Genomic DNA, 288,358 nt, shown 5'->3' on the forward strand with positions numbered 1-288,358 from the left:
CAGACTGCCATTGGAGGGGAGCCCAAGAGGGAGCACCCACATGAGGGGGAGATGCTCTCGGCCAGATGTGTTGGATGTCGGTGCAACTCTGCAGAGCCAGCCCAGGAGAATCTCCCACGGCCTGTAGATGGACTGTGTGCCTGGTTCTCCCCAGCCCTGCTCCAAGCTGCTTCTGTGATGATGTATAATTATGATAAGCCCTGCCTGGGCAGGAGGATGTGACGAGAAAGCTAATTCTCAAGACTGTCTCAGTGTGATGCTCTTGCTGCTATGGAATTGCACAGAACACAGGGACACTTGGAATGCCTGACACCAAGATGCCAGCTTCCCAGGTACTAGGGGGGTCCAATGAGTCTGGGGTTTGTATGTGGCCTTGGTTTCTTCCTGTTGACTAATGGATAATAAATGGTGCCTTTAAGGAGTGCAGTGAATGGTGAAATGGCAAGAGAGGATTGGGTACTATAAGTGATAAGCATCCCGCCTCTCCGCCCCCCCATGTCCCTCCGAGCTGAGTTAAGCACCCCACTAAACTTCTTTATTCTCCTCATGGGAAGCGGCAGAATCCAGGAGCTCTCAGGAAATAGGTGCATAAATCAAAGACCTGTTGGTGTGAGAGTCAACCCGCAGGGCTACAACTTCCTCTGTTCCTGGCATTGGGGGTGGGGGTGAAGGAGCTCAGCAGGGACCTTGCAAGAATCACATGTTTCCAAGAGAAGTATGCCCTTCACATTGGATAGGGTCCTGGCTTCAGAGCATCTGAGTGTCAACTGTATCGAGGCTGGGCTCCTGATGTGGCAAACTCCTGTGTCATCTGTATGAGACCAGTAGAGACCCATCTTCTCTACCCAGAAACCAAATGAAGTTCCTGATGGTCAGAGCCTCTTCACTGGTAAGGATATCATCTCATGGATTGCCTGCTTTATACCAGGCACTGCAGTAGGCTCGGGGGTGGGGTAGGGGTGGGGAACCAGGAAACCACCATTTCTGCATCCACAGACTGTCCAGTGGAAATGTGGCAGGCCAGCAGGTCAACATGCTAGTTCAATAAAGTATGACATGGGCTCCAATGGGGGACTGCTGGATGCTGTAGAGGCACTACATCTCCTGAGATTCAGCCACATCAAAGGGAAGCTTTTGTGTGGGTATGGATATATTCCTCAAAGCCCTACATTTTGAGACTTAGTTCCCAAGGCAGTGCTATTGAGAGATGGTAAAATCTACAGGAAGTAAAGTATTATGAGAGATCCTTAAGGTTGTGTCTTCAAAGCGGGGTTGGAGCTCACTCTCTGCTTCCTGGCACATGGTGGAACTTGTTTACTCCACTCCTTGCTCTTGCCACAACGTGCTGCTGTCCCCACAACGTGCTGCTGTCCCCACAATGTGCTGCTGTCCCGGGGGACCTAAAGATACGAGATTGCCCAATCTTGGATAAGAACCTCCAGAATGACAAAGAAAAATAAACTTTTTCCCTTTATAAATATATTGTCTCAGTATTTCACTATAGTGACAGAAAGCCAACTAAAGCGAGGAGCAAGGGAGCAGCCATGCCTAAAAGCAATGTTTCCAATGCCTTCATCTGGGAGAAAAGCAGAGAAAGGAGACCTGAAGGAAACTCTCAGGAGTTACAGCATTGGGATCCTCGGCCCGCTTTGTGATGGAATGTAAGACATCAAAGCAAATGCTACTTTTGTAATGAGACAATTTTATTATCAATTCATTCCCTAAAGTAAGTGAAGCCTGAAGGCTTAAAACAAAATATTTGCAAGTTGATTATAATGCAGCCACATAAAACTGCACCACAGTCTCTAAACACTCCACACACTCAGTAGATGCCATACATTGAACTCAGGATTTTGATCTATTTCCAGGCTAGAGAAATATGGCGTGGCAGTCTGTCACAGTGCTGGGCAATGACAGCAAGCCACAGCTCTGGGCTGGGGACTTGAATACAAGGAGGACATAAGAAGACGCTGCAATGAACTGTTGCCAGGGCTTCTGGACACAGGCATTCAGGAACCACCAAACAATAGTCAGCATTGTTGTCTTGGTTTGCTTTCTATGACTGCAGTAAACACCAGGATAAAAAGCAGCTCAAGGGGGAAACGGTTTTTTGGTTTTTTTGTTTGTTTGTTTGTTTTTTTAAGATTTTTATTTATTTATTACATATACAGTGTTCTGCCCGCATGTATCCCTGCAGGCCAGAAAAGGACACCAGATCTCATTACAGATGGTTGTGAGCCACCATTGGTCGCTGAGAATTGAACTCAGGACCTCTGGAAGATCAGTCAGTACTCTCAACCTCTGAGCCATCTCTCCAGCCCTGAAACATTTATTTCACTTTACAGCTTACAGTCCATCATAAAGGAGGTCAGACTAGGAACTCAAAGCAGAAACTGAGGAAAAGCTGTGGGGGAACACTACTGACTGGCTTGCTCTCCAAGACTCACTCAGCTTGCTTTCTTAGACAACCTGGGACCACCTGCCCAGGGTGGCACTGCCCACAATGAACTAGACCCTACCATGTCAAACATTAATGAAGAAAATGCCTACAGACATGTCCACAAGCCAGTCTGATGGAGTCAATAACTCAGTTGAGGTTCTCTCTTCCCAAGTAACTCTAGTTCATGTGCAATTGACACCAACCAGGACAACGGAACCCTATTCAACTGACACAAACATATCACTACTAAACTATAACCTTTTCTTACTTGTTTATCCCCAATACTTCTAGTAAATACACACTATAAAATACAATCCAACTTTAAAAGTCCCATGGTCTTTTAAAAGTTCAAGTACTTTAAAATTCTCTTTAAAGTATCCAACATCTTTTAATTGTGGGCCCCTTCACAATCAAAACTAAGTTACATACTTTCTTATTCCAAGAAGGGAGAACCAGGGCACAGTTATAATCAAAGCACAACCACAACTGATTTTTCAGCTTCAGCTAACTAGCGTTGGTTGTCCCCATGTAGCAAAGCTTTCATGTCAGTGTTGCTGGTCTCTTATTAACCATAGCTGATTCTTCTGTCCCAGCTTTCCAGCATCCACAGGTTCTTAATTAAAACAGTATATGAACAACCCTGATAGAATCTTTGCTTCTCTCTGAAACTTCACAAGCCAAGTCTCTATCGTCTGCATTTCTCTCCATATTCCCTTCCAAGGTCCCACAGAACATCCCATTAAGCTCTGAGCACTAATGGCATTTCTAGCCCGAGTTCCAAACACTTCCATAATCCTCCCCCAAAGCAACATGGTCAGGTCTCACCACAGCAGTCCACTCTCTACTAGTTTACGTTCTATTTTGCTCTCTATTGCTGTGATAATCATTCCCAAAAGCAACTTAAGAAGGGATAGATTTACTTCAGCTCACAGTTTATCCCGAAGGGAAGTTCAGGGAAGGAACCCGGAGGCAGGAACTGAAGCAAAAGCCATGGAGAAACACTGCTTACTGACTTGCCTTCCATGGCTTGCTCAGCCAGTTTTCTTGTAGATCCCAGGACCACCTGCACAGGAGTGGTACCTTCACTTATCCTTGCAATAGACTGCAACATTCAAGCTGAAATAAACCTTCTCTTCCCCAAGTTGCTTTTGGTCATGGTGTTTGTCACAGTAGCAGAGAGCAAAATAGAGCAATCTTCCACAGGCTCATGTTTGAACATTCAGTCACCTATCCCATGCTTTGCCCCTCACCCTTTCTTTCAGTGCCAAAGGTTGAATCCAGGGCTTCCCCACATGCTAGGCAAACCCCACCACCTCCAGCCACTGAGTTATCGTCTCAGGGGTCTTCTTACTTTATGAGATAGTCTCACTACATTGTCCAGGCTGTCCTTGAACTCACTGTGCCTCCCACTTAGGCCTGGAGTTTGCCTGCTTCGTCGGAGTGGTTGGGATTTCAGGCCTGAACCATCAAGTTTGTGGCACTGTATTGAGAGCTGTGGAACCTTTAGGATGTGGGCACTGGCTAGGAGCGAGAGATACTTTGGGCATGCTGTGGTGATATTGTGTTCCCCAAAATATTGTGTATCCTAATAAACTTATCTGGGGTCAGAGAACAGAACAGCCACTATATACAGAGGCTAGAAACAATAGGACACACACGCCTTTAATCCTAGCCTTCTGAAGGCAGAGATCTGTCTGGATCTCTGTGAGTTCAAGGCCACACTGGAAATAGCCAGGCATGGTGACATACGCCTTTAATCCCAGGGAGTGATGGCAGAAAGCAGAAAGCTATACAAGACCAGAAACTAGAAGATTTGGTCCTGGTTAAGCTTTTGGGCTTTTAGCAGCAGTTCAGCTGAGTGTCATTTGGATAAGGACACAGAGGCTTCCTCCAGTCTGAGGAAACAGGATCAGCTGAGAAGTTGTCCAGGTAAGGTGGCTATGGCTTGTTCCGCTTCTCTGATCTTCCAGCTTTATTTCTCAGATATTTCCAGCCAATATCTGGCTCTGTGTTTGATATTATTAATAAGAACTTTTGCGATTCATGCTACAGTGTGCCTTTGAAGGTTATATGCTCCTGATCCAGCCTGTTTGTTCTGCTTCTTGTCCGATGCTAATATGAAGTGCCCAGGCCATGTGTTCCCATCACTGTGAACTCTGCCGTGTCTTCCCCACCAGGATGGATTGAAGCTTCTGGGATTGTGACCCCCAAAGAAACCTTTTCTCTTGAAGTTGATGTCAGGGATCTTGTCATGGTTATGAGAAAAGCCACCATGAGGCCACTGCTGCAATAAGCCTGACCATGGGGTTCTCTGGCTTTTGGAACTGCTTTGCGGAGAAATTTGAAAGCATTTAGAAATGCAGGCTAGAGAATGGCTAGTGTGGTGTAAGTTCTGCTAAATGGTAGGTTCTGGTGGAAGTACAGAAGATCAGAATGCCAACAGAAATTCGGCAGTAAGGGGATGTGCTCAGATAGATAGGAAGACCACATTGGGAACAGGATTCAAGGTCATTCGTGTTACACCCTTACAGAGACTCTAGATCGATTTCACCCATGTCTTTAATTGAAGTTGAATTCAAAAGTCACGGATTAATTTATCTTGTCAAGGAAATTCCAAGCCAGCACAGCACACAGGCTGTGGCATGGTTATCACTGACTGTTTTTAACCAGATTCACAATGAGAACCACTGAGAATAAAGAGTAGATGTCTTAGTTAGGGTGTTTTGTTGCTGTGAAGAGGCACCATGACCATGGCAACTTTTATAAAGAAATATTTAATGGGGTGGGGGTGGCTCCCTTACAGTTTCAGAAGTTCAGACTAATATTGCCAAGGCAGAGAGCATGGTATGCGCAGGCAGATGAGGTGTTGGAGCTGAGAGTGCTACATCTTGACCCAGAGGCAACAACAAGTCAACTGTCACACTGAGAGAAGTTTGAGACCTCAGCGCCCGCCCCCACAGTGTCATAGTTCCCCCAACAAGGCCACACCTCCTAATAGTGCCACTCCCTTTGGGGGCCATTTTCTTTCAAGCTGCCACAATAGAGCAGAAGGATTTGTTAAACATTCGGCAAAGGAGTCTGACATAGTTCAAGTAGTGAACCTAGTGAATGCCTCAAGCAAATCCACGGCATTTGTTAAAGACAAATTGAGCCCTTTGTCCGGGTACAAGAGCAAACCTCTAGTCAAAGACCCCACCTGTTGAAGACTACAGGGTAGAAACACTCATTTGAAAGACTTTCATTTGAAATGAGAGTGTCTATTAAAAAAAAAAAAACAAAACCAAACCAAAACAACAACAACAAAAAAAACACCAAAATGGTCACTCAGGAAGTATTTCCCCAGGCTTTAAGGTACGCAGAATCCACTGCCCCCATCATCTTTGGAATCTTGGCTATATCCTGGGTTGGTAACAAAAAGTGAGTGTCGTCATGTGGAGCTGAGTGCAAAGAGTGCAAACGTCATAGAGCTTTGCTATGAGATTCCAGAGAAAAGTCCAAGGCCAGGAAATATGTAGCAGACTTGGGTTCCCTACACAGACCCCCTGAGTAGGCTGTAAAGGTGAGGAACAAGTTTCAGTGGAGACTCCAGGACACTGGAAACACCAAGAGCAGGTGACATATGCCGATAAAACCTGTAGGCAGTACAAAAGGAGCCCATGTGCACTGCAGACAGCTGGGGAGGGCTTCCCAGCCACTTGAAGCTCAAATGATGTCATTGTAAGTCCCATATGCCAGACAAGCTCTATGATTTAGTGTTTTCCTTGTTTGGCTTTGGTCTTGCCTTGGTCTAATCTCTCCTTACTGGCCTCTCATGCCTCCCTCTGTGCCACCATATATTGAAAGTTTATAACCTGTTAATTTTTGTAGAGGCTCACAGTTAAGAGTTTGCCTCAAGTCTCAGAAGAAATGTTAAATTTTTTTTAACAGTATTGGGGCTGTTGTGACTATGGGGACTTTTGAAATTGGACTGAATATTGAGACCACAGTCACAGCGTCTCAGCGTGTAGACAGGTGTATTAGTTACCTTGCTGCTGTTGTGACAAATCGCCATGCCCAGGGCACCTTAGAGAAGAAAGGGCTTATCTAGGTTTATGGTTCCAGAGGTCGAGAGTCTCCGATGATGGAGCGAAGTTATGGTGGCAAGAGCAGGAAGCCGAGGGCCCGCATCCTGAACCACAAGCACGGTTTAAGCTCTTCCAGACCACCCCCAGTGACATACTTTCTCTAGAGAGGCCTGTGCCCTTTCTTGGCAGAGCTGAAACTCCTGCCCCCCCCCCCAAGGACCCTCAGAAGCAGACCTGCTCCCGGCAGGTCTCCCCTCCAAGAAAATGTCCATCTTTTCAGCCTTCTGGTAGCTTAGACTCATATCTTTCCCCATCGCATGAAAAGCCCAGGTTGCCCCTCACCATTGTGTATCTCCAGAGGAAGGTAGAAACCATTCTGGCCCACAACTTTAATTGATTGATTTCCTTCCATTGGGCCCTGGGATCAGTTCAAATAGCTCATAGCTCTGTGGTGCTGAGAGATCTGGGACTCCCCAGCCTGCTCTGTTGGGACAGACCAGTGTCTCAGGAACAGTGATTAGCTAGAACAATACAACAATCAGAAAATGTCACTTGAGTAGACGCATTCTTAAGATTGCAAAGAGACGAGCGGAAGGCAGGGAAGTTGTTGATGTCTGAAACAGCAGGTCAGACCAGCACACAGCACAGCCACTGCAAAAGAAGAGACAAAGTCAGTGAGCAGCCTCTAGGGAGCAGTGGGCTGTGGCCACAGATGTACTCCTGCCCTGTGTGGTACCACTTGTCACAGCTCCACCCTGCAGCCAGTGCCATGCTCACTTACAGGAAGCTAGTGTCTTAACAACTCAGAGCACTACAGAAAACATGACTTAGGGAAAAAACTCTATACCCAAAGGGGGCTTCTAAAAGTAGATGTGTCAATGAGTACAATGGGTCTTGTCTATCTGCAAGTTCATAATTCAACCAAGGGCAAATTAAAACTCTACAAAGAAAGAATTGCATCTGTGTTGAATAGGAACACAGATTTCTTTCCTTGTCATTGACTCCCTAACCAATGTGGTGAAAACCGCTCTGTAACCAGCATCAGCATTCTATTAGGCATCAATTATAGTCTAGAGAGGATTTAGAGTGTGCAAGAGGATGGATGTAGGTCCTATACAAACACTGCCGTTTTATGCAAAGATCTGATTTATCCAGGTATCTTAGGAGGGTTCTGGAAACAAAAGCTCATAAAGGACAATTATATTCATATAATTTTTTACATATATAGTTTTACAGACATCCATTCATCCTTATATATGTATTCCTGTATTATGTCTCTATGTTTTACATATATGTATATATTTCTACATTTATGTCTATTTCAAATATATTTATATGCATTCTTATATATGTATATTCCTGCATTTATATCTGTATTTTGTGTGTGTGTGTGTTCTTATATGTATCTGTATACTTCTACATGAACACTTCATTCTACAGACACTAGTCTCCAAGTGTCTACAGGAACCCACAGATATGTTACAAACAAAGCTTTTCCCGATCTTAGGAAGTATTCAATGCCATTTTTATTCACAAGAACAATGAAAAGCAGTTGGACTCAGACAACATGGCAGGAGGGTGATAACCCAGTCCTCTACCATCGAAGGAGGGTGACAACCCTGGCCTCTACCATCGCAGGAGGGTGATAACCCAGTCCTCCACCATGGCAGGGGGATGATAACCCAGTCCTCCACCATTGCAGGAGGGTGACAACCCTGGCCTCTACCATCGCAGGAGGTTGATAACCCAGTCCTCCACCATGGCAGGAGGGCGATAACCCAGTCCTCCACCATTGCAGGAGGGTGATAACCCAGTCCTCTATCATGGCATGGATGGTAAGAACCCAGTCCTCTACCATGGCATGGATGGTAAGAACCCAGTCCTCTACCATGGCATGGATGGTAATAACCCAGTCCTCCACCATTGCAGGAGGATGATAACCCAGTCCTCCACCATGGCAGGAGGGTGATAACCCAGTCCTCTACCATGGCATGGATGGTAAGAACCCAGTCCTCTACCATGGCATGGATGGTAAGAACCCAGTCCTCTACCATGGCATGGATGGTAAGAACCCAGTCCTCTACCATGGCATGGATGGTAATAACCCAGTCCTCCACCATGGCAGGAGGGTGATAACCCAGTCCTCTACCATGGCATGGATGGTAATAACCCAGTCCTCCACCACTGCAGGAGGATGATAACCCAGTCCTCCACCATGGCAGGAGGGTGATAACCCAGTCCTCTACCATGGCATGGATGGTAATAACCCAGTTCTCTACCATGGCATGGATGGTAATAACCCAGTTCTCTACCATGGCATGGATGGTAATAACCCAGTCCTCCACCATGGCAGGATGATGATAACCCAGTCCTCCACCATGGCAGGAGGGTGATAACCCAGTCCTCTACCATGGCATGGATGGTAAGAACCCAGTCCTCTGCCATAGCATGGATGGTAATAACCCAGTCCTCCACCATGGCAGGAGGGTGATAACCCAGTCCTCCACCATGGCAGGAGGGTGATAACCCAGTCCTCCACCATGGCACCACCACCCCAGAAGCAGGTCAGAGGCCAATGCTGCCTCATAACTTGGACTGTTGGGGCACATCCACACTTCCTGTTCCCCTCAGCCCTCCCTAGCAGAAAGTGACAGCCTCCATTATCCCAAGCAGGCCCCTTATAGGCAGTGACTGGTGCTTCCTTCATAAAGCATGGTGTGACTTGCGCACAGCAGGAATGCTTGTTTATTCTGTACCTTTATTCTGCCTTGTTGGAGATTCAATTTGGGTTTCCAGTGCCATCCTATATGTCAACTCAGAAGTCTCAGAATTCGGGCATCTTAAATTATGTCTATTCCTCACAACCAGACACACATGCATGTACAAGTGCATCCACATTAACAAGAGTTTGCCTCTTTGAAATGATTTTAGATACAGCTAGCTATTACTTTATCCTTAAGATAAAGAAAGGGATGAAAGAGTCAAGAGGGAGGCACTTGATTAAATTATATTAATTGATTAGAATGCTTAACACACTCCTTAAGAGTCTGTCCCATCCCTTCTCCTCACGCCCACCACAGACATGCGGGGGTTTCCATGGCAATAGGCTGGTTCGTAGGAATAAACACAGCTTAGCCTCTATGCTGTCTAGGGATTTCAGCGTTCTGTCTACCAGGACTTCCTTAAACCTCAGCTCATTTACCTCAGCCAGGGAGAGCTGGACAATCCCATTCTGGTCCTTGTCCAAAAGCCTGAACAGTTCTGAAACACCAGAGAAGGAAGAAAGTCAGTCAGGTCTGTTTCTGGGTTTTGGAACCTTAGAGAGCCATCTCTGGCCAGCCTACACCCTCTACCCATGCCCTCCAGATCTCATCTAACCCCAGGGACCAGCAGTAAGGATGAGCTCTCATGACAGCAGGTGTCTCCCAGACTGGATGGATAAACCAGGTTGTCAGCAGAGATGTTTCCTCTGGGTCTTCACCTTCAGAAGCTCAGCCAAGAAACTGGTAGTTCTTTGGTGAGTGGGTTGTGGATAGTCCAGTCCCTTGGCTTTATCTCTGGCCAACTGATTTTGCCCCTAAGGCTTCCCACCTTGCACTGAAAGGAAGGTCCCCTCCCTTTAAAAGATATCATACTGATTATAAGATAACAGCACCCCAAGGTCCAAGGAAGAAATACAGCTGCTGCCTTCTAGAGGGAGCCCACCCTCTTCCTGGAAGGTGGCACAGTCTTTCAAATGACCCTCATAGTGGCATACAGATGAATAAACACCAAAAGCTCCTAACACAGGACCCTTAAGAGACTCAATGCCTTGACCTAGTGACTTCATATAGCTTGGTAATCAGAATAGTGGTCTCCAGGTCTCCAAGGAAAAGCAACCCTGGCCCTTACATGTGACCAACCCAGACATCTGTAGCCCCTAAAGTATCTATCTCCCTTTCCTCCTGAGTATCACAGTTATAAAAATCTCATCTCTACTTCTTTCGTCCCCTGTCTCCAAAGGCACTGTCAGGCCTCACCTCCTGGCCTGGCCCCTCCAATGCTCTGTGTCTCTGAAGAAAAGAATCGAGGCTAAAGAAAACTGAGGCTTACTGAACAGAGTCTCCAGGCGGATCATACAAGCCACAAAGCCGTCAAAGTCAATGCCAAGCTTGCTGCTCGCATACCTCATGGCAATAGTCTGCTGCACCTGGTTGTTGAGAGTGAAACCTGATGGCAGAGAGAGACTGTGTCACGGGTGGTGCAAAGGTCTTAGCATTTTCCTGATAAACTGCAAGGTGCTGGCATCACAGGGACCCTCCAGGATTCTGTGTAAATCCATAAATCAGGACTACTCAGCCTATTCCAAGGAGACCCAGGAGATTCTCTGCCAACAAGTCTCTCCACTCTTAGGGATGTCTCACCAGCTCCTTCTCTGGCCCAACACCAGCTCAGCCCTAGGGCAGTCACAGCTACACAACCACAGTAAGTACAAGTAAGAAAGTGTTGGTGGGCCCCTGCAGAGCCCCACACCTTGTAACCACCGTTGCTGCCTCAGTGACAGGCAGAGTACAGAACACTGCAGTATCCTCTCCTTCCTGGATAGGATGGATCCTCAGCAAGGCTTTGTTGACACACTGGCATCCAACATAAGAACACTCTCAGGAATGACCCTGAGCCACTATCATAAGAAAAAAATATCTACAGTGGGCACATTTTGGGCCTAAGACCTCTTCTACAAGACGGGCCCTCACCTGCTTTCTTGAGGGCTGTCCTCATCTCATGGGCATCAATGGTGCCTACATGGCTGTGGTCCATTTCCTGGTAGATCTCCTGAAGCCAGAGAGAAATTACACATTGAGAATAGCATAGCCCTGGACAACAATTTCCTACCACTCTACACCTCTCTCAGGAGGCCAAGGATGCACTCTAAGACTGTATTGACATCTTCAAAGAAGTTCCAGAACAAATAGAAATAGGGCTAGAGGTCATTATAGTGCTTTGTCCTCTGAAAGGGACTTTCATCAGAGGGGCTGACATCAGTGTCTCTCACTGCCATTGCCTTCGGGCTCCCTTATAAACAATGTGTCCAGGTTTGGATGGTTTTGACCAGAGTCTGGATATACCAGGGTCTAGACCAGACCAGGGATGAGTATTATAGAGGGTCAGAAGGGAGGAAAGGGGCTGGGGCCCAGAGAGATGCTCTTCTCTCCCAAGAGAGAGAAAAGAATTAGTTACCAGATACTTGCGAATCTTCAGCCAGAGTGTCCTGAACTCCTCAGGTCCCAGGCTTCCAGTACCGTCTGTCTAAGCTTGTTAAAGGCCAACACAAACAAACCCTGAATCATCAGTGAGTTTCTTTCTCTTAGGAGCTCACATGAGTGCCTTGAAACCTTAGCAGACCTTCATGTCTGAAGCAAGCCACACAATGGGGTGATGGTGGGAAGTAAACTCAAAATAAGATTAGAAAGTTAAATACTCACTCCAGAGGCCAGGCACAAAGGTGGGAATGAAGAGCAAACCAGCAGCCTGAAACCTAACATCAACACAACCTGTCATCATACCCTCATTATCCCAGATGTCAGCAGGTGGAGCTATGTGACTTATATACTCACTTCCAGACTAAATTTCTGTGATGGTACAACTTCTCATTCAAATAATGTTAGTATTGTCAGAATGCCCCCCCACAAAAAATACCAGGTGTTGCAACCACAGGACCTTCTCAAAGGCCATAACAAAACCAAAAGAGATATGTATGTGCGGGTAGGTCATGTAGACTTTTCCACACCCGACTTATCTTCCTTCCAAGAGTACTTACTGAGTGCTGAACTAGACATGGGAGCTTGGTTTTAAATTGTCTTTACACTCATAAATTTCAGTCTCTTTTCTCACAATCACAATAAATCAATAAACACCACTATATTACAGAACCAACCATCAATCCTCCCCATGTATGTCAGACAGCCAAATAGAAGTCTAGTCTGCACCCAAGAGTGTAAAGCTCTCTCTCTGCTCCAGTCTGGATCTAGAGTGACCACTAAAGGTCCACCTGATAAAGGATCAATGCCCAGCATGGCACTCTTGGGAGGTGGTGGAACTTTGAAGAGATAGGTCTAGTGGAACACCACAGGTCATCAGAGGCATGCCCCTGCAGGAGATGTTGAACCCTGCCTCTTCTTCTCTCTATCTCTCTTTTACTTCCTGGATTCCATGAGATAAATGGTCCATTTCATTTCCACCATTGAGTGCTGCCTCATCATAGGCCAAAACAGCCAAAATTGTGAACTCAAATAAACCTTTCCTATTACAAGTTCATTGTGTAAGATATTTTATTAAAATCATGGAAGGCTGACTAACATTCTCATCCTTTCAGAGCATCCAGTCTCAGGCTGTATCTCTGATTAGTGTTGAGTGTTGGCTGGGCCGTATCCTTCACACCTTCACTGTAACACAAACAACCAGTCTACACAGAGAACTGAATGTTGGCTGGACCACATCCTTCACACCCTCCCTGTAACACAAACAACCAGTCTACACAGAGAACTGAATGGTGGCTGGACCACAGCTCACACCCTCACTGTAACACAAACAGCCGTTCTTGGCAGGGTACTGAGCTCAGGGAAATAGCACCCTGACTCATGGCACTTCCCATGCTTGCATCTCATATCACCCCCACAATGGCTGTACAAACTAGACATTTTTTTTGAGTTGAGGATTGAATGCAGGGCTTTGTGCTTGCTAGGCAAGTGCTCTACCACTGAGCTAAATCCCCAACCCCAAACTAGACATTCTTATTCCATTCTTCTCTAGGGAAAGACCCTTACAGTGCAAGCATTTAGTAACTTCTCCAAATGTATATACCTGATAAGTAAGGAAGATAGAATTTGAACCTTTGCTTGTCCCCAAATCCAGATGACCGACCTAATGAGACCTAATGAGGGTCTCCAGGACTGAAATCTAAGGGCTGGCCTTTTCAAGTTTCTATGGGTGAGGGGATACTGATGTGTGTTCTAGTACTTGAAACATCATGTATGGAAGCACCATATAGTAGTAGCTGACATGGAGAATAGGGAATAAAGAGTGACTATTAATATGAGTGCAGGATTTGGGGGGTGGGCAAAGGTATTCTAAACCAGGTGATGGCTACACAACTCCAAATCTAATAAAAGCCACAGAAGGAAGTGCCCAGCCCAACTTCTTACATACGAACTTACATATTCTTACATATGAACTACACCTTAACAGACTGGTCATCTTTCTAAATCTGCACGGCCATTTTCACTGCACATGCAGATTCAAGTGCTACCCCATACTGGAGCAAAGATTCCAGAAGAAGACAGAATCACCAAGTCAGCATCCTCTGCAGCCATAAAAGAACATGGGCAGGTAACTACAACAACATCTGAATCTGAATTGGAATCAACAGAAAATTTTGATGAGAATGGTTCTGAAACCAAGGACCTAACCACAGCAAAGTGAACCAAACAGATTTCTGTGACCACAGGTTGAACTCTTAACCACACTCCCCAGTGGAAGGACACAAGGGCAGAAGGGCTTCAGCACTGCTCAGCTATTGGCCACTTGGGGCTCCAGGGCCACTAGACAGCATCACCTATCCATCAGTGATGACTTGGGCAGAGATTGGCACACATTCCACTTCTGTGACTCTGCACAAACCCTCCCCTGTGCAAAGGAAAGTCACTCTACCTGTCCTCTCTGGGGCAGTAACAGGATCCTGTAGTAAGTTACCAGATCTCATCATGAATGAGGCCCTAAGAACTGAGGAGAGCCTCCTTAGGCTAAAGGATTCACCTTCACCACCAATAAGTGGCAAATGGCTGCCTGGACGTGTTCCAGGCAAAGCTTAAGGAAATGCTGCTGAGCCGTTAGTGTCCTGCACCTTCCTATAGAATCTGTCTGACATGTAGAATGCCTTCTCTCTAGTCATCATGAAAACTCCTACCCATTTATAATAGATTATTTATGTCCCCCAAATCCATGTGTTGACATTGAATCCCAGCATGAGGGTATCAGGAAATGGGGCCTCTGGGAAGTAATTGGGTCACAGAGGGGAACCCTTCATGAATGCAATTGTGCTCCTATAAAAGGTAATTCCAGAGAAATCCCCTTCCACCTTGTGAAGCTACAGCCAGGAACCAGGAGACAAGCCCTCCGCTGCCACATCTTGAGCCTAGATTTCCCAGCACCTCAAACTGTAAGATATGTCTATTATTTATAAGCCACAGTTTAAGGTCTTGTATAATAGGATTCTGGCAAACACTGCAAAGACTGTTCTTCAATAGGAGATAAGATCAGAAAGAACAAATAGGTTTTATCTGGTACCATAATACTAAACTATTGGTAGTGGGTATCCAAAGGCCATATTGAGAGTCTGAAATGAAGATCATATAGTGATAGGGAGAGCTGAGGGGGTGAGGATAGAGAGTTGGATGAATTTCAGCAGGTGGGGGCACTGAGATCAACCCAGTGTGGAGGAAGAAGGAGGCAAACACCTCCACTTGCTGTCTCTAAGTTCCATAATTTTAAACTTGGAACTCAACTATGGAATATCTTGTTTTATTATTAAAAACTGGGAGATAGATAGTCTCGAGTGTGGTAAAGACAATCTACAAAATAATGCATTTTTCTTTAAAACTCAAACACAATTCCTGACGTGATCAGTAAATGTGTTTCCTTTCTCAGTTTCTCCTCTGCTCTCCCTCCTTACTCAGAGAAGGTAGAGGAGTCTTTAAAACAGAAAAAAAGATGTGACATTTAAAGGATACATCCAGCAGGCTGATCATTTCTCTGCAAGTGTTGATGTTGAATCCATCAAATTTCATGTCTGTTCCTAAATATTTAAAAAGAAAAGAAGGTGGGAGTCAGGGTTGTCTGAAGACAGGGAAAATAAATGATCTACACAGTAGGAGACTATCAGCGAGCACAGTTTCAATGGAAAAGGTTAGAGCATCATGGGAGACTGAGGACAGATACCAGCAGCCTCCTGGTACCCTGGGAATCAGTGTTGGCCAGCACTGACATTGCGCTCCATCCTCTGAGCCTCAACCTTGCTAGCCACAGATTGATGTTTGTTCAGTGTTAGTTTCACCTGCCATCAAATGGAAATACAATGGTGATAATGATGCTACTTGCAACCAAGAACTGGTTGAGCACTGTGGTACAAAAAGTGAAGCATGCTAAGTTCTTACTAGGGCCATTCCGCTTTGTTACCGGGGTGTTGGTGTAAGCCCACCTACTCTCCGTCCCCACAGCAGGCCCTCCTTGGCTCTCCCTGTCACTATATGATCTACTCTTGGGAATAGTCCTGCTGGGCAGATGTTGTCATCGTCTTCATTTTACAAATAGGGACCCTGAAGCCCAGGGAGCTCCTACAGTTTGCTCAGAGTCATTGTCCTGTAGGGAACAGAGCTGGCGTTTAAACATTGGCCACCTGCTCCACAGTCACAACACACAGTGGCTCAATGAAGCTGTTAAATCACAGGCATCTCTCTGGAGCTCCAGACTTCCCTGCCCTCTACCTTCACCTCGTGCTAAAGACCTTGTAGCCCCCTCCTTCTCTCTGCTCTAACCCATAGAGCATGCATCCTTCAAATGTCGCAAGAGCAGAGCAGAGCAGAGAGCAGAAGGGCTATACTAAGCTAGGGTGAAACTCTGAGCCCCAGGACACTGCTGAGCCTCCTGTCCATCTCCGGGCTAGCATAAGAGCCCATCACCCAAGCAGTTGAACAACTTAATCCTGGCCATACCTGGACCTAAACAGAAAGTGGCTGGCTCCATGCTGGCCCCAATGGCACTGAGGCTTGAAATAGGGGGCAATGCCCTCCTTGGGGAACAGTTGGACACTTGGGTGGCCCCCAAGACTAGCAGAAGTCTGAAACTTTGAGCAACTGAGTATAGGCAAGAACAGTCAGAATCGTCCCTCCCACCTACTTCCCCAAAGAAGCATGGTAAAGGATCTTCAGGCAACATTAATTTTGTAGGAAAGTGTCACATAAATCAAACACAGCCCAGCTTCCTTGCTCTCAGGACTTACAAATAATTGCATTTGATGTCAAGATTCTTGGTCCTGCAGAGTACTTACCAGTGAGTCTCACCTCTCCCAATGCCACCTCCTCCCCAGCCTCTCCTACAGGCCAGATACTGCCTCACCAGACAGAATCAAGATCTGACTAAGGTCAGAGGCAGCCTGAACCCCACCCCCTCTACCTGGGGTACTTCTGGCTGCCCCCTCTCTCAGCCCCACCTGGCACCTCTCTTGGATGCCCATGGACTTTTTGACAGGACCCAGGGGAGAACTCACGTGTAGAAAACATTCCATTCAGGGCCCTCTTGAGCTGATTAGCACTGATCTCAGAATCCTACAAAGAGCCCAAATGTGAATTGTGTCAGACCCAACAAGCTATTTCATGGCATCCAATTAATGTAGAGCTCCCCCCCCCATCAGACTCCAGGTCTACCAGCCCTTTGATTTTTCCAAGCATGTGATATCTTTAGAAACTCAACTATCCCGTTTCCTCTGGGGCCCAACAGCCTGGAAGAGCACATAAGGGTTAATAGGGAATTTGGAGAGATGTCAATGGCACAAGCTTGGTGCCCAGCTACACAGAGGGCTGCCAGCCCAGCCTCTCGCTGTGCTTCATGGGACTTGCTTAGTCAGAGAACAGAGCGTGATAAGTAGTGACAGTGGGAACTAGCACTAATGTACCACACGCCCTATCTGCAGCATCATTAAGTCTTTAAAAAGCTTCGTCCATGCTACAGTTAAAGAGCCATGACTATAGAAACTGCTAATCACTGCACACACATGCAGCAGCATGTATCATTGCACTGTAATGGCTTGGGGCTCACAAACACCAAGTCTTGGCCAGATTTCCCACCTGTGGGGGCTGCTATTCCATACAGGAACACATTGCAGGCTGGAATCCCGATTCAGGGAATGAAGCAGCCCATGTATATTTGGTGTGAACACTGAGCCAGAGAGATGCACATCTTAACATCCAATGGAAGATAAGCTTCACGCAGGGTGAGGGTCAGGGGGCACAGTAGAAGCAGTGGGCTGTGAGTTGGGTTCCAATCTTGACTCTGCCCATTTTTCACACTGTGATCTTAGCCTGGTCACTCTGGTGCTCCTGTACTCCCCCAGCCAGGTCCTAGCATTGGAAAGGTGAGACCAAAACTGCCCAGAGCAATGTCTCCAGATGGTCTCCCTGGGGCATAGGGTGGTTGGTTCTATTGTAACACCAGAGACCCCTCTGGAAAACCTCTGAGTAGAAAATCTCATTCACCTACCATGAAAGAAATGGGTAGCTCAGAGTCCATAATGGACCTTGGCTGTGACCTTTATGAGGCCTTGTGACCTTGAACCACCTTAACCCTCTGTCATTTTACCAGCAGTGGAGGGAATGGTGCCCTGTGTCCCCTCTCCATCACCCCTCAACCAGAGAGAAACGTGGGAACAGATCTACAAACAATGGGGGTCCCTCCCCCACGCGCCTCTGGTGTTTGGATGTGCTAAATAAAACATGGCCCCTTGGCAGCTGAGAAAACAAGCCTCTGCTGGAAAAAAAAAAAAATACTGGCCTGAGCATCAGCGTAAAGAGAAGTGATGTATTCTGTGGGAGTGCTTGTCAATGGCTACACAGAGCCTGCTTGCAGGGTTGCTTTCCTTTGTCACAAAGGTTTCTGGTATATCTTGTGTTTTTCCATTCCTCCCTTGTCTCCCCTCCCCCCAAACACATCACAACAAAAGATTTCACCATATCTTCCAAGCTGTCCTCAAACCCCCAGCTCATGCAATCTTCCAGCCTAGGACTCCCAAATACCTAGGATGACAGACCACTGCACCATTTTTAAGTCCAGAAAGTCTCTTGAAACTTCAGTGGGGTTGGAGGTGAAGGTGAGGTAGGAAGTACGACTTTTCCCTTCTCAGGGTCTTCTTAGCACTTTATGGCCTATCAAGGATCCTCAATTTCTATGAGGCCAGTGAGGACACACTGAGTCTCAGGTGAGCTCAAACTGATGACTGCTAAATGACTGGCATCAAAATGGACCCTGGACAGCAGGACAGAGGGAGAAGGAATGGGGGAGGGGAGCGTGCACAGCTGTGCATACCCTGATCATAATCACATTCATACACACACCAGAGACAGGCTTAGATTCCACAGCACCGCTGGTCTCCAGTGAGCCGGCCTGTGTCTCTATTCCCAGGGCAGGTTAACTGAGTAGCCTCCTGCTGAGGCTGGGCAATTCCACCTCTGAAGGCTATTATAGATATTTTAAAAAGTCACACTGCCCTGGCTTTCTAGTCAGAGGCCCCATCTGACAAACCGAAAGGCTTTTGGCCAGACCCAGATATTAGGCTTTTCTGTTTTCTCAAGTCAGTCAACGCAGGGAGAATAGTGGCCTCTGGACAATAGTTACTCTCTCTCTCTCTCTCTCTCTCTCTCTCTCTCTCTCTCTCTCCCAAAAACACAGGAAAAGCCTGCCGGCTTTAGGCAGGATGAAGCGACAAGACAAATGAAAGGCTCAGGCTGGAGACGCAGAGTATGCAGCTTCGCCCTCTGCATACAGACCCGAGGGAGTGCAGACAAGCCTGACCTGAGCCCGCTGCTGCCCAGCACCGCGGGGCAGCACAGCGGCGGGCACCCGCCCTCCTCTGCTCACCTTGCCTGCAAACTCCTCAAATAGGCTCCGGAAATGCTCATCTTCTCCATCCGTGTCACATGGACGTGGCTGGAGAGGAGGACAGTCAAAGTTAAAACAGAAACTGTGGAGTGAACCATGCAGACTCCCAAGCAACCTGTTAGCATCTACATGAGACCATACTGGGCCAGACTTCGGGCTGAGTGGGACATATGGTGGTATGAAAAATGTCCCTCACAGTCTCAGGCATTTGAACTCTCGTTTCTAGTTGGTGGCAGGGAGGCTTAGGAGGTGTGGCCTTGCTGGAGGGAGTGTGTCTCTGGAGGTAGGCTTTGGGACTAAAAGCCTCATTCTGCTTGCGGGTTGCCCTCTCTGCTTTGGCTTGCATTTGGAGACGTGAGCTCTCAGCTTCCTGCTCCTGGCTGCTGTTCGCTGCTATGCCCTCCTGCCGTGACAGACTCTTATCCCTCTGGAACCATAAGCCCAGATAAATTCTTACATAAGTTGCCTTGGGCACAGTGTCTTATTAAATCTACAGATAAGTAATGAATTCGGGTGGTAAGGAAGGGAGCCATCCAGAGGATTGGCAGTCCAGCAGGCTGCCACGCATGATCCAGAGATCCTCTCGGAGTCTACAACCCCTGAATTTCTTCCTTTAAGACTTATTTTATGGCAGGGCGGGGGGGGGGGGGAGTGCATTTGAGCACAGGTGCCCAGAGAGGCCAGAGGCATGAGATTCCCCCGAAGCTGGAGTTACCCTACATGGGTGCCGGGAACCACACTTGGGTCCTCTGCAAGGGGAGTGTATACACTCTTAACTGATGAACCATCTCTCCAGACCCCTAGACCTTGAATTTTGGGTTTCAACCCTGAATCACAACAAATACAGACACAAGGAAATCTCAGGCTGGGTCTGAAAAATGTCTAAGGATTTTGCCAACAACCTCATAGGAATCTGAACTCCAGAAATCATATGAAAACTATGAGACTGTTTATATGTGTTTTCCTAGCTCTTGCAGAACCAAAGGGGGAAAAGGGCTAAAGTGTAGTTCAGACCACAACCTAGTAGATACAACGGAACCAGAAGCCAGAAGACCAAGAGCTGGAATACAGCCAGGCTGCTGACTGGAGCCTGTCTCTGCAGACTGAGAATCCACTTCCTAAAACAAATATTAAATTACCTAGGACTGTTTCATAGTGTCATTTTGAAAATCAAATGAGAGCTAATGTGTGTCAGTCCTTTAAAAATTACAAGCCATTCGATGAATGCCTTTGACCGAATGCTTTCAGAATCATCTCTGACTGTCATTGCCAGACAGAATGGAAAGGACAAAGCTTCCCAGATAGCCTAAAGAGCTTCCAGAAACCAGGTTGATTTTTCCAAAGCCGTCCCTAGGGTAAGCACATAAAGCCCAGGATAGCTTAATGATGCTGTAATCGTAAATTACAGTGGTAGGAATGGTGTCCCTACTTACTGCCTGTGACTTAGTGTGACCACGCTGTAAGGTTGTCTCATTACTATACACTTTTCACATTTGGAGAAACTGGGGTTTAGAGAGCTAAGTAACATCACAGAAAAACAGTAAGAGTCAGAGACTGGAGAGAACTGCCCCGAAGAGGTGTCTTCTAAACATGAGAAGGCTGATACATTCATGAACTCACAGCAGCTGTGTCCTGCACAAGATGGAGCCAGTCAACATGCCAACGGGTAGGTGAGAGATACACGAGACCCTACCCCCAATGGGTCTCATGCTAATGATGGAGGCTGATGGAGGGAAGGTCAGTCAGTTTTCTTCAGCCATGGGGCCATGGTAGATTGCCCATGTACCAGTGAATGGCTCTGCTCCCACTTATGGGCAGCACTAATTGTGTTCAGTGGGTTGTGAAGGAGGAGAATGAGGATAAAAATGAAGATGGAGTTAGAGGACTGAAGAGGAGAAGTGGGGTGGATATAATCTAAATACATTGCTAAAGAATATAGACTAAAAACAGAAAAACAAACAGTCTAAATACATTGCTAAAGAATATAGACTGAAAACAGAAAAACATGCAGTGAAGTGGCAGGGGCCAAGATCACCCAGCTAATCCATGATGGAGCCAAGATTCAAACGTTCCACTCTACCATCCTCTAGTGTGACAACCAGAGACTGCTGAATGAGTTAGCAAACCATGACCTGGAGATCTGGACAGGAAGAAAACGCCCATTCTGGTAGGCCATAAGACTTCCTGTCCCCTCCATCCTACTCTCTCAGCCTCCAGGGCTTTACTACGAGCCTACTGATGCTACCATCACACACAAGATGCACAAAGCCACACACAGGTTCTATAGAAGGAAAAAAAAAGATAGTTTCGCACATACAATTTCAAGTGGTTTTTCGGGAGAGAAAGTCGTTATACTGTTCATGTCATGCACTTTAAAGTCTAGTGACAAGCCCATAAATTCTAGATGGAGCATAATATTCTACTATTCTTGGGAGAACAGGTATGAAATTGCATTTGAAAGGGCAGATCTGAGTGAGCCAGTGTACCCCGAATCCCAGCCCATGTGAGACAAAGTCAAGAGGAAGAGAGCTCAAGGCCAGCCTGTGCAATATAGCAAGACCATGTCTCAGACACATACATAACAATCCAGTGTGCACATATGAACAGATGCTGTCTGTATCAGACAGTCTGCCAACAAAGGGAAACCATACCACAGGATGTGGGAATGCTGGGACCCAAGGAATGGGAGGCTGTGTTTACATGACGACAAAGGACCCCAAAAGTGTTCATTCATTCACCTGGAGCATATTAGAGACTGCCTCAGGTCTATGAGTGAACACAGTGAGTAGTGAACAGTTTGTGCCCTTATCACTGTGTGTCTGTTCCCCTGGTAGAATGTGTGTAGAATGACAATGATGTGGTAGCCTAACAAAGGCAAGGAAGGAGTCTTGTGACTACACTGGGCTGATATCATCTTAGCAGTCCTGCTCAAAGGCACACATCTGAACCCCAAGAGTGGCTGGTTCATTCCAAGAATCTCCCTCACTCCAGGCAAGGCAGCCAGGCCCTTTGAATTTCTAACTGTCCATAAGTTGGAGGTGAGGACACAGGAGTTCCAGAAGGCCAAGGCCTTCCTAATTCCTGTGTAGTCCTGAGTTCAACAAAGATGTTACTACTGAATGTGTGTGCTGTGCACACTTGAGGTTATGGTGTGCTGTGTATGGGTGTGGCATATACAAATACATGTGAGTAGTGTGTATGTGGCATAATTCTGGCTACGTGTGCATTATACATGCACAGCATGTTATAATGTTATAATGGAGTGTATAGTATATATATAGGGTGTGTGTATGTGAAAGTATGCTGTCTGTGTGGCAGGTGTGAGTATACATGTGTGATACTTTTTGATAGGTATATGTGGTATCTAGTATGTATGTGTGATATGTGTGTGATGTGTATATAGTATGCATTGTGGTATATATATGTGGTGATTATGTGGTATATGTGACATATAGTATGAATGTGTGGTATGTGTGTGTAGTGATTTTGTGGTATATAGTATGCATCTGTGATGTATGTGGTGTGTGTATAGTAGCATGTTTTATGGGGGGGATGTGGTGGAGTATGGTGAGTTTTTGTGTATGGTATGTGTATAAAGTTTGGTGTGTGTGGTGTGGTGTGTATATGTTGAGACAGAAGTGGACTCAGAGAGGAAAAGAATGAAAATTTCTGTGAACCAGAATATGCTGGAAGTCCTAGGCCTTGGAATCCCAGAATCCCTCGTATGGTTTCATCATCCTGCTCTGGAGACCACAGAAGGTTCTCTGCCTGAAGGCTTGCGCTTTACCAAGCTACACAGCAAATGCAGCAACTGTGAACTGCAACCTGTGAAGGAACATATGATCAAATCACAGGACAGTCTAGGCAGACCAATGGCCAGAAGAGACTTCTGAGACCACAGGAGATGGAGACAGGGAGCCCCAGTGATGACCAGGACTGAGCTGCTGTCAGCCTGGTTCAGTTAACAGAAACAGACTTGTAGATTCTGTGGTGTCGTCCACCTGACACACTTGTTTCTTGTCCCACAGTGGGAATGAGAAGAGCCTGGGAGTGCAGACACTGAGCTACCGCCTGCAGCAAGTGCTCAAGAGCCGAGCCCAGGACGGAAGTAGTGCTGCTGGAAAGTTAACAAGCGGACTACAGACCTGGGGGGCAGCTACACCGGATGGAGACCAACTGTAGGAAGATGGAGCAGATGACAGGGCATTTCCTGCCAGATAAACTCATACCCAAGCCCCAGGCAGATGGATCCTCAGGTGGGACGTTCCCACTCATCTGTAGAAACATGAGCCTTACATGGTTGATTATTTCCAATAATAGAGCATGTCTATCCCCTGCCATTTGTTCAGAAAGGCAGGCTCAGCCACTAGAGGGCACTTTTAGTAGCAGCTGCATACAGATACTCAGGCCATTTGGGTGAACAGCAGAGGGGTGCAGCTGGACCTGTGTCATGTGAAGACATTCCGTCACCCCTGGGTCCTGTGCCATGGCGCAGAAAGATATCACACACACACACACACACATGCACACACGCACGCACGCACGTGCATGTGTGCATGCGCGTGTGTTCACGTATGTGATTGCATGTGGAGGGAACATGTGCACATGTGTGACTGTGTGTATGTGTAGACTAGTAAACAGCCTCTGGGGTCATCCCTCAGACATTATAATACCAGGTCCCAGAGAAATAATGTTACCACTCTTAATATACAAAGAACTCTCTTAAATTAATAAGAAACTTGAATGTCTGCTGTGCAGTAGTGTGAGAGCTTAGCATAACAGGATTGCACACTGTTGTGGAATAACCTTTTTGTACATTGTGAAGATGTGTTTTTGCCAAGGAGCCTTCTGATGGGTTCAATAAAGAGCTGAGTGGCCAATAGCTAGGCAGGAAGAGGTTAGGCAGAACTAACCGGGAAAGAGGAACTTGGGGGATTAAATCTAGGCATGGGGGAGATGCCAGGGAGACACATGGAGTCTGACATACAGAATGGAGGAGAGGTAAAGAGCCGTGTGGTAGAACATAGATTAGTAGAAACTAGTTAATTCAAGTTATAAGAAATAGTGGGGCAAGGCTAAGCTGAGGCCAAGCTTTCACAATTAACAATAAGTCTCCGTGTCATTATTTGGGGGCTGGTGGTCCCGGCAATTAAGTATTACTACTACAGCATACCTCATGTGGGTTTCCGGCTACAGCGTCTCCCATTTCCCTGAAATTCAGACAGAAATGAATTAAACGGGAGAAAGGAAGTTTAGCCAATGGCTGGGTTCTTTCAGAGAGAATTTCCTCTAATGGGAAATTGATTTCACACTCAGGATTTTCATTTTCTGCTAAAAAAGAGAGCTGAGCCCCTAAAAGGAATCCTTCCCCTTTAATGCCCCAGCCCACAACCCACCCAGAAGTTTTCATCAGAGATAAGGGTTTCTGCTTTCCTGTGGATTCTAGACTGCTGAGCATGGTGAATTCTGAGAGACTGCCCATCTTACCCCAGCTGCTCCCCTTCTCTCTTCTGAAAGCCTCACTGCCAGATACTCTGCCAGCCTTTCGGAGAATGTGAAGTATGAGGGTGGGTATAGGGCAGTATGTATGTGATATGTGTTAGGATTTGTGGTATGGTATGTGAGCATGGTGCATGTGATACATGGGGTATGTATATAGTTTCTGGATGTCTCTGTGAATATTCTATGTGTGATGTATGCGTGGTATGTGTATATGATTTATGTGTTAGTGGTGAATGTGCATACTAAGTGGTATGTAGTATTGAAGTAAATGGTGTGTAACATGCATGTATGAAGTGTGTGGCATGGGATCATCAACATCTCTCCAGGAAACTCTTCAATTTTCTCTGTCTTCTAAAGGTTCAGTGGGACCTACTCAATCTGTACCAGGGACCTTGGAATCTTTATTATCAGTCCAATTGTGTCCAGAATTGTCTAGATCTGCCCAAGGATCTCTAGGACCTTCATCTCCTCAGCAAGATTGTTTAGGAGATTCACTATCTGTCCAAGGGGCTCTGGGAACATAGATTGTGGTATGTTTATATGATATGGTATGTATAATATATGTATGTTTTGTGTGTTACATATTTATGTTATGTATTTGATGCATGTGTTGTATGTATACATGATATACATGGTGTGCATGCTGTACATGTGTATATGTTTATCTATAGTGTGCATGTGGTATTATACTGTGTACATAAAGATGGGGCATGCATAGATGGTACATATTTGGCACATATGTTGCATATATGTCTAACATACATCTAGTATGTGGGTTGTGTGCAATGTGTATGGTATGTATACTGAGTATGTGTATACGGTGTACACATCCCTGCCCCAGATCTCAAAAGCCTCTGCCAGGCAGTAGGCAGCTGGTCAATAGGCTGTTGATGGTGCCCTCCCCCTCAGCCTTGATCTTTCTGGATGAGGAAATTCCCAGTACTGGAGAGGAAAGAGGAGGCAGCAGGAGGCACACCCAGGGAAGGGCCCTGGGAGGTGTCATGCTTTCAAACTTCCTCTGGAAGCATCAACCAAGATCCAGGGGCAGGTCACTCAGCAGTGGGTGCCTCCCGATGCTGAATTCCACCTGTGGCCTAATTCGGAAGACATCCCCCCACAAAGTAGACGCACAGAGCCTTGGCCTTCTTCGCTGAGAACACCCTCAAGCAGAAGTCACCATCCTGGAAGGGCTCAAAGGTGGATGGTATCACCAAGTACTGTCCTGGGGGCAGTTGGACCCGGCCGGACACTTCCCGCAGGTTCATGTAGGTGCTGGAGCAAGCAAAGGGCTGGTGGCCCTGGAAGAAGTCCTGGCCCAGATGTGCATCTGTGTGACTCTCCAGCTGTGCAAAGCAATGGGCAGAGTCAGTTTCCCCTTGGAGTTCAGCCCAACCCTGTCAAATTAGGGATTGTTCCCTGCCTCTGATGTGTAAGAATCAGGCGGCTTTCAGTCCTAGTCACAAGTTAGCTCGCTGTGTCTCAAGCATTGAATGGATTGGAGTGCCTCCTGAGTGCCAAGCCCAGTGAGGCTGTGACCTTAACTGTGACCTTGGCTAGTCCCTCTGCCTTCTAGGCCTCCCCAGTTAAATGAGGAGTGGGGCTTGGGGTGTCTAGTGTAGGCTTTGCATATCTTTCCTCATGGTTGCAGCAGCCAACACTCTGAAGCTGTCTGTGAGAACAGCCTTGGTTCTCACAGTCCGGATCAGGGGCTGAAGGAAACTTTAACCTTGGTCCTCAAACGACGTGCTCTGTGAGGCCACTAAAGTGACCAGGCTCTGAAGGAGACCAAGAAGGCAGATATCCAGGCCTTGTTCTGGGCTCCTCCTGGCCTCCTGGGGATCAGGGCTCTTCCTCAGAAAGGGTGAGATACTCCCATGAATCTGTTGTGAGGAGGATTGGGAGGAGGCTGCCAGTGTGAGACACGGGCTAATTACTAACCGCAGAGTGCTCCGAAAACACAGGTGCCAACACGCTTAGTGCTGTAATTAAGCCTCCCCAGAGCCCTGCATCTTTGCCATCAATCTTTATATGATGCCGATGACAGAGGCAGGTGCAGGCAAGCTACAAGAGCCGAAATACCCACCCTGGAGTGGCCGGTGTCCACGCATGGTCACCAGACCTCCTCTGAAGCTCAGTGCTACCGATGGGGGGGGGGGATAAAGTAGGACGCCCTTGTCCCCTGTCACAGCCCTGGCTGGAACGCCTCAGGGATCCTTCCAGGTGACAAGGGACAACCACAATGCTTGGGATTCTCTCTGAAAATGTTTCCACCCTGGATGTAAGCATGTTGGGGCATCCACAGGGCCACGGCCAACATCTAAGTGTAGCAAGCTGAATGCCATTCTGGGTCTTCCTGATGGGAATGAGGGAGGAGGAGCTGTCAGTGCAGGTGGGCCGCTAACTGATATCTGGGCTTGTCTAGGGAAGGACAAACAGAGTTTCTAGAAGAATCCAAGGGTGGAACCAACCAAATAGTCCCTGTTTAGGAGGCCAGAATGGAGTGGGACCTGGAGCCACTGAGGTAAGAACTGGGTTTCCTCTGTGCTATCAGAGACCCCATCCAGTGAGGTGTCAAGGATCTCTGGCCTTCATGTCTTCTCTTGACATAACTCAGCTAGTGGTGATGGTATGGGGGTCAAGTGGCTTCAACTGATGTCAATTCTCAAAGGGTGAGGCTGAGGTCAACAGGTGAACCCTGCAGGGTGGGACGTGTGCAAATTGTTCTATCTACCCCAGACCCATCGAGCCAGATGCTGTGGATGGGAGGCCCAATGGTGTGTGGTTTAACAATCCCTCCACAGATTGAGGCAAATAAGTTTGACCAGAAATCTCTGTGACACTGGCAGATCACAGGATCTACACCAAGGGTGTGGTGGGCGCTCTTGGGGAAAGTTCTACCACTCATACATAGGACCCCACACATATTGGTGAGCATCTCTGATGGTAGCCACCATTAACCACATTTCCTAGTAGAGAAAATAACGCACTAAACCACCGCCCTGACTGTTCCCCCCATGATAAATAGCATGCATTTGTGACCCAATCTGGGAACACAGCCTGGGCCCAAGCCTATAAATCTGGGCCCTGTGAGTCTACCCACATCCCTGGTCCAACAGATAACCTGGGAGAGCAGAGAAGGCAGCAGCCTGTTACAGACCACTGCATAATTACTGCAATTGACTCCAGGTCAAAACCCAGCTATGGCTACACACTGGAGTCAAGGCTGTTTATAAACTTACAATGCTGGTGTTCTCCTGCCCCCAAGATGCTGCTATACAACTTGCTGGGATGTAGCCTGTACACTGAGACTTTTAAGACTTCCTAGGCTGTGGCTGAGATGGCCCTGGGCAAGCACACTCTGGGTCCTTGCTTTGTGCTGACTGTGCTCTCCCGTGGGGCCATGGAGGTCCTCTCTCAAGAGTGCTTCCACCAGCTGAGGTGGGTGGTTCCAATGAGCAAGGCTCGGGAGGTCAGTGGGAGCCTCGGACCATAAGGGCACTACTGATGGGATTCCCTAAACCAGTTGTGACTTACTGAGAAATGTAGGACAAACCAGAGCAGAGGGTGAAGTTGGCACTTCCCTCTCTAACCAGCCACCAGGGCACTTGTTTCTGTCAGCCAGACAAAAAGGGATCTATAGCATGCTGCAATCACCTTAGTCAGACCAAGACACCATTCATATAGGGGCAAGGATCACCCCTGTCCCCTTCCCAAAGGGCCTGACAGATGGGACTTGGGCTTGTTCTCACTGGCTCTCAGGGCTACCAGCTCACCAGACCAAAAGAGTATCTGCAGGAGAGCCTGACTCCATCGCAGGAAGGAGCCAAAGGCAGGCATGCCCTTTCTTACCAAATAAAGAGCGTCTCTGTGCAGGTGATACTCACGTACCTCCTTGGGAATCTGCAGGGCAAAAGACAAGAGCAGGTCACCTGAGCACTCAAGCCCCTCCCTTTGGGCATCTCTTCCTACACCTTACAGACAGGCAACACACAGAGAGGAAGGTCTAGCTGAAATGAAAAGGGGTGAGCATTTCTGAACAGGGAAGTGCTTGGTGGATTCAAGGCCATATGCAGACTGCTGAGTCTTAGAAATCTGGGTCTGGGGATGCCCCTATTTTTACTTTGTGTAATCTACCAGGATCTCCCAAATACTCTAAAAGTAATAATGTTTGAGTTTAAATTGGATCCAAGTTCTTCCCAGAGACTTCCAACCTTGGCCTGCCAGATCAAGGATTTGGCTGGAAAGAAAATTCCACTCAACTTAAGTCACAACTGATCCTGTCTTCAGCCATCATGGACTTACAGGAGATTCCTCCCAGATTTTTAAATTGGAAGCAAAGGGGTTCCTTCCTTCATGCTGGGGATGTTGAGCATTGAAGGAAGCTAGACTGGGAGAATGTCACTGACATTAGAGAAGGGTGTGGAGAGAAAGTGTCCTGGTAGTCTGACTCCCTCACCCCAAGCATCCTTCCTCTCTGTCCTTTGCTTTGATTACATGAGGCAGTGAATTCTTCCTCACTAGCTCAGCTGCAGCTCTCTGGAACACAACTGAAGATGTCGACTATGGACATCAGACCCAGAGGGGGAGCCCTGCTATGCCCAGCGTTCCCGTGTCAGGCTGGAAAAGAGAACCTAGTCCTGCTGGGTCCTCCCTCAGGCTGTTGGATCCAGAAGAGCATACTGACAGCTTAGGCCCACTGTGCAACTGCCTTCTACTCTGAGGGGAAGTAGGGTTTGGCTGGCATCCCCTCAGCAGAACTAGAGTGGTCAAGGGACATGGGTGCTCCTCTAATTTGGAGTTTAAAACACAGTCAGCCACACAGAGGCCTCTGCGCCCATCAGGAGCGTCTATAATTACTTTGGCCAGCTTTTCCTCCACAACCTGGGTGCTTCTGACAATATGCTATGAGTCAGACAGGAAGAGCCACTGCCCACATTGACGGGAAGGGCAGGATGGGGGCTACTTAGCCTTCAGGGGTACCTGGCAGCTTCTCAACTGGCCACCAGGTTTTCAACCTCAGGCTAGAATCTACTTTCAGACAGTTACAGCCAGAGAAGGGAGACACCAGCAGGAATGAAAACATGATATCCCTACTAGCCAAGCTACACCCCACACCCTAGCTGCTTCCTGCAGCCCAGCTACTCCCCACACTCCAGATGCTCCCCTCACCCCGGCTGCTCCTCTTACCCCAGCTGCTCCTACATCCATTTTCTCAATTTGACTTTAAAATCAATCTGTCCACAGAGTTCAGGCTCTAAATTATATGCCTCCAATGACAAGAAGCAGGACCACAGATCACATATGCTGGAGTATTTTATAAACGGCTATAATTTGATACATGAAACTGACATGCTGTGTGTATTATTTATTGGTGCAAACACCATACCACACACAGCTATTGAGAAAGAATGTTCTGTTGATCTGACACAATGAAGGAGGCCTGACAGATGAAGCCCTGGCCACCGTCCCTGAGTGGCTCACCCTGCAACTGCCCCTGCCAACTGTCGGTTCTCTGAAACAGTCACTGAGTTTTAAGCTGCCGGGAAGCACATGGTGTGCCTTCAGGCTAGAATGTTCTCTCCTCTCCACCATTTAAACCCAGGTCCTCTTCTGAAGACCTGGTTAAAGGCTCCCCCAGCACGAAGCTGAGGTTCCATCACCATCACAGATCCCCCCTGCTCTGTCATCAGCATCCCATTCTTGGTTAGGAGCACCTATGGCTTTGCACATGGCACAGAGTGGAGGCTCAGGCAAGTTTGCTGTGTTGGGATGCATGCAGGGTTACTATCTCTGTAAGCAGTGAGAGTGGGTTTGCAGTGTTGGTACCTAGACAGGGCTGGAAGAGCTAAGTTGGAGTAAAATGGAGCTTAGTTACTTTCAGTTCTTTTCTCTTGCTGTTAAGTAGCAATTATTTCCACCCCTCCCATTCTTCCAATTACACACACACATACACACACACACACACACACACACACACACACACACAGACAGACACACACGCACAGACACACACATATGCACACAGACACACACACACACACACACACACACACACACACACATGCGCGCGCACACATGCACACTCATACATACATTGTTAGTGTTAATTGCCAACTTGAAAGACTGAGCCATTTGGAAGATAAGCCAGTAGCTTGTGTAGGATTGTTAATTGACATAAGAAGACCCGCCCACTGTGGGCGGCACCACTCCCTATCCAGGAGTATGTACGGGCAGAAAGGGAACTGAACAGTGCAGTTGCTGCTCTCTTCTGTTTGCAGGACCAGCTGCTTCAAGTTCCTGCTCCCTTGACTTCCTGCCACGGTGGACTGTGCATTGATCTGTAAGCTAAAATAAACCCTCCTTAACTTGTTTTTGTCACACACACACACATACACACACACACACACACACACACACATACACACACACACACCTGGAACCTTAAGTTTAAGAATATAATAAATGGAGCTGGAGGAAGATGGTATGGGCTTGGCAACTGAATTTTTCCTTGTTTCAAAATTCATTACAATACTTATTATAATGCTTATTTTATGTGCATTAATTTATACTGAGATGTTGGGCTTCCTAGCAGCTCTGGGTCTTCCTGATTAGAATTGTATTTTTAAAACAAGAAATTCACTTGTAATATACCAAAAAGCTAAAAACTGAGTCTCCATAGGATACATTGTATGGAGTCTTTGCCTGGGTAAAGAAGTAGACTGTAGCATGGTCCTAGGTAGATTGTCAACCCTGAAGACTTGATTTACTATGTCAGGGAGACAAAGTCCACAGAGGAGCAGTTACTGGAGAAGCCTGGCATCCTGAACTAGGGACTGAAGTCTGAGACAAGAACCAGCTGTGTTCCTCAATCCAGAGTCTCCAGAACCAAAAAAGGCCGTGTGGTTCCTCATACCCAAGTGGGTACCTTGTGTGTTTCCAGGAGACTTCCTAAGGCAGGAAGACGGGACTATATGCATATGGCTTCTGTATCCAGCCACCTGCTCCCACTCTGAAATGCATTTTATTGCTCAAATGTTTTTCACCCTCATCTTCTGGGCTCCTATGCCCCTAAGACACCTCTTCTTGAAAAAGAGTCTAATATGCAAATCTGCACTGAGTTCTGACTGACAGGTAAAGTGCAATGAGTTAGTTGCATATCTCAGTGTTAACAGCAGAAATTTCAGCCAGACGGATGAATCTCTAACGACGGAATCCAAGCCTCAGTAAGAACTCTATGGATGCAAGGGAGCAAAGACAACGTCTTATTAAGAGTATTTGAGCAATAGGGAAAAGGCACTCCAATCATTGACTGAAACATCCAGATCAAAGACATCAGTACACCCTGACAGAGGAACCTGACTCAGCTGTACCTGGTAGATGGCGTAGCCTATGCTGAGCATGCCCTGGCCGATCCTCTTCTGTCGTCTGCGATTCTTCTGCATCAGACCCAGCAGCACCGTACAGCAGGATTCATTGGTGCCTTCCTCCTGGTCCTCATCGACATCATGCAAATGGATTTTGAACTGGGGGTTGGTCCAGTAGGTGGCTGGACATCATCCAACGGCGATGGTCCAACCGGGATGAGAAGATGAATAAGGGAATTTAAAAAAGAAAAGAAAAGAAAAGAAAGGAAGGAAGAAAAGAAAGAAAGAAAAAAAAGAAAGAGCCTCCATCGTCCCAATGAAAGGATAACACTGGCCAGATTGCCTGGCCCAGAAGAACTGGAAAGCAGTCCCCCACATCCCTGCTCCACCCCCCACAGATAGATACTTAGAATGTCTATCTTGTTTGTTTGATCAACCAGTATCCCAGAACTGTGGTGAAATCTGAGATTCTGTCATCCCAGGCTGCTCTGGACTGCACCAGAGAGCAATTATCTTGCCTTCCTGGAAGTCGTTCATTTCTTCCTGTTCTTAGCTGAAGACTCCACCTGGAAGGAGCTCTTTAGGCAGAAGTGTATCTCTGGGATGGATGACAACAGAGTCCCAGAAGAACCAAGAAGGCCTCTGCCTCATAGCTAGAAAGCCATCTGACTGTCATGTGCTCCACCAAGCCCAGGAGAAGCCCCAGCTTTGGATTACAACCCCAGGATTCCATGAGACCCATCCTCTATCCCTCAGCCCAATGGGCCTCCAGTGATGTCCAGTGTTACAGCGTGCTTATGAGACATACGACCTTCCAGACAAGTCATTCAATAATGTAAGAAGAATCACAATGTCATTAAGCACTCCTGCTACACCACCTATCGATACTTAAAACGATGACTTTTTGAGCTGGGGAGGTGGCTCAGTGGGTGGATGGGGGCTTGTTGTGCAAGCAAGAGGACCTGAGTTCAGATCCTAGCACCATGTGAAAATGTCAGTTGTGGCTATGCATGTGTGTTGGGAGATACTATGAACCCCAAGTTTGCATTTTTGCTAAGTAAATAAAATTAACCTTGGGTAAAGAGGCTGAGTTAGCAACTAGTTAACAGAAAGTAATCATTGAACCTCAGAGGGCATCTGGGAGAAATAGAGAGTCACAGGAAGTAGAAAGGTGGAGTTTGGAGTGGCTCAGCTTTTTCTGGTTTGGCAAAGCAGAAGCATCAGTCTTCCATGGATAACAGAAAGGAGAAAGGGCTAGGCAGTTGTTATTCAGCCTCTCTGAGCTCGAAGGTTTCCACCCCAGCCTTTGAATCTCGAGTATTATTAATAATTCAAATGCTAGTGATTTAGTTAAAGCTGCCTTTAGCAGCAGTGATAGGGCCAGTGCTTGCAGGAGCAGAATTCTCACCAGGCTGCAGCCTGAGCTGCCAGGCCACTGCTAGAGAAATAACCCAGTGAATGCAGAGCTACAATTGCTGGCTGAGATAGCAGCAGATTGAGGCACAGCCACTGTGCTGAAGTTAAAACAACATTTGGCACCCAATGTGGGGCACATATTTCTACTTAGGGTCTAAGAAAGCTGAAAAAAAAATGGCTTCCTAGTAGCCTGGTGCTTGTAGCATACAGAGGCACAGCTCTGCCATACACAGAGCACTTGAGCAGCCAACATGTTAAGCAGAAACAGCAAGCTAAGAAAACACCTGCCACATTTCAGGCACCAAGAGCTGGGGTGGTTAAATGCAGCTCTTGGCCATGCCCATGGGGCATAAAGCTCAGTTCTCACAGACCCAAGCTGGGAGGGCCAATAACCAGCACTAAGCCTCAAGGCAAGTTTAAAGTTTGGTTCACATAGTCAGGGAACACTACAGGTGGACAGTAAAGCAGGTCCAGACCAAAAAATACCTATAAGCATATTAGAAGGGGTTGGGGGTTTAGCTCAGTGGTAGAGCGCTTGCCCAGCAAGTGCAAGGCCCTGGGTTCGATCATCTGCTCCAAAAAAATATATATATAAAAAAATATAAAAAAGCATGTTAGCATTTTTAAAAAATGTTTGTAGTTCTTAAGAAAGAAAAGAAAATGTGTATAGACAGTCATGTGAAAAGATAGTTTAAAAATAATAAAGTCTTTAAAGAGAGAGTAGAGTAATATAAAGGGAAAAGGCCACTTAAAGATGTGAAATACACAGGGAATCTGGATCCTATACAGTGTTAACTTAGAATTTTTTAATGCTGATGAGCAAATGGCAGCTGCTGAAAGACAATGGACTGTAACAGGGACTGCTGAATTAAACCAGCCTAGATACTTTGGGGATGCCTTGACTTTAAAATGGAAGATGTATTGTGTTGGGGGATAGGTTATGCTTTTGTTTCCACAGAGATCAGGTTTGAAAATCTTGGCTACAGACATAAAGAAATAAACAAACAAACAAAAAACCCCACAAGACAGGTGACATTTACACTAATTTCCCCAGGACTTGACTATTGTCTCAATTTTCTCAGGGTCCCCTGGAGATGCTGTCCCCCACCAGACAACAGGAAGCAGTCTAGAGAACACTATACTCACATTCTCAAGAGGTGTGGTGGGTGGTTTTTGGTCATTTGGTGAGTTATAAATGTAATCATATATAGGAATATGTGAATATAGCAATATAGGAGTATAGGGTAAAAAAACAACTATTAATCTCAAATATTTTACATTGGTATGGATTTTAGTATATTGATACAAATTTAAAATGATTTTTTGTTATATTGTATGTATGTTTCTACTCTTATTTAAAGTATTATACCTAGGTAGCTCATTTTAAAATGTAATGTGTAATTAAGAAATGCAGGTTAGGGCTGGAGAGATGACTCAGTGGTTAAGAACACTGACTGCTCTTCCAGAGGTCCTGAGTTCAATTCCCAGCAACCACATGGTGGCTCACAACCATCTGTAATGAGATCCAGTGCCCTCTTCTGTATACATAATAAATAAATAAATCTTAAAAAAAAAAAAAGAAATGCAGGTTAGTAGTTAGTCATCTATAATAATCAAACCTGTAGTCATGCTAGGTATGTTTTCAAAGTTAAACAGATACATTTTAGATAGATAGGTGATCTTCAAATGCTTTAGAGACCTATAAAATATGGCATTTGAAATGCTTAATAACCTAAGGCTTTTCATGAAGTGAGACACATCTGCTCCTGGCAGCACCAATCAACTTCAAAAAAGAAAGATGAGTGTTGAAGAATCTCCATATGGAGTTTGATTTCATTGTGCCAAAGCTAGCCACCTGGGCAAGAAACTGTCCTTGCCTCTACTGCTAACATTATACCATCCAAACAGGACATGCAGGACACAAAGGAAAGCAACTGCTGAACTTTGCCAAGACAAGGTAGGACAGTCCTTCCAAATTCCTGCTTCATAGAAATGTCTGCCAGATATTCTAGACCTGTAGGCTAAAGATGGATGCCCCAGTGTTTCAGAGGAAACTTGGGTGACTGTCCAAGCAGCCAGATGTCTCTGTCATTTCTATAGTTTTGGAAGGGGCTTACACTACACTTCCTGTTTATTCAGGTAATATTATATCCTTATGGGGTCTTTGATGAAGTTTAAGACTAGATAGTTATAGTTACAGTTTTCCTTAGTTATGACAGAAGATAAATTAGGTACAAAACTTTGGGTTCACCAAGATAGGACAAATAATGGAGTATTTTCTCTAAATTTTCCAAATATAAATGGACTGGATATTGTAAATACAATTCTTACTTGATAATTATTCTTATTACATATAGTTTTACTATATTAAAGTTAAAATCCTTTCCTTTTTATTTAGACAAAAAGAGGTAAATGTAGAATAGAATATTTGTTTAGCTATGTAAAGATGTGTTGCTTTTCTTTATGCTACATTTGTTTAATTATGTAAAGATATGTTACTGTTTCACATTGCCTGCCTAAGGCACCTGATGGGTCTAATAAAAAGCCAAATTGCCAATAGATAGGCAGAGGAAGAATAGACAAGTCTGGTGGGCAGAGAATAAAGAGGAGCCAGCCAGCCAGGGGCCAGACAGACAGACACAGAGGAAGCTGGAAAGCAGGATAGACAGTATGTAGACGAGGTAAATGAGCCTCAGAGCAGCACATAGATTAATAGAAATGGGTTGATTTAAGCTATCTAGAAAAAAGCCTAAGCTAAGGCCGAGCATTCATAATTTATAAGTCTCCATGTCATGTTTTGGGAGCTGGCAGTCTAAGAAAGCCTACAATGTATGTGCCTGTAAACCCAGTGCTGTTGGGGGATACAAACAGGGGGCTTGTTAGACCTTGTTAGCACAGCTCCAGGTTTAGTAAGAGACCCTGTCTCAAATGAATAAGAGACAGAGGTGAAAGAGAATGAATGAGGAGAGGTGAATGAGAGACAGCATGGACACCTGACATCTGCAAGTGTGTATGCACACATGTGCACAAAGCAACACTCCACAAGCACACACATAACACCTTTATTCAAAGACAACTTTTGAAAAAGATCTCTCAACTTAACAACTACCCAAGCTAAGCAAAGAGAAGCCTAAAGGATCCACCACAGACACACAACGGTTCTTTGATGGAATTAAGCTGAGAGTATGTACAACTGAAGAAGATAGGTCTGACAGACTCCGCCATGCTAGGCATTCAATTGCAACAAAGAATTGGGGAGGAGTGTTTGTTTTAGGGTGAGCAGGGGTCCACGGGTGTTTTTACAATCTCTGCATGATGGTGCAAACTCTGTAAGACAGCATAGCATTCACATATGTCCAAGGCCCATTCATTATTTTTTTTCCCTAACAGTGAGAGTACTCCATTTCTAAGCTTTTTTTTTTTTTTTTCACTCAAGGCACAGGTGTATATATGGATTTTAAGATTAGGTGTCTGTGAATTCCAGGGAAGACAAAAAATTCAGTAATCTTCTGTACTTACTTCATTACCACAAGGCAAGAACAATCCATTTCTTCCTGACAGCTAGCTGGCAGCACAGATGGGGTTATGATTTGGTGCACACAGATACCTTGGGTACCCCCTATGGTTCTGAGCTTCCAGAATGATCCATGTGAATTTCCTACGTCTTTTCTAAGAGCTTGTTAATGGTGAGCATATTTTAATTTCTCCCAAATGTAGCGTTACTGAAATCCCTACATTTTTTGTTTACTCCTTAACAGTACTAGAGGAAGAGAATGGGCCATAAAAATAATACATCCCATTTGTATAACACTGCACAGTTTACAAAGCGCGTCCTCATGCACTTCGAGTTACAATGCTCGCTGCACCCCAGCGAGTTGGAAGGTAGGAATTATGAACCATTGTGAGGGCTGACAAACTGAAGCTCCAGGAAAGGAATGCCCCTCAGGCCTCACAACTGTTAAGCTGAGTGATGGGGGCAAGCCACCAGCACCCCCTTCAGGCCTGTCAACAGCTGATCTTTGCAGCCAGATGGAGATGGATGAGGAAGGAGGTAAGACCTTGTGCTCCATCTGTACCCACTTGGGGGTTTACAATACTACCGTTTCTACAGCATGCAGTGCTCTGGCGGGGAAGAAGCAGCGGCTGCCCCTGACCCCTCCCTGCATGGAGACACCAAGTCAATCAGCACAAATCAGCTGAGCAACAGCAGCCAGGGAAGCATGGAGGTGGGAACTACCAAGAGGGGAGTGTGTTTTTCTTTCCTCTGTGTCTCCTGAGAGCTGGGGGTCGTTTCCCAGTTGTTTCCTCAGCAGCTGTCTCAGCGGATGCGACCTAGGAGGAGTCTACATAAGTACATATTAGTCATCTGGGGAGAACCAGGGAGACCGCTCTGACCTTTAAGGGAGCCAGAGTTAAGGCAAAAGCAGTGGTTTGCCCCAGGACAGCGCCACCAGGGAGGGATCGCTGACGACCTACACACAGAATGGAACATGACCCACGCACAGCCTGGGTATGGTCATTCCTGACCCCCTACAACCTCACCCCTTCAGCCGTAACTCAGGCAGCACAAAGCAGAACGGCTGCCCTTCTGAGTGCAGCCCACTGAAACACTGGGTTGTCTACTGACGTTGTTAACTATTCTACCCCCAAGCTCAGTGGGGTGGTGTCAGCCAGCTGAACCAGGTAGGGCAGGCAGAAACCCAAGGAAAGACCAGGAGACCTTAGTGATGGTCCAAGAACAGGTTGTGAAAAGCAGCATGCTGGGAGAGCAGGGGTGGCTGAAGCAAGGATGATTTAAACACAGAGGAGCTGAGACAAGGCAGGTAGACAGCTGCAAAACCACTGTCAACCCTTGCCGGCCTGGCCTCCAAGCCAGAGAAGAAACAGGACCTCAGGTTCAAGGGCATTCATTATCCCAAGATCCATGTTAAGAAGCCATGCAGTCCAGGGAGGAAAAGCCAGATGGCCTTTGCCTCACCTCGGTGTGTCTGGCAGCCCCCGGCTGTGGAGCCTCGTGTCCAGCGGCCATTGAAGAGCACCAGGTTCCATTTGTGGACCTCTTCACTGCTCAGAGAGTCTGGGGACAGGTTGCATATCTCCAGTCGAGAGAACTGCTTCAAGAAATCCGAAAAGGACATCCTGAAGAACAGAGGGACCAGAAGGGAGTGAATGAAGTGGGCTGGACCTGAAGAGAGACTGGAGGCTCAGCAAAGAGCCTATCTCCCAGTAGCTCTGTACTGGCCAGATTCCCCCTTCTACAGCCCAGTGATGCAAACAAACAGAGCTAAGGTCTAAATGTGTCCCTGTGGTCAGCACCTGTTCCTAAAGAATCTCCCTCCTATATCTGTCAGCCACACAGAATTGGAACCATGAACCAAAGGGACCCCCCAGGAGGGGATGCCAACATAGTCCTCACCTCTAGGCTAGAACACAGCCAAAAAACCCAGCAGAGGTTCATTTCCGAAGAATTCTCCATGATATCCAGTGTGGAGATGTCCTCTAAAACATTGTATCTTTTGCAGACCCCTCCCAACCCAGGCAAAGGAAAGAGTACTGTTTGGACCGGAAGCTAGGCCTTACAGCTTGCTGGGGCAGCGGGTGGAGAGCATTGTTTTAGACTCACAACAGGCAGACAGGCTGCTGGCCAGGTCCTGTTGTGGGCACAGAGATCTGGGTCCCAAGGCTTTAGATATGAGAATAGAGGAGAATTATACTATGGTAAGGGGGCAGGAAAAAATATTGGTCCCTGAATTAGGAACCTCATCACATTCCTGGAAGTCTGGAGACTGGTCCTCCTGAGTACCTTAGACCAGACTGACCACCAAGCAGACAGTCCTTCAGCACACAGCCTCTCACCAGAACTCTCCATCCTCTGCTCTCTTGACCAGTTCTTCCTTCTTCCTGGGATCTATGTAATTCCACTCAGGGGCACTGCAGAGGGGGAGAAATGAACCAGGGGTGGTCATTGCTGGGATGCAAGCTGTTGGCTGCAGCTACATGGTCCTAAAGCACCTCAAATGGGATGCACCCCCATCAAGGAAAGAAGACAGGCTGGACCTGGTATGAAGCAGTGTACCGCTGGAAGAAGGAGGTGAAAGAAGAAGCCAAGGACATGGGCTCCTGCAGGGATGGCCTGAGCAGGCAGCAGAAACGTAATGGCTTTATTTTAATTTTCACTCTCTGGGTAAGTTTTACATTCCAATTAAGACCCACAGACCTCTGACCATTGGAAGAAGGAGGTCCCGTCACAAGAAAGGCAGGTACTACTGTATCCATTAGTAACTTGTCACTCTTATCTTCTATCAGACTGGGGTGGACTAATTTATAAGAGGACCCAGCCAGCTCCGGGGACACAGATGCTATCCACTTCCTAATTCTACAGATTTGCTCATCAGGCCCATTTTTATGGGAATATCCTTGAAGTAATATTCCCCAGTGTCCTGCTGGTGGCCTTTCTGTGGTAATATCCATGTACTTTGTTCAAATGCCATCTATAGCTGCCTGGCCTTTGGGTTTTCCTGAAATGCAAATCTAGATAAGTGAACAGTGTCAGTATGAGTCCTAAAAACAAACAGAAGCTCTTCCCTGAGCACACTCAGCAAAAGCCCGGCTCCTCCCTCCCCAGCCAAGAAGACAGCCGGGCCCAGCCTTTCCCTCCACCTGGCTTCTAAACACTAGGAGACCAGCAACACTGGAGCCATCAAAACATTCAGTCAGTCAGTACTGAGTCCCACAGTGTGCTTGTTACAAGCAAAAGTTAGGGGATCTGGTTGGGAATTCTAGATCTAATCTAATCTCCCAGTTGGTTTGATTTTTGTTGTTGATATTGTTGATGTTTCAAACTTAAACAACAGCAAAACACAGCTGGATGCAAATGGGGTTTAGACATGTCACCTAAGAGTGTCCCATGTCCTTCTTCTCCAGCTACCAGTAGGTAAAACCCCAGACTGTGTCTCTTGATGGTAGAGGACATCAGGGACATAGACACCAGAGTACAGACATCACGGGCCCTCAGACCCTTGCACTGACTTCCCTTACCGGCAGGTAGGCAGGCAGCCCAAAGACTGTCCTTCCACCCAGTAATCAACAGCCACCTAGTCAGGAACTCCTGGGGTAAGTGACACTCCCATTCATCACTGCCTGAATGGGCCATGGTTCCCAGTATCAGGCTTCTCCCAACATCTTTGATTTTTGCTTAGTACGAAGGGGAATACTGTTTGTGGCAGGGAAATATCAGATTGTAAGTGGTTGATTTTACCTTGCATTGTGGTAGGAAATAGGTAAGCCTTCAACACTAGGCAAAATTCCACGGAGCTGCCAAATTTCCAAGTGCCCAAGCTGAAATCTGTAATCAAAAGCTGCAGCAAAGTGGTTTCTATTCTGCTTTTCCTGGAACCATGGAATACGATTTCCACATCATGCTGTGTAGTCTACAGACAGTAAGTGCTGCAGAACCCACTGAACAATGGGTCTCATTGCTTTATGGTATGTGTTACATGATACCTTTATACAGGGAAGGTGAGCATCAGGAAAGAGAGAGAGGGACCTACGCATCACTCCAGGCTCCCAACCACTCCACTTCACCCCACGGGTTCCTCAGTCGGATCAGCTTCTCTGGGCGCCCACGGAAATCCAACTGCAAGAGCCATACACAGGCAAATCACCACACTGCTGCTGCCTGGGGCGCATGCCTGCACCCAGGGCATTCAGTGTTTCAAATGTCTCCAAAAGACCACACTTTCTGCCAAGCGGTGGTGGCACACGCCTTTAATCCCAGCACTTGGGAGGCAGGCAGATCCTTGTAAGTTCAAGGCCAAGTGAGTTCCAGGGAAGGCGCAAAGCTACACAGAGAAACCCTGTTTCACAAAAAAAAAAAAAAAAAAAAAAAAAAAAAAAAAAAAAAAAACAACAACAACAAAAAAAAAGACTACACTTTCCTTTTCTTTACCATACTGTGTTTAAGCTTTGGTCAAATATTTTGCATTCACAAGCTATTAGAACAAATAAAGAGTGAGTCTACCACAAAACCAACTATGTATCTACTTAAACTTAGATTTAGATTTTGCAGTTGATTAACTTGGACCTTGTTCTCAATATTGGAGACAGCATTCTAATAAATTCCCCCTAAACAATGCCAATGTTGTGGAAGTTAACATTTACTGATTGCTTACTACTGGGTTAGGCACAGTGCTAAACATTTCAAATGCATGGTTGCTTTATTTAAACTTCACACTTTGACCTCACCAATAGGAGACCCAGAGAAGCCCAGTTATTGAAGACTACCTAGTTAGCTGTATAACTATCCCCTCCTCAAGAAAGCTCATTAGACTTGAGAAGTTAAGGAAACTGGGGGCCCAGGAAGTTCCTAAAAGTTACAAGATTCACAAAGCCCCTCCCCAAGGTTGTAAAAGCAGCGAACAGTTGCAGAGCAAGCAGAGGTTCTTCATTGGGTGCTGCCTGCAAGTCACATAAGGAGTTCCAGGGATGCAGTTTTCATGTGTTTTCACTCATGCTAGCTTTCTGGTGCCTCAGCTGCCTTTGAGTCATCCAGGCTTCTGTAAGCCAGTGCAGTATGACCACTGGTCCACTGAGGTGGGTCTGGTGGAACGGTTTCCTTGATCTGTCATCTCTGGTACCTTATCTAGGTTGAGTAGATGCTTGTTCACCTCTCTCCAGGAAAAGCATAGGAGCCTAACAGAGTGTCTCCAAAGCCTAAATGTATAAATACCCTCAGGAACTTGTGGTAAAATCTGGTCACCTCTGTTATGGGGTTTGCAGGTGGAGCTTTCTAAAACACGTGATGGGGTTCATCTCTTTCCTGTGAGCCTGAGTTCATTCTTCTGGTGTGAGTTCTCATTCTCTCAGGACTGGATTAGTTGCTAAAGGTGTTATATTGCAAATCTCCTCTCATTTGTCTCTCTTCTGAATGTGCCCACTTATCCTTCCATTTGATACTGTATGAAGCTACCCAGTATTATACTTCCCAGCCTCCAAATGCATGAGATAAAAAAAAAATAACCTCTTTTTTTTAATAAATCATCCAGATTCAGGTATTGTGTTATAGTAACAGATAAGGACTAAGATACTACCTCATGCCACTATTTAATGAGCACTCGAGTGTGGTCCCCATGCACCCCTGTACACACGATAGCACATATTTGCAGAAACAGGTCAGTCTATTAGGTCTTTATCACCATCATTTGCATCATACACTAGCCCAAAGTTTCCTCACACATTCCATTCACGTTTACCGAGTTGAATTGATTTAACAATATGACATTCAATAGAAAGATGTGTAGTGAGTACTGTCATCATTACAATAAGCAGCGAGAGCTGGCGTACTTAGTGTGTGGCTATTTCTGCACAATCACTAGAAAACCCAAAGAAAATGTATTTCTCACTTCTGACACTGTCTGGGTTGACGTGTTTTACCTTCATCTTATCATCCACTTCTATCTATGCTTTTAACTATAAGCCAAATTATTTAAACACCATTTGGATGCAGGTAGACCATATGAAATAAAAATCATGACTACTACAGGCCATGCTGGGGCCAGAGAATGAAGAATATTTATGTGCCTTCTTATTATTAAATATCATCCTGAGCCAGGCGGTGGTGGCACACGCCTGTAATCCCAGCACTCAGGGAGGCAGAGACAGGTGGATCTCTGTGAGTTCAAGGCCAGCCTGGTCTACAGAGCTAGTCCAGGAGAGGCTCCAAAGCTACAGAAAAACCCTGTCTCAAAAAAAAAAAAAATCATCCTGAACACTGGAGTAGAAATTATTTCTTCTTTTAGAGACTCCTACGAGTTTATGCTGCTTTGCCTACATGAACATTTGTTTGGAGTGTGTGTAGAATCTAGCAGGGAGTCCCTATAACTTTTCTGATCACACCTCAGAAAAGAGGCAAATTTAACTAAAGCCAGACAGCTAGGGTGAGGGTGGCTCAGATACTGTCCTCTGAGAAGCTGAGCTGCGGGTACCCTGTAATGAACACAAGTTACTGCACATCTGTCTGGGGCTCTGCATCCAGAGAGACACTTGCCCTGAGTCAACAGGAAAGCTCAAAGGCAACTCAAAACTTCTCAGCGGGCTCTCCTACCGCTTTCTTGGGACACCCCAGATTTCATATTAACCCCTTCCTACCTCCTCGACTCCGGTAACAGAGTATGCGTGACCCTTAACCAGCTTCTGCCAGGTGATGGCTTCTGCTTCGGCTGCACTTGAGGCCTGGTCAAGGAGAGAGTCCCGTCAGGGAGGCTGACACTGACCTCTTTGAAGTCAGCACTACAGTGTTTTCTAAAAGGACACCACACAGCCAGGGCTCTCCCAGGCGGGAAGAGTACAGGGGCAGCAATAACTCACGAACAGAGAGACCCATCTCTAGACGACCCCTTTTAATAAGTGAGCAGCTGTAGAGCCTGGAGTGTGACTGAGAGCATAGTTATACTGTTCCAAAAACAAACAAACAAATGAAACTACCCATTATGACAGCCAGAGAGGAAGAGAGAGCATCTGGGGGAGAGATAACAACCGGCCCTCATGTGATCTCTAAGGCCACATTGGCATTCCATATAGCCAATCTTCCTGTCAGGGCTGGACCCTCCTCTTTTCTTCAGGGATCTCCAAGTCCATCAAATATTGTCAGCTGCCAATTTGTTTTCCCAAAGACTAAGATGATTTTGCAAACAGATGGTAAGTAAATAGGGCCTAGAATCCCGGAGACAAGGCTGTGCTCTGGTAAGGAGTGTAGCCATACTAAAGTGGCTCCAACTGTTACCAGCAAAACATAATCTTAAAATGTAACCAAAGCCTAGTTCCCACCCATTCACGAGGTCTTCACCAGTTCCTGTGCACTGTCAACCGCCATGTCACCAGAGGAAAGAGAAACAGGGAAGAGTTGAGGCTCACATCAATGGAGCAGCCCAACAGAGATCCTGCTCGGAGGGCCTTCCGGATGATGTGGTACAGATTGCCTGGGGGCTTCCTCAAGTCATAAAACTCAGAGATGCCACCTGTGAAATCTTCAAAGCCCTCAATCGTAGAGCCTCCAGCAAGAGCCTCATAGGAACCATTGAGCCTATTGAAAAAGAGAGAGAAAATAAACACCACCCACAGCCATGAGCAACCTAATAAGGGAACCACAGGACTGGGAAGGGACAATGCCAGCACATAGGCCAGAGGGCCAGGGAAAGACCTTGGCCAGTGTTGGTGAGGAGCCCAGAGCACCACCGGCCACACTGTTTTAGACAGACACTCCAGGATTTCACTAGGAACAGATCCTCAGGTAGCCCCTCTCCGGGTCTCCCATTCCCTTTCAAAACCAAAAACCCTTCCAGAATTGGCCCTGAGTGCCTGGGTTTCGGGGTGTCCAGGCTAGGAATGGGGAGCCTTCCCTTGAGGCTGAGGGGTATCTGTTAAGGATTACCCTAATAGAATGAGAAATTTATTGGGGTGTTAGAACAGAGTGATAGCAAACAAGACTAATTCAAAGAAGCCTTTCAACTTTGAATGTCAATCAAGAAAATGACGCTCAAGGAATGAGCTGAAACTTCGTTGAGTTTGGTAGCTAAAAACACTTCTCTCCTTCTTTATCATCATCACTTAAGCATTCATTCTGCCCCAAGATCTTACCAGGGGCTCTGAGAGAGGAAAATATAATAGCTAGAGAGACATTCTTAATGAGACAGAGCTAGGATCTTTATATACATATAATGTATTTATGTTTGTGGTATATCAAGTATTGAACCAGGGCCTTATGAATGCTGGGCAAGCATTCAATCACTGAGCTACATCTCCAGCCCCAGAGATGAGATCTTAAATTCCCAGCCCAAATTTCCATTTCTCTTCAGAAGGGTGCTTTCGGTCTAGCCTGGACATGTGTGGATGCTGGGGGAAATGTGGCTGTCGTACCCTGAGTGGGAGGTCAGGTGAGAGCCTTCAGGGAGGCCTCAGGGGCTTCTGGTTCCTCACCATCTCACTTACTTGGCATAGGCTTTCTCCAGCAAAGCACTCCAGAATTCACTGCCTTCTTCCGAGTGTAGAAAGAGCAGTTGTCCATTCTTGGTGGGAAGCCTGTCATCAATGACTACCTCCACCCACTCTCCATACTGCCAGAACTGGGGGTGGAAAACATAACATCTATCACATGCAGAAGCAGAGAAGGGTCCTTCAGCAGCCTCCTTGGATGGGGTCTCTGTTAGAATCCTGCCCTCGCTCCTCGGGGGTCTTGTGTCTTACATCATCAGGGGGCACTAATGGCTACATGCCCGCACATGGTCACACAATCTGTGCCTTAAAAAGCCAGACACGGACCCTCCACCCCCTCTCTCTGCTCTCTGCTCTCTGCTCTGCTCCCACCATCTCTCCCTCCCCCCAGGCCTGGCTCTCCTCCCTCCAATCCCCTCCTTCCTTCTAATAAAGCTCTCTGTGACTCTGGCAGTTGTGGCCGTGGCTCATGACTTTTCTGCCGGTAACCAGCACTGCCACCAGCTCTTTACCTATCAGTCTCTGCTGTCAGTGAGCTAGTCTCCAGGCTTTGTGAACCTTAAATGCCCTGAGAGGGTTTATGCCTCATCCACACACAGGAGATGCCACAGGCATCTAGTCTTTCTGTGAGTCTGTGGAGAAGAGAGCTTGCTCAGTATCACCCAGGAGCCAAAGTGGGTGGCTCAGGCTCACATCTCCTGGCCCTTAGTCCAGAGTGATTCCCTTATGGCCCCATGGCCTGAGGAAAGAAGGAAAGGGAAATAAGATGGTTGGATAGATGTATAAAGGAATGGTTCTCAAACTGGAGTGTGTACCCAAGTCACCCAGAGAGATAATCTAATGTCAGTATTGGCCTCACTCCCAAAGTTTCTGATTCCACAGATTTGAAGTAATAACTGAGATACAAAGTGGTGGCCAAGGTCACAAGCAAGGCCTAATACCTGGAAATGAAAAATGCCTGCATAGTCCTTCTGGAAGCTCTGGCCCCTGGGGACCACTCGGTAAAGCAGCTTTTCATTCAAGGTGAGGGAGGCAATGGCTGCCAGAAGCCAACAGTCACCTGCAAGGAATCAGAGGAGACAGGAGCCTGTCAGGCCAGACCCTCACTGTCCCCATCACTCCAGAGTTCATGTCTGTTGTAGACTGACTTCGGCTGTAATACAGTTAAAGGAGTACTGATGCCTAAGGTCCACTCCTTAGCATCATCACGCTGGGCTTGGGGCCCAGCATTGAGTCTTGGAAGGCCACAGTCAATCAAAGAGCACAACGCCACTCACCTAAGTCACCCATGCAGAGTCTCCTCTCGTGGCTTAAGTGCACACACATTCAGCTCCTGAGGCCTCACTGGGAGGGTTTTCCTCAGGCATGGAAACTCTCTGTTCATCCCTATTGCTGTGCCTTGCATGCTGACCACTTTACAGTTCCCAGGCAGTGGAATGGAAATAGAGAGAAAGAAAGGCAGTTGTCCTTCTGTCCCATTTGTTGTCAACTCGGATACATTTGGTTGGGAGGAACACTGAAGGTATTCAGGAGCATATAAGGTGTGCAAGTGAGTGAGTGAGTGAGTGAGTGAGTGAGTGAGTGAGTGAGCGATCGAGTGATTGAGAGATCCATCCTTTCCCACAATGGCCTTGGGTAATGACAGCTGATTCTGCATGATCAGTGTAGAGTATAATGGTCCTTTTGTATTTCAGAGTTCACCATGGGAGCCTTGGTTATAACCCTTGCAATCGTGACAAGCACGAAATCACCATAATTTAAAGCAGAAGAGATGAAAGTCGAGAGAGGTTAAACATTCCGGGGCTTGGTGTTGGTCACTGTGAATGTCTGAGTAATTTAGAAGCAGATCAAAAACGCCCTTCTGTGTGAGACAGACCTCCCAGGCTCCTGAAAGCCACCTCCCCAGACAGCATCAACTGATGAGTCACAGGCCCCAGACACTACATGCTTACCTTAACCTGCTGAGTGAGAGGGACAAGCTCCTTGGAAACTATATAATTTTGTTCACACTTGTGTACATGTTCATGGTACTGTGGAGTCGGAGGGCAAATGTCCTTAGTGTCCCTCACATTGTATAAAACAACGTGCCATCCTACTCCCCAGTCCTGCCTCTTTCCACTTCACTGCAGACCCCAGGCCCTAGGAGTCTGGGGTTCAGTGAAGCAGTCCCTGTTTCTCCTACTCATCTGGTTCTTCCAGTTCTAACACCAAGTGTGCTCCAGACATCACGGTCCCCATGTGAAACATTAGACCCTCTCCACCTTAGCCAGAGAAGCCCCTTTCTACAGGAGGTACCAGGGAGACTCAGCTGGTCAAAGTGCTGAGACTAAGAGACTGTTGAGTATTCAGTCCTAAGTGGCACATATACCAATCCGTGCCCAGCAAGGCCATGGCATTCATGGAGTCACAGCACTCTGGTTCCTGCAAGAGATCTGGACAAAGTCAAGCCAACAAGGTCAGTCAACAGTCAGCACGCAGCACTAGTTAGATTTGGTGGGTTATGTTTGTGGAAGAGAGGGAGGAGAGAGGGAGGGAGGGAGGAGGGAGGGGAGAGGGAGGATGGAGGGGGGAGGGAGGGAGGGGGGAGGGAAGGGGGAGGGAGGGAAGGGGGAGGGAGGGGGAGGGGGGAGGGAGGAAACTGGAGAGATGACTGGGCAGTTAAGACACTCCCTGCTCTTGCAGCGGGCACAAGTTGGGTTCACAGCACCCACATGGTGGCTTACAACGCTCCTTAAACTCCAGTTCCAGGGATTCAATGCCCTCTTCTGACCTCTGCAGGCATTTTACACACACACACACACACACACACACACACACTGTACATATGTACATGCAGGCAAACTCCTATCTACATAAAATAAAATAAATCTAATAGAAAGGACAGGACCTGAAGATAGGAAGGGGTGTGTTGGGGTGTCTAGGAAGAGTTGGAAGGGGGTCAAGATGGATATGATCAAGAGACGTTATGTACATGTATGAAATTGTCAAATAATAGACAAAAGATATTCTAATAAATAAATAAATATGCTTGATCTTTCCCATGTACTTCCAGAACAAAATCCTGGGGCCATTTTAAAGGCTACCCAGGTCCTTTTCTAACTTCACATTTTCATCTTAACTGTGGAGCCAAATAAAGTTGCTTCCACACCCCAGGAATGAACACACTTGGTTTTTCACACTCAGACTGCTTGAGCAAGTAGTCAAATTTTGATCCAGGACCCTCCTCTGAGGGTCTGTCACCCCCAGCAAGAGCTCCATCCCAATGTTATCTCTAACCTTTCTCAAAAAACAGAGGCTCAAGATTACATCCCAAACTAATTTCTTCTTCAGTCTCCCCCTACTCTCTCTCTCTCTCTCTCTCTCTCTCTCTCTCTCTCTCTCTCTCTCTCTCTCACACACACACACACACACACACACACACACACACACACACACACTTACTTTTTGAAGGGTTGTTCTGATTTATGAAGTAAGTAACCTGATCTTTCCCAACAAACGCTATTCCTGAGATAGATCAGGGGTTCCAGGTGAAGTTCAAGGTGGGCGTGGAGACAGCACTTGTATGAATACATTGGGCTATTATTATTTACCCCTTGCTACAGAGAACCTCAGCAGGGGTAAAACTTGTTTAACAAGCAGTATCCCAAGAGTGGAAACGATTTCCTTATCCCCACCTGGTTCCCCTCAGCTCAATTTCTTCCTATGAATTCGTGGTATAATGTCATTTCTTTGCTTAGAAACAAAATACAAACCTTTCCCGGAATGCCTCCGCCTTTCCTGCCTGGTTTCCCTCCCACTGTGAGTTCAGATTCCAGTCAAACCTGATCTTTTTCTCACCTTCCTTTCCTTACCTGTCCCATCTGTCTGTACAGTGGTGCTTCCTGGAACCTGACCAGCTGGGTCTTCACCCTCTCCTTAAAGCCTGCCTTGATGTCTGCTCAGAAGGCACCTCATTTGTTCTTTGTATGTCATGGAGACATAACCCCTCAGCTGATCCCAAATCTACTCACGTGGAGGTTCCATGATGTCACATTCCTCACCATCCCTGATTAGCCCCAAACCCCCAAGCCCTCCCTCCACAGGGCTCCTAGTTCATGCCAAGGCCACCTGATGAGAGATCTGCCTCTCCTCCCTGTTCCTCTCTGATCTCTTCCTGCCAAGCAGGAACATGGAGTCTCTCCTGGTACCAACCCTGGCAGTAGCTGACAAATAGAGGAGACCCAGGGAATATTTGACAAATATAAACATGTCAGCAAATGACCAAAGGGATTCGTGAATCATGTTCTGTCCCTTTGGGAGTCAACAATAGCACCCGCACATGCTTGCTCCTGGGAACCCTAGGGCTGGGATGAAGCAAACAGGGCCATGCATTGAACCTCACAGATCTCACGGATGACACCTCCACACACCAAGATGCTTGGCTACTCAAAACTCTGTGGCAGAAGAACACAGCAGGTGAGATGGGCACTGTCCCTGGGGAAGTGACAGAATTAATGCTCTGTGGTGTCTCTGAAGCAGGAGGCTTCTCAAGGAAACCAGAGAGGCTCCCTTCTGTTGAGAAGATTCCCACTCTCAATGAAAGCTGCTGAAACACCCCACTCCAGGCACTTCCTTGACACTCCGATAGAACATGCCAGAAAACATCCCTCGGTGGCTAACATCTAACAGGTCTGCCCAGCCAAGAAGAAGTTTAATGTTTTCTTTCTCTTCCTCCCTCCTGACATTTCACAGAGTCCATCCAGCTGCTGCAGTAAGCACAAAGAAATGCCATAGGTATAGACCTTTGGGTCCCTGCCAATTACTACATAAAGCATGAGTGGACCCTCTTTACAGGATGGTTTTTCTAAAGTGCCCAAATGAATGTGCTTCCTTTCAAAGGTACTCTTGGAATGACAGACATTTACTCTCCTGCTCAAAACACCTAAGACACTTGTTTGAGGGGCCTGCCTTGATCTCTGAACGTAGTTTTGATTTACAAAAGCAGTCATGGAGCTTTGGGATCTACGTTTGTTGGCAGATACAGTAGACAAGAAAGCCTGGAAATGTCCCCACAGACAAACGTCTTCTCTTCAGCCACCTCCTAGCTAGTGGTCACCTCGGTGGGCATTCCCAAGAACTTGGGTTTGAAGTGGGAATTTAGTAAAAGCACCTGTTTTCCTGATGGAATGTGGCAGACTTGCCTACTATGATCTTTCTGCTCACTGCTCTTCCCATCCTCTTACCTAGGAAGTCTGCCCTATGCCTGGAGATCCAGAGACCTCTCATAAACCCTACAGCGTGGGATGAAAGTCAACACATTTGAGAGAACAAAGCAGAAGCCCGGTGTGTCTCTGGGTTCCTAAGAACAAGCCCAGGGCTACCCACCTCCAGACTCCTGCTACAAAAGAGATATCAGCCTCTCATCCCCACTTGTTTAAGCCATAACAGTTAGGTTCAATACTGCTTACAGCCAACATTTCCCTGATACAGTAACAAAGTGATTAGTATGCCCTATAAATTGGTTCTGAAAGAACGCCACTAAAGGAGTTATTTAAACTATTGGGATTAGGGATAGTTGAAATATGCACATTATTTTATACACTGGTTGGGCTGGCTGTGTTCTGGGGACACTGACTGGGATGTCTGGCTGATCTCTACAAAGGACCACGGTGTGTGGAATTACAAAGAGTAACATTTGCATATGGACGTCAATCAACAGAAACAGGGAGGAGGGGCTTCCTGAGGAAGCCCAGGCACTCGCTCAACCCCAACAGGCATAGATATGCTTCAGGGGACAGAAAGGATGCTTTGGCGAGGGACGTGTCGGCTGGTTAGTTTTAATTATCAGTGTGGCACAGTAGAGAATCACCTAGTGAGACTCAGTGAGGAACTGACTAGATTGGGTTGTCTGTGGGCTTGCCTGGGGCCGGGGAGGCGTGATTATGATATCGATGTGGGAAGACCCAGCCTAAGAGTGGATGGCACCCTTCCCTGGCTTTGAGTCCTACACTGCACGAGAGTAGGGAACACAGAACACAGCAATCACACGTTCTTTCTCAGCTCCTGAGGGCGGATGTCACCAGCTGCTTCAAGTTCCTGTCTTGACTTGCCCACAAGAAAGGACTGGAGCCCGGAGTTGTAGCCAAATAGACCTTTTCTTCATTAAAGACACTCTAGGTGGTGTATTTTACCACAGCATCAGGAAATGAGGCTGAGACAGTGACATGGGCATCTCTGTTCATTTTTTCCTTACTGTAACAGAATACCTGAGGCTGGGTGATTTTGAAAGGAAATGGTTATAGTTAGCTCACGGTTCTGGGAGTCTAGGAAACCTATGAGCCAGGTGGTCCACGCAGAGGAGAAAAAATAAGGCTGCCTGTCCCGTGATGGCTAACTCGTTCTCTAGAAAAAGGCACCAATCCCTCGACAAGACCTCATCACTTGAGGGGCCTTTCCTCCCGCAAACCAGCACACGTCAAGAGTCTCCATGGGGACTGACTATCCAAGCTACAGCAATGGAAAGAACTGTTCTGAGTCCAGGTGATGTGGGGAGGGAGACAGAGGCACAGAGACAGAGATACGTGTGGAGAGACAAAGAGAAATGTAAGCAGGACACCACGCATATTGTCAAGGAGAGGGAGAAAAGAAAGAATTGGATAGAGGAGTCTGGGATTCCCCTGGCCCAGCTGAGCAGAACTGGCAGACAAGACCGAACTGAAGAGAAGTGAAGGGCCTGCCTTCTCTTTATCCAACAGAGAATGAACTAGAAGATCTCTTGTGAATGGCAAGCAGGAAGATTGCACATTAATAGATTCACTAGAGGGCGCACTGGAGCCAGCCTTTCCCAATAGTGTCTCCAGCAGCAGAGGCTTTGGTAATAGAGTGGGTGTCTGAAGAACCTTGGGAAGGAGAGGGCTTGGCATGTGAAAACATTTACCAGGCCAAGCACATCCACAAATGAAGCCTGAGGGTCCTAAGAGCCTTGCTCTCACCACAGGTTAGGAAGAACTTTGTCTTTAAGATAAAGTTCTCCGGGATGGAGAGATGGTTCAGCAGTTCAGAGCACTCACAGCTCTTCCAGAAGAGCAGGGTTCAGTTTCTAGCACCCACCTAGTGCCCCAGAACCACCCACAACCCTAGTGCCAGTGGATCCAATGCCCTCTTTTGGCCTCAATGGGCTCCTGGACTGGCGTGACGCACATGAACCCATGCAAGCATATACACACCAAAATAATTTTTTAAAAATAGCGTTCAATACGGGTTGCCCACCCAGCCCCGACATTCTTCAAAGGAGACTTGCTGGAGATCAAGAGTCAACAGAGAGGGATACTGCTTGTTGACCTCTTTGGGTTTCATGAAGAATGTGACCTGGAATAGGAAATCCCACTCAAGGCTAAGGGTGCTTCTTTGAAAGAGTGGAGGGGAAATAGTTTCCTAGTTTTCAAGTTGACTTTAGCAAAGGGATATGACTCCCTTTGTGGGAATACAATCTAAGATGTGGGTATAACTCCTGTCTCTGCCTTTTACTAGCTGTGTGGGCCCAGAAAGAGACAGCACCTCCCTAAGACTCCACTCACTACAAGATAAACCAGAACACAGTATGTGGTCATTACATTATAGCTTATTAAATTACAGTTCCTCACAGGGAAGAAAAGGTTCAGAAGCAGTGGCTAGGGCAAGAAAGAGCAAGAGGCATTGGGCAACCAAAGGAAGAGGGCAAGGCATGAGGTAGACAGGTTAGCAGCGAGGCAGATATTGCACACAAATTTGAGATGCTAAAGACTGAAAACCAAACGCTGCATTTAGCAATGCAAAGATCATTGATGAATGTAATGGAGACGTTACTGTTTTATACATGTTCTGTATATCCAGCTGCTCAGGGAGCTGGGCAGAAGGATTGCTGGAGACTAGCTTGGACAATATGGCAAAAGCCTGCCTCAAAACACAAACCAATGATAAATGAACAAATAAACAAATTAAAGCCTGCATGTGTCAATAACCATCGTTATTATAAGATATAGGTAGCAAGAACTCAAGCTTACAGCAATGTCTCAAACACCAGGAAGAGTGGAGATTCTTCTAGACTGCAGGCAGATAAGAAGGAGTGTAGCAGAATCTTAAATGGTCTTGTTAATAAAAACAAACCTGGAGCCAGGTATTGGGGTGAACACTGGAAAATCAGAGAAGCAGAACAAGCCACAGCCTCCTCACCTTGCCAATTCCTCAGCTGATCCTGTTTCCTCAGACTGGACGCCTCTGAGTCCTCATCCAGAATGAATCTCAGCTGAACTGCTGTTCAAAAGCCTAAAAGCTTAACCAGGCTCTAGTTCCTGGTTTTCACGCCTTATATACCTTTCTGCTTTCTGCCATCACTTTCTGGGATTGAGGGTGTTCAGTCACTGTACCTGACTGTTTCCAGTGTGGCTTTAAACTCACAGAGATCCGGATGGATCTCTGCCTTCTAAGTGATAGGATTAAAGGCGTGTGTGCCACCATTTTCTGGTCTCTATGTCTATCTAGTGGCTGTTCTGTCCTCTGACCCTAGATAAGTTTATTAGGATGCACAATATATTGGGGGACACAATATATCACCACAAAGGAGGAAGGGGGAAAGGTAAACATCTGAATGCAGTAGGAAGGACCTTCCTCACCTTGGGAAGCGCAATGGCTGGCAGAGAAATGATATTAAGACCCCAGACAATTTGAAGAGGAAGCCCACACAGAGAGTCACTATGCCCTACTGCCAACTCAGCCATCTAGAGGCAGGGAAACATGGCAACATGAAGTGCTGAGGCAGAGGGAGCAGGAGAAGAGGCTATCATGGCGTCTGAATCAAGGAGAAAAGAAGGGTGGGTCCATGCCCCTGCAGAGGCTGCGGAGCGGTCTCGGGGTCAGGCACCAGATGAAGAGCTGATGTTTCCTGGGGGTAGACCTCATGGACACTCAGATGGGGCTGAGACAGGTCTGCTGGGCCCTGATGAATGGGGGAAGGAGACCTACAATAAACTATCACCTCTTCAAGAGGCCGTCAAGGACCCGGAGGACAGCACCAGGCTGTACAAAAACCATCCTCTGTCTTCACTGCCAGGTGATTTTGGCCTTGGTTATACCAGCTACCATCTTGGGAAGCAATAAGACTTAAGAAGTGAGGCGCCACTTATATCCATCCACTTGTGATGCTAAAACAAAATACGACCGACCAAGAGCTTCTCCACCTTCCTAATGCTGCAACCCTTGAATACAGTTCCTCATGTTGATGATCCCCAACCATAAAATTATTTCCATTGCTACTTCATAACTGTAGTTTTGCTCCTGTTATGGACCCTAATATAAATATCTGTGAAAGGGTCATTTGTACCCCACCCTGGGGGTCACAACCCGCAGGTTGAGAACCAGTGTACTAGGTGGTTTGTGAACAACACTGATCTGTTCCTCCCAGTTCTGCAAGCTGGAAGGCAGGCTTGGTATCTCCTCCTGGTTCATAAACGAGGGTTTTCTTACCCCATCCTGACATGATGGAAGGGAGGAGAGAGCTCGCCAAAGGTTCTTCTAAAAGAGCACGGATCCCATTCATAAGGGCTCCACCCTCAGGACTTCGTCACCTCCTTACATCCTCAGCTCCTAATGCTACTACACCAGATGTCGAAATTTAACATGCGTTTTACAGGGACAAAGAAACAGTTCATCCATACAATAGCTCTCACATGGAATAACTGAAGGAAGACTATATATTCCAAAGAGACAAGAACCTAAAACAGGAAGAGTCATGATACCTTTAATTGGCTAGCTTCTACCTCCCTCCTTCCCTCCCACTCACTGTCACTAGAAATGGGACACCCTAGCAAGCTGAAAATAGTTGAGAAAAACAGTCTCTCGGATTACACATTCAAATGTATTGCGAAGATTTTGACCTCACTAACAAATGCTTGTTGCTTTTTAAAAATTTATATTCAATGTTGTATCACAGCTGAGGCACCCTTTGCCTGCTCTTCCTCCAAAAGACTGCTCGAAATGTTTTTACACACAGGGAGCCAATTTAGCTCTGCATCTCACTGCACAGCAATCACAGAAGCATCCTTCCTCCGTCCTGTTGGCGGGCATGCCTTTTCAAGCCCATAGCATTTCATCCATGCCATTTTGACTGCACTGGAACACACATTTGCTTTTGGCTGTTTTTGCTTTTGTTGACAATTTCTGTCTCTCTCTGCCTAGACTGGAAGCTGCCTGGAGGTAGAGGGTGGCCTTCATGCTCCTCCCAGACCCCAGCACACAATTCATCCAATCGCTTCTGGATGAATCTGTCAGAAGTGATTTGAATGTGCATGCTTTGACCATCTATGAGGTCCTCCATCTAGGAGGTCCTCATTTTGCACAAGGTTTCTCCAGCAGAGAAACATGAAGTGGTGTGCGGCGATGCTGTGTGAGACAAGAACCAGGCTTATATCAGAGCTGCTCTCTTTAGGAGTAAAGCTCTTAAAGAGAAGTGTAATGAGCTAGAGTAGGGTTCTCAGCCACAGTGTGGTTGACATTATAGAATGGATATTTTCATATGGCGGGAGCCATCTTGAATGTTGAGCAGTCGACTGGATTTGTAGTGGATGGATGCCAATTGCAGTGCCCTGGCCCTCCATGTGACAACCAGAAATTGGTATAGATGTTGACAAATGTCTTCTGGGTGAAAGGAAGGGGAATCTCACACACACACACACACACACACACACACACACACACACGCACACGCACGCGCACGCGCACGCACACGCACACGCACACGCACACATGCACACACACAGCTGAAAGTCTGAGGAGTGCTCTACCACCCTGGAAGGAGAGCAGACAGCATGGCTCCCGCCACCATTCCCTACTATTTCTTAATATTACAAACGTCGCTAGTGGTAACTCTCACAATACGTCTTTGCCTGACGCCACTAGAGTTTTCTGAGACCTGCTTTCTTCCTCCCTTGCTTTTTCTCATGTCTGCCTTCTCAGGTTAAAGAAATTTTTATCCGTTAAAGGAAGTTCCTGCCCTTTCCTCCCTGTGGCATGCACACCAACAGTGTGTTGTATCTCACCCAGTTTCCAACATCCATTTCTCTGAAAACTTAGTACATGGTGGGTTGCTCCACCTGGATTGGGTGGCTGGCCTCTTGGCCTCCATTAGACCATTCAAGCCATACAATCATGTCACTCTTCACTCTCTTCAAACAACAGAGACACCATCTTTCACTCCTGTGAAAGCTTGACATTTCTGAACCCACCCAACCTATAGGCCTGGACCATCCTCTGAGGTCACCCTTCACCTTTGCCCTCTCCCCAGGTCAGCCTGGTGGCACCTGGGTCCAACTCAGCTCTGGCTTTTGGCATCTTCATGACACCTGTTAACTCTGAGATTATTGTCGCTTGCTCCCTAAGACATATCACCATATGGTAGCCATATTGTGCAGACTGGCCAGAAGCAGTTGCTGAACTCCTGTGAACCTCAGAGTTTTCCTCCATAAAATGAGTCTGTGCCCCACAGCTTATCATACAGGGTCAATTGATACTGAGATACATATATGTGTATGTCAATATATTATAAAATATATAAAATGACATGTTCTTTTTCAGGTATAAAGTATGTATTTTTATATCTGTAAATATACAATTTATGAAATTTATATTAAAGTCATATATTATATGTAATATTTTATACATGTATATATATTGTTTTTCAAGCACCACAGACTACACACATGATGGGGTCCCATGAAACTGAAATTTTCCTGTCATCCGTAACATTGAAGCCATTGTAGTTTAATGCAAGCTGTTATGCCTGTTTGTGGAGGCTGGCCAGTCCTACAAAAGGCTAGCAGGTATAATTATACACAGAACACAGTACTTGAGAACAATAAATGACTATGTTATGGTTTGTGTATTTACTACACTATAATTTTTAATCATTAGTGTGAACTCCTATTTGTAGAATTTATTATAAACTTTATCCCATGTTACCCCAGCAGCAGCTTCATACATTTGCATTTACCACATCTCCTAAGGACATCAAGGGATTGCCCACACCATTTGGTTTGTGAGTACTCAATACTGGCATATCAGTAGATGTCTCAGAATCTGCCTCCATCATTAGGTGTTTATAACTATATATCTCTGGTTGGATAGAGAGGACATCATCTATTTAGATGACATGGAACATGGACATGCGTCATATGAACCAGGAAGCATAGTATTTGTGGAGCCCAGGTATATACTTTGATTTGCCTTCTCCCATAGGGGAGTGAGCATCTTTCTCCCTGACCCCATCCACCAATACAACTCCAGAGAAGTAGTGGGGTGTGGTCTTCAAATTCCCAGAGCAGGGATGAGGCAGCTGGGTGTGCTGAAGTGAGCAGGGGGGCCTGAGCTTCCACTCCAGCTGGTTCACAGAGAAAGCCAACATGGAGAGCATGAGTCCTGCATGGACCCAGGCCACTCCCTGGGTCAGAAAAGGAACAAACCACAACTAGACAGAGATCCCTCTCTGACTCTCCAGAAGCCCCCTCAGTTTCCCTGTGTCCTCGAAAGAAAAGGAGCAGGAGATTATTACTTGATGCCAGCAAGGAACAACAGCAGAGGGTCTCCAAGGCCACCCAGACCATCCCCGAATCAGCAGCCTGCTCCTCACACACTCAGCACCGTCTTGAGAGAGGAGGGCAGAAGGGCACTTACCTCTCTGCCATGCTGGAACTACAGTTTCAGTTATTGAATGGGACAGAACTATAAACCAGATTGGAGTACATTTACTTTCTTACTTCCCTGGCCAGGGCTCTTGAGAAAGATCAAAGCGGTTTGATATCAGACATGTCCTCGTGACCGGTCCAGGGACTAGCAGGGTTTACTGGAGAGGCAACTGGAGATGCACTTAGGTAACAACCCTAAAGTCTTCCCCGCTCAGCAACTGCTTCTCTGCTCAAGATGGAAAATTCTTTGGCCTCCTCATTTTTCCTGCCTCCTAAAATCATGGTGTGTGTGGGGGGGGGAGTGTCTGCCGGAGTCTTGGGGTCTCTCTACCTTCCCTGAAGGGGCAATATGGGGACAAAGATATGCTCCTGTGAGCCGCTCACTGGGGCTCTGCTCCGAGTGGGTCACCCTGTCACCACCCACCTGCTGAGTCTGCTTCAGAATGCCCTTTCCCCTCATATCCTGTCAGCCTGCAAAATGTCCTTAGGATTAACGGACTTTGCACAACTGAATGTCTTCCCGCATGCCACAAATGCTGCTGAAGTACATTTTGAATGGGGGAACCCAAAAGTTCCCCCAACAAGTTTTTGCAAAATAAAGATGAGGAAAACTCATTCTAGGCTCAGCCCTTCATCCTCCAGCAGTCCCCTCCCTCATGGACGCCACCCCTTCATTGTTAGCACAAAGATGGAAGGGAGCTTTGCCGTGCTTGGCTCTCTATGCACTTTGAACAGGTAGATGTATCATGAATATAACGCCCACTTGCAGATGAGTAAAGCTGAGGCCCTGGCCAGCCAAGCTGTCTCTACGGTGGGACACTCAGTGTCCAGCGTGGATGGATGAGCTTGCTCCCCACCCCCATACCCTGTAGGACCAGAAGCTGACAGCAGTATCATTATCACCATTTAAATAGATGCCTACACCCCTGCACAAAGGACAGCCCCCCCACTGCCTCCCACAAACAGCTTCTCAGCCTCACCTCAACTCCACTTTCCATTTGCTTCCAGGACACGCCCTCTCTCCTTGCCTCATTAACACTGAGCTCACCCTACCACCTACCTCATATAATGGCATCTACTTACCTGGCAGGGACATGAAAGAGTCACTACCTCTTAGAGCTATTAAGAAGATGAGAATGAGGTAAGATGTGGATAGCATATAGCTCATGCCTGACATATGGAAAGCCCACAATAAGCCTCCCCATTATTCCCTATTATCACCCAACAGTGGACCCAAACATGGGGCGTTCCAAAAAAAAAAAAAACTGAATCAGCACACCTTTATGTTGTGTCCACTACCTAGAAGTAAACAAAGCTGGTAATGACGGTAATAAGATGATGTGGTCTCCCTGAATCACCAAAGTTTGATACAGGAAGCACAGCCCACCCACCCATGCCTAGACTGACCCCCCTACCCACCTATTCCTGGACTGACCCCACCCACCCGTGCCTGAACTGACCCCTACCTACCTTTGCCTGGACTGACCTCCCCTACCTGTGCCTGGACTGACCCCACCCACCTGTGCTTGGACTGACCCCACCCACCCGTGCCTGGACTGACCCCACTCACCCGTGCCTGGACTGACCCCACCCACCTGTGCCTGCCCCCACTCAGGCTCCTCCCCCTAACAAACACTGCCACCATTGATATCACTATTCTCAGCCTGGGAGCCATAACACTTACTTCTCCCTCACCTTCTCCACATCAAGTTGTTTCCCAAATGCTTTTGATTTTTGTCCCAAATGCCTCTAAACCTCCCTCCCCAATCATCTCATCTCATATTGCAACCCCAAGGGACCCTTTTCTCTAAATAGTCAGGATCTAGGAGCTATAATTAGGAAATAACAAAAATTACCGAGACACAAAAATGAAGCATGATTCTAATTAGTCTTATCAATAAAAACCAGGAGTCAAATATCGGGGTAATAACCTGAAAGATCAGAGAAGCAGAGCAGCAGGCACTAGAGACTTCTTACCTCTACAAATCCCCAGACCAAATGAGATCCTGTTTCCACCCACCTAATATTCCTGTCTCCACCTTCCGATTGTGCTGGGATTAAAGGCGTGAGCCTCCCAAGTGCTGGTGTGAACCGCCATCACCGGCCTCTGTAGTTAACTAGTGGCTAGCTCTGCCCTCTGATCTCCAGGCAAGCCTTATTTGTCAGAACACAAACAGAATATCACACAACACAAGAATACACTCAAACACCAACTTCCACTTGACACAAGTACCAACCAAGCCAGCACACCTGTAAATACAAGGCCAACGGGTAGCAAAGTGACTGGTATGGTTTGAACGTCTGAGCCTCCTTCAAAATTCACCTGGAACTTACTCCCCAATCTCCTTCAAAATTCACAGGGAACTTACTCCCCATTGGAGCTTCTTCCCAGGAAACCGAATCTTTGGAGGTCAGCCCTCACAAATGGGACTAGCTACCCAAGAGTTGACACCTTCTGCCTGTTGTCATGTAAGGGCACGGTGTGCACCCCTTCCAAGAGGGCACAGCAATAAAATGCCGTCTTGGAGGCAGAGATGCCAAACCTGCAGCATTTTGAGCTGGGCTTTTCGGCCACGTGCATTTCTGTGGTTCGTGGATTACCCGGTCTGTGGTGTTTAGTGACAGTAGCATGAACAGACTAAAATAGTGGCCGTGAATGACTCACTACACTGTCAGAGTGGGGTGACGCTGATGAGGTGTGGGGTGACACTAATGAAGTGGCTGTGCTATTAGCCACGGAACTGAGTTCCAGCTGAGGAAGGGAAACCTCAGCAGCTGCAGGCAGGTCAGATGCCTGGGAGGGGAGCAGGTCGGTGCTAAGGGGTGAAGGGAGATCTTGGAAGAGCTCATACCATCTTGAGGGCTTTCAAGATCTCGCCATGACAGTCCAAATGAGATGCCAAGGGTGTGGAGCCCTTGTCTCTCATGGCAAAGATTTCCTAAGTGTGGTGAGCTATGAGAAAATGTTCCAGAATCTCTTGTTATCATTTATCAAAATGATGTGCTAATCACATCTTTTTAAAGAAACCATTTGCCACGAAATGAGAGCTTCTGGGTTACGCTATAGTTCTGTCCACGCCTGTGGTTATCTGAGGACAGCAAGGGTTTCTCATGGTGCAGATGTGTCCTGCCTAGGGTTCCCATTCTCCACACTCCACATCTGGCCACACACCTTCTGCTCAAAATCCTTGTGGTTCCCCATTATCCTTAGGAATAATGTCCAGAATTCTTCAAATTCTCCACAGAACACCGGGCCCCAGCAGGATCTGGCCAGTGTGCAGCCTCTGCATGCCTTACACTGTTTGCCCTACCCTACCTCATCCCTTGGAGATCCCCCTAACCACAGGCTCTTCTAGGTGAAAGGGCTTTGTTCGGATTTCTGCTGCCAGAAACCTGCTCCCCACATCTACCGAGGCCAGAAGAGGAGAGACAAGGCCTGTCTCATTACCTGTTTCCTAGCATGAGAAAGAAACTTACTACCCATTCAAATGAATGCAAGACCATGACTGTTCTTCCTGACTCTGACAAGTATGTCAGGTAAACCTCATGCTCCTTCCCCCTTCTGAGCACTGCACACCAACCTGGACCCAACACCATCAACCAACCCCTGCAGCTGCAAGTGAAGGGTCTGGTGGGGCTTTCTGGAGTCCCATCCTGACCCCACGGCCACATTACAGCAAGATATCACTGATTTAGAAGTGAGACGGGAGTCAATCTTGTGTATTATGCATGTCCAGACATCCTCAAGGGCCCAGCACCAAGTTCTCCATGGGAGATGGCATCCCGTGGTCACCCTGGGAGGACAGCTACTTTCAAAAATCTTCCCTGAGTCCTCCTGGTGTTTTTTTTTTTTTTTTTCCTGAGTGGTGGCAGCTTACTCCTGTATAGCAACTATAATTTTTATGTCCTCAAAATAACTCTTTCCAGATGTACTACATATAATAATAACACACACTGAATAATCCACTTCTGCTGCCCCACACGTCACCTCTCGCCTCCACTCTTGGTTCCCATGGTGACTCAGGAAAGGCTCCTCAGACCTGACAGCAGGTCCACAGTAGTGTGGGGAAGCTCAGCATGGAGGACAGCCATAACACATAATGGCATTTGCCGAAGGACAGTTCTGAGTCTGGGGGATGGGAGGTGTCTCTGCTTCCAGGAGCTGTAGAGTACCCCAAACGTAATGTAGTCGCAAAAAGCGGGGGGGACCAGAAAAGGGTAGCAGGCCATGTGTGAATGCAAGGCTTTATCTTCTAACTTACCAGTGGGGAGGGAGGGAGGGAGGGAGGGAGGGAGGGAGAGAGAGAGAGAGAGAGAGAGAGAGAGAGAGAGAATACTTCATAGCCAAGAGAACTTCCGAGGATTACTTCAGAGTACTTTGGAGTCGCATAGGAAGCCCTGTAGATCAATCCTCATCTAATTTGAGCTGTTGTTGAAGACATTAGATTCTCTGGCATAAAACTGTCTAGGGAGTTCCTATGTCGCCTTCTCCCCCCCCCCCACTTAAATCAGACCTTTAATGCTATTGAGAGAGAAAGAATTTCTTAGTAGATTATAAAAATGAAACTGATTTACCAGAGCAGGGGCATTATTAGGCAAATTCATTTGGGGTTTATGTAAATACATCACAAAGTGCCTAGTTTGCTTACTGTGTCTAATTATACTGTCCTTTGGAATAAAGAAAATACAGCAAAATGCCATAAGACAGGTGTAACAGGGAAATATTGAATGTTAAGAGAAAAATGGGAATAGATGGGTGCTAAGACTCAGTGAGTAGCACCAGCCGCAGCTGAAGCCAGGGACGGCTTTGTTTAAGGCTCCCTCCAAAGCTGGCTGGGAAGTGGGTGGTGCTGGAAGTCAGCGGGCGGGCTGTAAGCTTCCAAGGGTGGCACGCGGGTTCTTAAAGGATATCACATGTTGAACACAGGGTAGCAGGGGGTCTCCCTGGAAAGTAAGGATGGCTTTCCAACTGCAAACAACTCAGGTCAAAGTGCAAGAGAGTATTACTGATTTTTTTTAAAAAGGCATTTTTAGGCTGAGTAAATTATCGTGAGTACAGTTCATGAGAGTACAAGGAGAGAGGAAAAAAGCTGAACCCTGAACAGGGAGGAAGGGGCCCCTGCAGAGGAGGCATGGTCACCCACTGAAGACTTCCTCTACAAACTCATTTCACAAATGCTCACTGAGCAGCCACTCTGGACCAAGCGTGAGTCCTGGCCCTACAAATACGTGCCAAAGAAAATCTTTGACACAGTGCATGCTACGTTTTAGCGAGAAAACCAAGCAATAAATAATATGCCTGGTGGAGTAACAAAGGTCATAACGAAGGTAAAGCCGGGTGGTGAGGGGACAGCTGGAGGCAGGGACCGGGGTAATGCAGAGAGGACAAAGAGAAGGTCCAGCGCCCACTCCTTCGGGCACCTTCAGCTCAGACGGGGACATGGCTTCACCTTTGCACAATCTCTCTCGTTTGCTGCGGGCCCCACTTCTCCCTCCGGTGACCTACTCCTGGCCTGCTCAGGCAGCGCCTGTGGGACCTGGAGTCACAGCCACTGAAGTCACAGCCCCTGGAGCTGGCCCTTCTTTAGACTCCCCCTCACGCCCAACTTTAGCTCCCAGGACCCAGGAAAGAAGGAGGCACGGGTGAGAAGAGGTGGAAACAAGCACAGGACATGAGAGACAAGAGTAGGAGAGACCCAGAGTGTGGGTCTTTCCACAGCCAGTGTGATGGGTGACTGTGCAGGCCCTGGCCTGGGAAGTGCAGGAGAAACCGTTCTTGAGACAGAGACAAAGGGCACAGAAGAGCTAAGACTGGCCTGGGGTGAGCAACTCCTGGATGTCTATCTTACTGAGGGGAAGCCTCTGCCTGGAGGTGCAGCTGTTGCAGGATCAGGGTCCAAGGCTGCTGGGGTGGTGATGCAGACAGTTCCTAGCTCATAAATCCTGGGAACAAATGCCTAGGCCCGCAGCAATCCTGTAGGGCCTCTTGAAGAAGCATTTGGCAGGGGAGAAACTAGGATGTAGAGCGGGGATGGTTCCCCTCAAATAGCTAATATTTGAAGGGAGATGGATGTGGCTCTCCACACTGCCCCGAGGCAACAGGAACCTTACTGTGACTTTACAAACTAAATGTGAGAACAGAAGGAGGTTGTGGGAAGCATAGTCCGCCTCTTGACAGGAAGGCCCTGACCAGCGTCTGGGAACTGATAAGGGATAGCACAGCCAGAGATCACTGGGAATTTCAGAGATGACAGTCAAGAGGTAGCAGGAAGCGACCAGGCAAGAGAAAGCATCCAAAAGAGTCTGATGCCTTGAACGGCTCGTGGACCAGTGTCTGCTTCTGTGTGTCAGATTGACTGCCTCTTGGAAGAAGGGTGCAGATGTGTGAAAGGTGGCTGAGTTCACTGCAGCAGAACCAGGCTCTTGCAGATCCTGCTTCTGGTCCTTGCATAGTGGGAGTTGGCTTCTCAGGGACAGCAGTGCACATCTCTGAACTACAACCCCAGGTGTAATTGCTGGAGTTTCCAGTAAAGTCCCAGAGCTCCCTGAATGAGAAGGACCTGAAAACAGTCTAAGGCCTCACCATTGCTGCCCTGCCCCCAACCTGCATCCACCTTTTCCTGCTCAATGGCATTCCCGAAGCCCGTGCACACACAGGTCTCCCCAGTTTCTGAGGAGTGGGACATTGAATTTCCAGTACCCAGTGCTCCATCAGCTTCTCTGTCTTCAGGTAGCCCAGAGCCTCCTGGAACTATGTCCTCTAACCAGCCATGTGACTTGGCCTGGTGTCTGAGGTGGGGGTTCCTGAAGCACCAGGCAGAGCACAGAAGCCCAACCATCATGGTTTGTCAGTGATGAAAATTTCCTCTCTGGGTCTCCAAGTGACCCCCTCAAAATGCAAGCAAGCCACAAGCGGGAAGCAGGCAGCTATGCTGCCCGTGGGGCACAAACAGTGGGATCTGAGGAATATAAAACAGAGCAGATGGATTTCAGATGGAGTCCCTGCATAGGTATCTACCACATTCTGGGATATGGTTTATACATCCCAATTCAGGCTGCTCAGCCAAGACAGAGCCTAGAGAGAAGCCTGTTACCTGGGCCCACACATCACCTCCCCCTGGAGGGGGAAGAGAATGTCTCCCGGGAGACTTGGAGGCTCACCTGCACCTTTTACAGCTGAGAACTACTCTATATGTGCACATAAATAAAGAATAATAAAAAAAAAAGCCCTCCTGACAAATTTTCACCTGGAGAAGTGGGCTGGTATATTGTAGTATTGTAAGTGACCTTCACCTTGCCTATGACAGGATCCCAATGGCAGTTCAGTGAAGCCAGAAGCCTGATCTCAGAATAGTGCTTCTAAATGCATAGAATAAAAAGCCCCATTCTATTGAAATGATCAAAACAAAGAAATGACAATGTCTGTGCTTCCTTCGTGTCCTAAAAGACCGAGCATAAGAAATAAAATGAGATAAGGACAAAATACCGGGCAGAAGAGATACTTTATATAGCTGTAACAACTGTTCTACGCTATGAAAATGCTAAGTGGCTGGCGCTGACAACCCTGCTTTCCAGCACCTTCATCCCACTGGGAGGAAATAGGTAAGTGAGGGCAAATGGAACTAAGTGTGTAACCTGGAGTTCTTCCATGCTCTTGAATAGTGGCCAATGCGAATATCCTTTAGTAACTCACCCTGTCACACTCGCATCAAACGTTAGTGCTTGTCCCCAGCACCTTTGTTCGAAACAAAAAGGTGAGGGGGTCACAGTGGGACAGAACACGCATGCACAGAGACTGAGAGCGGAAGGAGACGCAGCAAAAAGGAAGAAAAGACCCCGTCGGCGTCAAACTCGCCAACGTCCCACTTCACCCCACTGGGCTGCCCGGAACTGGACTCTGCGGTTTTTCCTGCCTCCGGGGGGGGGGGGGGTGGGGTCTGACCCTATGCTCTCCAGAATCAACAAGCCAGTTTGGTCCTTTGTGCTAGGAGAAGCTTCCCCAGTTGCTCATTAAAAGTAAGCATCCAGACCTAGTGCATTGATTTACTTCGCCCCAGGCCTGGAAGGACATTTCAGATCAGAAGATGTCTTAAGGTTGCTGACACTGCTCTCAATTACTGCCGAGTGCTTATGCTCATCTCTACTCCAGGAGTCCAGGTCCTGCTCCACGGGGGAGTGCTGGCTCGCAGAAGAAAATCAATGCCAGGTCTGCATCCGAGAAGTTTAGGTCATCGCTATCGGGCTTCCGTTTATCTTTAGAGGACATGGAACGTTTCACTCCTTCCCTTTTTGAAACATGAATACCAAATATAAAACTCTATTCGATAAATGCAACAAGGATGAATAAGACATCAATTCCAGAGAGGTGAAGAATAGAGAAAGGTGTCAATAGAGAAAGGGGTGAAGGGAAGTTGGCACACAGACACAAACAAGCACATCAGGTTCACGACTGTGAGAAATCCAAGAGAGAACCAATATATCAATGGTGGGGCGTTTGTGTGCTGGAGGGGGTGGGTTCCTGGTCGTCTTCCCTAATACAAAAGAAAAGATGAGGAGGAAAGAGGGAGAAGAGAAGGAAGAAGAGGGGAGAGAGGTAGGCAAGGAGGGAGGAGGAACGGACAGGGAGGAAGAGAGGGAGGCAGGAAGAAGAAGGAAAGAAAACCATCCAATAGATTAAATTTTTGAATAAACATTGTAATATGTTATTCAGAAAGCCCGCTGGCTTCTCTCTACACTTTGGAAGTCTCTGGTTCCATATTTGTTAAGGGGGGAAAAAGCCCTTCTTCTGAAAGCTGCTTTCAGAATTCATTTTTCAAGGACCAAGGCCTCTGCCCCTGTGAGTGCACCCTTCCTGTAGCATTTGGGGCCATAAGTGACTAAAGACCCGTGAGTCCATTGTCTTTCCACTATCATGGGAACCATGTTGATATTTTCCTCCCCTTGTAAGAGCATAGGCAAGGACTGGATGGATCAGAGGAAGGAAGAGTTAGCCTTTGCCACTGAGCTTACTAGAGACCAGCCATCTCACAGAATCCTAACAGGGGGTACAGTAGGCCAGCCATCTCACAGAATCCTAACAGGGGGTACAGTAGGCCAGCCATCTCACAGAATCCTAATAGAGGATACAGTAGCAGTGAGTGGAGGCATCTTTGTGTGCCTTTCTCCACAGCTATTATCAAAGATCCATTTATGAACTGTTTCTAGAACATTCTTTCATTGTTGAAGATCAAGCCCTAAGACACCTTTATATTTCTTAATGTCCCTACCCAGCTATGTCAGAAAGTTGGGGACAGACAATCAGATAGCCTTCCACAAAACTCTGAAAATCAAGACACATAGACAACTTCAGGATAAAATTTTGTTCTTCGCCTGATCCATTCTGATTGTTGACAATACTGGAAAGCCAGGAGGAAAAGTACATAAAGACTCCAGTTTTGGCTATGACAGTTTTCAAGTACTTTAATAATGACACAGTGACAGAGGGTTTAGGGCAACAGATCAAAGTGCCACAAACACTCTGAACTCTGCTTTACACCATGTCCTGTGGAGCACATAGTCACGATGCCCAGGGATATCATTAACCATTTCTATCCATGGTAATGACTACTTCTGGGGAGATAAGGAACCAAGTGTCAGTTCCCCAGCCACATTACCTGGCTCGTTTAATTATAACTGTGAAAATGGTGGTCAGAACACTCATTAGCTGACCAGGAAGACCCATGTCTGCAGTGATGAGCTGAAAGAGTCTTGGCTGATGACAGATCCAGGGAGAGAATGGGAGCCCCCAGGAAATATGTAGATGAGCATGACAGGGTGATAGATTGGAGGGAAGAAAGAAACCAGGTACCTAGGCTCAGAGGTCAGACATGACTTGGTAGTAGCAAAGCCCAAACAGGACCAGACCCCCTGTCCCCACCCCAGACTCATATATTTATATGTTATACTGTCCTTTTTTTATACCATCTGCCAAGAGCCACTCTTTTGGAAAGTCCTCCTTGTGGCTTTTAGAGTGCTTATAACCCTAACAGTGAGCCAGGCTCCGGACTGGGTTGGCCATAAGGGCTCTTACCCTTCTGTCTGAAGCAAATGGCCCACCATGTGGGTGACAATCCAAACCATCACATCAGAGGCCTCCTATGACATCTATAAAACCAAAGCTACTGGGCAGAATGTGAGGCCAATAGTGGTCAGATTTCCCACCATACACAGCATCTCTTCTGTGGAAGAGAGGACAGCCAACTCAACCAGACTAGCACAGACAGAAGATGGTAGGGAGGTTTTCCAGGAACATTTAGCTCCGTGGATACCAGCTCCACCAATGGCAACCCAGCAGTCTCCGATCCATGAGCCAGTATATTCCCCATTTTCCCTTAGGATAGTTGAGCGTGACATCTAAAGCCAGGCACCAAAGAGTTCTGGCACACAAATGTGACTTGCTGTGTGAAAGCCACTAAGCTCAGTGCCACAGAAGACATCCAGATGCTCTGGAACATGCACTAGCCAAAACGCAGGGACAGAGGAGGAGACACCATAATGGGACACTAGAAGACTAGGCTAGGGACAAAGGAACATTGAGGTACAACAGTGGACTACTGTGATGGCACAAATGGGTGTTCTCATGGAACCATGGAGCACTGTGATGGGATGATGGAGCACTGTGATGGGAGAGTGAAGCACTGTGATGGGAGGGTGGAGCACTGTGATGGGGCAGTGGAGGGTGGAGCACTGTGATGGGGCAGTGGAGCATTGTGATGGGAGGGTGGAGCACTGTGATTAGGCAGTGGAGCACTGTGATGGGATGGTGGAGCACTGTGATGGGATGGTATAGCACTGTGATGGGAGGATGGAACACTGTGATGGGATTGTGGAACACTGTGATGGGATGGTGGAACACTATGATGGGATGGTGGAGCACTGTGGGAAAAGAATGGAGCACTGTAATGGAGGGTGAAACACTGTGATGAGGTGGTAGAGCACTGTGATGGGGCAGTGGAGCACTGTGATGGGACGGTGGAGCACTGTGATGGGATGGTGGAGCACTATGATGGGATTGAGGAACACTGTGATGGGATGGTGGAGCACTATGGGAAAAGAATGGAGTACTATGATGGAATATTATATAAGGAAGGTATAGTGGTGTAATAGAATTTTAAAACACTGTGCTAGTTCATGAGGAGCATTGTACTTTGAGAACAGAGCACTGTTTGGGAACAATAGAGCACTGCTGATGTGAGACAGTGGAACTGTGGTGGACAGTAGAGCACTGTGATGAGACATGGAGCACTCTGATGGGACAGTGGGGTATCATAGAAGGAGAGTACAGCGTTGTGATGGGACAGTAAAACATTGTGATTTGATAGGAGAGCACTGAGATGGCACAGTGGACTATTGTGTCAAGAGAGTGGGGCACTGTGGCAATGTTTTGACATGTAATGGAATTTTCTGATAGTACAGTGGAGCATTGTGATTGGAGTGGATGGTGAAGCGTTATGATGGGACAGTGGAGAATTATATGGAACAGAGCATTGTGATAAGACAGTGGAGTGTTGTGATGAATCAGAAGAGCAAAGCATTGTGAGGGGACAGTGGAGCACCATGATCATAGTGAATCATTGTGAAGGGATAAGAGAGCACTGTGACTTGACAGTGGAAAATTAGGATTGGACAGCTGAACATTTTATGTGACAGGAAAGCATGGTGCTGGGACACTGGAGCACTGCAGCAGAACAATGGAGCACTGTGATGGCAGAGTAGAGCACTGAGGTGGGATAATGGAGCACTGTGACAAGAAAGGAAAGGATTATAGTGGAACAGGGGAGCATGGTGATGAGACAGTGGATAATTGTGATGGGAGGGTGGAACACTGTGATGGGGCAGTGGAGCACTATCATGGGATGATGGAGCACTATCATGGGAGGGTGGAGCATTGTGATGGGGCAGTGGAGCACTATCATGGGATGATGGAGCACTATCATGGGAGTGTGGAGCATTGTGATGGGAGGGTGGAACATTGTGATGGGATGGTGGAACACTGTGATGGGACGGTGGAGCACTGTGATGGGAGGGTGGAGCACTGTGATGGGGCAGTGGAGCACTATGATGGGATGATGGAGCACTATCATGGGAGTGTGGAGCATTGTGATGGGAGGGTGGAGCACTGTGATGGGAGGGTGGAACACTGTGATGGGATGGTGGAGCACTGTGATGGGAGGGTGGAGCACTGTGATGGGGCAGTGGAGCACTATGATGGGATGATGGAGCACTATCATGGGAGTGTGGAGCATTGTGATGGGAGGGTGGAGCACTGTGATGGGAGGGTGGAACACTGTGATAGGATGGTGGAGCACTGTGATGGAAAGGTGGAGCACTGTGATGGGAGGGTGTAGCACTGTGATGGGAGGGTGGAGCATTGTGATGGGGCAGTGGAGCATTGTGATGGAATGGTGGATCACTGCTGGGGATGCTGTGAATGTGTTGCTATGTTTGATTGGTAAATAAAACACTGATTGGTCAATAGCCAGGCAGGAAGTATAGTGTAGGTGGGATAAGGAGAGAGGAGAATTCTGGGAGGTGGAAGGCTGAGTCAGGAAACACTGCCAGTCACTGCCATAAGAAGCATGATATAAGATACCAGTAAGCCCCAAGCCATGTGGCAAGGTATATATTTATAGAAAGAGGTTAATTTAAGATGTAGGAACTAGATAGCAAGAAGCCTGAGCCATTAAGCCAAACAGTTTAAATAATATAAGCATCTGTGTGTTTATTTGGGTCTGAGTGGCTGCAGGACTGGGTGGGACTAGAGATAACTCCAGCTACAAGCACTGTGATGGGAGGGTGGAGCACTGTGGCAGGGCAGTGGAGCACTGTGATGGGAGGGTGGAGCACTGTGATGGGACAGTGGAGCACTGTGATGGGACAGTGGAGCACTGTGATGGGACAGTGGAGCACTGTGATGGGAGGGTGGAGCACTGTGATGGGAGGGTAGAGCACTGGGACAGGGCAGTGGAGCACTTTGATGGGGTAGTGGAGCACTGGTACAGGACAGTGGAGCACTGTGATGGGAGGGTGGAGCACTGGGACAGGGCAGTGGAGCACTGTGATGGGGTAGTGGAGCACTGTGATGGGAGGGTGGAGCACTGTGATGGGAGGGTGGAGCACTGGGACAGGACAGTGGAGCACTGTGATGGGAGGGTGGAGCACTGTGATGGGAGGGTGGAGCACTGGGACAGGGCAGTGGAGCACTGTGATGGGGTAGTGGAGCACTGTGATGGGAGGGTGGAGCACTGTGATGGGAGGGTGGAGCACTATGACGGGACAGTGGAGCACTGTGATGGGAGGGTGGAGCATTGTGATGGGAGGGTGGAGCACTATGACAGGACAGTAGAGCACTGTGATGGGAGGGTGGAGCACTGTGATGGGACAGTGGAGCACTCTGATTGGGTTGATAGAACAATGTGACAGGATGGTGGGGCACTGTGAAGAGAATAGTGAGGCACTAGAGAGAGGTTCGGAACACTGTAATGGGCGTCAGTGGAGGACTGTGTTACAACGCTCAAGTATTGTTTTGAGATACTACAAATTTGTTACATTTTGATTTTTAAATGTGTTTACTGAAATTATGATAAGAATTCCATCAAAAAGATATCACTTTCAGCTGGGTGTTTTGGTACACACCTATAATCCCAATACTCAGCAAGTCTGGGGCAGGAGTACATGTTCCACCTGGCTTGCAGAGTGAGCTTGAGGCTTGTCTATACAACTTAGTGATATTCTATCTTAAAATGAAATTTAAAAGGAGAGAGGGCTGGGGCATAGCTCAGTGATACCACTCCTGCCTGGCATGCCCAAATCTCTGGGTTCAACCCCCAGTACAAGAACAAATAAATGACCTCTTTTTATCATATAAGTCAAATCTTTTGCATTTTTAATTAAAGAAAAAATAATAGACACCCCAGTGCCAACAGTGAGCTACTCTGGAATGCCAACAAAACATTAAGCAGACATTACTCTCTGCCAGTCAAATCAACAAGGACTGTGGCAAGCTTCCTCAGGAAGGTGAGATACACCCAGTGAGGAATCTTTCCTCATAGTTCACGCTGACCCTGGCTCAGACCTCACAGACCATGAGAGTGCCTGTCACTCAGCCACGGTTGTGGTCTCGACTATGAAGCACCTGCTTTTCTACTTACTAGACACCATCTTGATAAACAGGGACCCAGGCCCTCTCTCAGGTACCTGTCCCATCTGTTCAGGTGCTCCACAGTCCCTTTTCTAGCTCTGGTCATTAAACTTGCCACCACGGGGACAGCTCCACTTGTTTTGATGTGAGCAGGGATCAGAGAACCAGTTGGGTTCATTCCCTGCTCTTCCAGCCTGGGTCTCCATCCACCACATCCGTTCTCCATGGTAACGCTCCAGCCCCTTCTGGAAACCCTCGAACCTCCTTGCTTAACAGTAATCAAAGGACAATCCCACCAAGTCAATCAATGAAAAAGCACTCATTAACCGCCTTTCCCAAAGTTAAAAGGTCTCTAACAAGGAGCCATTAAGGGCAGACATTCAAAGTTGTGTTTCCCTGGGCTGTGGGCTAAATTAGGCTGACTGTTTAGCTGGAAGGAAAAGGGCAGCGTGTCCTCACCCAGAGCACACAAAAGGTCAGCACATTCATCCCTCTGGGAGCCTCACACCAGAGCTGGAGAGATGCAGGGCGTGAGTGTCTGGGAGTGAGGCACTTGCGTGTGGCACCCCAATTGTGCCTCCTGCTTTGTAGACACGCTGCCTGAGTTCGAACTAAGCTATTTGCTGGACCCATTAAAGGACAGAACATTAGAAGCATTTAAAATTAAATGCCCTGCAATTTTCCAAGTCGTGATGGTTTCCCACAGGCTGAGGAGAAAGAGGTTTTCCTGGCTGCAACATGGAGAGTAGAGAGGAAGGGCAGAAATAAGAAACAAAAGGTCAAGGGGCTGGTGTGAACAGGCTGTTGCTTATTTTCTTCAAGTAGCACTACCTCTCCCTCCCTTCTGTCCTCCCTTTCTCCTTCTCCTTCTCCTTCTCCTTCTCCTTCTCCTTCTCCTTCTCCTTCTTCTCCTCCTCCTCCTCCTCCTCCTCCTCCTCCTCCTCCTCCTCCTCCTCCTCCTCCTCCTCCTTCTTCTTCTTCTTCTTCTTCTTCTTCTTCTTCTTCTGCTTTCATCTCTAATTTGTGTTTTGTAGCTGCCCACTAACTAGGTGGCAAGGCACTATGGAAGCCTGGCATTTCAAATGAGGATCCCATTGGGCCATAAAACCTATTAAATTTTGTCCATCTTTCTGTAGAAACTTCCATCAGAGAGACTCTGAGGTTAGGAGAGCTGGGGGTCAACAGAGCTAAGCTTTTACGAAGGATAGCCTATGCTTCTTCCTATTTTACAAGATATATACAGTTTAAATATTTTGAAATATTTGAATAATGGAACTGTAGAGCCATGCCGCGTGAAGAGTGGTGTGTGTTTGTTTGTGTTCTGGTGGTGACGGGATTAAACCTAGGGCCTCCTACATGCTAAGCAAGTACTCTACTGCTGAGCCCCAGCCCCAGCCCCAGCCCTGAGAATAGAATTTCTGAATGTTCTCTCAGAGTAAGAAGATGTCGTCACACAAGCTCCCAGTCACACTATTCCTAACAAGCCGATCTTTATTTTTCTTTTAAAGAAACAGGATTAGCAGCTGTTCCTAGTCTGTGTTTAAACAGTTAAGAACTGTTCAAAACTTGAAACATATTCAGGTAAATTTTGCTCCCTAACAATATTCTGTTTTAAAATTTAAAAAAAAGAGAAAAAAAAAGCCCTGTTAGGGATGTTCCTCAGTGGATAGAGAGCTGGCCTAATACACCAGGTCATGGATTCAATCCCTACCATCACCTATAATGGGGTGGTGGGCATGGCACACAAGCTACCCAAACATTGCAGAGATGGAGGGTAGTGGGCGACTTCATGCTCATCCTCTGCGTTAGCCAGTCTGAGCCCCACTCGAGATAAACTTCACCCCCACCAAAGGTAAATTCCTAGGTATATCTCTATGCATATTATCAGCATGGTTAAACCCTGAGGAGGAGCTATTAGAAATTAGTGACTAGACGCTGCCTTGAATGATTCTGTTTGGAAATGAGATACAAGCTTTGTAATCGCCAAGGTGAATTCTAGCTGTTTTGTTAAACTCTGCTCACCAGCAAACTTTACTTATTATTTGGGGGGCTGGGGATTGAACCAGGGCCTCTTGTATTCTAGCGTGACCTCTGCGGTGGAGCTACACCCCAGAGAGCCTGGAACATGCAAAACAGAGATAAAATTATTTCCCCAAACAAACTGCTGCTGGCTTAAAAGGAATGTGAGACATGAAGAAGTGGTGGGTTGGTTTTGTTTTGTTTGTTTGTTCTGTGGGGGCACTTGTTTGCTTGTTCCTTGTTCGTCTGTTTGGAGTTTCATGCTGAACCCAGGACCTCACCTGGGTTTTTTTGTTTTGTTTTGTTTTTTTTGTTTTTTTGTTTTTTGTTTTTTGTTTGTTTTTTTTGTTTGTTTTGTTTTTTTCCGGAGCTGAGGACTGAACCCAGGGCCTTGTGCTTGCTAGCAAGCGCTCTACCACTGAGCTAAATCCCCAACCCCCTCACCCTGGTTTTGTACCCTTTCCTCACCCGCCTAAAAGGAGGTTCTTGATTCCAGGATCTCAGGCCTGGTTAAGAATGCTTGCCTGGAGAGAGAAGATTGTGTTTTCTTTCTAATGATGGAGGCATCTCCTCTGCTGTAATCACTCAGACAGGGTCATTCCACGGGAAGCTCTGCCTGCTTAAGGACAGCTGTGGAAAACAGCACAGGTTTTCTACTACAGCTCTGTACTCCTGGCACTTCACTCTGTCTCAAAAGGAATTCAATGAGCTACCAGAAATCCGCTGGCTGAGGAAAGCCAGAATGTAGTCGCAACATGAGAGCCACCGTGAAGCATGCAGTCGCAGAAACAGAAGCCCGTGTGTGCGTCATTTGGTTGGCCGTGTCTAACAGCTAAGTCTGGTGTTGCTCATTGCTCACACTCACCCTCAATAAACAGGACTCAACCCGGTGACTCACCTAGATCCCCTTGGCGGATGTCTGTGCGTGTGGCTCCATCAACAATAAACTGAGGGTTGAGACACAATTCCTGAAAGAAGTTTAGGAGAAAACACAAGTCAGAGGGCACCGTTTCACGTTGGAGGCAACGTAAGTAAAAAGCGCAGTGCAGCGTTCAGACCTGGAAGAAGCCTAGCGCCTTGTCTACTGCTCTATATGCACGCTTTTCCTCCTCTTTGAGACCAGAGGAGGGAGGACATCAGAGCCACACAGCTGCTGGTCAGCTGGAGCCCAGAGCCCCTGTAATGACCAGGATTTTGATTACTTTGCACACTGGGTGTGTGTGTGTGTGTGTGTGTGTGTGTGTGTGTGTGTGTGTGTGTGTAGCTATGTGGGCATGAAAAGGCTTCAGGGTGGGGTGTAGTAAGAGAAAGGCAGAGGCTGAGATGCTAATACAATGAGATATGACCTTGCCCATTTGGACAACATCCCTCTTTACACAGAGAGCCACTTAGAGGGCTGTTTGGCAATGCATGCTGTGGGCATTCCTTAAACACATGACTGAGCAACAGGATCTTGTAGCTGATCTGATCCTGAAGGTGTCAGGAAGGAAGTCAGGGACCAAGGACAAGGTGTCAAGGAAGTACCATTTCCAGACAGGGAAACTCAGATCTGATAAGGTCGTATGCCTGCCTATATCTGCCATTTACCAGCTTCCACTTGGCATCTGCTCACACATGACATCACCCTAGACTGGAAGGAGGGACCAGGTGGCATTCATTCAACCTTTTTCTTTTGTTTACCCAGAAAGGACCTACTGGGCCCCATTCTGGGTCTTATGGTATCACAGCAGTCAGGAGAGATGGGAGGATGGTAAAGTGAAGGAATAAAAAGAGAAAAATCGAGCTGACATTATTGGGAAACAGAGTAAGGAGGGGGGAAGTGCATATTAAAAGTCCAGGGAGAATTCTGGCTGACCTACTGGTACCATGTACAGTTCCACTATTTGGGGGTCTGTGGTAAGGCAGACAGCATGGTAAGAATGTGTTGTAGAAGAGGCCTGATCACTTCTTGCCAGCTAAGAAGAAAAAAGAGAGGGAGAGAAGAGCCCAGGGTCTTAATCCCTCCTTCAGAGGACCACACTCAGTGACTGTTCCCTCTGCTAGCTACCTGTCAACTGTCCCAGCACCACATACCCCAGTAGTGCTAAGGGGTGGGCATTCCTGGGAAGACAAGATGCAATCCCTAGTTTCTCTCTCGTGTATGAGTGTCATGTACCTTTTACATCTTTTATAAAACAGAGTTTTTAAGTTTCATTAACAGCGCCATGAATCATTCAGTCAGTCCTCCAGCTGTGTGTGTGTGGCGGGGGGGGGGGGGGGGGGGGGGGGGGGGGGGTGTGTGCTGGGATTTTTGTTCCATTTTGTTTTAATCTTCTGCAGTCTCTAGTGGCAAGTGGAAAGAGGCCACTAGGCCAGAGGGATGGCTCTTTGGGTAAAAGCATCTGCCGCCAAGCATGACAGCCTGAGTTCAATCCTTCGGCCTTCACAAGTGATGAGACACTTGTACACACACACACACATGCACACACCATATATACACACCACCACCCCTACACCATACACACACCACCCACTCACACCATACACATACACCACACACACACACTATACACACATACCACATACACACACACCACATATATATACACCACACACATACACATCACATACACACACAAAAAAACACACACACAACACACACACACACACACACACACACACACACAAAACACTATGTTAAATATAAATGCTGAAGCTACGATCTGCTTTCAGGTGTTCAAGAGCTCCCATCCTCTAGACCATTATTTCCTGACAACTAAAAGGTGGAGGAATTTGAAAAACTAATTAAAAAATAACAGATTGGAAAAAGCTTTTAATTTAAATTGTGTCTTAAAAAGAAGGAGATAACTTCAAGGCAGAAGGGAAGGAAGTATTGACTAGGGGTTTGAAAGACTCTTTCCTTAAACGATTTTTTTAAATCTAACCATCCCTGCTACTATTATTCTGCTAAAGGGACATAGTGGCAAACTGTCCCCTAAGCTTGTATCTCCACACCAGAGAATCTTGCAGCAGGGTCACAACTGGTCAAAGTGCAGAGACTGCACGTCATTGGAGCGCTCAACTATAAATGTGACAACGATATCACTCTTCCCTCCCTCAAGACTCAGGGATCATCTGAGAAGAGGGGTCAGAACAATTGTATGAGCCAGTGGTTGGGGAGGACCAGAGCAAAACAGTGTCTTCTGGACGTGACGGGACCACAGCACTCACTAACTTGTGATAGTGGGACAGGGTGGGAAGGTGGAAGGTAGGGTCTAGAAGAAGTTAGAGGGAGAAGTGGAGGTAAATATGAGCAAGATCCACTGTAAGTATATATGAAATTCTCAAAGAATTAATAAAAGTGGTTTTTTAGTTCATTCATCCATCACTCCCATGAAATCTACCTTCTTCACAGCTCCATCAAACAGATTCTCCTACATCACCAGTAACCCCGGAATGAGCATTGTCTACCCCGTCTTGCTAGCTGCTCCTTAACATCTGCTACCATTGGCTCGCTCTCCCTCCAAAAGCCTTTCTCTTTGGTGTGTGTCTTTACTAGCTCTTGAGTGTCACAGCTCTCAATACGCTGTTCTGGTTTCCTCTGTGGACTCCTGTTTTCTCACTCTAGGAATTAGGAATCTAGGAACCCTTGGACTTGGTCCTCAGCCTCAATTCCAGCCCCATGTCATTATCGGTTGTATCCTCCTGAGCAGAGTTGCTGGGGAAATCATTCAAAACTGGTGCTTTCAAGGTGACCCCTGTCCTTTCTGCTCAATTCCCTGTCACACTATCCATGTGATAGAAGCAGTCAATAAGTAACAGACAATAAGTCTGTCAAGCTCTGCTTCAGTCTTAGGTTTGGGTAAGAAGAGAGAATGTTGGCAGAGGCTGCAGTTGAAAACACTACCTGATGGTAAGGAGATAGACTGTTCATCTTAATATGTTATTCACTAATCATGATGCAATATGTTCCCACCCAGAAAAACAATTAGCCATGACTGATATGTTACATGGATCCTTCAAGGCCACAGAAAGTCCTTACTTCACAAACTCACGGGGAGATAAAGTCTCTGCAGGACACAAGAACTTGCCGTATGCTTTCTGCCCAATTAAACCTCAAAACGGAGATGAGTAAACAGGCAGCTGGAGAGATTTAAAAGATGGAGACCCTACAGAAAGGCGGGCCCCCTTCTGCCTACATTTTTGGACTGCTATTTTTTTCCTATTTAGCACCAGTCACGTGTGTTCAGGATGATGCTTCCTGGCCATCAAATAATGACCTTAACCACTCCTTAACACAAACTACCCAAGTCTTGCACCAGCCCTGGAAAAATGGAAAGACAGGAAACAGTTGTCCTTATTTCCTGTAAGGAACTCAAGCTAGGAAGTGCTGTAAAGGCCCACACTCTCAGAAGTGGTGGCTACTCAGAAACATGGCTCTCCAAGACAGTGTAACTGGTAGACTTGGTTTGGCATTTGAGGGGCTCTGAACGATCCTGTCAAGAAGCCCAATGAGACACCAATCTCGCTCCATCACCACATCACTCAGCCTAGCACTTCTGACCCTCCAGGATCTGGTCACTGGATGTTTCCAGCTTTGCCTGTTTCCCACCTTGTTTTTATCTGCTCTAATGACCATGGACCACTGCCTTCTCTGAACACTCTTGCTCTTCCATAGTCCAGCACCTTGGCTCATGCCTATGCCTTCCTCTTGATCTCCCCTATGACCTCTTTCTCCATCAATCCCAGCCTAGTTGTCTTTTATAATTTTTCCATCCAATTCCACAGTCAAGCTCCACTGCTCCCCCCACCCAGCACCCATGCACTTTGTTCATTGAATAGTTTTCTCTCTTGACAGTCTGTCATATAAGACCATCTAGAGACAACTTACTTTCTACACATTTACATATCCTTTCATCCAGATTTCCTCATAACCAAAGGAGGCGGATAATACTATTGTTCTCACTTCAAGGCTGAGGAAATGGGGCCTCAGAGAAGTTAGTAACTCATCCACAGTCACTTAGCTAGTGAGTGATAGGCAAGGGACCAGAACCTTGACCACCTGACACCCAAGGCCATGTTCTTCTCCACCCCAGTGTCTCTCAGCTCTCTGCCTATTCTCTGTCCCTCCTTAACTAATCAAAGCTCCTCAGGACAAATGCACAGTAAATCATGACTGAATTGGAAACTCCAGAGCCACTAATCCAAGAGGTAGCAGCTGGAGAAAGAATGGAAGCTGGAAACTGAGCCTGCTGCCATCCATTACCCTCCCCACAAAATAACCCCTCCATGTGTCTCTCCACTGGGGTCCTTATTATGTGCCCAGCATGACTTCACTCCTGACTCCATATTTCTTCTTCAGATCAATAAACTGCTTAATTGTCTGGGGGGAGGGCCAGAACATGACACTTCAACAAGAAAAGAATATTGACCAGGCTGCACTAAGTCCATCCACACTGGACATTATGCACATCATAGGGGCTTAGGATGGACACTGAGCCCAGATGGTGAGGCAAGGAGCTAAGAGCACTCGGAATCAGCGTGGCCAGCTACTGTCTCTATGGGCGTGCTGCTGATCTTGCCCCACATAAACAGAAAAGCCCTAGGGGAGTTCAACCTCCCAACAGAAAGTTCTTCTTGCGAATGCAGGTCTGACCTTACAACCTTCAGCTAGACAAATGTGTTTTCCATTCCTCAGAACAAGAGTCTAGTTGGATCTTCTACTTAGGAGCTTAAGAATAAGCAGAAACAACAGCCATGCTCCTCCTGGTTGTATATCCAAAAGAATCACAGTCAGCTAAGAGAGTGACACCTGAAAACCCATGTTTATTGTAGCACTAGTCACAATAGCCATGTTATAGAATCAGTCAGGGTACCCATCTGCAGATGAATGAACAACAAAAAATACTGTATATTTATGCAGGGGATGTGTGTGTGTGTGTATGTGTGTGTGTGTGTGTGTGTGTGTGTGTGTGTGTGTGTGTACAATGGAGTATCATTCACTATAAAGGAAACAAAAACCATGTCATTTGTAGGAAAATGAACAGGCGAATAAATCATCATTGTAAATAAAATGAGCCCAACTCACAAAGAAATAATACACATTTTCTCTTGTATGTAGAGCTTGGGGAAGTGAAGAAGTAAAAGGATGCCTTTCAGGATGTGGACAAGAAAATAAAACACCTTAATTTGTAGAATTACTAGATTTAAAGAAAATTGACAGTTCCCAAACTAAACAAAGAGTTATCCTCAAAAGTAGCAAGTCAAACAAAGAAATAAAAAGCAAACAGAACCATTGAAAAATGGACAAAGAGCTTGAACAGGCATTTCTCTAAAGGATACATCAATGATCTATAAGCACAAAGATGAAAAGATACAGCATCCATAATCATCAGGAAAATGCAAATCAAGACCACAGCATGACCACACCCACACCCTTTAGGATGGCTTCTACCTCTCCTCTCCACTCTCCAGCCCTGATGGAACCTTTCATGACCTTCAGTAACCCTATGCCCCTCAGCAGTGATGTTATCACAGTTTGCCTATAGTTGACTGCACCTAACCTGGGTTTGTTCCCCCATGTGCTGGCCTGGGGGAACTATGCAGTCCTGAGTACCATGCATTCTGTGCATCTTACCTGCTGGGCAATTACCCTCCGAGATTAATTTCTAGTTCACATAACAACAGCAGTGCCATTTTAAAGGCAGAAATACTAAAGCTCAGAGAGATTAAGCCATCTGCTCAAGGCCACATTGGCAAAGCCACTGCAGAGACCTACCTTGTCCAGCTCCAAACCTGTATATGTTCTTCCTTAGAAATAATTTTAGAAAGCAAGGTGGAGTCAGAACTATAGAATCTGAAAATAAAATCCATCACTGTCACTTACTTCAACACTTGACCAGATGGGGCAGCCCTCCACCCTGTGTGACATTCAACCGTGCCTTACCATGGGTCGCTTCCATATAACGCCTTGCGTTTGGGGGGATCTGGGTCCAAGGTCCTTGTAGCCCAAAGCTGATGGACATGCTGGGAACTCTGGATCTTTAAATAGGACCCCTGAGTTCAAGCATTGTTTTCTCAGGGTCTCAAAGTCTTGGCCCAAATACTTCACAGCATTCTGGTTAGAGCCAAGACCCTCAGCAGCTGCACGTTGCTTGGATACTCCAGCTGCCAGGGCTGCCATAGCCTGGCTGTGAGTTCTGTAGGATGGACAGGAAAGAAGGGCTTCTGTGTCCTCTCAGACATCTGCCCTATAAGACAGCATGCAGGGAGGTGGGGCATGTAAACTTTTCACCTGAGGGAGGCCCTGCTCCAAAGGGACATGAGTCATAAACAGGATCAAATATGTACCCAAGGTGCAGGTAAATCTGCCCCACCTTCTCCTGCTGTTCACAAACTATTCAGAGGCCATAGGTGGAGGATATCAGAAATCACCAGAAGCTGGATAGGGCAGGGGCTGGGTCCTCCCCAAGAGCCTCTGCGAAGAGTGGCCTTGCCCATGCCTTGGTTTTAGTCCAGTGGAAATAACTTAGAACTGTGAGCCTCCAGAACATAAAAAGGATAGCCCTGTGTTCTTTTTCTTTTTAATGCATATAGTGCTTTGCCTGCATGTATGCCTGTGCTCTACAGGTGTGCTGTGTCCTTGGAAGCCAGAAGAGGGTGTCAGAGTCCCAGAACTGGAGTTACAGACAGCTTTAGCTTCCATGTGGGTGCTAGGAATCAAACCCAGATCCTTCAGAAAAGCAGCCAGTGCTCTTAATCCCTGAGCCATTTCTCCAGTCCTAACTTCTGCTCTTTATAGTAACTGCATGTGTTTTTATTTGTTACAGAAAACACAGGCAACTAATACAGTGTGACAAGATTCTCTGGACCTCTTACTTACGACACAGGCTCTCTAACAGCCTGAACCATCGCCACCATCTCGGAGGGAGTTCTGGGGGCTGTAAGATACCTCAGTAGGTAGAGGACTTGCCACACAAGCAGGAGAATCTACATTCAGGGGTAGAGATGGAATGATAAGAAATCCAAGGCCATCCTGGGCTACATATTGAATTCAAAGCCAGCCTGGGCTGCATGAGCCCCTGTCTCCAAAATAAAATAAAATAAAATATAAAATAATCATAGTTTGGTAGATCTAGGGTAAGATGCAAGAACCTACAGACTTTAGACCATTACCCCTCAGATGATTCTAACACAAGGGTTCACACTAGACTCTGAACCAGATGGTCTCTGAGACTTGCAACTGTTTACCTTCATACTGATGGTAAGCCATGTGTTCAGCCCTGTGCTCGGTAATTCTGAGCAAGCAGAAAGCACATTCACCTCTCCATACATGAAAAGAAAATAACTTGGTTTCTAAGGAGTCAGCAGAAATACAAGGTCAGATTGACCTTCAGAGGCTCAAGTCAGTTATCTGAAGGATTTGATTCTTCTTATGCCTTGGGAGTCCCCTTTATTCCCTCAAAATTTCTTTTCCTTTGAATCAAGACTCACTCACTGTTCGGCTCATTGAGCATTCACAGTCAAATTTTCACCCATGCACAAAGTTGACCCAGTCTTTCTTTAAAACAGAACCCCAGCTTCATCCTATCCCTTGAAGTTGCCTGGAACACTGAAGATTCTAGAAGCCCAGCTTATTAGTAGGGTAGTGAGGGGAAGGGCTTATTCTTATTTCCAACTCTGTCATCTAATTATCTGAAGTCGACGATGAGTCACAGGAACAATGTGGCCATTTCAAACCCAGATCTGACCATCACCAGCAAGCGTGGAAGGGAATGGGGCTTCTGTGTGGCTAGTGGGCATCCAAGCACACTGGCCCTGTTGACTTTGCGCCTGTCTCCATGTCTCTCCATCCTCCATGTTCTCCCCTAGATGGCTTGCTTTCTGCTTGTGGGATGGCATGCTTGCTCCTCCTCAGGGCTCTGCACATGCTGTTCCTGCCAACTGAAATGTTCTTCTGCTCTGCCCACTGCTCATCCTTCAGACCTGTGTTTTCTCCAACCCCATCCCTCAAATTGAGCCATGCCCCCTCTTACACTATCAGATGAGTATGCCCAGCACAGACTCCTGCAATCAGTAAATTAAAGCCCCTCTGCCCCATCAGGCTGGTTTTACTTGTCATTCAATCCCTCGATCCTAGGACACTCCCAGAAACTTAGGTAAATGTCCATTACATGAAGAAACAACCACATATCAAGATGTCCAGTATCTGAATAGATCTAAACCAGATATAACAGACCTGGCAAGCCGATGCAGGGCCACCAGTTAATTAATAAAGACCTCATGGGAATGTTTTTCTGCCTGTTTCTTCCCTGTGCTTCCCCAAAGCATTCCCCTTAGACTGACAAAAATGAGCAAGCCCTTCCTTCTCCAAGCACAGAGGCAGTGCAGCTGGTAATTTTGCTTCCCCGGGAGGGAGCTCCTTCAGGGTTAGCCATCTATCCTTCCTTCCCACTCCCCTTCCTAAATTGCCTCACTCGGGATCCAGATACTATACCAACAAGCCCTACCCCATCATGCAGGCAGGTCTGAGCTGCTGCAAATAGAGACCTCATTTGCCCAGTCCTGAAATGAATGGTGAAGGGAGGGAAGCCTTGCTCACCAGCCCCTCTTGATCAGACAGCCAGTGTCTACCTGTTATCCAGCCAGGCACCAAGGAGCTTGCACCCACGGTCTCTGTCCATCTGGACAGATGTCTTCCCAACCTCATGCCTGAGACAGCTGCAAGAGACAGAGCCAGCTCCCTGCCAGGAAGCCTCAAAGACCCATTACAGAGGTAAGGAGTCTTTGCAGACACCTGCCTGGCAGCCCCTACTTAATAAGAACACCTCTTGGCAAACAGCCCAAGTGCACATCAGCCAACTCAGCTCCTGAACCTTACCCACAGACAAGCCCTCCATGGCCACAGGTAGCCAGGCAACAGTAGTAGCCCCACAGGGAGGAAGATGAATCACCTTGGTTGCACCCAAGGGCCCAAGTAAGCTTCTCAGGCAATTAAAGTTTGCAAAGCTTGTTGTCTTGCATATCTACAGTGCTGGAAAGGGGATGGGTGAAAGCTGGCAGATTCATCCCCTGAGCCTCCTGTGTTCAGAATGCTAAGGAAATCAGGGGCTGGACTTGGTGTCAAGAGCATTTTGGGGTTCTCATATGTGGCTGGCAAAAATGGAAACCAGTACAGATGTTTGGGGAAACAGTCTGGCAGTTTTTGCAAAATGCCAGATGTGGAGTTGCATGGTAACTCCCAGCAGCACTCCAAAGGTAGCAAGAACTGAACAAAAATAGAAAGTATATGCCCGCTCACACCTTGCTCATGGATGCTTGTAAAACAGAGTTCTTAACAGCCAAAGGGTGGAAAGAAGCAGACCCCAGTCAATAGGTAGATAAACAAAATGTAGTGCATCCAGAGAACAGAAGAGTGTTTAATCATTAAAATAAGTGCAGCACCCAGGTCTGGTGTCATATGCCTGGGATCTCAGCACTTGGGAGGCAAAGGCAAGAGGATCATGAGCTCAAGGCTAGCCCAGATGACCCAGCAAGACCCAATGGCTGGCAGAGGGGAAGGATAGCTCACAGTACAACACCCAGCAAAGCCCTGAATTCTATCCCCCAAGAGTGACATACTGCCACATGCATGAAAACTTTATGCAAATTAAACAAAGCTAATTATCAAAGACATGTCACTCTCAAAGTCACTGTAATGAAACACCTAACAATCAAGTTTCAAAGTTTTCATCCTTTATGGCAGGGAGGGCCTGAAAGCAGCATGACTTATATCATGGCAGTCCCAGAGCAAGAATGGCTGCTCTCTAGAAGGCCTTCCTTTTAGTCTTTCCCATTCTCTGGGCTCCCAGCCTACAGGATAGAGCCATCCATATTCAAGGCAGGTTTTTTCCCCTTAGTCTCTAGAAGTGCCTTCACCACCCAAGAACGCTTCATTCAACTCTTAGGCACTCACTCCTCAATCCAGTCAGGTTGACATCAAGATTTACCATCATGTCCGGTCACATGAGGCTTCCAAAGCCGGCAAAGCCATAGAGACAGAAAGTGACAGCCAGGAACTGGGAGGCGGGGGGAGATTGGGACTGACTACTGCAAGGTCCACAGCTTCTTTTTGTAGTGATGGACTTAGCTAGAGGTGATGGCTATACAACTAAAAGTCATGTCTTAAATGTATGTCTGAAACAATGATGTGGAGTATATCTCCACACAAAATCTACATAGAGCTGAGTATTGTGATTCATGCTTGGAATGTCAGTACTTTGGAGGCTAAAGCAACCTGCGTTACAGAGTGAATTTGTTACAAGACTAGATGACATAATAATGAGGGTAAGAGTGTGGGAAGGAAAGAACAAAGGAGGGAGAAGGGTATGAGGTGGTAAGGAAGGAAAATATTAAACAGTGGAAGATGTGCCGTGATCTGAGTACAAGGCTGACTTCCCATCTGCCCAGGACATCAAATGGTTCATCATGCAGCAGGGTTCTGGGGCTGTGCCCAGAACCTTTTCTAGTCACGAGAGAGAGAGAGAGAGAGAGAGAGAGAGAGAGAGAGAGAGAGAGAGAGAACTGACCAAGTAGTAGTATTGGGTGTATCCCTCACCAGGTCTGTGAGATCACTCATGACAGCTTGGAGTTATACTTCAGGCCCTCATCCCTGGCAAGAAGGGGCCCAATCAAGCCCAGGTGGGAGACTGGCTGAGATTGCCCTCCAGTGGCCAATGCAGATGCTGCTGAACCACTGTGGCTAAGAGAGGATGGTAAACCATTCACTGGAATAAACTGGGTCTACACAGAGCTTTTACATCGGTTGGCTGATCAGACTTACAGCATCCCCACAGCCAAACTCGCCCAAGATCACTCAGATAGCGAATTTGAGGCCAAATCTTCTGATTTGATATTTTATTATCTTCTTGCCACTAAGATCCACAATTTCCAAGGCATCTGGATAACAGGCAGAGATGGGATGGACTGTCCACAAGAACACTAAGAGGGCAGGCAGTCCAGATGGGCAGAGGAATAAAGGACAAATAAATGTAGGCTGTCCCTACCACACTTTAGATGGGGTAGCACTCAAGGACAGAATGATGGACTCTGAGGCTGGTGAGCAATAAGGAGGGATTCAGGGAACAGGTAGCATTCCAGTTATGAAAGAGCTTAAGGGTAGGGATTTTAGAACAAGGCAATAGAGAAACAAGCCTATGAGCTGTGAGGAGCAGGATAGCAATGACAATGAAGAAGACCCTGCACACAGCATGGCAGTGAGGAACCCTGCACACAGCATGGCAGTGAGGAACCCTGCACACAACACTAAGAGAATATCCATGATGCACTGCAGAGCAGTAGAGGAGCTACAAGATGAAGAGACACTGAGGGGCCCTGATGGGTATTACCCCACAAGGACATTTTCTCATAATTAGAAGACAGCTTCTGGGAATCAGGCAAGAACTGCTGGCAGCCTAAACAGGTAGTGGCCGCAGGGTTGAACAAAAGGGGACTAGTTCCCAAGCTTCCACCCCTGTGAGGCCATGGGTGACGGGAGATGGGTAAAGAGAAAGAGATGTGGCCAGGGTTCTTACCTACTACTGTACAAATACAATCAATTTATCTGTCTATCTAGCCATCTACCTATCTCTGCCTCATTTCCCTCACTCCCTTCTTTCCTTCTTTTCTTTCTTTTGGAACAGAGTTCCCAAAACACTGGAATTTCCCAAGCAATTAGGGATAGTAGGAGCATCTTTTATGCCAATACCAAGTCTTTGATGTAAGTTCCTAACACAGAGCTCATAAATCCCTTGGTATTTCCTGTTAATGCATCTTTGTTTTTAATGAGATGTCTCTGGGTGGGCTTCTGGATCAGGGGTAGTCACAAAAAGAAAAAACATCAAAAAAACTTTTTTAAAAAAAACTAAATAAACAAATAAAAATCAAGGAGGCTATCGGGAGCCTGGAACTTGCATTAGGTTCCTTACCCCCCAGGAAGGAAAGTACTGGATTGAACTAATCTCCATCCTGGATACATTATAAATTCAATGGTGTGGCTGGAAAGCCTCCAGGCTGCGGATCATGTGGCATGATGGGAAAGTGGAATATCTAAAGAGGGCTTGGAAGCTCCAGTCCTCTCCCCACATACTCAGCCCCCAGCATGTGTTCCAAAAGGCTACTTATGAGTTGTATTCTTCTACACTAAGTGTACACACTAGTAAGTAAACCTACCTTGAGTCAAGTCACATAAGCTATTCCAATCAATGAGGAGATGAATGTCTTAGGAACCTTCATTTGTGACCAAGTTATACAGGGAGTGATGTCTCACTGAAAGTAATATGAATCCATTACTTAAGAGAATGAGGCAAATGGATTTTGAGTTTGAGCCCAGTCTGGTCTATATAGCAAGACAAGATTTTGTCTCAAAAGATAATTTTCTTACATCTGACCAAGTTGAACAGGAGTAAACACAAAGGGTACCACCCAACACTAGAAATGAGATCTAAAGAGGACACATCCTTGTCAGTCTGAACCTTCACCTCAGGGAGCCTGCAGAATCTAAGAAAATATAAGACACACAGCTGGTATTGGAGAATCAGTCCATGTGAGGGGAACCCCAGACGTGGGGTCAGAAGCAGGATAGGCTGTGAACAGAGACAAGCAGGGAAAGTTCCCCATGACTCACAGCATGGTGATGACCCTGACCCCACTAGCCTAACCTCATCTCCCCCACACTGGGGTAGCTCAGAGTTCACAGTCTAAAAAACTGGGGAGATGCTGTCATTTCCTCTGGAAGGAAGCCACTCACTAGGAAAGAAGTTGTACTGAGCTGGAAGTCATTATGGTTTTAGAAAAGGTTGTAGAGACTGGAGCTGGAGTGTCCCAGTCCCAAGCCCTTTATAGGCTCTTCATGCAGTCTCAGGCTGATCACACGGATGTGGAGGTTGTTCTTGCAGGGCACTACTTACTATCATACTTCACTGCCTTTAGTCCCTGTTGCCGAGTGGTCACGGACACGCCTGCATCATTCCACCACTACCATTACCACCACTCAGTTTGGCTTCTTGAAACAGAGGCTTTACTCTCTTGTCCAGGCTGATCTAGAGCTCACTGTATGGCTCAGACTGAGCTTAAAAGGTAGATAATCCTGCAGCCTCCGCCATCCAAGTGCTAGGTGGGAGCCATCACATCTGGCTTCTACTTTGCTTCCATAATGAAGTTTCTGGAAAGCAATGTATGTATGCACTGTCTCCTCCTTCCTGTCCCTCCAGGTAGATTTCAGGGTAAAAGCATGGGCCAGGACCCCAGGGTGCCACTGGGGTCACTCATCCTATGTGGACTCTTGGTCCTCTCTTGGTCCTCCTTGCGTTTGACCTGCAAGTAGCAAATTAAACACAGGACAGTGACCTTTCCTCCTGAAAGTGATGGTGGGAGACGTGGAGCCCAGAAAGGAGACCCTCGGAGGAGACCATGCCTAGAGCATAGGGGAGAGGCCAGCCTCTGCCAGGAACACGGCAGGCCACAGCCATGAAGGCAGATCGATCCAGGGGCAAGGGAGATGTGAGCACAGAGCCTGGGAACCCCAACTGCTTTGACTTTCTCCTGGAAATAGACATGCAAGGCATTAGGGAAGAGTGGAAATGATGCAGTGGTGAGGCGGGAAGGGGTGGGCTGGGGAGAGAGACTGAGACTAAGAGAAAGAACAAGAGACGTAATTCTAGAAGGCAGCGTCTGGGGGCATTTGAGTTGGTAATTGCCAATTTAACGTGAGACCCATCCATATACGTATGACTTATCTAGTGTGCTAACCAATTATCCCACACTTAATGGTCTAGAACAGCAAATATTTATTATCTCACAGTTTCTGAGGGGAATGAATTTAGGGGTGACTTTAGCCTGGAGAGCCCTTCGAGGGGCTACCTCTCTGAGAAGATGCTGGGGAAGGAAGAGGGCTGAAGTTAGTGGATGGAGTGAGCAGAGTGGCAGGATCTAAAATCAAGATGGCTCACACACATGGCTGTGAGTCAGATCCTTCAATCCCTCAAGGGGACTTTCTGTGGGCTGCTTGTGTGTCCTCATGACACAGGGACTGCCTTATTCTAGGCCACGTGATCTCAAGGGAAGGCAGAGCATGAAGTGACACACAATTACTTATGATTTATTCTACTAATAAAGCAAATGGCTGGGTCAAGCCTGCTCTAGTCAGGGAGGCTTTAGCCTCTCCCTTGAAAGAGAGGACCTAAGGGCACATCTTTAAACGACTGCAGCTTGATTGTGTACTATAGGCCAGTCACGTCCTACTATGCAGGACATGCATATGTGGGCAAGAAGCTGAATTAGACAGAGTTATAAGAATAGGAAGTCAGGGACCAGAGACTTCATGGTACTTGGCCTCCAAGACTTAGAAAGTGGATTATTCAAATGGCTAATCACAGCTCCAGGGGCCGAGCAGGACATGTGGGTTCTGATGCCACTGCTCCCCCATCACAGCCTATCCAGTGCCAACTCTCTCTTTCTACTAAGCAACAAGGGATTCCTTCATTTCTCAACCCAAATTCTCAAGATGGGAGATCCTAATTGTCCCAGATCTTTCTATGAACCATGCCACATGGGTCCTAAAGGTCACACACTGAGCCAAGAATTGGTTGCTGTGGTATAGGATAGCAACTTCCCAGCTACAGCCTCAAGAGCGCTGCCTGTTTCCACTCTCAGGGATCAGCGTATGAGCACACCAGCAGCGGGCCTTGCCTTCCTCTATGGAGAGTGGCACCCCAAGAGCAGGCAGTCAGGGCCACTTTGCCAACCATCATAGAAGCCATTAGAAGCTCTGCTGCTAGCAACATATGACACCCCCCTCCCCCAGAAAGGGTTCTGGGTGACATGTTGGAAACACACGTGTGCTGAGTTCCCTTTAATTGTCAGCTTTATTTGAAGGTTTGTTTTTTGTTGTTGTTTTGGTTTGATTTGATTGTAAGAAGAATTAAAATGGCCAGCCATAGTGGTGCAAGGCCACTTTAAACTCAGCACTCAGAAGGCAGAGGCAGGAGGATCCCTGTGAGTTTAAGACTAGCCTAGTCTACACATAGCAAGTTTCAGGCCAGCCAGCGATACATAGTGAGACCATCTCAAAAAGCAAAGCTGGGACTTGCCTTGTACCACGGCCTGTTGGTGCATCAGTCCTGTGCTATGTCCTCCACCATCAGCCATGTTCTGCAGATGGGGAGATGGGGCTTCATCACATTGGCCATCCATAGCAGAATCAAACTCTGAACTCATTTGTCTCAACTAATGCCAAGATATGAAGATACTGTGTTGGCTCTGCTTAAAGCAGTGGTTCTCAACCTTCCTAACGCTGCAATCCTTTAACGCAGTTCCTCCTGTTCTGGGGACCCCAAACCATAGCATTACTTCATTGCTACTTCATAGCTGTAATTTTGCTTCTGCTATGATTGTAATGTAAATAACTGATAGGCAGACCCCAGAGAGATGGCAGCCCACATGCTGAGAACCACTGGCTTAAAGGGTCAGGCATTACTTTACAATATGTTGGGTGTTCCCAAAGACTTGAACTAATTTAGGCTGCTGTCTTGTCACAGGCAAGATTCCCCACAGGGACTACCGAGTTCCCACTCGGAGTCCCTGAAAGAGCCCCTCCCCCCAGGAATCCTGTAGCAAGGACCTAGGGGTATTCTATAGAGATCCCAGGAATGCAGCATGCTAGACCAGTGGTGATTGTGGCTAGCTCAAATCAGTGGTAATAAATGTTGGAAGGTGTGAAAACCAAGCTGCTCCTACTGCAGCAGCTGGTGGTCTCTGCTGCCCCCTAGGACCCAGTTCATTCCTAACAAGCCTATGGCTTGCTTAAAACTGCCTGGTTTAGCATTAGCTCTGTAGCAATCTCTCTTCTTGTCTCACTGGGTAGTTGCTACTGGTGCTTTGGGAAACGCCTACAAAGCATATTTTAAGCACATTTTTAAGTGACTGGGGAATGCTGAAAACTGATAAAGGGAAAGAACTGTGCATTTTCCCTGGCTTTCATGCATGGCCTGTATCCCAGGGTAATTAAATAATTGATAAGGGATGGAGAGATGTCACCAGTGGTTGAGAGGGCTGCTCTTGCAGAGCACCTGAGTTCAATGCTCAACACCCACATGGCAGCTCACAACTGTCTGTAACTCCAGTCCCAGGGGATCCAGCAACCTCTCTGGCTTCTGTGAACACCAGCACACACATGGTACACAGACATATATGTAAGCAAAACACTGATATGCATAATCGTTTTTAAATTGCCAGGTGTGGTAATGCATGCCTTTAATTCCAGCACTCAGGAGGCAGAGACAGGTGGATCTCTGTGAGTTCCAGTCCAACCTGGTCTACATAGTGAGTCCCAAGCCAGCCAGGGCTACATAGTGATACCTTGTCTCAAGTAAATAAATGTTTTTAATTGAAGAATAGTAATAATTGATAATGAATATTTCTCCTTATGGAAGAACTATAGCCAATCAGGGAACAGGTGATAGAAGTCAACATTTTTTTCAGCCTTTAATGACATAATGGATGTAGGCAGCTGTCACCAGCTCCTGGCATGATTAGATGAAAGGCTAACAAGAAGCTCTGGGATGGATGGAACAGACTGAAACACCCAAACCTTATTGTCATTCTGAGCATCTGCACCTGGGACACTGTTGCCTTGTAATGTGCTAAGATAGGATGAGCCACCTGTGAGATAGTCTGTCTTCTTCCCAAAACACGTTGAATCTAACCAAACCTCTATGGTAACTGTCAGGAGATTCAAAGGGATTTCTCAACCCCTGAACCACTGACATTATGATCTGATGACCACCAAGGAATTACAAAATATGAACTAACCGTCTTAGGGATTTGTTGCTGTGAAGAGATACCATGACCATGGCAACTCCTATACAAGAAAACATTCGATTCGGGCAGGCTTACAGTTCAGAGGTTTAGGCCACTATTGTCTCAGTGGGGAGCATGGCAGCGCACAGGCAGACATGATGCTGGAGAGGTAGCTGAGAGTGCCACAACTTGATCCACAGGCAACAGAAGTGAACGTCACACTAAACTTGGCTTGATCATTGGAGAGCTCAAGGCCCTCCCCCTAGAGATGCACTTCCCCCTACAAAGCCACACCTACTCCAACAAGGTCAACCCCCCAGATAGTACCACTCTCTATGAGCCTATGGAGACCTGTGGCTTAAGTACACAGATAATGTCTGGGGAATACATAGAATCCGCCCTTGCTTGCCTTGTTTATATTTCCTGTATTTTGTTTATACATCTTGACTGCAGTTTCCCCTCCTCCACTCCTCCCAGTCCCCCCAACCCATCCCCAATCCACTCTTCCTCTGTTCCTCTCCAGAAAAGGGCAGGTCTCCCAAGGATATCCACCGAACATGGCATACAAAGTTGCAGTAAGACTAGGCACCTCCCCTCCTATTAAGGCTGGATGAGGCAACCCAGCATGAAGGAAAGGGTCCCTATGAAACCCAAGCAGCAGTTTGGCTACACTGCTGCCATGACAGGCTCCATAAAACCCAGCTAAAAACTAGGCCTGAGTTCCAGTTTATTGTCAGGCAGCACCTGGACCTAGGAAAAGTCATAAGCTGACACCACCCAGGGAAGGCCAGCATCTAAGGATAAGTACCTGACATTCCAAACATTCCAACTGTTAGATAAGATGGCCAGATGCCTGAGCCCAGCACATACCTATTCCCCTTTTGCCAAGACATCCCTAGACAAATGTCAGCCAATCAGGGTCATGAACCCTGGAAATCCCCTCACCCCCAACCTCTACTCTGATAAAAACCCTACCCCACCTAGGCTCAGCGATCTCTGCTCTCACCACTGCATCAGACAGACCGAGAGTCTAAGCTTGAGCTTGAAATAAAGGCTCTTTGCTTTTACATAGAGGATTCAATCTTCAAGGTGGTATTTGGGGGTCTTAGTGGTCTGGGCATAACAGTCCCCAAAGCAGGCAAGAGTCAGAGACAGCCCCCACTCCCACTGTTAGAAGTCTCACAAGAAGACCTAGCTACACAACTGTAACATATATGCAGAGGGCCTAGGTCAATCTCATGCAGGCTCATTGGTTGTTTGTCCAGTCACTCTCTGAGCCCAGGTATGGTGGTTTGAAAGAAATTGGCCCCCAAAGGGAGTGGCACTATTAGGAGGTGTGACCTTGTTGGAGTAGGTGTGGTTTTGTTGGAGAAAGAGTGGAGACAGGCTTTGAGGTCTTATATGTGCTCAAGCCATGCCTGGTGAGACAGATCACTTCCTATTTCCTTCAAGTCAAGATGTAGGACTCTCAGCTACTTCTTTATCACCATGTCTGCCTATCACATCATGATGACAGTGGATTAGACCTCTGAAAATGTAAGCCACCCCAGTTAAATGTTTTTTTCTTTATAAGAGTTGCTGTGATCATGGTGTCTCTTCACAGCAATAGAAACCCTAAGATACCAGGTTAACTGATTCTATGGGATTTCTTCAGATGTCCTTAACCCCTCTGGGTCCTACAATCCTTCCTCCCCCTTTTCCACAGGATTCTCCAAGCTCTACCTAATGTTTGTCTGTGGGTCTGCATCTGTTTCCTTCAGTTGCTGGATAAAGCCTCTCTGATGACAACTGGGCTAGGCTCCAGTCTATGAGTACAGCAGCAGAATATCATTAGAAATTATTTCATTGACTTTTTTTTCAGTTGTGTTTGGTTTTATCCTAGGTTTCTGGACTACCTAGCCTTTTGGTCCTGGCCTCCCTCATGGTATGGCTCTCAAGCTGGATCAGTCATTGGTCGGCCACTCCCACAATTTCTGTACCACCTTTACCCCAGCACAACTTGTAAGCAGGACAAGTTGTAGGTCAAAGGTTATATGACTGGGTTGCTGTCCCAATATCTCCATTGGACGTCTTGCCTGGTTACAGGAGATGGCCAGTTCAGACTCCATATCTCCCATTACTAGAAGTCTTAGTGAGGGTCACTTTATAGATTCCTGGGAGTTTTCATTGTACTTGGTTTCTAGCTTCTCCCCTAGAAGCTCCTCAAATCCAGTTGTCTCTCCCAGTACTCTCTCACTCCGTTCCTCCCATCTGATCCCTCCTGTTTCCATCTCCCACATCCATTCATCCACAATGTCTATTCTATTTCTCCCTCCTAGGAAGATCCATGTTTCCCCCCCAACCCTTGAACCCTCCTTGTTACTTAGCTTCTCTGGGTCTGTGGATTATAACATATAGCATTTTTATTCAAATCATCATACCAACCCACTGGTAAAAAAGAATAATTTTAAAGAGCTGATCAAAAAGAACAGAGAGAGAGAGAGAGAGAGAGAGAGAGAGAGAGAGAGAGAAATAAAAATAAAAAGAACATAGACTCAATGAGGCAAGTAAAAAAGAAAACAGTAAGTTTAAACACCAATAACTGGTAGTTTTGTCAGGTCTAAATCACTACATTTTGAAAACAAAATATTTATTGGAGTGTAGCTCAGTGTACAGTATGTGTTCAAGGTCCGTTCTAGTTTTATTCAGTTGCTGTGATAAAGCAGTCTACCCAAAAGTAATTTAGGGAGGGGAAGGTTTAGAGTTACTTCCTTTTACATTTCCAGGTGACAGTCCAGCTTTGAGGGAAATCAAGAAAGAACTCAAGACAGGAACCAGGAGGCAGGAACCACGGAGGAACACTGCTTGCTGCCTTATTCTCTGGCTTGCTCAGCTAGCTTTCTTATGCAGCCCAGACCCACCTGCCTAAGGATGCCTTTAGACATACGCCATCACTCGGCAGAACCCCGTCCTATCTTGCATTTATGTTTGCTGGACTAAGGTTGAGGTGACTTCTGTAATTTATACCAAAAGAATCTCTGTACTCATTCTGCTAGTAACTCTTTACATTTATAGACTTTGGGTCTATTTTAGGTTTGCAGAAAAATTAGAGAAAAAAATGAGTACACACACACACACAACACACACACACACACACACACACACACACATACACAGAGACACACACACACACTCCCTTACCCTCGGGCACAGTTGCTGTATTGTTAACAGCTTGGGCTACAGTGGTACATTACACATATTGTCACCATAGTTTCAATTATGGTTTGTCTTCAGTTCTGTGCACTCCATGGGCTTGTACAAATGTATAGTAACATGCACCCACAATATCGCACTCTGAACCTCCTCCACATGCCACCATTTCTCCCTCTCTCCCTCTCCACCAAACACAAAGCAATAATCTTCACACTGTCTCCATAGTTTCATCTTTTCCAGTCTCTTGATAGAAGTCATTTAGCATCTGGCCTTGTCAGTCACTTAATAGCATGCATCAAAGCCTCCATCATGTCTTTTTATAACTTTATGGCATCCTTATCTTTTGTAGCTAGAGTTTTCCTGCCTGGCCCACAGTCAGGACAAATCTCTTTCACCCGCCAGTCCCGCAGCTGCTCAGACCCAACCAAGTAAACACACAGAGACCTATATTGCTTACAAACTGTATGGCCGTGGCAGGCTTCTTGCTATCTAGTTCATATATCTTAAATTAACCCACTTTTATTAATCTATAAGTTGCCACATAGCTTGTGGCTTACCAGCATCTTAATATCTTCTCATGGCGGCAGCTGGCAGCATCTCTCTGTCTCAGCCTTCCACTTCCCAGAATTCTCCTCTCTCCTTATCCTGCCTATACTTCCTGCCTGGCTACTGGCCAATCAGTGTTTTATTCATTAACCAATCAGAGCAACACATTTGACATGCAGAACATCCCACAGCAATCTTTATTTTTTTTGTGGGGGGGGGGCGGGGTTCTAGACAGGGTTTCTCTGTGTAGCTTCATGCCTTTCCTGGAATTCACGCTATAGACCAGGCTGGCCTCAAACTCACAGAGATCCTCCTGGCTCTGCTTTCCGAGTGCTGGGATTAAAGGCGTGTGCCACCACTGCCCAGCACATTCTTATCTTTATTTTTAACTACACAACAATACTCTAAAGAAATAAACTATCTAAGCTGGTGGTGGGTGGAGAAGTTCCTCCCAGCCTGTCTCCTTACAGCCCCTTCTGAACTCCTCATGGTCTCCTGTGATTGGAGCTTCTGTCCTGACACGTGACTACCTCACCCTCTAACAATGCTTTAGTTGGTCTGATATTAGCAGAGATGTGTCAGCTTCCCCTGGTTAGTGTCCACATGATATATCTTTCTTGTTATTTCTGTTTCAGCCTTTCTGTATTTGTCCTTAGGCACACTTCCGTTAACATAAATCAGCCAGTCAATGGTGGGTCCTGGTTCCCTAGTGTTAAACCAGTCCTCACTTCTGGAACAGACCTAAATTCTTGGTTGAGATACAGCATCATATGTACCCAGCTGTACTGTTTGCTAATGCTCTCCTCAGAAGACAGCGGTCAAGCTAGATGGATGAGGTGGCCCTCTACAATGGGACAAATTCTAAACAGCCTGAGTGTAACCCTGAGCTAAATCATGCTCCCAACCACTGGAGTGGCTCTTATCGAATGCATAATAAGAGAGAAGTGTAGAGACCCAGGCATTTAGCCTAATGAAGTAGTATCTCTGGGAGACCATGTGTGGACCAGAGTGTCCCTTGGGAGCAGACAGAGCTTTGCCACAACTATGTCACATTTGACTTCCCCTTCAGGCAGAAACTGTTCCTTCCCTTCCTACCCACAGATGTTGGTCTTCAATAAATACACTGCAAACCAATCTCCAGCCCAGCATTTACTTCTGGGGAACCAACATGGGTCACAACAGCGCAGTACCAGGGCCTACAGGTGGTTTAGTGATCTGCTGTTGCCATGTTGGAAACATAAAGTTTTATGGCCCTAATAAACAAATATGCAGAAAAATAAGTCAGGAAAATTCTGTGATCAATCATATTAATTATTCATTGTGTTACAGAAAATATAATTAAAAGGAATAATTTTATAATTTTTAATTTATGCTGTTACTCATATACCATTATTCTCTTTGCTATATTTTATAAGTCAAAAAAAGTCTGTGTGTATGTGTGATGTATATACATAGATGTGTGTGTGTATTTGTGTGTCTGTGTGTGTGTTTATGTGTGTGGTGTATATATACATATATAAATATGTGTTTGTATGTGTATATGTGTGGTGAATGTATGTGTGTGTATATATTGTATATGTAGTGTATGTATGTAGGTGTATGTTTGTGTGTCTATGTGTGTGTATGTTTGTGTGTGTGTGGTATATCTAGATGTGTGTTTGTGTGATCGTGTGTGTGTATATGTGGTGGATGTCTGTAGGTGTGTGTGTGTGTGTGTGGCGTATGTATGTAGGTGTATGTTTGTGTCTGTGTGTGTGTCTGTGTGGTATATATAGATGTGTGTTTGTGTGTCTGTGTGTATATTGTAGTAAATGTATGTAGGGGTGTGTGTGTATGGTGTATGTATATAGGTGTATGTTTGTGGCTGTGTGTGTCTCTGTGTGTGCTTGTGTGTGTGTTTGTTGTTGTTGTTGTGTGTGTGTGTGCATGTGTGTGAAAGCCAGAAGTTGACGTTCAGTGGCAGGTTGGTTTGTGTGTTGGTGTGTATGTATGAGTGGTGTGTATATGTAGGTCTGTGTGTGTGTGTTTGTGTGTGTATGTGTGTGTTTGTGTGTGTATGTGTGTGTGTGTTTGTGTGTGTATGTGTGTGTTTGTGTGTGGTGTATGTTTTTTTTTTTTTGTGTGTGTGTGTGTGTGTGTGTGTGTATGTAAATGTGAAAGCCAGAGGTTGATCTTCAGTGGCTTCCTAAATCACTGTGCATCTTGCTTTTTTGAGACAGGGTCTCTCAATGAACCTGGACCTCACTGGTTCAGCTAGACTGACTGCCCATCAAGCCCCAGGAATCCTGCTGTCTCTACCTCCCCAATGCTGGGATTATAGGTATATGCTGTCTAGATTTTATATAGATGCTAAGGCTCCAAACTCAAGTATTTTACCAACTGCACCATCTTCCTAGCCTAGGAAAAAATAAGGGAATAGCTTTATATTTTAGTTTTGTTGTTCCTTTGGTGTTCCTTTGTGTTGTGTTTTGTTTGTGGCAGGGTCTAGGGTATTATGTCCTCCTTGCCTTGAACTCAAAATCCTCCTGTTTCAGTCTCCCTAATATGTGAGCCATCACACTTGGTTGATTGTAGTGATGTTAATAGCACTTTGGGAAAGGGCTGAAGATGGCTACATTTTCTTTTTGCACAAAATTGTGAAAAGTTATATTTTTTATAACCCTGGGGTACACATATGTTAATTTGGTTATTTCAAAAGTGCCCAGAAGAAAAGAGGAACACTTTCCCTATTTGCTTTTGTGTAAACCTTAACATGAATGAACTCCAGGTGCTTCTGTAAAGAATTTTAAATGTGTAAAACAATGTCCAGGGATGACAGACAACAGAAGGAATACCGTTAGGAGGGGAAAGAGTGCTAAAATTGGAGAAGAGTCCTAAAGACAGATGCCAGGTTATGCCCCCTTAGACTCTGTTAAGTTCTGTTCCTGACAAGGATGTAAATCACACAGCCAGCTATCTAAAACTGAGAGCAAAGCACACAGCCCAACTATAAAAAAACTAAAATTTAGGATGTCATTGATATGAGGCATTAAACCTCCCCCTTACACCAGAACTATGCATATGCCATACACAAATTTGAATACTTGGAAACACCATGCAAACTCTTCCTTAAAATTGATGCTGGTTGGCTCAGCTCTAGGGAGCTGGAACTGCTGTTTATTATCTGGGGTCCTCTGGAGAAGTGTCAGTTTCTCAGAATCCTAAATAGAGGGAAATAGTGTGGAGTTAATTTTAGCATGCCAATCCAATCATTGCCCATAGGGTGTGGAACTAACGGGTCGTTAGGAGAGCAGCAAAGGCCGGGACACTCATAAACTGTTGGTAAATCCAAACCACTCTTCAGAGATGATGAATACACAATTTTAAAAAAGAGGCATTCTACAACATGGATATGTATTTACTGCTTCTTTTTGCATGGCCATCTTGTATTTTTTAAAAAGCCTTATCTATACACGAAAAGAACTACCACAGTTGAGAATCTTCTCGCTAAAGAAAGCAGGAAAAACCAGCTTTCCCTAAACATAGTTCAGGTTAGAAAGTACACCTAGGGTCATATCACCCTGAATTCATCCCATCTCCACGCTGTCTCAGAAGCGAGCAGGGTCAGACCTGATAGGACTTGTATGGAAGAAACTATTTATCAGACAGGGAAGAGAAAAAAATCAACCAAAGAAACTTTGACCACAGAATGAACAAGACCTCAGGTTTGATACACACACACACACACACACACACACACACACACACACACGTGCACACACATGCACACACACAGACACACACACACACGCACACACAGACACACACACGCACACGCACGCACACACACACAGACACACACGCGCGCACACACACACACACACACACGCACACACACAGTAAACAAATATTGAACATTACTTAGCCTTTCTTTATTTTCAGAGTCATAGGGACTAGTAATTCTAAAACTACTTTCTATGTACTCTTGGATAAATATACAACTGTACCAGGAAGGGTAGAGGGCAAGTCTCTTGTTTGAGAACTACAAAGACGGAAAGAAAAAGTGAAAATAAACCATGAGGCACTCATTTTGAATTATAGGACAACTTGAACTCACACAGCAAAGTATAAAGTTTTATGGCTAAACTATGTTTTACTTATTCACTCTGATAAGCATAAAGTGAGTATGTATTCATGTACCTAATTTTTTGCTCACATTTAATTTTTATTTTTACTTTTTAATACTACACAACACAATATGTATTTCATTTTGTATTTCATTTATTTCTTTATTACCGTTTGTTGCTGCTTTTATTTTATTTACTGAAAGTGAGAAGGCACTTTTGTGACCTATTTCTTTTTCTTCTGTAGGCCGCCTTAAACTTAAATTTGGAACATCTAAGCAGGCTAAAGGGAAGGAGGGCGCAGTTCAGAGTCACTTTGGAAAATGAAAAGGTTGCATCATTAATTGTGCCCTATGGTGAATGGTGAACTGGTTGTACAATTACGTTTCATTCTTAATTAATTGTGCTTAAGGCTGAATTAAATTTGGGTGTTCCCTTCTTAGAGCAGCTCCTATTGGCAGAGATGCATGAATTGGATGATGTCATGGCAGTCACTGAAGATGTTCTCAGTGTCCAGGGCACAGGCAAAGTAAGGGTCACAGTAGCGGTGCCCATCTCCACTAGCAACACTAATTCTTAGGAACTCATACCGGATGAAGTAGCTGCTAACCTAGGGAGGTTGTAGGTCCTCTCCAGGTTGGGGAGTCACATCCTCAAGAGGAGTGTGGAGGGCAAACTCAAAGTAGCCCTCACCCTTGGATTTCCCAGTGAGGACTTTCTCAGCAAGCTGGTCTTGCTTGTTGAGGACAAGGATGGAAGAGAGCATGGGCAGCCATCTGTGATGCTCTTGAAGAGGTTCAGAGCCTCCTGCGGGCATATGATCTGTGTTGTCCTCTCTCGTGGTCATGTGTAGCCGCTGCTAACCACCACGAAGATGAAGGCAGTCACATCATGCAGCATTCATAGTGCTGGTTCCCACAGCTGACTCTGTCCACCTGGAACTTAATCTCAAAGATTCCAGAGGTCGGGATGCGGCAGAGAAGCAGGTCCTGGTCACTTGGCACATAGTCAGGCTGCTTGATCACACTGACCCTGTCCCGGAAGTACTGGGCTCAGTCAGCGGATGCTCACTGGAGCGCTGGTAGCAGGCACCCACTCCCTACGCCTCCCACAGAGCCTTGGCATGTTGGTAGAATTCACCTGGGAAGCCAAAGTTCTACCCAGTCAGTTCAGAGTGTGCTCATTTCTTCTCAGTATTGGCCAGCTCCATAGAGGGCACCAGGTTGCTCATGGAGGCAACAATGGTTTCAGAGGCCTCCTTCAGGTTGTTTTTGATGACCTGCACTTCGGTGGCCTTCTCTCTATCTCCATTAAACCCATTAACATGCAGACTCCTCATCTGCTTCACAATTGTGAATTTCCAGCACCCAGCAGCAGGCAGTGACAGGTAACCCTGCTTGTACTTCTGCAGCTGCTTCTCTGTCTTTCCTTGGCCTCTCTCAGGGCCTTCTCATTGCACTGGTGCTCGGCCTTACTGCCTCGGAATCAGCCCATGACTGCAACAGGGCAAGGCCAGGCCGCAGGATGGCTAGGACTGGACCACCGGCCTCAGGCGGGCCTGGAGAGCGAGAACACCAGAGGATGGACAGAGGTAAGAGCATGGTTCTCCACCCTGGGCAGTCCTGAGGTGGTGACAACCCCTCTTACATACCTAATTTGTTTGTTTGCTGTTTATTGTTGGTTTTTGTTTTGTTTTGTTTTTCAAGACAGTTTCTCTGTGTAGCCCTGGCTGTCCTGGAACTTGCTCTGTAGACCAGGCTGGCCTCGAATTTACAGAGATCAGCCTGCCTCTGCCTCCCGAGTACTAAGGTTAAAGGTGTGTGACACCACCACCTGGCATGTACCTAATTTTTTATGATTTGCTTAATGAATGAAAGAACCATCCAGATAATAAAGCTGGTTCAAGGAGGCACAAACTGGTTGACACCACACAGGGCAAGAAAACTGGGAATTTCTAAATTTGGTTTTTGTTTTGAGATTTGTGTCCATTTTCATTGTTTTTGTTTTTAACTTGATAGAAACTATTTACTCCTGTACTGGACTAAACATCTACATGTTAAAATATGACTTTATAGACTCATGGACCTCTTCCATGGTGAATAACAAACCCCCCAAAAAAAGGCAATTAAACATTCTACTAGAGAATGAGAATATCCTTGTGGGGGGCCTGTTTACTGGACCTGTCTATACACAGGAGAGTTCTGCCTGCCTCAAGGACCAGGAACTATGGTTACTTCCCTAGCAATCAATGCTCGGCTCTCAGTTTCTCCATGAAAGAGACCGTGGGTCCTCAAGAAGCAGTTCATTCCTGAGCAGACAACAGGACATGTGTAAGAAGACGCTAGAATATGTTTTTGTTCTCCATGAATGATGAGGACATGGCAGGAGGGCAGAGGAGGTAACTTGAAGGGACAGATCCTTGTAAAAATCAGGGCCAAAGGGTGCATCAAAATAAATAATAATGGTAATGCATTCTAAGGCATGCAGAGTAAAGTGAGACTCCAGGTGTCCTTATCTGTGTAAGGGCTAGAAGGAAGGTGCTTTCTAATCATGAAATGTCAACCAGCAAAGGAAGAAGACATCATTAAACACTGATTATAACAATCATGACAATTGTTGGTTCAGACCAGAAATGCTGATGAAGGCTGTTGTGAGGCATCCACCCGAGAAGACTACTGGGACATGGGTTTAAGACTATACAAAGTCTTCATTAGCCGGCCGGTGACTATCGGCCAGTTCAGGACCCCAGAGTAGCCCAGCCTTTCTCACGGTGAGCTTTTAAGCACAAAAACCATGTCCTGGCTTGATATACTTAGTTAACAAAAGTTAGCCAGAAGCAGAACTACAGAAGTCAAGGAGCAAGGTTAGTACATTTAGAGACTTTCCCAGAACTACATGGACGTTGATGGATTAGATCTTTGTTTCAGTTCTGGCAGATGGTACTGTCTACATGCTGAGTTTTACATCCTGAACAGTACTTCCACCATGGAGTCAGTTGTGCTAAGGTCTTGGGGCCCCTGTTACAAAGGTTAAAACTAGTAGGTGGAAGTTTGATGAGAAAAAGCATGTGGTATCAAAATATTTCCCAGCAAATGATTGATTAATTACAAAGGGGGAAATAACTTGGTAATGGAGAAACTGGCAGTCCCTAGTTTGATCAAAACTAGCATCACGAGAAATCAAACAAATCAATGTTGCATGCCTCCTTAAAGCAATGTCCTATAAAGGGCACACAGCTCAAAATCATATCTCAATCTCGGGCAAAGATCAAAGAAACTCAAACTGAAGGCATTGCACCAACCATACTCTGTGTTCTTTTAAAATGTCATGGTCGTGAAAGACAATATAAGCTGAGAAACCTCTGTGGCTTTAAGAAGACTGAAAGATATAACATCTGAATGCATTCCATTGCCTGCATTGGGCCCTTTACCAGGGAATGTTTCCACAGCCATCAAAGAAACTAATAAATTTAATATATAAACTATGGTTTAGATGGTAACAATATATCAATATTAAGTATCTAGTCTTTAATATACCTTCAACTACTTTAGGGGTGAACTACCTAATGTCTGCAACCAGTTCTCAGGTGTTAAGAAACAGGGACTGCCAAAGCCATATCTGATAGAAACAGCAGAAGTCATAAAGCCAGCACAGCTGCTTGACAAAGATCCAGGAAAGCTGAGCCACATGATGGCTGCCATGCCACCTTTGGTTTTCATCTCTACCTGTTACATACTTGGGGCACTTTTGATATTTGTACAATTTAGGGATATTGGATTGGCAGAAAAAATTTTATGAATAATTTTTGCCTTCTCCCAGAAATCCTGTTTCTAAGCTTCCCGCAGGAAAGTCCTGAACATACTACCCCTCCCAATTTTAGGGAGATATCCTTATCTATTTGAAGGTCTTCCTTATGCCTTGGAGGTTGTGACATACATAAAGAAGCCAGAGGTCTCTTCATGAGGCTATGAGACATTCTTGAAACATCTGTCCCTGTACTTATGCAGGAACAAGATATTCAAAACAAAGTAAATTTTAAAAGGTCAACAAGACTTGGTGTTGTTGGCCACAGCCTCTTCCCACTACACACTCAGACAATTATGTGGCATATACCTCTGCCCTACACAGAGATATATTGATGAGCAAAGTATGGAGTGGAAAGATGATAAAAGAATGAGCTGTCAGGACCTCCCTTTCTTAGAAAAGTTAGCACATGCAGAGCCGCTGTGGTGTCATATGACCAAGGAACAATGGAATGCCAGGAATAGACATCTAGACAAATTCTGTAAAGATATAGAATATAAACATTGTATTATGCCAGAATTTAAATAATAACTGCAACAGCTTTGGCCTGAGGATTGTTCCTGGGCACTCTGACCATTAAGAGTTAATAATACACTGCTTGGGACATGGCAATAAGCCTGAGCTGGCTTGAAGATTTTGTTTTGGTCTAGCATCCTTGAAGCAACCAGAACTATCAGCCTGAGAACAGGTTGTCATATGCTTCTAGGTTCTTAAAAATTGGGTTATAGGGCTTATGACTAAAGATGATAACTCTGTTTATTAATGATGTCAAAACTTGAGGGAAAATGATTGGAAATGATAACTCTGTTCTGTCACAGTTTATTAATGATGACTAAAAGCTAAGCCAGAGGTAGTGAAACACATGTCCCAAACAAAAATGATATGATCTCTGTTTGGAACACCATGAATTTATCCCTGCTTACTAAATTGTGTATAAATAAAGAAGTGCTCTGGCTGCTAGTCAGTGAGGCTGCAAGATTCTCACCATCACCATGGCCTGGCTCATTCACTCCCCCCACCTCCCTCCCACCCCAGGCAACTTCTTACTTCCTCTGCAGGTCGGCAGGGACCCATCCACCTCCGGGAACGGCTCCCAGCAATGGAAACACAGAGACTCACACATATGCAGATAAATAACAATATATGTATGTGATATGCATATAATAGCAGGTAAATAAATAGATGGTAGAGATACAATAGGTAGATATAGACAGTAGAACAAAGCAAAAACAACAACAAAAAGCAAATGATATATGCAAGGGCGTTTGGTACTACTTTTCCATAAGTTTGAAATGTATTGCACAAGTCTATTTTCATCACTATAACGACATGCCTGAGGCTAACTTTAGGGGAAAAGCCTGTTTGGGTTCAAGGTTCTGAAAGTATAAGGCCTAAAGACCTCACCTCATACGGCCTTCTCTTGAAAGCTCGAGTGTGTGTGTGTGTGTGTGTGTGTGTGTGTGTGTGTGTGTCCATCCTGGAGCTTGCACATGCACCTCCTCTCTTTAAAGCCCCTCCCACAGTCATGAGATCAACCCTAATCACCTTACCTAATCCCAACCACTTCTATGGTCTCACCTCTGAACACCACAGGGGGCTGAAGTTCTCTGCTCCATAATGCCTTGCGGTAGTGATTACACCAAAGTGTTTTCAGCCTGCGGTTCACTCACATGCAAACCAGTGTTCATCAAGAGAAAAGTCCTCCATGAAAACCAAGAAAGACTGGGTCAGCCTCATCACAGCCCAGGGTGGGTCTTGGACAAATGGCCTGGCAGCAACAATCCACAATTCCCCAATCAGGGAACAAATAATGGGTCACTGTCCTCCCCTTTGGGTCACTAGATAGAAAGGGTCAGAGTGGCAAATAGCTCCGGCACACCGGGTCCAGGGGTCCATGAAAGAAGGAAGAATAGCCCCAAGTCACAGCAGAGTCACCCACTGACACCAGTGGAGAGAGATCTTCCCTCCCCTGGTCCCTGACACGCTCAGCTACAGGATCTGCCTGTCAGAAACGTGTTCTGACCCATGGTGCTGTGAGTCTGGGACTTCCTGCAACAAGGATGAGGACAAAGAAGAGAGCCAGAGCTCCAGTCGACAGTGGCCGGTGACCAGGCATGTTCTCATGAAGAAAAGAAAATAGTCTCCAAGATTAAACCTCCAGGTTCAAAAACCACAGACGGCTAGGAGGAAAGGGGGCTGTGCTGAAATGTACAGAACGTGCTAGAAAGACTTTAACCTAACAAGGAGATTTGTGACCCCAGCAAGGGAGGTAGTGATCAACGTAAAAACAGATGCTGCCAAAAGATGCAATCCCTCTAAGCGTAACTAGAAGTCACAGGAATTATCTGCATGATGACAATATCACAAAACAGAACACCTGGCTACATCACCTCAGAGGAGGGTCCCACTCCTCTTGCCTTCAAGGCCCTGGAAGCTACCTCCTGATGATCACATCCAGAAATAGAAATAGGAATCCTTTGATAAGGGGGTTTTCGTTGTTATCTTTATTCCACCTACTGGCCATCCCCAGCCTCGGAGGTTCTGAGAGGTTGTGGCTGTCCCGCTATGCTGGGACAGACCGACAGGCATGGTCCGCACAACTGCAAACTGGAAAACAATCTTGTGTTTGAAGCTGGGCCCCCAAAGTATTTTTCCATCCCTCCTGTTACCTTCTGAGCCAAGTGAGTCAGTCCCAGCACATTCCAGAGGAAAAACAGAGGTCCCAGATGAAAGGAATTTCACTCTCAGCCACTCTCAGCACATTCCTGAACAAGCAAGCCCTGCATTCCAGGAGGAGGAGAGGGCAGTCACTCCCAGGCTGCTCCAGACTCTAACTACCTCACGGAGGCCCTTGGAAATCCTGTCCCACTCGGAGAAGATCTGCCTGAAAAACCCAACAGAGGCCCAAGCCCGGACCCCTAGACAAAATGGTACCATAAAAATAAGTGTTAAAAGAGGGGCGGAGCGATTTTAGGGGCCAGAAGTGGCCAATAGCATCCAGGAAACAACAGGGCAGACACACATATGAACTAGTAACAGGGGCCCCCAGTAGACCTTAGCACGAATGACTCCATGCTGGAAACACCACTCAGGCTGTAAAACTCAGCACACAGACAGCACTGCCTGCCAAAACTAAAACAAAGACCTGATCCATCCAAGTCCATAGTTCTGGGAAAGTCTGAATGTACTGACCTTACTCGTGGTTTCTGTAGTTCTGCCTCTGGCTAACTGCTCTCGTTAACTGATGTATGCCAACCCAGGACATGGTTTTTGTGCCTAAAAGCTCATCCTGAGAAAGGCTCAGTGCTACACTGCGACCCCAACACCCAGCGTGCTTGCCAGCCAGCTAATAAAGATTTCTGTTATCTTAAACCCACGTCCAAGCAGTCTTCTCTGGAGAATATGCCATAAAAAACTCACAACAATTATGACAACATACACAAGACCTGTGCAAATCCACCCAGAGAAAATCACAATATAGAGGGTACAAGATGGATGTAAAACTCCACCACAAACTGAGGATTTAATAGCTGCTGGGAGAGGATAAGCCGGCTTCCTTAATGATATGACCCAGGAGGTTGACAACACACCGGACAGGCTCCACCCCCAAAACTAGCAGGGCAACATAGACTGCCCTCAACAGGGAAAGAAGAAACAGCTCAGTGTTGGGTAGGAAGGGATGGAGAGGATGGTAATGGAGAGCTGGGGGAGGAAGGAAAATGTGGTCAAATACATTGTATGAAATTCTCAAAGAATTAATAAAATATTGCTAAATTTTTTTTTAAAACAAGTGTCATGGATGAGGGATGGCTTCGCAAGGCCCCACCCTGAGGATCTACAGGCAATCACTGGTTGTTCTGAGAGAGACAGAAACATTTTCTTTGGTGGCACAGCCCCTGCTAAGATGCCCATGCACCGATAAGCAATCTTTCACCCTTGCTTCCGTTAGTGACGCTAATTATATTCATTGGTTCCCCCAAAACAGAGGGGAACATTTTGAAAGAAGGGAAACTAATTGGGAAGAGGGGCATAATAAGCAGAGTGGGAGGAGACCAGAGAAGGTAATCGGGGCGGGGGGGGGGGGGGACTAATATGATTAGAATACATCATATGTATGCATGATGTTGTCATAATAAAACCATGGTGCACAATTAACATATGCAAAGTGAAACCTTTATAAATTATAAAATGTAGAGGCAGCCAGTGGGAAATGATGATCCTGGCCCTGTCAGACACCAGACACTGGACAGACACATTCATCTTTAGCTACCTGAAGCAGTGGACCCAAAGGTGCAGCTAGACCTGAGTGTCACTCCATCATCCCACAAAGACTATCCTTCCACTGCCTTCACTGGGGAGCTTGCTCACAACCATGCCCTGAGTGGTGTGTCTGAGAGCCAGCCCCCAGAACACATGCTGAGCCACCTTGCTGGAATAAATTTAGAGTTCCTCCTGCATGCAGGAGAAGTTCATGTGCTTGCCCTTCTCGGGCTTAGAAACTGACTGCACTAGGAGTGCTTGGGGTCTCTCCCTCATGTCACATCACATCCTTGCTTCTGTTGCCACATCGCTTCCTACTCAGACCTCTGCCTCCCTCATAAGGACCTTTGTAATGACACTAAGTCCACCTGGACAATCAAGGAGTCCCTCCCCATCTCAAGATCCTTAACGTCATTTCTTCAAAGTCCTTTTTACCCTGAAAAGTAAGACAGTGCGGGTTCTGAAGATTAGGGTGTGGTCGTCTTCAGGAAGCTGTTGCTCAGCCTCAGCCAGTGGGAACAAACATAAAAGCAAAGGGCTGTTAGAGACAGATTCCATCTGTGCATGTTATAAAGTAGAGATGATAGACAGATGATGATGATAGACAGATAGATAAATAAATAGATAGATGATAGACAGATAGATATATAGATTGATAGATGACAGATGATAGATATTATAGATAGATAGATAGATAGATAGATAGATAGATAGATAGATAGATCTATTATGACAGATAATTGGTAAGTATGTGAATAATGCATAGACAAACAGGTATCACATATTTATATGTGAAGGATCAGTATTAGACTCCAGAAGGCTTGAAATCAGGATCTTGATAAATACATCACTGGATTTTGCTGGTTTTAATTGCTTATGCCGAAACGGCTTTTTAGATAGAGATTTCCATTTGCATTGTTGAATGCAATGTTTTTTTCCTCGAACTAACATTACTGTATTTTGCCACAAGGAGGAACCAACGAAACATCAAAGAGGCCTTCAGAGCAGCCATTTTGCCCTGGCTTTCTGGCTGGTTGTGAGGTTACCCACCACAGTTCCCTGTGTGATCTGGGTATAAAGACTGTATTTGTTCAGGAAATCTCAGGGAGCCTTACAGTTTCCTGTACTCAGAAACCATCCAGTTCCGCACAAGAGGGAAGAGAAATGTTCTCTCCTGAACACTGCCAGCATGAAGGGATGATGTGCCAAGTGCCATCACTGTGAGTGAGCACATGCTGGGAGACACCACAGAGTGCCATCATAAAGGAAATAAAGTCCTTCCCAGGTCTGGGAGGAGGGAGTCATCAGATGTGTCTTTATTGCCCCGGGCATGCCTGTGACAGTGACCATTGTGATCTCCCTCCTACCACACCTCATACACAGTGTCCCCACACCTACTGCCCTTCTATGGCCTCACACCATCTGACCTCTGTGTACCTCCTAGCCTTACTTCTGGCCTCCTACAGGCCCTGAACAAAGATTCTTTGCTTGACCAAACTCAGGTCAGGCTCCTGAACCTTCTGAACATGTCTCATAAAATCTGCTTTTAACAAAGAACTCTGTTAAGTCACCTTATCAAGAATGTGCCCGTCCTCAGGCTGGCAGGATGGTAAAGGGGCTTGCTGCCATGCCTGGCAGCCTCAGTTCAATCTCTGGAACAAGATGGAAGAAGAGAACTGACCCCTTCAAATTGTCCTGTGACCTACACACACACACACACACACACACACACACACACACACACGCACGCACGCACACACACACACACACACACGCACGCACGCACGCACGCACGCACGCGCACACACACACACACACACACACACACACACAGAGAGAGAGAGAGAGAGAGAAAGGCACACACACACAGGCATACACAAATAAATAAATAAATGAAAAAATTAAAAAAAAAAAAAAAAAAAACCACCTCCATCTCCACTCTGTTCAGTGCTACTATCATGGGGTCCCCAACCTTCCACTATCCTCTGAGTGACATCTGATCACCTGACTTGGCTTCATCAAAAATGGTGGGTATGATGGCTAGTTTTGTTTGAATTAAGAAACATGTAGAGCAATAGTGAGGCTAATCTTTGGAGGTGTCTTACAAGAATGTCTCCCAAGTGGTTTAAATGAGGAGGGAGCCCCTACTCTAAGGTAGCCGAAGGTAGGGCTGCACAAAAAAATGAAAACAGAGAGAGCCCATTGAGCACCAGCCCTGCCTGTTCTCTGCCTCCTGACCTGCCCAGATATGAGGAATGCCAGCCACAGTCTGCCATGCCTTACCATAATGATAGACTATGGCACCCTCTCAAACCATGGCAAACAAACCTGTCCTACCACGGATTGCTTTTGGCCAGGAACTTAGTCTCAGCAATGACAGGGGTAACTGAGTTACTGGAGTAAGCCAATCCCCTCACCCTGAGGCTTCCACTTACTGACCCCACCCAGCTCCTTGGCTGTACTTCCTACTTGACTAGCTTCCTTGCTTCCAAATCCCATTGCCATGGGCCCTTCACCTATTATGATGGTCCAGAAGAGTCTTCCTTATCATATTTAAACATACCATTGAACTGTTTTTTTCTTCAAAACCCCCATCACTACATTACCACCACCTAGGTATCCCACCCACATAGTATTCTCAAGATGCAGAGAGTTGCCAGGGTTGACCTGGCTTCCATGATCTTCTAGTTGGCTCCAAAAATGCCCTCAGGAAAGTGGGGAGAAGCTGAGGCATGCATGAATGGGCAGTCTGGTCCCAAACAGACTCCCCAAAGATTTCATTAGCTCAATCCTCACACTTCCATATCACCCAAAACTCAGTTTAGGGACGAGCTGAGCTACAGAAAGTAAGAAAAAGAGACAATAGGAAATGTGTGCAGGGCCTTTGTCCCAGGCCATTCTCCTGTAGATAAGCTCTCCACCCTTGGGGGTAGGGGGTTCTTTTGTAAGAAGGGATCATGCCTTTTTAAAATGCAGGAGGTAGGGCCAATAGCACCCCTGCCCAGCCAACATAAGTGACACTGACTTCAAAGATGCCTCAGGAAAGATCTGTGTCTCTATCTTCCATTCAATAAACTGTAGTTGGTTGTTTTACTTTTTTACTCTTGGAGGCCTGCCACCCAGCTTCCAAATAAGTACATGAAGACTTGTTCTTACTTATAAATGCCTGGCCTTAGCTTGGCCTGTTTCTAGCCAGCTTTTCTTAAATTATCCAGTCTATCTTTTGTCTCTGGGCTTTTACCTTCTATATACCTTTATTTACTTCTTACTCCATGGCTGGCTGTGTAGCTGAGTGGCTGGCCCCCAGAGTCCTCCTCTTCTTCTCCTTTTGCTCCCTGATCTTCTCCTCCCAGATTTCTCCTTCTATTTATTCTCTCTCCTGCAAGCCCCACATAGCCTTTGTCCTGCTTAGCTATTGGCCATTCAGCTCTTTATTAGACTAATCCAGTGTTTTAGACAGGCAAAGTAACACAGCTTCACAGAGTTAAACAAATACAACATAAAAGAATGCAACACATCTTTACATCATTAAACAAAACGTTCCTCAGCATGAACAAAGGTAATACATCTTAAAATAATATTCCTCAACAAAAAACCTTTACAAAGCAGCTGCCAAGCATCAGGCACTCTGCCAAGAGCACAGAAACCCACAAGAAGGACATGCATTCCTATTTTATCATATCATAAAACAATAAAGCTAGAAATCAATGGCAAGAGTCATTAGAGAAACTAAACAGCAATATGAGAGCAAGCACACACCTTTGAACAATCAATGAGCCACTGAAGAAATGAATGGAGACATTTTTAAATTCTCTAGAACCAAATGAAAATAAAAACATATGCAATAACTTTGAACACAGAAAAAAAGGAAGTATATAACTAATTATCACTGTCTATATTAAACAATCAGAGCAAAGGACTTCCAGGTAAGATGGCAGGCTAAAATCTACCTCTGTGTGGCCTGGCAAAAGAGAGGTGCCAGGATAAGAAAAAAATTAAAAATAGATTCCATCTCAAAGAAAGAAACAGAGGAAGGAAGGGCTTTGGAAATCCACAAAAGGAGGGATAAGGTAGTGGGAAAGTACAGAGAACTGGAAGATGGGTTCCTGAAAAGAAGAAAGCTAAGCTGAACACTGTTCCAGCTCTATGGCTCGGGCAAGGAGTGAGGCAGAAGTTGACATGGATAGAAAGACTACTCTAGACCATCATGGTATCCCTACTCATAGGGCAGTCCTACCTACAAGACCAGTCCACAGCCCTCACAAGCCTCAGACGTCATTGGAGGTCTGGCTGAAACAGTGACTTCTTTGTGGAAGGGGTCAGCCATCAGGGAAACTGCCCTGGCTCAGAGGACTGTCACTGGATGCCATCTTGCTTGAAAAGTAATCTAGAGTTTAAGAACGAGTACCCTTGAGGCTTGAGAACAGGGAGCAGTCCCAAGTCTGGGGGCGCTAGTTCAAACTGCCACAGCTGCAGGGTGAGAAGACAGCCCTGGACAGTGCCCCTAGTTGTGGAGAGTGGGAAGGGCAGCTGGCACGAGGCTAACCAGTGCACGCCGCAGTGGGCGTGGCTCAGGCAGTCAAGTGCATAGGGAAGATGGTTCCTCTCTTGGTAGCTGAGAATAACTCCAGAGCATGATAGCCCTGAGCCAGGGACCAGCAGAGCAGACCAACCTCTGGAGCCAGTTATATGCTGTGAAGTTTGCTGCTGTCATGAAATAACTCTGAAGCCCCAGCAGAGCACGCTGCATCTGTGGCTGCATCTCTCCAGTGGGATAATGAATACTTAGAGGGCTTTGAAAGTGTGGAGACAGGCTTTCCCATGTGGGAAAAACCATATGGTCTTCCCATGTGGCTGCTTCCTCTGTTCTCAATGGACTTAGGAGACAGTTTGTACCCATGCCAGAGGGTACAAACTGGGGAGTCTTGGAAGAATGGAAGAACTGGTTTGCCACACCAACTGTGGCTAACCAGTATACAAAGGAGGGAGCTACTGATGTTAAGAAAGCTCTGACAAACATCAGGCTCATCTCAGGTTCAACTCAGCATGGCACGCAATATGCTATTTGGAATTCCCTCTTTGTATATTTTTTTTTGTTTGGTTTGGTTTGTTTTTTTGTTTGTTTGTTTGTTTGTTTTTGTTTTTAGAAACAGGTTTTCTCTTTGTAGCTTTGCACCTTTCCTGGATCTTGCTCTATAGACCAGGCTGGCCTCAAACTCACAAAGATCTGGCTCTGCCTCCCAAGTGCTGGGATTAAAGGCATGCGCCACCACCACCCAGCCATTGTACATTTATTCGTGCATACTTTTAGAAGTATTTTGAGTTTTTCTTACCAGGTTTTGTTTTATATTTCCCCTTTTTATATTTATTCTTAATTACCTTTCTATTGTTGTGAAGAGACTCTGAGGGTTAGAATCCATGACCATCATGGCAGAAAGGATAGCAGCAGGCAGGCATGGTGCTAAAGCAGTAGTCAAGAGTTTGCATCCTTACCCAAAAGTAGGAGGCAGAGAGAGGGATGACCAGGAATGGCAAGGGCTTTTGAGACCACCCTGAGTGACACACTTCCTCCAACAAGGCCACACTTCCTAGTCCCTCCCAAACAGCGCCACCAACAGGGAACAAGTTTTCAACTATCTGAACCCATGGGAGTCGTTCTCATTCAAGGAACCACACTTCACTCCCTGGACCTATCATGATGCAGAATGTATTTATTCAACGTCAAAAGTCCCCATAGTCTTTCACAGTCTCAACACAGTTAAAAAATCCAAAGTCTCAAGGCAATCTCTTAATTGTCATCCTATGTAAAATCAAACTCAAATTATGTTCTTCCAATATACAATGGCACAGATTGCACATTACCATTCCAAGAGGGGAGGATGGAGGCATAGCAAAGAAATGCTGGACCAAAACAAGCCTGAAACCCAGCAGGGAAAACTTCAAATCTTCTAGCCCCTCGTCTGCTGTAATAGGGCCCAGATGGGCCCGCCGTCCAACTTTGCTGACTGCAACACACTTCTGTCTCTTGGGCTTGCTCCACTCCCTGTCTACAGCTTTTTCCCCAGCAGATATCCCACAGCTCTGGCATCTCCAACATTTGGGGGTCCCCAGCACATTCCAGGCTACAACTTTACTGCATAAAACATCAGATGGGTCAGATGAGTCCTGATACAATACTCCATTTTCATCTATAGATAGATTGCCCAAACTCTACCATAGATGAAATCGGCTTGATAGACGTCTACAGAATATTCCATCAAACAGATACGGAATACACACACATCCTTCTCAGCCCACAGTAACAACACAAATGTTTGGAGACTGAAGAATACACTCTGGAATGGAATGTATCATTAAAAATATTGACAAGAAATTGTTTTAAATTCCTAGAATCAAATTAAAATGAAAAGACAACTTGCCAGAACTTCAGGAATATACCTAAGGCAATTCCAAGAGGACAATTTAGATAAGTTAACAGTGCTTACATTAAGAAAATAACTTAAGGATGCATCAAGAGATCTTAGAAAAACAATAACAAGCCAAACCCCAAAGCAGTAGACAACAAGAAATAATGAAGATTAAAACAAAAATTAATAAAATAGAGACTAAAATGACAATAAATAGTTGTTTTTTGACAACATAAACATGATTGCCAAGTGGTTAACAAATCTAACCAAAATAAATATAAAATATCCAAATTAATAAAATTAGACAGAGGTAATGTTACAATAGGTTCCAGTGAAATCCAGAAAAGCACTAGGGAATACTTTAGAAATTTATATTTCAAACAAACTAGTAAATCTAGAAGAAATGGACAAATTCCTGGGCATACATGACCTACCCAAATTAAATCAAGACACTATAAACAATTTAAACAGATCCATAGCAAACAAGACTGAGAGTTTGCTAAGAAATAAAAGGCCAGGACTGAATCAATTCGCTGCTGAATTCCACCATGCTCTTAAAGAGAAGCTAACAGCAATACTCCTCAAACTGCCCCATAAAATGAACAGGAGGGGACAATACCAAACCCATCCTATGAAGCCAGCACCACCCTGGCACCTGAGTCAGATAAAGACAAACAAAAAAAGAAAACTACAGGCCAAAGTCCTGATGCAAAAATCCTCAAGAAAATCCTTGCAAACTGGATTTAACAGCAATTAAGAAGATCATACACTATAACCTAGTTGGTTTCATCTCAAAGATGCAAGAATGATTCAACCCAAATCAATAAATATAATAAAACATATAAACAGACTTCAGGGCATAGATCACATGACTGCCCCAATATATGCAGAGGACTGTGATGAAGTTCAGCATCTGTATGGGTTATTTCTGTTGTTGATATCAAGTCCTTGACAAAAGCAACTTAAAGAAGAAAGGGTGTGTCTGGTCTCAGAGTTCAAGGATACAGTCCGTCACAGGGCAGGGTAACCAGAGCGTGAGGCATTGCAGCTAGTCACATTGCATCTAAAATTAAGAAGCAGTGAGAGATGAATGCTGGTACTCAGCTGACTTTCTCCTTTTGATTCACCCTTGAACACCAACCTATGGGATGGTACCATCCATATTCAAGGTGGGTCCTCCCTACTCAGTTAACCCTTTCTGGAAACACCCTCATAGATACACCCAGAAATGTGTTTCTATGGTGATTCCGAAGAATGGTCTTTTAAGTATTATGCTGTCTACAAATTGATAATTTGACTTCTTCCTTTCCTACGTGTATCTCTTTTTCTCTTGTCTTACTACTAGAGTAGTTAAGACAGTATAAGGACAGAGAATGGAAACTTTGTCTCATTCTGATTTTATAAGTTTTTCCTGCTTTAGTATGACAGTGGCTCTAACTTTGCTGTGCACATAGCTTTTATTAATATGTCATGGTGCGTCCTCTCTACTCCCTCAAGACTCTTACCATGAGGGGATGTTAGAATGGTTAATCCTGATTGTCAATGTTGGGATTTAGAATCTTTGACAATTGTACCAAGAGTGTAAGTTGGAGAAAAGACAGCCCCTTCACAAATGGGAAAATTAGATATTCACTGTGGAGCAGTAAAACTATCTCTCACCCCATACAAAAACAAACTCAAAATAGACCAAAGACCTCCATGTAAGAGGTGAAAATTTGAAGCTATGGGGTGAGGGGTGCCTGGAGTTACAGGTAGAAGCAAAGTTTTCTGAGGACTCTAATAGCTCAGGAAGAAATAACAAGAATTGGCAAATGGCATTGAATCAACTTAAAAGGATTCTGCACAGCAAAAGGGCCCATTAACTGAGTGAAGAGAGCCTATAGGACGGGAGTCAATTGTTGCCAGCTATACATCTGACAGAGATTAATATACAGAATCTATAAAGAACACCAAAAATTAAATACAAAATCCAATCAGTAAATGGACAAATGAAATGAATAGACAGTCCCCAAAGATGAAGTAAAACATCCCGTAAACATACAGAACACATTTGGCATCCTTAGCCATCAGGGAGATTTACATAGATTCCATCTCACTGTAGTTAGAAGGGCAATCATCAAGAAAAGCAACAGCAGATGCTGACCAGAATGGGGTGAGGGGGCATTGTAGGTTGCTGTAGGAATACAGATTAGTGAATCCACTATGAAAATCAGCATGGAGGTCCCTCAAAATGAAATAGAACTACTATATTATCTATCTAAACCTAGGGACCTAAGTCCACTTCCAGTGAAGACCTGTACACCATGCTTATCACTGCATGATTCACAAAAGCCAAGTTACAGAGTCGACCTAGGAGTCCATCCATCAGTGGATGAATGGATAAAGAAAATGTGCTGCCTTCACATAGCAGAGTAGTATTTTAGCCACAAAGAATGAAACTGTATTGTTTTCAGGTAAATGATGGAGCTAGAGATCATTGTGGTGGACAAAACAAGCCCCCCCCTTACACACACACACACACACACACACACACACACACACACACACACTTTCTCTGGTCTGTGCTCCTCCTCTGGAGTGCCAGGATTACAGACAGATGCCACCACACTCAACCTCAGAATCAGAACTTAAAAATAATAGTAACATATGGGAGTAAAAGGGGCCAGGTCCAGGAATAAGGGACAAAGGGGGAAGAGTAGGGAGGAAAAGATGTAAGAGAAGCAAAGGGTGGGGGTGACTATTATCAAAGTCCTTTATATGAACATTTGAGAACGTCACAATGAAATCAACTGTTTGTACAACTAATACGTACTAATAAAAATTAGTTCCAAAGACAGAGAGAGGGGGAGAGAACAGGAACCCACAGACTAGTGGACAACTGGGCAGGTATTTGTGGCACCAGGGGACAAGTATTTTAACAGAGTCCTATATAAAGGACTGCAGTGGTGCTGGAACGAACCGAGGCTCGGTAGTTAAGAGTGCTTACTGAGCAAGGTTGCTGTACAGGCATGAGGACTGGAGTCTGGAAGCCAGCACCCCCCTAAAATCTGGGAGTGGTCCTGCACACATCTGTAACTTCTGCGCTGAGGTAGGTAGAGACAGGAGAATAGCCAGGGTTAGCTGGCTGGCTGCCTCGCTGACATATGTGAATTCCAGGTTGACAAAAGGGCTGGTCTCAAGGCAGAAGGAGGTACAGGGGGACACCCAGTGCCCCACTCTGACCCCTGTGAGAGGCACAGGCAGCCCTCTACGTGCACAAATAAAAATAATAAACTAATGAATAGAATTAAAATTTAAAGTACAAAGAGAACAGCTTCCCTCATCCACAGCTGTATCTTCTGGTTTACGAGTCGGCATCTCAGGAGACACAAGTCACACTCCTGATGAGACTTTTATTTCAATTAGTCCCAAGTCTGCTCTGGGGCACTCCCTTCTGAATATGAGTCAGGAGGTTGAGGCCTCCCTGCAGATCCGGCTCAGGACTGAGTGGCTGGGCCCCAGACACACCCTCAGTCCATTCAGACCAGGCACAGCCTAAGGAGCAGAGGCAGACCAGCTGTCTCTGGGGAGCCAGCCTCAGCGGGCACCAAGCACTCCTGTAAGGACCAGACCTTCGCTGAGCGGTCAGCCTTCGATACCTGGACCCCTGATGCTCAACCACAGATACTGACTAGGTGACGGGTCCCCTCAGAGTCTACTTTTGTGAACATTGAGTTATCTGTGCTCTGAGTCAGAAGTTGTGGGGGCACATAGCTGAGCGTGACTCAGCCCCAGGCTCAGCTCTGAGGTTCCTCCCAGAATATGCCCTTTTTTGGCCCCAAGCAGGGTTTCCCTCATCTCTCTCAGATGCTCATGGGCAGAGCTTCAAAAGGCCTCAGAGGAGCGCTACATCTCTCAGGCTCGCTCCCCAGAAGGGCTGGGTGCAAGGAATGTCTCTCCCCGACTTCAGATCCTACGGGGGAGAAGGAGCACCGTGCCTGAGAGCCCAAGCTAATATTCTAACGAAAGGAAAACCCCAAGTCCGTAGAAAAATCTCCTTGGGTGTATAAAGGGGAAAAAAAGGAGAAAGGGGGAGGGGGAGGAAGAGGAAGAGGGGCAAGAAGGAGGGGCGAAAGGGAGGGGACCGGAAGAGAGGAAGTCTCCACCAGCTGAAGCATCCTGGCTATTTTACCCCAGATCCTAGGTGCATTCTCAAGTGGCTCCTGGGGTGGAAAGTTCAAAGCATGAGCCAGGCAGGTTCTGAGGCAGGAAAAGCAAAATGTGCTACGCAAAGACGCGAGCAGAGGGAAAGGGGCTGGTGGGGGAGTTTAAGACAGTGTGTCTTAGGACAACGGTAGAAAAGAGAAAGGTGGGCTAGCGGGGGAGGGTGTCAGAAAGCCCCAGCAGTGAGGTGGCCGATGACAGCCAGCCCTGCAGTCTGCACTGGGCTGTGAGAGAGAAGTCAGGGTGCCAGCGCACTGTCCTACCTCTTCTACACCCGGGGTCGGGGTTCCCAGCTGCGGTCCCTTCCTTACAGTCCCGAGCCACAACTCCCTGGCTGCGTGGTCCTGAGCCTCACTGAATCTCTTGATGCCTCCGTTTTCTCAACTGTAAATGTGGCAACGATGGCTCACTGGGCTACTGTGGGGATCTAATGAAACAGTATGTGCCAAACATTTGAGAAGGAGAGATGGAGTCCTCAGTGGGCTCCAGCCAGTGACAGCACACAGAAGTTCTAGACTGACGGTCTCAACCCGGGCAGTCCTCTGTGGAGCCGGCTTTATTCTGAAGTCTCCATCTGGGTGGCCGAGGTTTTCCCAGAGCTACACTGTACTCTAAGGGTCCTTTTGCCCTACAGTCCCTTCTTCTCTCTCTTCATTGTCCTTATAAGATTTTCCTTGTGGTCCGAAGGTTTCCTCTACTCCCTGCCCTCTGTATTTTCACAGTTGGCACCCCCAAAGCCTCTTGCATCTTTTGTGTGTTTTCTGAGACAGCGCCTTACTCTGTACCCCAGGCTAGCCTCAAACTCATAACAACCCCCACTGTCTCAGACTCCCAAGTATTGAGATCACAGGTGTGAATCACTATGCCCAAGCTCTCTTGAACCTCTGTTCCATTTTGCTTTCTGTTGCTGTGATACAAATCATAACCAAAAGCCAACAAATCATAACCAAAAACTTGAAGGAAGTAAATGTCTATTTGGCTTAGAGGTGACGGTTCATCACAGAGGGAAGCCAAGGAAGGAAGGAGCTCAAGGCAGAAGCTTGAAGCAGAAACCAAGGAGGAACGTTGCTTGCTAGCTTGCTGCCTCTGGCTTTCTCAGCTACCATTCTTATGCAGTGCAGGGCAGCTCGCCTAGAAATGGCAACTAATTGCCCCTGGTGGGCTGGGCCCTCCTACATCAGTTAGCAGTCAAGAAAATGACATGCCCGCTCTGATGGAGGCAATTCTTCAACCTAGGTGTGTCCAGTTGACAATGAAGATTGCCTATCACAACCTCTAACTTGGGGGGGGGGGGGCGTGTCCTTAACATATAAACAGCATTGTGACTCATCAAGAGGCAAATGGAATGTGAAGCATTTTCCAAAATCTCTTGGCCATGAAAAAAAAATTATAGAACCACATCCACACACACAAACCACCCACTGACATCTCATGAAACTTAGGTTGCTTTGCAGAGTCAAGCTGCAAACCATTGAGCTAGAACACCTCTAAAGTTCCATCCAGCCTGACTTCTGTGTTGCAGATCTCATATTGTGAAGCATCCTGGGTGAGTATGGCATAGCCAGCCACATTCTGCAGCAAGGAAACCCAAGCTCTCCTCTGCATTGCATCAGCAACTCTAGCTATATCTGGAAGCCTTCATCCACCTGAGCGTTACCGAGCACTTTATCGGCACTATGAATGCCATGGCCTCTCTTTCACAGACAGAGAAATCGAGGCCTAAGAAGTTAAAAACACTGGCTCAGATCCACAGTCAAGCAAATTTTTAGTGGTCACTGAGTTACCCACTGTTTGACAGATGGATGGATACCAAAGGGCCTGTTGATGAGGAGTGGGGACCAGAAGAGTGTTTGGAATCAAAGGCTTAGAAAAAAAAATGGGACCACAGCAATAATGCTATGTCACTGAGGCAGGTCAATCACAGCAAGAAAATAACACCTGACGCCCAGTAGACCACAGCAGGAAGCAGAGAAAGCATGTCTCAACTGTCATAAAGCAAACACAGCAGGAAGCAGGGGAAAAGCAGGGCACCTAGCAGGTTAGGTGATTGATTGCTGTGGCTTGGATATTTTTAAAGATTTATTCATTTTATTTTATGTGTGCATTTTGCCTGTATGCATATATATGCACCACATGTGTGCTTGGTACCTGCAGAGGTCAGAAGAGGGCATTGGATTCCTGAAACTGGAGCTGTGAATGGTTGCAGGCCATCACATGGGTGCTGGGAACCAAGCCAGGTCCTCTGTAAGAGCAACAAGTGCTCTTAACCTTTGAGTCCTCTCTCTAACCTTTGTTCTGGATTTTAAATGCCTGTCAAAGGCCTATAGGCTAAAGGCTAGATGCCAGCCTGCAGCACTGTTAGAAGATATTGGGACCCTTAGGAGATGGGGCCCAGTGGGAGGAAATTTTAGGTGGTTGTTTGACTGAGAAACATCCTTGAATTAGTCAATGTTGTATGGCTGTCAAGAGATGCCATGACCACGGCCACTCTTATAAAAGAAAACATTTAATCATACTTGCTTACATTCCGTTTGGTCCATTGTCATCGCGCTGGGAAGCATGGTAGCATGGTAGACATGGTGCTGGAGAGGTAGCTGAGAGTTCTACATCCAGATCGGCAGGCAGCAGGAAGAGAGACACTGGGCCTGGCTTGAGCATTGGAAACCTCTAAGACCCACCCTCAGTGATCATTTCCTCCATCACAGCCACACCTCCTGATCCCTGTCAAGTAGGACCACTCCCTAATGACCAAGCATCTAAATACATGAGCCTACGGGGGTCATTCCTATTCAAACCACCACTATTCCCTGTATGCTCACATATTTGAACACGTGACCTCCAGTTGGTGGCACCTTTTAGGGGGTTTAGGAGGCTTTGCTAGAGATAGTTTGTCTCTGGGGGAGGGGGACAAGCTTTGAGTTCATAGCCTCACCCCACTTCCAATTTGGTCTCTCCCCCTCACGTTTGCAGTTGAACATAAAATCTCTCCATTTCCTGCTCCTGATGCGATGTCTGCCACTTGCTGCCATGCCTCTCCACCAAGATGGACCCTATCCCTCTGCGACTGTAAGCCCGAATAAACTCTTCCTTCTATCGTTGCCTTGGTTACAGCGTTTTACCACAGCAATAGAAAAGTAACTAATCCATTTGGTCACTGGGAACATGAATCTTAAGGGGCTATTGAAACCCCAGCCTCTCCTGCCTTTCTCTGTCTCTGTTTGCCTCCTGGGGGCCCTGGGGTGAATGGACAAACCTGCCACATGCCCCTGCTATGACATAATACGCCGTTATTAGCTCAAAGCTGCCAGACCAGGTGACCACAAAACGGAGACTAATGAAACCATGAGCCAAACATGAACTTCCTCCTTTCAGCTGACTGTCTTAGATGTTTTGTCAGAGGGTTAGAAAGCTGATTCATAAGTTCTGTGGTTGGCTCTCCCAGCCCCTTCCTGTCCTTTACTATTCCAGCATCCTGGCCCTTCAGCCCCTTATCTGCAAGCCCCATATGCTCCCTCCAATACATCCACTGAATGATTAATGGCTGACAGACTTCCTGCCTGAGGACCAGTGTCAGCTTCCCTCCACTCACTCAGCGTCAGATACCACAATAGCTATTCAGTATGTTCAGTACCACTCCGTGGCAATGAACCTACTCACCTACTGATGGAGAAAGGGAATGGAACTGGGTGAAGGAAAACAATGAAGAGGCCAGGTAGACCCACACTGCTGCAGCTGCTGCCCCCCAGATTGTAACTGAACCAGCCCAATGTGACACTTAACTTTCATTGTCAACTTGAATGGATTTGGAAACAACTCGATTCTGGATGTGGCTCCGAGAAGCACCGGGGGACTGCCGCTGTGGTTGCTGTGCCAGGAGAAATTACACCATCCAGACTGCACACGCAGGAGCCAAATGACTGAGTGCCACATTGGTTTTTTTCCATATGAACTTGAACGTAGATCTGGACAGTTCTAGAATTTCAACTTGAGAGGGACTTGAGAACTGGAAAAAATGCAGATGGTAGGTGGAGTGGCTAGGGGTGGTCTTGAGGCCTGCCTTGTAGTCAGTTTTGCTTAGTAAGCAACTTGTTCTGGTTAAAAACATGCACGTGGAGGACTTGGGATACTGCTGATGGAGACTGTGCGGTGACTACACCTCTCTGGTACCCTGTGGTGCTTACCATAGATGGGGCAATGTACTTCTCTGTATCTGTTCCCTTCATCAGGCACTGTGAAGACAGAGGGTCAGCAGCTGCAGCAGTCCAAGCACTCATGTGCCCTCACATGGAGGTGCTATTGCTTCTGCTGCTGCTGCTGCTGCTGCTGGCCATGATGGTGGTAATGGTGCTAATGCCTAAGGTTCTGCTGTTACCCCAGACAATGTCACAGACATTGTGAGCTGACATGTGTAACCATTCTGACTGTGCAAAGCAGGCAGTAGGAGGTTCCCACTTGAGAAGATGCCCTCATTTGCTTTGATAAAATACCAGTTACACAAAACCTGTGGGAGAAAAAGGTTTATTTCACCCTACAGGTTACAATCCATCATAGAGGTAAGTCAGGGAAGGAGCTCAAGGCAGGAACCTAGAGGCAGACTGAATCGGAGACCCCAGAGCAGGGTCTGGTACAACCCTAGGCCCACCTGTCTGGGGTAGCACTGACCACAGCGGGACAGAGCCTCCTCCATCAATCAGCCATCAAATGTACCCCAGACATGCATGCCCAGGAGCCAATCTAATGGAGGTCATCCCCTCCATCCTGCCCTGGTTGTCTCTAGTTTGTATTGGGGGTTGACAAAAATGATCAGGCACAGGAGATAAAAAGACTGTGGGGGGGGGGCACTGGTATTTTGAAAATGCCAAGGGGGTCACACAAAAGAAGACATAATTTATCCTTAACAGATTCGCCACTAGGAGAAACCCCTAGGAAAATTCCTCTCTCAGAGAGAGCCTTCGGTGCCTGAGGTGTGTTGTCTGTGGTCCTGTCTGCAGGCTGGAGACACAGGCAGATGTTCAGACAGCATCTGGGCCTTTGGAACTTTTGGAACTTTGTTCAGGCTGTTTCCTCTCCCCTTCTAATCCCAGCACCCCCGCATTTTGTAAGATTAAAGACACTCCTGTCCAGTCTCCTCTTCAGCTCTCAGCCACCCTCTGGAAGCCCCCTCTGCCTCATGGCACCCTCTGCAGTCTTGAGGAAAGAATATATCCTGTGACCTCTCCAGAGGAGAAGAAGTTACACTGTGTGTTCCACGGCTTTCTGTAGCCGCGATGCCAACACTAGGGGAATAGACTAAGGCAGGAATTACTCGTGTGGGCTCAAGGTTTCAGACTTCAGTCTGTGCTTGGCTGGTTCTGTTATTCTGGGGTTGAGATGAGGCTGAACTCCAGGGAGGCAGAAGCCTGGAGAGGAGGAGGCTGTTTATCTCACTACAGACAGGAAGCAATCAGAGAGGACCTGAAGGCCATGTGTACTTCAAAAGCCACCTTCCAGGGACTTGACCTCACTAAGCCCCGCCTACTAAAGTTCCTGCCATTTCTTAGAGCAGTGTCACCAGCTGGGGGCCAAGCATTCAATGCCCAAGCCTGCAAGCGACATTAATGTTCAAACAGAAGTTGGCACACAAAACTGGGTTGCTTGTTTTCACTGCCTGCACATGGACACTGGGGATGGAACTTGGCCTGTGTATACTAGACAAGCGCTCCACTGCTCCAAGGGTTTTTGTTCTTAATAACATCAGAATTGTATTGTCTGTGATCTGCTTTGGATTCACACGACAGACCTGGAACAGGGAGAAGGGGAAAGCATAGGTTTTCCTCATGCTAAACCTGCCTTGTCCTTTGCTGTCTGAAGCCAGGAAGGGAGGCCCTGGGACATGTGGTCTAGGGTTTCAGAGCGAAGCTTACTTCACCACATGTCAGTTGCTCCTATATCCCTCTTAAAACAAGGATCGGGGATTTCCTGTGGGCAGCTGTGAAGTGTGTGAGCCCAACAGAGAACTGCAGCACACACACACACACACACACACACACACACACACACACACACCCCTCCCACTTTCTCCCTATCCCTTTCACTCATACTCCAGATATGCCAGCTGTTTCTGATCACCCGCTACCCTTCTGGGCTGGATGACTCATTTGGGAAGAAGGTATCTGTGTGTGTCTTTGTGTTTCCCTGGCAGGGGTCATGTTTCCCTGAAAGAGAAGACTTTTGGCCAGCTCCCCTGAGATAACATCGTGAGGGAAGCTTTAGGAAGCATAAAGAGCAGTGTTGACTCAGGTTAAAAACTGGCCCGGGTCCAAATGGTGAAGTCAGTCTTTATGTGTTTGCAAATCCATTGCAGTAGCTTTAGATAGTGTGGGGCCTTTGGGGAGCAGAGTTCTGTGCACACAGTTGGCTAGGTCTGCTGCTGCCCTGCCTGGATGCACCATGAAGGGTGTTCACTAAACCGGAAGAGGAAGTCCTGGGTGAGAAGAGACATTCTTCTGCCACAGGCTTGCAAAGCTTCTGTCTTGCAAGTTTCTGATTTGATCGCAGTGATGGGTGTAGTTTGCCCAGGCCTCTGTTGCTAAAAGGATCAGGGAGTGGGCCTGGCCTCCAGCTGCCAGGAAGGAGGCACTTCCCCCAGCTGGTAACCAAACTCCACTATAGCAGGTTTGGGACAGACTTTTCCCCCAAGAGCTCTGAGCCCAGAAGAAATCAGGATGGGGCCAACAGACAGTGGGGAAATTAACTTTCAGGAAAGGGCTGTGAAGCTTCAGAAATCATTGCACAGGAAACCCCCAAACTACAAACAGCTGCTGTGGTGCCCCTAACTCTTTCAGTGGCACACAAGACAGTGCGGTAACAAGCAGTGTGCCTATCAGGCAATGTGCCAAGAGTTGAAACTTGAAGATAGAGGATGTTAAATAAACTCAAACTTAGGTAGGGAGAGTGTCATTCAAAAGAAAGACTGTGGTCATGGGCAGAACAGCCCCATCTCAGGACTCTGCAAGCATCTCCGATTCAAACAGAACAAAGGGGAGGGGCTCATCTTTCTGTGGCAGAGGAGAGACAAACAGAGCCGGGTAGAGTCTGAGAGGAAGGCTGAACAAACACTTGAAATGCCTAGCCAAGCACGGGAAAGTTCTGGCTGTCATTAGCCCGTCCCCAGAAGCTGCTGGAGATGGGCTGGGTGCACTCAGCTTCATGTGTGAGTGCTCTGGCCTGGGGGAAGTAGAGCTGGGGAGCCAGTAAGGAAAGGAAGACCCCTGAGCAAATGAAGCAGAGGGTCAGCCATGGGCAACAGTAGCCACCCAGTCAAAGACAAGATTGGGCATGGTAAGGAAGCTAGTATCAGTATGGGTAGTTCTTAAAGCTAAGATTGTGGCTATTGTATTGATATAAAATGAACACATTTTAAAAGATTTTATTTGACAAATATAGATAGAGCAGCCAGACACATCGTGTCTTGTTTGTGCTTTTGTTTTTAAGACAGGGTCTCACTGTAGACATAGCTGGCCAGGAACTCACTATGCAGACCAGGCTGACCTGGAACTCAGAACTCATGGAGATCTGCCTGGCCCTGCTTCTCCAGCGCTGGGATTTCAAGGTGTGTGCCGCTATGCTTAGCACCAGGCCTGTGTTTCCAGCAGGATGGTTTCTGAAGCTTCACAGCCCTTTCCCAGAAGCTGTTGACTTTTCCCCACTGTCTGGTTTCCATTGGCCTCACTCTGGTTTCTTCTGGGCCCAGGATCCCAAAGAGAAGTGGAAGAAAGACACTCAACATGCTTCATGCACGGGGAGAACAGAGAGTTGACAGTGCAAACAGACAGACTTGGCCACAGGGAGAAAGACGCTTTGATATCTCCAGGGACAGGGTCATTTGCATGTTACAAGATATTTCAAGTTGTTACAGTTACCCACAACTTCCAAAGTTACAAACTAACTCAGAAACAATGCTGAAACATTCCAGAAGCATGTTCTCTGAATGTGAGCAGCAACTCAGAAACTCTCCCTGGACAGAGTGATGGCACCAGCCACCAACATGGGCTCCATTCTAAATACTCTCCCAGCATTAACTCAATAAATCCTCCTGGGTAAATCTAAGTTTTAGATAGGCATCACATAGTTATTCTAGGATAGGTTTGCTTTGGATGATATTTGAGGGCTATGTGTACTAAAAGCCACGCTTTTCCCTTTACTTGAAATTCAGATTTAACTTGGATGGCTGTTTTTTTGCCAAATTGTAGAACCCTACTTGTGCACAAATAACTGTCCTGTAATCGCAGAGGCCTGGGGCCTTAGAATCCCTATTCTGCCTGTGACTAGCTTTTAACTCATAGGGTTGCATCACTGAGCTTCTATGGGACTCAGTTTCTCATCTGTGAGATGGGCACACTGGCAGCCACTTCTTACAGAACTGCAGTTGTTGGCGTATGTGTCCAGAGCCTGCAGAACTGTTAGGATCGTGGGCCGGTGAGTGGCAAGCGGGTTAGTCTCTGTGCTCACACAGTTACTGACTCATCCAATGTTTCCTGCATGGTCATTGCTGAGTTTCTCCCAGCCTTTCTCCCAACAGGCTGGGGTTTGAGTCTCAAGTTTCCCACCCCAACTTGCGTGTGTCCCCTGCCATCCCGGGTCGCGCCATCCCAGGAACCGTCCGAAGGTGGCAGCAGCGGCCCCGCAGTCCTCCACGGTCGGGCTGGCGCTGTGCAGGTCCCCGGCTGGCTGCGTCCGGGGCCAGGCGCCGAGCAGGCCGGGAGAGACGGAGGCCACACCCCGTGGCCCAGGCGCTTCCCGCCGGTGAATCATCGCCTGCAGCAGCGGCTCCCGCAGTCCGCTGCAGCGCCCCGGGCCCGGCCGCACCCCATCCGAGTGCAGCGCCCCGCGTCTCCGCGCCCCCTCGCCCTGGGCAGTGAGCCAGTCCGATTGGCACCATGGCGGGCATCGCAATCAAACTGGCCAAGGACCGCGAGGCGGCCGAGGGGCTGGGGTCGCACGAGAGAGCCGTCAAGTACCTCAACCAGGACTATGAGACGCTGCGGAACGAGTGCCTGGAGGCCGGGGCTCTCTTCCAGGATCCTTCTTTCCCCGCCCTGCCATCCTCTCTGGGCTTCAAGGAGTTGGGGCCCTACTCCAGCAAAACTCGGGGCATCGAATGGAAGCGGCCCACGGTAGGAAGCGCTCAGGGACCGGGCGGGGTCGGCAAGGGCTGCAGTGGAGGGTTGTGAGCCAAGACGCCAGGCTCCCGGGCTCGGTAGTGCTGGCTCGGTTGCTGCTAAGGGGACTCCAGCTGCAGGCTGCGGCCCACCCAGTGGACCTGCCTCCAGCTGGCCCCGAGCGCTTCGCAGGACAGGACCCCAGATCCCACTAGCGGGCACGCCCGGGAGGCAGCGTTTGGCCTCACAAAGCCTCGGGGACACAGGGCCGCTGGGGTGAAACTTTTATTGGACTCTAGTGGTAAGATGGAGGGAGAGGGAGGGCATGGACCTGCTGTCCGGGTGGGGTATCCGAGTAGAGTGGAAGACTCTGGACTGCTTGGGGAGGCAAGGGTGGGCACAGCCTGGCGCTGGCTTACATAAGTGGTCACAGGTACCTGTAATGGTTAGGTTTATCCAGCTAGGATCTTGTTTATTTCTCAAAGTGTAGCTAGCGGACACCCACCCACCCCACCCCAACCCCACACACCCAATATTTACCTGGGTAACTTAATAAAGAATTGAAAGGCTCCAAGATCCTGTTACTCATTATTTTGGGGGCCTAGAGTCCTCACCTGGCATACCCTGTCCTGCTCCCAAGTGCTCTAGTGGCAACCCTCAGGGTCTCTGCCCTTATACCCTCCCAGTTCCCTTGTGGTGCTGGTCCTCATCCCGTGGGACCCTCACTTGACTTTCCCACCGAGCCTAGAGGAAATCTAGATTCCTGTTAGGACACTGGGCATTCATGCCTTACTTCCATCCTCCCAGGCTACTATTGTTATCCCGAATCCAGTTTGAGATCTAGAAAGTACCCTAGACCAGCTAGTACTCTACCAGCCCCGGGTTCTACCACATCAGGTGCATGTAATGCATGCCTATAATCCCAGCACTTGGGACGTGGAGTCAGGAGGATCAGAAGTTCAAAGCTGGGGGCCACTGAGATGGCTCAGTGAGTAAGGGCATTGGCTACTAAGCTTAACAACCTTTGCTCTATCCCAGAACCCATGTGGATAGGGAGAATCAACTCCCCAAAATTGTCCTCTGACCCCCACGTGCACACTGTGACACACAAGTGGACTTGTGCAGGCATGCACACACACAAAATAAATAGATGAATAATAATGATAATAATAACAACAATAACAAAAGAAGGTCAAAGCCAGCCTTGCCTGTGTAGTATGTTTGAGGCCAGCCTGGACCACATGAGAACTTGGCTCAAATTAAAAAAATAATAATAATAAAGGAAAAGGAAAACCACAAAGGTCTCTGTAGAGCAGGATCCTGAGCACCTGGGTGCACTGGGTGAGTCATTGGACCTCTGTTCCTCACCTCAACTGGGCATGGTAGTGCACACCTTGGTCTGAGCCCTCAGGACACTCTGTAGCTTTGGCTGCTTAGTAAGTTCGAGGCCAGTCTGAACTACAAAGTAAGGATGGAGCAAGTGAGGCCTCCCTGTTTCCTCCCTTGTCCAGCACACCGGGTGCAGCTGCCACGGTGACTCCAGTGTCCCAGAGACACCCAGGTCTATTCTCTTACCCTTCTCACCTGCCAGGCATGACTGGGGCCACCACCACCCCAAGTCTAGCTCATTTACATTCTTTAGGATTTTGTCACAAGTCTCCTCCCCAAAGAGTCTTTCCGGTCATTCAGAGCAGACCTTCCCCACGCTCTCGTTCTCTGCCCTGTACTAACATCTGCTCTGGCATTTTCACCATGAGCCAATGCGCTCACATGTTTTCTTGTTCTGCTGAGCTGGTGTGTGTTCTTTGCCTTGTGCTCTCAGTGTCTCGCCAGAGGACTGTCCCTTCTCAGTCTTCACTTATGCATTCATTCATTCATCAGCATTTATGAATGCTTATTCTAGGCCAGGAATTGAGACGTCCATGAGCAATCACAACAAAACAAACAAACAAAAATAAAGCCACTGACTATTTGGAAAATAAATGAATGGATGGATGGATGGATAGTTAGATGGATGGATGGATGGATGGATGGATGAATGAATGTGCAATCATTGTGAGCCTTGAACGGCATTCTGGTTGGGGAGATGATTCACAAGCAGGAGAACGTGTGTCTTACATTTGTATACTGTTTTACAGCTTACTATCTATCCCAGTCTCATTTCTGTGGCTATGATAAAGCACTCTGGCCAAAAGCAAATGAAGGGATGAAAGGATTTATTCGGCTTACAGTTCTAGGTTCCAGCGCATCAGTGAGGGGAAGTCAGAGAAGGAACTCAAGCAGCTAATCACGTGACATCCACATTCAAGAGCAGAGATGATCGAATGCCACACATTGCTCACTTGAATCTAGCTTTTGTCTGCCCTGTATAGGATGCCCTGCCTAGAGAATGGTGCCACCCACAATGGGCTAAGTCTTCCCACATCAATTAGCAATCAAGATAATTCCTCCTAGACAGAACTACAGGCCAACCAGATCTGAATAATTTCTCTATCACTCTAGGTTGAGGCAAGTTGACATTTACGCACCCCCCCCCCCCCCCCCTGCCACCCCCACCCACGCACACTCCTTCTATTCAGTCAACGAGTATTTAGTGAACACCTATTATACTCCGGGTACATTATACTCAGTTTCTTCTCTGAAGTCCACAGAGGAGAGAAAGACCCCCTCAACAGGTGTCTATGCCTGTGGGCCTTCCAGGGAGAAAAATGGAGTCCTGGAGCCGCTTCAGGGACAGTGCCTAGGGCAGGCAGGCCATGCACCACACAACCGTTCTTCAGTTGAGAAAACTGAAGCTTGGGAATGTCAAACTTGCTCAGAACAAAGCAGGAGTGGAGCCAGGCCTGGGCTAGCTGCCTTCTGTCCTGACCTGTCTTGTCAGACCCGTGTGGGGACAGGCCACGGGACTGAAAAAAAATGTACCCACTGGATTCACTAGTCCATGGTTGGAGACTGGAACAGAGCTATGTCAGTGGATGGTGTGAGGTAGGAACCGGGCGTCTGCAGAGCCTGGAGTAAGAGAGATGGAAGGGAGGTGTGTGCTTTGCTCATTTCAGAAGGATGCCTGAATGACGGGTGGAGGAGGAGAGGGAGGAAGAGAGGAAGGGCAGAGCACAAACACCTGTGGCCTAACCTAAGAGACTCCAGCTGTGGGCAACGTGCGCTTGTCAGAGGTTGAGTCACGAGTGATGAAGGGATTAAAGATGACTTCCAGAGAAAGAATGAAACAACCCATGAGGAAGAGAAAGCAGGGCAGGGCAAGGCAGCTGGTCAGACATCCTGGGGGGCGGGGGCGGCTGATAACTCTTCCTGAGAGGACGTCATAACGCTGGTGAGAGGGATGAGATAGAACATGACCACAACCACACTGAGGGCAGGAGCCAGTGCCGGGCCACGGCGATGAGTGGCACGGCATCACCCACGGCTGGCACTACCCACGGCTGGCACTACCCACGGCTGGCACGTCAGGTCCTCCCAACTGTCAGTTACAGAGTGCTTGGCCAGGCCATTCACGTTCATCTCACCTAAGCCTGAGAACAGCCTCTGTGGGCGGTACCTTTGTCTTCTTCAAACCCATTTTACAGATGCAGAACAAGCTTCGGGGTGTCCAATAACACATCGGGGATCCTAGGACTTACGCAATAAATGGCAATGCCAGGCTTCTCACTGGCTTATCAGAATCCAAGGCCCTCCCTTCTTCTAGCACTACATGGCTATATCAGAGTTTAATTCCAGGCTCCACAGGCTGTGGGCGGAGCCCAGTTTTCTCAAGTGTCTCTGGGCTGTGAGGTCTCCGGCTTCTCCGGAGACTCTGAGGCAGTTTCTGAAGTGTAATGGTAGGCCCCTCCTGAGTTGAGAGCTTGGCCCCTGGATGATCAGTGTGATTAAGGGGCTCCTGGAACTGAGCCCAGTCTGTACCACCCCCGGGATAAGTGCTCGCCTGGCAGGCCTTAGGAAAAGTTGGCTTCCCTGCCTAGGCAGAAGTGCTTTCTCACTGTCCCTTCATCCTCCAGGCCGACTGATGAGGAAGCAGGAAGGCAGCATGCTCTGTGAGCTGGTGTGCTGCTGGCAGCTGCTACGATGGCCTGAGACTAGTCCCAGCTCTCACCCAGGAAGGACTCCTGTAGATAGACGTGTGCCAAGGGACAAGGCCACTCTGTGCAGATGTGGCACTCCTACAAACCAACATCTCTGAGTCCAAAGCAGCTCAGATTTGGGGCCCTGACTTCCTTTGTGGCTTTTGGGTGGAGCTCTCCAGAGTCCGGAAACACATCCAGGGGGCTGCTGGAGGGCTGAACCCTTCCACATTGGCTTCCCTCAGGCTGTTGGGAACAACCACGGCAGAAGCAGGAGGGCCTTAGCAGTAAACAGCAGGAGCACACACACAGTTTGCACTTGAGACCAATGAGTTCAAATCCCAAGGGTCTCGACCCCTGGGGAGCCATGAAGCTATAACAATCACTTTACTTCCTGAGCTGCTCCCCACATGTAAGAGGCTGCTGACACCACCCTGAGTTCCTCAAAAGACAAGAGATAAGGCTCCATGCAGCATCTAGACAGCAGGTGCAAAAAAAAAAAGTGCATGAATCCTCCAAGGGCTGGGAGAACTCAGAAGGGCTGGATCCAGTGTGCTGTCACCAAGAAGCATGTGTACTAGAAAGCTGGAGGAGTAGCCATGAACCCCACCACACAGCACAGGTTTAGGTTCCCAAAGACTCTGGAAGAGTGGAGATAAAGAGGAGGAAAGGCTCCATCCTGGAAGAGAAGGAGAGGACACTTGAAATATGAATGGTTTGGAAAATGTAGGCAAAGGAGGAATGCCATGCAAGGTCAACCACTTGCATGCAGGCCCAGAGGAGAGGGTGCCAGAATGGTGGGCAAAGGGCACTTAGCACAGAAGGTCCCCAAGTCTGGCAGAGGGAGTTGGGTACACTCCCTGCCCTTGGTGAAGAGCACAATGGAGCAGACTGCAGGTAATTTGGAGTGTGTGAGGTCGGATGACTTCCTGGAAGGGATCGCGCCCCTCCCCCATTAGGGCCAATGGAGCAGGGTCTGAGGGTTAGCACAGAGGTCTGACTAGGAAACGTTCCTCAGAGCTGAGCAACATGAGGAGGAGGGGTGGAGGCACCCACAGGGAACTGAGGCTCCTGCCTGCTGTGCTGACCTTGCTCTATGGGTTTGTTTCCAGGAGATCTGCTCTGACCCCCAATTCATTGTTGGAGGGGCCACCCGTACAGACATCTGCCAAGGAGCCTTGGGTGAGTAGTGGGGGTCTGGGGCAAGCTGTGCTGTGTACAACTGCAGGTTCTGTGGCTTCTCTTCTGGAACTGTGAGGTGACTTCCATTTCCAGAAGCTCCTTGGACTTCTTGTCTCCTGGGGACATCCCCCAGCCAGTCACAATGCTAAGACGGGAGTTCTGTGAGGTCCAGGACAGGTCCCCGAAGAAGGTAGTGACTCAGTGTGAAGGAAGGGGAAACCTCTCTCGCCACTGAGAGGAAGTGGAAAGCACCAGGGCCAGCTCAGCTGCGGGCTCACCAGAGAAAGCAGCTAGGATTGTGAACACTCCTGTAGTTGTAACGCTCATGTAATTCAAATTAACCCAAGTATCAATTAAGATTGGGGGGGGCATGTCTGAGGATTTGGGCTCCAGGGCCCCCAGCTTCATCCTGAAACTTCCCAGGCTTCTGTGAAGTGTCAGCAGTGAGAATGTACCCTCATTCTTTCCTATTCATAATAGACATGGGCCTATAATCACTGGAGTAGATCATTTGCTCTGATAAACCGGAAACAGGCTATCCGCCTCAACTGGCTTCCCAAACAAACCCACTCTAACAAAATTAACCAGCTAGAATTCACCACCTACCAGTGCCCACATCATAGGGGTTCTGATCTCTTAATGATGGCAGCCACTGTTTCCAAGTCCATCACCAAACCATGCTTGCCCACACTCCACGATACCCCCAAGCACTCTCATTTTACAGGTGAACGTGCCAGAGAACAGGCCTGGTGTACAGACACATTTGGTCTGACCCCAGCACTATTATGTTAAGTACCAAGGTGGCCTCTATAGGAAGAGACCTACAAAAATGTCACCGTGTGGTGGAATGTCATAGCCTGTGCAAATCCTCAGGACAGGGCAACCTCTGGGGGAGAACAGGACCCAGGCTTTTTGGAACACAACTATGCTAATGTGGATTCCTAAAATGCCAGAGAGGTTTCTCACCTGCAGAAAACAGTCCTGCCCTCTCTGCCCTCTCTCCCCATGAAAGAGATGGCCAATATCCTAGGGTACCTGAGGGGAGTGTTTTGTGGGTACAAGCCACTGGTTAGAGAAAGTGGAGATCATAAGGGTTGGACATGGATTAAGATTATGACCAACCTGGGAGTTTTTGAAGGATCTAGAAAAATATAGCAGCCACTGAGCACTACTCACAGCCTAAACAGCTACTTCAAAAGTTTTAACTCATCCTAAGGGCCAAACCACTCATAATCAGTACCCGAGTTAAGTCACATTTCAGTTCCATCAGGTGGTTTGGGAGGGGCCATAAGGTTAAACTCCTGGAAGAAATTGCTTGCTATATGTCCAGAACTGGATGAAAAAGAGAAATATAAACCTTCCTAAACTTCCTTGGTAGTTGATCTAAAGTTTAAGGTCTCTGCAGGTCCCAGATTAGTCATTTTATTTTCTCTTGATTTATTTATTCTGGTAGATTCTAATGAGATTGTGGGTGGTAAAATGTGGTCTACTGAACTCTCACCCTTCCTTTGGGCTTCTAGGCATGAGGTCCTGGAGGGTGGTAACATCCCTATAAGTCCCAAAAGGCTCAGAAATGACAGAACAGGGCTGTGGCAGAGACACGGGCTTCAGTAATGTCAGTCGCTGGGGGGACTTGGCCCAGACATCACTGGGGACCTCAGTTTTCCCAAACTGCAGAGGGAAGGAGGTAACTAAGATGACACCGGAACCCGCTGATAAGTGACACCCAGCCTCTAAAGCTGTTCTTGCTGTGAGCTGGAACAATGGTAGAACACGTGACCAGTGTGCATGAATGAGGTCCTAGGTTCAATTCCAGTGGCAGCAACCAATCAATAAAATCAAGCCATTCCCTGTTCATGGCTAGCTGTTCCCCATTCCTTGGTCGGGTATGTGAGCAGTAAGTATCATCTCCTGAGAAACAGTGTGTGACTCAGCATTGCTTTTTGTTTAGTTTTTGTTGTTTTATTTTTAATCATACGCAACCACCCTAAGTCTCAAGTAGATACACTTTTTTAAGATTTGTTTATTTTATGTGTGTAAGTGCTCTATCTGCATATATGACTTTATGCCAGAAGAGGGCGCCAGATCCCACTGTAGATGGTTGGGAGCCACCATGTGGGTGCTGGGAATTGCACTCAGGACCTCTGGAAGAGCAGCCAGAGCTCTTAACTGCTGAGCCCAAGTAGATATGTTGATGCCCGCTATGAGATATGAGGACTGAAGCACAGAGAGAGGAGGCTCCATAGGCTGCGCCCTAATCGTTGCCTGAGCCCTGGTCTGATGCCAGGTCCTGCACTCATCTTATAACCCACATAGTGGGTCTGAATCCACAGCGCTAAGCTGAGCAAGGATGCTTCATTTTCTCCGCTTGTGCCTCCTGCCCCAAATGCATTCGCTGGCCCAGTGAGCCTGCGTAAACGGCCTCCTTAGACTTGCACACGTCCCAGCGTCGGTCCACACCCTTTACTGTGTTGCCCTGAACTGCTTACTCACCTGCTTTCCTGGAAGGCTCAGCTTGCAGCCTCCCCTCAAATGGTTCAAACGTGTGTGTGTGTGTGTGTGTGTGTGTGTGTGTGTGTGTGTGTGCACGCGCGCGCGCGCAGAGGTGCTCCCACCATGAGCCACCTGCACTGCAGAATGTGTCTGAGCCAGGCCTGGACTCAGCAAAGAAAAATCTACCCTTCCTGGAGGAAGGTTGGAAACGAAAGACTGAGCCTCAGCCAGGCTGGCCCAGAGAGAGGCCAGACGCTGGGCAGCTGCTGGTGGTGACTGAGCCCGTGCCCATCAGGCCTCTGGCATCCGAGGGGAGTGTAAGGTTCTCCCTGCTGTCACAGCTGTTCAAACCGCAGACCTTTGCTCTCTGGGCCCTTGAAGTAGGTCACTTTGCCTCCACCTTCATTTGGCTCCCAGGAGACCCACCAGGAGGTGTCTGGCCACAGGGTGCCTCCTCTACAGCCTCCTAGTGTTTCCCTCATCACAGAGGCAGAAGGAGGGAGCTGGGCGGGAAACATGCCCCTGAAGGTGGAGTTTCCGGCCTTACGCCCTCTATCATGTAATAGCCTTTATGATCTTAAGCAGGCCACCCGACTTCTGTGAGCTTCAGTTTCCCCTTCTAGATTAATGGGAATGCAAAGAGCCCCCAACTTAACAAGGGTTCAGCTAACCTTCTTCAACTTGGCAACGGTGTGAAGAGCACACACAGTCAGCAGAAATCACGCTTTGGGTTTTGTTCTTTTCCTGGCTAATAACATGCATCCCAGAACTCAGCCACAAATACTGGGGGGCAATAGTGAGCTACAGGTCCGGCAAACGGTTTAATCATGAAGGGAAGTAAACAGTGTTCTGGGGGCATTCAGCTGCATTCATTAAATTACATGAGGTTCTCAACATTTTGTAATAAAGTGGCCTTGTGTTGGGGAACTTTGCCTACCTGTAGGTAATATAAGTGGTCTGGGGACATTTAAGGGAAACTAGGCTTTGTATTAATTACACACAGACAGACAGACAGACAGACACACACACACACACACACACACACACACACACACATATCTGCAATGGATTTGTTGGGATGTGACTCATGGTAGATTGTCTTACTTTTCCTGTTGCTGTGGTAAAAGAAAAAAGAAAAAAGAAAAAAAACCTATAAAAGCAACTTAAGGGTGAAAGCATTTATTTTAGCTCACAGTTTTGGAATTCAGTCCATGTTGGGGAGCCAGATTGGCCGGAGCTGAGGGTCATGGACATACCATGTCCACAATCAGGAAGAGAGAGAGATAAATGCAACTGCTGTCCAGCTCCATTTACCCACTTACAGAGCTCAGGGAATGGTGGCACCCAGAGTGGACAGGTCTTCCCACCTCAATTAATGTAATCAAGATGATCCCCCACAGGTACGTCCAGAGGCCCATCTTCCAAGTGATCCTAAAGTCTGTCAAGTTGACAGTTGACTCTAACCGTTCCAGTAGGTCAAAGAACATCTATCATGAAAATATTCCCTTCCCAGGGCTGGAGAAGTGAGGTAATGTAGGAGCCAGAGTGAGCACACTGGAGAATCCTAAGAAGCTGAAGGGTGTAGATGATAACAGAGCCCAACGATGTGAAAGGCTTTCGCCAAATTGCAAAGGGAGAAGGGGAGAAGTGAGTTAGATTAGAAGCTGAGTCTTTGCCCTTTGAAGAGCTCAGAATCCAAGGGTGCATGTGCCAAGGTGGGAAGGGCATGTCCAAGCCTGGAGCACTCGGGAGATGAAAATGGGGGAGCAGGAAGCATAATGGGCAGGTGCTCACTCCTCAGCTTTTTGAGTCGAACTTTCTAATATTTTAGAGAACTAAAAATGAGTAAATCATTAAAGAAAATATCTCTACTTTAGCCCAGAATTGCCTGGAACTCACAACGTAGCTCAGGCAGGCCACTGACTGGAGACCTCCGTCCTGGGTTCCGGTCTCCACTCAGTACGGATGAGCTTGCCCCGCCGAAGTAGCCAACACCCATTTCCTAGTTATTGTCTTGTTTAAAAAATTGCACATGTCATTATTGTTGTTGTTGTTATTGTTGTGGTGGTGTGTTTGAGATAGTGTCTTGCTGTGTAACCCAGACTGGCCTTAAACTTGCAGCAATCCTCCTGCCTCAGCCTCCCGATTACAGATATGCCCCACCATGCCCAGTTTTATACTCCAGATGCTACAATTATAGATTGTATCACCATGCCTAGATTTCTTACTTATATATTTCTTTTAAAGGGTTTTCCTATGTATCCCAGACATAGAATTCATATTTATCCAATCCTCGAACCCACAATCCTCTTGCCTCAGCCTTCTGAGTGTTGAGATTACAGGAGAGCCACCGTGACTGGCTGAAAATGTTAAATTTTTCTTTTTCTTTTTTCACTTTTATATGTATATGTTTCTACCTCTCAATGTGTGTGTGTACACCATGTTCATGCAGTGCCTAAGGAGCCTAGAGAAGGTATTAGAGTTACATGGCTGTGAACCACCATGTAGATGCTAGAATCAAACCCATATCCTCTTGGAAAGCAGCCAGTGTCCTTAATCACTGAGTGAGCCATCTCTCCAGCCCCCAACATGTAAATTTTTAAATTCACCTTTATTATAGGCATTTTTTGTATTTTAATAAACTTTGTGGTTTTAGAATAATTTTAGATTTACAGAAAAAACTGAGGAGACAGTGCAGAGATTCCTATACCCCAGAACTAGTTTTCAGTCTTAAGACCATCTCACATGGATGTGGTACATTTTCTACCACTGATGAACAGTATCAGTGCATCCTCCTAAGGTCACACTTCACGTAGAGTCCTTAGGTTTTACCCAGCGGCCTTTTGCAGTCCAGGGTCTCCTTCCAGAATGCCACATTGCATCACTGTTGTATCTTCCAGGGCACCTCTGGACTATGACAGCTTCTTATTTTGTTGAATTTAGCAGTTTCAAAGAGTATCAGCCGCCGGGCGGTGGTGGCGCACACCTTTAATCCCAGCACTCGGGAGGCAGAGGCAGGCGGATCTCTGTGAGTTCGAGGCCGGCCTGGGCTACCAAGTGAGTTCCAGGACAGGCTCCAAAGCTACACAGAGAAACCCTGTCTCGAAAAAAAAAGAAAAAGAGAGTACCAGCCAAAAACTCTGTATGACGGCCTTCTCTTGGAATTTACAGGTGCCTCTTTTAAAATAATATATGTAGATGTCGAGCATGGCGGTGGGTGCCTGTAATCCCAGCACTCAGTAGGCTGAGACAAGAGGAATTTTTATTATTATTATTATTATTATTATTATTATTATTATTATTATTAATTTGGTGTGTTTCTGAGATAAGGACTAGCCTGATCTGTGTAGCAAGACTTTGTCTCAGAAACACACCAAATTCACAATAATAATAATAATAATAAGATGATGATGCCTGTCGTTTTAAAAAAAAAAAAAAAAAAGACAATGACCAGGAAACAGGTGTAGGCTGGTTTAATGAAGAAAGTGAATCCATCCTTCTCTTTTCACGGTCCGTCGCTCCTAGCCCCAGCTCCAGCCCCACCCCACCCTTCTGCTCCATCACCCCACCCCACCCCCAGAGAGGCTGCTCCCGGAACACTTTAGTATCCATGAGTCATGGCAGCTTCCTTTCTGCTGCAAACACTTCTGCACAGCTCTCTCCAGCTGTCCTCCCAGCGGATGCTAACTAAGGCAGCAGACACAGGACTCCAGTGAAGTACTGGCCTGCTCTTTTGCCCCAGAGCCCTGTCTTGTCCTGGCTGGCCCCAGGCTTGGCCATCAGACAGCAAGGCTGCAGCCTCATGTGACAGCTAGCTCTGTGCTTGTCTGTGGGAGTGAAGAGCGGTGGGAATCCATCAGAGCTTCCGGCTCCCGGTGACTATCCTCCTCGGAAGCCCCAGCATGCCCAGCGGGTAGCAGGATGTGACTGGGTTCTAGGTCTGTAGATCAAGATGTGATCTTTGGTTTGTCTGGATACTCCCTCGACTTTCCCACCAGCTGTCTGTGGCTGGGAGGCACACCACACCCCTGTATAGCCTCAGTCACCTCGTGTCCAAGAGGAAAAGGCTGGATCAGATTTTCCTAAGGCCCACACTTACAACATTCTGTGATTTTAAAATTCGTCACCTCAATTGTGCTTGGGAGCAGAGTCCAAAGTCAATGGAGCCTTGCTTAGCCTCGGCTCTCAACAGTATTAGCTCCAGGGAAGCTCCTATATGGCGCTGCAGCAGCAAGGACTTCATGTCCTGTGAGGTGCAGTGGGGTCCTGGCCAGAACACTGCGTGGATGATGGGCCCCAGGAAGAGACGGTCCATGCTGCCTCTGACTTGCCTGAGAGCAGGTGGCCTAGAAGGCAGGTGTGTAAAGAGCAGGCTAGACCAACAGAGCACTTAGCAATGATGTAAATGAGAGCAGGTGGCCTAGAAGGCAGGTGTGTAAAGAGCAGGCTAGACCAACAGAGCACTTAGCAATGATGTAAATGAGAGCAGGTGGCCTAGAAGGCAGGTGTGTAAAGAGCAGGCTAGACCAACAGAGCACTTAGCGATGATGATGTAAATGTCCACCTGCACTGCCCAATTTGGTAGCCACCAGGCACGAAATGTGGGGAGTGCTACTGGGGAGCTGAATTTGGTGCTTTGTTTGGTGAAATGAGGCCTCCCACCGGAGCTTGGGCTGGCCTTGAATCCGGGCTCTTTCTGCCTCCGTTTCCCATGTGCTGGGATTATAGGTGTGCACCCTCGTGACTAGTAGGAGAAATCAAAGCGCAGGCTTTGTCTAAATGCAACCAAGTGTGGCTATGGCAGGGAACAGTGCAGCGGACGGTGAGGCTTTGGGGTCCGTTGCTGTCTGGCATGGCATGGCCCTCACATCAGAGCCAAACAAGCCACACGTGTCAGTCAGCATCTGAAAACATCAGGGGGAGAGGGAGGACGTGGTGCCCGATGGTTAGAGGCTAGCCTCTTAGCCCTGTCGCTTCCAACAGCTAGAGCCTTCTTCCATAAAATTTCATAACAATTGGGAGGATGAACTGGAGTAACTGAGATTGGCTCACTGGCGTGCAAGAGGCTGAGGCATGGTAAAGGTTTAACAAAATCTCTAGGGACAGTGTGCCCGAGGAGAGCAGGCTCAGCTGAGGTTGCGTTGAGCTGCCCATCTTTCATGCCCGGTTGGGTCCAGCCTTAGCACTTTGTGTGGTGACCAGGGCGTCAGATAGAGTTGGGACCAGGAAGGTAGAACTGGGGAATGTTCGAGAGTCCTCTGCTCGAGCACATTGGAGTTGTGATGGTCACAACTTCCTGCTGTTTCCTTCCCAGAACCAGAGGCTCATTAGTGCCACACAGCCAGGGCTCCTGTACCACACAGCCTGGGCTTCTGTACCATACAGCCAGGACTCCTAAGTACCACACAGCCAGGGCTTCTGTACCACACAGCCAGGGCTCCTGTACCACACAGCCAGGGCTCCTGTACCACACAGCCAGGGCTCCTGTACAGCCAGGGCTCCTGTACCACACAGCCAGGACTCCTGTACCACACAGCCAGGGCTTCTAAGTACCACACAGCCAGGGCTCCTGTACCACACAGCCAGGGATCCTGTACCACACAGCCAGGGCTCCTGTACAGCCAGGGCTCCTGTACCACACAGCCTGGGTTCCTGGGTTCCTATCTCCAACACCCTAGGAAAGTTAGTCATCAGTTTCCAATTGCCCATCTGTGAAATGGGAACCACGCGGACATTTGAATCCTTTTTCCTTCCCCCACCCAACAGGGCATCTTGAGATGCCTGTCTCTAAGGTGTTGAGACCAGGGCCTCGGGGGGTTCCTCCGTCCCTCTGAAGATCAGTGGAAAACGGGCAATAGTCTCCATCAGGCCGACCTTCACTCTGGTGGTTCTCCTACATTATTGCCTCAGCTCAGTTCCCTCTCACCCTCTGGGTCCAGCAGGAGGGGAGGAAGTGCTGGAGCAACAAGGGCCCTCCTCTCTCCATTCTCTCTTCTGAGAGTGTAGGAAGGAGGCAGTGAGCTGGAGAAGGGATGGGTCGGGCTGCCTGATGGGAAGAGCCATGGGGTAGAGGAGGATGGGAAGGCAGCCATGAGGAAGAGGAGCCACTGCATCAGATAGTGACCCTGGGGGTGGCCCAAGAGGGTCGGGGCTGCAGGGACCAACAAGGTAAAGGCTATTATCGGTTGTTAGCAGATGCGCGTTCTTACCCCAGGACAACTGAGGAAGGGAGGGGGCTTTGCAGGCTTCCTGGTGACCAGACAGACTCCAGAGCTAGAAAGTCTGACCCAAGCCTCGCAGCCTCATTTCCCTCCCACTCCCTGCAGGGCCTCCCCACAGCAGGAGAGAGAGTGAGCCAGGGAAGGAGACTGGGGACCTCATGTTGATGAGGAGGGGTTGGGTAAAGTGCAGGCTTCCACCCTCCCCGAGTTTAATGGGAAGGGCACATGTGTTGGGAACTCCCATTTGGGGAAGCCTTTTCTGGCCTGCTGCCAGGCGGCGGCGGAATGACTAACAGGAGGGAAGGCCCAGAGTGACTTATCGTCACCTCGTCACGGGCCTGGCCCTGGACTGAGTGTTTCCTGCGGCGGTTCTCATATCAGAGATCCTACATATCAGATATTTATTACGACTCATAACAGTGTCAAAATTACATTTATGAAATAGAAACGAAACAATATTACGGTTGGGGGGTCACCACAACATGAGGAACCGATTTAAAGGGTCGCAGCTTTAGGAAGTTGAGAACCAATGCTCTAGAGAAACCCACAAGCCAGCTCCAGAGGGGCCTCAAGTTGACTCACTGGTCATTCTTTCTTATCGCTTTTAAAATTGACATCTTCAGCTATCTGAGACCTGAGATTCCCCTCCCAGTCTGGGCTGCCTAGGACAGGAGAGAAGCCGGTCCCTTCCTCACAAGGTGGCAGACAGGCTGGAGACTGAAGACAGACGGGAGTGTAGCTAGGAGCTGCTTCCATACTCTATCATTCATCCAGCTGTGGGCCAGCGAGGCAAGGAGGGCAGCCACCAGAGGAATGAGCCACAGAACCAGCAGGACTGGAAGCAGGCTTTCTCTTGGGTGCCATTCTTGACATTTGGGGCAGAGAATTCTTCGTGGTCGGGGATTCTTGTATATTTAGCAGCATCCTGGGCCTCTACCCATCACGTGACATGAGTACTCCCTCGCTTGGGTTGATAAGAAACATGGCTAAAAGCACTGAGAATGTTCCCAGTGTGAGGAGGATGAAAACGCCTCAGTTGGAGTCACCAGCAGAGGAAGGGAGAGCTGTGGAAGCCTAAGACACCATAAGGTCACGGGCGCCAGGCCACAGAACACCACATTGGAATGCCACAGCCTGGGATGCTGAGGTGGCCATCAAGAAGGATCCCCAGATGGGTGGTGGTGATCGATGGGAATACTAAAGACAGCTCAACACACCTCCAGCATTGCAGCAGCTTAACTGAGGCAAGATTAAGGTTCCAGCAACATTGCAACCAGGGCCAGCCTGCAGGGAAGCTCAGCATTGTTGGGATATTTGAGCGTGTGGGAGAGGAGCTCCAGGCTTCCCACCAGCACTGGGAGGAGCTTCACAAAGGAGGAGGTGGGGAGGACTCTTCTCTGAGATTCTGTCAGGCTTATCTATGGGTTTTCTCAGTTTCCCACCTCTGGGTCTGTTCCAAACAACTCGTGGGAAGTGTGTGGGAACACATCTCAGGTCCAGTGTTCCCTGAAGCCTGTGGAGTGGCTTGAAGTCCTGCGCATCCTGGCAGTGGCATCTTTTGGGTTTATTGGTTTTCTCAAACCCCTAGAGACTCAGTCAGCTGATGCGGCCAAAATGCATGTGCTTTACCGTGCCCGAAGGTGCTGACAAGCTGGGACAGGCTGGTGTCAGAATGTGAAGGGGGTAAGGAGCCTTAGTCTCAGGCCCCAGGGGCCAGTTCAGATTCCAAACCTACTCTGGGTGTCTGACCCAGTCTCTCCAGATGTGGCCTCTCCGGGACTCAGCAACCTTTCTGTCCTGGGCTGTGCCTATTCCCCATGCCTCTGGTCCTTCTCTCTCCCTGAAGGTGCTTCCACCACCCTCTCACTCAGTCCCAGGTCCTGCTCTGCTGAGCCCACTCCACAGCCCCCTCTCCCCTGCCCAGGCCAGTGCTCACCACCACCAGTGGGATCCAGTTTCCATGGCTGTCCTTGCGGGCTGTGAGCTAGCTGCCCAAGTGCCTTGGCATAGCCTCAGGCTAGACTGGAGATGGAAGAGGGTGATACTGTCCCCCTGCCTGAATGCATGGGAGGGAGGACAGGTGAACCATGAGAAAGTTAAGCACAAATGAGTTAAGCAACCATGAAAGCCTATCGCAGACCATGGGAGACCAGCTCCTACACTCAGTTCGGGGTGATAAAAGGAACACCGCAGAGTAGCGAGGGATAGGAAACTTGTTTATCTGAGGGTAATTAGGAATAAGTTTTAATCTGTGACTGGTGAAGTAAGGAAACACACTTGCTTTCTGATGTTAACTTTCTCTTTTACTTCATCTGAAGAATGGTCTCTGACTTTGTCTCCACACAGCCACATATCTCCACACTGATGCACACAGCTACGTATCTGTACATACATACATCTTTTCACATGGCTGCACATCTTTCTTTTACATACATTTCTCTTCTGCCTCTCTTTTCTATACAGCTTCATCTTCCTTGTCTCCAGATCTCCATAGCCACAAATCTCCACACAGCCACAGCTGAACATCTCATCACACGGCGCTCTCACCACACAGCACTTACACAGTTCCTAGGCACAGCTCCTCACATAGCAGCGGCTCTTCCACACAGCGCTCTCTTACACACACACACACACACACACACACACACACACGCACGCACGCACGCACGCATGCACGCACATTCTGCAGCAGCTCTCACATAGCTCTCCACACTGCCTCTCTCCACACCGCCTCTCTCCACACCGCCTCTCTCCACACCGCCTCTCTCCACACCGCCTCTCTCCACACCGCCTCTCTCCACACCGCCTCTCTCCACACCGCCTCTCTCCACACCGCCTCTCTCCACACCGCCTCTCTCCACACCGCCTCTCTCCACACCGCCTCTCTCCACACCGCCTCTCTCCACACCTCCTCTCTCCACACCGCCTCTCTCCACACCGCCTCTCTCCACACCGCCTCTCTCCACACCGCCTCTCTCCACACCGCCTCTCTCCACACCGCCTCTCTCCACACCGCCTCTCTCCACACTGCCTCTCTCCACACCGCCTCTCTCCACACCGCCTCTCTCCACACTGCCGCCGCCGCTGCTGCTTCTCAGCCGAACTCTGGACGATTATAAGTTACATTCTCAGGGCCGGATCCATTCTCAAAACACAAGATAAGTCCCGCAGTTTCTCTTAGGTTAGCAATGTCTCACTGACCCATGCACGTAGCTCTGAGTTGGTGAGAGGTCCCAGACAGTAAACAGGTGGCTGAACCTTGAGCGGTCGGGGTACACCCAGAAAGAGATCTACTGCAAGGAGCCAGTCTCAGTGTGAACAGCCTGGCCTTGATTTAGCAATAAACAGCTTCTGGGAATTGGTCTCTGTGTATATTCTGTAGGGCAGTTTAGTCTGTTTTGGACTAGTTCTAAGATCTTTGCAAAATGTTTAAAGAGACTGAGAATACTGTTAGTTTCCTGTGTCAGTGAAGAATATTCTGATAATATTTCTGTTCATCAGAATTATACAGCTTAAACAGACATCCACTAAAAGTGTGCCCAGAGATGGAAAACACCGGACCAAAGGGCCGTGGAAAGCACCCCACAGCTGTTCTTATAGGGAGGCATAACAGTGGCACCCAAGAAAGCTACAGACAGAAAACAACTGGTTTCCACAGCCAGTGACCCCATGGCTTTGCCAGGTGGGGCTCCCCATCAGGGAGTTATATGTCTTGTGGGCCGACTTGTCACCTGCTGTATGCACCCGTGGTCCTCGGTAAAATCCTGTGAGAGGAGCTGAGGCACAGGAGGGCTTCCAGGAGTGATGCAGCTGCCTGGGCTGTGTCCTGTCTCCCGTCCCCGAGCTTAAGCACCACCTTGGCCTGTGTTTGAAGGTTATGAACGATGGGTATCCTCCTTCCCTGGCATACCCAGGGCAGGGCTCAGCTGAAGCCGTGGGTGGCCTAGGCTCTATCCACAGGCTTTTGCCCTCTGGTGTGGCAGAGCTGTGCAGAGCCCAGCATGCCCTGGGTCCCCTGAGCTGCTTCACTTTCCTGTTTGGGAAGGAAAGATGTTGATGGCCGAAGGGAATGAAAGAGAAAACACCCAACCAATGTTTCATCTCCCCTTTGGTAATTCCTACAAGCAGCTGCAAATATGAGTAACCCGGCCACAGGCATTCCCCAAAGTGGTGCAGGTGACCCTGGCCTGGACGCCGGGCTGCCACACAGGGTGCAGAGACCAAGAGCACAGCTCTGGAAATTTACTGACATGGCCCTGAATGAATTTATCTTTTCAGAAGAGGGCCCTGGAGCTTAAAGGGACCATTCATAAGGTCGGTTCTAAGGGAGGGTCTGGGCACAGCTTGTGCTAACAGGGACCTGTCTGCAGGCTTGGGTGTGCAGGGAAGGCCGTGGGTTCTAGGGATGCTCATAGCAGCCAAAGCAACTGAAACAATTAGCCTTTTCATCCAGGTAGACTAAGTGAGTTCCCAAGGCTGAGGCCAAGGGACGGAAAAGCCCAGACTCCAGCTTTAACTGGCTTTGGCCAAGCAAATTAAAACGGATAGAGAAAGTCTGAATTTGGAGAGACCCTGAGGACCCGTGTATAAAAGTGACTTCAAGGTCTCCTCTTCTCAGGTGCTCAAGGCTAGAGAGACTATCACTGGATAGTTGAAGAATAGATAGATCAAGAAATGGGTACTGGTCTGCCTAGCAGAAGGCTCTGGGAACCCACAGTGAGGACATTGGGGAGAAAACAGATCTCACAACCATGAGCCTTGCAGCCTTGTGTTCTGTCAGGGGACCAAGCAGAGAAGGGGCCCTAAAAGGGCCCAGGATTCTCCGGTCCAGAGTCCAGCTCTAGTAGGAGTGAAGAGGAACTCAGTTTCCCCTGAAAAGTTGGTCTGGTGGAGTGGGGCGCCGGCTTTTCTCTGCAGAGGCTACTCTTGGCTCTTAAGCAATTGTGCAACCATGGCTCTGACCTCAGTGCTGTCCTTGACCTCAGTGCTGACATTGACCTCAGTGCTGACCTTGACCTCCATGCTGACCTTGACCTCAGTGATAGTTTCCCTTGGTTTTGACACCAGCACTTTCTGAAACTTCAGAAGTACTTCCAAAGACTCAGCCAGAACGATGAGACAGAGCTCAGCACACCACTGTCCCCTCCCTTCTCACTCCCACCTCAGTCACATCCCTCCCTGTCCACCCCACTCCCTTCTGCCAGCCTCACACCTTCCAGAAGCAGAACTGGCAGATGTGGCTAAGGTTTGCACCTGAGGAAAATAACGACAGCGAAGCTCACCCAATATTAAGTGGCAGTATCAGGACCCAGGTCTAGTTTTCTGGCCACAACTATAGATCTCTTCCTGCCTCTGGGTGGGCCTCCTGGGTCACATCCGAGGTCCCTAACCCACTTGCTTAGTTAGCTTCCTCACCATCCAGGCTGGGCCAGCAGCTCTGCTCAAAGTGACTGCCGCCTCTCTACGATTACTGTCCAAGACTCTCAGGTCATGAGCTCACTGTCAAGTCTCGTTTGTTTGCCTATTAGCAGGTGGGACACAGTGCTGCTAGGACAATGTCAGAGGGTGGGTCACACCCAGGGAAGGAAAATGCACAGGAAGTGGGAGAGTCCTGGGCCAAGGAACAAAGTGAGCCACAGCTTCAGGGGAGAGAAAGTGAGTGTGGGGCCTTGAGAGGTGATGTTGAGGCTTATGGTGCCTTCTGGTGCTGACAAACAGGTATGTGGAACATGCCAGAGAGTGAAAAACTAGAAAAAGAACCAGGTAGGCCAGGTCTCTGAAGGACAAGGCATGTCCTCTGCCTGCAGCAAAACACACCCTGGACAGGAATCCTGGAGGAAGCCGGCATAGGAAGGCAGTACTTCTCAGGGTCTCCCCAAGCAAAAGATAAAGAGGCCAGGCTGGCTGTGAGACCCTCACCCACCCCCCTGACTCCAGCGATTTCCTTTCAATGCTGGCTCTGGACTCCAGAACCTTGCCCTCCCTCTTCTTCCTCAGACTCAGCCATTTTACCTCAGAGTTTTGTAATCCAAAGCTTCCTTCTGCATAAGTATATGGAGCCCAAGTCTGGTCTTTCTATTTGGAGTGAGAGGATCCATCTGTTATCACAGAAACAAAATCCAGTGAGAGTCACAGCAGGAAGGTGCAGCAGGCCCGTTCGGCTCCAGCTGTGAAGTTTTAGTGTCTTCCCAGATGATGCTTGACTGATGGATGTGGGGCAGCCTCAGTGACAGATTGGCATTCTGTGGACAGTGGTCACAGGCAGCTCAGTAACCTCTGGGCTAACCACAACATGTTCAGCAGCTGCCAGCTCCCACCCTTGGGAGGCACAGTCTTGGGGACTCTCATGAGTGATAAGTGCTACAGTGACCCCTCTCTGACCCTTGTCCCTCGTGTCCAGGGTGCTGGACAGAGGCCAGTGTCAGGCAAACCAGAGATGGTATGTCACAGTTGTACAATGGCCAAGGCAGAATTTATTTACATGTGCCTCTCCTCATTCCCAGGAAGCAGAGACAACAGTGTAAATATAGACAATATAAAACAGGATAGACTTTAAAGAAAAACAAGCCACTATAAAGAAAATACAGGCCGGGTGGTAGTGGTGCATGCCTTTAATCCCAGCACTCAGGAGGCAGAGGCAGGAGGATCTTTGTGAGTTCAAGGCCAGCCTGGTCTACAGAGCAAGATCCAGGAAAGGTGCAAAGCTACACAGAGAAACCATGTCTTGGGAAAAAAAAATACAGTTCAGAGCCAGACAGATTACAGACACCTGTAATCTCTGCACTTTGGGTGACTGAGGCAGGAGGATTGCTGTGCATTTGAGGCCAGCATGGGCTATCAGTGAATCCAGGCTAGCCTGAGCTACAGACTTGGAAATTGAGACCTGCCTTAATAGAAAAAAGAGAACCATCCAGAGGGAAGAGGGAGCCCCAACCCAAAGGGAAGAGGGCACCCCAACTCAGAGGGAAAATGGCGCCCCAACCCAGAGGGAAAGCACGGGCTTTGTCAAAGGCTGTTCAGCTGCAGCAGACAGACTGCACTGAGGCTCTCTGGGCTCCCTGGCTAGACAGACAGACTAAGCAGTCCTGTGAGAAACCTTGTCTCAAAAAGCAGAGTGGATGGACCTAGAACAGCTCCTAAGGATGAACTGCACACACATGCACAGCTTCCTGCTCTTGTGTGTGCATATAATACACACACACACACACACACACACACACACACACACACACACACCACAAACACACATTGAGGCCCTGTTGGGGTTCAGTCTTGACCTATCAAAGGGTCCCTTGAAGGGGGAGTGAGGAATTGAGAAATGCTAGATAGGAAATATAGAGGCAGATGAAAAAAAAAAAAAAAAAGACAGAGAGACACAGGATAGCTTCGGAGGGGCTCTGGGTCAATACCCAGCAGCCTCTAGTTTATTGCTAATGGGCTTTTTATACACAGCAAGGCGAGAGGCAAAAGACCTCCCCCTTTCAAGATCAAAGCACACTGTACAACCAAGTGTAGAGCCTTCCAAACACCTGGTAACCATTCCCCATGGCAAAGCATCTTGTGATTAGGCTTGAAGTAAAAGACACCTGGGAACCATGTCTTTGCACCCTATAATGCAGCCTTGGAGAGCAACATAAACTCTTGACTCTCTGACCTTGAGTCAAACTACAAGTCAGAATCTTTGTGGACACACACACACACACACACACACACACACACACACACACACATTCACAGCCTACTGCTCTTGTGCACACAACACACACACAGGCAAAGCCTCCTGTTCACATGTATGCACACAGCTGAACACATGCATACACACCAGTTTTTCCTTTTCCCATTAACTGTATCTTCATTTTTCAAATAAGCTGCTCATAGGGCCCTGAATATAGAGTATTTTGAATTGAAGGCTTGACCTTTTGCTCTTAAAAAAAAAAAATGCTTTTAAAAAATGTGACCTTTGGTCTAGGTCTGTATAACATTTATTTTTCATGTTTTTTATGTTTTCATTATTTTACTTTTTTGTGACTTTTACCATGTAATTCCTTTAATGTAACTAAATTTATTATTTTAGATTTAAATATTTTTAACTAATGATTTTAAAATTTCATGGCTTCTGTATTACAATTAGATAGCTCACCTCCTCTCTAAAATTATAATAAAATTCTCTCACTTTCTCTTCTAGAATTATTCATGGATTCACATACATACTATGTTAAATATTGCCATAATATAAACATTAAAATATATAAATACAAAAATAAGAGAACAAATTATATAAATGGATAGTTTATCATAGTTATGAACGTATAAATTAATAGTATAAATATAAATTTAACCTGCATAATATGATTGTTTATATATGACTATTAAAACATTTGTCATTTATTCTTTTTTTAAGTGTTTATTTGTGTAGAGGGGGGCCCACGAGTGTGGAGGTCAGAGGACTTATAGGAGTCATGTGGGTTCTGGGGATCACTTCCAGGTCTTCGACAAAAGCCTTTGCCTGCAGAACCATCTCACAGCCCAGTTCTTCGGTTCACGGATTCAGAGATTTTACTCCATGGTCTTGGTCACTTGGCTCTGTTGCTTAGGGGGATTTGAGGTGGAAAGTCAGCATGGCAGGGAGCATGTGGTAGGCACAAGCCTAAAGGCCTGGGGAGCTCTTTCTGCCTAAGTTCCCAAGTGCTAGAATTATAGGGAGTACCATCACTCCAGGCGTCTTTTAGTCACTTTTCTGGCTGTGCCTCACACTTAATGTTCCTTATAAACTTAGGCGTTAACTAGGTTCCAATTTTTTAAGACTCTTTTGCTATTTTTATTGGGATCGTATTGTTTATAGATCAATTCAAGAGGAAAAGACATCTTTATGATAATGAATCTTCATAACTGAGAATATGGGTTACTTAAAAAAAAAAATGATTGTCTCCACCCCCACAGGCAGGCTCCTGTACATCTTTAGAGTTGTTAGTAATAATCAACAGCTGCCCATGGCTCTTCTCTGGATCCTGACCTGCAGGTTCAGGGCCATTGCCGGAATTCTAAAACACAGAGAGGGTCCTGTACAGTTTAACCATGAAGGAACTGCTGTCAGAGGAACCTGGGAAAACATGCCCTGGCCTCTGGTCTCTAGGTCCCCCACTGGCTAAACCACACCAGCAGCTATAGCCCCTGGGTCTACTTGTGAGGGGGCTCCTAAGCAGAGAGCAGGTTGAAGGGTATAAACTAAACACAGAGGCAAGCAGGGGGTATTGACCGGGCACTCAACCTCAGCCCACCGCAGTCCAGCACTGAGGCTCCAGAGACAGTGTTTCTGTGTTGAGATAAATAGAGTAATTTGGGGACCCAAAAATAGTCTACAGGAAATGAGCATAAACAAGCCTTGTACCTGTGTAACAACAGCAATGACTTCCGGGAGAGGAAGACAGGAGTTCGGCTACTTCAAGGTGTAACTCAAAGAGACAGTCTTCCCCCCAAGAGTGGGCCAAGCTCTGAGTGGTTGTCTCCCCCACCTCCCACCAGCTTCTTCCTGTATGACTGGAAAGAAGAGCCAAAATAATGCCCATGAGGAACACCGTGTTCAAGTCTTAAGTCTCTTACAGGTGTGGGTTAAAACCTGTCTATATTTTTTTTCTCAAGCTCCAGCCATGTGGCCACATTCCAGTGACCTCCATCCCTGGTCCCTAAAGGCATCCTCTAGGGTGTTCCTGGAGCTAAAACAGATTAGTCATGTCCTTTGTAGCATTTGAGTTAATCTGGTTATCAGACCCCTCCCAAACTAGCCAGGTAGCTTATTACCCATCCAGGTTGTAACTGCCCCAAGCAAGTTCTGCTGAGAAGGAACCCCAGGGACATCTCCAATGAGGGCACCTGTCCGGAGACAAGCCATCAGGCTTATCCAGAAGGGAAGTGTTTCTATAAAATGTTTTAGAGAAGGTGGATTCTGACCTTGGTGGGGAAAATCAAGAACGGGTGGACTGAAGGAGGAGCCACTATGGACGAAGTTGTATGACAGGTGTCCCGAGGAGAAACTCCCATGACTACTCGGCTTGCTGGTGGAGCGGGCACTCTACAGAGACATCCTCGGGTTACCTCTTGAGGACTAAAGTCCTCGGGCACTGCTCTTTGAATTGGGTGAATCTGGAAATGGCACCAGCCTATTGCAAAGCAGGGCATGAACAGTGTGCACAAGAGAGTTTAAATGAACAGTCAACCGTGGCAGGTATTCACTGGCTTGGGACCTGTGGGTGAGCCAGGATATGGATATTTACCCTGCACTGTTCAGTGACCATGAAAGGACATAATACTGTAAAAATATATGCAAAGACTTACACAAACCTGGCACTTGGCAAGCCTTTGAGCATGCCAACTACACAATCATCACATAGAGATTGATGCCAAGAAAGCTTATATGAATCAATTTTTTTAATTGGGTATTGGAGCTTCCCAACTTATTTAAAAATATTCTGCTGAGGGGAATGAGGGAGAAAGAAGGAATCAGATATGAGATGGGATTTCAAGTGTTTCCATTGTATTAAAAACAAACATATACTTCTCCTGGCCTATAAAGCTCCCTCACTGGACTCCAGAATTTGAAAACTTGAATGCATGACTATAAGATTTATATGACTTGAGCAGGGTGTGGTGAGGCACATCTGTAATCCTGCCACATAGGAGTCTGGAGCAGGAGAACTTTTCAGGTCTTGGCTAGCCTGTGCTAGCCTATGCTACACAGTTTCAACACACCACCACCAACAAACCTAAAATGTACATCGTCTGTTCCTTTTTGCCCCGGTTGTGATCCTAGCGTCATTTTCTTGGCTCTGTAGTGATGACCTTTCACGTGGTCTTGATGAATTACCTTGCATTGAAGAGATAGGTTTCAAAATTTTGTAAATGTGGCGGTTTGCATAATAATGACCCCATGGACTCAGGTATTTGAATAGTCACTAGTGAGTGACACTATTTGGAAGGATTAGAAGGATTAGGAGGTGTGCCCTTGTTGGAGGAAGTGTGTCACTAGGGGTGGGCTTCGAGGTTTCAAAAGCCCAAGCCAGGCCCAGTCTGTCTGTCTGTCTCTCTCTCTCTCTCTCTCTCTCTCTCTCTCTCTCTCTCTCTCTCTCTCTCTCTCTCTCCTTCTCTTGCTGACTGCAGACCAGGACATAACTCCCAGGCTCTGCTTCAGTGTCATGCAGGCCACCATGCTCCCTGCCATGGTGATGATGGACTGAGCCTCTGAAACTGTAAACAAGCCCAGTTAAATGCTTTCTTTCCTAAGAGTCACCTTGGTCAAGATGTCTCTTCACAACAATAGAACAAGGACTAGCCTAATGTGTTAGATTATTAAAATACAGGGCTTAAGGGCACTGTTAGTGTGTTCTTCCTTAGCGCTAAATTGAATTTGAATTGCAGCTGAGTGTTCCTAGTGGGAACCAGGTACTGTTAGTCAAAAGAAATTACTACCATGCTATTATTCTGAAACAAAACTCAAGGTGTGGCTGGGCATGATAGTGCATAGCTTTGATTACAGCTCTAGAGAGGCAGAGGCAGGCAGAGATCTGGGAGTTTGAGACCAGCCTGGTCTACCACCAGCCAGAGTTCCAAAGTGAGACCTTGTCTCAAGGAAACAAAACAAAAAACAAGCCAGGGTTTGGGCTCAGAGAGCGTGTATGTGAGACCTGCCAAATGGCTCCTCCGTAGACTTCCTTACCTTTGTGATAAACATCGCAGAAGGGCTAGGAGACGGTCCTAAAACATTTAGAATATTCTTTGACAGCTTTAAAGTACTGCACAAGTGTTAGATGCCTGTTAATTTTTTGTTTGTTTTTTGGGGGGGTTGTTTTTTGTTTGTTTGTTTGTTTGTTTTCAGACAGAGTTTCACTGTGTAACAGTCTTGCTGTCCCGGAACTCACTTTGTAGACCAGGCTGGCCTTGAACTCTCAGAGATCTACCTGCCTCTGCGCCCCAAGTGCTGGGATTAAAGGTGAGCACCACCACCTCCTGGCACTGCCTGTTAGTTTTTAAACTCCTACTGATGAGAAGAACATAGACTAGAGGTGGAGGTGTCTGGGCTGTGCCCTTTCCAGGACATGTGAGCTAACCAGGTCGCTTAGTCCAGAGCCACTGTTTCATTTCCCAGGGAATCCCCTAGGTCATGACCCTTTCAGAGAAAACTGGAGAGCAAGTGATGAGGTAAACGGTCCTCTCCAAAGGCAGGTCAAGAAGAGGCTAATTCCCGCCTGGCTGAGCTGGAGATGTGTTTCTAAGACATAAAGGAAGGAAACGAGAAGCCATAAAGCATAACCACTGATTTCCAGGATGTGTAAAGAGCACACAGGACTGCTGGTTAGCAGTCATGTCAGATAGGTGTGCAAACCTAATCCAAACACAGATGTAAATATACAAACTACAAATAAACAAATACAGGGTCCCTTTCCAAAGCCAGTCTCTCATGCATCCAGTCAGAGTCATTGTTCCCTGAATAGCAGCACATTGGTCTGCAGTGACCTCTGAGATTATGAAAACAATGGACTGGCCCTGCACACATGCTTGTCTTTCCATGCTCATGCTGATGTAAGAGCATTGATTACTGGGGCTGAGGGAATCTGAAGAGGACATCAAGATGGTTACTGATTGGCTCAGACAGTACCAGGAATACCCTAGGGCAGATGCTCAGGAGTTGATGTGACATTACATAGGATCTGTGGAGTTGCTGGCTCAGCTCTGACTCCTTACAGTTGGGTCCTTTTTCACACACACACCCCACCCCCACTTTCTTCCTTCAAGTGTCATGGGTGCACTCAAATCTAAGCAGCTTGCAAGATTCTCAGAAAATCCAATAAACTCAAAGAAAGCTAGAATCACAGGCATTGCCTGGCTCCCAAAGAGGCCTAAAAAGGAGGAGGGATGAGATGGAAGAGGGCTCCTACCACTCCAGGAACAGCTGGTGTTGATGAACTGGCCCTTCAGTATGGACAGTCTGAAGAGGCTTGAATGGGAGAGTGGCAGATCTCAGAAAACATGAAGGTCTTTTTGATCACTGAATCCACAGGTCCATCCAAGGTGCCACCAGGAATTCCATGGAAAATCACCCCCAGATAGATGTCCATCCCTACCAATCCTCAGCTTCACCCAACAGCCAGAGCTAAAATTAGTCACTACCAAATTTCTCAGAGACTCCTAGCCTCAGCATGTCAGAGAGCCTCCACTTTGGGCTGTATAACGGCTTCACTGACCCGAAGGGTTCCTTTGGAAGTCCATAAAAAGGCTAGCTTTAAAACGTGGGCCTGCCGCTGTTTGACTGTGGACAGGGCACAGAAGTCCTCTAAGCCTTGCTACTCCCAGCTTTAACTTGGAGATAGCCATTGCACTGCTCTCCTAGAGCTGCAGTGAAGGGTAACAAAAAGAATGTGAATCTCTTAGAGCAGTGGGCAAGAGTCAGTAATGATTCTTGCCCATTTTCCCCCAGACGTGAAGCAGCAGGAACGTGACGTCGGGTGTGCTGGGGAAGGAGACAGGAGAATCATCATTTCATGTGTCTGAAAAACTTCAAGCCAGGTCTGATTTAGATACAGCTTGATTCAGGGACGTGGCTTGTCCTGCATCTAGAGTTTCGGGCAGACTGACTGCCCCTCCTCCATGGAGGTGGGATGGCGTCTGTCCATATACATCTTTATAAACACAATGCAGAGAAGGCCACCTGCCCCTTCTCCCCCAAGCTCAATTGTCACGCTTTGTTCCTGAGCCTGCCACTGAAGTCAGGCACTGTTCCGGTGCTCCTCTGGCACTGGGGACACAGCCACAGCTACTTAACCTTGGAGACAGAGTCCAGGGAAGGTCTTGGTGTCACTAGGAGGACGGCAAATGGCTGTGAGTGGAAAACTACAATATCTGCAGTACCGCACCTCCCACCCTATTTCAGGAGCGACAGAGTGTGATTGCTGTTGATTACATACTGACTAATTAGGGAGGCTGTGTGTTCAGTCACCACTCACTGCCACTGTTTGTCATAGCATACCCAGGCCTCAAAGGGCTGAATGCAGTTGTGTCAACAGGATCATCTAGCTCAGGTTCCACCAGGACTTGTTCAATAGCCAACCGCAATTCAGAACTTTATAAATGTTGCAACTATTTCTAATAGCTAAGCTATTCCCTATGGTGGAAAATTTTATGCAGCTGTTCCTACCTTAAGACTTCAGTAAACATCTTCATCCTCTTCCCAGTTCCCCCTTCACTGGTATTTTGTGCTGAACAGTGTCCCTGTCCACAGACTGTCCTGTGCTGGTGCTGGACCAGGCGATTTGTAACCCTGGGGAATGGCCACGTGCTTGCTCCTGCAATGGGCACCAGTGAGGACCGCGTGCTTTAAATATACATTGTTACTGATAAATTCTCATTGCCCTTCACAAAGGATGGGCCTGAGGCTCAGAGAGGCTCATCTCATTGCCCCTGTCCCTGTCCAGTCCCTTCTGTGTCCACATCCCGGAAGTGAACTCTGCCCCTACTCAGGAGCCCTCAGAGCCAGTCTGAGCTCACACATCCCGGTTCATGGCTGTGCGTCTGCACAGCTGCACAGTCCCGTGATCCCGTGATCACATGATCACACAGCCTGCCGCCATCTCTTCCCTGTCTCAGAGTCCTTCTAAGAGATGTGCGGTGTCAGCCCCGTCTGTTGCTGCATTTTCTTCCTTTCATTCAAACTCCCCTGGAAAACCTTCTCACAGAAGCCTCTGTGGCCCAGTCAAGTTCACTCCTCCATAGACGGTCGCAGCTCCTGTGTGTCAGCCACAGAGCTGGGCTCCAAGGACACAGTTCAGAGTTCTGAGTTCCTCAGAGGATGAACCTCTCTTCTTGTACCCTGCCCTCCACCTGACATGACATTTCTCCCTTAGCAGTGCTATTAAAACTACCCACCAAGCCAGCTGACCTATCCCTCGGATGACGACTGTCTGAAACACCACGCCATCTATTCTAGGGTAGTGCTGCGTTTCAAACCATCAGCTGCAGGAACAAGACTTAGCATCCTTCAGGAACTAAGCTCTGACCAGAACTCTTGGCTTTGTGTTCTCAGGGGACTGCTGGCTGCTGGCTGCCATCGCCTCCCTCACCTTGAATGAAGAAATCCTGGCTCGGGTAGTACCTCTAGACCAGAGCTTCCAGGAAAACTATGCTGGTATCTTCCACTTCCAGGTACCTTAAGAGCTGGCTTAAGCACCCCCTCGCTCAGGCTCAGGGTCTCAAAAGTCCCCTGGTGTGGCTGGGTCCTCAGCTGCTCAGTCTCTGGTGGTTTGTGAGCGCCTGAGATCAGTGTTGTTCTGCAGAGGGTACTGTGGAAGGAGACAAGACTTTCCCAACGTGCCCATGATGTGGGATCCCATCAGAATGGCTGAGAGTTGGGAGGTAGATCTTGGTGTATAGGAAGTAATATGTTCAGGAAGTAATCCACAAGTTGTTGTTTTTTTTTAAGTTTATTATTTGAGGTTTAAGATAAAGGTTAAAAAAAACTTCCCCCTTTTATGATTGCAAATGAGAAGTGATATGTTAAAAAGAAGAACATGTGGTTTTGGAGACAAAAGACAAGTTTAGCCGTCCTCTCTTGCTTGCTGAGCAGCATGCCTACCATCGGAGACCGAAGAGCATTGTGGGAACGCGGAAGGGGCTGGGCTGGAAAGAGTCGGATGAGGCTGAGGTTTGGAGTCCCAGTGCCACCCTCTCTTGTCCTCCTTGTCCTGCAGTTCTGGCAATATGGTGAATGGGTGGAGGTGGTGGTGGACGACAGGCTGCCCACTAAGGACGGGGAGCTGCTCTTTGTGCACTCAGCCGAGGGGAGCGAGTTCTGGAGTGCCTTGCTGGAGAAGGCCTATGCCAAGTAAGTAGCTGCGCCCTTCCCAACACCCCACCCTGCCCCTGCTGCCCTGGACTCCAAAACAGCAGGAGCTATTCGGGGACTGTTTTGAGTAGAAGTTCTCTTCTATAAAAGGATGACTTTCGCCCAAATCAGGCTCTTAATTCAAGGAGGTAATGTGGGCATGGTGCCTGATCACATGACCTACTGACAAATGGCCGTCTTTGCTGTTTTTAACCACGTGACCCAGAACATTCTGGGGCTGACTGCTCTGGCCTAGGGAAGGAACTCTGCTTCTTTGGTGGACCCCACTGCATTTTATCAACTAAAAAGAACAAAAGCTTTGCCAATGGGCAAAAACTACCCATTGCAGAGAGGTAGGAACATTGTGGAAACTCACCCAGAACCAATCACCTGGCAGGTAGAAATGGTTTCCCAGTTCCAACCCTAGCTGCGTCTCACCCAGCTTGCCCAGTTATGCTGGGCCTACCCAGGGTGTCAGCCCTCTGCAGTGGGGCCTCGGCTGCTGGTGCCAGTGGGACCCCTGCATTATTAGGATGAGCTAGTTTTCACAGCTGGTGGGTTTAGAATCCTGACAGCCCTCAGCTAAAAAGTGTCGGGAGGCTTCATGTCCTAAGCCAAGAGGACTTGGGGCCTAGAGCTCAAGAACCGGCAGAGAAACCGGTAGAGGTGATCACAGGAACCCACTGAGTGCTTCTCAGGGAAGCTGGGTTCGTTAGTGAAGTGTCTTGTTAAGCACTTAACTGTCAAAACAGCCAATTAGCCAGCCTCCCCTTTGTGTCAGTGGGAGAGTCAATACCAGAGGCTGGGTCAGAGCATCACTAAGTCCTTCCAACTCCAGGGTTCTGCACAGTTTTGGAAACATGTCATAGCCACGGAGGAAAATTAATTAGGGAGATAGCTAGCGCCTTGCCTTCCTGGGAACCCCAAGTTAGATACAGAGACAAGGAGAATGAAAGCAGAGGATCCCATGAGCTCCCATGAAGAGGAACCTGGGTTGGGGTGGGATGGCACTTTCTGGGATGAGGGCACACGGTCAGCAGCATCAAGGGCAGTGAATGGCAGCACGTGTTCCCCTCTTTCAGGATCAATGGGTGCTATGAAGCACTCTCGGGTGGCGCCACCACGGAGGGCTTTGAAGACTTCACAGGAGGCATTGCTGAGTGGTATGAGCTGAAGAAGCCCCCTCCCAACTTGTTCAAGATCATTCAGAAGGCTCTGGAGAAGGGCTCTCTGCTTGGCTGCTCTATCGATGTAAGTCCCCACCGCCCTCTGGAAGCACCCAAGTCTGCTGTAGCCCAAGGGAAGCCCTGACAGCACCCAGGAGCTCATTAAGAACATTAGTGTATCTCTTGTTCCCGGTGGTGCTCATCACTTGAAGCCAGGGGTTGCTAGGCAATAGCTAGGCTGTCTGGAGGTGCGTTTGGTATAGAGAGGGTGCCTCCAGCACCCAGCCCATTTTCCATTCTAACTCTGCTCTGAATCACCCCACTCATGGAACCCAGCTTCCAGGAAAGTCCCCTAACCTCCTCCTGCAGGGCTGTTTGAGCAGCCCAGCAGCTTCTCACTCTGCCCCCATGCCCGTGGGTCCTGGAGAAGACTTCAGAGAGTACCAGAAGGAATTGTTCCCCCCAAATAGCTTTGCAGGCAAACCTCAAGAGGGAGATGGGAAGTGGGTGTGGTTCGGGCCCCAGGAGTTTCCCAAGGTGGGAAAAGGTGGGAAAGAAGTGCTTTTGAGGAATTATCAGTCAATATGCTGATTGTGACATGAGGCTGGAGATAAAAACTGCCATCATGTGCAACTGAGCTGGGCGGGGTAGGGGTGGGAGAGCAGAGCATCTTGGCCACAAATGCATGCCCGCGGGGTGTCTTCATTAGGGCCCCCACGAGCCCTTGTCTCGAAGGTGAGTCCCTTCACGCCCTCCCCATCCAGAAGATGGCACAGGGCTCCTCCAGGTGGCGGGGTGAATACGCAGAGTTCCCTAGGTTGCGCCCCCGTGCACTCCTTTGAGCGGTTTGTATTAGAGTTGGAGCGGCTGCTGACTGTGTTTGCAGATCACCAGTGCGGCGGATTCGGAGGCCGTTACGTACCAGAAGTTGGTGAAAGGACATGCGTACTCCGTCACCGGAGCCGAGGAGGTACTGGCCCTCCCGGAGGACTGAGTCCTTCCCCCACCCCCCCCCCCCCCCCCCCCCAACACGTGACTGTCCAGGGTGGAGCCTCCAGGCCCTCATCAGCCCGGCGCGCGCTGCCCCCTGCTGGCCACAGCGGCGGCTGCAGGCGTTCTTACATTCCGAGAGAGTTACAGACTTAAATCTCTGAATCAGCTTTTAAAACAAAACCCAAACACAGCACTTTGCATCTGTATGGTCTTTCATACTCTTCAAAATACTGTTAGTGGGCGTGGTGCCTCATATCTGTAATCCTAGCCTCTGTCGCCCGTGTGCTGGGATTTATTTTTATGGGTATTTCAACATTGCTAAGTTTTGCCACACATGCTGTCTCCGTACATATATGCATGGCTGTTTTTTCCGAGCCATTTCCAAGTAAGCTACAGGTATGGTGGCATGGACCTGTAGTCCCAGTTACTTCAGAAGAGGAGAAGGAGAGTCACTTGAGCCCATGTGTTCAGGGCCAGCCTGGGTAACCTACCTTGTCTTTAAAAAAAAAAAAAAAAAAGGAAGGAAGGGAGGAAGGGAGGAAGGAAGGAAGGAAGTCCCAAAGTGCATTTTCCTTTTCATCCGACACCTTTAAGCAAGTGAGAAAACTTCTCTGGGAGCCCAAAACTACATCCTATTTCAGTTAGTTAGTTGAGGTTTAGCCTGATCACCCCAAACAGACACCAGGGCAGGCCAGGCTGTTTATGCTGCGGCAAGGATGAAAGGGTCCAGCCCTCCAAAGCCAGCCCTGGGAGCTCTAATTCTCATTTTCATTTGGTTTATTCATTTAGTTTTGCTTTGGAGAGGTGGTCTTGTTTGCTTTGTTTTGTTTTATTGAGATAGAGTCTCCCTATGTAGCTCTGGCTTCCCTGGAACTTGGGGTGAGGCTTCCTGGGTGCCTGGGGTTTAATTCTCATTTTGCAAACCTTAGCAGCAGTGAGGGTCTGGGGGTCAAGCCCCGTCCAGCTTCTGTTGTCCCCCTCCACCTACTCGGCTCATGCTGAAGGGGGGTGTGCGTCCAAGACCTTCCAAGCCTGCATGGCCCTCAGCCTGCCCCTCCTTGGATCCTGCAGGTTGAAAGCTCAGGAAGCCTGCAGAAATTGATCCGAATCCGGAATCCCTGGGGACAAGTGGAGTGGACCGGGAAGTGGAATGACAAGTGAGAAAGACGTGGGCTGGGCCGGGGTGCAGGGTGGGCTGGGGTGCAGGGGTGGGCTGGGGTACAGGGTGGGCCGGGGCGCGGGGTGGGCCGGGGTGCGGGGTGGGGTGGGCCAGGGTGCAGGGTGGGCTGGGGCACCGGGTGGGCCAGATTGTGTGCATTTTACTAGGACCTGTTGAAACCCAGTGAGGAGGCTCTGTGTGCAGTACCAAGAAGTGAGGTTCCAAGGTCACTCGCTAGTCACACCAAGTGGGTCCCAGGGCTGTAGCCCTTTAAAGGGTTTTGTAAACAGGACACTGCCCCCAGCTCTGGGGTGCTCTGACCAGGCTCAGGCCTCCAATGGAGCACCTTCTTTCCTACTGCACCGTCTGGCCTTCTCCACCTCAAACTCACTCTACTGCTGTGCCCTCTGGGGGAAATGCTCCCTGTAGGCTGGTGGGTTGGCTCAGCAGGTAAATGGGCTTGGCACCAAGCCTGATGACATAAGTTTGCTCCCAGGGACCCAAGTGGAGGAATGAGAGAACCAGTTACCACAAGTTATCCTCTGACCTCCAAAAAGCACATGGCATGAGTATACCATCACCTACTGGCATAAGTGAGCGTGCGCGCGCGCGCGCGCACGCGCACACGCGCGCACACACACACACACACACACACACACACAGAGAGAGAGAGAGACGCTCACACACACAAAGTAAATAAATAAATGTAAAACAGGAAAACCAGTTAAGGAAAGGCACCCTTGACCTTATAGCACTTTCCATTTCAAGGACATGAACTTTGTGCCAAGAGCAGAGAGGGGCCTGTTGATCTCCAGAGCTTGCAGGTAGCTGTTAGGCTTCAACCCTCAGGGGTAAATGCTCCATTGAGCCTCTCCTCTGGGTCCCACACACACCCTTTCCCAGCTGCACACCTCCACCCCTTTTCTGGCTTGTTCTAGGCAGCAGAGGAACACCTATGGGCAGGCTTCCTTCAGGCTGGCTCTGGGGGGTCCTTGGTGGATTTCCAGTTGCCCCTAAAAGAGCTGCCAGGAGCATCTCGCCTGGAGCAGGCGATGTTCCTTCGTCCCTGGATGGTGGGTCTTACTGATTTTCTAGTCCTCTGTCCACCATCTTCCAGGAGAGCATGACCTCTCCCCTTGCTCCCCGTACAGGGCTCTGTGCCTGGTGTTTCTCAGTGGGGTCTGGTCCAGGTGGGATGAGCCCCTCCTTCCTGAGGCCTCGGCCCTCAGTAGGGAGAGGGGGTGTGCTCTGCTCCTCAGCATTTGGGGACTGTGGAGAGAAACGGCCATCGTCACACACCCATTCCTAAGGCCTCTCCTATTGCTTTGCTTTCCAGCTGCCCCAGCTGGAACACGGTTGACCCAGATGTGAGGGCAAGGCTAACGGAGCGGCAGGAAGATGGAGAATTCTGGTAAGATAGTGGGGCCCCAGGGGAGAGCCCCATTCCAGCACACTTCCCTAGCAACATTGCCAGCCAGGGCATCCACCAGAAATGCGTTCAGCGTGCTGAAGGCATGTGGCATGGCGCCGTGGCTTTGCCATTCCTAGGTGCCCAGCAGGGTGTTGTACTTCTGTGATCTAGAAACTGAGGCAGGGGGCTCTCAAAGTGGAGGCCAAGCTGCTTAGCCTAGGCTACCTAGAAGGACTTGTTTCCAAAAACAGAAAGAAAAAAAATCCTCCGTGCCATCCCGAACAACGTTTAAATCTCTTCAATTTGTCCGTCTCGGCAGTGGGGTTGACACTCTGAGCAACGTCACAAGGGTTGAGAGGGATTCCTTCCGTAATGTTCAGACCCCAAGAGAAAACAATGAGACCTTTCTTCCCAGGAGTCTAAAGAGATATCCCGGTTCATCAAGAAACCGACTCCAGGTGGAGGGATGCTCGGTGGTTAGGAGCACTCTCTGCTCACGCAGACCTGAGCTCAGTTCCCAGCCCCACGTGGTAGCTCACGGCTGCCTGTAACTCTAGTTTCAGGGGATCTGGCTTCCTCAGGCTCCTGCATGTATGTGGTACACATAAACTCATGCAAGCATACACACATACTATAAATAAAAGACGTCTTTAAAAGGGAGAAACCGGTTCCTTAGTAAAACAGAGAAGGACCCTTGTGTGCATCGCCCCACAGAACACCTCACAGTGGTTTCTGTGTACCCTGAGCACGCGCACATATGTTGTCTCAGTTGGTATTTATCAATGGCTTTCATTTCACACCTGAGAGCTCTGGGATGCAAAGAGAGCTCATCTATTTGCTCAGAGTCACCTGCTTACAAAGTGACAGTTCCAGGACTAGATTTGGGGCCTTCTGAGTCTGTGGCTCTAGTGCCCACCACCGGGACTCACACGGCACCCAGTCTGAGCAGGTAGAGGGCCAAGGCTGGCTCCGCGTCTTCTGTAACTCGGGACACACCGTCTCTGCTTTGCCAGGATGTCCTTCAGTGACTTCCTGAGGCACTATTCTCGCCTGGAGATCTGCAACCTGACCCCTGACACCCTCACCTGTGACTCCTACAAGAAGTGGAAACTCACCAAGATGGACGGGAACTGGAGGCGAGGCTCCACGGCAGGGGGCTGCAGGAACTACCCAAGTAAGGGTCGTGGCCATGTGAGGCTGCAGCCACCGCACCCCACCCCGACAGATGGGCCACGTCAGGGGAGCTGGCTGCCGCTCACGCAGGCCTTCACGCTCTTTCCTCAGCACCAGCCTTGGCCTCTCATCTTTTCTGTTTTCTCAACCATACTATCCCGCATTCATTTGCTGTGATAAACTCTTCCGGCTCTCGATCCTCGGGTGCCTAGGGTCTTCGTCCGGCTTATGGGGGCTAAGTCCCAGCTCATGGCTAGCTACCCTAGGCCCTCGCAGACTGCATCCATGGGGCACACCAGCTCCTCATGGCAGTCTTCCACCCTCTTGTGTGTCAAGTTCATTTAGAAAAGGTGGACAGCCAGGAGGCGGTGGTCCGTGGAAGCAGAAGTTTCTCTCCTTCCAGCAACTCCCAAATACCCAGCAGCCACTTCCCAAATAATTGATTCGGAGGCTTCATATTACTTATAAATGCTCGGCCAGGAATCCCAGCTCTCAGGAGGCAGAAGCAGGCACATCTCTGAGTTCGAGGCCAGCCTGGTCTACAGAGGGAGTTCAGGACAGCCAGGGCTACACAGAGGAATTCTGTCTCAAAAATGCAAACAGGAAGGAAGGAAGGAAAGAAGGAAGGAAGGAAGGAAGGAAAGAAGGAAGGAAGGAAAGAAAGGAGGAGGAAGGGAGGGAGGGAGGGAAGGAAGGAGGGAGGAAGGGATGTCACCTGAGCCCAGCTCACATGGAGAGAGACTCTCTCCTCTGCCCCACTGTGTTGACCCCCTTGGTTCCGTTGTCTCCATGGCTCAGGCTTGCTCTCTTCTTCCCATGGGAACTGCCTGGTTTGGATGACATCTCCAGTCATAGGGTGGGGCATACATGGGGTCCCGGGAGCTCTGTGTATTGATCTTCTAGATAAACTTATTCCCATCTGGAAGATGGTGGGGCCAAAACAAAGGACAAGTGGCTGGCCCAAGGCCATGGAGCTTTCTGGGACCTGAACCCAGGCAGTATGGTTATGGAGTCACTCTTAGTCTGGTAGCAGGCCGTGGTCATACTGTGTTACAGATGGGGAAACTGAGGCTCTACTCACTGAGCAAATAGACTGTGACTAGCTGTCCCGTCCCTCCAGTCCCAGCATGCCATTACCAAGTGGCAGTTCTGGAAGACACCACTGGGAAGCCCCTCTGCCACCCGAAACAGCCTGTACTTATGAGATGAGGGGGTCAGGAGACACTCTCTCAAGGACCTTCGAGTGAAGGCTCTTGGCCTTGTGGGACGCTCTCCCTCCACAGTACTTATTCAGTGCCACTGAGGCAGCCTAGAAGCTTCATACATAAATGAGTGTGTGGGTGGACACAACTGGATTTACAGAATCAGTGACACCATGGCTGTCAGCTCTGCAAGACCACGCTTCTGATGGCATGAGGGACAGGAGGCACTTGGCGTAATTACCTCAAACAGGAGTGACTCAGTGCCTTCCTGAGATGGGTCTTGGAAGTGGGGGTGTTAGAGGCGCCAGGAGAGTGAGCAAGACACAGAGATGCTGAATTAGTGCACAGGCTATCCATGGCCTCTGCATTCACCACGGGGTGGGGGCGAAGGACAGGCACAGTGTGGGTGTCCTTAGGGAGCACCAAGACAAGCCAACGGAAGGGCAAAATAGAACTTTTGGGGGGAAATTCCTGATTCCGGTCCGTCTGAGATTCAGAGTGTGTCAGGAGCCCAGCAGCCTTCCATTTCTCTGACTAGCAGGGGATAAGCCTTTGAGAAGACTCCACAGTTGGGGTAAGGATATAACTCAGATGCTGGAGTCATTACCCAGCATGCACGGAGCCCTGGGTTCAGTCTCTAGTACTAGCAATCCCTGCACTGAGGAAGTGGAGTCAGGAGGATCAGAAGTTCCAGGTCATTCTCAGAGACATAGCAAGTTGAGCTATATGAACCCTTGTTCCAGAAGGAGAGAACCAGAGGAAGCCATTTCCTCATGAAAGGTGCAGATCTGCCCACCATAGCACGCCTCTCTCAGTAGCCACTCACCGGCCAGGGGCTTCAGCTGGCCTCTACTCCACTTCCCATCTCCACTTTTCTCATCCTTGTCCCACCCAACACCTTAGCCCTAAGGCCAGGGCCCACCCCAGTTCCCAGCTTCTGGGCATTTCTTTAGGGCTGGGCCTCCCTGTCCCTGTTCCACAGATACCTTCTGGATGAACCCTCAGTACCTAATCAAGCTGGAGGAAGAAGATGAAGATGATGAGGATGGGGAGAGAGGCTGTACCTTCCTGGTGGGCCTCATCCAGAAGCACCGGCGGCGGCAGAGGAAGATGGGCGAGGACATGCACACCATTGGCTTCGGCATCTATGAGGTACAGGCAGAGGATGGGGCGGCAGGCTACCTTCCCTTCCTTTCTCCCTGTCTCAACCACACAGACCCCAGGGGCAGGACTTGAAATAAGGCAGAGGACAGACAAGGTAGCCAGGCCAAAGTAAAGATGCCAGCAGGGCCAGACTCAGCTGACACAAGGTTTACAGAGCTGTTGTGTCTCCAAGGACCTCCTGGCCCTTCCCTGGGCCCCATAGCTACCCTCCTAGGAGTTCTGTGCTTGGAAAAGACCGCTGTGTCCCTTTTCACATCCCTTAGTCCTGGAATTCTGGTTAGCCCAGCAAACTCCAAAGAACAGAAAAGACTTAAGCTAGAACAGAATATTCTAGAGCACACCAGAAGCATTGTGAGGGCTGGGTTGGGCCAACAGGCCCTCATGGTCAAAGCCCAGCCAAGTCTTTGGCCTGAATGGGAGAGAGCCCAGGACAAGCTAAAGAAGAGTCATTATGTTCCCCTGGGGTCTGCTGGCTGCAGCCACGCTCTCACAAATCCCTCGCTGTCCACAGGGCCTTCTCTCATTCCAAGCCAAAGGAAAGCCACCCCTGCTCAGCTGTGCCAGAGGGCAGCCTTGCCACGGCTGTCTCTCTTCTTCAAGCTGAGGGCTAGGGCCAGGAGACCAGATTCCATGTTGGGGCTCTGCTGCACAGAACATGGCCTTGGGTGGCAGGAGATGAGTGCAGCGTGGAAGACCTCAGCGTAGCTGCATAGGTGCCTTTTTGTTTAGTGAGTGCAATCTGGCAATCTGCTGGACTCTTCCTGGTTCTGCAAGCCGCCCCATCATTCCCTCAGTCCCGTGTTTAGCAAGGTCATCTGGGTAGCCTGAACATGGCTTTGGGAAATGACAAACATTTGCCAAGCTGGACTTCTGCCCACCAACTCCAAGCACACTCCTAGCACACTGTGAACCCAGACTAGGTGTCAGGGAGAAGACTCAACTGCTGTGCTCATCACCGGCAATGTGGCTGCTTCTGATTGGCTACTTGTCTGAGCCCCATCCACCAGCCTGAGAAACGGAGTGGGATGAAACCCATCAGCTGTGCAGTATCCATAGTCCCTGGACTCTCAGTCTCTGAAATGGAGCTGAGGACTTCAGATCTGGGCTGAATCATTCAGAAAGGAAAAGTGAATTGTGCCTGCTCAACAAGCACTTGGGAGTCCAGTCATGGGCTTTCAGAGTTGGGCAGGGTCAGTCCCATTTGAAATGTGAGAAAACTGAGGTCAGTGAGGGAATGTGGCTTAGTGGAGGAAATACATACATTCTGGATGTGGCTGGCCTGCTCTGTTGATTCCTCCAGCTGCACCCAGCCTACTTTCCCTGAATGAGAGGTGGGTGTGGACTTGAACACAGCTACCTGGTGACCTAAAACAAGTCACTACATGTCTCCAGGCCCACCCACCACATCACCGAGTCCTAAGAAGATTTTTTTTTTCTTCCAATGTGGCCAAAGTACTTAAAGTTGCTTGAAAAATAATTTCCGCGTTGACCTAGTTCATCACACTGGGGCTGCAGAGGAAAGCGCACAGCAGGGTCAGTCACCATGCTGGTGTCTTCATACCCCCCAAATCTGAATCAGGTCTCCTTTATTTTTCAGGTTCCAGAGGAGGTACGTCCAGCACATGTCAGCCCCCAACCCCAGGGCTCCAGCTGCCAACACGATTGAAGCTTAGCCTGTCTGAACTCAGGGAGTAATGGGGGCTTAGGAGAAGCTGGTGGCCGAGGGGTGAGCCCTTGTCCCCTCTGAGCCCTGTGGAAGTGGCTCCAGTCCTGGATCCCACTGGACTAAGCTCAGGACATCTATCTAGAGAGTTCATCGTGCCTTCTGCTTCCCCGTGGACCTAGAGAAGCTGCGTAGAGTTTGGCTGTGGCGGCAGCCCTGTGTGACTGGAGAACAAGCAGGAGGGAGGGGCAGGGGAGGATGAACATGAACACTACACTGTCCTGGACCCAACTCCCAGGCCAGGTGACCCTGTACACATGGCAATATTCTCTCTGAGATTTCGTTTCTTTTCCAGTATAAATGGTGAGCCATCACCTCCCTGGGCACTGTAGGCATGAGCTGAGTTATAGAAGGGCACAGTTAACAGTAATAAGATGCGTTCACAGCTGGGTGACTCAAAAAGCCAGGTGTTAAATGGCCACACCTGACTCCCCCGTGGGCATCCTGCTTCTACCGATGGACAGTTGAGTTTTACTGAATATCACCTTAGGAGTTGTGGGCCCAGCCTTGAGTTTCAGCTGGGCCCCTTTCTCCTTCCCCAACCGCGTCTTTCCTTTTATGTGTGTGAAATACAACCCAGAAGTGACCTGGGTCCTTTGTGAGGGAGGGGCCTCCAGCATCCCGAGAGTCAGCTAAAGCAAGGTGGATGGGAGAGGGGCGCTCCCGTCCTGCCTGGTCACACCTGAGCTCCTTACCCGTCATGTGTTGTTTGGGGTGCAGATTTTGCTCCTCATCTAAAACGAACCAGGCACTGTCCCCATCATCCCTTCATCTGGTTTCTTTATTGACGCATCAGCTCACAGGGCAGACGAACATCCACCTCGGCAAGAACTTCTTCCTCACAACCAGAGCCCGGGAGCGGTCAGACACCTTCATCAACCTCCGGGAGGTACTCAACCGCTTCAAGCTGCCCCCAGGGGAGTATGTCGTGGTTCCCTCCACCTTCGAGCCCCACAAGGACGGCGATTTCTGCATCCGGGTCTTCTCGGAGAAGAAGGCTGACTACCAGTAGGTTCCGCCACCTCTCCCTGTTCTCGGCCCTGGCCTGCCCTTCTCTTCTCTTTTCCTGCTTGACAGGCCAGTGTAAGGATAGGTGAGCTGGAGCACTCTAAGGGATCTACTCGAGGAAGCAAAGGCGAAAAACCATGCAGGATGTGTTCAGTTGGAACAGGGTAGCTGGGGAATTGTGTAGCTTGAAGCCCAGTTTCACAGTTCATCTCCGAATTACCCATAGTTAATATCATTCTAATGACCTGTGTGCACCCCTCTACGAGCCTGTACTCTGCTTAACCCCTGCTTTCCCAGGCTGGGTGTAACTGACAGTGTTGATAGTCCGTGCATCCAGGACTTTCTGTGTTAGTCAGGAAGTCTCTGGCGGAAGTTTGTAGGCAGATATTACAAGTTCCTGCCAATATCCCTGTGGCCTCGACTCACAGGAGCTTCTGACACATCTGTCACTGGGTCAGTCATTTCACCAGCTGACAGAACCAACCCTGGACAGTGTAAGCTGAAAGGCTGTGAGGACCCCAGCACTGATGGCGGGCGGGGATAGGGACAAGATGGGAAGGACAGGAACCAGGGTGTTCTGGAGGGCCATGGTTGGGATAACCTGTGCTGAAGACCCCAAAACCCCATAGATAAGGACTATGGAGTAGACATAGGCCAGTCCCCAGTCATTACCCCCTGTGACAGGAAAGAGGTTGTGGGAGAGACCAGGAAACCCTTGCTTCAAACAATACATGCCAGAGAAAGAGTTTCAATGCCCAATAGCTGTGAACTTATAAATGTCACTGGAGTGTGACTGTGGCTCCCTGCCATGACAGGCTCTCTTGTTTGTCGAAGCTTGCTGCAGGGAAGGGGCCCACTGGGTCATCTCACGGCGGCGGTGTTGGGGGGAGGGAGTCAGTGTGTCCAACTTAGTCACCACTGATGAGATGGGGACAAGCCCGAATATCATTGTGATGGTCAAACTCTATCCTACCCTGCTAACCACAAGCCTGTCCAAGGGAAGTGTCAGCACCCTCTGCTCCCCTCAAAGTGAGCTGTCTGCCCTTCAAAGCTGTCGCCCTGACCCAGAATAGCCAACCTTCTATACCAGTGAGCAACACTTAGAAGTCCCTTTACCCTCTTATGAAGCTGAAACCTAGTTTAAGATTTCAGGCACCCCATGAAGCCCCTCCTAGGCATAAGTACCCTCACTGAGGGACTGGTTTATGTAAGGACTGTGTGAGAGCAAGCTAACTTTGCCAGCAGATTCTCTATGGTTTGCTCCAACCCGACAGGGGACAAAGAGTTAGAGGTTCATGTGGACAAGTCACACCATGAACGTCCTCCCTTGGCAAAGAGTGTTTTAGATGGAACTTCGATGTTGTCCTCTGAGACTGGGGATGTAGCTCAGTGGCAGGGCGCTTGAACAAAACAAAGTCCAGCTGGAAGTGAGCCCACAGAGCCCTTGCTCGCCACATAGGAAGACTGTGCTGTTCGATAAAGACCCCCAAACCAACAGAGTATCTCTGTCTCAGCTTCTACTGCCAAGGGGCTGTGCTATCACAGAAACTCAAGGTGCAGAGATCCTCTCTTCTACAGCATGCTGGGTTTAAACACTGATGTTCTAGTTTATAGGGTGACTTCTGCAGTATTTCTTGTTCGCCCTCCCCAGCTTTCTAATAACAAAATTTCCTTCTGTTTGCAGAGCTGTGGATGATGAAATAGAGGCCAACATTGAAGAGGTATTTCTTCCTTATCTCTCTAGTTCTAGCCATTCTGATGGACACAGAATGCAGGAGAGCAAAAACATGGCGGGGGCCTGGGCACCCCTTGGACTGTGGGAGCAGGGTTTGAAAGCGAGGCTACAGATAGTCTCTTGTTCATTAAAGCCCAGTTTATCCCCGTGCAGCAGGCATGAGGGTGGTGGAAAAGGACAGAACACCAGTGCTGCATTGAGCATACTGGGTTCTGGTGACTCGTCTTGCTCAACCTCACTTTGATCCTCTCAGGGGGCTGGAGAGGTGGCTCAGAGGTTAAGAGCACAGACTGTTCTTCCAAAGGTTCTGAGTTCAATTCCCAGCAACCACATAGTGGCTCACAACCATCTGTAATGAGATCTGGTGCCCTCTTCTGGCCTGCAGGCACACTTGCAGGCAGAACATTGTATACATAATAAATAAACAAATCTTAAAAAAAAAAAAAATAGACTCAGAAGATAACAAGCTTTCCCAAGCTTCTGAGAGTTCTAAGAATGATTCTTTCATTGGATCATAGTTGCTGAAGCCTGGTGCTTGTCATATGTACCCATGGGACACCAAACGGTTTGTCATTGACCTACTACTATTGGAGTAGACCGTACAAGGTCATTTTAGTTAAACTTTAAAGATACTTGGAATTACAGGAAGTTAAAGCATAACCTCCTCTGCCATGTGGTTTTCATTCCCTCTCATGGGCTTTAGCCAAAAAACAAAACTTTAGCTGGGCATGGTGGTGCACATCTGTAATCTCGGCCCTGAAGAGGTAAAAGCCAGGGGATAAGGAGTTCAAAGAATCCTTGGCTATGTCGTGAGTTCAAGGCCACCCTGGACTACATGAGACCCTGTCTCGAGAAGGAAAAAAATTCTTAAAAGACAAGTGTGGTAACACGTACCTGTCATCCCAACACTTGGGAGGTGAGATAAGGATCAGGAGTTCAAGGCCATCCTCAACTACATAAGGAGTTCAAGGCCATCCTCAACTACATAAGGAGTTCAAGGCCATCCTCAACTACATAAGGAGTTCAAGGCCATCCTCAACTACATAAGGAGTTCAAGGCCATCCTCAACTACATAAGGAGTTCGGGGCCAGCCTGCGTTATACGAGACCTTGTCTCCAAACAAAACAAAATATGTCATTCTTCACACTGCCATGCCCAGTATCCCTAGCATTCTGGCCTGAGGGACAGGAAGACTCTGGAAGTTGGGGAGCTGGAGGAGGGGCTGCCATGGGCCGGCAAAGGCACCCTGCTGTCCGTCTTCAGTTCAGCCCACTTCTGTTTCTGTGCTCCACCTTGTAGATCGAAGCCAACGAGGAGGACATTGACGATGGGTTCAGAAGGCTGTTCGCTCAGCTGGCGGGGGAGGTAGGTGTCACCCAAATTCTGCTGACGTAAAGGGAAAATGGTTTTCCTGGAGGAGACTTCAGTTTAAGGGGGAAGAAAACAAACTAGGCAAAAGCAGAGGAATTTTGGTCATCGCTCAGACCCTTAGCTCAACACAGATTGCTTACATCCTCTCAAGCCCTCTGCTGGCTCCCAGGGCCTCTTCTGTTGAGGTCAGCCCTGGCTCTGCTCTTCCTTCAGATTCTTGGTTCGCTCTGAGGTTATTTTATTTCCTCTGTCCCATGCCAACTGAGACATGAAACATGACTCCCAGTCTTGACCCCCATAAACATACCTGAGACGGAAGAGTCCCACTCCTCCAAAGTGTAAGCAGATTATACCAAAGCTTTACTTTTCCTTTTCTCCCCAGCCCTGCAGTCCCACTACAGAGCCAGTCTGCCCTTTCTGCCAGCAACCCCAGAAGCAGTGTCCTCCATTGTGTAGCTCTCTCTAGTGTTACCATGACACCCGTCTCCTGCTTAGCCATGGACTCATCAAAGGGCTCAGAAAGATGCTTTGCAACCCCAGCTGTGCCCCTCCCCCGATTCCCCAAGGGGAGAGGCCTCAGAGAAACATATTCTGTCTGCTCATTGAATCACACACACACACACACACACACACACACACACACACACACACACCCCTCTATGCACACCTTGGGCCTTGTCCAGGTTACACAAATTATACAAATAACACCTAAGTGAGCAGAGGTAGCTGGACCACTTCTGAGAAACCCTGGCAAATGACCCCATAGAAGACCTGAGCCATCTCCCCGAGATGGCCAATCTTAAGCAGTTTCAGGAAGCCCAGGATCTGAGTTGTAGAGGGTGGAGAAGGGCTGCTAGGTAGGAGGGATGGTGTGGGAGAATTAGGGTGAGGAACACCATGAACGTGTTTCCCACCACACAAAAAGGGTGACTAACTCGACCTCGTGTGTGCCCTATATCATAACAGTCTGTTAAAGCCAAGGCACTACTTCTGGTAGGCTGGGGACAATGGAACCAACATCACTTGGGGCATTAAACAAGATCCATCTAAGATGTTCATTGTGGTTCACTAAGCTCCCACAGGGAGTACATAATGATGGTCTGGTCCTATGTCCACAGGATGCGGAGATCTCTGCCTTTGAGCTGCAGACCATCTTGAGAAGAGTTCTAGCCAGGCGTAAGTGTCCCCTTTCCAAGTCCCCCATCATACTCTCACCCCTGCGGACACGAGGGGACATGGGACTCCTTCCTTCAAGCACATGTCAGCTGCTGTGGCTGAACCATCACTTTCTGCTCCTACATAGGTTTTGTCTTTGCTCTCCCAGCACCAGGGAAGAACAGGACAGAGGAGGGTGTGTGAAGTGATGCTATAGAGCAAAGGTTCCTGGGTCTAGAGATGACAGATCAAATCCAAATTCTTCTGCTTACAAGCTCAATAAGTAAACCAGGTTAAATAGATCACCTTTCCGACTTTTTGCCCCTTATCTGCAAAACAGACACGCTATGACTCCCTCTTCCTGGTAGCTGAACATTATGTAAAATCTGCCTAGTCCAGAGCCTGTGTGCTGTGAATGGAAATTCTGGTCATGACTAGTTGGTAAGAAAAGGCTAAGTCAGTGCAGATGATGGGCCCCAGAGTCCTGAGTTCCTGAGTTCCCTGCCTATGTTTAAGAGGCGAGGTCACTGATGGGCCAGGATGGAGGATAATACGTCTTCTCACACTCAGACTGAAGGAGACGGATCGCAGAGGCTCAACTCCCAGCCTTGAATTTCAATGCGCTTCAATTCACTTGAGCCAATAACTTCTGGACTCTGGAAATGTCTGCTCAGGCCCAGGCTGGGGGCTCCCATAAAGAATAAACAAGACTAGGTGGAGGTTGGATAATGAATTATCATCAACCTTTTTGTAGCTTGTGACTGTTACCTTTTTTTTTTAATCTTCTAAAAAGTATAGCGTGTGCATGTGTATACATGTAGGCCACGGTGCACATGTAGAGGTCAGAGGACAACTTACAGGAACCTGTTCTCTCCTTCCATTGCGTAGGCTCTAGGTATTGAACTTAGGTCATCAGGCATGGTGACAAGCACCTTTACCTGTTGGGCCATCTCGATGGCCTTTTTTTTTTTCCTTTCCTTTTCTTTTTTTTCTTTTTTCGCTTTGAGATAGGGTCTCATTCTGTAGCTTAGCATGACCTCCTTGGACTCCATATATAGCCCAGGCTGGTCTTGATCTCACAGCAGTCCCCCTGCCTTGGGCTCCCGAGTGTTGGATTATAGGTGTAATTCACCATGCCAGCTCTTCCAGCTGTTTCTTAAATAAAAATTGTCCAGGACTAATGCTCACTGTTGCTCACCTCCAGAGAAGGAAGAAAATATGCTTTTCCCCTCAAATTGTTACAAACCACACTGCTCCTGATAAGATGGTAGTTAGTGTGCAATGCCTGAAGTCATGTGTGACATCCCAGACATCAGCTCTGTCATCATGGACGGCCCATCTGACATCAGACCAGATGGCTTCTCACTCAACCCCTCAGGATAAAAGTAAATCCTTGTTTTAAAGCCAAAGAAGAGTCCAAAGTCTGTAGAATAGTCCACACTTGGTGTGTGTCCCTCACAGATGTGGGAGACAATGGGTTGCTCCTGAACAAACAGCCACAGGACAGCATCTATGATTCACAGAGCACTCAGCCATCATGGCGAGGAGCCAGCACCCAGGCTGGCCAATGTAGGGCTTCCTCAGGACTGTGCCCAGCCACACTCTCCCTCTTCCAGGACAAGAGGACATTGTGTACCTTTGTGGCTGTCAGGCACAAGGGTGGTCACAGGGCTCTTCAGATGTTGGCTGTAGTGCATTCAGAGGACAAAGTCTCTTTGTCCCACACAACTGGAGTACGGGAGGAACTAAGCCATGCTTTGGTCCAGCCCATTCCTAGTTGAGGGAAAAGACGTGTGGTGTATGTACTTCTGAACTTGGGTCCTTCCCCTGCCTGCCTGGTGACTCCAGCTTTCTGTCCGAGTGTCCCCACACAGCCCCATGCCCATCCTGGGGAATGGGTTGGTGTCTAGTAGAGAAAGTTTAAGACAGGCTAAGCCCAAATAGTCTACAAAGACATCACCAAAAGGGTTGTTCCTGTGGCCTGGTGAGATGGCTATGGGGGTGAAGTGCTTGCCATGCTGGTATAAGGACCTGAGTTTGAGTCCCAGAACCTATGCAAAGCCAGGCACAGGAGCATGCACCTGCAATCCTATGGTGAGTTCCCAGAAGCTTGTGGGCCAATCTAGCATACATAGGGGCTAACAACAAAAACCCTGTCTTAAACAAGATGAAAGGTGAGGACCGACCACCCAAGGCAGTCTGTCCTATGTATGACTCCATACATGTGCCATGGTACACACCCATTCATACCCACACACATGCATACACACCCATCAAACGCACACATTACCATCATCCTCATCACACACACACACACACACACACACACACACACACACACACACACACACACACACACACACACACAGAGTTATGCCTCATGAAGTCTGTGGGGTGTGTGACAAGAGTCTCAGCACAGGACTCACCTAGTAAAGCACAGAAGGTTCTTCATATTTCTCCATCAGTTGGGACACAGACACAATTATCTGCAGGTGGACAGCTGGAAAAGCTGCCTTCCTCTCTCCGCTCAGAGTAAACACACATGCTCTCTGGCTGCCTGTGACCAAAGGCAGTTTTTCACCCTGTCGGCACTTAAAGGTTCAGCCATGACCAGGTGTGGTAGTACATGCCCATAATCCCAGCATTCGTGAGGCAGAAGTGTGGATCTGAAGCCTGTCTGAGCTTGAAAGCAAGGTTCTATCAAAAAAAAAAAAAAAAAAAAAAAAAAGCCCAGTCATTTTTTTACTATCTTACTTGTTTATTTTAATACTAAAGCCCTGTCTGTCCATGGTAGTCTACAGAAAAATCAAGATCCTCTGGGCTGCCCCAGTTTGACAGCCAATGACCCACACGTGACTAAAGTAATCCACGGGGCTGTTGTAGTGGCCGGCCAGGAGGAAGGACATGTCTGTCTTTGTAGAAAGTTCTGCCAGACAGTGCTGGTCGGAAAGGCTTTGCTCACATTCTTACTTTGTCTTGTAGGCCAAGACATCAAGTCAGATGGCTTCAGCATCGAGACCTGTAAAATCATGGTGGACATGCTAGATGTATCCTTCAGTGTGCTCAGAACCGAGGCTAGCTTCCTCGGATAAAGGAAGTGAATCCACTCCTCACCTGCCGTCATAGGCTTGGAGTGTGGACAGCCAGCCTGTCAGGTCCAGGGCTAGAAACCCTGACCGTACATGCCCAGAGCAGCCCCGGTAGCCTCTTGATGACAGCGTTCTCCTACTTTTCCAAAGCAGAGTTCTCCAGTAGTGTGTCTGTGGCAAGATTCCCTTCTTAAACCATGTGGGGTGGTATACTTCTGTTAATTCAGGCACATGGTGGGGCTGAGGCAGAAGGATTTCCAGTTTGAGACCAGCCTGGGCTACATAGCAAGACTGTCTCAAAAAAAAAAAAAAAAAAAGTTGGGTGGCAGTGGTGGCGCACGCCTTTAATCCCAGCACTTGGGAGGCAGAGACAGGCGGATCTCTGTGGGTTGGAGGCCAGCCTGGGCTACAGAGTGAGATCCAGGGCAGGTACCAAAACTACACGGAAAAACCAAAAAAAAAAAAAAGTTTTCTAGACCTGAAGCCGAGAGCCCATCTACATCACATTCTTTCTCTTCGGCCTACCTCCCCCTGGGCCACCCACCTGTCCCGGAAGCAGAATAATCATGTTTCCTCTCCATTTCTGATGGTCAGTAACAGAACAGCGCAAGCTTCTATGACACTCTATCTACCGGCCACATGGCATATACCTATGACACAACAGCTCCCTTCCCAAGATGCCTTAAAAATACCCCGATAGTTCTCCAGGGCCCAGTCATCTGTCTGTCATCTCATAACATACTGTCAGCAAGATCTGGGGTCCCCCCCCACAGCACCCCAGTCAGCAGACGGTAGGCAGGGCTCCATCCTTCCTGCTGCCCTTTTGAGGGAATGCGGGAGTATGAAAAGCAGAAGGCAAACCTGCAAACCCTCCCTGTGCGTGCGTGGGAAGGCAAGCAGACGCCACTGCACCCAGTGACGACATGCTCCAGGAGCTTTCCTTGACCGAGGCAGGAAGATGGGAGCGGCAAGCTGGGGCTGAAGGAGTTCTACATCCTCTGGACGAAGATTCAGAAATACCAAGTAGGGGCCTGGGGGGCCTGGGGTGGGAAGATCCGTGTGGGGGGTATTCTAGACATACACTTCAAGATGCAACTCCTCTGGAGGGTGGGGGGACATGCCCAAGGGAATTGGACTTTATCTCTAGTGGAACTCAGAAGGAGTAAAGACCTGGATACGCCAAGCACACAAACCAAGCAAGGACTTACAAGTAAAGCAGTCTTAAACTTTCCTTCGCCTGATCAGTGACCAGAAACGAGGCCACGGTCAAGAGTCTCCTGGAAAGGCTGCGTAGTGTCTGGTAGTTTGGGTTTGTGGCAGCTCGTACATAAAACATAGCATAGGCCTGTGCTGATGGGTTGGGTGATTTGATGGGCACATTAAGAAGTCAGCTCGTTAGAAACAGGCAAGAGCGCCAGACAGCAGTTCTCAACCTGTGGGTCATGACCCCTTTGGGGTTTGAATGACCCTTTCACAGAGGTCACGTATCAGATACTTACAGTAGCAAAATTACAGTTACGAAGTAGCAAAGAAAATAATTTTATGGTGGGGGGGGGGGTCACCACAACAGGAGGAAACTATATTAAAGGGTCGCAGCGTTAGGAAGGTGGAGACCCACTGCCCTACTAAATATTGAAAGTAAGGCCAAACTAGAGGCGCAGAGATGGGAACACTCCACACCACTCGCAGGCACCTGACACCTGTTTTGTTTGGGGTCGTGGTTCTAATAAGTATTTTTCATGTTCCAGAAAATTTACCGGGAAATCGACGTTGACAGGTCCGGAACCATGAATTCCTACGAGATGCGGAAAGCACTGGAAGAAGCAGGTAACACTTCGTACCCACACCTCCTCGCCTGTTTTCTGTTGAGCCTGGTTCTATACCATACAATATAAAGCTTTGTTGGTGGGTCTGAAGATGCAGCTCGGAGGTAGAGCTCTTGCCTAGCATGCACAAAACCCTGGGTCCTACCCCAGCATCACAAAGAAGTTAGATGAACCAAACTTTGATTGGTGGCATAAGCTGTGGCACAAAGCGAATGCTGGACTAACAGTGTACCAATACATCCTCCTCACTCCCCTGGAAAAGACGGACTGCTCAAATTAAATGTCTTCCCGGAAGCTCTGTCTTCGGGTCCTCCTGAATCCAAGTTTTGTCTGGAACAGCCTGGCAAAGCAAGAAGGCAAAGACAGCTCTGAGTGTGTGTGTGTGTGTGTGTGTGTGTGTGTGTGTGTGTGTGTGTGTGTCCATCCCTCCCATACTCCTCACACTCTTTCCCCTGCAGAGCTGACTTGGTAGAATCTGTCTCAGCTCAGTTTTCAGGAAAGCCCGAGCAGAAGAGACATTAGTAGCTGGGGTGTAAACCTAGCAAAGACCAACAGAGAGGAAACCTCTGTGCTTGAGGACAAATCTGAATACACAAGACTCCAAATGACGCTGCACCTTTCCCTCAAGCAGCCAAGGTTGGGATGGGGCCTCTTACCATTAACACCCAGGCTCCTCCTCTCTACTGCTTAGGATCTAGGACAGCAGGTCACCACCATCACATGCTGCCAGCAGGTCCACACACAAATGGCTCCTTGCCTTTGAAGACACACCCATGACTTCTGCTCACACACACTATTAGCCAGAACTTACAAGATCTCCTACAGCTGCAAGGGAAGCTGGGAAGTGCAGTCAGCATGCCCAGACAGCGATGGGCCTGTTAAAGTTCCTTTTCTGTTCACAAGAAAGAGTTAGCATTAGTGAGTTTGCCACCGTCAGTCTGCCACCTAAATCTAGGAAGAAACTAATCTCCCAGATGATTGACAGCTAACTTACATGGCTGTTGTTACATGTTGATGATCATGGGTATCAATTCAGAGTAGCGTGACCATTGCAAAAGAACAGAGCAAAGCTTTATTTGTTAGTGAGGAAACATAGGGTGATGGAACAGTTCAGAAGGGAAAGAAAGGGCCCCACCGCAAAGTTCAACCAGCTGCACGGCCCATGGACAAAAGCAATTATGAGTGTAATTTAAAGTGTCACGCAGTTCGGGGGGCTGGGGCGCTGGGGGGGGCTGGCTCTGTGCTTGGAAGTATTTGCTGCTCTCACAGAGTTGTGACTTTGGTTCCCAACACCCTCTGGGCAGCTCACAACCACCCGTAACCCCAGTTCTAGGGGGTCCAACACCCTCTTCTGGCCTCTGCAGGTACTGCATACAGGTAGTGCACATATAGAAAAGCAGGGACGTGCACACAAATAATAAGTAAATAAAATGTAAAAATAAAGGAAGGGGGAGAGAGAAAGAGTGTCCCATAGGTTCCACAGCCTGTGAGCAGAACTAGATGGTGAGCGTGGCACTCAGCGGAGCTAAGCAGTGGGGGCTGGCACCCAGACAATGGCTGTTTGTTCACTCACCTCCAGGTTTCAAGCTGCCCTGTCAACTCCACCAAGTCATCGTTGCCCGGTTTGCAGACGACGAACTCACCATCGATTTTAACAATTTTGTTCGATGTTTGGTTCGGCTGGAAACACTATTCAGTACGTGGCTCTTTCCATTCCCATCACTCGGAGTTAAGGCCTATCTTGTCTTTCCCCAGGGGTAAAGTCACTGGATGTGTCTATGAGTTGGGGATGAATTTCCCTTTTGTTAAACTGGGGAAGCGGGGAGGAGTAGTAACCTGTGTCATCCAACAAAAATCAGCTGCCAAATTGGACAACGCTGCGATCTGCCTTTCCATACCCTCATTGTTCACCCCCTGCCCTCCCTCCACAGAGATATTCAAGCAGCTGGATCCTGAGAACACTGGGACAATAGAACTCAACCTCATTTCTGTAAGTCAGCAGCTCCTGGCTCCTGGGGAAGCTGGTGGAAGATGGGTCAGTCAGACTGCATTGGGGTGACCTGAACAGGCTGTTCCTAGGGTGACCTGAACAGGCTGTTCCTAGGGTGACCTGAACAGGCTGTTCCTAGGGTGACCTGAACAGGCTGTTCCTAGGGTGACTTGAACAGGCTATTTTGGGGTGACCTGAACAGGCTGTTCCTAGGGTGACCTGAACAGGCCTTTCCTAGGGTAACTTGAATAGGCTATTTTGGGGTGACCTGAACAAGCTGTTCCTAGGGTAATATTCTTTTGGAAATTTTGCTTCTGAGTTGTTTTTTGTTGTTGTTTTGTTTTGTTTTTGTTTTTGTTTTTTCTGGTCTGTTGGAGATTAGCCTGTAAATGGTTGTAAAGTCCCATGATGCACTTTGATTTTCTATTTCTGAACTACTTGCTGATTCTCCTGCCTTGGAAAACACACCTGGCTTTCTCGTCCCATGAGCTTTGATTGGAACATGAGCACCAGGTTAAACTAAGATGACTGGGTATACCAGATGGCTGAGGAAAGAACTGATCAGCACTTGAGAGAATTTGCTTGTAGAATGAAACCCTTTGGGTGAAATTCAGGTTGGGTACTGGGAAGACCTACCATTTTAGGATATATCTTCTCAAAGTATTTTTTGAGACAAATACTTCTATTATCTCTCCTCTTTAACATGAAACTAACAATACATACATTTATCATATGTCATAAAAGGCTTATAATCTAAGATCAATCTAAGTCTGCTGTTCCCAACCTGTGGACTGCAACCTCTTTAAGGATCATCCGACCCTTTCACAGGGTCTCTTAAAACCACCAGAAAACATAGATATTTACATCATGATTCATAACAGTAGCAAAATTACAGTTATGAAGTGGCAAGGTTTATGGTTAGGGGTCACCACAACACGGGGGACTGTATTAAAGGGCTGAAGCATTAGGAAGGCTGAGCACCACTGCTCTAAGTCAATGTGGCAGGCAACTTCACAAAAAACAAAGCATAGGGCATCCTCTTGTCACCTGCTAACAGAAGTCTCACTCTGCTGCTAAGTGTTCACAAGGCCCTGGGTTTGAGTCCCAGCATGGCAGAAAAAAAAAAAAAAAAAAAAAAAGCAGCAGAGAATCCAGGACTACATGAATCCAGAAGGCCACAGAAGGATGCCGTACTGGGTGGGAATGGTCATCATTGATACTTCCCTATGTCACACAGAGGAACAGAATGGCGGGAAGACAGGGCTTAGGGTCTAACAACTTTTTTTTCTTGAATTTTGAACTCTAGTTTAAACCAACACTCAAACAGCTGGTCAATGCTCATTGTAAAGTACCTGTATCCAAGTGGAAACCTTTTAGCTAGTTACAAATGACCAGTTGCTTAAAGATATATATATATATATATCACCTAGGAAACACCCTTAGCCTAAGCCTGCGATTTAAAGGCAAGTCAATACAACTGGAACATCAAACATGCAATGCTAGGTTCTAGAAACTAGCCTATTTCTCATTCCTGCTGGATAGCCAACTCTAGCTCCCCCACCCTACTCCCTGTTCACACTGTCCCTTTCTGTTTCCTAAGAAATACCTTCTATTCACCCTCCATTTAGCTTACCTTCCCACAGGTTCCTAAAGATCCCTTAGAAGGCATTGCCAAGGATTAACCCTGTCTAGAAAGTCTCCCCTTAATTTTACTGTTGTTTTCATGATTTTCAACCTCAGTTGTGGGTTACATCACCCTGGAGGGCTTCCACACAGTCCTGCTGGCTTGGTGTATTCCACACCGATCTAGGGTCTAAGAGTTTCTGTCACTCCAATATAGAACCAAAGCTGAAGCCAGTGGTTTCTGGATGTCCACAACTCAAAACTTTTTTTAAATTTTTTGAGACAGGATCTCAAAAAATCCTGGCTGCCCTGAAATTTTCTATGTAGATCAGGCTAGCCTCAAATTCACAGCAATCTGCCTGCCTCTGACTCCCTAGTACTGGAACTCAAGGTATACACCACCACACCAGCCCTGAAACCTCTGATGTGATGTGTTGAGGCAGAAGTATGCAAATGCTCGTTCACACATTATTTGAGTGCCACTCTGCGTATTCAGTACTAATGCAACCACCAGTTGAATCATCCAATGGCTAAACTAGACTCCAGAAGTTAGGTAGAATGAACCGCTAGGGCACTGACATCTTAGTCCTTGGTAAGCTTTCAGGTTCAACCATCTTCCAGCAGAACTCAAAGCCACCTATAAAGCCTTTCACTTTAACGATGGCCCCTGAATAACTGGTTCTTTTCTTCACACAGTGGCTGAGTTTTTCAGTGCTCTGAAGTGACGTGCCTGAAAATTTCTAGTGGAAGACAACAGCCAATGCCCAAACTTCCAAACACTTCGTCTCTGGACCTCGACCTCATGGGAACATTTGCTTAAATGGATGACTAACCTGAAGAATATAACCGTCTGAGATAGATGAATTGTCACGTATCAGAGTAAAAGATTTGCATATTGATAAACCAAATGCAAATGAATTGCATAACCCTGGATAAGCTCGAAGAAAGCTTTATGCCTGTAAATAGTATATACTTTTTACTTCTACACCTTTTCCTGTTCACAGCAATATTAAATCAGGAAGGAATGCAGAGAGGCATTAAACAGCTGGACAAACAGTAAATCAATCTTAGAGGCCATAAGGCCTTGATGGGAATATTTAAAGAAATTTTTTTTAAGTTTTAAAATGCAGTGGTTGGGGCTGGAGAGATGGCTCAGTGGTTAAGAGCACTGACTGCTCTTCCAGAGGTCCTGAGTTCAATTCCCAGCAACCACATGGCGGCTCACAACCATCTATAATGAGATCTGGTGCCCTCTTCTGGCCTGCAGTCATACATGCTGTATACATAATAAATCTTTTAAAAAAATAAATAAAATAAAATGCAGTGGTGGCATCTGCCACAGAAGCCCAGGGACTGCCACTTGCCCTGAGCAAACTGGTAAATATAGTGATGCATCCTGAAGTAGTTTGATGGAGACATCTAAAGAGTCCAGGAACCAGGAGTGGTGGGTGGCACACCCCTGCAAACAGAGTTGGAGATAGAGGTCAACCAGGGCTACCTGGCAAGACGCTGTCTCAAAAAATGAAATGAGAAAAAAAAAATCATGGTTCCATTATTTGGTTCTAACAAAAGATGGTTTTTATACACTGTCATGAACAGTAAAGTCCTTTTAAAACTCAAGTCCTTGACCATATTTGGCCTTAAACATTTAAGTCTTACAAATAGTGAGTAGTGACAGCATCCTACCCTGAGCAACTGTAGCAGTACATCAGAGCCAGATGTCCAGTTTGCAAGAAGATCATGATCAAGGACAAGCAAGCTGTTGGATGCCTCAAATGTTTCTGTACTTCACCTAACCCCAGGGATTGTGCCTAGAGCTGGGGAGGACAGAGCTCAGGTCTTCATAAAACAAACAGGCTGGCTTCTTGATCTTGGGGAAATGCTAGCAACACTGTAAGCATCTTGCCTTATCTCCTTCCAAATGTACTGTTAATAAAGAGTTGCCAATGCAGTCACATCACACCTTGTTTTTGTTCCTAGAATGTGGCCCCTGTGGGAGGGTTTAAGAGCACACAGTGTTACAGCTGGGTTCTACTTAGACAGGTCTGCTGCTCTGAAAACTCATCCAATGAGAAGACATCTTAAACTAGCTATACAATGTTTTAAAACTAGTTCAGAAGTTCTCGGCATTCAACCAGAAAGGGCAGCCCTAATTTCACCTGTTTGTTGGTCTCTATCATGGCTCCATCACTTAGGCCAGCTCCCACAGGGTTAGGGAGGCAGCAAGAGAGCTGAGAAAACACCATATTAATTATAATAATTATTATATTATTATTAATAATATTATTAATTAATAACCTAGAGTTATGACTGTCGCTGGTGATCCTTGAAGAATAATAAAATGGGGCTGGGTGGTGGTGGTGCATGCCTTTAATCCCAGCACTCGGGAGGCAGAGGCAGAGGCAGGTGGACCTCTGTGAGTTTGAGGCCAGCCTGGTCTCCAAGTAAAAGGCACAAAGTTACACAGAGAAACTCTGTCTCAGGGTGGGAAAAAAAAAAAATAATAATAATAAAATGGGAAAGAAAGATGACTAGTAGGACAAGCCCATAGGGTCAAGGAAATTGGCTCAGACCAGTTGCCAAGGCATGCACATAACATATTCCTTATGAGCCAACCTGGAGTCTGCTGAGGGCCTAGCAACAGTCACTGTCAGAGTTCCTGATCATGCTCAGTCATTGAGGGACGACCACACAGACTGGGTGCTAGAAGGAGGGTACATAAGGCCTTCCCTGTTATTGAATTAGTGAGTTCGTTATTTGCCTTCAATGGACCTCCAGTGTCTGTGCTGTTGATGCTTCGCCTTCTCACCCCCTCCCTGGAGGGAACCAATAAAATCCAAGCAACAAATGACCTGATGAAAAATGCTACCTACTCTTTCATGGAAAGAGGTGGATTTTTGTTGTTGGTTCCCCACCCCCACGCAGGGGCAGGGAATATATACAGGGTTCATAAAGTCCAGGCAGACCTGCAACTATGGCCTTGAACTCCCAATCCTCCTGCCTCCACACCCACAGTGGGAATTTCAGCCCCATGTAAATAGTAGGTGGATTTCTCAAATGCAGCTAGAGTGGGCTGGAAAGGCTAAGAGATTTGAGTATGAATACGGAACAAACTCTGGTCACTGGTATGAGCTTCCTCTGTTCAGGACTGGGGGTTTAGGATAGAAAAAAGTGGATTGTCTCAGGACTACCGGTGACAAGGTCATGTAGATGAAGAACTGAAGATGGAGTAGGGTTAAGGAAGGTGATAAAATGTTTTAAATATGAGGCTAGGAGCCCCAGCTGGGAGAGGCTGGGAGTGAGGGCAGGGGTCCTGCCTTAATAAGCTGAGAGAAGAGGAGGGTCTCAGGTTAGGTGCAGAATGGGGAGCTGGCCACTCCCAAATGGCAGAGGCTATTCTAGACATCATGGGCTGGCACCATGTAGCCAGGCCCTCCTGCTGCAATTTAATCTCAAGGGCTGACCCTGTTGCCAACTGTGCTCTCTATTGCAATGAGGTGGGCAAGAAGAGACCCAGGTTCAGCTCCTAGAACCCCATGGCAGCTCACAACCTCCTGTAACTCCAGTCCCAGGGCATCTGATGCCCTCTTCTGACCTCCACAGGCATTGAATGCATGTAGCACACTAGCATATAAGCAGGCAAAACAACCATATACATAAAATGTTCAGTCTAAAATCAAAAACTGGGTGATGCCTGTTTTACAGGGAGGAAATAAACTCCCAAGCTTCTTGACCCCATAGGAACTGTCCTAACCAGCACCTCACCTCCACTCCCTAAACCTCTGTCCTGAATTGCAAGCCCAGACCTATCTTGTCCCTTCTGTGAACTGAGCACACATCTCTTGAGCGTTTCTTCTCACAGCTCCTCAGTGACACATCCTAGTCACACACCTGCCCTCCTGACCTGTCTTTCCCCCAGGGCCAGCGTTCTAAGCTGTCCCTCCTACATCCACTTCTTGTTGCCCAAATCACGTCTCCACCTGGTACCATCTAGTTAATTAACAGCCTATCAGTGTTCTAACAAGGCTAAGGACCAGTTACCCCCTCGTGCCAACTCCCAGGAACACCTTCCAGCCCTCCAGCCCACCCCCAACCAGCCTTTGCTACCTTTACTTCCATTTACTACTTCCTCTGACCTGAGCCCCCATTCTCCTGGTTTCCTTCTGTCCATTGCTTTTGTCAGCTCGGACTCCAGTCAGATGACACCACCTCCAGCCAAGGCTCCACTGCCTATTACATCAGAGCAAAGCTGACACTCTCCTCTTCAGCATGGCCCACTGCCGGGGGCCTCCTTCTCCCTTACTTTGCAAAAACCTATAAATTCTGCTTAGAATGACTTCAGCAGCAACACAGCAAACTGAAAAGCAATCCATGTTAAATATTAAGTAGTTTGATAAATTATGAGTTTTATATAGCCATTGAATCTTAACAATGGTAAGCAACAGAATACAGAATTGCTTACAGCATGCTCCCAATTATGCCATAAAAATCCAGACAAGACGGTTGGAGCCCATTCAGGTTTCCATACATAGACCCAGCAGATCTGCATAAAAAGGATGATTGGACCACAGGCCTGAGTACCAGGTGTCAGAGATGGTCTGCACTTGGCTGTGCTGGGAGGGGGGGGGGGGTCTTTTGCTCCACCCCTTGGCATTCCTTTAAATTCCCTAGGGGAGAAAGAGTCAGGGCCCGATGGATCCAGGCCCTCCTGAGGCTATCCTGTGTTTTCTATCTGTTTCTCTCCACTCTATACTTCTATCTAGTATTTCCTGCTGCTCCTACTCAAGAGTACCCTGGGGCAAAGTGTGGGGTGGGATGCCCTCCACAAAGACTACAAAAATATGCCTGACAGTATCTCTACAATGTCCACTGCCTAACTCTAAACAAGAATTCCTAGAAAGAAGCTGGGTCTTCAGAGACTGATCAGAAGTGCAGAGATGTGGAAAAGATCATGTTACAGGTCCAGGGGCTTAATCACCATACCTTGGGCTAATTTTAGGCCCTTGAATAGCCATTCCTTGCCTGCCTCTATGTCAGACTAACATCTGATGCCTAATAGATAAAAATTAGTCCACGAATCTAAAATCTAAGACTCATCAGATACTTCTGAGACCTATGGGATCTCCATCTTGCTGCCACTGCCTCTCTGATGCACCCACCAATTTCTTCTTAAATTGCCTTGACTTATGACTCTCTTTGCTCTACTTCTATAAAGCTTCATGAAACCACTTCCATGTGGACACATGGAACCTGGAGTAACCTGACTCCATGTTTCCTAGGCCTCAGTCACTGAAATTGGCTCCATAATAAACTATCTCTTATTCCCTTGAAGGCTGTGGTTTTTTGAGTCAATAACCTTTTTCTATATTCTCAAGTATTACTCCCAAGAAGCTTTGATACTTTAATAACAAAACAGGTTAAAAAAACAAAAACTACAAAGAGAATTCTTAGGATAAAGCAGTGGAAAGGCACCTTTGGTGGGCCTGGCCAAGGTATGCTGCTAAGAGATCACAGCATGCAACAGATGTAATGTAAGGGGTTTATTGGGGGATGGAGGGAGAGTCTGGGAACGGGGACATGAGAGAAAGATAGAAAGACAGAAAGAGAGACCAAGACTGGGAGACAGAGGGAAGGAACAAGACAGAGAAGACAATCTGGGGTGGCCTGTGTCGCTAGGCAACTCTACACAACCTGTAGCAGATGTGGAAAAGTACTGCACCTGGTGGTGGTGCCCAATTTACAACAAGAATATAAACAAATGGTAGGATTAAGGAATGTGCAACAGACCTTCTTGGCTCCCTCTCCTAATTTCCATATCTTCTATTTTCCTAGACTCACGTTAAGTCTTTAGCTTACTCTACAGCACTTTCCATGGTTCCTCTCAACAACTCCTTACGTTTCACAACATGGATTAGGAGGAAAAGTCTCAATAGAGGTCAACTGCTTGGCAAGGTCACACAATTAATTTCTGCAGTTCTAGAATTCAAGTCCTATTTGTTTCCTACTGTAACACCTCACACAAATTCAGTGGCTTCACAAAAATATTCCACACTTCTACAGACTGGGATCCAGCAAAAGTTTAAGTGCAGCCCACCCCCAGCTGTGGAATCATCTCCAGACAGATCAACTTGCCTGGTGGGGTGCTCTCATGTCCATATGGCTGAGGTCTTGTCTCCTCACAGGTTTTCAGTCCAGTTTCCCTAGTTTCTACACTTTCTAGTTCATGATCCTTCATCTTCAAAAATACCCCAAGTCTGCCTGACCACCCCTTCTGTCTCAGGCTCCTGCCTCCCTTCTGCTTTTCAAGGGCTTATGTGATTACACTGGGCCCACCTAGATAATCCAAGTTGATCTCCCTATTGTGTTAGCTGATTAAGAAATTTAGTCCTGAGATCTGCGCCAGACTCACTAACTGGGGAAGGGAGGTCCACTGGGTTTAGAATTTTCTCTTTTATGCATAATCTCCATATTTAATTCATTTCATTCTTTTTTGTTATCTGAAAGGTTATGTTCTGTTTTTCATCTACTTTCCTTGTTAGAATTCAGCTTTAAAAATGTCTAGAGAAAATAACCACTGCTTCTGCACTTATATCTTCTACTGAATTATAGTTCCACTAAGCAAAATGGGTTCTGAAACAACTCATTAACTTGTTTGGCAGTAAAGTAAAATTTAAAAATCAATGTATATACCTTTATGAAGAACTGTGAAAAAGAAATGAGAGCATTCAAATAGCCCAGCAGAGGTTTCAGGTCTGCTACCATGATCTCCAAGATCCTTTTTAAAATTACAAAATGAGGAACTGGAGAGATGGCTCGGTGGTTAAGAGCACTGACTGCTCTACCAGAAGACCAGAGTTCAGATCCCATCACCAACATCAGGTAGCTCACAAACCATTTTAACTCCAGTTCCAAGGGATCTGACACCCTGCCCCAGCCTCCATGGATGAAACACACACACACACACACACACACACACACACACACACACACACACACTTACTGACTCACTCACTCACATACGCCGCTCACCCTTTCTCTCTCTCTCTCTGTAAAAAAATGTAAGATATTCTAGCCATCCAGACTCGTGAACTGCAAGGCTCGGTTTTTTGTAATTAAGAACTGCTTCTCAATCATACAACTGTAAGGAAATATTACCACAGTTCATTATTTCTCAGCTGTGCATGAGATAGCCCTGTGGCTTATGACCTATAACCAAAGATGTTTATGACATTAAAAGGAAAATTTGATTAAGTGGCTTAGAGACTTAGAGACATAAAGTTTAATTTTATTACAATCATTTTTAAAATCAGCTATGATCTTGACAAATATGGTTAAGTCTATAACAAATCTCTAATTTTCAAGATACAAAAAGACAATAAATATAGATTCAAATTCAACCTAAAAACAATTCTAAATCTAACTTAGATTAGGTAGTGTAATGTGGTTTAAGTATTTCAAATATATGCATAATTCTTAAAATGCTCCAGGAACTCATACAATAGTTATTGCTCCGTGACAAGCAGCTAACAGTTTTTCACTGACAATACACAAGTGTGCAGCACTGGGGGCTCCCAAGGCCTGCCGGGGCTGGGAACAGTTGGAGAGGGTGCCAGATGACACTGGTCCTTTCTGGCACGAGACTGGTATGGGAACAGTGCCAAAACACCCTAAGCAGGACAAGAAGCTGATTTCCCAATAAATGGTCCGGTTTCTTGGAAACAACAGGCTCACTGCAGCCTACCTATATGCTGCCATGAACACTCTGCCCAGCACGGCACTGCTGACTCAGCATCTCAAGTCCCACTGCTCACGACCTCTGCACATGACTTCTTCAATCCTTCATTTTCTTCCAGGGCACATTCTTCATTGCTTTCAAGCTACATTGTCATTAAAGTAAGTCTTTTGAAACTTTTCCCACAACAATCATAGTATTTCTTCTAGCTTATTAATTCTTCAGTAACTCGTTTCAGGCCAAGCTCCTTTGTCTTGGTTTAATTCTTGGGTACAGCTGCAAGAGAGTTTAAAAAACATTTACATGTGCCATATGTATGGAAGTTCTGTGGTATCTCAATAATGCAGAAAGGAATGTGATACAGGAAACTGACTCAGAAAGCACTGAGCTGTGAAGAATGCTGGCCGCCTGAGTACGTAAGAGCTCCCACCTAGCACTGGTCACACTGGCTAGTCGCTGGAAGCCTGCTGGAGGTCACAAGGCCCATCAGCTGGAACAATACCACAGGGCAAAGACATGTAAAGCCCAGGCATCAACTCAACCACACAGCAGCCTGGGAAGCCAAACTGATGACAGCTGCTTGTCCACACCTGCGTGCTCCATCACAAAATAAAAAGTTAGCTTTGTAAGGTTTGCATGCTAGTTAGCCTGACTTACCTTTTTTTTTTTTTTTTGGTTTTTTGAGACAGGGTTTCTCTGTGTAGCTTTGCGCCTTTCCTGGAACTCACTCGGTAGCCCAGGCTGGCCTCGAACTCACAACAGAGATCCACCTGGCTCTGCCTTCCAAGTGCTGGGATTAAAGGCATGCGCCACCACCGCCCGACCTGACTTATCATTTTATAAATATAAACCTGTTATTTAAAGTTGGCTCAGGGGCTGGGGACACAGGCACTGGCAAGTTGGCTCAGCAGGTTAAGAACACTGGCTGCCAAGCTGCATGACCAAGTTCAATCTCTGAACTCCCAAATTGTCTTCTGACCTCCACACACTTACTGTGGCACATGCATAAACACACATGCACACACATAAAGTAAATGTTTTTAAAACTCCTTAAAAGTCATGTTATAGACTGCAAATATGCACAACTAGTTATCAATTTATAATAGATGAGCTAGGTTGATGAGACACATCTGTAAACCTAGCACTGAGAAGGCAGGAGGATTGAGAGTTTGAAGCCAGCCTCAGCTACATAGCAAAACCGTCTCATCCCCTCCCCCACAAAAAGGGAGGGGGAAGATTAAGCATGTCAGAACAACTGTAATCCCAGCACTTGAGAGACAAAGGCATGATGGAGAGATGGCTCAGCAAGTGATTACACAATAAATGCTGCTCTCTGGAAAGCAACGGTTAAGTTACAGGAAATGACTTAAAATGGACTTTTGACAAGCAATCATAGGAAAGGGAGAGTCACTGTCAGAATACCAGGTACCAGGGCCAAAGTCACTTAAACACCCAAGCAGAGGAACCTTAGCAGGCAGGTGTGACTTGGAGAAGTCTCCCCAGGCTTCGACCTAGTATCTATGTGAGAGACCCTGTCTGTCTGATGCTTGATGAAAACCTACCAGTGGAAACATTGACCCCCTGCACTGTCTGCACACAAAGCTCAGGGGCAGGCTTTTCTAGTCTTTCCTACCACCTGCTTATTCAGAACAGAAAAGTTCCAAATGGATCAGCAGGGCTGTGGAACCCAGTGCCCGTGACCTACATGACGCATGTATCCATGACCTCCACCCTTCCTTCCCTTAAGCCTCTTTCTATTCCTTACCAATAGCAGACCTGCAAGCAGGCACCTGCAATCTACCTATGCTATTTCTCTCATTCTTGCATACACCCAACACACCTCTGTGTGCATAAGCCACACAGAAGAATACCCAAGTCCATCAAAGAGCTTGTCTTTGTTTTTCTATTCCCCAAGTGCTGGGGATATGGGCATGACCTATGGCACCTGGCTTAAACCCATAGAAGAGCCTAATGCAGAAATCTTGAAAACACATTATTCTGGCTTTCAAATCTATTAATATTTCCTAAGTATAATCAGATGCACTGTAGATATGGCTGTGAATCTAAATTAAGAGCATCAGAAATGTAAGCTTCATGTGTCTTTTTAAAAGATTTAAGGTGTATGAGGGTTTTGCCTGCACGTATGTACATATACCATGTGTGTGCAGTGAGCAGGCATTGGATCCCCTAGTACTAGAGTTTATATAGATGGTTGAGAGCTGCCATAGAGATGCTGGGAACTGACCCTGGGTCCTCTGCAAGAGCAAGTGCTCTTGGCTGCTGGGCTACCTCTCCAGCTCAGTATCATGTGTTATTAACAAAGGGCAGTAAGTTGCACTGGATCTACACAACAGTTCATGCAAAGCTGCTTTACACACATGAAACATGGTCAGTGTTGGAGCGACTTACTCCTAGCAAGTTGCGTGGAACATATCCTTCCTTGTCATTAAGGCGTGCCCACCACCACTCGATTTCATCCTCATCTTCCCTGTGGATGACAGTCATGCAATCTCCTTCTCTCATGAGCAGCTCATCTTCATTCTGGGGCTCATAGTCCCACAGTGCATAGATGACTCCCTTGTTCATTATGCCCATTTTCTCCTGGACTCCTACAACAGAGACAGAGGAAGCGAACACACAGGATTACCACTCAGATTACACCACTCGTAAGAATTTTAAACTCGACGAAACAAATGGGAAAAGGATACTCACTAGAACGTCAGAACTACTACATTAAGCATTCAATAAATAAATGACCCAGCCGGAGAGAAACTAGAAACCCAGCAGTGACTATAGAACACGGAATGATGCTGTACTACAAGGCCAAAAACAGACACTTCCTAGGAATCTTGAAAAGCTTGCATTCCCCAAAGAGGAAGCCTTCTGCTTGCCCAGGAGCTAAAAGAAAAACTGCTTGAACCCAGGACATTAAAAGAGGAAATGATAGGCTTGTCAACTTTTGGCCTACTTCTAAGCATAGCGACCAGGAGCTCTGCAACCTCAGTCCTCACCAGACACACAGAGCAAACAGGAAAATTTTCAGAGCGCTCTATCAACGAAGAAAAAGGACAACATCTCGTGTGGTAGATGCAGAATACAGCAGTTTAGTAAGAAGTCTGCATATGGTTATTTTCTATGCGTGGGAAATCAGAATTCTGTATGTTGAAATCTACAAAGGGGAGAATTCCCAAAAGGCCGTTTTCCAGCAGTTACTTAATGACTGTGAGTTAGGTCAACTCCCTCGTCCTGTGCCCTGGGGTGAAGGGCAGCACAGGACACAGAAAGCAGAGGAAGGCAAGTGGGGCTGGCAACAAGGTTTACAGTACACAGTTAATTTTCATCTGCCTTTATGTCTTAAAAATACAGGAAAATATCTGCTTGACTTCTGAACATACTTTTCCAGCTCTGAACACCCAACAATTACTTATCAGCCTATAACAAATAATGTATCAATTAATAAGCAATATGTGCTGTATCTTTTGCTCTGGGCAAAACAAAACAAAAACAAAGAAATGAAATGTTCTTTTCCAAAAGACAGTAAGACCTTTTTAATAACATGAAGACCAGGTCAGGACAAAAGCTGGAGTGTCACTCAGTGGGAAATCATTCATGAAGCATGTACAAAGCCCCGGGTCCCACCCCAACATCCCAGACAAGGCTGTACAAGAAAACCTCACACAAATCTAACTCCGCCATGTTTTAAAGCTTCATTTTGTTCTTGCTTGGGATGGGAATGGAAAGAAATCCTAGTTTTCAATGACATTTCCATTAAAAATGGGGGGCAGGGAGGCAGGGGCAGCCCTGAAGACATGCTTAGTTAAGAGCACTGCGGGGGTTGGGGATTTAGCTCAGTGGTAGAGCGCTTGCCTAGCAAGTGCAAGGCCCTGGGTTCGAATCTGTCCCCCCCCCCCCCCAAAAAAGAGCACTGCCTGTTCTTCCAGAGGACCTGGGGTTTAATTCTCAGCACATGGTGGCTCACAACCCTCTCTAACTCCAGTTCTAAGGGATCCAATGCCCTCTTCTGGCCTCCAAGGACATTGCATGAACGTGGTACACAGACATACACATAGGCAAACCATCCACATGCACAGAATAAAAGAAAATGAAATAGGAAAATAATATTACAAAAGATCCACATATCAGAGGTCAGGTTCTTCTCCCTCAGATGGGAGCTGTGCCCAGTCCATTACCAGTAGTGAACCTTCATAATGTATCATCACCCCTGAAATCTGTGGTATAATTCATCTATCAAAAAAGTCTAACCAAAAATCCTTTATGTCTTTTTTTAAAGTCATTGTCTATCATATGAATTTATATAATGTTAATGCCAAAATACTCTATTGGTCCAAAGTTGAAAACAAACAAAATGCAATCATAAGTCTCAATAATTATTCTAGATAGTTTGAAGGGCTGGGCGTCATTCAATGGTAGAGACCTACTAGCATGTGTAAGACCTTAGGTTCAAAACTAGTGCCACAAAATGAACAGGAAAAAAGGGAGGGAGGGAGGGAGGGGGGGGGGGGGAGAGGAAGGGGGAAGAGAGGGAGGAGGGAGGGAGGGAGGAGGGAGGCCAAACACTTAGGGAGATGACAGGGATTTTGTGGGCTTCAAGAACTCCCTCTCTTCTCGCCTACAACCAGAAATAGACAAAGACACCCAAGACCTAAGGACCATGGCCAGGCAGAGGAGCAAAGGCCTGTACCCTTAACCTCTGGAACTTTTGCTAAGAAGCTTGAGAGCTTGGGCAACACAGCCTCCTGTTCACCTCCTGATTTCCTGTCTCTAAAGCAAAATGAACAGAAAAGTTTACTGCAACTGCTAAGTCCTGTAAATTAAAAAAAAAAAAAAAATTTTAATCCTACATAAAAGACAATCAACATATACCCTTCTCAACTTGACTCCCATTTTTCCTCTAAACAGAGAGCTGTATTTAGGTACAGCCCTAACAGGGCATCTTTTGACAGTAATCAAAATCATAAACTCAAAACATGAAATAAAAAACTCCAAAACATGGGTGTTTTTTAAATTATTTATTTATTATATGTATAGTATTCTGCCTGCATGTATGTCTGCATGACAGAGAGGGCACCAAACCTCATTGTAGATGGCTGTGAGCCACCATGTGGATGCTGGGAATTGAACTCAGGACCTCTGGAAGAGTAGCCAGTGCTTTTAACCTCTGAGCCACCTCTCCAGCCCAACATGTTCATTTTTTAAATCTCATTTTACAGCATGCTATGATCCACTAAGTGCTAACACCCTAATAGAAGGTCTTTTGAACATACAAAAACTTAAACTAACACCAATGATCAGCTGCAGCTGAAGACGTCTCTGAGAAGAGCTTTCTCTAGGCACGTGCACGGAAGCTGTATTGTATCTGTGACCTCGGCTGTCCTATTTTCAGCCTCCAGAATTATGGAACAAATAACAAGATACTCATTGAGCTTTGAGCTCTTCCCCAGAGACAGGGTAATGAATATAGCAGCAGACACACGTGACGGCACTGGCTACATACCATAGAGAAACTGGGAGCACTGCGTGTGGCCTTCCTCCACACATACCATAGAGAAACTGGGAGCACTGCGTGTGGCCTTCCTCCATATATACCACAGAGAAACTGGGAGCACTGCGTGTGGCCTTCCTCCATATATACCACAGAGAAACTGGGAGCACTGCGTGTGGCCTTCCTCCATACATACCATAGAGAAACTGGGAGCACTGCGTGTGGCCTTCCTCCATACATACCATAGAGAAACTGGGAGCACTGCGTGTGGCCTTCCTCCATATATACCACAGAGAAACTGGGAGCACTGCGTGTAGCCTTCCTCCATATATACCACAGAGAAACTGGGAGCACTGCGTGTGGCCTTCCTCCATACATACCATAGAGAAACTGGGAGCACTGCGTGTAGCCTTCCTCCATACATACCATAGAGAAACTGGGAGCACTGCGTGTAGCCTTCCTCCATCTCCTCACACTTGTCTGCAGCTGTCTGCATGTCACTGTAGGTCATAGCAAACACAGCTGCTCCTGACTCCACCAAGAACTTACACACTTGGACATTGTTACAGGAGGCGGCACAGTGCAATGGGGTCCTGTGAAACAAAACACAGCGCTGGTTAGAAGTGTTTCTCCAACTGAACAGCCTCTACTTGGCAAGTTATCCGCGGAGAAAGTTCTTTGGTCTTTTACCTATTAGCCTCACAAATAGCTTTTTAAAACCAGTTCAATCGAGACAGATGACACACCTGTAAGAGAGTTAGAGCTACAAAGGAAAGTATCGACAGCAATGGAGGACACTGGGACTAGGAGCTGACTGCTAGTGAGAAGCAGCAAGGAAATAAAGTCTGCACAGTGATCTACAAAGAACAGAAGAAAGTGGATTTGGTTCTTGTTTAAATTTTAGGCTTTTTTGTTTTACATATATAGATGCTTTGCTTGCATGTATGTATGTGCCTGGTGCCCAGAGAGGCCAGAAGAGGATGTCAGATACCCTGGAACTGGAGTTACATAGAGATGGTTATGAATTACAACGTAGGTGCCAGGAATAGAACCCAGGTCCTCTGGAAGAACAGCCAATGCTCTTAACCACTAAGCCATTTCTCTAGCCCTGAAACCTGCTCATGTCTGTCAGAGTAAAAATCTAAGTCTTTAAACTCTATGCCTGAATGCCAATATTTATTTCTTTTCACCATCAACTTTCAAGCAATCAAACTGCACATATATTTTCAAAACTCCCAGTAAATTTTGACCTTAATTGTCAATTCAATTCTAAGTAGAAAAGTGACTGTAACAAACTGTAGAGATGATTCCTGAAAATGCAGTCTTAAAACAGTGACTATAACACAAACACACATATGCATACACATGCACACACATAATTCAATCTATTTTAGGCAATGAGTTAGCAGGAACTTACTAACATTATAGAAAAAAATCTGTGTCTCCAAACTCAGAAAACTGCCTTAAGACTGTTAGGAATCAGGCTCTAAAATGCCTATTTTTTTAATTTTTCTTTTCTTCCTTCAGTCGGATTCTCTTGGATAGACTCTTTTCTGCCTGTTCTCTCTCTTTCATTGATTCTACCCCCTTCTAACTGCAGAGCTGGGAGACCCAGGTGCCTCATTCATGCAGAGGCGTGCTCCACAACTGAGCTACATCTCAGTGGTTTGGGTAAAAGGTTTGCTTATTTATTTATGTACAGACAAGATCTCACATACAGCCCTGGCTGGCTTTGAACTTCGAGATCCACCTGCTTCTGCCTGAGTGCTAGTATTATTACAGGCCCATGTCACCACCCACAGTTGGATATAGTTTTTTAAAAAAGAAATTCAGACCCTCCATGCTCCAGAATACTATTATTTCTACTTTGGTGAAAATTACTACAGATTTAATGTGCATGCACACATGTACAGTACATGCTTGAGTGCATGCATCTGTGCACACTTGTGGTTTGTGCACATGAATGAGTGCATACCAATGTCAAAAGTCAGTTACCTTCCTCTATCGATGGAACCTTCCTTCTATTTTGAGACAGGGTTTTCCTCTGAGTCTAGAGCTCACCAACTGGCTATGCTGGCTGGCCAGTGAACTCATAGATCTGCCTGTCTCTGCCTGCCCAGCACTAGAGTTACAGACACAGGAATCCAAACTCAGGGATCACACTTGCAGGGCAGGCACTTTACCTAATATATCATCTCCCTAGTCCCATGTTATACAGATTTGTTTTCCGTGCTAAGAGTGAAAAATTACATATGATCTAAAGTCTCAAACAAGGATAATGTGATACAGTAAGAACTGGCTTATGCTAAAATAAAAGTGTGTATATATTTATATATACACATAAATATGTATTTATACACATATACATACATACATATATGCATACGCACATCAAAGTGTGCTAAAGAGCTTGAGGACGAGAGGAGCTGTAAGGAGCACTGCTGATACAGTGCACACAAGGCTCTGAGTTTAATACACAGGGAACCCCCACCCACACACACACACATGGAAGGAACTATAGTAAAAGCTTAATGTTGTCTATTTGTAGATAATGGAGGTACAGGTTGTTTTCCTCTTCTTATTTTTCTATTTTGTTTCTTTTTCCATAGTGGACACACATTACTCTTATATTTTTTTAAATGCAATCATAATACTTCTCCAAGTATTATTTGTAACAACAAAAAAAAATCTAACAAAAAGAAAGTCTTCATAGAGTCACACAGTCACTTGAAATGATAAGTTAATTCAAATTTATGACTTATACACATGAGCACCTGATATTATAACATTAAAAGGAAAAAACAAAATTAAAGTACTTAAATATGAGATTAAATTGTAACATTTTCATATTCCTCCACAAAGAGCTTTGTCTCTCCTACGGTTTGACTCTCCGAAGTATCAAGATGAGCAGTATGGTGGAATCTTGCACTGTCTACCCTGTCCCCTGCAATGTGACTCATTACTCTGTCCAGAGGAGCCACACGGTATATGCCACCTACGTACTGGTCACATAGCAACCACCTGGCCAGTCGCCACACTCCAGTGCCTGTGATCTAGTAATTTAAACTCAGTGACCTCAAAGCAGAGTAGAAATGCTGGCAATTTTATTACAGTATACTGTCACTACAACCAAACTCCATTTGCTTCCAGAAACTGCACAAAATGGCTACTACTAGAGGACACAGTAACTCCCACAGCACATGGACAGCACGTGGAGGGTATATACTGCATATTATTTCTTTGCTTTCCAACAGCACTACAGCAGAGCTTCTACAGCAGACATCACAGTTGATGTCTGACTGGAGTTGAAAGCATTACCATCCATCACTATCTGCCGCATTTACATTCACACCAAACTGGACCAGGAACTTGACGATTTCTGTGTGGCCCGCACACACGGCATTATGAAGAGCTGTGATACCCTCATCATTTGGTAGACTTGGGTCATCAACCTGTCAGACCAAGAAAAAGGGTGAGAGAGTCAGTCACTCCAATTTAATGTCACATCAGCATCATTACTAACTGGCTTCTTAGGATCAAGAAAACAGAAACTTTGCTGACATTTTAAAAATCATAATTGAAACAGGGGAGCCAAGAAAACTATCAAGAAACCCCTAGAAACAGGACAGACAACACAGCCAAATTAAGAACTTACTATAAGAAGGCTTTCTTTAAATTCATAGCACCAGAAACAATAGCCTTGGAGTTAGTTACCCCTGTTCTTCCTTCTAATTCCCACCACAAACCTGTTTTTAAGTAGAAATACCATTTGCTAGTTAAAGAAGTTCAACTAAAATCATTTAAAGGAGTTGGGCATGGTGGCACATGCCTGTGATTCCAGTACTCATGAAGTTGAGGTAGGATCATGCATTTGAGGCTTACATCCCAAGACCCTCTCTCCAAAAAAAAAAAAAAAAAAATAGATTTCTGAGTAGAGACCACAACTACAACTCAATACTACAGTGTACAAATTCATATAGAGCAACTTTCAGGAGAAATGTTCTCTCTAATAAATAAGTACGTTAAAATATTTCAAGTGCAAACTGAACTCCTACATTATCAAAACCTTACAGTCACATTCTTAAAATAACACAGTCTGTTTTAGAGCTTGTTCAATACTCCTGTCCACAAATCCATCATCCCAAAAAAAGAAAATTTAAAAATAGGATTTCCCTATAGTAGCTTTCTATTTTGAGCTTTAAAATAAGATACAAAGTTATATTTAAGAAACTTACCTCATAGATAATTCTCTGTACAAGGTCAAATTCTCCCTCCAAAGATGAATCCAGGAGCAGAGCAAGAGGGTTGAATTTCACCCTCATTCCATGGGCAATCCTCTCGGACCCAGTTTTCCGCAAATTTGTCCTTTTGCCCTGTAAGGGAAATGTGTGGGAAATCAGAGCAGCAAGAGCAGAGGCAGCACTCGGCTGAATTAGTGAAAAGAACTACTGTGTGGGGATCAATCTGTCTGTCTGTCTGTCTGTCTATCATCCATCCATCCATCCATCCATCCATCCATCCATCCATCCATGTAGAACTGGCCTGGAACTTGCCATGTGGCCCAGGCTGACTTTTAACTTGCAATCTTCCTGCCTCAGTCTCCCAAGCCCTGGGATCACAGGAGTGTGTCATTAATGCCTGGCTGTGGAACTCAGAGTGAACTAAGCTTGGTGGCAAACTGACTAGCTTTCTGTAGAAGACCACAACCAGACAAGACCATCTCTAAACCACTTATCTAGTAGTAGAATGCAGAGAGCCTCCCTCTTAAATAGGGCAATACTCAGAATCATAACTCCCATGCACAAGTGACTGTTTACTTAATCTTCATTAAAAACCCAATTACCCTTATTGCACAAAAGGAAATGCACACAGTCAGAAAACAGCAGGACCAGAATTTGAACCTAAGTAAGCCCTTCCTCTTAAGTAATTCATACCACAGGCCTTCCTAAGGCACAAGCAAATTATTAGGCTACATAATAAAGACAGTTAGTTATAACTAGACTCACTGATGGAGAGGTTTACCTCTTAAGTTAGTAAGGCAGGCTTTAAAGGGGCATTTTAAAAATGAGATCTTATAGCCTATGAAACAGGATTTTTACACACACACACCCACACAGAGAGAGAGAGACAGGCAGACAGACAGACAGACAGACAGAGACTTCTTAAATTACATTTATTTGGGGCTGGAGAGATGGCTCAGCAGTTAAGAGCACTGGCTGCTTTTCCAGAGGACCCGGGTTCAGTTCCTGGCACCCACATGGGGACTCACAACTGTAACTCCAGTTCCAGAGGGATCCGACACCTTCACACAGACATGCATGCAGGCAAAACACCAATAAATAATTTAAATTAAGTGTGTGTGTGTGTGTGTGTGTGTGTGTGTGTGTGTGTGTGCATGCATATAGTCATGTGTCACAGTGTGAGTGTGGATGTCAGAGGATAACTTAACTTTCAAGAGTCAGTTCTCTCTGTCCAAAATGTGAGTCCCAGAAATAGAACTCAAGCTGTCAGGCTTGGTGGCAAGTGTCTCTGCCCACTGAGCAAACCTACCAGCCCCCATTTTCACTTTTATCTCAGATAGGAAGAGCCAGAGTTTTGCAAAAACATTAAGTGACAAATATTATATCTCACAGATGGGAAAGACTAAAGTGCTAGAAAAGTGTGATTAGTCTACAACTGTGCTAACATCAGCCTTTGGATGCTATAAGTGACCAGCCACCTGCTTCACAAGCCACCCACTTTCAAAGAAACATACATAATCACAGTATCTATGAAAGAGCAGTCATTTTCTAGGAAGAAAATAACAATTTTCCAAAGGAAGTACAAAGTGATACAAAAACATGAGATCAGATATACAAAACCCATTTAAATAATCACTCGAAAGTACCATTTGGATTTTACTGTGTTTTCAATTCACAGCTCAGCACTCTATTTTGTTCGCACTTAAGGAATAAAAAATGACTTCCAACCAAGGAATAGAAAAGTAAGCTGCAGGCACTGTGGTATTCTCTCCTACCAAATTTCCAAAAATTATGGGTATCTTAATATATGGAAGAAGTGTAGAAGGCATTCCCAGGCCAGAAACATAGCTCTAGAGGAACTTGATGCTAGAGAAAAAGGACACAAGAGACTGTGGTGTTTGCTAGTGGTTTCCAAACAACACTGAAGGGAAGGAAGGGGGCCTGAGAGGCAACTCCACTCTGCCCAGCTCTCTCTCCTGCTCCCACTCTCCAATCCATCTAACTTCATCCCTGTTTTAAGTTTGAGACTCAACCTAACATTTCACTAAGAATAAGTTCCAGGGGGCTGGAGAGGTGGCTCAGCGGTTAAGAGCACTAGCTGCTCCTGCAGAAGACCCCAGTTCGATTGCCAGCACCCATAGGAATCTGTGACTCCAGTTCCAGGGCAACCGGCACTCTCTTCTGGACTCCTGGGCATTAGGCAGGCACACAATGTGTATTTATATAGGTAGACAGAGCACTCCTAGACATCAAATGAACCTAGCCACAAAACCTTCAAGTTCCACTGCTAGGAAGATCAAAGTCTAGAAAGCAGGGACAGAGCCAATGAGAAGCCATACTATATGCAGATTTCAGAGCTAAGCCAATGACCAGCAGGAAACCAGGTGTTCTTTTCTCCAATCCACTGTGGTTCCCCTAGTGTGCCTTCAGCTAGAAAGACAACAAAGGTGGCATTACAGACCTAAGAACAAAAATGTTTCCTTTATAAAGAACCTGCACGCGCACACACACACACCCCAAAATATAGCAGTGTTTCTCATAATTAATGGTACCACATCTATAACTCCCACCCTGAGCATGATTTGATGGACAAAGGTCTGTATCTCAGCTAGTCCAGAGGCAAAAGGTCTGTCTGGACAACTGAGACTCTCAAAATAAAAAAGAGAACTGAATATATAGCTCCGTATGAACGAGTCTCGATCCTGTCAAAAGCCAAGACTACAAAGATCCACTTCAAGCCAAGGGTCATAAGATAAAAAGGCACACTAGAGAAGAATACAGCCACCATGTGAGCATTACAAGGGAAGGTCTCCTAAACGAACATGGGACACTACATTACTTACAGGAGGCAAAGACACCTGCCCGGTGATTTCAGGTGGGCGCATTCGTACAGAGTCTTCTTCAGACCCCTCCGGCTCCCCAGAAGGATATGGAGGGGGAGGGTACGGTGGGTATTCTTCTAGGTATACTTCAAGTAAATGGGGGGCCTCTGGGTTTGTGTCTTCTGTGTTATTCTGGAGACCCGGACTGCTGTCTGTGACTCCTTCAGGCACATAGTCAAGGCCTGGAGAAGGAGCTGGCACACCACTGTTCTCTGTGCTGGCACTCCCCATATCCTCTGGGGACAACGGTTCAGGAACTAAAGAGCCCACTTCTTTCTCTGGCTCCACATGTAAATATGGGTTGGGGATTTCTACTGGGCTGTCTGTGTTGACAGTCACTGAGCTCGGCGATTTCGTTGGGTAGGATGGGACTGAGATGGTCTCCATGGCAGCTATGGTGGTCCTCTGATACAAAAGTTTCTGGATATTTGGCCCATTAGGGCCTTCTGGTTCTGTTATGGAGCTACGTTTCTTTAACGGCCTTGGTGCATTAGACAGTTTCTTCCGTAGAGCTTCTAAGTCAGCATCGCTCTGGTTTCGGTAAGGATTAGACAAGAAAGGCAGTAATTTCGTTGGGCTGAGTGGCCGAGGAATCCTTTCATTTTCATGGCTCTCGTGAGCTGAAGAAGCAGGCTCTGCCTCAGGCTCTGGACTGCCAGGCTTGCCCTGGTTACAGGAGTAAATGTTCTCTGGGTTCTGTTGTGGATTCTGAGCAGCAGTTATCACAGGCTTGCCATACACTAATCAGAGAAGACAGAGAGGAAAAGCCCCAGTTAGTGCTAACTAAACAAAACTGGTAAGAAAACAGCTAAAGGTAAGTGAAGTCTCTCTTTGTTTCATAGTTACTACATTATTCCCCTCACATACATTTAATTTCTTAAAATAACAAAGACGAAGCAAGGATTTCATCTTTGCTTAACTATGCTGGTGGTACTTTAATATCTGTTATGATAGCTTTGAACCACAATTATATGCTTATTTCATAACTAAAAAGCCATTTTCAATCAATTAAGTCATGGTCAATTGTATCCTAGCCTTATAATATAACCAATGAGTCAGAAAAAAAAACCTGAAACATCCAAACTGCACATGTTGACAACAAACTCCTTTTAATAGGTTTCACATTTACTTAGTGGTGGTATCCTTACCAGACCAACTTAAAACACAAAAGAATGTTGCTTTTAAAAATCAGAGACAATGTAACTGCCCCACCTTCTGTGTACCAAGAATAGTCGCATTAAGCTGATGCCTTCCCCACCGTATAACACCTGTGACCCCGACTTCCCCACACCAGCCAGCTCCTTCAGAACTGAGACTCAACTCATCTGGGAGGGTTAGCTTTTAACTGTAAACTTGACACAACCTAAAATCACCTTTGAAGAGAGGCACGACTGAGTCCTGTCTAGATCGGGTTGGCTTGTGGGCATGTCTGTGGGGATTCTGATTGTTGACTGATGTGGGAGGCCCAACCTACTGTGTCTATCTGTTCCCCGGGCAGAGGTCCTGAACTGTGTAGGACAGAGGAAGCAAGAACAAGCAGAGAGCATGGGTTCAGTCATTTCTCTCCACTCTCGACTGTGAATACAATGTGAACAGAGGCTTGTGTTTCTGACCTGACTTCTCCGAAGCGATAAAGAGTAACCTGGAATTATAAGCTAAGGAAAAGCTTTCCTCCTTTGTTGCCTTTTGTAGGGATTTTCTAGCATAGTCAGAGATATGAAAGTAGGACATTATGCACTGTCTGCAGTAACTACTGTAGTAGCTGACATGGGGCGGGCACTCCATTAACCAGATTAACCAGAGTCACAGTTAAAATCCTTAGAACAGCTTCAGCCTAAGAGACCTGGCATTTTACTGTCTGCTGACAGCTTGGCATAGGACTTAAGCCCAAAATCTACAGTTAAAAATGAAATCAAGAATCAAGGGGCTAGGTGAGACAGCTGTGTACGAAAGCTCTTACCACAAAAGCCTGACAGACGACAGTCTTAGTTCTATCTCTGGAACTCTTGATGGAAGGAGGGAACTAACTTCCAAAAGCAGTCCTCTGACCTCTACATGCACACTGGCACATGCATTTGCTCTTTCAAGTGCACTCTTGCACGCGCTTCCCACCCACCCCCCACCCCCACACACACACTTAAAAATACAAACAAACAGACCCTTACCACTTGGAAAGTGGGGGCCTCTGGGGTGTGTCTTCGTCAGTGCACTCTGCACAGCCTGTTGGAAGTTTTTTCCTGGTGCCTGATGCTGGGTATACATGGAATAGATGGAGCTTGCTGCCACAGTCTGGGGTTTTCGGAAGGCTGGAGGGAAGGTGTCCTTGGAAGGCTGGGGTGTAAAGGGGCGGACTGCAGCAGCAGGTGGACTTTCTTGCTTAGATCCTGGAGAGAGGACTTGGTCTAGGCCACCTGAAGGTGCACCCGGAGACAGCAGCACCCTCGGCTGTGGCCCTGCTGGCTTGAGCTTAGCTCCCATGCATTGAGCAGCTATTGGCAATTGCTGAGGACTTCCATCTGGCTTCATGTCAGGTGACTGACTCGTTTGTCCAAAGTAAGGCAAATTAATCTGTTTTGGCTTTGTAGGAACAGGAGGTGGAACTTTAGCCACATTTTTATTTGCAGCCTGTAACACATATGCACACACACAGCAAGTTGGTTAAAATACTGTACAAAATTATACAAGATACCTAGTCCGCTCACTTTCACAAACACAGACACAAACATCAGCTCTCGGGCCTCCAGCTAGCTCAAGGGCTAAAGCAGTTGCCACACACCAAGTGGACTGCAGTTTGGACTCCCAGAACCTGTGCAAATGCTGAGTGGGAACTCAACCATAACTCCAGCCTGCAAGCTGTCTAGTGAGACTAGCCATATCAGCAAGCTCTGGGTATGACTGAGAGAGCCTAGTTCAAAGAATAAGGAAGAAAAGCAAGTGAAGAAAATTCCCAACATCAACCCTGGACCTCTACACCCAGAGGCACATATATGCACCCACACACTTGAACATGCATATACACATACATATACTCCTGCACACTAGATACATACTCATGAAAAGTAGACAAAATATTGCTTCTACATTTTAAAATTATTAAAGCTTTGAATCAGATTAATAAGGGACTTACAGTGATGTAATCAATTCCTCCCCCATGACTTCCTTCCTAGTCTTGCTTCCTAGCTGGGCAAAACTCTTTTCTGCTATTTTTCATTTCCACAGATGGCATCAATACATAAAAATATTCTTGTACTTCTGTATGTCATACAATCTAACTGTAAACTCAACCTCTGGCAGGCAGGAGGATCACAAGTTTGAGGTCAGAGTAAAACCAAGCCTCAAAAGACCATTCCAAAACAAGCAATCTAGAGTTGTCTGCAATGCAGAACACTTGAAAACCCACCTAACCTACAGCGTTCATCCACAAATCCACTCATCTTAATTTAAGATCCTAATATCACTAAAGATCCACATCATGTCTTTAATACAGCCTTGGCTCTAGATTTCTTCATGGGTTTTTGTTCCATTTTCATTCTTTGAGACAGAATTTTACTCTGTAGCCCAGATTGGCTTCAAATTTGATTCAACCCTTCTGCCTCAGCATCTCCAGGGCTGGGAATAAGGCAGGAGCCACCATGTTCGCATACCAGACTTCAAGGGAATAAAACACCTGGGCACCATGAATATTTTCCTCTTCTGTATACTTACACACTTCAGAGAATCACAAAAACCTGTGACCCAGAAACAAATATGCAGCCATCCCCAAGGAGTGCTCAATCCTAGCTAAACAACAGACTGCTATTATATTTCCTAATGTTCCAGACACTTCTGTTCTCCCTCATAGACAATATTTTAAAATCTTTGCTTTAAAAATGCTCTAGAGAAACACATTAGTAGGAGCAGCTGAGACAGCACTAAGTACCTGAGCATCCCGCAAGATGTCCTCACTGCTCTGGTTTTTCCTCAGCGAGCCAAAGGAGGGCGGGGCAGCACACTGGTCCACTGTGTCAAACATGGAAAAGGGGCGTACTTTCTTCTCTTTCTCCCTCACAGAGATCTCCCCATCATCAACTGAAGACAGAGAGAAGACCCCACCCTGACATTCAAACTGTTTGGAATAAAGCTACTTTTCACCTGTTTCTTTCTTCCAGCTCTCTCTGAACACCGTACCCACTAAGTGCTCTCATATTTTTATTCTAAGCTGTTAAAAAAAAATAACCTAAATACTACATACTAATATCTTAGTTCCTGAGTTAAGTTAGGGAATCATATAAATGAACTGCCCTGGACTTAACAAGCTAAAACAAAAAATAAATAAATAAAAACAAAAACAAAAACAAAAAAAAACCTGAGCTCCCTGGAAAAAGTACAAAAAGACCGTTTAGAATCAAAGCACAATGCTCAGGCATAGCACAAACAAACCTCACCTTGGTCCAGGGCACTCCCAGTGCTCTGGGGAACAGAAGAGCCTTGGCTGGGTAAGAGGTCTGCATTGGAGGGGTTCCAATCAGGGCCAGCCGGGTGAGTTTTAGAGCCTAGAATGCAGGAAGCAGCCACAAGTCACTCACATTCTACAGACATTTCACTGTTTCATTTCACTTTGCTGCTAAGACTTTTAATCTCTATAAACCAGCTTTACAGCTTGAGCACACAGCCTCCCAGCAAATTTATTTAGAAAACACCTATGTTAGGCTTTGTTTCTTCTTCTAGATTTCCCACCTTACACAGCAGTTTAAAAAAACAGCCAAAGCAAAGGAAAAGTTGGCCTGAGCCAGAGAAGCCCTAGTCATTACTCTTGACTGTGTAAGGCAGCATGGCCATCACCCAGAAGACAATTTCCACCACAGCAGACGGGAGCACGTGAGACGGATCTTACAAACAATGCCTTAGTGGTGAATTGGTAAATGTGTGCCCATAAACTCCAACCCAGCTTTCACTATTTAGGGTGTTCATGATTTTTCTACACTGGTATCTAAATTTCAAATGGCAGCCAGGAGTGGTAGCTCATGCTTTTAATCTCAGCACTTGGGAGACAGAGGTAGGTGGATCTCTGTAAGTTCAAGGCCAGCCTGGTCTATAAATATTGAGAGCCTACCTCAAAAACAACAAACAACCATATATATACACAAAACAACCATATATACACACAAAAACAACCATACATACACACTAAACTGTGAAGTGTTAATGCTTCATACTAATAATTATGGCAAAACAACAAATAATTTAAAATTAGTTATTTTTTCATATCACAAAGAAGAAGAAATCATGGTTATCTGAGTGCTAAGAATGTTTAGACCCTGCACTTCCTAAAACCCTGTCACTTACCCTCTATTATGAAATTCTGGCTTGCACCTCTCCGTGTTCCTGATACAGAAGGCACAGTTGACTACAGCAAGGGCCTCTGCTCTTCCCACTTTACACCTCCATTCCAAAACTTGTCAGCAAGCAGTGCTCATGCATAAAAGCTCAAGAATCCTTAACACTGTTCCAAAGAAAGGATTCACAACTTGTCTCTGTAAATATGGCGTTCCTGATATGTGTATACAGTCTCTTCACACAGGACGAAAGATCTCAGATCAAAATTTCCTTCCTAACAAGGATTACTTTCTTTTGTGAGGTAGTGCACCACTCTATAGGCCCAGTTTGCCCTCAAAACACAATCCTTCTGCTTCAACCTCTACAGAAGTGCTGGACTTAAAGGTGAATGCCACATCCAGCAAGGACATTTCTGAAATAACTCTGATGTTATCCTGAGTGGCACTGTCTTGGTTACAATCACTAGCAAAGAATAAAGGAATGTGAGAATTTAAAAGTAGGTAATATGAAAACAACTTTTTAAAGCACTCAAATTGGAAAATATAGTGGCATAGGGAAGAGCTAAATATGAAAGAACTTGGAAACCACTCTTACCTTTACTTTGCAAAGCAGCCCCAGACCTCATGTTGGGCAGTGTCTGTATCTTCATTGGCCCCTCTGCTGACTGCATGAGCAAAGACCCATCGGGCAGGGCTGGCTTCACCAGCAGCTCGGGTCTGGAGGGCATCCGTGGCATAGTAGATGACTGGATGTATGGGCCTACAGCGGCCACACGACTAGGGGCTGCTGACACTGCTTGTTGGGGAAGATTTCCATCAGGTGAAACCTTAGTTAAAAAGCACAGATCTTTTAATATTACGTATTTTACTAGAGGTCCAATGCAGAAAAGAAGTTCAGAATGAGCAGTTTTGGAATTTAGCCAGTCTATAAAAAAAGTCCCAACAGAACTACTCCACAACCAACTCGCATACAACCTTGTGCAAGTCTTAGAAAGGGAAGCTAAGCACTACAGGTAAACAAAAGTGAAAAGTCCCTGATCATCTTCTGCAGACTCACACTGCACTGTCGTCTCTGAGGACAGCTGCAGGACTTTGAGGCAGCTGCTGCCCCCTCCCCAGGCCCAGAGCAGACCCCCTCCCCAGTGCAGACAGCCCACTGGCTCACCGGGAGATTCTCTTTCTGCTGCAGCGCGGCCTTCTTCTTCCAGAGCCGGTCCCTGAGCTCATTAACTCGCTTATCCATGACTGCCACTTCTGAATTGCGCTTGTTCAAACACTCCCTCTGTTGTTGCAGCTTGGCATTCTGCTCTTGGTTCAGTTTGTTTCTTAACTGAACAAAACAGGACGGAAACACAAAGATAGCCAAGGGAAGGAAAGGAAAGCACCTCCAGGAAGCTATCACATGGTTAACTATTACATAATTTCTAAAAATGTAAGACGCTTGCTTCCACCTCTCTGCACACCTCACCTCCTGGTTGAAACTTCAGCCACATTTGTGCCTGACCACTGGCTGGGGTTATGCCACAAACTTCCTGTTTGAGGCATCTTAAAGTTTATTCTGGATTCTTGGGGTTTAGGCCTCCCACTTCTACCCACCTTAAGGAAAAGCAGCTAAAGTCCAAAGTTATGGTCATCTCTGAGAAGTTTCTATTTCTGGAGTGTACCTGCAGTTCCTTGTAGAGGCGGTCAAGCTCAGCCACGGCTGACTGGTTGTCATGGTGGCCATCGATCCTGCCGTTCTTAAGCATCTCCAGCTGCCTTGTAAGTTCCTCCACTTTTGACACAGCCAGAACTAGCTCCCTCTGTTTCTGCTGGAACAAGCTATTCATCTGTTCAATTTCCTCCACTAGAAGAGGGAGAATGACCATGGTTGAAAATAAAAATAAGAATGAACTACTTGCCAGGCAACCAAACTTTCTAATGAACTTTCTAATAAGTAGAGAACTCTTGGAGAATGTCCTAAGACCAACCTACTTTTAGAAACAACAGAAATCACTGAACGGCTGCATTATTGTCTAGATACAGACATTTGAAGACTGAGGAATTTACACAGTGAATCAAGTAAACATTAAACTCTCAATTTTGGAAATCAAATTTCTTTAGAAATTTTGATCTCACTTTTATAATGGTAGAGCGACTGAATCACTAAAACTTTAATTATTGATAATATGGCAATTTAACAACTGGAGGTACCATATAAACAAAAATCCTTATCTTCATCAAATTCTTGATCAAGAATTTAGGAAAAAATATAACTTAAAACTGTAATTTTACAATCTACCTAAGACACTCAATGCTAACATCAACCAAGAGGTACTTGCAGCATCAAAATTGCAGGGGAACTCTTTTAGAATTCCTTTAAACACACCTATTCTCACCACAAATCCACATAAACCTCCTGTGCCGCTTTCACTCTGCACAGCAGCTTCCAATTCCGCCTCTGCGGCGGTCTACCGTGAGCCCCGCGCGCAAGCACACACGTACCCAGCTTCCCGTTGCTCAGCCTCTTCTGCTCCACATGGCCCTTCAATGCTCTCACTTTCTTAAGCTTGGCTTCCTGACTCTCTGCGATCTCTTTGAGCCTCTTAAGTTTCTCCTGCTCGGCAGCTTGTTGCTGCTGACGCTGATCTTGCTGTTTTAAAAACTTTAAGCGTTGCTCCTAAAGACAGAAAAAGAAGCATTCACTGGGCCTGTCATTTTAAACAGGCACACTACCAACCTCAACATAACCTCACCCGACCCTCGTATGCTGAGACTAGTGTTCCTGTAACAGTTCTGCTCTCCCCACATATCCTGCATGCTGTCACAATCACCTGGGCAGTTTTCGAAACACACACTCCTTGGCCCACCCTAGAAGCTCTTAGAGAGAAGACTTAGAAATTAGTTGTTGTTTTTTTCCCCCCGAGACAGGGTTTCTCTGTGTAGCTTTGCACCTTTCCTGGATCTTGTTCTGTAGACCAGTTGCTGCCTCGAACTCACAGAGATCCACCTGCCTCCGCCTCCCGAGTGCTGGGATTAAAGGCATGCACCCCCACCACCTGGCAAAATTAGTATTTTTAATCCAAATAGTTCCTACATAGTAAGCAAGCAGTAATCCTGGAAGTGGTTTCATAAAGAATTGCTTGTAAAATAGATTGTATGTTTAGTATACATGTGAGTATATGTATGTGTGCAGGCATGAAAGGTCAGAGGTCAACACTGGATGTCTTCCTCCATCACCTTTTCCCCCACATTTTTATTAGTTCTTTGAAGTTTTGTGTGATGAATTTTGGTCATATTCAATCTTTCCACAATGCTCTCAGAGCTATGTCCCCTTCCCTACCTATCCAATTTTGTGTCCCTTTAAATTAAAAAAAGATTTACTTTTAATAACGTGTATGTATCTGTGTGGGGATATGTGCACATGAATGAAGGTGCCTGCAGAGGCTAAGGGATTCAGAGCCCCCAGAGCTGGGGTTACAGGCAATTATAAGTCACCTGACGTGAGTGCTGGGAACAGAACTCAGTCTCTCTGGAAGAACAGTGCATGCTTTGAACTGCTGAGCCTTCTCCCCCTTTAAAAAATCAAGTACCGTTGGATGCTGTTCAAGTACTCTTGGATGCGTGCCTTTCACAGGACGGTGGCCAACCCTAAACCCTAAGGAAAACTCACTCCCTTCTCCCAGAAGCCATCAATTGACACCACCTGCACCCCACCCCCGGGGTGGGACTGCATGCCCACCTCCCTTCTCCAGGAGGGGATTTTGTCTGGCTTGAGACTGCACAGATCTTCCATATGTCCTAACTGCAATGAGTTCACATGTGTTAGGGCCCTGTTGAGTCTGGAAAAGGTTTCCCTGTACTCGCCCACCGCCTCCGGCCCTTACAGTCTTTTGGCCCCTCTTCTGCAACGGGCCCTGAGCCCTGGAGGAGGGGTTATACAGAATGAGTTACTCACTGGACCTGGACTGGCCAGACGAGGAGGCCAATGAGCTGTAGGGATCTGCCTGTCTCGACATCATCCCTCCCAGCGCTACGGTCGCACAGGCTGCCCCTGTGCCCAGCTGTTACAGGAGTGCTGAGGACCCACCCAGTTTCTCAAACTTTCATAGCAGGCACTTCCCAAAGTGAGCTGTCTTCTGCCCCAGATGCCGTCTATAAGAAGCTAACTTGGTCCAGTAAGGACAAGTACTTGCCTAAGAAACTGAGTTAAATCTCTGAAGCCCCATATGGTAGAAGGAGAACCAACGCTCAAGAGTTTTCCTCTGATCTCCACCCTCACACTGTGATAGAGATATGCATACAGGAAAACACAAGCAAATGCGTGTTCACACGTGCGCATGTACGCATGCACACTAACTTTTAAAAAAGAGGCTAATTTTAAGGAGCCCATTTGAGTTGGGAGGCAATGTAAAAAAAAGTAGTTAAATGTAGAGGATATGAATTCAAATTCAAATTTGAACCCAAGCTATGAATTCCTATGAGATCTTGGAATACACTTTTGTTGCTTCATCTGTAACATAGGAATGAGCGTTAACAAGTACTTGTTGCTGTGACAAGGATTAAATAGAAAATATAAATTTTTGAGGAGTATCTTATATATTATATACTCCATGGGTAGGAACTGTAAAGAACTAAGGAGGTAGCACCTTTAGAAAACTGCAGTTAAGCCGGGCAGTGGTGGCTCATACCTTTAATCCCAGCACTTGGGAGGCAGAGACAGGCGGATCTCTGTGAGTTCAAGGACAGGCTCCAAAACTATAGAGAAACTGTCTTGGGGGGAAAAAAAAACCAAAACACTAAAAAAACAAAACCTGCAGTTATACAATTTAAAATGTATTTGTATTACTTTATAATTTTAAAAAACCAGTTACAGAATCTACAATCCAAATATGCTTAAAACATATAAGTAACATGGACTTTCAAAGTGAAAGTCTTGAGATTAGATTTACTCTGCAATGATCAACTGTTTAGATGAAGGTATGTCCTCCCTACACACTGTGATAGCCTAACAGCTTATTTTTACAGTAAGCTTTTAGAAATGTGGGCTCTCAGGCTCCAAACTCTGAATCAGAAACCTACTTCTTAGCTAGATCCCAAACTGGACCCAGATGATTAGGTCCAGTTTGAGAAGCAATGCACCATGGTGCCAGCTATCACATACAAGTAGAAATGGGTGGTGCATACGAATGCATGGAAATGTTACATGCAAGAGCAGAGTGCATGCTGAGAATAGCTAAAAGATCCCCTAGCCATTACCTGTAAGGCTCAATGGGTAACCTGTTGAGTCATCATGTGTCTAATCCAGCTTCTGGAAGCTTCCAGTCACTAAAGGACTGCTAATTTAAGAATCCTGAGTGTGTGTACCAAGGCTTGACAACGTAGAGCCTGAAGATGAAACCAGCTTGCCGAGATTTTTGGGTTTTTTGGTTTGTTTGTTTGTTTTGAGTTTTTTGTTTTAAATTAACCAATCTTTCTCTTCTCCCAGCAACCCTGCATGTGTATGGGAGTGGGGACATCTCACCAAAGGAATGCTGGGGTCACAAATATAGTTACCAAATCCCGCTTCACATGAGTTCTGAGATCCAAACTCAGATCCTCAAACTTGGACAAGTACATTACCCACTGAGCCATTTCCTAAGCCTATAATTTGCTGATTTCATAAGTAAAGCTTCACTGGAACACACCACACACATCTGTGCCTACTCACAGGCAAAGCTGACTAACCACCATGAAGACAGGGTGGCACACAAAGGCTAAGACTGTTACTACAGAACTCTACGGAGCAAAGTCTGCGGCATCTGCTGTAGGTTCTAAGCCTGTGGCTGGCAGACGCAGCAGCAGAGAGAGACTAGTTTTGATAGTAACTGAGGGCACTTTTTCTTATTCAAGGCCAGGACTAGGATTTTGAATAAAACACCTCTTTTCCACTGGGGCCAAGCAGCAGAAGGCAACAGAGACAGCTGGAGCAAATGTTCAAGTTGTTCCTGTTGCAGCACAGGTGAGCTCCAGGAAGCAAAGAAAAGTGTTCTAACTTCCCTTTCCCTGACTCCCAGCACAGGGTAATCAGCCTTTATCAAAATCAAGGATCAACTCAGACATAGTGGTGTAAGTCTGTGATCCCAGCTATTCAGGAGCCAGAGGCAGGGGATCACTTGGGACCAAAAGTTTGAGATCAGCTTAGGTAACAGAGACAGGCAACTAACTCAAAAAGAAAAAAAAAAAAAAAATAGTAACAAAAATTAGGTCAGGAAAATCTTGAACTAAAATGATACAAGGGTTTCTGAAAAATGCTGAAGAAAATCACACAGCATGTAACTTGGGGTGATGACATCAGTTCCTATGTGAGAGAGAGGCTACTACCTCAGTAAGCAGGGCAGACTGGGAACAGTTCCAACAAAGACATAAACAGCAGTAGGTGATGAGGTCTGTGAAGGCTCTACCTTAGTAGCCAGCATTTGTTGCTGGGCCTCAATCTGCTGCTGCTGGCGAGATGCCATTTCCTGAAGTTCAGCAAGTGTCAGGTCCATCCGAGGACTATTAACCTACAAAAGGAAACACACCACCATCTATTTCCATATCATGTTCAGAGGCCTGCTTAAAAGCTCCATCTAAACTAAGCATAACAAAATTATTTGGGCATTAATTTTTACTTTAATATTCACTGAGTTCATTTATTATGATATAAAACATACTAACATACAGGCCAATGATTTCTGAAGCTGTAAATTTTAAGTAGTTTGCTCAGAAACACAAACAGAAGAATTCAGAGTCACTCTGCCCCGTGGTTAATTTACATTAGACAGTGGACTGTGGCTGCATAAACACTGAACTAAGGTGTCCACAGCAAACCTTGAACACAGTCATCAAAACATGACTTCAACACAGAGCAGCATTGGCTGGGCCTGGCAGTGCACTGGGGGGTCGAGGCAAGAGTTACCACTTCCCAATCTCCAAAAATCAGTCTAAAGTTAGTTATGATAGCTTACACCTGTAATCCTAGCACTCAAGATCCAGAGGCTAGAGGATGGTCACAAGTTCAAGGTTAGCCTGATCTATACAAGGAGGCCCTCCAGGCTGACTGACCAGGGCTACTCAGTAAGACCTTGACTCAAAAAAAAAAAAAAAAAAAAAAAAAAAAGGCAATTTGTTGTATCTCAGTTCTACTTACATAAACCTTCCTTTGGAAAAGTAAACACCAACTGAGGGATTATGTGTTAGGTCACACTTAGAAAAGCCTGCTACTAACTAAGACACTCCTCTCATTCTCCACTGCTCTTCATCACAGGAAGATAACTAAGTGTAAATCAAAGAACAGAACAGGATGCACTTGAGGGAATGTATAGTAGGTACTTTAGATACCTGAAACTCGGGCAAAAATTAACTACAAAGTAGAATAAGATAACTCAGGAAACCCAGACTGATATCCAAAGTTCTGGGATCTGAAAAGAACACCTTCAAAGGTATGCCAAGATATTTCAATTCATATATAACAGCAAGATCTTTAATTAATAACTTTACCATTTTTCTAAAAGTATTTATAGCAACAAATAAAGTCACCAAATATTGGAACTTTTTGTTGCAAATTTGTTGCTGTATTCAGCAGCTAGCTTCTTATGAGTAATAGCCATACAAGAATCATGGAAATATCTATGAAAATATTTAAGGGGCTAAAGAGGTGGCTTGGTGGTTAAGAACATATACCATTCTTGCAGAGGACCCAAGTTCAATTCCCAGCACCCACAGGAGACAGCTCACAACTGCTTGTAACTCTAGCTCCATGTGATCTAATGCCCCTTCTGACCCAGTCCCCACAAATAAGTAACAATTTTTTTTTTAATGGTTAAAAGGAGAAGCCTTGAAAAGATGGTCATTATTGATCCACTGAATAAGAAAATAACAATGAGTGAGATTTTAAGTTTAAAGGCATTATCACTGTGGCATATAATAAGATTTAAAAAAAGAGCCACTTACTCCATTCTCCTTTCTCCGATGCTCACCAGGAATTTTTACACCATTTCTTTTTACACTTGGATCTTGGGGTCTTGGTCCACTCACTAAATACAGATTCAGAAACTGGGCATTAACATTAGAGTTGAGAGAAGTTCCACACAGCAATTCCTTTCTGCTTTGTTTTACCGCTATCTGATTCTTGAGTTGACTGTACATTTAAAGTATCTTCTAATAGCAACAGAGTTCAGATCTCATCATCAGGCTTGTTTTGAAAACACAATTATCTGAAACAATGACTAGCACTAAGGAAGCTCACATTCCATCTATTCCCTAGGAAGCTGCCTGATCCACTCAACAATGGCGAGAAATTACTGTACCTGTGACTCCAGGTAGTTTGTACCATTTGCTTAGAGTTGTTCCTCCTACTTCTAGACCACGCAGTAAGGAACTGAAAGAGCTTCAGAGGAACCTGGTGGCACAGGCCTACAATCTCAGTTCCTCCGGAGGCTCAACCATGAGAAGCCCAAGTTCAAACCCTGCCTGTCTCAAAATGGAAAGAGGGATGAGGGAACCAGCGACAGCTCAACAGACGAGAAGGGTGTGTGTCACCAAGCCCAAGGCGTTGTTTGATTCCACAGGATAGAAAAAGAGAAGGGACTTCCTGAGTTTCCCTCTGACCTCCACATACATGCCATAGCACAGGCACACACGCACACAAATGTATACACATATACTACATATATGTGGATTCAAAACATATGTGCAATTTTTAAAAGTGTAAGCAGGCTGAGTATATGGAGATAGTGTGCTTTCCTGGCATGCACAGGATGCTACTTCAATGCTTCAATGCCTCCTTAGTACAGGAATGGGGAGGTGTTCAGTAAAGAAATAACTTAAAAATGCAATCAGTCCACCTCGGTATTCATTAACAGTGAAAAAATAAAAAATAAAATAAAAAACTTGTACTTAAAAAAAGATCCAGTGGTACTTTGATAATTTTATTTATTGGGACACTCTTTAGAAATTCGTAAGTATACTATGAAGTATATCCTCATTCATTTATGAAAAATATTTCCACTTCTCTTGATTAGAGAAAAGTCTAACTAAAAACTAATGACTACTCTGCATTTTTGACTGAAAAGAGTTTCAAACCAAAACATATATCTTGGCACTACTCAATGCACAATAAAGGAATAAATTTAAACTAATACATACATGAAATATCAACAAAGATAACTTTTAAAATGTATTAAACTCATACCCATATTTTCCAGAAATTAAAATAATCCTTACAATTACCTGAGAGATTTTAAGACAACCATTTCTGTTGCTCCAATTTCTAAAGGTCTTATAATAAAAACCTTGAGGTAGATACTGAAAGATCAGAGAGACAAAGGAACAAGCCACATCTTATATCTAGGACTCCTCAGCCTGAAAAGGCCTCTAGCCGAAAGGGGTTGCTCAGCCGAAAAGGCTTTAGTTCCTGTCTCCTCATGTCTTATATACCTTGTATACATATATATACACACATATATTTTATATACTCTACCCAGCTGTCACTTCCTGGGATTAAAGATTTGTGTGCCACCACTGTCTGGCCTCTATGTTTAATCTAGTGGCTTGTTCTGTTCTCTGATCTTCAGCCAAAATTTATTAGGGTACACAATATATCACCACATATTTCTTTGAATCAAATATCTATTATACCTATCAGGAAACTTAGAACAAATTCTTACATCAATAAATAAATATGACTTGGCCCCAGAGCCAAGCATTACACTCAGTATGTAACTCTAATGTTAGCTTTTAAATGCTGTTTGACTCTCTAATACAATAACCTGAATAATTTATTATAGTATCTCCATAAGAAAAGTATTTTTCTACAGTACAAATAATTGCTTTCTTTTCTCTCAGAGGAAAAAAAAAACCATTCAACTAGCTTTTATTTTAGCCAGTTACATAATTAAGAGTAAAAAGCGACAGTTTTAAAAACAATTTCAAACACATTTTGGTCACAGTCTTAGTTGGAGGTACACATTATCAGTCTCCTAATCCTCAGCAGTCTGAACTAAACAGGGGAGTAGAGACCTGCCCACGGCAGACTGGAAAGCCATCTTGCTCTCCACTAGTACAAACACTGTGTGGCACTGGTGTTTGCAACAATGTGCAAACAGCTCCTTTTTCTTAGTTAACACTTTATTTCTCACATTACAGATGCTCTGAAACTGCATAATGCACTATTGGGGACTACTTAATAATTCACCCAGTACTGCACACAGCTTGACATTTGAACTGGGAGATGCACAGCCAAATTCCAACTTCTTAGAATTCAGAATATATACAGTAATGTAAATACAGAAGACAATAAAAACATGATGCAAATGTCAATTAAAATGCATTTTTAAAAGAAGGCTTAGGGAGGATACCGCTATGTATATTTAAAATAAAATTACAAACACCAGTAAAACCGAAAGGCTGTAAGTCAGCCTGGTCCGGGTGATTCGGGTTTTCCCTCTTGGCTCTGCCCCTAGGTGTGTGGCCTGACAAGCTACTTAACCCCAACATATCAGCACTTCTCATCGGTAGAGTAGAAGGCGCCAAACTAAGTCAATTCAGAGCAGGTATTATGTGGACACCTGGGATTAAAATAAGAGCAAATAATAAAACTGGGATGTTAAACTACACTCTGTCCGTATAGAACCCCCAGCATGTTTGGAAACGGAGTAATCCTGTTTCCACTGGCAGCTTCCCAATGTGAAGGGCTACTCCCCGACTAAAGGCACGGGCATCTTACAGGCACAGCCACATTCTCAGTGTCTAAACAAATTACAGCCCAAAGTCTCCACTTGGTGTCTTACTGTCTGCCCTCTCCTGTCCTGGATCAGTTACGAAGACTTAGCCATCCCATTCTTTTAGGCCCTCCAAGTCTGCCTTCACTTGGGACCCTGCTACCCAAGAGATCATCTAAGTTCTATTGCCAAGTTGTTTCTAAATCGGGCTCTTTTTCAGGGTCTAACCTGAAAGAAAAAAAAAAAAAATCACTGAGAGTGGTCTATATCTGAAATCTTGTATCTAATCATTCTTTGACCACCCATTCCTCCGTTTGTTTGTTAATCTAATCATGAGATTCGGTCATGGGATGCAGTCTCCTCTTTCCCCAGAGGCCCATCCTTTCACCCCTACCCCACTGGTGGCGAGATACCTGACAGAATCTAGAAATCACCCATGAAATAAGCCTCTGGGCATGCCTGGGGGAGCATCTGCATCAGGTCGATTAGGGCTTGAAGACCTGCTAACTGCCAGTGGCCCCATTCCCAGGGCCAATAATCTGAATTGTGCATAAAGGGGAAAGTGAAGTAAGCACAGTATTCACGATCGGGCTTCCTGATTGTGGATGTGAGGTAACCAACTGCTTCAAGCTCCCACCAGTTTAACTTCCTGCCAAACACACCGAGTGTACCCTTGATCTGTAAACCAGAATAAACCCTCGGCCCTCCTTAGGTGGCTTCTGTCAAGGTACTTTATCACAGCAACAGAAAACATGACTAAGAGACCCACCCAACTTACACATCACCTTGCCAACACTACCATCACCACTGAACTCCCATCAAGTCCATCAGGCAAACCCATCCCAGGCCAGTCTGTCTTCCGTCACAGCCTCCTGAGCTGCAGAGCACCCGAGGAGGGCCACTCAAGTCTCTCATCAGTAGCCGTAGGGCTTCCCGCACCTACGTCTCCAGTGTGCGCACTCCCCTCTTCATAGCAGCTCAGTCTGTCTACCCACCTCCAGCACCACCACTTCCCATGACTATCTCCATCCCCAAAGAAAATACGTGTCTTCAGATGAGAAACACCGCAGCTTGGACCTGCAGACGTCTGGATTTAGGTGTGTGTGGTTTTCTCTCTTTTCTGTTAGTGTGAGGAGGTCCAGACTCCTCCTTTTATCTCAGAGGAGAACCTCAGGTGGAGACACATTTTCGGGGACCCTGCTGTATCTAGTAAGTGCTCCTCCTTCCTCTAGCTCTAGTCTTGCTTTACAGACTCCTTCCTACCACATTAGAACCTCCTGGCAGCCCTCCACCTTCCTCAAGCAAGCCGTGTCTCTTTCTCCCCCCGTCAGTCAAGTCCAGACTAAGAAACCTGGTCCACTCCTCTAGGTGCCGCGCTTCCCTTCACCCTCCAACTCCCCGGCTTCCCTCCCATGCCTCTCCCCAACTACGCAATGCACAGAATAAAAGCCTTAACACTAGTCATGATTCACAGACTATTATGTACCAATATCCCTGCTAGGGGGGCGTTCATGACGAAGAAAGAAACGGACTTCATTCCTTTGACTTCCAAATCGTTGAAGAACATCAAACATTCGTTCATTATCAGCAACTGGACGTTCTAAAAGAAAAAAATTACATTATCTACAGGAAAGAGAAAAACAAATATACCTTTAACATAAACTATGTTATAAATACAGGAAATACTTGGTATTTCACATAACTCTTTTCTTCCATTAATAGAACTCAGAAAAATGGTATGTCACAGCTTTTCCACACAATCACTATCAAGTCAGGATAAAGTAATAAACAATGGGTATATATCAGTTGTCAGGGTCTTAAGAGTCTAACTCGATGGCTCCTTCATATCTAACAACATGCCATTTAATTTGAGGGTTTCAACAGTTTGTGTGATCCACATAGCCAGAGACCTACCTCACTAATACTAATGTTCTATGTACTCTTAAATATATGAAGAAAAAATTAAAAGCAGCTTTCTAAATGGCCTCAGTTCAAGTTTTAAAGTCTTTACTACAGTTTATTTCCAGTATAAGTTTAGGGGATGATATATAGGTGTGTACATATACATGCACATGTGACATGTGTGTGGATGTGCATGTGGAGACTAACATCAAGATGTCTTCCTCCATCACTTTCCACTTCCCTTATTTTTTGAAACAGGGTCTCTTCACTGAACTTGAATTTTGCCATTTGAGCTAAACTGGCTAGCCAGTGAGTCCCTGGGATGCCTGTCTGCACTCCCATCACTGTGGTTATAGGGCCTGCAGCAATATCCAGTTCCATGAGCGCTGGGAATGAAAACGCAGGTCCATGCTGTGTGCAGCATTTTACCCACTGAGCCAGCTTCCCAGACCCAATATTTACAAATGATCAGTTTGCAAATAATGTCAAGAGTGACTCGCATTCATTTGTAGAAAGAATATTTCAATGAGAAGATATTTAGCTCTTTTGCAGCAAGACTGCCAGCTCTCATAACTTTTCTAAAAACAAGAAAAAAGATGCCGCTAAATACTCTATAACTGGGAGCTTCAGTAGAAACAATGTATCTTGAGCTATTTAAAAGTAAAACAAAACAAAGCAAATAAACTTCCCACTTTGGAAAGGAAGCTGAATTTAAAATCCCAATGTACTACTAGTTGAGAAGGCAAGTGCATAAACTCAGAGTTCTCAATGACATCAGTAGAACTTATAATAAGAATGTTAAAATGTCCTATAAAAACTATACACCTATCAGTAATCAAAGACACCATCTCTCAATGCCTCAGATAAACGACATGGACAGAGACAGGGCAGCCAAGCATTCAGCAGCCAATGTTGTGACTTAACCCAGAACTTAATCTGCTTGCTCGGAACACATAACACTCAGTCCTGGTTCTACGTCCAGCAGCAGTGATGCATGTAATAGCTTTCTACAAACCACGCAAATTCTACAGTCCCTCAAAGGGGCAGGGGGGACTCTAAAAAGACACCCCACTTCTCCCCCATCCTGGGAGGAGAGGGGAAGGGAACGGAGAGGAGGACAGAGCACATCCACCTACTCCACTTACTGATGCCCTCACAAACTGTAAGGGGGACGCCTGCTTCTGCACTGTGAGATGCTGTGGGAGGTTCTGTATGTCAAATGTGTCGCTCTGATTGGTTAATAAATAAAACACTGATTGGCCAGTAGCCAGGCAGAAAGTATAGGAAGGATAAGCAGAGAAGAGAATTCTGGGAAGTGGAAGGCTGAGGCAGAGAAACGCTGCCAGCCGCCTCCATGAGATGTTAAGATACTGGTAAGCCACAAGCCACATGGCAACTTATAGATTAATAAAAATGGGTTGATTTAAGATATAAGAACAGTTAGCAAGAAGCCTGCCACAGCCATACAGTTTATAAGCAATGTTAAGTCTCTGTGTGTTTACTTTATGAGTGGGCTACGGGACTGTGGGGCTTGGTGGGAGCTGGAGAGAAACTCTCCAACTACAGTGGATAGCTGAAAGCCAGAAATTTCCGTCTCTGCATCCCTCAAAATCTAGTACACTGGCATCTAAGAAATGATCTCCAAGCAAATGCATGAGTCGACAGAAAGGATGCAAAATGGGAAGGAGGGGAAGAAGAGAGGCTTTAATATCTAGAGTGAAGCAACAGAACACACTTACAGCTTTGGGGTGAGAATGGATGTCCCCCAGTTCTGGGGACCAAAGGCCTTGCACTAGCAGGCATTTACCATCTCTGCTTCTGGAGTGAGGCTTCAATGTGTCAGCTCCCTTAAGCGCCTACCACTGTGATGTCCCCACCATGACAGACGACAACCTCAACTGTGAGTCACAGGTTGCTTCAGTGTATTTATCATAGCAACAGGAAAAACAGACAATCCCCAACACCAAAGGGGCAGGGCAGGAAAAGACAAGAGAAAGAAGAGAAGGGAAGAACGCCTCACATTTCCAATAAACAAAAGCTTGACAGGGCTTCTCTGTGTAGCCCTGGCTGTCCTAGAGCTCATTCTACAGACCAGGCTGACCTCAAACTCAGAGATCCACCTGCCTCTGCCTCCTAGGTGCTGGGATTAAAGGTGTGTGCCCCAATGCCCGGCAAGAAAGTTTGAACATAAAAAGCCACCTCTTCTGAGCACCAAGTACTTAATCATAACAATACCCCAGAAGCTTCCACCCAACACATTTTAACACATTTGTCCTCTGTCCTAAGAACTACGCCTTTAACTTGTTCAGTGACTTTCTTCTGTTGCAGGAAGAGAAAAAAACAAAAGGCTTTATGTCACCAAAAGTTGGAGCAAAAATATGGCCTCCTAAGGTGCAGCCTATCCTGCTATCATCTGTAGGTGAAAACAAGCATTCCCAGTGTCAATCCAAGACTGCAAAAGCAACAGAAGACAGCAGAACTCAAACAGAAAGCCAGGTCCATACCAGAGCCACACCACACTTCAGCCAAATGGCAGTCGCTCTCGCCAGGCTCTTTACACAGATCCACCACATCTCTGCAGACGGTCTCTGGGGTAACAGGAACTTCTGTGAAGTGCTGCTCACTGTTGCTGAGGTACACTGTCAGGAACATCTGAAAGAGAGGGAAACCATCACCTGTCACATCTGCCTGTGTAGCACTCCCCTCAGACCCCAACCCTGAAAGAAAGTGGAGGGGCTGGCTGGGCCTAAAGCACTGGGTCCCTGTCCCTCCACAGACACTGCAAGGGAACAATACAGCCATTAGGCAGCCTCCTGATGGAAGGGCAGAGCAAACTTCTGTCTGCCAGTTTCATGTGTACTGTTTAAGCAAAAACTTAGCTAGACCAAGACATCAAACAGATCTTTTCATGAATCCTTTCAGGGTTAATTAAAGAATGCCATCCATGCCAGATGATGCAGAACACACCTGTAGTCAAGCTCCTCAGGAAGCTGAGGTAGGAAGATTGTGCAGTTTGGGAATTCTGGACTGCAGTGTTCTACACTAATCAGTGCCCACACTAAGTTCAGCTTCAATGTGATGATCTCTCAGGTGTGAATGTTACAAATACATACACACCAGTGCACTTCTTTTTGGAAGGATTTATAGAAATAAAGTTAAGTACATATTCTGATGCTGAGGGATAAGAAATAGGAACCAGCCAGGCAGTGGTGGCACCTTTAATCCCAGCACTCTGGAGGCAGAGGCAGGCGGATCTCTGTGAGCTCAAGGCCAGCCTGGGCTACCAAGTGAGTTCCAGGAATGGCACAAAGCTACACAGAGAAACCCTGTCTCAAAAAACCAAAAAGAAAAAAGAAACAGGAACCAGATCATCGAAGGAAAACTTATTTGTAGATCATGGACATACATTAACTACTCCCAAAAATTTTAAACTGAAATGTTTCAATCAAATACCTACTCTAAAGTATGAGATTTCATTAACAAGTAGAAATTAGCTAGTATACCAAAACCTGTCTGATCTTGTATATAAATTCAGTCCAACAGATAATTACAACTCGTTGTAAATCTTTCCCCTAGTACAAAAACAAACATCTTAAAAAGCACTGCTACCAAAGTATGCCTATTCAATTATTTTTTAAATTTTGTTAATTTCTATGCTAAAGAAATAGCAAGTTGCAGACAATGTTTGATGACAATGCAAGTCGTCCAATGCCATGAACACCTGCTCCCTGTGAACTGCCCATCAGTATGAAGAGTAACACTTGTAAGGCGCTATCCCACCTTCACTCCGGATGAAGGAGAAAGGCAGAGTATGGGGCCTTGATAAACACTAGGTCAGGTACTGTCTTTCAGAATAACAAATGAGCCTATGCTGACCACAGAGAAAGTATGGGGTTAGCTGGGCGGTGGTGGTGCACAACTTTAATCCTAGCACTCAGGAGGCAGAGGCAGGCAATCTCTAAGATCAAGGCCAGCCAGGTCTACAGATCAAATTACAGGACAGCCAGGGCTACACAGAGAAACCCTGTCTTGAACTAACAAACAAACAAAGTATGGGGTTTATGACTACAATAGGAAGAAAAAAAGCAAACTGAATAGAATCCACACCCTGGTCACAATGACACCTTACCATTACAGAGCTAGAGGGTTTGCCAAAAAGTCACCTGACCACCCTTGCAGGCTGAAACTTCTCTGGCCATCATCCCAGTGAGAAAGCTGCACTAGACTCTTTGTAAAAGGGCAGCACTGAGGAGGGACAATGACAGAAACTGACTCAGACATCACAGGGACCAGAAGATTTGGAGGGAGCTGGACTCTGCTCCTCAGTATGCTAAAGCCCATTTCCTTGGGGACTTCACCTCCACTTTTTGCAAATGCATCTCCTAACTTACATAAACACCTATCACATACACAGTAATCTAGAAACAGTAGAAGTGCATTCTGTTAAAATAGTCAACAGATCCAATAAAGGGGGAGTGCTGTCAAGATGCCTAGTATGAACCGAATGTGTTCAAGCTAATCATCTCAGGCGTTGTGCGTTCTGACAACTGTATCACATGAAGATGTGGAGTCGGAAAGCCTCAATTTAACCAACAAGGCAGCACATAGGCTTCTTACACATAGCTCCTTAACAACACTGGGAAAAATAAGGATTAACCAAGCTCAGAGAATGCTACTCTGTTGCTGCTGGGCCAGAAAACCCAGCATACTTAACCACAGTAGCAAAGTATTAAGTAGAACTTCTCCATACTCCCCACCCACACGAAAACTTTCTCTGAAGTTTAAAGCTCACTGTAAGTGTGAGACTTGAAACTGTTTATTAAATTATAGCAACTAGATGGAAGATGTGCTAAACACAGCCGCCAGCAAATAAACACTGTTACCTAAGAGCACCTCTATGCACGCTGTCTTGTCTGTTCCTTTCACAGGCTTACACCAACTCTCAGACAACAGAACAGGTATTATTTTCTCTTTCTCAATGAAGAAAAGACTCAGAGCAGTGATCTCCTTGACTTCTGAAACAAGGTCAGAGTACAACTCTTTCTGACCCATCCTCTACTCTTCAAGCTGTCCATGCTTTTGGCAGGAAAATATTAGGAAGTCCTCCACTTAGCCAGCCACCCCAATTTAATAGCAATCTAGCCTTTCACTGTCTGAAAACCAATGGCTCTGTTATTTTTTGTTTTGTTTTATTTTTTTCGAGACAGGGTTTCTCTGTATCTCTGGCTGTCCTGGAACTAGCTCTGTAGACCAAACAGGCCTCCAACTCACAAAGATCCACCTGCCTCTGCCTCCCAAGTGCTGGAATCACAGGCGTGCGCCGCTGCCGCCGCCACCACCCAGCTATGGCTCTATTATTTAAGAGCATAACTACTCTAAGAATTTGAGAGAAGTGCTCCTCCAGGGGTACCTGCCCCTTGGAGTTAACACTGGTGTGAATGGCGGGTGCCTAAACCAACACCTTTCTTCCCCATAAAGACTAGCTGGGGTGATCCAGTCAGTACCTGTGCTGAAATCCTTAATCTAGACCAGCAATGGCATTTTGTTGGCTTCCTGGACAGATGTAATTAGAATTCCACATTCGTTCTACAGAGTGCTTAGGAAAGGCACCTCCCTGAAACACACATCTTTTTTTTTAAGATTTATTTATTTATTATGTATGTAATAAATATTATACAGTGTTCTGCCTGTATGCCAGAAGAGGGCACCAGATCTCATTATAGATGGTTGTGAGCCATGATGTGGTTGCTGGGAATTAAACTCAGCACCTCTGGAAGAGGCACCAGTGCTCTTAACTGCTGAGCCATCTCTCCAGCCCAACACTCTTTTCTTTAAAATGAGTTTTATGTTCCCTAAGAACCATTTAATTAGGTGCCACAATAAACACCAACACTGACTACAGATAAGACCATGTATCCTTCCCATACCAACAACACTGCCACCATTAATGTTACAACTCCTCACTTCTACCCACAGTCTCCGCTCTACCACAGTCCTCCAAGCTATTACACAACAAGCCAGGCCTGTGCCCTGCACTCACTGTTCCTGTTGAGCATGCTCTTAAGCAGCCTAACTTGCCTCCCCATCCATCTACACAGCTGTCACCCTCTCAGTAACATCCTCCCTGGCAACCCCACCTAAAATTCCAACATCAAACACACATCCACACTAGCCACTGCCTCTGCATAGGTTCTGTACCTGACAGTCCTCAGCTTTCCACTCATTACAAATGTGAGTGTCATGCAGTCAAGGATTGTCTCCATCAGTGTGCCTTCTGCACACAACACACATCAAATGCTGTAGACGGCAACACCCGGAAGCACAGAGACTAAGTTAAAGTCTGCAAGTCATACAGCTATGAAATGGAAAGCCAAGACCCAAACATAGGCTGATTTCCTCCAGAGACTTTGCTCTCAACAGCCACATGGGACGCACTTGTCACTGACATAGTTCTGCCTTTCAGAGAAATGTTTTTGCCCACAACACATCATCTTACCCTCAGTTTATTTCAGTTAAGTTCTCTTCGGGTATCACTAAATGGTCTTGCATATAGTATACAGCAAACTAGAGGCTGACACCTTCAGTTACACCTGGCCACCACCATTTTACTTCTGATTCAATGTCCTTTCTATTCATTCAACATTCAGAGATGGTCTATGGTCTAGACTCTAATGTGGAAATAATCTGGTGAAATAGTTAATATTGAACAAAATACAGAGGGAGGTAGAGGAGGGGGTTACAGAAGAACACAAAATCTATGTGGAAAAGACACAGGAAGGAACTCCCTCTCTCTACCATTTCCCGCTGGGCAACCCCAAGGAGAGCCAGAGGGCTAGGGAGCTCTGGTGCACATGCACAAGTCACCTTCCTAAGACACAAGGTGAGACAGAAGAGGGAACCCTAGAGGAACCAAATGCCAGCTGAAGAGCCGAGCTCTTCTCCACAATGCTGGGAGGGCTCTTAAGCAGGCAGTCACCATCTAAGAGATGAGGCAAAAGGCCCAGCTAAGGTTGGGCAAGTATGCCACACAGAGAACAAAGCCTCAGGAGGAACAGCTGGTCACATCTGTGGAAGATGAAATCTCTGTAGAGAGAGGAAAAAGAAAAGATCACAGGAGCAAGTGGAAACCAGCATGCAAGTCTTTGTGGGCAGAGGTTCTAAAATGCTGGCAAGGACAGAGGGTAGGTCGACACAGACTGCTAGCCCGGCCCCTACAGGTTCTCATTCAGCAGATATGGGAAGGGAACCAAGATTCTTCATGTCTAACAAGTCCTGGATGATGCACAACTGGTCTAGAGACCTACCAAGAACCATTATGAAAAGCCAAAACAAGGAACCTAGATTGTAACTTGTGAGGCCCATGAAGGCAAATAACTAAAATAATAATAATAATAATAATAATAATAGTAGTAGTAATAGTAGTAGTAGTAATAATAGTAACAATAGATCCATGGTTGCCAAGGGCCTCAGGAAGAAGGTAGAGAATTGCCTCTTTCTCCTCTTAGAAGACATGAGAACAAAATGAAGTTACTACACCTTTGAAACATTCTTTTAAAATTATGTCAAACGGTTCCTTATCCTAAGTATCCGCCCAAGTGATAAAGGTTAAAAATTACTTCAAATCTCTAAACTTAAAACCTAGTCACAATGATGGATTTTAATGTGACAACCAATGACTCCATTTCAAACCCTGTAAAGAGAATGAAACGCAGACTTGTTCCCATGACTGGAGTGACAGCGGGCTGAACTAGCTGTCTGGGGTGGAGTGAAGGCTAAAGGCATGTCCATGCTGCACACTGCGACCCCTTTCAGCTTTGCTTTTCAAATGTGCTCTCCTAGATGATCCAAGTATTCTCAAACTACAATGTAATTCCCAGGAATAAAGCAGAAACAAATGAAGCAGTGATTGTTTTGTTCAGATCAAGTGGCTTTTAAATCACCATGATTTAAAAAAAATCAAACAAATTTCAAAGTTAGGCGTGGTAGCATTCACACTTGGGAAGCTGAGGCAGGAGAATTTTAACTTCCAATTATATTATTGTTGAAAATTTAAAAATAATTTACAGCTTGAAATCATGCCTAGTACGATTATTGCTTGTTTCTGCTTCTTCCAATGATCAGCCTTACAGGGAAAACATGCAGCAAAAGATAAAAAGCAACCCCAGGACACTGCCCACTAGTTTGTGCCAAAGCCACATCTACACAGAACTTCCAGAAACACAAGGGTGAGGACAATACTCAGTTTAAAAGAACAGGCCACAGACTTAGTGATGGAACATGCATTCACTGTATTAATGGCACGTCCCTGACATAAGAACGCTTCGTTTTCAAAGAGAGTTAGTAAGACAGAAGTAGGAGTGACCTCTCCAAGAGGACACACAGAGCACTGGCTAGGACACTGTAAGGAACTGACTCTGAGTCCGAGGTTTAAGTTTATTCCCTTGAATTAGAGATTCCTTGTTTATTGGAGGTGGTACACACGTGTCACTGTATGTGTGGTCAAAAGACAGCATGCAGGTATTGGTTTCCTCTTCCCACCATACGGCTCCTTGGGATCAAATGCAGGCTGTCAGGGTGGCAACAAGGACCTTTACTCACTGAGCCACCTCAGCAGCCCCATTCATTTGGTTTTAAAAGCCACGTGATGTCACAGGGGAAGAAAATTGGAACCTTGGTCTAAGATGTTTGTTGTAACTGGAAGTAAAGACTGACCACTATACCTTCAGAGTTGCCATTTATGAAAACTCACACTTACCCTAGACTTACCTATAGGAAGTCAGGTGTACAAGAAGAAAGGCCTGCCCTTCAAAGAAAAATGAGCAATCTATAAAAAGAGCAAAAATCCTTTTCCAATTTCCCAATGCATAAGAAATTTCCCAAAATCTGGTAGTAATTAAGCTAGTGCTGAGATTTAGAGGAAAGCTGAAGGGTTTCTTATTCCTCTGTGAAGAAAAATGTAAAATATCCCTCCAGTTTGCTATTTCGTTATGCTCACCCAAGGAAAGCCCCAGACTGTGTTCTGGAGAAGAATGCCTCGGAACTCCTTTTAAGATAGCCCTGCAAAAATACCTTTCCAAACACTGACTCAAAAAGGATGTGTGTGTGTGTGTGTGTGTGTGTGTGTGTGTGTGTGTGTGTGAGAGAGAGAGAGAGAGAGAGAGAGAGAGACAAACAATAGTATTAGATTTTTAATTAAAAAATAACATTAAGGACTATGGTGTTGCACAAGAGCAGAGCAAAGGTCTACCATGTGCCAGGGCCTGAGCTACACACACACACACACACACACACACACACACACCCCACCATCAACCAAAGTTTCCTTCCATCTCTCAAACTCTCACGGGGACTTTCAGCCTGAACACAACTAGCTATACAACACTTGAGGAGTTTCTAATGGAGACCAGGCCATTCCCGTCAGTCTCTTTCTCCTGTGGGACTCTGCTGGCAGAGAGTATATCAGAGCATGTCGCTGGCTTTCTCAAGCAGGCATGCTCTGTCCCAGCCCCTGTATGAAGTCACTGTGGGGTTACTCCAATCTCTGAGTGGACAGCATATGGAGTCTCAGTGGATATGGAATCTCTTTCAGGAGCCCCAGGCATACTTCCTTTCTGAGTGTCTTCCCAGCCTTCCTGCTGCTCACAACAGTCTAGCATGCTTGCTGAGCTTTCTTCCCCCACAGGAGTCTACCCTGGGCTGTCAGGCTATGTTGAAAGTCCTCATCAATTGCCATGAGTCCTACCTACCAATCTTCTACTAAGACCCCATCATATTAAAACTCTTCTATGCTCACTAAATATACTGCTTCTTATGCTGGCATACCTCTAACCTAAATCTATCAGTGTCTATCAGCTAATCTGAGTTATTTAAAGCAAAATCACAAAATCATAGCCAATGGATATGTTTTTACATCACCAACTATTTCTTGGACCACTTACAAGAAGTTAGAACCTGGCTATTAACACATGAAGCATCAATTTGAACAATACTCTGTGAGAAAGTTAATCATACATAAAACATGCTGTCATTCATTCAATACCATGTAGAGTAGATGATCATTTTCTAAAATAATCAACATGGGGAGTTACACAATAAATTGTGATTGTTTCAATTAAAGCAAAAGTGTATTACACATGAAAACTAGTGTTTTATAAGCAAGGAGCCTCTGGTCTTTGCTTTCTGGTAACATAACCATCCCTATATATAGGCAACTTAACAGCTGCTTCTACATTCAACTTTCGGCCTGGTGTCTTATCAACGTCAGTCACTCCAAATAAGCTCCTGGTTCTGTCTTCCTCTTAACCCTAACTCCTTGCTAACTTCATGGACTGAGAGCTTATCACGCACACACAGTTCAAGAGGAACACAGAAATGAAAAACTGCCTTCTTCGGGGCAGAAAAGATTAACACTACACAGATGAACTGTGGGAGGTGAAGGATAAAGGGTTAGACAAGAGATGGTTCAGAGGTTAAGAGCACTGGCTGCTCTTCCAGAGCACCCCGATCTCATTCCCATCACCCACAGGGCAGCTCAGATCTGTCTGTAACTCCAGTCCCCACTTGTTTCGGCCTTCTATGGGCACTGCATGTACACAGTGCACAGACATACATCTAGGCAAAACACACACACACATAAATATAATAAATAAAATGTTTATTTTTAAAGGGATAAAGAGTGTAGGCTTTATTGCTGGGGAAATCAGGTTTGCATATTTTGAATAATTTCAGATAATTCCAATTCAATTACAGAAAATGAAAGTTTGATCCTTACCCAAAAGGCTTAGAACTACAAGTGTTTCAGAATTTGCTTTGTTTCTGTATTTGGGGGTATTTGCAAATACCTATGAAAGTCTTACTAAAGAGACTCAGGTATAAACACAAAATTCATGTGTTTTATATACACCTATACATACACCATAAAGGCTGCCTTTTTAATTGCAATGTTTCATATGCGGTCAGGGGTGAAATTTACTACTCATGACATCCTGTCCACACTCAAAGATTTCAGATTTTGGAGGTTTTTTGGATCAGGGTGCTACATGCTTAAAGCTCAACTGAGTGTGGTAGCTAACACCTATAATCTCAGCAACCAAGGCATGGAGGCAGAAGAATCATGCCAAGTCTGGCTTACATAGTAATACCCTGCATGAAGGAACAAAAATACCTAAAACTTACATCAAATGATCAGCTCCACCGTAGTAGCTTCAAGTCACCAAGTAAGAAATCTAAAATCCACTTTCTTCACTCCTACAGCAGCTCATGTGCAGCCCCTACCCACTCCCTCATGTTGAAGCTAGCCCTACAATTTACACTAACTCAGACCGTAAAACCTCCTCTAGCTGCTCCTACACAAACACCCAGCACAGCAGAGGGACAGCACAGCAGAGGGACGTGCTCTCTTTGCCAGTCAACCGCTCACCCTCCCCATGACATCCCACTCCCCGAGTTCACTCAGCCCTTACACACAGTAACTGCAATCTGTGTCTGCCTGAGGGAACTAACGACACCTAGTCAGAGTCAACACTCCATGGAGGGTAGGAGCACTTACAGGAGACGGGAACGTGGAGGTCAGTGTGTGTGCCTCAAGAAACAGTTATCCATAAACACAGCATTACTTCAAAGGGAACATTGCCAAAGCTAGATAATGTATCAAATGAAGGCTAGAACACCATCTATTTGGAGACAAATTAAAAACTTTCTTTTCAACTCTACCCAAAACTGAATTCAGTCCAAGTTTAAATACATCATCCAAAGCAATGTCTCCTGAAGTCACCCTGCTTTCCAGTAGCTGTCACAATCACAAATAAATTAAAAGGAGCAAAATATATATTTAATGAATTCTTCCTGCCTACAACTATTCTGTAAGATCACTGTTGCTATGCTCTCTCCTAAAGGGGACATTGCTACTGTGTTATTACATGACTTATTTTACATGAAGGTACTATTAAATATTTCATTTTACCCTTCACACAGAAAGATGGCAGAGTCCAATGGAGTAGAGCTGGCTATGAACAGAAAGATGCTAAAGGATTCACGTGCTGTGAGCAAGAGAAAAACTGAACACCCCTGGAGCCCTGTAGGAACATGAGATAGCAGTGCGGGTGACCAGATGCTCCCTTCTAAATGCTGACTTGGGTATTTTGAATCTTTTGGTCAGTTCCTGTAGGCAGCTAAAACTTCTGAAATGGGATGGACCCTTGACACAAAGGGACTTAATTTCATTGGGCTAGATAACAAAGAAACTTGAAATCTGCCTAAGGTATTTATTATGCTGTATTAGAGGCCTGTCCTGAAGGATCCTGGAGAGGGAAAACAGTGTTTCTCAGAAAGACCACAAGGAACACACAGTTTTGTATCGACTGGAGCAAAAATAATGGCCAAGGTGAGCATAAGCCCAAGGAAAAGGAGACTGAAGATAAATGGCCTAACCGCACACTGACCAAACAGTTCAAAGAAAATCAAGGGAAGGGAGGAGCATAAATTTTGGGCTCTAGAGAGCAACAACCAAAATACCAAAGTACCGAGCTACCTCTAATAATAGACAGCGTTGGGGGCCAGCAAGACAGCTCAGCAACTAAAGGTGCATGCTGTACACGCCTGATTGACAGCCACGCTAGATCTCCAGAGCCCACTGGAGGAGAGAATCTTCTCCTTGGAAGTTGTCCTCTGACATCAACATATGCACCACGGCATGCACAATCCCACACACACACCAAATAGAAAACGAAAACAACCCTGTTGTTCAAAATAGTGTCTCGGGGCTGGAGAGATGGCTCAGAGGTTAAGAGCACTGACTACTCTTCCAGAGGTCCTAAGTTCAATTCCCAGCAACCACATGGGTGGCTCACAACCATCTGTAATGAGATCTGGAACCCTCTTCTGTATACATAACAAATAAATAAATCTTTAATAAAAAAAAAAAAAGGGGTCTCTACTTCATAGAATGAATGCATTCATCAAACATTACCTGCATCTTACAGACTAGCTGTCATCATCTACAGCTTGTGTGATGGAGAAAGCATGAGAAGACAGTTTTTAAAGGCAACTTGACTTGGCTTTCTGAGGTCTCTGTCTACTTTGTACCTATGTTAGGAACATGAAAATAGCACTGATTTCAAAGCAAAAGGAAGTCAAGGAGCAGTTAGGCAGGATCCAAAGCTGCTAGAGCAACATGGCTGTGGTCAAATGCTTACTAAGGCACTTACAAGGCTGTAAGGGCATGTTAATGTGAACATTTCATCAATTAAAAAACTTAGCTGGGCCCAAATAGCACATGCTATAAATAACCCAGTTGGGTATTAGGAAGCTGAGAAAAGAGGACTGTCAATTTAAGGCATACCAAGGCCACAAAAAGAGTTCAAATTAGTCTAGGCAACTTATGGAGATTCTATCTCAAAAGTAAGAAGCAAGCTGTGGGGCTGGCGAGATGGCTCAGTGGTTAAGAGCACTGGCTGCTTTTCAGAGGGCCTGGGCTCAATTCCCAGCAACCACATGGTGGCTCACAACTGTCTGTAACTCCAGTTCCAGGGGATCCAACACTATCTTCTGGCCTCCACAGGCACTAGGCATGCACACGATAAACAGACATACATTCAGACAAAATACATTTTTAAAATAAATGATCATGGGGTTTTTATGTTTTAAACTGAAGACGTGAATGACAGGTAAATAGCTCCATTCCCACCTTGTTCTGATTCTTGACTCTAGGAAGTCTATTTCTCCTCTCTCCCCACACACCCCTTAGTGTCACCCAAGGCAAGCGAGAAGAGCAAGTGGTAAGCTGTGTACACTGAACTAAAACCAGTTCCTACCATCAGCTGGGCCCTTCATGTGGCAAGGTGAGCCTTTTGTTCATTTTTCCCAGTGTTCTTGTATCCTTGGCATCCCTAGATCTTCCCCGATGGCATCCCTAGAAGCCCTTCTCCATACAGACAAGAACAAGCCTTCCTAGTCATCAGATCATGCCAACTCTCACTATCCTATACTCCTCCAGTGGCTACCGCACCCCTTCCACAGAAAATCCACATGCCGCCAGTTCTCTACCCCACTTCCTGCCCTCAAAGCTCTGGCCTAGCTGGTTTCCAACACTTCAGGATGGACATCTGTCCCCACACACTTGAAATGTTCCACATGGAAATCTTCAGTGTTGGCTCATTCCTTCCTGCCACGTAGGTCCAGTAGAGATGTCACTTCCCTGGTTACCGATACAAAGCAGCCACTCGGTCACATTAACCAAACTTAAATCCCATCTAATGTCGTTACTGCCTTTTATATGTGTCTCAACCTCCCCAAGCTCCATGAAAGGTAGTCTCCCTGAAAGATGTCCTATTCTGTTCTGTCCATGACACTCAGAAAGGAGCCTGAAACACGAAAGACATTCACTTAACATACACTGAACATGTGCTGTCCCCAAACAGCCATCATGAGAAAAAAAAGGAAAAGACATGATCCAATTATGATTCCATCCAAATCAGTCCTCACTGAACTCACCACACAGACAGTCCTGAGAACATAATGGGTGCTCCGACCTACCACCATCTGCACACTTCTTCAGGTCCTTTTGACCATGCCCTCAGCTGGAGATGGCTGTAGAAGGAGCCCAGCCATTTCAGTTTCCCGCCTTCAACATCCCCCAGGGCCTCCATCCCAGCCTCTGACCCTTTTGTTTTGTTTTGTTTTCCACACCAGCTCCTTCACACTCTATTGAAAACTACCACTGCAGGAGACTGATTAAACATCCCTCATAAAGAGAATTAGGAAGCCCCTTCTCTCTCCCATGAACGAGAAAGGTCTAAGCTTTCTAGTAGTAGAGGGGATTTTTTAAGGCCACTGGGGTATTTCCTCTATTTAGGGCAGGTAACCACCTCCCTTTCAATGGGAACTTGGTAAGAGATCTACCAATTTTCTCATTTAGTGTGCATTTAAATAGAAAAATCTCCATTTTCTTTTTCTACTTCGAAAATTAGTTATATTCTAGAGAAAATTTTTAATGGTATTTACTTATGTGTATATGTGTATGTGAGAAAGAGTACATACATGTGGAGAACAGAAATGGGCATCGGATCCCCAGGGGCAGGAGCTGTTGGGAGCCACCTGACTTAGGTGTTGGGAAGCCATCCAGTCCTCTGGAAGAGCAGCAAGTGCCCTTAACCACTGAGCCCTCTCTCTGGCCTCTGGAGAGCAATTTTTGAAGTTATCATTAGTCGTTAGCCAATAGCATGGCAACTGTTTGCTCTGTAAGTACTAGCCCAAATGCCTGCAAGCTTGAACAGAGCATGTGAACAGCTAGTTCAAATCTCACTTCAACAGAATGGCCAGAAGCAAATTACTGAACCAACTCTGAGCTTCAAATTCTGTTGACTGAGCATGGAAAGGTCAACCTCACTGTGTAACAAGGAGACTAGCTAGAAAGACTCTCTAGTCACTGGGCTGTGTTAGACAAAGGGGCTCTAGACAGGAGCTTGTCACCCGACCTCCCCCTCACCCCACCTCCAACTCCAGGTTTTCAAGCAGATTGTCCCACAGTGGAGGATCAGTAAAGTGTCCTAACCATCTTTTTTATATCCCTAGTAGCTTAAATTGGTACTTTATAATTGTTCATTGTGGTTTTCTATAATAGTTCTTTTCTATGGGGCTTTTAGTTGATGTGTTTGAAATTGATCTAAATTTCTAAAGGGCTGGAGAGATGGCTCAAGAGTTAAGAACATATACTGCTCAATTCCCAGCACCCAGGGGATCTACAGGCACCTGCACTCATATGTACATACCCTCACACAGAAACATACAAATACACATATTTATTAAATTAAATCTTTTAAAATTTTTTCTAAGAAAGCAATTAATATGTGTTTCAGAAGTTCGGTAGTTATGACCAGTCAACTGGGCATTTATTTTCACTGGCAATTTGGGGCTAGTATATTGTAAGTAAGTCGGCTTATAAATTATTTTACATAGAAAAAAACCTAAAACCATGCAAAAGCATACTTGCTAAGTTTCTTACCCACAATCTAAAACTTGAACTCGGCACTTCTCTGACAGAAGAGTCCTTGGTGTTTAGTGACACTGTTTCCTGCCTCCTTCTCTAAGGAGTGCCTGTGACCAACAAACACCTCTACACCCAGGACAGATGGAGGGTCTGAAGTCTTACCACTCCAACTAAGAAGACACTCCAAATGTTGTCATTTTATCTACATTTTCTCAGTTCTAACTGATAGGAGAAAAATGTTCTCTTTAGTACCTAGCACACTATCAAAGCCCAGGATTTAACTAGTGTTCGGCCTGATTAAGTAGCATGAACTGAAAAGAACACTCTGGATTCCTAAGTTCTTACAGCCCATACTTCTAGTTCTTTGAGACACTTGTTAGTGGAGAAACCTAGGGAAAGGTTCATAACACATGATGACATACTGGACCAGCATGCACTGCTACAAAGTTCTCCTGTTTGAGCTGAAGAAAACCTAGTCAAGCTGCAGACTTCACAAGGGCTCCGTGTGCCTTTTAAAAGAGGGCCACCTATGGTAGATCACCAAGAGGTAAAGGGCAAAGTACCCCTTAAGAGCTCTAACACCCAAGTCCTCACTGTTCCTAGGGTCCACTGGGAAGGGGGACCTCCAGCTCTTCCCAGAAGACTAAGAATGATCCTCCAAGACCCCTTCCAGATAAGCTAGTTCTCTTTGATTCTCAGCATATAGGCAGTGCATACTTGCTGACATTTTTTATACTGTCTTAAATCTGACTTCTCTAAAAGGCAGAAAAGAAAAAAAAATCAAATGTGAAATCACATGTACTATAATTGAAGCCACAAGGCCACAAAACTAAAACACGTGAAATGCGGGATCTTTTGCACATTTTTAAAAACAGGTGATTCAGCAGCCTTTGAGAATTACAACTCTAGACACAGGAAGTCACCTTTAAGAACTGAGCCTAAACTTCATTCTGGAATAAGACCCAACACTACCTTGTTACAGTCCTAGTCAGCTAAACGGAATTCTTTCAGAACACAGACTTTACCCAGGCTCGATGCTCCACATCTGGAGCATCTTATTTATTTTTATGTGATGTGCACTGGTGTTTTGCCTGCATGTTTGTCCAAATGAGGGCACTGGATTCCAGGAAGTGGAGTTACAGACAATTATGAGCTGTTATGTGGGTGCTGGGAATTAAACTCAGGTCTTCTGGAAGAGCAGCCAGTGCTCTTAACCACTGAGATGTCTCTCCAGCCCCCACATGTGTAACTTAAAAGATTTTTTTTTTTTAGTTTAAAAATCTTTTCAGTTTGGGAAATATTGCAAATAAAACTGGACTTCTGAAAAAACAGTACTTAAGCAGAAGTTCGGCTTTTGGGCTGTAGACTCCACAAATCGCACAGAGCAGAACTACAGACTAGAGAAAGTGCTGAGCAGGTATCAAATCTCTAAAAGAGTCACCCCGATAACCAATTAGCACTCTTGATGCCAGAGCTCAAAGAATCAGGTTTTGTTCTCCAGCACTACAAAACAACTCCAAGCAATTATGCCCCTGCAGCACTGACAGGAAAAAAATCGCCACAAATTTAAAACTAAGCCATGGTCAGATCAACCGAGCATTTTAAAATAAGCTAGTGTGTCTGGAAAGATTATCTGTAGTATGATGACATTTGGTTTGATTGCACATGCAAAACAGTCACCACCAGGCACAGACAGCTATTTAAACATAATTAAAATGAAATCATTTTTCAGGTTCAGTTCTTTACTCACAATAGCCACACTGTACGAGGTACTGCCAGATAACACAGGACAGCACACCCCACGGTCTACAAGTATGTCCAAATACTCCATACCGGCAAATCCCAGTCCTCCGGCCTTCTGTGGAACACTGGCGATTACAGGGTATAGTTTTTCATAGGTTGATTTTGCTTTTTAATTTACCACTTCAACAACAGATAGGAACTGAAATTTTTATGAAACTGTTTTCTGAAAAGAGCAGTAAATGCTTTCACAGCTCAATAAGCTCCTTCATAAAAACATTTTTGTTGGAATAGAATACTTCACAAAATGAAAGTAACAAATGAAAGAAATCTAGTATAATTTTCAAGTGGGTGAGAATTTTTGTTTTGGATAATTGCCTCTGTTTGAAAATCAGTCCCAAAGAATGGAAAACTGAAGCACCACCCTGTGCAGGCACAGACAGCCCTTCTCACATGAAGGTGAGGTGTCCACTCTGAAGTCAGTCTCTCCTCACTGAGTGGTGCGGACAGCTCAGAACAGGAGATGCTGAGCACCAGGTATCTGAAATCGAGAGTCATCAGCACCCCCTTGCACAGCTACCCTATCATTAGCCACTGTGACTCTCGACTTATTTTTAGTTAGCCTGCTAACATGCAGCTTCCCCTCTGGCTTTGTAACCAATTATCACTTCATGTCCCACATAAAGGAAAACTACTTGAGTCTGTACTATTGGGTGAAAAAATACATGAATACCATTTCTGTATGTATTTAATATAATGCAACAGAACTCCAGAATGCCTTCCAAAGCAAACCAAGGAATACGCTCAGTGCCACAAAACTGCACTTGAAAACGGCCACAAAACCACACTTGAAAACGGCTAGAAAGGTAAAGTTTAAATTATGTATATTTTACCACATTTAAAAAGAACACACATCAAGGCAACTGGTCTACTCTCTGAGTGCCCATCCTTCCATTAACATGCTGCTTTTCCTGATAAACTTTTAGTTTTCCAAAGTAGTAACAAAAAACAACAAAACCTGACTTGTATCAGAATAAAATTCCAAACACATTAAAAAGGTAAAGATGAAAACCACATTTAAGAAAATGGTTTTAGGGTTGGGGATTTAGCTCAGTGGTAGAGTGCTCGCCTAGCAAGCGCAAGGCCCTGGGTTCGATCCTCAGCTTAAAAAAAAAAATGGTTTTAGGACAGGTATGGTGGCCCATGCCTGTTATCCCAGCATTCCAGATGCTGGTGCAGGAGAAATGCAGTGAGCTAAAGGGCAGCCTGGGCGTAGGTACTGCACCAGCCAGATACTACACAGCAAGGTCTATCTCAAAGAACCAAACTATACTTTTAGGGGCTTTATGGCTCAGTGACAGGGTGCTTGTCTAGCATACATACAGGGCCCTGGGTTTCATCCTTCCTACCACACACACAAAGTTCTCTTTTCAGATACCCTGATGATACAAGTATAAAGGCACATACAACCTGAGGCTTGCATGCTAGAGAGATGCTTAGCAGTTAAGAGAACTTGTTATTCTTATAGAAGTCCTGGGTTCCATTCTTACCATCTACACAGCAGCTCACAACCATTCGATGCTCCAGTTCCAAGGGACCTGATGACCTCTTCTGACCCCTGTGGGCACCAGGCACACGCATGATACACAGACATACATGCAAGGAAAACACTCACATACATACAATAAATCTTTTATAAAAAGAACACAAGGCTGCTAAATGAAAATCTATCATATTTTTCTGTACCACAGAGTAAGAATCTCATTGTAATCATGGCTGCCAATTCAGGAGTTTGTGAGCACCTATGCCAAACCAGGTACTCACTGGATTAATCCCTCCCTTCATCAACAGTAACTCTAATCTTCCAAACTACCCCAAGAACTGGTGTTCTATCATCCCTAAGTTACAGTTTTGTTTTTAACATCTGGGATTACTAATGCTATGCAAAATTCCAGAGGGCAGCATGCACATTATACCTGTTCTATTAAGATTACATTTTGACATCAGAAAAGCAGTCAAAACCACACTACTTAAGTGACTTTAGTCCCAAGATTCATAACTTCCTAGAAGAATTCTGATGATTTGCTATGTAGTTGGGAGAAAAACATCCCTACATAAAGCAAAAAGAAAAACAAAACAAAACAAAGGATACCTTGGTATTAAACTGATCTTTCAGGAAGAAGTCATATTGCAACAAAAATACCTATTCTTTTCCTTTCACTGCTCAGAAAAAAACTGGTAGACAGCCTACAAAAGTTTTTTCACAACAAAGAAATAAAAACACAAGGAATAAAAAGTTAACAAAGAGCCAGCATGGTGCCTCAGGCCTTTGATCTCAGCACTCTGAGGCAGAGGCAGGCGAATCTCTTATGAGTTCGAGGCCAGCCTGGTATAGAGTGCGTTCCAGGACAGAGTTATTACATAGAGAAACCCTGTCTCGGAAAAAAAAAAAAGTTAACAAAAACCTATCATTATCAAGATATGTATTTTACTATGAGGTATTCACATCACAAACCTAACTCCATAAATAAGTACCAAACCAGAAGATACAAAACGCTAACAATTCCAAATTCCTCGACTCTTACCAATAAAAACCATGCCAAGTCATCTAAACCCCCAAAATAAAATTATTATGTATATGTACAAGATAGAAAAATGTACATCTTCCACAACACAAGGGGGTAAGGAGGCAATATAGTATATTCTGCATGTGTGATTACAAAAACAAAACAAAATAGACCACACACACACACACACACACACACTCACACACACAGATTTCATCACTCTATTCCACGGATTTTACAAAAGAACTCAAGTTGGTTGCAAGAATGATTCTGCCTGAGAAAGGAGTAAACACAGAACCCACTAGGAAAGCCACGATTACAGGAGCCACCAGAACCAGCCAAATCTTGCTCTCGCTAAAGTGGCTTTTCGGAAACATCTCCTCCATCTAACCTGCAGATCACCTGTGGTCTGTCTGGTGACCAAGTCAGATGCCTCAAGAACTCACTCCTCTTCCCCCGAGGTCTTGCAGAGCAAGCTGTGGGAGCGAGACACAGAAGTTTTCCTGCGAACTAAAACTTTTAAGGCTACGTTTACTAAAACCTGTTTCCACAAAGAGATAGGGTGACTTGGCTGCTCTCGCCAACATCAAGATCGAAATTCAAAAGGGGGGAAAAAAGAACTAGCAGAAATAAAGAAAGGCAAGCCTTTCCAAGCGTTATGCCTCACTCCAGTAAAACGCTTAAACAATTAAAAGAAAGAACAAGCTTCCCGGTTCCCCGGCTCTTGACCTTCAAAACAACCCCCAAAAGGTCTCAATCCGAGAGGCAAAGTTTGGAGCGGCGGCCCAGAGCGGTCGCCCTGACCTGCGAGGCAGCACCGCGACCCTCGCGGGGACCGGGCGGATCGGAGCCTCGGAGTCCAGGAGTCCCGAAGCCCCGAGCTCGGCTGACCCGGCCCCCGCGCCCCGCACACTTTCGGGCCCCACACCCCGGCCCCAGCACGCCCACACGCTTACCGGCATCATTTTGGACCCGAACCGCATGGAAGCGGGGGTCTGGCCGCGGCCTGGCCGAGCACAAGTGGCCCGGGGGTCGCGGGCCCGGGGAAGCCGAGCGAGGACGAGGCCGCGCACCCGGCGGCCGACCTGTTGCAAGGCAGCGGCGCGCGAATCCCTTCAGCCGACCCGGACGCCACCGAGCCTCGGGCCCACTCCCCGCGCCGGTCCCCGGGACGCGACGCGGCTTTGTCTCGGCGTTCGCGACTCCCTCCTCCACCTCCTCCTCTCCGAAACCAACTAAACCCGGCCGGGCCCCCTGGGAGGCGCTCTGGCCCCGCCCCCTCCGCCAGGCCCCGCCCGCGGCGCGCCCCGAGGCTTGAGGGAGGGGAGGGGGAGCGCCGGGCCGGGGCGACGAGAGCGCATGTGCAGAGTCTGGGGGCGGGGCCGGAGGGGGCGGAACCTTTTCGCCCGGGGAGGAAAGTGTCGGCGCGGGGGCGCGGCGGAGCTGCTCCTGTGCGCGCCTCCAGGCGGAGCCGGGTAGCAGGGAGGCGGCGCCCCAGGAGAACAATAATCGTAAAACACGGGGATGGAGCCCAGGGCTGTGTCCCTCGCCTCTACGGCAGTTCCGAATTGCTCAAGACAGCCCTTTGCCTTAGGAACCGTGATCCTGCCTCAAGGCGCTGGCCGCAGAGCAGCCTGGCGGCGCCACGTGACACACCTGACTCCGGGAGCCCTGGGGGGTCCGACCGCCCCCCCAAAATGGAGCCTCGCAAGTCCCGCCTGGCCCCAAGCACGGTCTTCATGGCAGGAGCTCTCGGATGTGTCCTTCCTTCCCTCCTCAGGCCATGTCCACGGCCTCCTCTACAATGTTACTTGCTATGATGTAAGGAGAAAAAAATACTTCGATGTTACCGACGTGGGAGGTGGTGTGTGTGCTTTGAAGAGGTTTGGAAACGCGTCAGCTTTCTGAGGCGCTCTTCGGCTTGTCACACGCTACAAACTTAACACGAGGATCGTCTTTTCGTGCTGTGGAAGCCCACGCTGGGAAAGCTGCCGTGTTTCCCTTTGAGAGAGGGCAACAGAGCTAGCTGAGGAGCCCAATTCCACCATCCAGAGAGACACCGGCTGCAGGACCCCTAACTCCCAGAAGCTCTTTTCAGGTTAGGTAGCCCAAGCTAGCTCACTCGGAATTCTATACCACTACACAAGATTCCCGAAAACGAAATGAAATGAAGCACCTGAATTTATCTAGCTTCAAGAATGGAGCGAGCTGAATACACGTGGCATACACTTGTAATCTCAGCGCTTGTGAGGCTGAGGCAGGAGGATTGCGGTGAGTTAGAGGCCAGCCTGGGCTGAAAGAGTAAGCCCTTACAAAAAAAACAAAACAAAACAAAATAAAAAAAAAACAAAAGACAAAACACACACACACACACCCTCTTTTGTTTGTTTGTTTGTTTGTTTGTTGTTTTTTGTTCTTTTGTTTTTCGAGACAAGGTTTCTCTGTGTAACAACCCAGGCTGCCCTGGAACTCACTCTGTAGACCAGGCTATCCTCAAACTCACAGAGATCCCCCTGGCTCTGCCTCCCGAGTGCTGGGATTCAAGGCATGTGCCACCACCGCCCGGCTAAAATATCTTTTTTAAACTAAATTAAAAATTGACCTGTGGCACAGACTTATATCCCCAGCTGCTCAGAAGGCTGAGGCAGGACGATCCCAAATAAAAGGCCTGCCTGGACAGCTTGGCAGAATAGGTCTCAAAACATAAACTGGAAGGAAAAAAAAAGTCTGGAAACAGCTCAGTGACAAAGTATTCGTTTAACATGAATAAACATGAATGTGCGCCTGGTTTTGTAAGAAAAACAACAGAAGGAATGAGCAATCCTTCTTTGGAGTAGTGCTACATGCTTGTCATCCCAGCACTGGGAAGGCTGAGGCAGGAAGAATCAGAAGTCTGAGGCCAGCCTGGGCTACATGCCCTGTCTCCAAATACATAAATAAACAACAAATATAAGAGTAATTATTTCTTAATTTAACATATCCTTAACCAAAATCGCCATCAAACTCCCTATTGGCACCATCCCAGCTACTATATCTAAAAATGAAATTATAACTGATGCTACTAGAATTTAATGTTCTAACAAAACCTAGTTTAGTTAGAGTATTTTAAGATTATCCTGAGTTAAGTAAAGGAAATCCAGACCTCCATTTATTCAGTAATAGTAATCCAAATGCTAACTATGTACTAGGTATTCTAAGTACTGTGTGGATCAATTCATGAACAAAATAAAGTTGAATAGACAATAAAACCAGTATTTAAGTATTTTGATAATATTTTATTTAAAAACCAATTATATTTATGGGGGTGGGGAGATAGACTGTAAAAGGATGAGGCATGGAGGTGTATTTTTAATAGAATATTGAAACAGGCCTCACTGAAAAGCACAAACTTGGAGGAGATATGAATATGTGAAAGAAAATTTCCAAGCAGGTCAGCCAGTGCTTAGCCCCAGAGAGAGGAGCCTGCTCAGTGCATTCAGGTCCACTGAAGAGGCCGGGACAACCTGTGAGTGCTGTGAAGGAGTGTGTAGGGGCTAGAAAGGTAACTCAGTGGCCAAGAGCACTTGCTGCTTTTCCAGAGAACCTGAGTTTGATTCCCAGCACCCACCTAACAATTGTATTTAACTCTAGGTCTGGGGTGGGGATCTGTTACTCTCTTCTGGCCACCACGGGCATTGCATGCACATGGTACACAGACATCCATGCAGGCAACATCCATATACATTAAAATAAAAATAGTCAAGAAAGCCAAGGCCTTCTGGACTGGTATTATAAGGATGTTAGTAAAATAGGTGTGGTAGCTTGAATGAAAGAGCCCCACAAGCTCATAGGGACTGGCACTATTAGGAAGTGTGGTTTTGTGGTTTTGGGGGAGTAGGTGTGGCATTGTGTCACTGGAGGCGGGCTTGGAGGTCTCAGAATGCTCAAGCCAGGCCTAGTGTGTCTGATTCTCTTTCTGCTGCCTGCCGATCTGGATGTAGAACTCTCACCTCCTTCTCTAGCACTATGTCTGCCTGCATGCCGTCACGTTTCTCATGATGATAATGGACTGAACCTCTGAAACTGTAAGCCAGTCCCAATTAAATGTTTTCTTTTGTAAGAGTTGCCGTGGTCATCGTGTCTCTTCACAGCAATAGAAACCCTAACTAGGACAATAGGGAAATAATGAGAAGGGAGATACATACCATCATATTTTAATAGGATCACTCCAGCTACCAGAAAAAAGACCAAAAGTGGGAGAATCTAAAGGAGACCCCTGTAAAACCATAGACAAGAGATGAAAGTAACTTGGGTATGGATGATCACAGTGGATGTGGTGACAAGTGGTCAGGTGTAGGTTTATTCTTTAACAGGTGAACCCACAGGATTTCCACACAGAGTAAATATGGAATGTGAGAGAAGTCAAGAATAACTTCAAGATCATTGTCCTGAAGGATGAAAGTTGCCACAAACAGATGGATAACATTCTGAACAGAATAGGTTTCATGAAAAAGGAAATCAATCAGGAGAATGTTAACTTCCAAAATCTTAACAAAATAAAGAAAATCTAACACTGAGATTTTGCACAATTGTGGAGAGTAAGTTTTTTCAGCTACTGGCAGTTCATACAGTATTGCTGGATCCTAATGGCTCCCTCAGGGGAGATCGTGAGAAGGCACAGTGTCAACAACACAGACATTGGGAGTCAGTTAACTGTAAACGTGTTTATTCAATAACAGGGAAAACCTTATATATGCTCCTAGCACCCAAGCTGTGTCCCAATCTGGTGGCATTGTATAGTCATCTCTCATTGCCTGGGCAAGATCAGGAACTCTGACAGCAACCAGGAACTCTGACTATGCCTGATGGAGGCCCTCAGTCAGACTCTGCATGACCAGGAACTCTGACAGTACCTATTGCTAGGCCCTCAGGCAGACTCCTGGTTGGCTCATAAGGAAGTACATTATGTGCATGCCTTGGCAATTGGTTTGAGCCAATTTCCTCAACCCTACGGGGCTGTTCTACTACAATACAAGGACTATTTTACACTAAAAATCTCATATTCCACTTGTTTTCATTTCTTTCCTATAACAAACAGCAGCCTGAGAGATACAGTCATCCAGAAAAAGAATTTTTATTGATCACTAATGCTCCAGTTCTTAACAGGTCGAGGAATGGGGAATTTATCTCATTATTGCCACTGACTACACATGGTACATTGTGTTTGTTATGAACACTGGCAACACTGGATTAGTTAAAAAAAAAAACATTGCAGTAAAAATGGAAGCAAGGACAGAAGAATGTTATACTCTGCTTGTTTGTCTTCACTGTTGTTGACACAAATGCCCTGCCCAAGGGAAAGAAGAGGAAGGGGACAGTTGGCAATTTGTCCTGAAACTCACTTCCAGCCAACTGAGAATTTCCAGCTGCCAAATATCAGGTATGTTTACAGTTGAGGGATTTTTTTTTTTTTAACCATAGTAGCACAAAACTGAAGAAACCTTGTCTGTGCTTCCTTCCACTCCATTCAGTTCTGTGTAAGTCGCACATAGCTGTCAGATGGGTTGGCAGCTGCCTTCCAAGTTTCACTTTTTCTATATTCCCACCTTCACCAACTTACTCCTCCAAGAGCCTCCACTTAGTCCTCCCCACCCCATAATTCTGCATTTGACTCCAAAAGAGATAAATGAAATTACCATAAGCTGCTTAGGGAGGAGCTGCCTTCTCTCTTTACCTCACCCCACCCCTAGGCACCGTGCAGTTACCTATCTGTTTGGCATGTGTCTTCCCCATGCTGCTCTTGCCCATTTCCCACAGATGTTCTAAACCTTGACTCCCTCTCTCTTGGGAGATGCATTCCCATGTTACTTAGACAATAAGATAAAGACTACAGATCCTGCACCTTTGCAATTTTGTTCTCCCTCTTCCCTTCAGCTGCCTTCCTTACCCTCTTCCTACTTCTCTTATTGATTTGACTATTACAGTCATCCCTCCATGTCCATGGATGACTGGTTTCAGTATTTCCCCTAGACACCAAAATCTTCAAATGCTCAATCCCTTGCGTAATGAGTATGGAGGCATATGCCTATAACCCCAGCACTGGGAATCTGAGGCGGAAGGATCAAGAGTTTAAGGCCCGCCTGGGCAAGACCCAGTCAATCAGTCTATCAATCAGTCAAATTGCATATAACCTGTACATATCTTCCAGAATACTTTGAATCACCTATGTATTACTCATACTGTTTGATACAATGTAAATTCCTTGCAGATACATCCTATAGTGAGCTAAGGACAAGAAAAAAAGTCTACACAAGTTTGGGTCTGACACAATTTTTTCCTGAAAATATTCAACCTGAGGTTGGTTGACTTTGCATATGCAGGGCCTGTAGGTATGGAGAATGAACTGCACTCATGTGCCTCTGTTTTGCCAGGCACTATTCTAGATTTTAGAGGCAGGAGAGAGCCTGCCTTCTTGAAGCGTACATTCTGAGTAGAGAAACTAGACAATGAGCAAATGAGTGATGTAATCATAAATGCTAGAGTGAGGAGACAGCAATCCGGTAAACCTAACTGCAGAGTTTCTGTTTTACACAGGGAGACCAGAGGAGGCCTCTGAAGAATAAAGAGATGAAGAGGTCGGACTCTGGGTGAAGGGCCTGAGACTGTCTTGTGTTTGGCATCTTAAAGAAGACCCAGCCATACCACTCTTGGGCATATACCCAAGGAATGCTCAATCATACCACAAAGATACATGCTCAAATATGTTCATAGCAGCCAGAACCTGGAAACAACCTAGATGCCCGTCAGCTGAAGAATGGATTCAGAAAATGTGGTACATATACACAATGGAGTACTATTCAGCAGAGAAAAACAATGACAGCATGAAATTTGCAGGCAAATGGATGGAACTAGAAAACATCATCCTGAGTGAGGTAACCCAAACACAGAAGGACAAACACGGTATGTACTCACTCATAAGTGGATTCTAGATATAAAGCAAAGAACAATCAAACTGCAATGCACAGAACCAGGGAGGCTATATATAGCAAGGGAGATCCTAAGATGACTGTAGCTTATAATAAGTTTTAGTTTTACTCAATTACTGGGCAAGCCTCAATGAAACATCCCACTATTAGGATAAGAATTTATACTGTATCAAGCTGATAATAGAAAAAAAGAAGTGGTGGAAAGGGTAAGAGCCAGAAGATGTAATGAAGCAAGGGCCTGGAGCATCTAGGACAATTTAATGATCCAATTGTCCGCCCCAGACACTCATCTTTACAACTTTACTTTTTAATGCATTTTAATCTATGCATAGCAATTTTACATACTTACTGGTACAATATATATTTCATCATACATATACAGTGTCTAATGATCAAATGAGAGTAACTGGCACATCTTCCCCTCAGACATTTACCATTTCTTTGTGCTGGAAACATTCAAAATCTCTCTATAATGAAATACACGATTAATTATTGACAACCATAGCTACTTTACAGGTTCCTTGGCCTATAAACTTACCTTGTATATTTCCTGCATTCTCCTCAATTAGCAGTATTCAAAGACCAGGAGATGGGGCTGAAGTTTGTATTCCCTGTTTTAAGTGTGCCACTTAGCCTATATGACAAGGCTTCTATGCATCTTTGAAGTTCCTAAATGTGACTCTTGAAAGTGCTATTTGATGTTTCTCAAGAGGAACTAACCTCTACATTCCATGCTGCCATGTCGTAGCACGTGACACATGGCAGACAAAAGCTCACGTCTAACTGGATTCAATGGCAAGAAATACTTACACACTTCTGCAGCTTCAGCCTTATGCAAAAATGGTAGTACTTAACAAATCTCTCTCTCTCCCTCCCTTCCTGTCCCTCACTGTCTACTTCCTAGGTATATTGACTTTTTTGACTTTTGCCTTGGGCAGGTCTCCTTGCATCTCTCCTCCAAGCATTCTCTGATCCAGTGGTCCTCAACCTTCCTAATGCTGCAACCCTTTAATACAGTTTCTCATGGTGTGGTGACCCCCAAACATAGAATTATTTTCATTGCTACTTCATAACTATAAGTTTGCTACTGTTATGAATCATAATGTAAATATTTTTTGGAGACAGGATCATGCCCCACGTGTTGAGAAACACTGCTCTAATGTAATGAGTAGCAAACTACAGGCCGTATCTGCTCTCCACCTGTTTTTATATTGCTTATGGAGCAAAAGATGATTTTTGTTGTTGTTGTTTTCTGATTTGTTTGTTTGCAGTACTGGAGACTGAACCTAGGAAAATACCCCTGAACTCTATCTCCAGGGTTCTTCTTCTTTTTTACATTTTATTTTGACACAGATCTTGTTAAATTGCCCAGAGTGGTCTTGAACTTGCCATCCTCCTGTGTCTACCTCCCAAGTTGTTGGAATTTTAAGCCTGTGCTACCAGCCCAGTCCACACCCCCTCAAACAATGTTTTTTGTATTTTTAAATCATGAGGGAGGGAATCCAAAGATCTGTGCCATATTAAAAGGGCATGAAGATTTCAGTCTGTAAGTAATATTTTATCAGAACACAGCCACACATTTATTAAGATACAGTCTGGGACTGTTTTCAGGGCAGACCAACAGAGTCCAGTACCTGTGACAAAACCTGTATGGCCTGCAAGGCTTTAAATATGTATTGTCTAGTATTGAGGAGTGGCCTAGAGTCCCAGCTCTTCTGGTGACTGGGGCAGAAGGATGGCTTCAGCCCAAGGCTTTGGGCCACAAAAATATACAATGTGTGTGTGTGTGTGTGTGTGTGTGTGTGTGTGTGTGTGTGTACCCAGCAGCAGGAATGGTCTTTCCAACTCCCATGTAATCATGTTGCTCTCAGACTTAAAACCTTTCCATCCTGTGGCTAGGGTACAGGTGGGGCAGAGCTGAAGGATGAAGGTACCCAATGAGTAGACGTGGAGGCCTATACTCTTCTGTCTTCTTGTGTATTCTCTAAATTCTAGATAACAGAAAGGAAAGAAATGCCTTCTGCCACATTCTGTGGTTGTAAGGTTAAACGATACTCCTTAACATGGCCTCTGAGTCCTTGTGTGATCCCCCTCTTCTCTCCCCGCCATCATCCAAGTTGTCAGGATAAGAGAGAAGTACAGTATGCGAGCCTCCTCACTGTCATGACAAAGTACTCACAGTTGGTTAACCTAGAGGGGCAGGCATGATCATGCTCTAAAGACGCGTCTGTAGTACTGATTCTCTTTTCCCAAACTAAACTGTGAAGGTAATGGCATTGGCAACTTGTGGATTCTGGAGCTCTTAAGTTTATCTTCTGTCACCTGTTCTCTCTGCATGCCCCCACACTCCTCATCCAATCTGCTTCTCACCCCAACCCTCCACTGAACCAGCTCTTGCTGGAGTGACCCGAAATCTCTAATTCACGGAGGGAACAAGCGTGTCCTGTCCCCATTGCCCTTGACCTCCTTGAGGCAGCGTGTGGCTGTTGCTCCTCCCATCTCCTCTGTACTCACTTCTCCTCTGACTTTTAAGGCTATTCTTTTCCTTCTGTCTCTGACTGCTTCTTCTCAGGGCCCTTTGGAGCCCTTCTGTTCTTCACTGGTCTTGCATGTTGAAGGTAATCGACTCTCAATCCTGCCACCTCCTCATTCACTGACCATTCTCTTCCTACACTGTTAACTAGACTCTTAAACCTTACCTAAGCATCAGTTTTTATATTCCCGACTCTGGACTGCTCTGAGCTCTAGAACTGAGCTATTAAATATGAAAGTTGCTAGCTACACTACAAAGAGCTTCATTTTTCCTGTGCTGAGGATAGACCCCAAATCCTCCTTCATGGCAAGGCCATTTTCTGCCTCTGAGCTACATCCAACCCCCTACATAGAGCTATTGACTACTTGAAATGTGACAAGTAGAACAGAAAGAATAAATTTTTAAAGATTTGCGCTCTCTCTCTCTCTCTCTCTCTCTCTCTCTCTCTCTCTCTCTGTGTGTGTGTGTGTGTGTGTGTGTGTGTGTGTGTGTGTGTGTGTGTGTGTGTGTACATGAGTGCATGCCTACAAAGACCAGAAGTGTCAGATCCCTCTGGAGTGGGAGTTAAAGGCAGTCATGAGCCATCTAACATGGGTGTTGGGAATCCATTCCACGCATTCTGGAAAGGCATCTCTCCAGTCCTCGAAAGCTTCTATTTTAATTAAATTGAAGTTAAATGGCCGTGTGTGTGTGTGTGTGTGTGTGTGTGTGTGTGTGTGTGTGTGTGATAGCTAAAGCAGGCACAGCTAGACAGTGGGTGGAGAATGCTTCTGTCATCACAGTGCTAGCTGTCTGTGTTTTATCGTATTCATTGTCTGCTTGATCACTTTCTCTTGCAAGTTTGACATGTCTAACATCAAACCCACACTCTTTCTCTCCCACCCTTACCCCCTCCTATTTCCTGTCGCAGTAAATGGCACCATATTCATTTCCTCAAACTAAATCCTAGGAATCACGCTTGAATTGTTATAGTCTAGTCTATCTCCTAAACAGCTCAACTCCCCTTCATTTACTACCACACCACACTGTTGAAACTGCCGTCACCTTCCATAGACCTGATCAGCAGACAGCCTTGATGAAAGTCTGACCTCAGTTAGTCCTCCAAATCCTTGCGTGTTTGTCTGTGCCTGCCCTCTAGCCTAATTGCATACTACAATCCTCTCCCTCTCTGAGACTCAGCCATGCCATCTTTTCTCAGTCTCCTTTGCCTGCCATACTTCCTCCAGCACGTGTCTAAAGACTCATCTTCACATTCTGTATTGCCAGGGAGTATTCAGAAACTCAGTCTCGTGTCACAAGTGGTCTCCAGTCAGTTGCTGTCTCTCACCTAAGACTGTGAACCATAGATTTTTTTTTATTATCCCTATGTAGCATAAATTCTTCAGCACCTAAAGCAGAGCTCATGATATAATAGTATGAAGGATGAATGAGCAAAACAATGACAATTAGTTATTTGTCTTCAGTTTGTGAGGTTCAGATCAATGTTTCGTACATTTTCCAGTTCTATGGCCATAGGTATATTGTGACCCCAAGTAGTTAATTCATTAAGCCTGCAAGAAGGTCTCATTGAATAAAATCTGTGGGGCCTAAACTCATTCCTGAAACACAATCCTAAAATGCTTCCTGTTCTGATGATGGTCAATGGCGTCATCATCCATAGAGAACTTCGTTTATAATTATCATGCAGCATGTGGAAAGGAAGGAAGTCTACATGATGAGGTTTGAGAAAGGAGTAAAGGCTTCACTGTTGACTAGTGAAAGCGGTCTAGTCTAAAACACTCAGGCACTGTGAGTGCCACAGCCTCCCAAAGGCCCCTTGGCCACCAACGGCAGTTTCCATTCTCCTGGTGCGACGACATTTCATTCCCCTGTGAGAAATGCACATGAGGGTTTTTTCTCCCCGTCTCTGTCGAAATACACATCAAATCAGAATGAACTCTGTGGTAGTCACTGCGAACCCCTTTTTAAAGTTTGTGTGTCATGGCAGGAGTTATTCATGCTTTCTCTTTTCAAGAATGCTGCCAAGAATGCTTGGCTTGTGCTGTGTGTTTGAAGGCTTCCCAGCCTGCAGCACTGTTGGAAGGTGGTGGAATCTTTAGGAGGTGGGACATAATAGAAGTGCTGTTATTGAGGCATGCCATGAACAGGATATTAGGACCCCAGCCTCTCTTCTGCTTTGCTCCCTGGTTAGCAGGAGGTGAACAGCTTCCTCAGCAACAGGCTTCAGCCATGCTGTGCTGCCTTAACATAGGCCCAAAAGCAATGGGGCCTATCAACCGTGGAGTAAGACCTGCAAAATTGCAAGCCTAAACTCTCCCTCCCTTTTAAAGATGTATTTGTTGATTGTTATTTATCTGTATGTGTGTCTGTATGAGTTTATGTGTACCATGTGCTCCAGGAGGCCAAAGGAGACCGGAGGGCCTTAAGAGTCGGTTCCAACTGGAGTTACAGGCAGTTGCAAATCACCTGATATGGGTACTGGGAACAGAACCCAGGTCCACTGTAAGAGTACCAAGAGCTCTTAACCACCAAGCCATCTCTCCAGCCCTTACTTTACTCCTTTTCAATAGATTATCTCAGGTATATTATCACAGTGGCTGAAGATAACACCTATGAAAACTACACTGGTTTCATGGTAGGTAGGCAAAGTTCTTTCTATTCCTGTGGGTGCAACACACAATATTTTATTACCTGTTGTGTGCACTATATGAGTTTTCTCCAAATAGATAAAGAAAAACAATTAGAAAGGGAAAAACTAATCAGGTGTTTTTTGAGAAACAAACATGGGGCTTCTTGGGAATTGAACATATAGCATCACACATGCTAGGTGAGTATTCTACCACTGAGCTTTATACCAAGCCCAGATGGATTTCTATATGTCACCAAAACTTCATTTATGGAGACTCCACAACTGGCCTGTAATAACCCTTAGGTGTAACATTCAAGTTAGCTATTCATTGATAGGTGAGAACATCCCATCTTGTTAATTAAGGAAATGTAACATTTCTGAACATCTTGAATAAACTCAGACTTTATTGCTGCTGTAGTTGAAACTTGTGGGAACATTAGGAAGGTGCCCAAAAAAGGAAACAGAAGACAAAAGAACCAAAATATGGGGAAAGTTTTTATTTCAAAAGAATTTTCAGTTCAAACTAGTGAGTTCCCAAATTATAACCACTGAAGCATCTTTTCCTTAATTTATATTCTAAGAGTGTTTAATATATTGATTTGTAGTAGAATATAAATCCATTCTCAGACATTTTTTCACATTTACTTCATCTACCAGAATGATTATGAAATTGAAAAAAAATTAAAATTAGACATACTTTATTAAATTAAATATTTTAACTAAAATATATTTATATGTGTTACAAAGGACACGTTCTACCTACCTGTTGAATTATGTTTGCCAAAATGCTTTAATTTGCATATCTTTCAGTGATTGCTATTGAATGTCTACTATGATCTATGTGCTGTCACATCTATGTGAAATCAGGTATGCTTATAGAGTTGAAGATACTCCTTAAAGAAACCCATGCGAAGAGACTACTATAATCCTATGATAACAGTGAAGTTCATATTTTTATTCTCATTTTATGAATAGGGGACTGGAGCCAAAGAAACATAAAGTACTTTGTCTGCTGTTTTAGAGTAGGTACATTCAGAAGCTGGAGGTTGAGCTTGGATGCCTTGGATCCAGAATCTTCATCCTTCATCATTAGAAAAGGAAGCTCTACCTGCAAGTGTATGGATGAAGTCAAATCAAATGTGTAAGTTCTCTGGTCAATGTCACACAGAAAATAGTCACCTAATTTCCTGAACTTTCCAACATGAACACTCAGGAAAACCCTCACAGGGCAGAGAATTGACAAGCAGAGACAGAAAAAAGAAAAGAAAAAACTATCATAAAGTTTACATTAAGAAAAGAAGAAATTTTATTTTGACTAAATTTATAAATAGGCACAGTGGTGTGCACCTGTAGCCCCAGCCTCCTAGGAAGCTGAGTTGGTAGTATCACTTAAGTCTGGGAAATTTGTGACCAGCCTGACCACAAGTGAGACCCCTATCTCAAGTGAATTATAAACAGATAAACCAAGTTTCACTGAGTTCACCCCATGTACATAGAAATATGATATGTACAAATTTCCTAGGAGAATTTATGTACTACAGAGATGTTGTTGTTTGTTTGTTCTCTTTTGGAGAACCCACCACCCAGCTCCCAAATAAATCACACATGGAGGCTTATTCTTAATTATAAATGTTCGGCCTTAGCTTGGCTTATTTCTAGCCAGCTTTTACTTAACTTTAAATTATCCCCGCTACCTTTGGCCTCCTGGCTTTTTCCATTTCTTACTTCTGTACATCTTACTCTTACTCAATGTCTTCCTGTGTAGCTGGGTGGCTGGCTCCTGGAGTCCTCCTCCTTCTCTTGTTTCCCAGATCTCTCCTCTCCCAGATTTCTCCTTCTATATAGTCTCTCTGCCTGGCAGCCTCACCTATCCTTTCTCCTGGCTTGCTATTGACCATTCAGTTCTTTATTAGGCTATCCAGTGTTTTAGGCAAAGTATCACAGCTTCACAGAGTTAAACAAATGCAACATAATCAAAAGTAACACACCTTAAAATAATGTTCTACAACAGAAAGGAGAGAATGGTGGGCAGAAATAGCTATAACTAGATCTGTCCTTCATAGCATACTTAGTGCATGTCACACATACATTCAGTCCCTCCATGAACATTTATTCATAAATGTTAAACCTTCATTAACCCTAAAGGGAAAGACTATGGTCTGTATTTTACTACAGCTTAGAGATGCTGACTTATTGATTCATTCCACAAACACTTCTAAAGAATTTACATTGTTTGGACTAGGTACAATTCAAAGCTCTAGAGAAATGGTGGAGGAAAAGACTGATAAGGATTTGCCCTGCTTCTGAAAACTATGTACTCTAATTGGGATGATCAGATAATAAGTAAATAAGAGCAATGCTCAAAGAAATGCAAAATAAGATGACATCTTAGAGACTGGGGCTGGGTGGGTTGGAAATAGTGGTCAGGAAAGTCCCGTCTAAGAGATGACATTTAACCTGATATCTGAATGACAAAGACCACCTTCAGAAGACAGAAGCAAGGAGAACATCAGACAGGGGACAGCAAGTGAGGAGATGCTGGGAGAGGTGATATTGGCATATTTGATGAGCAAAAGCAAACCCAGATTGTCTAGGGCTGAGAGCTCTCCTCTGAGCCACAGCACTAATAAACAGCAGAGCTGATATTCAAATCCACATCTGCCCAAGATGAAAACCCAGACCCCACATCATACAATACTACCCAAAGAAACAGGAAGAAAGCTCTGCATACTGTTATCGTGGAATGTGTGTTTAAGTTAGCATGAGAACATGCAAAGATCACTGGGATTAAAATTTAAAGTGGCCAGGTGGTGGTGGCGCACGCCTTTAATCCCAGCACTTGGGAGGCAGAGCCAGGCGGATCTCTGTGAATTTGAGGCCAGCCTGGTCTACAAAGCGAGTTCCAGGAAAGGCGCAAAGCTATGCTGAGAAACCCTGTCTCAAAAAACAAAACAAAACAAAAAATTAAAATTAAAGTGGAAGAAACTCTGGTGAGCAGAAAGGCTTCCTCTAAGAACATAAGCAGTTGAATAAAGAATGATATTGTACCAACAGCATAAAATGCATCTTCATCTAACTCTGATGTTTATCTCATTCCATTTGCACTTCTTCTGTTAGACTGGAATCCCTTGCTCGGATGCAGGAATGTAGCCTCAATGCTTCATCTTAGAAGTTTAGATAAGCTTCCTGCCAAAAATGCTTGTACTTCTCCCAGGTATGAGGAGAGAGCCTGAGGAGTCCATGCTTCTGATGGCTCCAAGGGAAGCATGGTCGGCAGGCAGGAGGCATCTGGGCCAGACGTTTTACTGGAGACACGGGGAATCTGCTAGTCAGATTATGATTAAATGGTATATGTGTGAGACAGTGGCAAATTCAGACAGTAGTTGCTGGTGAGATAGTAATCATAAGGTAAGTGGCAGGTGACCAAACCATGGGCAGGGCAGGCTCTAGTTGCCAGACAAGATGTCATAAACAAGAAAGGCAGAAACCTAGGGAAACGTGACACCACAGATGAGTCCAAGAGAGACACGATATTCTGACACCTAGCTGGATCGAATGAGTCCATTTTAACGCAGGTCAGCCTGAATATAACTGGATACATTGTTCCCAGGAGATGTGATTTTTGTCTTAAAGAACCAGACTTTCCCTGTATCTAGGAGCAAGATATTATACTCAGCTAGGAAAGGAAATTAATCTAATTTCCCCCCTGCTGCTTGTTTACATACTGGAAAATGCTTTTCTAGAGAATAATGTTACAGTCTGAACCTGAAATGTCTCCCAAATGCCTAGTATCAAGGGCTTAGACTCTGGAGTGATACTATTCGGAGGTGATGGAATGTTTCAGAGTGGAGCCAATTAACATAGGCCACTGGCAGCATGCCCTGCAAAACATTTTAGATGCCTGTTTTTGTCTCTCTTTTTACTTCCTGGATACCATGAAGTGAGCAACTCTCTCCATCACACATTCTCATCAAAATATCCACCACAGGCCCAAAGCAGCCTGGGGCCTACCTGCATGGACAGAAATCTCCAAAGCTGAGATAAAATGAGCCTTCTCTCTTCAGGTTGATTAGCTCAGGTTGGTGTGTTCCTCCTGCATAATATGTGGGTGGCTGGAGCACACATGTCCCCTGATATCTTCAGAGGCAGCTTCTCAAAAGAATAAGGGAATTATAAACCATATTATTTCTTAACATGATCAGGGAAAACTCCTGAATGTTGATTTTTAGGTTCATGCCAGACCCTGAAATGGCTCAGAATCTTGTTAAATCATCGAAGTCCTCCTAATTTACAGATAATGAATTTGAACTTAAATAAGGACCTTGTCCAAGATCATATTTTAGTGAGAAGTTGTGGCAGGTTGGTTATTCCGACACATAAACACGTGGTCTTTGTTTTAATTATCTTTATTGAGGTCTAACTTACACACCATATAATGCATATATTTTAGAGTATACTTTTTAGTTTGAGCAAATATATTAACCCTTGAAAATACTACAAAATAAAACTATGTGGCATTTCTGTCATACTTGTGTACCTCCACATCTATCATACCTACCCTGGACATGAGTGATCTGCTTTCTGGCACTAGACAGTGTTTGCCTGTCCTAGAATATCATGTAAGTAGTACCATTCAACATTCATTCCTTTACATGTGGCTTCTGATCAACATTTGTAATGGTTGTCTTCTTGGTATTATTATAATTTGACAAATCCTTCATAACCTAAGTGAGTACAAAATTGAGAGATTCTGGATCATTTGTAGCCTTTTTTGTGTGTGTGGTTTTTCGAGACAGGGTTTCTCTGTAGCTTTGGAGGCTGTCCTGGAACTTGCTCTGTAGACCAGGCTGGCCTCGAACTCACAGAGATCCACCTGCCTCTGCCTCCCAAGTGCTGGGATTAAAGGCGTGCACCACCACCGCCCGGCTAGACATAATTTTTAAAGTGATAATAAAATGAAATCTTACTTATGCAGAGCAAATGTCTGTTACATCTTCCATTGTCTATTTTAAAATTATGAGTTCCATCTCCATATTATTTATTTTCCTCTCCATTTATTGTGGTATAACCAACAAAGTTATATATATTTAAGATGGACAACATGATGCTTAGTTAACATGACCTCTTTCCATCCTGTCCCATTGGTTTCCATATCTTGTAATAATCACTTTCCATTCCTTGCAAAACACCCCTTATCTCTACTCTCCAGCCCCATGGACTGAAGCCAGGCCTCCAGCCCCAAACTCCTCTTTCTTAACTCAGAAGGGACCCCTCTCCTGTGCTCTGTCATGGCTCTCCCTAGTGATGCCATAGTCTAGAAATTGGGCCCAGGTAAGAGCATACTCACTCTGTCAGCTTCCTTCCTGAAGCATTCCAATCCCATACAGTGTTCTGCCAAATTCCAGGGAGCAGTTCCTCATCCAGTTTGTCCAGTTTTCTGCTTGTTTACAGCAAGAAGGCAACTCCAGTTCCAATTACCCTCTCTTGGCCTGACATAAGTGCAGGCTTCTGCTCACAAACCTAAGCTCTAGTGCCCTCTAATGCTGGGAGGAACCCCCAAAAGCCCCCATCTGCTGCAGTGGTGGCAGCAGTAGCAGCAGATGCAGGACTAACCAAGACTGTGATTTTGTTAGCATGCTCAAGACTGCAAGTTTCCAAGTGTGTCATGAAGATGCATCCAACGCCCATCCCTCAAAAGAGTCTTACTGTTTTTGAACACTATGAGGACTGAAAGAGGTTTCTTATGGTCAGTTTATCTGGTTCTTTATATGGCCACAATTGTCCACTAAAGTTCATGAACTAGCAGATTTCTTTTCCTATATTCAAGGCTGTCTAAAGTCTTAGGTCACCATAAAAAGGGTTATAAATCACTACGTCCTATGATGGGCCCAAGTATATTGTGTGGATCTAAATGTCCCCAACAAAGACACAGATCACATGCAACTATGAAGAAGCATCTTCCTGGACTTCAGGTCAACTAGCAGAACCTGTTGACCCAAATGACAGCCTGGGTCCTCCCAGACACAAGGTTGACATGAGCAGAGGCCTTGCAGCAGCATCGGCCAGGTTAGCACAATCACCTCTGGGGGTGAATGTGTTTGGTTTAGAGTGAGACAGTATTTGCAAGAGCCTGTGAGAATGGGAGATGAAGATGGGCTGGTGCGAAGTGAGGCTGTGAACCCAAAATTGGTTTAGCCTAAAGATGATGAGAGGTGTTTGCCAGTCTTGGTGGACAGTGGTAAGGTAAGTGGCTCCTTTCAGATAATGCCAGATACCTATGAACTGTAAGTAAGTCTGAGAGTACATCTTCAAGGGAAGAGAATGCACAGGCCAATAACCAGAAGGAAATTTTCAACACACCAAGAAGACAGAACAAAAACAGATCGTGAGAAAAATGCCTGCAAAAATTATAATCAAGCTGTGCTTGGTGATGCTCACTTACTGTGCCAAACGTTTGAGAGGCTGAAGCAGAATGGCTTGAACCCGGGAGTCTGGAACCACCCTGGGCACAATAGCAAGAGTCTTTCTCTCTTATATTGAATATATAATACATACTTTCTTAGAGACTTCACTTACTTCACTTTACATTTCTCTAAACTGTTTTCACATTTTGTCTTTCTATTTTGTCTTCACTTAAGTATAAGCAATACCGAAATATCTTCTAGCATAATAGTAATCACATTTTAATTAACCCACACTAAGACAAATGGAAAGTAAGCAAAATCAAGGGCCTTCACTTGTGGAGAGGAAAATGAGATCATAGTGAGTCGGGTGCATGCATAATGAGTTCCTTAGCATGAAGTGTTGCAGAGTGGGAGCCAGGACAGGCCTTCTGGAAGTGGTGGTGAGATAGAATTCTAATCTTAACCCCACACCCACTCACCCCAGTATGCTTTCTTTGCCCGTGGCCATGAAATCAGTGCCTAGGAGAGATGTCACCCCCACGGTCATGTCGCCTTATGTCCTGGTGAGACCAGTCTCATCACGGAAGCTTTTAAAAGTGCAGTTTACTCCTGCTGGTGGTAGAGGAAGTCACAGAAACTCTGTGTGAAGAGGGCTGTAAAGTGCCCCAGATTCTCCACTGCTGAGACAGAGGCCCCTGAGGTCATTCCAATAGCCAGGAAGGATGCAGAGCCCCAGTTTCTATAGCCACTTGGAACTCAATCTGGCCAGGAGCCTGGAGGAGACTGGAATCCAGTTCTTCTCAAGAATGCCAGGTTACTGCCTATTCCTCCACTTCTACCTGTGAAACTCTAAGCAGAGAGCCCAGCTGAGCCTCCTCAGCCTCCCATCTCCTTAGGTCGAGGCACTAAGTGGCTGTTCACGTGCTTTAACATAACGCTTGAGACTGAACAAAGTATGACAAACAAATGTATTCACTTAGTTTTGGAAATGGGAAAAGAAAAAGAAAAAAAAGACAAAAGAAACATGGCAGCTTTTCTTCATCCAAGGTGACGTAGTATACCGCAGCCTCTGAGGGAAGAAGGGCTGGAACTCAGGAGGCAGAGGACCTCGGAGAGTCAAGAGAGAGCTGCTTCCCAAAGCCCTTTATTTGGGCATTAAACTCTCCAGGGAAAACAGAACCCTTATGACCTAACTACTTTGGGGGAGTGAAACAGGGTCTCTCTGTGTAGCCCTTGGCTGTCCTAGAACTCACTGTGTAGACGAGACTGGCTTTGAACTCACAGGGATCTTCCTGATGGGACTGAACCTCTTAAGGCCTCTCCCCTCAACACTGTTTCATAGTAACTAAATCTCAGCATGAGTTTGGGAGAGACTGTACATTCAAACCACGGAAGCCACTGTGTCCCCAGTAATTTGTTATGCAACATTTGAAAGTGATACAGGTGACATTTGAACTGTCCTTTGAGGGTTGGATAGGATTTCAGCAGGAGAAAGGAGCAAGGGCACTCTCCAGGCAGAGGATAGAGCATGCCCAGATGAAGAGTTGGAGTCCCTAGGCATATTCAAACAATACTGACTGACCGTTTCCAGGTTTCTCTAAGAGTTATGAGTTTGAAGTAAGTTCACAAGGACCTGGAATATCACCAAAAGGAGTCTGGCTTTTCCCCAGACTATTATGAAGAAAAGTTGATATTAAAGATTTTCAAGCAGGCTGCACGATGATGGTGCACGCTTTTAATCTCAGCACTAAGGAGGTAGAGGCAGGCAAGATCTCTGTGAGTTCAAGGCCAGCCTGCTCTACAAAGTGAGTTCCAGGACAGCCAGGACTGTTACACAGAGAAACCCTGTCTCAAAAAAAAAAAAAAAAAAAAAAAAAAGATTTTTCAAGCAGAGGAATACACATTATCCTTGGTGTAGTGTACCATCAATTGAACTCTAAATTTTTAAACATTTTATTTCTTTTATGTGGATGGATGCTTTGCCTACATCTATGTAGGTTCACCATGTGCATGTTGGATACTCATGGATGTCAGAAAAAGATATCAGATCCTTTAAATCTGGAGTTACAGATAGTTATAAGCCATCATGTGGGTTCTGGGAATTGAACCCAGTTCCTTTACAAGAGCAACAAGTGCTTTAAACTACTCCAGCCGCCATATGGTTTTTCCAAACAGGCTTAGTGTTATTTATCCCTCTCCCTACCCACTCCTCCACCCTACTCTCCCATCCCTCCCCCACTTACACCTCCCTCCCTCCCCATTACTCCCTCACCCATACCACCTGTGCCGACTCTCCCCCACCTTAAATCCTTCCTTCCCCTCCCCACCAGTGCCTCTTTCTAGTTTCCAGGACTATCCAGTTACTCTGAGTTAAACACACAGATCGAGGGGCCACATGTAAGTGAGAACATGAAGCTTTTGTCTTCCTGGGTCTAGGTTAGCTCCCTCAGCATGATGCTTTCCAAACCAATCAATGTACCTGCAAATTTCATTTTTCTTTACAGCTCAATAAAATTCCATTGCATAGAGGTACCACATTTTCATTATCCATCAGCAGTTGATAGACTTCCTTAACCCACAGCTCTTAAAACATCTCCTACCCACAGAAACGTAATGGAGACTTGTGTTTGGTGGTCACATCACCATTCAGTCTCTTCCCAGAGGTACCCACATCACATGCCTGGTGAGATTCCACACTAATGTGGAAAACTAATGTGCTCAGAGTCTACTAGAAAGCCAAGCTTCTTTTCTTGTAGAGACATGCATGGTCTAGCCTATACTCACCTTTGCACAACAGCACAAGAACAGAACCGTGTGTTTTCTGAGACTACAGCAGCACTACAGTATCATGATAAAATTGATAGTACCAAAACGAAAACAGATCCAGGACCCGAGATTCCAAAAGGCAGAGCTGAAAATGAGGCCTCAGACCTGTCCAAGCTCCTAGCCAACTGAAAAGTGTCATGACCACACAGTGTCCTAAGCAGTAAGGGCTTTGGTTACTGGCTGCTTGTGAATTAGCAAGCACATCCACAATACATTTTATTTTGTACTATGCACTATGTACATGTAATAAAATGGATACATTTTATTAAATTCTTACAGCTCTGAGAAATAGTTTTATCTCCATTTTACAGAGGGGAAAACAAATAACAACAAAAACAAGATCCAAAGTTTTACAAAGTAAAGCAATCTGAGCTGAGTATGTAGAGGAGGTGTAATTAAAACCAAGTCTAATTAGTTCCAAATCCCATTGTTTCCTTCTGTTTAATCCTGACCTACTTGGGGGCTCACAGCTGAAGAGCAATGGGCATTATAGCCCAGGTCAGCATTCTTCCTTTGGGGGTCAGCAGCCCTATTCTCCAACCCTTGTGATAGCATGCTTGTTTACCCAAAGAACAGCCATGTGTTTGGCGGCAGTCCTGTGGATCAATACCAAGGTAACTATAAAACAAGATATAACACCAGAGCACACAGTGTGACGATGTTGCCTCCCAGCTCCACCCATGTATTACGTTTCCTGAGATGACTCATCCTGTCTGGTCCTCACCCTTGTGCCAACCTGACAACCATCCTGAAGGATTTCATTTGCCCTGAGATGTATCTGCTTCCACCTGCTGGGATTTCCATTTGAAAGACTGTCAGCCTCAGTGTCCGCATGTCACAGGTTCAGGCTCTGGTGCTCGTGAGAATCTGAAAGGGGCTCTCCACTATGTGGTTTATATAAAGTTTTGTAAGGACACAACACACACACACACACACACACACACACACACACACACACACACACCCCTGAAATCTGGTGTAATGCGGAAAGAGTTTCAGAAGCTTGCAGTTAATGATTCACATTGAAAGCCATGGTCAAGGGACTATCCCAGCCCATTCTGTGTGGCAACACTACTCGCCCCTTCTGTGCAAAGAGAAACTGGAAAGCAGCAGACTAGCACACGACGTGTGCTGCGGGGTCTACAGACTCCAGCATGTTTCGTCCGTGTAACTTGCCCTGTTTTTCTGAAGCTGCAGGTAACAGTCAAGGCTGTAGGGAAAAGGGATCATATTGATTCCCAACCTAAGTAACAGACTAGAAAAATACTCCGATCGGAAGTCCTTCCCAAACTCCTGAACTGATAGGTAGAAGCAGCCAAGATGGTGATCTGCTCCTCAAACCCTGAACATTTTGCCCCTGTCATCTGCCAGGCTAACAGAAATCGCCCTTGATTGTGACATTAATCAGCCATGGTAAAGCCATCTAAAGGAGGAATGTGAGCTGTTGTGTGACTTTTCCTGGGGTGAATGTCTGTTCACCTGAGCTAGGGCATGGATAACAGAGCAAAAAATAATAATTCCTCCCAAGACTAGGTGCCTCGGTGAGCTCACTGGGGTTGTTCACGGGAGGATGGGTGACTTAAAGCTTCTCCATTACCAAACATGGGTGATGACCCACAAAAGCTGCATCCCGGAGCTTCCTGCACACTTTGCAGGCGCTTCTACCATAGATACCCTCTCCCCAGCGGCTGTCCTCCGCTTTTACAGCCTGGAGGGAGGGGGCTTAAGACTCTCGTAACCTTCTGTAAAGTTTCCTTAGCTTTCTGAGTCTCGGGAGTCTCCTTCTTCCCTCCAGAAGGAAATGTTTTGGTTTGGCAAAAGGTATACAAGTGTCAGCAGGTCTGTCCTGGGTTGGGAGATGGGTGCAAGAAGGCAAAAGTCGTCAAAAGCTTGCAGCCCCTGACCCAAGATCCAAGACCTATCCCCAGTGTCGTCAGGCAGAGCAGCCACTGGAGAAGCATCTTCTGATGAGTAGGGGGTCTTCATCAGGCTTCATAAGATCACAGGTGACAGCTACCCCATTGGGGTTCTTGCTTAGGAAAGGGATGTCTGATTACTAGAATGAGTACAGTCACCCAAGGGCCCTCACACTAGAAATGATGACAGTATGTCTCTTAAGGACATAGATTAGAGGTTCAGGCATCCTGGACCCTAGACAGAAAAACTTTTCTATAAACTATTCTGAAATTTTCATAACACACGAGTCCATCACCAGGCAGATGCATAAAATGCAAGTTCGAAACCAGAAAACTCAAGGGTTGTGGGCCTGAAGAGATGGTTCAGTAATCAAGAGCACTGGCTACTCTTCCAGAGGACCAGGGTTCAGTTCCCAGCACCCACATGGCAGCTCAGGACCATCTGTAACTCCAGTTCCAGGGGATCCAGCTCCTTCTTCTGGCCTCTGCAGGCACTGCAGACATGTAGCACACAGACACACATCCATGCAAACTCTTACACACATAACATTGGGAATCATTGTGCATCCATTTGCTTCCTGGTCACAAGTTTGCTTCCTCTATGAGGCAAGCCTTCTTATCCTAGTCACACATTCGAGTGCCTCTTAGCTCAGCCAGGATGTGCCTCAGACCATTCTTGGCTTGAGCCCTGTTTCCTGTTCTTCGTCGTTCTCACTATAGCTGTGGGGGGATCTGTGAGGGAACACAAACACTGAGCACCTGTAAAACGTAGATTTTTGTCCCTCTTAAGACAGTGATTGTGGTCCATCCTGACTACAGTGAGTAGTATTGGCTTGAAGGAACTCCAAAGGCAACTGAAAACATGGGAACTGGGCTCATAGCTGCCAGAATGACCTCATTGGCACAGACTGGATATGCCTTTAGAGGAGTCATATTGTCATCAGGAAAACCTGCCGATGATGGACATCCTGCTTGGTGTCATGCCTGGTCATCATCTGCTCAGATGTCTCCTGGTTCCTATCTTCATCACTGTCATGGAACAGGCTACTTACTCACTAATCCCTACACAGACCTGAGGCAGCCCTTCCCCAGTCTTTGTTCATCACTTCCTTCTACACAGTGACTCTGTTCTCCTTAAGACACCTGTTATGTACCATAAGTCAAAGATGTAATAGCCACAAAGGGTCCCTTAATTTTACATGTCTAAATCTTGCTCTGACATTAATCTCACCCATAAACTTTTTTTTTTTAAAGACAGGGTGTTACTATGGAGCCCTGGCTGGCCTAGAACTCACTATGTAGTCCAGGCTGGTCTAGAACATACAGAGATCTGCCTGCCTCCCTTAGACTGAGATTTAAAGGCATGTGCCCAGTCCCATAAATTATTCTCAAATTCCTCAACCTGGAAGAAACTTTTCGTCATCTACACTCCTAGAACAATTGATTTGCTCCTTTCTTGACACCTTAACTTTGTTATATAGCTTTCTGTGCACTTGGCTCAACCCACTTTAGATATAAAAACCCAGATTTCCCAAACCTAACTTTTAATTTTAGTTTACCTCCCAACCTAGAAGCACAATATACTCGCTATAACAAATTCTAAATCTTGGGGCTAGACTAATGGCTCAGTAGTTAAGAACACTGACTAGTCATCTAGAAGACCCAGGTTCAATCCCCAGCACCCACACGGCAGCTCACAAAGTTTGTAACTCCAGTCCTAGAGGATCCAATGCCTTTTTGTAGTTATCACAGGCACTGCACACATATGCATGCAAGCAAAAAAAAAAAAACCCATGCATATAAAATAATAAAATTATAGTTAAAAAATAAATTCTAAATATTTTAATGTTGTATGAATTATACTTTCACTTTGTAGCCAGTTTGGGGAGTATGATATAATTTTTACCAGTCATAACTGAGTCTCCCTCTCTCTGTCTCTGTTTCTGTCTCTATCTCTGTCTCTGTCACACACACACACACACACACACACACACACACACCTTATTTTTTGGTTTGTTTTCCAGACAGAGTCACACTATGTAGTTAACTAACATTCCTGGATTTCATTATATAGACCAGGCTGGCCTCAAACTAACCGAAACCCCACTGCCACTACTTCCTGAGTATTGGGATTAAGGGCATACACCACTACACCCAGTGATACACACTATTTTTAATGTGAAATTGTGAGCTCTCTCACAACCATGCAAACCAGAGGATTGTCATGAGCTCCCTCATAGTAGATGTCAGTTGTCAGTAGAAACACCAACTGAAATGATATGTTCATGTAAGTGATACCATTTTATACACATTTTGAAGAGCCCTTAAAGAATAAGATGAGTAACCGCCTAGAGCCCATTTAATACCTGCCTTCCAGATCAGCATAACAGTAACACTGATCTCCAAAATAAAGGTTGCTATGTAGTAGGTAAGAAACTGTCCATCTCAGAGCTGCTGTCCCACTTCACACTTAGCTTCACAGTCTCGGTCCAGCCTAAGGTCTGGAAGGCTAATGCTGACATCAAGTGTGGGAAGGGGCTGGAAGGATAGCTCAGAGGTTAAGAGCACTGGCTGCTCTTCCAGAGGTCCTGAGTTCAATTCCCAGCAACTACATGGTAGCTCACAACCATCTATAATGTCTTCTGGTTCCCTCTTCTGCTGTGCAGGCAGAACACTGTATACATAATAAATTTTTAAAAAGGGGGGTGGGGTGGGGATTTAGCTCAGTGGTAGAGCACTTGCCTAGCAAGTACAAGGCCCTGGATTCGATCCTCAGCTGGAGAGTTAGTTGGCTCAGTGGTTAAGAGTACTGACTGCTCTTCCAGAGGTTCTGAGTTCAATTCCCAGCAACCACATGGTGGTTCACAACCATCTATAATGGGAACTGATGCCCTCTTCTGGCATAAAGTTGATAGAGCACTCATATATGTAAAATAAATAAATCTTTAAGAAAAAAAGGGTGAGACAAAGGTGGGATTGATAATCTCCCTCCTCACCTATGGGACCTAGCCTTTGCTTGGTTGTTTGGCTTCCTGTCACAGCAAGTATCCTTCTTTTGAGAATCACAGTCTTCCACTTTTGTCTGTGTAGCTCGCTACATATTGGAATTGCATGTTGTTAGACTTCATCAAACTCACAAAAAAGAGAAGCTAAACTCCTTGATTTTGAGGGAGGGGGTAAGAAATACAACCAATGATAAATCCAAACTTAAATTGTGTGTATGTGTGTGTGTGTGTGTGTGTGTGTGCACATGTGTGTTCATGTAAGTGCACATTTATGTGTGGGTGCATGTGGAAGCCGGAGGTCAAGCTCAAGTACCACTCTTAAGAGTGATTTTTTTTTTTAAGACAAGGTCTCTCACTGGCCTGAAGCTTGCTGGTTATGGTAGGCTGGCTGTCCACTAAGCTACAGGTAGATACCTATCTCTAACCACCAGCACTGAGATTGCAACCACATAGCATTCATTATGCCTGCCTTGCTTTTTGTTTTTTACATGGAATCTGGGGATCAAACTCAGGCCTTGTGCTGTGCACTTTATTAACTGAGCTGTCTCACCAGCCTATGCCCCCATCTTCCAACTCATATTTCTTTTTTTTTTAATTTATTTTATTATATGTGTACTGGTGTCAGAGCCTCTGGAGCTAGAGTTACAGACAGTTGTGAGCTGCCATATGGGTGCTGGGAATTGAACTCGGGTTCTCTAGAAGAGTAGCCAGGGCTCTTAACTGCTAAGCTATTTCTCCAGCCCTCCCCACCCCCCAACTTAAATTTCTTAATGGAGACAACATTTGGTCTTATATGGAAACTCCTCTGGTGGTCATAAACCAGTTTAACAGCACATGTAAAACTGAGTAAGATACCAAAGCTCTAAACCAGAGAGCATTGCTGGAGTAGCTTTGATCTGGAGTTGTTTTAAAGTTTTCTGTAGAACATTTAGTCACAAGCAAAGATTTTTAGAGCATCTATGAGTATCACTTAGAAGAAACATCTGTCTGTTGACAACAATGACCTTGGAAAATAGCAATTGCTTCCAAATCTGAACATTAACCTATCCAATAACCAAACAATCCACATGGTATGTGCACAATAGCAATGCAAATATATATTCACAAAAGCCGTATACAAGAATATTTCTAGCCACACTATTTATAGTCAAAAGCTGGAAGGAACCCAAATTCCAAACAATGGCAGAATGAAAAAGAAAAACTAGAACACAGGAATGAGCAAGGCCCCCTGCCATACCTTACATAACGCTGCATATAAATTCAAACTGGGCAGATCTAATCCAAGCCATGGAAGTTGGGGTCGTGGTTATTCCTGTTGGGTGGCAAGAATAGGGAGAGCCGGGTGTAGGGTGGTGGTGGTGGTGGTGGTGGTGGTGGTGGTGGTGGTGGTGGTGGTGGTGGTAGAGCACGCCTTTAATCCCAGCACTCAGGAGGCAGAGCCAGGCGGATCTCTGTGAGTTTGAGGCCAGCCTGGTCTACAGAGCGAGATCCAGGACAGGCGTCAAAACTACACGGAGAAACCCTGTCTCGAAAAACAAAACAAAGAAGAACAGGGAGAAGCAGAAGTGACAGCTTCAGAGGCAGCGACACTTTCGTCTGTTCTTTTGCCTGTATGTGCACACACGTGTGTGGATTTTTGTGGGTGTGTGCAGGTGTATGTGCACTTGTGTATGGAGACTAGCAACCAACACTGAGTGTCATCCTCAGGACAGCCATCTAATCTCTCCACAGCCTGGAGCTCACCAGTTAGTCTGGACTGATCTTGTCTTCGCCTCCCCACCTGCACCAGAGCCTGCACCAGGTCTTTTTATGTGGGTTCCGAAGGTGGAGCGCAGGTCCTCCTGTCTGCAAAGCACAACTTGGTTTTACCAACTAAGTCATCCCACCAACCTCCCATCCCCGAAACATCATTCTCTTTGTTAATGGAGGTGGAGAACATGGAAGTGAATTCATGATTTGTATCCTTCTGCATGGATGTTACATTACAATAAAACTTTTACTAACACACACACACACACACACACACACACACACACACACACATACACACACACCAAAGTAATAAGTGATGTGCCATATGACTATCATCACAACTAAATTTCTAAAAATATCCCTAAAATACGTAGTGTGTGATGCTGTCCTTTTTCAGACAATAATTATGAAACAGAACAAACTGTTTGTAAGACCACCTCTCACCTCTTACAATGCCACACCACTGGCAGATAGGAAGGGCCTCTGTGAGGAGAAGGGGAGCAAGCGTCTGAAGCTTTTGAACATAGCTTCTGACCATTGCCCACACTATGATGGGAATAAAGTCAACACAGGGAGAATACCTCATCTCCTGAGTCTTCAAAGTCAGCCCTATCGACTTACCAACGGTTACACCACTGAAGAACATATTTCTTTCTCACCCCCAACAACCACTAACTACCCATAGCTCCTCAGAGAGGGGGGGAGGGTCATCATGGACCTCTCCCTCCTCCATGATGGAATGTTAACAACACTCCACCCTTCCTTCACCCCTCCCTCGATCCCTAGTCCCTCCCGTTCTGCTCCCTCCCTCCTGCTCTTACATTCCTTCCACTCCCTCGTCAGTGACGATCCCTGAGTCTTGGCAGGGTCCTGTTTAAGGCTGATCATGCTGCCATTGTTTAATCTCGGCACTTGGACCGGTTTTCAGTCTCTGCACACACCGCTACCCGCTGCAGAAAGAAGCTCCCGTGACGAAGCCTGATGGCAGCACTAACCTATAAGCATAACTATCAACACTTAAAGGGCAAGTCGACAGGCACATCATGTCTCTTTAGCAAAAGAACACCAACAGTTTCCCACTAGGGCTGGTGACCTCCCTGACCACACGCTGTTGACAAGGTTTACAGTATCAGATGTGAATTCTTGCCATGGAGTGAACCTCAAATCCATTCGGGATGTGGCTGGTTACCCTGTGTTTGCCTTAAAGAAAGGAAACTGGGAGACTAACGTGGGATATGAACTACTTTTTTATTCTTTTGAATTTACTACCTATATGAAAATAATTATTTACTTTTAAAATAGTGTCTTCGGAAGAATAATACAACCTAAATTTTTAAATAAAAAATTTGAAATTAAGGAAATAAGGATGAAAAACACAACTTGGCAATGTAATAAAAAACTTCTAAAAGCGTGTGCTCAGATTTTCATGGATAAAGTGGCCTTTTTGGCTTTCCATCAGGGCAGAAAATACCTAGATAACCAACTAAAAGACAGAGGGGCGATTCGGCTCACAGTTCTGGAGGTTTCCATTCGTGATTAGCCGTGTTGCTTTTGGGCCAGTAAAGATACAGTACATCATGGCAGGAAGAATGTGGTAGAGAAAGCTACTCACCTCAGAGCCAGGATGGGAACAAGAGGGAGAGAAAGAGGCTTCGGGTTCACAGTACCCTTTGAAGCTGTGTCCTTCCCTGCTCAATACCCAAGGTCTCCCACAAGGTTTCACCTCTTTGTGGGTTTGTGTTTCTGCAGAAATACTTTAAAATCCAATCTGAAAATGCGATCTGCCCTTTCAGGAGGAACAAGTTCACACACTGAATCATTTTACGGGAAGAGATAAGCAGAAGAGAGGAAATAGGAGCGAGCGATGGGGATGATATCAGCAAAACCTAAGGCTGCACATATAATGATGCTCACTATTCTGTACGCTAGCAAAAAAAAAAAAATCAATTTCAAATGAAAAGACATGATGGAGAGGGAGGGAAGCACTTTCCAACACAGGTAGATACCCACACCAGCCATTCTTTTCTTTATGACATTTTAGTGAGTGTGCATGTGCCATGGCCCGGGGGTGGTAAGAAAACAACTCACAGGAGTCTGTTCTCCCCTCCCAACTTGTGGGTCCTGGGGACTGAACTCAGATCATCAGGTTTGGTGAGCTGATCCTTTACCAGATCAAGCAGCCAGCCAGCCAGCCCCCAACGACTTATTATTCAGTCAGGGTTTAGAGGCCTTGGGCAAAACTGGCAACCCAAAAGCATTTTTTGTAACAAGAATGTTTAACACGAATTATGAAGTCATTCTTTGGCCCTCTAATTTTACTTTGAAATATAAAACTCCCATGTTCCTATCGGTGTTCTTTATAGTCACAGCAAAACACGGAGCATGTTGAAACATTATTTTCTAAAATTAAGCTGTACAGATCACGGTAGTCCTCACATGAGACATAACATTCTAGTACAACCATAACATCAAGTAATAGAGAAGCACTTGTTGCAGTTTTATAGTCTACTTAGAGAACTTATCAAAGGCAGAAATGAACCTGGAGCAATCGAGTTTATAATGCAGTGTTCATTAGGTTTTGTGCAAATGGTTGTTTAAATTCCCAGAGGACAGTCTGTCCATCTGGCAGGCGTGACGGCAGAGCGAGGAGGACCAGATGGGCTCTGAAATGGGTCACTCCTGGCAGAGCGAAGAATACTTACGATAGGATTGATTTTGATGCACCACCTGAGGTACCCGGGACAGACAGTCCTCAGCCCCACTGGACCTGTCCCCTGCACAAGAGTTAAAGAATTAAGGGCCATCTGGTGGCCAAATGAGAACATGACAGCTCAGATGATTCCAAGGGTGGGTGGAGGGAAAAATAAACAGGTTCTTCAATTCAGTCAGCTTCATTTGCACACAAAAGCATCCTAACTAGCTCCTGGTCGGCCATAAATATCTCCTACAAATCCTGTTACATTCTTATCATCATTGCCAGGGTCCTCAGCCATGCTATCACTCTCAATCAACACAATTTATCTCCCTGAAAATGCTGTGCAGAATACATCACTACTGTATGTGAATAAATTATCAAAACTAGGCACTCAGAAGGGCTAAGGAGAGTGTTCCATGGGTACAGTGCTTTCTTTATAAGCTTGAGGACCTGAGTTCAGAACCCAAGCACCCATATAAAAGCTGGCTGTGGTGGTATGTGCCTGTAATCCCAGCATCAGGAGGCAGAGACAGGAGGATCCTTAGGGCTTTTTAGCCAGTTGGTCTAGCCAATCAGTGAACTCCTGTCCATGAGGGACCCTGTCTCAGACAGTGATAAAGGAAGATACTCACTGGTCTCTGGTCTCCACAAATGTGTGCATGGACATACACACCTACACACACACACACACACACACACACACACACACACACCTACATTTCACACCAAAGAGACTTGGTAGTTAGTGAAAATCATCCCTTTGCTCCAGTACCATCTGTCAGTCTCCTGCAGAAATGCAGAGGCAATGAATGGCTCAATACAAAGGCAAATTCGCAGTATGTTTCACTAACATTTCATGAGAAGTTCATTCATTACAGAACACCATTCACCATTCAGTCTTCTTGACTAGCCTTTGGAATAGTTTGGATGATTAAAGAGCAGCATTTAAATTCAGAACTCTTTTTTTCATAGAATTCTAATTAGTGCTTTCCACGGAGGGACCTGTCTGACTCCCATGTGACAAGTCCCAGTATGACATTAACAAGACATTAAAAAGAGTAGGGAAGTCTCTTTAAGAAAGAATTTCTGGGTGACAACATTTCTCTCCTTGGGCTTTGATTTTGACTTCCCCTTCTGCTTCCCCAACTGACTTCCCCACTCAGTCGGTGGACCATTCTTCACCTATCTGCCAATAAAACGAGCAGATTGTAGCAGAAGTTCAAAGCTATCGTTGTCTTCTTTTCTCACTCATTTAAGCCAGCACATTTGTGTAAAGGAGCGTCCAAAGCAACAGTTTGTCCAGCTAGACCACAGGATGCAAATCAGAGAATGTTTCCAGGAAGCTCCAATCTTTGGGTGTATCTACATCTTCCGGAAGTCCCAAGATGGAACGCACCCTCCCCCGCTCTGTGCTCTGTAATACCTGCAGACTCAGTGATGGGGAGCCCTTTGGTCCTTGGTCTGTTTCTCCAAACTGACCCATTTGGACCTAGTTAGGAACCACTGTAAACCCTCTTTCCTGGACCCATTCGCTGCAGTGCTACAGAGGCTCACTCTGCCTAGAGTAGTTGAAATGTGTAAGGTGTACATAAAGGGGCGGTTAGAAACCGTAACACTCCCCCTCAGAAACATCTTCAGAAAAGTGTACGACGTGTGTCCAAGAAATCCTTCCACCTAATTGAATCTTGACACTCTGTTCCTGTGTTTCTTCCTCTGCTTGTCAGCGATGAAGCATCAGAAAACTGTAACATCCGTGCGAGTGGAACAAACTGACAATGAGTCTCATCAGGAGGTATGTACCAGGATGCAATGTTCCAGAGGAAACACACCACTTCTGGGTATGCATCATGATCCAGAGGTGGTGGTGCACACCCGTGATCCCAGCTCTTGGGAGGCTGAGGAAAGAAAATCAAGAGTTCCAGACCAGCCTGGGCTATCCAGCAAGACCTTGTCTCAAAAAATAAAAATGAAATCAGAGCTTCCACATCTATCTTCTATGTAGTCTTTATGTAAGTAGGAAAAAGACACATAGCTCTTGTGTTGGCTTCAAAGAAAATACATGTGCAGTGGGTGTGTGCTCATGCCATGACATGTGTGGTCAGAAGACAACCTCATCGGGGTCGGTCCTTGCCTTCCTCCTTGAGGAGTGCTTCTTTTTCATTCTTGAACATTGGTCTAGTTGGAACACGGGCTTTCAGAATTCTCTTGTCTCCATCTCCCATCTCAGCATCAGAATACTGAGATTACAGGAGTGCGTGCTGATGTGAGGCTTATTTCAGCTCGTGGTTCAAGGCTCCAGTCCACCACAGCAGGGAACTCACAGAGGCAGGACTGGAGGAGGTGTTCATATGGCATCCATGATTAGGAACAGACAGTGAATGGATGCTCGCTGATGCTCAGCTCGCTCTTTCCATTTCGTTCAGTCCAGGGCTCTGTAAACGGAGGAGGAGTTTTCCTGTCCTGATCACCCAGTCCCAAATAAACACAAAAAGTTGTATTAATTACAAAATGTTCAGCCAAAGGCTCAGGCCTGTTATTAACTAGCTCTTATTTTTAAATTAACCCATTTCTCTTAATCTATGTATTGCACACGGCCTGTGGCTTTACCGGTCCTCTGGCATCTTGCCTCTTAGGTGTTTCACTCATGTCTCCCGACTCTGCCCTTCTTCATCCCAGTTCTTAGTTTGATTTTCCTGCCTAACTTTATCCTGCCTTGCTATAGGCCAAACAGCTTTATTATTAAACAATGGGAGTAATACATATTCACAGTGTATAGAAGTGTCATCCCACAGCAGGGCCCAGCCCCTGAAATCATGCCACCCATATCCAGGGTATGTCTTCCCACTTTAGTTAACCCAATTTAAAAAAATCCCTCACAGCCCAAAGACCAACCTAATCCAGATATTCCCTCGCTGAGACTCCCTTCCAGTTCAACAATCAAAACCAATGTTTGTTTCCATTTGAATTTTAACAAATATTCACAAAACACCTATTACATAATAGGATTAAAGAAAAGACCAAAGACGAAGAAGAAATTTTGTTCTGTTTTAGGCAGATCTCATGTAGTACAGGCTGCCCTGGAATTCGCCATTTAGAAAAGGATGACTTTGAACTGTTGATCCTCCTGCCTACTCCCAAGCGCTGGGATTACAAGCACACACCACAGCACACAGGTGGAAAATGGCGAATTTGTTTGTAAGATGTAGTGGGAACTGGGACTAAGGAAAGCCTCATGTAAATCAGCGATGTGAGCAAGCTTGGAAAGCCCAGAACAACCAGCCTGAACGCACACATGGGCAACTGAGGCCAGACTGGAGAAGGAAAGCCAGGTAAGTCTGCAGATTCTGAGCCAGATCTTTTAAGAGTCGTTCTGTGGAGAGTTCATTGCACAACTAAGAGACAGAGAGGTAGGGTTGACACGAGAGGAGACAGAGGATGGAGCCAAGGTCCCAGCTCCCTGGGTTAACCAATCATGGTTAGTCAGACAGTCAGGGGAAGGAGCTTTTCCCGGGCACCTGTGTGTTATCTAAGGCCTTCCTTTTTCTCTCTAATCTAGTGGATCAGGTATCTGATTCAGGAGACAAATCCATTGACATTCATCGTTAATTTATGGGCTGTGAGATCTACGTTCCTTGTTCCTTAGCTGTTACATGGCTTTATAGGAAACTCAAATGTTTCTCAGTTGTGAGAAATAGGAAATTAAATCTTTTTTTAATCCCTCCCCCCTTTTTTTTTGAAGTCAGAGTCTCATTTTGTAGCCCACACTGCCATACTAGCCTGTAACTCACCATATAGCATGGGCTGGGGCCTAAAACTCACAGCAATCCCCTTGCCTCGGTTTTCTGAACCACATCTAACCAACTCTTCGTTTAAATTTTGTTTTATTTTACTCTTATTATTGTGTGTGCGGAAGCCAGCAGACAGCTTTTGGGATTCGGCCTGCTCCTTCCACAGTGGGGCGGGGGATCCTAACTCAGGTTGTTGGGTTGTGTGACAGGGGCTTTTACCACTGATCTGTCTTGCTGGCCCTGTTCTGTTGTTGTTTAAGAAGGCTGATCTAAGCTGCTGGTGTTATCTTACACCTGTAATTCCCAGAACTCAGGAGGCTCAGGCAGGAGGATTGCCATTAGCTTGAAACCTCCTGGAGCCACATAGCAAGTACCAGGATGACAAAGAATATACAAAAACCTTGTCGAAAGAAAGAAAGAAAGAAAGAAAGAAAGAAAGAAAGGAGGGAGGGAGGGAGAGAGGGAGGGAAGGAGGGAGGGAGGGAGGAAGGAAGGAAGAAAAAGGTTCGTTTTGCGGTTTAGTTGAGTTTTCATAAGTATTCTAGTCAGAGGACTTTGGTAGTTTAACTGAGGGAAATTCAGATTTCAAACCCAATTGCTGTTTAGGAACCTCTGCTACGGAGAAATTTAAGGGAAAGGCTGGGGAGATGAGCTGTGAGTTCGGGTTTGACACAGCTTTGGGTGACAGATAGAGAAGGCTGGCATCTTTACTCCAAGCGCTCAGCAGACGCTGAATTAAGTCACTAAGCCGGCTGGCAGGGGCACCGCCATTGCACTGTATTTATGAGAGTGTGCTGGACACAGCTGAGGCCACCGCCTGCCAAGTCTGGCTGATATTCCACACAGTCATTTATGACACCCATAACAAATGCTAGGAGGGCTTTAGGGCCAATAATGTTCTGGGCAGACCCAAACGAAAACAAAAAGATTAGTAAATCTTGACTCATAAAGCACAAAGTGAGAACAGTTAAACCAAAGCTCACCGAGGAAGACATGAAAAGAACTGAGTCTTCCAGGTGTGGTGGTTCAAACCTGTAATCCCCGTACCTGGGTGGCTGAGGCAGGAGGACTGTGGCAAGTCTGAGTTCAGCCTGGGTTACACAGTGAGTTCCAGGCCCCAGGCTACAGTGTGAGACCCTGTTTCGAAACCAAGACAAAGAAAGGAAGGAAGGAAAGGGTTTGTAAAGGCCTCAGAAGTCTGACCTTGCTTTTGGGAAGGGGAAGACATCTATGTATCTTCTGTCAAAAACACATGGTGGAAAGTAACAATGAGTGTTATCAGTGGCCAGGAAGCCCCCACATGGCGCCTCTCTGGCAGGTTACTGCCATGCTGGAAAAGAAAGCATGCAAGGAAGTTGCATCCTAAGCAAATTGCTACCCACCTCCTCCCACCCCCAGCCTGAATACAGGCAGCTGATAAAGGATAACTCCATCACATTTCATCAGTTCCATTTCCCCATGCTAGAAAACAGTTTTTCGTCAGTACCAGAGGATTCAGCTCCCTCATAGGGCTTTGGTGAGGTCAAGGAGCAGGAACAGCAGGTCTAAACTAGAAGGCATGTTTGGGCCTTTCTGGCTTCTAGGTCAATCCCTGTTCATCTTGCTATGAACTGCATGAGACCCACAGTAATAAAGGTTGATATCAGTCTGGGATACATGAGAGATGCTGGCTTTGAAAATGTCCCTGATGGCTGGGGAACCTACTACATATCCATCCATCCATCCATCCATCCATCCATCCATCCATCTCTATCAAACCCAGAGGTAAACAAGTGCTCTACCACTGAGGTACATCCCCAGCTTGCATAAAGCCTTTTTATTGGCTGTGTTCTTGGGGAAATGTTGGCTCTAATTCACACAGCTACACATGGTATGGACCCCTTTTGACACCATTACGTCATCTTGAAGTGAGAGCCAAAGAGAGATGCAATCATTTTTAGTGGGGTTCTTGTTTATGTTTACCTAATGTCTTTCAAATTCAGTTTTAAACATGTCTCACGAGAAACTCTCTACAGTGGCCCGTGTCAAGCCCAGATCACCATCAGCTTTACACCGTGAATCCCGAGCATACAGATTCAAGGAAAGAGTGTGGACTGTCCAGGAACTCTTCTCCCCCCACAGAAACCACAGTCTGGATAAATCTTTACTCGGAAAGGAAGCGTCAACTTTGTCTGAAAAGCAGAATGGCCTAATGGCCTGAGGGTTCTCTCAAATTCCACTTTCTCTGTAATTGCCGAACACAGCTGTCCAAATCTCCAAGCACTGGCTTTCAAACTGTATTAACAGCTGGCACGCAGGCGCATACCTGTAAGCCCAGCTATGAAGTCAGAGGGTTTGAGGTCAGCCTGAACAACATAGTGATAGCCCACTTCCAAATAGTGTGCTACCAACACGAAGACAAGGCCAACAGAAGGTGTGATTGGTGTATTTTCCTGAGGATTATATAAAACTACAAGGGCTCCTGGGATTATTGATGTTTTTTTGTTTGTTTTGTTTTGTTTTGTTTTAATCTTTCCTAGAAGGAAGTAGGCTGAGTTTACCAGAAACCTGAGTCTGAAGTGCTTGCCTATGGGGATAAGTTGGGTAAAATTTCTTCTGTGGGAATCTTCAAGAAAAGCAACTTAGGAGTTAGAGGTACAGTTCAGTAGAAGAGAGTTTGCCTGGGATGCACAAAGCCTTGGGTCCAATCTCTAACAGTGGGGAAAGCAAGAGAGAGCAAAAAAGAACAAAAGAGAGAAAGACAAGCAGGCAGACAGACAGACAGACAGACACACACACACACACACACACACACACAAAGAGATTTTTTAAAGTCAGTTTCTGGAACAGTTCAGACTTCAGGAGAGGCTGTGACACAGAAACGTTCATTAAATGCCCTCTAAAAGTTTTTGCAGCCGTGCTTTTGAAAAAGTGCCTTACGTATTTCCTTCTTTCTCATTTTGGAGACATCAGGGCAGCTCTGGGGACACGGTCATTCTACTCAACTCCTGCCAAAACCAACTGAAAGAAAAGAGGCTATTTGATTGGGTCAAGAAGAATAATTATACTGCCTAAAAATATGTTGAGTCTCAGGGGAGAAAATGAAGAGCTTTAGAGAAGGTGACCAGCACTTCCTTTCCGGCCTCCTTTCATGACTGTGTGATTTACTCTAATAGCAGCCTGGCATGTCAAGCCTGATGATTCAGTGGCCTGGGCCACGGCTTACAGAGCATTTCATCTGTGGTCATCCATCCTGCCTATGAAGAAATGGGTATTTAGTCACGCAGAGAAAAGCTACAACCTCCTGACCCATGAGCAGCCCAAAGGCGTTGGTCCTCTGCTCTTACCTGCACACAGGAGTTGGAGTCAGACCTGGCTCTTAAGGGTTGTGGCTTATTCCTGATGGTCCAACAGCATAGACTCTTTCCAACTTTACATTAAAACTCAAAGCTGAAGCTACCATCAAAGTTACCCTTCTTCCTGGGCCCTGCCACTGCCTCCCCCGTAGGAGTGTAGGGGAATAAATTAGCTGGTGTTTGGGGCAGAAGAATTATGAATTATGAGATCACCATGCAGCATTTTTCTCCTTAATTAAGAGGAAGGGCAGCATTCTCTCAGACCTATTTTCTGATTGAGTCAGCAAACCCCACCTAGAATCTGACCTCTTCTCTGAGCAGATAACCATGGAGAAAAATGACTTCCAGATTCATGTCCACATGCTGCTAGATGTCTGACTCTCCCCGGTGTTGGATTCTGGCCGCTTGGATCAGAACTTTTTGTCTGCTCCTTAACTTGTGACTTCTCTCCACAGTATCAGACCAAGTTTTGACCTCTAGATACAACACATGCCTTAACCTTTACTTTGCGTGCACACAGCTTGCCTCCTGCTCAGTTCACTTTTGGACTCCTGGATCAGGCCAATCCTTACAATGTGAGGACAATGGAGGCATTGTTAGTCCAAAATAGCCAAACCCAGAGTTCATGATTAATGAGGAGAGACAGCCTAAGGTTCAGTGAGCATGCAACTGTTCACATGAGGACATAAGGCTTACTGTAAGACCTTACGTTTTCTTATTACACATACAACCTTCATAAATCATAGGTAGTATTCAGACTCTAAAAGATGACAGGCTTTTCAATCTCAGGACATACAAACCGAGCATATCCCTTAAAAATATGTGTTTACTCCCAAGGCAGGATTATATAGTTACCTATTGCTGTGCTAACAATGCACTTGTGCCTCAAGGACAATAAGCTCTGTGTTCCTTTAAGACCTGAGTGCTGGGGAGCTACAAGAAGTGCATAAATTCTAGGAAACTGCCATTTACAAATGCAAATGCCCAGGGGGAACAATCGCATGTGTCTCCATGTTTGTGATCTTGTTCTAGGTGTTCAAATGTGTTAGGCTATCTGAAATAACAAAGGTAGTTTGGACAATAAAAGACTAGAAGGAATGTTCCAGAAGAAATGTTCCATTGGGAGCAGAAGGCTTGGTTGGACGACTTGCCTAGACACTGATCAAATGGCTTCCAGTTTCTTTCTAAAACAGGGGTGGGGGGTGTTTCTAGTTCATACTTGGGGCCTGAAAATACCTCAGAAGTTACTCAATTTAACCACTAACCTTCCAGGGATAGAGTGCTTCCTGGTGACCAACCCACCCATACTCTTTCCAGATAGTTCTTAGCAGGGAAAGGTCTTCTTTGTGTTTTAAGTCGACACCTTCCTTTCTGCACTATCCCAATGCTAGCCTTTCACACAACATCAACCAAGCTCACTCCTCCAGCCCAGATGACATTTTGCATTTCCCTGCTGTATTCTAGTTCAGACATTGTGTCGTCACTTGCTTGCCACATTCCTCCTCTGAAGTTCTTCTCTGTTTCTGTCATAAGCTGTCATCATCCTTGTCAAAGGGTGGGGGAGAGGACACCACAGAATTCCCTGACAAACACACCTCATCTCCTCTGTTTTGAGCATTATGTTCCTATTAATGTAGCCCACATCACATTCTTACCGTTTGAAGGGCAGTCATATCACATCATTGATTTTTTTTTTTAAATCCTATGCTCTTTCCCCTATGTGGAGATTGAGCAATACTTCTTGAATTCTCTGTCCTTTAATCGCAGGTTTCTTTCTGAATGCAGAACTTTGTACTTTACCTCTGTTGGATTTCATCTTGTTCGTGTTGAAAGATCCTATAAGGAGAATTCAATAATGACCTTCAAGGAAGAAGGAACCAGAAAATAGTTGCAGAAAAGCAGCGGGTCCTTGTTTGTTTTCTGCTGCTGTGATAAACAGCATGACCAAAAGCACCTCAGGAAGAACAGCGTTTATTCCAGCTTGCGGGTTCCAGTCCAGGCAGGAACTCAAGACCCCGAGCTTGAAGCAGAAGCCAGGAGGCGCACTACTTCCGGGTCACAGTCGGCTCCCTTTCTCAGACAATCCAGGCCCACCTGCTAGGGATGGATTGCCCACAGTGAGCTGGGCCCTCCTGTATCGATTAGCAATCAAGAAAAGGTACCAAGACACGCCCACAGGTCAGTCTGGGGAGGTAGATCCTCAACTGAGTTCCCTCTTCCAACCTGTGTCAAACTGGCCACAAACATTAGTAGCTACACAGAGTGAGAGAGGAAGCCTAACGGAGGGGCTGTGGAAGGACAGATTGAACCTTGGGCTTATTTTTGCTTCCTTTTACAGTCCTAATAAACCAACACGTGAGCTTTTGCTTTGCTTTGCTTTGTTCTAAGGCACAGATTTATGAAGATGATATTGGAAAAGCTAGGATTGAAAATTGTGATCAAAACCATTTTAGAATTTTGAAAGCTGATAGACAAGTAGGAACCAACTTACTTATCTGAGAAAATTCATCTGGTAAGCCAATGGAGGGGAAACAATAAAGAATTCTACATGCTCCCCCAAAGTCAGGAAGACAGGAATCAGTAATATGAGGTAAGCTGAAAACAGACCCAGTGTGTGAAGGTTGCACTTAGTAGGGGCTGGAGGGACAATGCAGTAGTTAAGACTGCTATGCTCTCTCAGAGAACCTCAGATTTCCAGCATCATCTCCCATCACTGGTAGCTCCAGCTTCAGGGAATCCAGTGCCTCTGGCCTCCATGGGGACCTGCATTCACATGCATATACCTATAGTGATATTTTATTTGTATTGAAATGTGATTTTATTTATATGTTAATAAAGTTGCCTTGAGGTCAGAGCAAGCCAGAGCAGAAACTGGGTGGTCGTGGTGCACGCCTTTAATCCCAGCACTCGAGAGGCAGAGCTAGGTAGATCTCTGTGTGTTCAAGGATACAGCCAGCATGGCAGACACATGCCTTTAATCTCAATAGCAACTATAGAAGACCTGGAGGTCTGTACAAACAGGCAGTGACGAGGAGGTCATGTGGCTGGGTTTACAACCAATGAGAAAACAGAACACAAAGTCTCTAAAAAAGACAGGACACACAGAAGTAGGTCTCTTGCAGAGAGGAAGGACAGCAGAAGCAGTGAAGGGTAAGGTTTTCCGCTCTTGCTCTGACCTCGTGGTTTTTAATTCTGCAATTGGTTCTGTGTTTATTATTTAACAAGCTGGTTACATCTATATATACCCATTACAGACACATACATAATTAAAAATCAAATAATTTTCAAAAACAAGGTTAGTTGATCCCTGAAAGGAAGGGTTTATTTCAGCTTACAGGTTAAGTCCAGGCAGAAACTCAAGACAGGAGCTTGAAGCAGAAGCCATGCTCACTTGGCAGAGGGGATACTGTGTGGACAGGAAGGCACTGTGAGGGCTAGAAGAATGTTTTCACGGCATTGAAGGGAAGTTTAGCTCAGCCTCTTACCTACCAAACATTAAAGGATTATCTTCTAAAGAAGTTAAGCAATCCAAAAGGAAAGATTCAGATTTTAAGTGTTCCTCAAAAACAAATAAAGGCCAGAACAAGCCCCGCCTACATATATATAGTCCCACCCACATATGCAGAGCTCCACCCACATATTCAGAGCCTTTAAGCTGCAAGGCTGTCTTCTGTAAAAGTATCAAGCAGACACATAATGAAGATCTCCAGCATATGAGACAGATCACAAAAAAACCAGAAAGAGAGAAAGAGATTTGAAAGAGAAAGTCACCTCAAAACTACAGTTAGCATCTCAGAAAGCTAAGAAGATACATTCACAAGATGAGAAACCATTAGCAGACATGGAAGTCTCAGTATGAGATATGTAAAATTAGGTGAAAAAATTTCCCAGAAAGCAGAGTGAAATGATAAAGAGATGGAGTCTAAGACTGTAGAGATGCTAAAATTAAATACAGGGTGATATATATTCAGAAACATATAACATTTAACAATAAAAAAGTTATAAGGAAAAAGTTTTAAAAGTTAACAGAAAAAGAAATAAGGCAAATAGGAGTAATAATAATCCCAGGAATTTTCCCAGAACAGAAAGTTTTCAGCTATCAAATGGAAAGGGCCCACATAATGCCCAGAAGGATAGCTTTAAAAAAAAAAAAAAAAGGAGCCACATTCCACACCCATATCGTCTTACCAACACGACTGCCTAAATACAAGCTGAATAAGGACAGTAACCGACAAGCATTTCCGAAGAAGTGCACAGGGGAAGGACCAGAATGCCTCAACCCTACACAAATAACTACAGGCAACCTAGGAATGCTGAGAGATCAGGGTAAGCAGTCTTCTGCAAGGAAGAACACAGCTATTGGTTATCCAGCACCAGTGGGAAGATAAAATGTAACATTCTGCAGCAATATGAAGAAGGAAGATGATACATTACGTCATATTGGGCAGAACCATCTTTGTACACGGACCTATGCTGTAGGCTAAATCAGAAATGAATTAAAATAAAATGGTTTAAAAAAAAAACAGACACACACATGCGCGCGCACACACACACACACACACACACACACACACACACACACACACACACACAAAATCCCACAAATACATGACATGTACAGACACTAGAGACAAAGGGAAAATCGTAAAAGCTTCCAGAGTAGAGAGCAGACGACATAAAAAGAATCAGAAGACAGAAGGCTTGGGAACTGGGAGGGAGGAGCCCTGCTTCCTGAAGACTGAGAAAATCATCTATGGCTCAACATTCTGTCTTGTACCTCAACTGAACAAAAGCCAGGGCGCTGGAGGGATGGATGGCTTAGTGGTTAAGCGTACTTATTGCTTTGGAGAGGACCCAAGTTTGACTCCTAGCACCCACACTGGCCCATCACAACTGCCTATAACTCAGTTCCAGGGAGTCCGACACCCTCTGTTCTCTGTAAGCCCCTGTGTACTTGTAGTACACAGGAAATCATGCAAGCACACATACAAACAAAAACAAAATTTTAAAATGATCTGAAATATGAAGCCAGAAGGAAGATGTTTTCAGTTTTCACACATGAATTGTCTGAACTTATGTCCTGGCTCTAGTTTCTCAGGAAATTTTCTAGTGTAGAACTCATATCAGCAAGACAAGGAGGCAACAGAAGGAGATAGAGTGATATTCAGCTCAAGACACAGACACAGAGTCTTGCTAGGACCATACTGAAGAAGTGTCCTGGGAAGAGAGCCATCCAGGAGGCTCAGAGAGCAGCCAAGTCAGGATAGAGCAAGTGGGAGGACACAGGGAAGATTTCTCTAAGAAGATGAAAATGATAGATTAATGCTAAGTCTGAACCAGCGGGGAGAGGATTTAGACAACCATGGAGAGTTTGTGGTTTAATTAATTATACCTTAGACCACATTAAGGGAAAAATAACACAGCAATTATTAACCTCAGGGAAAATAAACCATTGTGTAAGAAAGGGCAAATGATCATAGTGTGCCACGTGGCTCATCTGCAACTATTATTTACAGAGTTATGATGAAAACATGAAATCTGGGCCCCAACCAGAATGAGTTGGGGGTGGTCTAGCTTCATGCTGGGGTGAGAACAGTGGGAAATACATAGGTATATGGTAGTGTTGAGATGGGGTAGTGGTGAAACTGAATTAAATGTTTCTCTTCCATAGTAGGAAGTTAGTAGATAATGTTCAAAATAGAAATACTAAGAAGTAACAGTATATCCATGGTGTTTAGAAAAAGAAAGGCTGGGCTGGGAGTAGTCCAGTGGGAGAGTAAATCTTCAGTATGATTGAAGCCTGAGAGGGAAGGAAAGATAACCATCAAAGAAAAAAAATGATAAATTTTCTTTGGCTGGAGAAGCATGTTTGATAGCAAACTGTGTAGATTATTTGACTCTTTACATGCACAATAGCTACAATATAAGTTTTAAACTAAGTTTTGGTTGCAGCCTCTCAAGTGCTGGAACCATAGACAACAGCCACCATGCCTGAACCCCCCCCCCAACAAAAACAAAACCTAATTAGAAACAAGAATGAATAAGTGAATGAAGGCACCAAGAAAGTCATCTAACTAAAAGCAATTGATTAAAAACACCAACAAGGAAAAACAGAGCTGAAAAGAAAAGCCCATAATGGTGAAAGAGGAGGGAAGGTAATAAGTTCAACATTTCAAGGCTGAGAGAGACCAGAAGTGAAGCCCAGAGTAAAGGCCCAAGTTTAAACACATAACTGAAAGGAGGAGGCAGGACCAATCACCCACCACTGACTACTAAGTTCATCTTCCATATATTTCTCGATTTTATGCACTTTGCTCTAACTCCATCTTGTTCTGCTTGGCTGAGGCCAGCAACATCCATGTCCCACATAGCTGGAAATGTTCCCTGCTTCCAGACTTGTACCCTTCCAATTCACTCTGTTGGAGAATATTTAATCACACTGTGAACCCTGAGTTTGCATTTGCATTAATTAAATAAAATTAACCTTGGGTCAGGAGGCTGAGTTAGCAACTAGTTGGCAGAAAGTAATCATAGAGCATTAGAGGCCATCTGGAAGAGACAGAGAGACACACCAGAAGAAGTAGGGAGGCATTTTGAGTGGCTCAGGTTTTTGTTTGGTTGTTTGGTTGGTTGGTTGGTTGGTTGGTTGGTTGGTTGGTTGGTGGACCAGAAGGATAGGCTTTTGGAGAGACACCAGCAAGGAGAGATTAGCTGGATAATATTCAACCTCTCTGAGCTGGCAGGTTTTCACCCCAGCCTTTGAGTCTTGAGTTTTATTTAGAAATAGAACAACAGAGAGTTAGTTAAAGCTACCTTTAGTAGTGGTGGCAGAGCCAGTGCCTGCAGGAACAGAACTCCCACTGGATGTGGCCTGAGTGGCCAGTCCACTGCCGGAGGAGCAGGCCAGTAACTGTGGAGTTGTAATTGCTGGCTGAAGTAGCAGTAGGTTAAGGCGCAGCCACTGTGCCAAAGATAAAATACCACCACTCTATGCAGAATGCTGTAAGTGGGAGTTTCTCTCCCACTCTCCAGTTCCCAAATAACCATTCAGAGACTTAATATTAATTATAAATGTTTGGTCGATGGCTCAGGCTTATGGCTAATTAGCTCTTACAACTTAAATTAACTCATTTCTATTACTCTATGTATTTCCACATGGCCATGGCATTACTGGTTTGGTGGCATTTTGCTCCTTGAGTGACTGGATGACGTCTACCTGACTCTGTCCTCCTTTCAATTTTATTCAGTTGGGCTTTGCTGCCTGGCTATCTTCTGCCTTGCCATAGGCCAAAGCAGCTTTGTTCATCAACCAACAAAAGCAGCATGTATTCACAGTGTACAGGACATCTCACATCAGAATGCTCTTTCTAAGACAGAAATGAAGACCTGCCGTCCTCGAGACCAAGCATTTTAATGGCTTCTCTTTACCTCAGTAAGAGATCAAGTGATCAAGGAATGAGAATTCTTGAATGGTCTCTCTGGGATCTTTTCCCCCCACTGTTTGATCATACAAAGATGGTGCCCTTCCTCAGTTTTATCTTCATCCCTCTCCACGCTTGCCCCATAACCTGCCTAGGTCCAATGCATCCTTTAGGATGTGGCTCCATAATACATTCTCTGACCCCTTGATCAGTCCTTCCCAGAGTTCTGTAGCTCTGTCAGAGCATTCAACAGCTTAACTCCAGTTTCTAGACCCCTCCTGGTGGACAGTAGCTCTATAAAAACCAAGACAGTGTCTGTTTTAATCTGTTAACTATGAGCCGACTAGTCACAATGCCAGCTCTCCACCTTACAGCAGCTCACACATAGGAACTCATCAAGTAACTCATTTGTATACTGGAGTGGACGGAGTCAATGTCACTGTGCCAAAATGAGAAAGAACTACCCTCCTCTCTCATTCTTATCCATTCTGTTCTCTGAGTAGGTCTTACTGTCTCCACTGTTTCTTCTCCTTCTAGCTTCAGGATTTGGGAATTCAAAAGCAGCATGGTCTTCCTTTCTGCCTCCAGCAAAAGAATCCTGAGAACTGATTCAGTTCTGCTGGTCAGTTTGCCGCAGGCTACCCTAGTACCTGAACAAAGGAGCAAGTATATGGGCCAGCCTTGGGTTATCATAGCCAAAAGGATTGACTGGACAGTCCTATTGGCCAGGTCTGGGTCTGTTGCCAAAAGGAGGAAACACTCCTTGCCACACTCACTGTAGCTCATTGCCCAGGCAGTGAGTGTTCTATGGCTGTTGAATAGACTTATGCGTCCACCAGTCCACAGTGTCTGTTCTGTTTGCTGGGGAAAATTCTTTTTCAAGTGTGGTGGCACACACCTGTAATATCAGCTACTGGGAAAGCCGAGGCAGGAGGACTACAGGCCCAACGCCAGCTTAGGAGACTTAGTGGAACCAGTTCAAAAGGAAGTACTTTTAAAAAGAAGAATAGGTGGTGGTGGCGCACGCCTTTAATCCCAGCACTCGGGAGGCAGAGGCAGGTGAATCTCTGTGAGCTTGAGGTCAGCCTGGTCTACAGAATGAGATCCAGGACAGGCTCCAAAACTACACAGAGAAACCCTGTCTCGAAAAACCAAAAGAGAGAGAGAGAGAGAGAGAGAGAGAGAGAGAGAGAGAGAGAGAGAGAAGAACCAGAACCTGTGTAAATGCAAGGTGGACATGGATGGCAGCCCATCTATAATTCCAGCCTCAGAAGGTGATGACAGGGGATCCTCAGAGCAAGATGCTAGCGAGGCTAGCCATATCTACAAGCTCTGGGCTTGACTGAGAAGTCTTGCCTCAAAAGAAGAAGGTGGAAGAATGATCAAGAAACATGGCTCACACCAAATTCAGGCCTCAACATGAGTGTGCATACATGTGCATTCACACACACACACACACACACACACACACACACACACACACTTAAGAACATAATACATACATATGCAGGCCACACACACTCAAGCACATGAAAAGAAGAAAAAGAACCAAAGGGGGATGGAATAAGGATGTTAGCTCAGTGGTTAGCTTGTCTAGCACACATGAGAGTCTAGGTTCACTCTCCAGTAAACATCCTCTCCCGTGGGCGTCTGTTTTCAGGTTCCTCGTGGCTTTACCCAGCAGGTCTGCATGGAGAGGATGATTAGGACCACAGGCCTGAGTGCAGGTGTCTGAGATGGTCTGCACTTGGCTGTGATGGGTCTTTTGCTCCACCCCCTTGGTGTTTCTATAAATACCTTAGGGCAGAGACAGGCCTTCTCAAGGCTATCCTGTATTTTCTCTCTGTTTATCTCTACATTCTAAATCCTTATTTCCTGCTGCTCTCACTCAAGAAAATACTGGGGGACTGTGGGGTTGGTGAGTAAATGCCCTGCACCCCCCCACACACACCCCACAGAATAGAAAAAAAGGAAAGGGAGGAGGTAGAGGAGGTTGCTACAGTCAATTAGTCACAATAAAATATGATGGTATCAAATGTTTATATAACTCTCATGGCATGATTCCAAGTACTTCTTGTGCACTAACTCACTTCATCCTCAAAATAACTTAATGCCCCAGATTCTATTCACGTTGTTGAAATTGGAATTGTATCCAAGTCAGTGAATCTGGGGGTGGGGGGGGGCCCAGAAACAGATATGCTTGAGGAATCTGAATGTTGTGGAAGCAGGAAGAGCAAGTAGCTGTGACACCAGACAACTGACCTGTCCTTATCCAGCAGACACTGCAAGGACTCACCAGTGTCTAGACTCTCCTGGAGAGACTCTAAGGGAACAAGAAATGCTAGGTCATTGTCACAGAGAAAAGGCCTCCCTGAATTAAAGTAGTCTCTTGTATGTGTGTACATTTATGTGCCCATAGATGCAGGTTTGAGGGGATGTACATGCACATGTATGCACTCGTGTAAGGAGACCAGGGGATAACTTTGGGTGACATTCCTTAGGTACCATCCTTATTTTTCATTAAGGCAGGGTCTCTTGTTGGCCTGGAATCTGTCAAGTAGGCTAGGCTGGCTGGTCAGTGAGGCCTTCGTGTTGTAAAGCAACTATACCAACTGAGCCGATCTCCCAGCCCCAATGGTGTTTGTTTTTAATGTAGGGCACCTCAAACTACATAGCTGAGAATGACCTTGAACTCCTGATCCTCCTGTCCCCACCTCCCAAGTGTTGGGACTGCCCACATGCGCCATCATGCCCAACTAAGAACATTATCCTTATTTTCTTATTTTACTCCCCCCTCCTTGTCTTGGCGAACACTTTGCTCTGGGATACAGTAAGGCACCACGAGTGAGGGTCCCTCAGAGCAAACTGCCCTCTTAACTAAGTCACAAAGTGAAGACAGACAGACAGGAAAGGAAGGCTGTAAATAGCAAATGAGAACCGGCCAGCTGCACTGACTCCTCATTATGGCCAACACTTATTTGTTAAGATCTTTTTTATTCAGCCATTCAACCAAGACTTATTCAACTTCACCCGGGCATAGACACTAGTGACACAGT

The 288,358-nt window shown here is 46.1% G+C and overlaps 3 protein-coding genes, 1 long non-coding RNA gene and 1 pseudogene across 7 annotated transcripts; 1 reads left to right on the forward strand and 4 right to left on the reverse strand.

The window, feature by feature from the left end:
* Positions 1-5,767: 5,767 nt before the first annotated feature.
* Capn8 (calpain 8) lies at positions 5,768-81,510 on the reverse strand. Its single transcript, XM_036202513.1, has 21 exons — positions 81,274-81,510; positions 75,247-75,316; positions 46,400-46,518; positions 45,456-45,589; positions 44,382-44,550; positions 43,617-43,700; positions 41,021-41,106; positions 39,327-39,401; positions 38,449-38,609; positions 32,061-32,236; positions 28,579-28,590; positions 25,822-26,033; positions 24,362-24,398; positions 19,168-19,236; positions 16,805-16,862; positions 15,270-15,334; positions 11,722-11,790; positions 11,238-11,316; positions 10,597-10,713; positions 9,707-9,765; positions 5,768-7,155 (listed from the first exon to the last, which is right to left on the reverse strand). The coding sequence occupies exons 1-21, from the start codon at positions 81,508-81,510 to the stop codon at positions 7,132-7,134; spliced, it is 2,112 nt and encodes a 703-aa protein (XP_036058406.1). The 3' UTR covers positions 5,768-7,131.
* An 18,932-nt stretch (positions 81,511-100,442) lies between these two features.
* Positions 100,443-127,597, reverse strand: LOC118593258 (annotated as a pseudogene).
* Capn2 (calpain 2) lies at positions 127,425-182,588 on the forward strand. Its single transcript, XM_036202157.1, has 21 exons — positions 127,425-127,832; positions 133,006-133,075; positions 156,860-156,978; positions 157,524-157,657; positions 158,740-158,908; positions 159,710-159,793; positions 160,888-160,973; positions 162,312-162,386; positions 163,400-163,560; positions 165,744-165,913; positions 167,523-167,534; positions 168,445-168,656; positions 170,341-170,377; positions 171,691-171,756; positions 172,881-172,938; positions 175,900-175,964; positions 176,961-177,029; positions 177,755-177,833; positions 179,412-179,528; positions 179,764-179,822; positions 182,142-182,588. Exons 1-21 carry the CDS (start codon positions 127,596-127,598, stop codon positions 182,163-182,165), a joined length of 2,103 nt encoding a protein of 700 aa, XP_036058050.1. The 5' UTR covers positions 127,425-127,595; the 3' UTR covers positions 182,166-182,588.
* On the reverse strand, positions 177,572-179,734 carry LOC118593005. The gene is made up of 3 exons (XR_004946183.1): positions 179,406-179,734; positions 178,489-178,724; positions 177,572-178,172 (listed from the first exon to the last, which is right to left on the reverse strand). It is a non-coding gene; the product is annotated as an uncharacterized LOC118593005 (long non-coding RNA).
* Positions 182,589-188,708: 6,120 nt separating the features above from the next.
* Tp53bp2 (tumor protein p53 binding protein 2) lies at positions 188,709-241,284 on the reverse strand. 4 transcript variants are annotated; one of them, XM_036202271.1, is made up of 18 exons: positions 240,990-241,283; positions 222,246-222,393; positions 219,326-219,439; positions 215,072-215,154; positions 213,541-213,642; positions 209,603-209,777; positions 208,783-208,964; positions 208,284-208,448; positions 207,714-207,945; positions 206,228-206,335; positions 205,723-205,871; positions 203,969-204,428; positions 201,765-202,543; positions 198,916-199,053; positions 197,999-198,132; positions 195,107-195,273; positions 191,587-191,786; positions 188,709-189,453 (listed from the first exon to the last, which is right to left on the reverse strand). In XM_036202271.1, the coding sequence occupies exons 1-18, from the start codon at positions 241,014-241,016 to the stop codon at positions 189,412-189,414; spliced, it is 3,405 nt and encodes a 1,134-aa protein (XP_036058164.1). In that variant the 5' UTR covers positions 241,017-241,283; the 3' UTR covers positions 188,709-189,411. The 4 variants fall into 4 exon arrangements, with proteins under 4 accessions (XP_036058164.1, XP_036058165.1, XP_036058167.1 ...); XM_036202272.1 differs by having other exon boundaries at positions 188,710-189,453; positions 205,723-205,802; XM_036202273.1 differs by lacking the exon at positions 188,709-189,453 and having other exon boundaries at positions 191,649-191,786; positions 195,061-195,273; positions 240,990-241,284.
* Between the last annotated feature and the right edge of the window lie 47,074 nt (positions 241,285-288,358).

This window comes from Onychomys torridus, chromosome 11 (assembly GCF_903995425.1).
Source record: "Onychomys torridus chromosome 11, mOncTor1.1, whole genome shotgun sequence".
Classification (NCBI taxonomy): domain Eukaryota; kingdom Metazoa; phylum Chordata; class Mammalia; order Rodentia; family Cricetidae; genus Onychomys; species Onychomys torridus.

Coding starts and splice junctions, on each gene's coding strand:
- Capn8 (XM_036202513.1), bottom strand. CDS start 81,510: ATGGCAGCCCTGGCAGCTGGAGTATCCAAGCAACGTGCAGCTGCTGAG. Junction 11,317..11,721: donor TGAAGATTCGCAAGTATCTG/GTAACTAATTCT, acceptor CTCTGGCTTCAG/GAGATCTACCAGGAAATGGA. Junction 7,156..9,706: donor TCCAGCTCTCCCTGGCTGAG/GTAAATGAGCTG, acceptor CTTCTTTTGCAG/TGGCTGTGCTGTGTGCTGGT.
- Capn2 (XM_036202157.1), top strand. CDS start 127,596: ATGGCGGGCATCGCAATCAAACTGGCCAAGGACCGCGAGGCGGCCGAG. Junction 179,529..179,763: donor TCGGCTGGAAACACTATTCA/GTACGTGGCTCT, acceptor CTCCCTCCACAG/AGATATTCAAGCAGCTGGAT. Junction 179,823..182,141: donor TAGAACTCAACCTCATTTCT/GTAAGTCAGCAG, acceptor TTCTTCACACAG/TGGCTGAGTTTTTCAGTGCT.
- Tp53bp2 (XM_036202271.1), bottom strand. CDS start 241,016: ATGCGGTTCGGGTCCAAAATGATGCCG. Junction 195,274..197,998: donor GCGGCAGATAGTGATGGATG/GTAATGCTTTCA, acceptor TTTGTTTCACAG/GACCCCATTGCACTGTGCCG. Junction 191,787..195,106: donor GTGCTCCCAGTTTCTCTATG/GTATGTATGGAG, acceptor TCTCTGTTGTAG/GAGTCCAGGAGAAAATGGGC.